This window comes from Petromyzon marinus, unplaced genomic scaffold (genome assembly GCF_048934315.1).
Source record: "Petromyzon marinus isolate PM22_M1 ecotype Great Lakes invasive population unplaced genomic scaffold, UKy_Petmar_22M1.pri1.0 PM_G_Scaffold_33, whole genome shotgun sequence".
Taxonomy (NCBI): Eukaryota; Metazoa; Chordata; class Hyperoartia; order Petromyzontiformes; family Petromyzontidae; genus Petromyzon; species Petromyzon marinus.
Window position 1 is genome coordinate 6,717 of NW_027422906.1, and position 288,358 is coordinate 295,074.

The 288,358-nt window shown below is 46.3% G+C and overlaps 7 protein-coding genes and 3 long non-coding RNA genes across 13 annotated transcripts in view; 3 read left to right on the forward strand and 7 right to left on the reverse strand.

The window, feature by feature from the left end:
* Nucleotides 1-7,257, forward strand: part of LOC142915636 (uncharacterized) — a 7,943-nt gene extending 686 nt beyond the window's left edge. Inside the window, exons 1-5 of the mRNA XM_076061356.1 lie at nt 1-540; nt 1,070-1,186; nt 3,065-3,187; nt 4,211-4,356; nt 4,519-7,257. The exon at nt 1-540 is cut by the window's left edge and continues 686 nt beyond it. Coding sequence (XP_075917471.1) covers nt 1-540; nt 1,070-1,186; nt 3,065-3,187; nt 4,211-4,356; nt 4,519-4,663 — 1,071 coding nt within the window. The 3' untranslated portion in view covers nt 4,664-7,257. The remainder of the gene's footprint in view (nt 541-1,069; nt 1,187-3,064; nt 3,188-4,210; nt 4,357-4,518) is intronic.
* An 11,856-nt stretch (nt 7,258-19,113) lies between these two features.
* LOC142915638 (hydroxylysine kinase-like) lies at nt 19,114-32,660 on the reverse strand. Its single transcript, XM_076061357.1, has 5 exons — nt 32,282-32,660; nt 29,132-29,274; nt 22,751-22,931; nt 21,318-21,630; nt 19,114-20,455 (listed from the first exon to the last, which is right to left on the reverse strand). The coding sequence occupies exons 1-5, from the start codon at nt 32,334-32,336 to the stop codon at nt 20,281-20,283; spliced, it is 867 nt and encodes a 288-aa protein (XP_075917472.1). The 5' UTR covers nt 32,337-32,660; the 3' UTR covers nt 19,114-20,280.
* Nucleotides 32,661-39,090: 6,430 nt separating this feature from the next.
* On the forward strand, nt 39,091-76,173 carry LOC142915616 (cadherin-2-like). Its single transcript, XM_076061344.1, has 10 exons — nt 39,091-39,219; nt 43,149-43,361; nt 44,136-44,288; nt 44,788-44,932; nt 50,017-50,186; nt 54,421-54,531; nt 55,582-55,724; nt 60,260-60,402; nt 62,043-62,270; nt 74,135-76,173. The coding sequence occupies exons 1-10, from the start codon at nt 39,091-39,093 to the stop codon at nt 74,158-74,160; spliced, it is 1,461 nt and encodes a 486-aa protein (XP_075917459.1). The 3' UTR covers nt 74,161-76,173.
* Nucleotides 76,072-112,214, reverse strand: LOC142915627 (uncharacterized). Its single transcript, XM_076061349.1, has 24 exons — nt 112,125-112,214; nt 110,386-110,550; nt 109,544-109,611; nt 108,092-108,165; nt 107,859-107,917; nt 107,658-107,727; nt 105,757-105,830; nt 104,637-104,745; nt 103,937-104,031; nt 102,795-102,964; nt 101,141-101,208; nt 100,916-100,968; nt 100,087-100,200; nt 98,815-98,922; nt 97,121-97,213; nt 95,847-95,903; nt 92,005-92,190; nt 90,263-90,409; nt 88,771-88,824; nt 87,723-87,908; nt 85,899-86,045; nt 85,024-85,101; nt 80,792-80,851; nt 76,072-77,264 (listed from the first exon to the last, which is right to left on the reverse strand). Exons 2-24 carry the CDS (start codon nt 110,503-110,505, stop codon nt 77,142-77,144), a joined length of 2,313 nt encoding a protein of 770 aa, XP_075917464.1. The 5' UTR covers nt 110,506-110,550; nt 112,125-112,214; the 3' UTR covers nt 76,072-77,141.
* Nucleotides 112,215-141,825: 29,611 nt separating this feature from the next.
* LOC142915639 (heterogeneous nuclear ribonucleoprotein L-like) lies at nt 141,826-152,332 on the reverse strand. The gene is made up of 11 exons (XM_076061358.1): nt 152,241-152,332; nt 151,774-151,859; nt 151,546-151,642; nt 150,037-150,106; nt 146,716-146,802; nt 145,972-146,228; nt 145,495-145,616; nt 144,615-144,816; nt 143,950-144,007; nt 143,027-143,122; nt 141,826-142,569 (listed from the first exon to the last, which is right to left on the reverse strand). The coding sequence occupies exons 5-11, from the start codon at nt 146,789-146,791 to the stop codon at nt 142,514-142,516; spliced, it is 867 nt and encodes a 288-aa protein (XP_075917473.1). The 5' UTR covers nt 146,792-146,802; nt 150,037-150,106; nt 151,546-151,642; nt 151,774-151,859; nt 152,241-152,332; the 3' UTR covers nt 141,826-142,513.
* A 14,556-nt stretch (nt 152,333-166,888) lies between these two features.
* LOC142915617 (uncharacterized) lies at nt 166,889-169,516 on the reverse strand. 2 transcript variants are annotated; one of them, XR_012936027.1, is made up of 3 exons: nt 169,347-169,516; nt 168,371-168,504; nt 166,889-167,201 (listed from the first exon to the last, which is right to left on the reverse strand). It is a non-coding gene; the product is annotated as an uncharacterized LOC142915617 (long non-coding RNA). The 2 variants fall into 2 exon arrangements; XR_012936028.1 differs by having other exon boundaries at nt 168,366-168,504.
* Nucleotides 169,517-187,495: 17,979 nt separating this feature from the next.
* LOC142915618 (uncharacterized) lies at nt 187,496-190,123 on the reverse strand. 2 transcript variants are annotated; one of them, XR_012936029.1, is made up of 3 exons: nt 189,954-190,123; nt 188,978-189,111; nt 187,496-187,808 (listed from the first exon to the last, which is right to left on the reverse strand). It is a non-coding gene; the product is annotated as an uncharacterized LOC142915618 (long non-coding RNA). The 2 variants fall into 2 exon arrangements; XR_012936030.1 differs by having other exon boundaries at nt 188,973-189,111.
* Nucleotides 190,124-203,692: 13,569 nt separating this feature from the next.
* LOC142915640 (beta-1,4-galactosyltransferase galt-1-like) lies at nt 203,693-207,245 on the reverse strand. Its single transcript, XM_076061359.1, has 2 exons — nt 206,802-207,245; nt 203,693-205,539 (listed from the first exon to the last, which is right to left on the reverse strand). The coding sequence occupies exon 2, from the start codon at nt 205,453-205,455 to the stop codon at nt 204,076-204,078; it is 1,380 nt and encodes a 459-aa protein (XP_075917474.1). The 5' UTR covers nt 205,456-205,539; nt 206,802-207,245; the 3' UTR covers nt 203,693-204,075.
* Nucleotides 207,246-212,717: 5,472 nt separating this feature from the next.
* LOC142915641 (protein LSM14 homolog A-like) lies at nt 212,718-225,699 on the reverse strand. Its single transcript, XM_076061360.1, has 7 exons — nt 225,514-225,699; nt 223,745-223,952; nt 220,739-220,891; nt 219,872-220,024; nt 218,319-218,421; nt 216,872-217,121; nt 212,718-213,372 (listed from the first exon to the last, which is right to left on the reverse strand). Exons 1-6 carry the CDS (start codon nt 225,670-225,672, stop codon nt 216,914-216,916), a joined length of 984 nt encoding a protein of 327 aa, XP_075917475.1. The 5' UTR covers nt 225,673-225,699; the 3' UTR covers nt 212,718-213,372; nt 216,872-216,913.
* An 11,900-nt stretch (nt 225,700-237,599) lies between these two features.
* LOC142915619 (uncharacterized) lies at nt 237,600-241,347 on the forward strand. 2 transcript variants are annotated; one of them, XR_012936032.1, is made up of 3 exons: nt 237,600-237,863; nt 240,702-240,846; nt 241,127-241,347. It is a non-coding gene; the product is annotated as an uncharacterized LOC142915619 (long non-coding RNA). The 2 variants fall into 2 exon arrangements; XR_012936031.1 differs by lacking the exon at nt 237,600-237,863 and adding an exon at nt 239,822-240,017.
* The last annotated feature ends 47,011 nt before the right edge of the window (nt 241,348-288,358 follow it).

Below are 288,358 nucleotides of genomic sequence, written 5' to 3' on the forward strand. Positions count from 1 at the left end.
CTTTCCCCTCTGCTCTTCTCCCTGTATACCAACAGCTGCACCTCCAATCATCTGTCCGTCAAACTATTGAAGTTTGCGGATGACACCACCCTCATTGGGCTGATCTCTGGTGGGGATGAGTCTGACTATAGGTGGGAAGCTGACAATCTGGTGACCTGGTGTAGCCAGAACAACTTAGAGCTAAATGCTCTAAAGACAGTTGAGATGGTTGTGGACTTCAGGAAGAATACAGCACCACTCACCCCCATCACCCTGTTAGACTCCCCAGTCAAAATTGTAGAGTCCTTCCGCTTCCTGGGCACTATTCTCTCCCGGGACCTCAAGTGGGAATTGAACATCAGCTCCCTCACCAAGAAAGCTCAACAGAGGATGTACTTTCTACGGCAGCTGAAGAAATTCAACCTGCCAAAGACAATGATGGTGCAATTCTATACAGCGATCATTGAATCCATCCTCACCTCCTCCATAACCGTCTGGTACGCTGCTGCCACTGCCAAGGACAAGAGCAGACTGCAGCGTATCATCCACACTGCTGAGAAGGTAATTGCCTGCAATCTACCGACCCTCGAGGACCTGCACACGACAAGGTCTATGAGGCGAGCGAGGAAGATTATGGCCGATTTCTCCCACCCTGGACACTCTCTGTTTCAGCTACTCCCCTCCGGCAGAAGGCTTCGGTCCATCAGGACCAAAACCTCACGCCATAAAAACAGTTTCTTCCCATCTGCTGCTGGCCTGTTAAACAAGGCCAAGGGCTAACACTGTTTTTAACATTTGATCTACATAACGACACGTTGCTGATATTAACTATGTTTCCCTATTTGTATTTTTAAATTATATCTTAAAGCTATTTTATATTCGATATTTATTTAATTTTATATATTTCAGCCCCTTAATGTTAGACTTTTAACCCTTATTATAGTAAGACTTGTTTAAAACTTATTTAAGATTTTAGATTCCTATATGTTGAATGTATGCACCATCCTGCCAAAGTAAATTCCGTGTCGGTGTGAACTTACATGGCGAATAAAACCCTTTCTGATTCTGATTCTGATGAGTACATTCAAAGTACCAGATTGCCGGCTGGCAGTTGACTTCGGGGAGATCTGGGACAATTCCCGCTTCACTGACTGCCTGCTTCGTGTTGGTGGCCAGGAGTTTAAAGCCCACAAGGCCGTATTGGCAGGTCTGTGCCACAACAAGCAACACATGCGTCGTTTAGTGTACAATAGAACCATATAATTAATGATACTGTAATTAGTTTGGGGTAATCAACTACAGCCATTTCCTGTTTTACACTGAATTTAATTAACTAACACTGGCAAATGCTTACGTCAATTTGTAATGCTTTTTGTTAAAGGATACATCAGTAAATATGTGTAATGAATTCAACTGAGTCACAGACGCACTTCTTCAACCAACACACGGGGTACTACCCCTTAACACATGAACAACCTATGGTGGTGGACCACCAGGCTATCTACACTAATTACACGGGGTCCGGGTCCACGTGTTGGTGACTCTTGTAGGACGTAGATTCTTAAGGATGAACAACAGCAGCCGGTCCCTCTCAGGGACCCGGCTTTTATCCTCTGTGGCGGGGGTGGCTCCGCCCTTAGCCACGACCATCTTCTGGAATCCTCTAGCGGGTTCCCGGCCCTGACACGTGACCACCCCTAGCCCCCACCTGGGGGCCCTGTGTACACTTTACCGGTCACGTGTCCTTCGGGGTCAAGTGCCATGGCCCTTGGTAACCCCATTCCCATGGCCAGCACTCTCACACCCTATCCTGTAGGGGTCGGCACCGCACGCAGAGCGTGGTGCCACTCAGCACTGTCAGACAGCGCTCACCATGCCCCTCTCGGGCCGGTACTGCACCCACATCCACGTGGTGCCCTCGATGTTAATACGATGTTAATACATCGCACGCCGTGCCTCTCTATAGCCGGCATTACACAATGACATTCGCGATGTCACTACATATATATAAATGTAATATTGTATTATGTGAGAGATAAACATATTTAATAATCCTGTTGCTAAAGTTTTTATTCCGTTTTTATTTACTTCACTATATCATCGTTGTGCAGGAATTCATTTTACACAATGCAATTATGGTGTAGGTTTTGAGCCTCTAATTTGGACATTTATTTGCGTCCATGTTTGACAAATCTGTAATGGATATGCCATATGAAATAAAATATGGATCTGGATTGTACCTCTTTTGTATCTAGATTATTTGATCTCTAGATATAACATCTAAATGTGTCTGTACCACATTCCGGTGTTTTTCCAATTAACTGTACAGTAAAACCTTGAATTGCGAGTAAGTTCGTCTGCAAGTGTTTTGCAAGACGAGCCAAATTTTTTAATAAATATTAATTTGATAAACGAGTGAGGTTTTGCAATACGAGTAGTACGTATACGCTTTGTCTGCCGAGCGTCACGTGATCACAACTGATATACGAGTGCTTTGATATACGAGTGCTTTGGATTACAAACACGTTTCCGGAACAAATTATTCTCGCAATCGAAGGTTTCACTGTATTTGTTAACAGTTGCTTTACCTTTTTCAGGTCGGTCACTTGTTTTTAATGCTATGTTTGAACATGAAATGGAAGAGAGCAAAAAGGTATCTTTAAATGCAATCTTAATACAGCACATTAATACTGTGATCATACATTTCCAAGGTGCATTTGTCACAATGGATCGGTTGATAAGTATCTCTTGAGAGTGCTGTCAAATGTTGAACTATTACCCTAGTAACTCTTTTGGCGCATTGCACATTTATTATCAAAAAGTATTCATTCCGAGGGAATGTTAGATTGTATTTTATAGCTATTTTTTATATAACATTTCACAGAAGGCCATTGCATGTGTGTCAAGAATGGATTTATTACGCGCAATAAATAGTCATCGGCAAGTTGAATACAACTTTAATGGAGCCACTTTACATGTGTTGTGTAGATATAACGGATGTTTATTTTATTTAATTGAATGCTATATTTTCGTCTCCCAATATATGCCGAAGTTAATTTGAATATATTGTGTTGCTACCTTGCAGAATCGAGTGGAGATTAATGATGTGGAGCCTGACGTGTTCAAGGAAATGATGCGTTTTGTCTATACGGGAAGGGCTCCAAACCTCGAGAAGATGGCCGATGACCTGCTGGCCGCTGCTGACAAGGTTACACGCTTAAAATGTTAACATGAGATCGCACCACCTTGTGATGTATCGGTATGCAGTTGTAGGTCGCAAGTGAAATTAAAACAGCATTTAGGTATTTTCTAAAGCTCATGTCACAAATAATATGAATAGCAAATGTATATGATGCAGACGTTCACATTAGTGCTTTCAGGTTTTGGAATTGATGTCCTGGGAGATGATTGAATTTTCAACAAAAAATATAAATTGTCATGCAATTTCACAATGGAATTGAATGTCAAACTGGTATTAGTCCATGCTAGAGGCTAGTACGTGTGCATTGAAGTGCATTCACATGCAGCATTTTTATCCTAAGTGCAACCATTTGGCTGTGTGTTCTTGTATTGAGGGTTTTTTGTTAATCACATTAACAATTGATACAATTAGTAATAAAATAAAGGGAAGTGTTTTAAAAGATTGTTTGATGTGGCATGGCTGTATAGAAATAAATTGGAACAAATATACTTTTATTAAGGAAACGGATATCCTGCTGTTCCTGAAGATCTGCCAGATAATCAGTTAAGAGTCATTACTCTCCCTTCTGGAACATCATATTCAATAGTTCCTAAAGCGATTGTAATAAAATAAGAATACAAATCGTATAAAGTCGCATGTTTAAGCTTTGTTCATTAAAGTTTCATATTCTGCTAGAGTTGAAATATGGTGGCTTGCAGTTGCATTGTTTATCAGCTTAACAACCAAACTCTTTAAGCTCTTGGAAAACAACATCTCACCTCCTTTGTAATTTGCATGACTTTGTAACCAATATAATCAAGTTTAGGACAAGGACCCCTAATTATAGTAGAGATCAATAAATACATGACTTAAAACATAAATATGCTGAAAGGTTGATGCCATGTTTTAAGAAAATTATCAAACATTTGACTGCTGTATACTGCGTTTATAAAGTAGTTGATGGGGTGAGGGAATATTAAACAAGCGAAATAGGTAGAGAAAATAGTGTTCTTAATACTGAAATTGCACTTTATTTTTACTTTTCTCAAGTATGCATTAGAGAGGTTGAAGGTGATGTGCGAGAATGCACTATGCACAAACTTGTCGGTGGAAAATGTTGCGGAGACTTTGATCTTGGCCGATTTGCACAGTGCAGAGCAGTTGAAGGCCCGGGCCATTGACTTCATAATAAACAGGCAAGTCTAGTGAGAGTGTGACTGTCACTGAGCTGCGTAACATTGATGATGCTTACATGGCAATTTGCATTACAGTCCCTTTTAATGGAGACTAACCGTTTGCCCCAATCCTTATAGACACTGCTTATTAGGAGCTCGCTTAACCCTGACTTGTACTTGCAGTCATGCGATGGACGTAATGGAGACGGCGGGCTGGAAGTCCATGGTTCTGTCTCGCCCTCACCTGGTTGCGGATGCTTTCCGTGCCTTGGCCACGGCCCAGTCTCCACAGCTGGGACCTCCATGCAAGCGTCTCAAACAGACTTAACGGTGGCAGGCAAAGAACATCTATGACCAAGAAAACTTGGGCTGCACGGTGCGGTTATTTACCTGTGGCCTCCATGCAAACAACCGTGAAGACTTTGCATCAGACTACCAACTTTCCTCTGCTTTGAAAATAATGTTAATTTAAGCAAATTTATTTACTTTCACAAAAAGGTGGCCAAATTCACTTTACCATGTAATATAGTGCTACATCTATACATCTACAACTCTATAAACAAGTACATATGTAGAAAAAATGGAAAACTACAGCCTAATAAACACCACGACATATCCCAATTGAGAGAGTGTAAAATAAAACGTTCGATGTGATTGTCCCTAGGTGGCAGGACAATTTGGTTCAATTGTTTAGTTAAGTAAAAACAGAATGGTCTAAAACCCTGCAATGTCTACCTTAACATGAAGGATGAGTATTCGTCCAGTGTCTGTGTACTCAAGGTTACAGATAGTGGCATAGAGAACAACCAGTTCTGAAAGATAAGAATGTGCCAAGCCATATAAGGCCTTAATTCAAGAGGTAAACTTTTCAGATTGATTTTTCATTGCACAGACAGCTTATGCATTGACTAGAACAGGAGTACTATGATTGCCGAGTTTGAAGACTGACAAAGATAATATTGCAGTCGTGTATCCTGCGTATAACAAAGCATGGATGGAGTACTCGGTGTAAGAAAAGGCAAGGCACAGCATCAATTTGGCCATGTTACGCAGTTCATAACATTTCACTTTTTTGCTTGTATGGGCTTTCATGTATGACCCAAAGATTTTTGACTTACAACAAAAGTAAATCTTATTTCCATCAATTTAGTAGTTTGTATTCACGGAAACAAGATGTGCTGTGTTTCTAAGTTTTGTTTCGTATTATATTGTAATGATTTGTTTTTATTATGAATTTCATCTATTACCAACTCGTAGCATCATGTCAACCCAGAGTTTTACGTGATTGGAAGGACCATAATTTTTGCATCAGCGCTGTTTTACGTAACCTCTCACTTAAAATTAAATTGTACATAAAATTGCATAAGCTTTGAAGGATTACACACATAGATTTGGAAGCACAGATTTAAATAATATTCAAAGCTGCAGGATATAATATGAAAGTACAACAAATGAGCAGTGTCATGGATTTGAGTCGATTTGAAGAATATTACAATCTAATGCAATGTGTTGGGATATGAACAAATGCAAACGACGAGAATGTTGGAGGTTTTTTTACGTGTTAAACGTACAAAACAAGTTGGATAATACATGCAAAATTAAGGATAGCCAGTGTTGTAAGCAGTCTATTTATTTTGTTATTTGTTTAATATTTTAGTTTCGTCCTTATATATATTTGATGCTAAAGATGTATATGGTACATTGCACTCTACCTATTCAATTAAAAACTGATTAGGTGATTCGGGGAAGTTATTTGTTGTCATGGTGAGAGTTAAAGCATTGAAATCTGATTGGGGTTCTAATCTGCAGCAAGTCTATGCTGTCGTAAGTGAGTGTGACAAAAACTCTTAGCAGAGTGCAGCCAGTGCGGTGGACTAATTGAACCCTGAAATGTATCAGGCAGTTACCGATAATGTACTCTTCAAATTGTTGCCTTGTATGACTTCCGAAATTGAAAATACTTTGCGCCAAATGTAAATGTTTATTGGAAAATGGATATACTGTAACTGCCAAAAAAATATATATAATTGCAGAAATAATAATATGGTCTTTGTAAAAAGTGTGTGTTTTGAAAAAGTGTGATTGCATGCAAGACAGTTTTGGGTTCTTCCCACGAGTTTTTATGCATATTCAGAGATGAAAATATGTTAATTGGTTTAATTAAAAAATGTTGCTACAATTGTAATACAAAAATATAAACTTGAAGCTAGTAATGCGGTATAGTGCCCCAATGTTTGACCTTTTATCTTTTTCCATTACAGATAATACTGTTTTGGATGTAATATAAATGTTTTGTAAGGCCCTTTTACAATGAATTGTCAGCAGATGATTGGAATTGCAAAATGAACCATTCTTTGTATATTACGTGTTTTCTAAATTGATTTGCATTATAAATGGCAATATAAACCCTTTTCATATGGTAAATATATTACTGTTATCTGATCTCTTCTAGAAATCAGTATTTGGATATAAGAAAAAAAGCTGCTTTTAGCTCTGCACCACTTATTCCACATTTTTTTCATTAAAATTGTTTTTGATAATGTTAATATTTTCATTTATGACATTTTGCAGTGTTACACTTTTTTCGGTAAAGTCTCGTCGAAAGAAATTACTACACGACTTTACCCGAAAGAACCAAAGAGTCATTCCTGCAGTCACGAAAGCTTTGAATCTATTTTGCAGTGTATTTAAAAGTTGAATAAACATGAATGTACCTGGAAATATGTCCAGTTTAAGTTGTCATGTTCTTTACTCTGGGAATGTTACAGATATGTGGATATGTAAAATTTCAATTGACACCCAACAGCAACATTTTAACAAGTTGTATTTTGGAGCCAAAGGTAAACTTAAGTGTATATTTCCTTGCCACTTTTAAAGGCATGTTTACCATGTGTTGATAAACAGTTCACTGGAGAATTGTAATGTGTTCACTGTTCATCATTTACAGCGTTTTGTCAACCCACTGCTTAAACGAAGGCCTCACCACACCATGTCGGTCATTCTTCACCCACTGATGTTAACTGTGGCTGGGAATTGAACTGGTTGTTTCGTCAGTTTCCTAGTGCCACCACTCCATTCAATTACATCCTGTTTAATGTGTATAATTATAAGTGGCATTCTTACTCTTTGGTTCTATTCGGTAAAGTCACGTAGGTAAAAAAATTAAAACAACAAAAATCACGACGTTTCGGCCACAACACAAGCGGCCTTCATCAGGTGAAGGGACCAACCTGTCCAGCGGGCAGCGTTGGAGTGAAGAAAGCCAAGCGCTGGTCGCCTCCCTTTAAGCTGTGAGGGGGCAAACAGCAAACGCTCTGACAAAGGAAATTAGCATGAAACGCACCACTGACAAAGCTTGGAATTAGCACAAGATGATAATACACCACCCTGGGAGTTTGGAATACCACTATGCATGTTGTTGTTGCAACGCAACAACAACATGCATAAATACAAACTGACAATTTCATCCTTGCAGTCACGAAAGCTTCAAATCTAGAAGTCGCATTCTATTTTTGGTGGTCATACGTTCAGTATTTTCTGCTGAACTGAGTGTTGGATTTATTCATTTTAAATGTACTTTTTGCTTGGTTACATTTTGCTCAGGTAACAGCTCGCATTTGCGGTAATTGGTGCCATACATCAATGTCTTGTCTGGCATTAGACACGTCTGTACGAACAGTGTTTTCATTAGCCTCCATTTATCAGTTAGGGGAACAACTAAGCTCGAAGGGGCAGTACGTGTCGTTCTGGTCACTCAACACGACGTGTACTGTTCACGGACCACTGAGAAAACGCGTTGCAACAACAACATGCATAAATACAAACTGACAATTTCAGCCAGTGCAGCAGCTTTATATAGCATGACCACATCGATTCAAGTTTCACAAACATCTTATTCGTATGTGCAGACGTGTAGCAACTACAATAATGTTTCTTTGAGGTGGTAGAGCCGGATGACTGCGTCAGCTGTAGCAGATTGTATCACTGTAATGCCTCCATTATGTTTGTGAATCGGGCATTGAATTGTTATATGTTCCATGGTTCTGGGTGAGCCCAGTCGCACACTGGAGAGTTTTTTCTATTTTCCTTTTTTGTGCATCGACCGGATGTTGTTTAAGGTAGCCCGTAAGCTTTACGGAAGATCGAAGCCAGGTACCTTTTACATCGGGTCTTTCATGAGGTGTTTGTGTCTTATGGACTTCATTCGGATTTCCAAGAATCACGTTTGAATGTTGACTTAAAGCTTTCGTGACTGCAGGAATTCACATTATTGGGTCTTTCGGTAAAGTCACGTAGATAGGTTCAAAGAAAATAACAAAAAAACTACGACGTTTCGATCACAGCACAAGCAATCGTCATCAGGAGAGCAATCTTATTATCCCTGAGATCAGGGCTAGGCCAGCCCTGAACAAGATCCGTTTACCATTGGGAGAAGTGACAACAGCAGATGTCAGTGTGAAGGCAATCGGTATTACCTTAGTGTTGCGGCATCTCTTCAGAAATGTGAGTCACTTGATCGAGTCGACGGATCTTGTTCAGGGCTGGCCTAGCCCTGATCTCAGAGATAATGAGATTGCTCTCCTGATGACGATTGCTTGTGCTGTGATCGAAACGTCGTAGTTTTTTTGTTATTTTCTTTGAACCTATCTACGTGACTTTACCGAAAGACCCAAGAATATCACGTTTGAAGTTACATTGTTGAAGGTTAAGCGCGTGGGTCCAAAAAGGCTTGCGCGACTCGAGTGCTGGCGAGGGACTGTATTGAGATCCGAGTGGATGGGGAGACGTTCGTTTTTCCACGATTTGCTGTGCTTCCCGGACAGTTGCAGTATTGAGGCAAATGGATGGGGAAGTGATGCGTGGCAACTCGAGAAGCCAGGATTGTGGATCCTGCTTTAAGGTTCAAGTGCCACCGCATTGCATCGTTCAATTGGACATCAACAAGCCGGGTGTGTGCCGAGCTATTTATGGTCCATGCCATTGCACAGAATACACAAGGACCATGGCTTATACCATAGCACCGGTGATAAATAAGAATTATCAAACAAGAACATGGAACAAAAGCTGAAAAGTATTTAGGAAAAAAGCGTGGAGCGGTGCATGCTGAGAGTTACTCCGGGATGGAAAGAGGAATGCAGATGTACTGACATCGCAGACGTCGCTGTGTAATGCCGGCGGTAGAGGGGCACGGTGTGCGATGTACTCACATCGTGGACACCACGTATATAGTGACATCGTGGATGTCACTGTGTAATGCAGGCCCTAGAGAGGCACGGCGTGCGATGTACTCACATCGTGGACACCACTTGTATGCGGGTGTCGTGCTGGCCCTAGAGGGGGCTCTGTGAGCGCTGAGTCATAGCGCTGAGTGACACCACGCTCAGGTGTGCATTGCCGACCCCTACAGGATGGGGTGTGAGAGTGTCAGCCATGGAATCGGGTTACTTTAGGCCATGGCACTCTGGTTGACCCCGGAGAACACGTGACTGGTAAAGTCTACACAGGGTCCCCAAGTGGGGGGCTAGGGGTGGTCACGTGTCGGGGCGAGATCCTGCTCGAGGATTCTAGAAGGTGGTCGTGGCCAAGGGTGCGGCCAGCCACGACCACGGAGGATATAAGCTGGGTCCCCAGAATTGCTGTTGTCATCCTGAAGATCTACATTCGACGTCCGTGAAGAGTCACCAACACGTGGACCTGGACCCAAGCTGGGGTCCTGTCCGTTGTAGCTACTCCCAGTGTAGTTACGGTGTAATTAGTGTAGTTAGCCTGGTGGTCACGTAGCTAGTTACGGTGTAATTAGTGTAGTTAGCCTGGTGGTTATGTAGCTAGTTACGGTGTAATTAGTGTCATTAGCCTGGTGGTCACGTAGCTAGTTACGGTGTAATTAGTGTAGTTAGCCTGGTGGTTACGTAGCTAGTTACGGTGTAATTAGTGTAGTTAGCCTGGTGGTCACGTAGCTAGTTACGGTGTAATTATTGTAGTTAGCCTGGTGGTTACGTAGCTAGGTACGGTGTAATTAGTGTAGTTAGCCTGGTGGTTATGTAGCTAGTTACGTTGTAATTAGTGTAGTTAGCCTGGTGGACACGTAGCTAGTTATGGTGTAATTAGTGTCGTGATTCATAATAAAGGTTTTTGGGTTAGATCGCGTTAGGTATAAATGTGTCGTAACCCTCCACCACCCGACACGGCCAATCAGCAAAAAAGTGTCACGTTGACAAAAGACAAAAGAGTTCACTACATCAGCCCACCGCTGTGTTGAAGGGTGAATCCACAACATTTACAGTTTGAATACGACGTTTCGCTGGTAATTACATCCAGCATCATCGGGCAATTCGCCAGAATGGTAAAGCCCTCACTTGCTCCCGGTCTTAAATAGAGCAGCAGTAGGGTGACGTCTTCATTTAACTCATTCAGGTGCAGTAATTATATAATCGATTGGTGATCAGTGACAGCACCGTGACTACACGGGATGTCGCGCTTGGCCTGAGCAAAAGGCAGACGGCACAAAGAATGAAGACGCACAATATGACACTGTGAACTTGCGAGACAATTTCGTTTTGCGCGTGCGACACTCACCGCCATTCTGCTGGGTAAAATGTGTAGTACTCTTTGGTTCTATTGGGTAAAGTCACGTAGGTGAAAATAACATAACAAAAAATCACGACGTTTCGGCCACAACAAAAGCGGCCTTCATCAGGTGAAGGGACGAGACTGTCTGGAGGACAGCGCTGACTTTACCCAATAGAACCAAAGAGTATGGATCCTAGCAGTCACGAAAGCTTTAAATCTAGAATTAAAATGTGTAGTCCAATCACTTGGCACTAAACATTTTATTTAAATGTGAAGACCTTTGTCGATCCACTGCTGGATAAATTCCTCCACCACGATGTTTCTGCCATGGGGGTTGTTTGACCATCATTCACCACATTGGTCAGTGTGGATTGGTGGACAGGTAGGTGCCCAGAATTAGTTCAGATATCACTCGCTAGTGATGTCATCCATGATCAGTAATCAAACTTGAGTCGCTGCTGGGTTCATAGTGCATTGCGCTAACAATTGCACCGCTACTACACCTTAAACATTGAATGTCATCATTGACCACGATCAATCCACAGCTGGATGAAGACCTCCCGGTGCTATCCGTGTATCTGCTTGAGTCCCGAGTGGTTGGGGTCATCTGAGTGGAAGTGGTGTGTGGTTATCCACGTCGGGTGAGTTTTCTCACCAACCTGCATTGACCAGGGTATAATGACTAACGGTCACATATCTTTCCCACAATTTTAACGCATCTTGATACATTAACCAGAATCTGAAAATATGAAATATTCATCATTACGAGGAAATAAAACAGGAAGGAGACAGACTCCTAAACATGGATTTCTCTTTTTCTTAGTTCTTTCGGTAAAGTCACGTTGAAGGGAAACAATAAAATAATCAAATATATATATAAAACAATAAAAATTCTTACGACGTTTCGACCATAACACAAACGGTCGTCATCAGGTGTGTCGGTTTGCATATATTTATTTTTAAACGGTGTATTTATTTATAAAAACGTTAGCGCCACACGCAGTGATTTGGCAGTATATTTAGAAGGACTAGTCCATCTATGTTCTGAAAAGAGGAGGGGGGAGACGAAAAATTTTAATGTATGCTGTCTGAAAGCCACTGTAAGCGTGAACAATCAATTAAGACCTGAAATGGTTTATCAAATCTTTCCAATGATTGCTAAGCCAGAATCCATCTTCTCGGTTGAAATTGTCTCTGTGCTTGTATATGTGGATAGCCTCATGAACGAATCTCTCATGGTAGCCAGATGGCTTACAAAGAACCTCTGTCTTGAAAAAGTCAATGTCATGTGAGCCTACTGAATTATAACAATGATCTGCCACGGCCGAGGTGTTGGTCCTACCGTGTTTAAGGTCTGCTTTGTGTTCACGAATGCGGTCCGAGACATGGCGTTTGGTTTCTCCAATGTAACTACTACCACAGAGGCAACTTAGTTTGTAGACACCGGGGTATTGTATGTCCGGAATCACATCTTTTACAGACGGAACCAGATCACGGATTTTATGTAATGTGTTGAAATGGACCTGGTTCTTGTGTTTATTCAAGATTTTGGTCATCTATTTTGTGACCCCCTCAATGTAGGGTAAAGTGATGGTTTTGAAAGGCTCCTCAAGTGGGTCCTTCTTCATGGTTTGAGTGATAGCTATGCGGATTGTATAGTCGGAGTAACCATTAGCCTTAAGAGGTTGGTGTACGTGCTTGAGTTCACTGTCTATGTGTTCCTGGTCGGATATGCATTGGACTCTTTGATACAGAGTCTTGATGAGAGAATTCTTCGGTGATGGATGGTGGTGGGAATCCGGCTTCAGATAAGCATCCGTATGGGTAGCTTTCCTGTAGACAGAGTGGCTCATTGAACCATCAGGTCTCTTTTTAATTAGGACATCCAAAAAAGGTAGCTTGCCATCTTTTTCGACTTCCATGGTAAATCTGATGGCTGGGTGTATGGAATTGATGTGGTCGAAGAATTGGTCTAGAGCAGGCCGGCCATGTGGCCAGATGACAAAAGTGTCATCCACGTACCTCTTCCATAAGGTTGGGCGCAGAGTGGCAGTCTGGATGGCGTCAGTCTCAAATTTCTCCATGAAAATGTTAGCTATAACCGGAGATAGGGGGGAGCCCATTGGGGTGCCCTCAGTTTGTTTGTAGAAAGTTCCATTCCAAGTGAAGTATGTATTGGTTAAACAGTGTCTCACCAGGGGGGGTACCTCAGTGTTTAGTCCTTGATGAACCAAGTCTTCAATGATTGCGATGGTGTCAGGTACAGAAACCTTGGTGAATAAGGAAACTACATCAAAACTGACAAGCAGGTCGTCTGGGGACAGGGAAATACCCTTGATTGTCGATACCAGGTGAGTAGAATTTTGTACCGCAGAGGTGGTTTTTCCAGTGAAAGGATGCAGGATTTCAGACAAAAAACGAGCCAGTTTGTAGGTGGGGGAGTTGATAGTAGAGACGATGGGACGAAGGGGTGTATCTACTTTATGTATTTTTGTTAAGCCGTATAATCTTAGTGGCCTGGCAGCAGAAGGTTTCGACGAAAACTGTTTAGATTGATCAATTAATGCGGTTGAATCAGAAATTATTTTGTTGGTTTGTGTGACGAGGCTGTTGGTGGGATCTCTTTTTATTTTTGTATAACTACCATCGTCGAGTAATTCTTTAATTTTGTTGTTGTATTCTATTTTATCCATGATGACAGTAGCATTGCCCTTGTCAGCTGAGAGGACTACAATATCATCCCTCTTTTTTAATTTATATAATTCAAAACGCTCATCTTTGCTGAGGTTGCTAGCTGGCATCTTAGCGTTTTTGAAGGTTGCAGCGATTTCAGATATTTTTGGCATTGCCTTTGTCGGCTGAGAGAACGACGTTCTCTCAGCCGACAAAGGCATTGCCACTGTCATCATGGACAAAACAGAATATAACAACAAAATTCAAGAACTACTCAACGATGGCAGCTATACAAAAATAAAAAGAGATCCCACCAACAGCCTGGTCACCAAAACGAACAAAATTATCTCTGATTCAACAGCATTAATTGATGAGAACAAACAGTTCTCGTTGAAACCCTCTGCTGCCAGACCACTAAGATTATATGGCCTTCCAAAGATACACAAAGAAGATACACCCCTTCGTCCCATCGTCTCTACTATCAGCTCCCCCACCTACAAACTGGCACGTTTTCTGGCTGATATACTGCGACCTTTCACTGGAAAAACCACCTCTGCGGTACTAAATTCTACTCACCTGGTATCGACAATCAAAGACATTTCCCTGTCCCCAAACGACCTGCTTGTCAGTTTTGATGTGGTGTCCTTGTTCACTAAAGTCCCGGTACCTGACACCATCGCTATCATTGAAGACCTGGTTCATCAAGGACTGCATACTGATGTACCCCCCCTGGTGAGACATTGCTTAACCAACACATACTTCACCTGGAATGGAACTTTCTACAAACAAACTGAGGGCACCCCAATGGGCTCCCCCCTATCTCCGGTTGTAGCCAACGTATTCATGGAAAAATTTGAAACTGACGCCATCCAGACTGCCACTCTACGCCCGACCTTATGGAAGAGGTACGTTGATGACACCTTTGTCATCTGGCCACATGGCCAGCCTGCTCTAGACCAATTCCGCGACCACATCAATTCCATACACCCAGCCATCAGATTTACCATGGAGGTCGAAAAAGATGGCAAACTACCCTTTCTGGATGTCTTAATTAAAAGGAGACATGATGGTTCAATGAGCCACTCTGTCTACAGGAAAGCTACCCATACAGATGCTTACTTGAAACCGGATTCCCACCACCATCCATCCCAGAAGAACTGCCTCATCAAGACTCCATACCATAGAGCCCAATGCATTTCCGACCAGGAACACATTACCAGTGAACTCAAGCACGTACACCAGGCTCTCAGGGCTAATGGCTACTCCGACTACACAATCCGCAAAGCCATCACTCCAGTCATGAAGAAGGATCCTCTTGTGGAGCCACTCAAAACCATCACCTTACCCTACATTGCAGGGGTCACTAAAAAGATCTCCAAAATCCTGAATAAACACAAGATCCAGGTCCGATTCAACACAGTACATAAAATCCGTGATTTAGTTCCATCTGTAAAAGATGCTGTTCCAGACATACAGTACCCGGGCGTTTACAAACTAAAGTGCCTCTGTGGTAGTAGCTACATTGGAGAAACCAAAAGACATATCTCGTACCGCATCCGTGAACATAAAGCAGACTTGAAACACGGTAAGACGAACTCCTCTGCCGTGGCAGATCACTGTTACAATTCAGTGGGCTCACATGACATTGAGGTTCTTTGCAAACCAACTGGCTACCATGAGAGATTCGTTCATGAGGCCATTCACATATACAAGCACAGAGACAATTTTAACCGAGAAGATGGATTCAGGCTTAGTAACCACTGGAAAGATGTGTTAAATCATTTCTGTTCTTAATTAATTGTAATTTTACGATGACCTTCAGACCGCAGCTCTTTCGCCAGCATTGCCTCTTAATACCTCTCACACCACGGTTAATGGTATGGTTTACAACATGGAGTATACTAGGGCTTCGCAGCTGTCTCTCTCCCCCTCCTCTGTTCCGACCATGGACGAACTCGTCCGTCTGAACGGGGCCCGTAGCTATCCGTGGTACGGAAATTTGAGGGTAAGAATCCACCCATTTTTTCACCATATAGCATTGTGATATATAACGACTTATGGTTGGTAGCTTAGCTGATTGGAGAATATAGAGTTTATTGATAACATGAAGGTAATTTATATTTTAGTTTTTATTGGTTCACTATATAGTACTGTGAATAGCTCAGATGTGTAGTCATTTCTGTGACCAGTCACTAGCAAATCACCCAGTTATTTCAATGCTAAATTCGCCTAGTTATTTCAATGCTAAATTCTCCTGTTTGATTTGTACTAAGTGCCTCGGTGAATGTGTATGCTCTGACTTCAACGTAACTATTTCTGTAGCAGTTACAAGCGAATCACTCAGCCATTTTAATGCTAAATTCTATGCTAATCCCATTATCAAGGGGTGCCTCTGCGGATGTGTATGCCTTAATTTAGCTATTTCAATGCTAAATTCTATGCTAATTCCTTTTAACAATGGGTGCCTCTGCGGATGTGTATGCTTTAACTTTTAACATAGCTATTTCTGTGACCAGTCACAAGCTAATCATTCAGCCATTTCAATGCTAAATTTTATGCTAATTCCTTCGTCAAGGCTCTTTGTTCCTCTCACACAGCTTAAAAGCCGTGATCTGAACGTGGCTCTCTCACTCCAGCGCTGTCCTACCAGACAGTCTCGCCCCCTTCACCTGATGAAGGCCGCTTGTGTTGTGGCCGAAACGTCGTGAGAATATTATTGTGTTATTTTATTTTATCAATTTATTATTTTATTCTCATTCTACGTGACTTTACCGAAAGAACCAAAGAAGATAGATGGACTAGTCCTTCTAAATAAACTGCCAAATCGCTACGCACGGCGCTAACGTTTTTATAAATAAATAAATAAATACACCGTTTTAAAAAAAAAATGTATGCAAACCGACACACCTGATGACGACCGTTTGTGTTATGGTCGAAACGTCGTGAGAATTTTTATTGTTTTATATATATTTTATTATTTTATTGTTTCCCTTCAACGTGACTTTACCAAAAGAACTAAGAATATGAATTACTCCAGTCACGAAAGCTTTAAATCAAAATGGATTTCTCTGTTAGATGCAGTCATTTGATGCCACTATTTGTGATATCTCAGGGAACACGATGTGACAAATCAAGCATACCAGCTTATATGGAAGAATGTCTCGATTCCAGCTCTCAAATCAACAGATAGACACGATGCTTATATAAATAACCACATTGTACAGCTTACCGACCTGCCAAGGAGTTAACCAGTTCTTTCGATGTCCTCTAGTACACAGGTAACTATAGGCTACAACAGGTGTTTCGTAAAGCCAGTAGATACACCTTTCTGCGGCCCACTTTTCAACTCCCACAAAATCAGCAGCCTGCAATACAATGCAGCGATACGGTCCAATTAACACTTCAATGGCGACTAATGGGAGATGCGAATGGACCGTGGAAGACTGGCCCACAAACTTCAGTTTGAGAATGCAGAGGACTAGAGGGAAAAATGCCAAGGAAATCCCAATCGGATACCCCCCCCCCCAATTTCTCTCTACGAAGAGTTGACGGCGGGGATTTGAGAGGCGGCAGCAGCAGCAGCAGATGGTGGCCGTACGCTTGTGGCAGCGAAGCCCCGAGTAGCCGTCCCTGCAGGTGCACACGCCAGGGAGCCGCGCAGCGCCCGCCGTTGACGCAGCCATCTCGGCACAGCGCTGTTCGGGGGGCATCGCCAGAGGCGCACGGGAGGAGGAGCCTTTATCCGTCGGCAGAATCCTTGCATCGGGTAGAGCTGCCCCAGACATCGTCGTCGTCGTTGTCGTCGGCCGCCAAGTGATCGGAGTGGCGATGATGACGCATTGGCGAATGTTCGTGCGTGTGTATGTGGTCACAACGGTGACTTCCTGGGCCTCAATTATGTCGGCGCAGACTTAAATGAGTACCTGGTGTGCTGTGGATACAACGTCAGCATTGGGGCGACAAAAGCGGCTTTGGGGCCGTCCATAAATGACGTCACGCGATTTTGGACGATTTTTGACCCCCCCCCCTCGTCATTGTCACAAATGTCTGACCCCCCCCCCCAAAAAAAAAGATAAAACATCTTCTTTGGTCTGGTAGGACAGCACTCCAGCGCTGTCCTACCAGACAGTCTCGTCCCTTCACCTGATGAAGGCCGCTTGTGTTGTGGCCGAAACGTCGTGAGAATATTATTGTGTTATTTTATTTTATCAATTTATTATTTTATTCTCATTCTACGTGACTTTACCGAAAGAACCAAAGAAGATGAATCATTGCAGTCACGAAAGCTTTAAATCGAAAGATAAAACATGCTTCAAATCGCTTTAAACTATTGTCATTGTAGTGCGTATTTATTGTGCCGCTGCACTCTGATGTTGTAGGAGAAAACATTTATTAACAAGTCTATTTAATTAAGTGGAACGTGTTGTCTATATTTATTTAAAGTTGCGCATTTTGATGTGACGTCACATTTATCACCCCCCCCCCTCGTCACGCATCGTCACAAATGTCTGACACCCCCCCCCCCCAGGTGCGTGACGTCATTTATGGACGGCCCCTTTGGCGTGGTGTTGGCCACACCACCTACTCGATACAAGACGTACACAAGCTGAAGAATCAGACTGGCGAACGAGAGGCACAATTGAAATAAATACATCGTGACACGGTTGGCATAGATGAGGTGAGAAGGAAAGGAGAGCACCCCATACCTCTGAAGAGTGGCATAACCTTTCCTATCATAGGGGCACAGCTGACAGTAATTCTAGAGGAATGGGATTATATTATTGCTGTCTCTGAGAATCGCGCTTCGTGTTTGATCGCTCTCATCGGATAGGGCGACCTGAAAAACTGGCGGTGTACTTTCGGGTTACCAGAGCACAGAATGCAAGCTCACATTCACTCGGGTAAGATGGGCTGCAAGCACAGTGGCCAGATGTTAACTATCTCGCCTGGTATACAGGAGGTCGTTGGTTCGATCTCGACTGATGCCTGCTGCTGTATATTTGGATGTTCTCCCCTTGATCGTGTGGCTTTTTCTCCGAGTCCTCCGGTTTTTCCCTCCCAATTCAGAAGCATGCGTTTGGAGTATTTGGCTGCTAGAAATTTTCACACGATAAGCCACTTCGTTGAGCTATAATTTGTGGCCAGGTCGCTTCTAAAAAAAAAGAGCTTTATAGCTCAGTGGGCCCCGGTAAAATAAAAAATAGTTTTAATTTAGTATGAGAACGCAACATTCTCGTCGGCAATGGCATAAGACAGGAGGCGGCAGTGTATACGTGGTGCATCTGCATTCGAGGCTTAGCCAATTTTCACAGCCTCAGATCAATCCACTGCTGGATGATGCCTTTCCCCATATTATATGGGTTGCTTCACCATACTGCACCACACTGGTCAATGCGGTTTGTTTGAAGGGGTCCAGATATCACTTCCAATTCATGTTATAGTCATTCCCTGTAATCGAACTTACAGTGAGGGAAAAAAGTATTTGATCCCCTGCTGATTTTGTACGTTTGCCCACTGACAAAGAAATGATCAGTCTAAAATTTTCATGGTAGGTTTATTTGAACAGTGAGAGACAGAATAACAACAACAAAAATCCAGAAAAACGCATGTCAAAAATGTTATAAATTGATTTGCATTTTAATGAGGGAAATAAGTATTTGACCCCTCTGCAAAACATGACTTAGTACTTGGTGGCAAAACCCAGGAGTGTCCCACTTTTGTAGAGGAAACCTTTACAGCAAAATCATCAAACACCCACCACCCCCACCACACTACCGTTCCCAAAGTCCGCCGAGTGGAAGGTCATGGCAACGCAAGAAAGTCGACTGATCTTTCACGAGGCCAGGACTCCCCACGCCCGTGTCTGAGGGTTCTAAGGTCAACTGTAGTTTAGATTAACAAAAATATCTGAATGCAACTGCAACTCACAAAATAACAAAATTAACCCAGAATGCACCAAATCTCGTCAGATCTTTGAAGCTCAACCGGGGAAGAGCCTGGGTTTAGTGCTTAATTTGAAGACTGTCTGGGAAAAGCAGACGTTTTATGCCTTGCGCTGCAAGTTGGCCAACAGATGTCGGTGTACGGTGACGCTTTTTATATTCTTGGTTCTTTCTGTAAAGTCACGTAGCAGGGAAACAATAAAATAATAAAAATATAAAACATCTATGCAGTTGTCGAGTGTTACCCCCCCCACCACCTTTCGTATGCACAGGTAATCTCCGAGTTACTCCGGTTTCCTCTCACGAGCCAAACAAGCTACAAAGGAATTGGTCGAACATCTGAACGCTGGAACTTCATGAATACAAAATCTCAGAAACAGTCAGGATTTCCTGAGTAAATGAACGGGAAAAAAATATTCTGACAGTATTATTATTATTATCACCCACGGATGCGCATGTGAATGCCGTTTTGTCAACAGCGCTGGATGCAGCAACAATACGTTCCTAACCTGAAGCTACGAAAAACCTCCCCTATGCATTAAGTGCCTGGCATGAGCAATTCACATTTTTCAGATTCCGTATTCAAAGATCGCACGTGTCCAAAACCAACGGCGCCACGTTCAAGTTGAAACCGGTTCCTTGCGAAGCCTCGGGAGGTACCGGTGGGGCGAGTGGGAGGACGTGTCTCACGGTGGGCCCCCCCCGACCCCAAACTCCCCCTTCTCTCTCCTCGCCGTCCGTCTCGATTTCCACCGCGGTTCTAGTTTCTGTACCGTGCCGCAATATCGGACCACAGCCTCTGCATGTCCTCCAGGCCCCTGGTCCAGAGCTCGCGTAGCTTCACCCAGCCGGTGCGCGCCGTTATCAGCAGGTAGTCGGCGTTCTGCGGGTATCGCAGGATCGTGTAGCGGGCCATGACCAGCGACTGGCAGAACCTGCGGGGAAAAGTAGACCATGTTGTTGTTGTCGCCGTTGCTGTCGTGACGGTTAATATCGTTTGTTATTCAAGAGGGTTTTTGCTGCCGACTTGTTGATCGGCTGGGATTTTAGCGTCCAGGAATTGCAGCCATAGTTGGATCAAGTCTCGTGGTCAGCAGCAGAAGTGCCAGCAGAAGGAAAGTCGCTGTCTTCATCTTTCTCGTCTCCAGCAGCAGCAGCAGTGTGATCAGCAACATGATCGTAAACAACATCGCTATGAGTGTCTTTTCTATAATCATCATCACCGTCATCAGCAGCATCCGTAAAAGTGCTGTTAGCAACATCATGGTAATCAGCATTATTATGTCTTAACTGTTACTGATCCCCCCCGTTCACCAACACACATTAACCAGCATGGTGAAGTATGGTCAACTACCGCGACGATCGACATGGCATTGGCAAGACCTTCATTCATCATTGGTCTGATGAAGAGCTTTAAATAAATAATAAAGCACGTTTCGATTTAAAGCTTTCGTGACTGCAATGATTCATCTTCTTTGGACTGTCCTACCAGACAGTCTCGTCCCTTCACCTGATGAAGGCCGCTTGTGTTGTGGCCGAAACGTCGTGAGAATATTATTGTTATTTTATCAATTTATTATTTTATTCTCATTCTACGTGACTTTACCGAAAGAACCAAAGAAAATAAAGCACTTTTTTTTTGCCGCACAATCATCGAGTTTATCGGATTCTCGCCAGACCTGGATTAATTCTCGTTACGCAACCGCCACAGGTTTTTGAAGCCAACGTTTCCCGATGCGGCCAACGGCGATCCGGGCAGACCCGACCCGAACTGCCCCGGCCCCCCTCCGCTCTTACCTGCACGCCACCAGGAAGTAAACGGCCCTCCTCTCGTCCTCGGTGAGGGCCTGCACGCTCTCGTAGCCGGCCAGGACGTGACCCCCGGCCTCCATCGCCTCGCCGCTCTCCACCATCATGTACATGATGGCTATGGCCAGGTCGTACACGTGGTAGCCGAACATCATCGAGTTGAGGTCCACAATGCCAGAGACGCGGTGCCGCGGCGCTCCCTCCGCCGACTTGGGCCCCTGCTGCTGCTGCTGCTGCTCGCTTCCTGCGGCCACCTCCTGCACCAGGATGTTGTCGTCATTGAAGTCACCATGGATTATGCCTGCGGCGAGGGGGGAAAACGTCGAATTTGATTTCGTCCGTTGTCTTTTATTGTTGACCGTCCTCCCCTCGTCGCCGTCGTCATCGTTCGTGCCCGTGACGTTTTTATTCCGGCTGCACGATTGGGGTTGCGCAAGCCGCGTGTGCGAGTCTAAGAATGGCCCCCGCAGAGTCTCAGTGAATCACCAACTTCTTCTCCTGCCTTCAAAGGCACAGAATTACAATAACCCACCAGCGTCGTACAACCCTGCACGGGGGCGAGATATGGAGCGGTGTGTAGTGGTATGCACACCGCATCACGAGCCCTTGATTCCCGGCCATGGAGAACATCACTGATATCTGAACCAGTCCTGGGATCCTACCTACATCCTCACCGACCAGCATGGTGAAGGTGGCAAAACAACCCCCATGACCCTACACAGCCTGGGAAAGCCTTCGTCCAGATAGTGCATTGACAAAGGGCTGTACATTATTATTAAGAGTATATGTGTAACAAAAACTGTTGAACACAATTTAGCATGCATTGAAAAATGATTCGGTAGTCTGAATGTAATAACCCTGTCATTTGATTTCACCTGTGATCAGTGTCTGTGCGAGTGTTCCCCATTACATGCATGCCTTGTAATGCATCTGTGTATGCTGGGTAAAAGTAATCACGTAAAGCACATTGCAAAGAAAATGCTTGCCACAAATGAATCACAATACCTTGCTGATCTCGTCAAGCAGCATAAACCATCATGCGAACTCGGGTGATCCTCGCAGCGGCTTTTGGCTAACCATCGAACAAACAAAGACGGTCACCGCATCGCGCGCTTTCAGATGCACTTCTGCGGCCGTCTGAAAAGCTCTTCTTTCCGATATTAGGAAGGCACTGGAGCTATGCACTTTTAAACCTAGATTGAACACTAATTTATTTTTGAACTGATTTTTTGTGTTTAGTTTGTTGTCCTTCCCCCGCACCTCCGATTAGCACGGTTGGCTACGTACGGTGCAAAAGAAGTTCAACGTACACACGTACGCGGCACCCGTCGTGGCTTCAAGGCCTCGTCGGTGGCCTGAAGCGCCCCTCGCCCCCTGAGGCATGGAGCTACGTCCCGGGTGAAGCTGCGAGGCGAGCGTACATCTGGTAAACTTGTGCAGGTTGGGTTGGATCTCCTCGCGGAACTTGGCGATGACCTCCCTGACCAGACCCTGGTTGGGGTCGCCGTCCAGAGTGAAGAGGTAGGACTCGAGCAGGTGGGTGTTTGATAGGTTCCAGATGAAATCGTCTCGTTGCAGGGAGTGCAGGAACGGGTGCTCAAACTATGCAGATGTTTAAAAACGAAGGCGGTAAGATGACAAAAAATGCAATACGAGATTAACATAGCATTGGCCAGTTGAGTACACATGTAAGTTAAAGGCAGCAAAACGTCAAGCTAGCAAAGGATAGTCTTCGTTTCAGAAAAGATGTTCTCCTTGACTTATTATTTTCTCTTCGGTTTTTTTCGGTAAAGTCACGTAGGTAAAACTATAAAATAAAAGAATAAATGAAAAAACTACATTTTTTTTCATTCTATCATTTTATAGTTTTACCTACGTGACTTTACCGAAAAAACCAAAGAGTATGAATCCTTGCAGTCACGAAAGCTAAAAATCTAGACTTATTATGCAGCTGAGGGTGGGGCTGCCCAAGTCCTGCGTGCGGCTGGCAAATGTTTGATTGGTATTTGTGAATAACAGGACACTTGAATGGATCTGAGAAGTAGTTTTGTGAGATCACCTTCTGTGGGCCATTCTCTAACCAGAGGTGATGCACAGAATGAGATGTTTTTTTCCATCTCATGACATGGCACCAATTAGCACAACTCATACAGCCCTTATCAAGGCACTGCCGTATTCAGTGTTGGTCATGTAGGGTGTTTGACCATACTTCGCCAAACTGGTCAGTGTAGGTTGGTGAAGGATAGAGGACAAGGGGGGGTGGGGGGGGGGCAGGACTGGTTCAGATATCACTTGCCACGAATGTTAGCCGTGGCCGGAAATAAAACTCAGGTGGCCGGGTTCGTAGCGCAGTGTGCGCACAACTGCGCCACCGCTCCACCCCGACGCTTGGAATAAAATTTGGGGGGGAAACAACAAAAATACGTTGTTCATAATAAAGGTTTATGGGTTAGATCGCGTTTATTTATAAATGTGTCGTAACCCTCCACCACCCGACACGGCCAATCAGCAAAAAAAAGTGTCACGTTGACAAAAAGACAAATAATTCACTACTTTAGCCCACCGGTGTGTTGAAGAGTGAATCCACATTTACAGTTTGAGTACGACGTTTCGCTGGTAAATACATCCAGCATCATCGGGCAATTAGCCAGAATGGTAAAGCCCTCGCTTGCTCCCGGTTTTATATAGAGCAGCAGGGTGACGTCATCACTTAACTCATATCAGGTGCAGTGATTAGAGGCGGAGGGGGGGGTATTGTAATTATATAATCGATTAGTAATCAGTCATTGGTTATGATTAGTAATGAGTTGTAGATTAGTAATTCTTTAAATCAAAATGTAATGTGTATTATTTAATAATACGCTTCCAGGCCGCACTAAGCCTGTAGCTGTCAGAGCGATTAAAGTTATTCTTGTTCCTCTCAATTTCAATGGATTCTCTAATTAGTCTTTGCCAGTAATAATTAGTTTTACACACCACTGCAACATTGTCAAAATCAATTGAGTGTCCTTGTTGACAAGCATGTTCTGCCACTGCCGACAGTTGTGTTTGAGATAATTTAATATTTCTCTGATGTTCTTTTAGTCTTACGCTGATGTTACGTCCCGTCTGCCCAATGTAGCAGCTGCCACATAAACAATTAATCCGATATACACCTTCTGTTGATAGTTAGGTAATGCGTCTTTAGTGCAAGATACTAGTTTTTGAATTTTGTGTATTGTACCAAATCTTACTGTAATGTTTTGCTTTTGCAAAACACGGGCTAATTTGTCAGTTACTCCTGAGATATATGGAATTTTTATTGTTTTAACAATCTGGTCGCTTTCAGCAGTATTGCTTTGCAATCGTGATTTGGCATTTAGTGCTCTGTTAATTTGAGCATTATTGTAGCCATTCTGTCGTAGTGCGTCTTTAACGTGTTTAATCTCTCTCACTAGACTCTCACCATCTGACACTGTTTTAGCCCGATGTATGAGCATCTTGATAAGAGAGGATTTCTGAGCTGGATGATGATGTGATTCTGCATTCAGATAGGCATCAGTGTGCATTTGATTTCTGTAAACGCTGTGTTATTTTGTGTTTTGCAAAAGCAAAACATTACAGTAAGATTTGGTACAGTACACAAAATTCAAAAACTAGTATCTTGCACTAAAGACGCATTACCTAACTATCAACAGAAGGTGTATATCGGATTAATTGTTTATGTGGCAGCTGCTACATTGGGCAGACGGGACGTAACATCAGCGTAAGACTAAAAGAACATCAGAGAAATATTAAATTATCTCAAACACAACTGTCGGCAGTGGCAGAACATGCTTGTCAACAAGGACAGTCAAATGATTTTGACAATGTTGCAGTGGTGTGTAAAACTAATTATTACTGGCAAAGACTAATTAGAGAATCCATTGAAATTGAGAGGAACAAGAATAACTTTAATCGCTCTGACAGCTACAGGCTTAGTGCGGCCTGGAAGCGTATTATTAAATAATACACATTACATTTTGATTTAAAGAATTACTAATCTACAACTCATTACTAATCATAACCAATGACTGATTACTAATCGATTATATAATTACAATACCCCCCCCTCCGCCTCTAATCACTGCACCTGATATGAGTTAAGTGATGACGTCACCCTGCTGCTCTATATAAAACCGGGAGCAAGCGAGGGCTTTACCATTCTGGCGAATTGCCCGATGATGCTGGATGTATTTACCAGCGAAACGTCGTACTCAAACTGTAAATGTGGATTCACTCTTCAACACACCGGTGGGCTAAAGTAGTGAATTATTTGTCTTTTTGTCAACGTGACACTTTTTTTGCTGATTGGCCGTGTCCGGTGGTGGAGGGTTACGACACATTTATAAATAAACGCGATCTAACCCAAAAACCTTTATTATGAATAATATTGGTCGCGAAAGCCTACATGTTAAACTGACTAACTTCTATGGGGAGGATACTTTTCTTAAAACCAGAAAATTGGAGAAGCTCCGCATTAAGCGGATGAAATTGATATCTTCACTGGCGTTCCTCAAAAGGTGCAGAGATTCAAAGGTAATACCAAACGCAGTTAAAATAACACATCACATAAAGTCTTCTAAAGCTAACCAAATACTACACAAAGCTAGCGAATTATTATTAATAGAGAGAATACAGCACAATAGGAGTGAATTATCTTACATTTCGGAATCGCTAAAGCAGTTACACTTAGATATAAGCAATAGTGTATCTATGCATTATTGGAATATAATCGATAACATAACACAACAATCGGCTCATAATGTGTTTAAACTAACAAAAACTAACCAAATTAATACATTTTCTAGACTACATAATAAACAAATCCCTACTGAAAACCAAAAATTTAAAAACAAAACCGTACTGAACTTGACTAACACTGTATTAACCGGTGACATGGTCTCTATCCTTTCTAAAGGCCTTAACTTTGCCGTTACCCCACACACAATTCCAGTGGATGAGATAATTGCTGAGGTAGAATCAGCAGTTAGACTCCTTCCACATAATGAGGCAGAGATGACTAGACATGAGATTGCTAAAATAATTGAGAATAGCAAAGTTCCAAAAGTAAATATTAGCTCTAACGAGGCAAAAGCCTTAAGAGAGCTGCGTGTAAACAAGGATATCCAAATCCTAGCAGCTGATAAAGGCCGCACTACTGTAGTGATGTCACGAGCCGATTATGATAATAAAATTAGAAATTTACTAGAGGAAAGTACCTACATTAAAATTAAACGAGATCCAACTAATACTTTAGAACGTAAGACCACTGCAATAATTGCAAATTCATTAATCCCTAAAAATGAGCAATACCAAATTAAGCCAAGGGCCTCAAAACCACCTAGAATCTATGGGCTACCAAAGATTCATAAAATCGGCATCCCATTACGACCCATAGTCAGTACAATTGGCTCTGCCACATATCAATTAGCAAAATATATAACCCAACAAATACAGCCCTACATCGGTAGGACATCTTCATTCATAAAAAAATAAATTCAGAACATCTTGTGAATGTGCTTAAAGATATTAAACTTACTCCTGATGATATTCTGGTAAGTTTTGATGTGATTTCTCTATTCACTAAGGTTCCAGTGGACGAATCGCTTAAATTACTTGATACACTAGTAAAGAATACCGGTTTACCAAAAGATATTCCGAAACTTGCTGGCCATTGTTTAAATAACACTTACTTCTTATGGAGAGGGAATTTCTTTAAACAAAAGGAATGAGCAGCAATGGGTTCTTCTTTATCCCCTGCTACAGCAAATTTGTACATGGAAAACTTTGAAATAAGAGCACTTGCCTCGAGCACATTAAAACCATCCTTTTGGTTTAGATATGTGGGTGACACTTTGGTTGTCTGGCCACATGCTAAAGATACACTGAATGATTTTCTAAATCATCTCAATGCACAAAACCCGGCCATCCAATTCACCATGGAAATGGAGGTGAATAACACACTCCCATTCCTAGATATTTTGCTTGGACATGGCCTAAACGGTAAAATAACACACAGCGTTTACAGAAAGCAAACGCACACTGATACCTATCTGAATGCAGAATCACATCATCATCCAGCTCAGAAATCCTCTCTTATCAAGACGCTCATACATCGGGCTAAAACAGTGTCAGATGGTGAGAGTCTAGTGAGAGAGGTTAACCACGTTAAAGACGCACTATGACAGAATGGCTACAATAATGCTCAAATTAACAGAGCACTGAATGCCAAATCACGATTGCAAAGCAATACTGCTGAAAGCGACCAGATTGTTAAAACAATAAAAAATCCATATATCTCGGGAGTAACTGACAAATTAGCCCGTGTTTTGCAAAAGCAAGATTTGGTACAGTACACAAAATAAAAAAAAACTAGCATCTGGGACTAAAGACGCATTACCTAAATTATCAACAGAAGGTGTATATCGGATTCATTGTTTATGTGGCAGCTGCTACATTGGACAGACGGGACGTAACATCAGCGTAAGACTAAAAGAACATCAGAGAAATATTAAATTATCTCAAACACAACTGTCGGCAGTGGCAGAACATGCTTGTCAACAAGGACACTGAATTGACTTTGACAACGTTGCAGTGGTGTGTAAAACTAATTATTACTGGCAAAGACTAATTTGAGAATCCATTGAAATTGAGAGGAACAAGAATAACTTTAATCGCTCTGACAGCTACAGGCTTAGTGCGGCCTGGAAGCATATTATTAAATAATACACATTACATTTTGATGGAAAGAATTACTAATCTACAACTCATTACTAATCATAACCAATGACTGATTACTAATCGATTATATAATTACAATACCCCCCCCTCCGCCTCTAATCACTGAAGCTGATATGAGTTAAGTGATGACGTCACCCTGCTGCTCTATATAAAACCGGGAGCAAGCGAGGGCTTTACCATTCTGGAGAATAGCCCGATGATGCTGGATGTAATTACCAGTGAAACGTCGTACTCAAACTGTAAATGTGGATTCACTCTTCAACACACCGGTGGGCTAAAGTAGTGAATTATTTGTCTTTTTGTCAACGTGACACTTTTTTTGCTGATTGGCCGTGTCGGGTAGTGGAGGGTTACGACACATTTATAAATAAACGCGATCTAACCCAAAAACCTTTATTATGAATAATATTGGTCTCGAAAGCCTACATGTTAAACCAAAAATACGCCGCTTGAAAACCAGTCATTCGATCACTTGGAAGGACTCTCACGTTGCTAATTATGAACAGCTGCGTACGTTCCGAGCAAGTGGGCTCGTTACGTCACATTACACTTGCTTACCGAGAGAAAAGGCTCGCCGAAACTCAAGAGTTTTTTTTTAAGATTGTCGCAGTAAGGGGTTGGGGAAACTATCGCTCCGCATTTCCCAATGAAGTAATTTGCGAGTTATTTCTTTTTTGGCTTTTTACTTTGGCGAATATTCTCATATTCTTGTTTCTTTCGGTAAAGTCACGTAGAAGGGAAACAATAAAATAAAACAAATATAAACAATAGAATTTTCACGTTTCGACTGCAACACAAGCAATCATCATCAGGCGTGAAAACCACAGCAATAATTTTTTTTTTCAAATTTCCTTGTTGTGGTTTTCACACCTGATGACGATTGCTTGTGTTGCAGTCGAAACGTCGTGAGAATTTTATTGTTTTATATTTTTTATTATTTTATTGTTTCCCCCTCTACGTGGTGACTTTACCGAAAGCAACAAGAATATGAATCCCTGCAGTCTCACGTCACCTGTCAAGAGGCGCTCGTGCGCTCGTACCTGCTGCAGGGCTTGGTGGATGCTCGCTGCCAGCTTGCCCACCTGGTAGTACAGGCTGCCATCCACCAGCACCCTGGACAGCAGCACGCCGGGCAGGTTCGTGAGCAGCCGCACGTTGAACTCCTTCTCTCCTTCGCCGCAGTCTGAGAATTCACAGCAGGAGTCGCCACCGAGGTCAAGAGGTCACCACGGTTAGTGAAATCTCACCGTCGCTTCCTTTTGCTGGAACATAAAAAGCTGTTCGGAAGCTGATATCGGAACCTCCAAGGTCTGGCCAAAGTGTCAACTCACCACTTTGCGCCCTGTGTTCATTACCCACGTGCTATACTACACAGGGTCTCTAATGAATTGCTCAACTGATAGCCAAGGCTACTATTCTTTTTTTAGGAAATTAAGCGACAATTTGCTGCTCAGCATTAAATGGTTAATAACAATAATGAACGTGCCAAGTCCGATATATAACGCACATAAAATTCGTGTAGTCTTTAAAACGCCAATCTCTCAAGCAACTTGAAACGAGTATTTCTGTTCCCCCCCCCCCCCCCAAAAAAAATAGTAAATTGGAGTGATTTTTTTCTCATGACTTTCTTTCACGGTACTATTAACGCAGAAATTAATAACACGAACGCATTCCGAAATTCGCATTCCTATATGGCCTTGTTGTCTAAACCGCTATAGCTAAATAAAGCATTTGAGAGGAATAATACCTCGCCACACCCATGCGTAAGGCATCGGCCAAAGTTGCAACGTGGCATGCAACCCTCGTGCCTTAGCGCACGCTGACCGGAACCGCGGGCAATTCGCCCAGGTTCGGGCCAGAATGGATACGTCAGCACACGAGTCTAGCTGAATTCCCTGGGTTCAGCTTGAGCAAATTACTTAGGAGCAGGGTGAATGGGGGCCCATCTGCATCAGGAGGCGACTTTTATCGCTCGTTCCATCACGTAAATATAAGGGTCAGCGGCTTTCCGTGATCTTCGCATTCCAAACACGGCGTTGGGCGGTGATGTCAGCTCACGCGATGAACCCCGAGCCTGGGTTTAAAGGAGCGCTGCTAGCCCAGGCATTATAATCAGAATATGTACTTTTACTGGAGGAATCTGATGAGCTATGAAGCACTTTGCTTTACAAATGTTTAGCAGCCCAGTGTTGTCCCAACTACAGCCCGTGGGCCAAGCCCGAACCACCAAAATTAATTCATTCTGGTCTACAGGACAACTATCCCGCCACGCCTTACAGGAACTAATTAAGTACATGTCTCAGTCAGCAATACTCACTTGAAATTACACACGACAACCGTCGCCCCCACGCCCGCCCCCCAACTGAAAAGTTTGACAAGACCCTCCCGATATTCAGTGAGGCTCTGCTGTGAAAACAAGTGTAACGATGATGATTACAATAATAATAATATTAATAGAAGTGATGCGATGCAGGTCGAAGTGGGTGTGGGGGAGAGATAAGCTCTGTATCGACATGTTTGCATTTCTCTAAATCTCTCCTCTTGCGGATAGATCTTTCTCCTATCTCTTCCATATAAATATCATATTTCTGATTAAATCTCTCTCTGAATGAGTTAAATGATGACATGACCCTGCTGCTCTATTTAAGACCAGGAGCAAGTGAGGGCTTCACCATTCTGGCGAATTGCCTGATGATGCTGGATGTAATTACCAGCGAAACGTCGTATTCAAATATTGTAAATGTTGTGGATTCACTCTTCATCACACCGGTGGGCTAAAGTAGTGAACTATTTTGTCTGTTGTCAACGTGACACATTTTTTTACTGTTTGGCTATGTCGGGTGGTGGAGGGTTATGACACATTTATAAATAACGCGATCTCACCCAAAAACCTTTATCATGAATAAATCTCTCTCATATCTCTACAATATATCGCTTGTGACATATCTTTCCCGTCTATGCTTGTTCATGTAATACATGGTTTTGGTTTGACGTGTTCCCCTTGTCAGCCAATCCGGAACTCGATGCAAAGAGTTTGACGTTTGCTTCTCAGGGTCTCGTGGGAAGATAAGCAGAAACAAAAATTACGATTTAGGTTTTGTAAGTATGTTGAAATTCTTTCGCACCATACGTACGTAGCCAACCGTGCTCATCGGAGGTGTGGGGAGGTGGAACACACTGTGCAGTTGGCGAATGGCGGCGTCGGTGAACTGTACAAACATTATATCTACCAACCTGCAGGTCAGTAGATGAGAAAACAGCAAGTGTGCTTCTGATCTCTCACCACAGATGTTATCGTCTCGTCCGTGTGGCTTTGCTGTGAGCAGTCATTCCAGTTTCATCCCACACACCAAACATTGTTTTTTTAATATATATGAAGAATTTACAAAATATCACAATGTGGACCTTGGGCCAGTACCAACAAGCAGTGCGTTACATCCACCAACCTCACAAAAACTAAAAAGTATGATCCTTTTACATCACTTATCGTCAGTGGAGTGCGACCCAGTATTATACCACCGCCTCATGCTCGGATATTGATCGTTGTCTTTGCAAGTATAAACCAATGCTGTGTTCGTATGATTACTATCAGCCTATGACTAAATCACCTGGAATGTGCCCTATCATAAGATCTGAAAGCTAAGCAGGTTGAGCCTGGATTAGGGCTTCTATGGGTGACAATCGTGCATTAAACAGGCATCACAGGCTGCTGCGTGGTGCTATGTTGTGGGGGCCAGAGTTCAGTTGCAGCAAAATCAATTGTACTGCACTGTACATCTATTAAACTTGATTTGTCACTTTCGTGACTGCAGGAATGACTCTTTGGTTTTTTTCAGTAAAGTCACGTAGAAATAAGAAATAATAATAAAATTACATAATAGCATACGACGTTTCGATTGCAACGCAAGCAATCATCATCAGGCATAGAAGAGCTAAATTTAAGAGAGAGAGAGGAAACATAGAACCGCAGATATATATACAGACACCTAAGTAGAAGGGAGTTCACACAGAGACACAAAGAGAGACACAACGTACGGAGCACAGAGAGATAGGGTCTCTGTGCCGAGGCCTTAGCATGTAGGGGGAGACAAAGGGAGATGGAGACGCACATCAAGTAGAACAAGATTTAGTATTATGTACATCTCTTCTCCAATGTCTCTGCTCCCGGGACCCACGCAGGCGCAGCTCACCGATGCTCTCGAGCGACATGATCTTCCCGCTGATGTTGTCCACCACCTCCTGCATGGGAAGCCCCTCTCCCGCAGGAACCTCATCATAGCCATCTGCACCTCGAGCATCTGCGGCCGCTGGCTGTCCCACGTGTTGGTGACCTTGAGCACGAACTGGCGACCGTCGCGCGCCAGCACGCGGTAGTTCTGGTCGACGTAGCTCGCCAGCGGGCTCACCCCCGCCACGCTCACCCCGTAGAGGCGCTCCACCAGCTCCGCCGCGCGGGACTCGCTGAGGCACGGCTTCTCGTGCTCGCGGCCATCGTCCTGCGGCGCGGCTTGCATCGTCTTCAACGGACAAAACGAGGGCAATCAAAAAGCTTTTGGGTTTTGCGAGTGCACGTTGGCGTTCGCTCCATTCGTGCAGCGCAAGGCGCCTCCGATGAGCACGGTTGGCTACGTACGGTGCGAAACAAGCTCAGAGTACACACGAGGCTACACCCTGGAGGCGCTACGCTTCACGGACAGCCCACAGTAGTTGTCGCATTTACAGAGTTGTGCCGACACACGTGGCATACTACTTATTTAAATTACATCTCCGAGATCTTTAGCATCCGACTGTGAAGCAGACAGTGCGCAATATTTACAGTTCATACACCCACAGCGTTAACCGGGGCGGTCGTGGGACTCGTACCACAAACATCTGCAACGCGCTACCGCTCGGCCATGAAGTCAATCGATCGATAAGCGATCAATAAACACGTCTCTTTGCTCGCATTACATTTAATAGCAACACATTTCACCGAACAGAAAAGCACCACTTAAACATGTCAGATAAGATTCGTAATAACAGAGAATTCTCCTTGTGTATTTCAGTGGAAATACAGCCAGTGCCTGATAAAGTAGCATTACTGTAACTGGAATTTTAACAAGAACCGTGGGTTTATGCAGCATTGGGGAGCTGCAGCTATGGCCCGAGTAAACACCTTGTCCCTTAAGCACGAAATCACGTGTTCAAATTCCACTGGATGTGTAATTGTGTGAATAATAATCAGGGCTTAATCTGTCACTGAATATTTTCCGGGTCGCTGGTGCGGAGTGGAGTGGGCAGCACAGCCCCGGTAGCCACGGCGATAGCGAAAGGTACACACTGGACGTGGTGTGCCGGGTGTCAGCAGATTTTTCAGAGTCGCTGACACAGAGCAGCCCTGGCCGAAATTATCTCCATACATATGTAAAAGGCAAAGTTGTGATTATGTGTGTCTATTCAAAATGTTTAGCGTACTTTCCGACATGCAACAAACTTGAAATTTGCCATGTGGGTACTTTCCAGACTGTACACCACGCAAAAATTATTAAAATACACTTTTGTGTTTTTTTCTGGGGGGAGGAGGGGGGGAGCTCAATAATGCATTTTTTTTGCACGGCAAGTGAGCTGTGACGTCAAATCTGTCACGTGACCCACGCATGTGGAAGCTTAACGCATTGTAGTGTAGCGGTTAGCGCACTGCGCTACGAACCCGGCAACCCGAGTTCAATTCTCGCTCACGGCCACCACCGGTGACGATCGACTCAGCCTCAAATGAGTAATTGCTGTGGTGTGTGAACATCGCCACTGGGGACACAAAGGCGGCCGGGCGTGGTGCTGTCACCCACCCCTTCGTCTGTATAGATAAAAGGGAAATTTGTGAATATGTGTGTCTGTTCGAAATGTTTAGCATACTTCCCGACATGCAACAAACTTGAAATTTGCCATGTGGGTAGCTTCCAGACTGTAAACAATGCAAAAAGTATAAAATATACTCTTTGGTTCTATTGGGTAAAGTCACGTAGGTGAAAATAAAATAACAAAAAATCACGACGTTTCGGCCACAACACAAGCGGCCTTCATCAGGTGAAGGGACGAGACTGTCTGGAGGACAGCGCTGGAGTGAGAGAAGCCACGCTCAGATCACGACCTTTAAGCTGTGTGAGAAGAAAAACACAAAGCGCCTTGACAAAGGAATTAGCATATAATTTAGCATTGAAATGGCTCATTGAAATAGCTAAGTTAAAGTATACACATCCACAGAGGTACCCCTTGGCAAAGGAATTAGCATAGAATTTAGCATTGAAATAGCTTAGTGATTAGCTTGTAACTGGTCACAGAAATAGCTATGTTAAAGTCAGAGCATATTTCACGTAAGCAAAACGTGCCAATTAGTTACTGCTTCAGCACACTGGTGTATTGGATAGTAAACCCAGAACATTTACCATTAGAGTATGACGTTTCACTGATTATTACAACCAGCTTCATCAGGCGATTTGCCATAATTGTGAAGAAGTATTCCTGTTTCCGTCTTTGAAGTCAACTCAGCCTTAAATGAGTACTTGGTGCAGGGTGTGAACATCGCCACTTGGGAGACAAATGCGGCCGGGCGTGGTGTTTGGCCACCCACCCCATCGTGTGCTGGGCCGGCCTTCATAGGTGTTGGCTCCCAGCCATTGCCCCGAGTCTGTTAAGGCTATACGGGGGTCTTTGTCTTTGTGTGTATGAGATGCATGCGAGTGTGTGTGTGTGTATGAGATGTGTGTGTGTATATGAGATGTGTGTGTGTGTATATGAGATGTGTGTGTATGAGATGCATGTGTGTATGAGATGTGTGTGTGTGTATGAGATGTGTGTGTATGAGATGTGTGTGTGTATGAGGTGTGTGTGTATGAGATGTGTGTATATGAGATGTGTGTGTGTATGAGGTGTGTGTGTATGAGATGTGTGTGTATGAGATGTGTGTGTGTATGAGATGTGTGTGTATGAGATGCACTGCTGTATAATAATGTACTACTCACTACTGAGTACACAGTCCCCACTGTGTTCACAGCTACCACCCCAACGCACGCATAAACTCAACTCAGTCATTAAAAATGTTAAGTTATGTTTAGCAAACAATAGTCATTGCAACGTTATACTTGAATCTAATAAAAAGTTTAAGGCACTGCTGTATAATAATGTACTTGTCACTACTAACCACACAGTACCCACTGTGTTCACAGCTACCACCCCAACGCACACAAACTCAACACACACACACAGTGCGCTAACCACTGCACCACCGCTCCCCACACACACACAGTGCGCTAACCACTGCACCACCGCTCCCCACGTCCACCACAACCTGGCACCCGATGATGTATCGATCGGCTCGGCTCACCGTGGTTGCTGCGCCAAGTCACCTGCAGTGAAAATCGATTTAAATTTCGATTAACTATACTCGCGCCGATTCCTAATGGGATAACATTAGGAATCCATTATAGTAGAGTTACGGATGTATGAGTCGATTTCCATTGGGATAACATGGGAATCGATTTATTTGTGGCTTAGGCTAATAAAATCGATTTGCATTGGGATAACATGGGAATCAACAGTGGTCTAAAATGAACCTTCATTAATCGATTCCTCCTGTGTAGACGTGGGAATCGACCACGTTAGACGATCACGTGTGTGGGCGTGGTCTCTCAACGTCAATCAACCAGGTAGGGCGTTGACTGGTGGAGAGTTTGGGATCTGATTGATTGATTGATTGCTTCTGTGGACAGGTGTCTTTTATACAGGTAACGAGCTGAGATTAGGAGCACTCCCTCTAAGAGTGTGCTCCTAATCTCAGCTCGTTACCTGTATAAAAGACACCTGGGAGCCAGAAATCTTTCTGATTGAGAGGGGGTCAAATACTTATTTCCCTCATTAAAATGCAAATCAATTTATAGCATTTTTGACATGCATTTTTCTGGATTTTGTTGTTGTTATTCTATCTCTCACTGTTCAAATAAACCTACCATTAAAATTATATTTCTTAAAATTATATTTCTTTGTCAGTGGGCAAACGTACAAAATCAGCAGGGGATCAAATACTTTTTTTCCCTCACTGTAAACCCCAATGATCCGATCGAAATGAGGGATTTTGATCGGATCATTGGGGGGCCACGTGTCACTACCACCCCCCCCCCCCAAACAGTCATGAGCAGCACCTCCCCACACGCCCTGCCACCGAGAAAAATGTTTCACGTACGAGAGTGAAACTGATATTTTCATTCTCAGCTGGAATTTAGCCAAATGCAATACGCTTGAGAAACCTGGTTTAAAATCACAAGCAAGTTGCCTGAATTTCAAACCCATGGTCTCAGCGGTACAGCTCGGTGCTCTTGACAGGCTGAGCCAACCGGTCACTTCATCGCAAGCAACCGGAAGCATCAAGGTTGTCAATGCCGTGTGCGTCGTCCTAATGGGGAGCGGCAGTGTGGTGGCTTGCAACGCTGTGTTGCGAACCCAGTGAACAGAGTTCGATTCCTCCCCACTCACGACCAATAATGGTGCCGAATATTTAAACCGCTTTCCATGGGTCGGCATGGCTTTAAATGAGTACCTGGTGCAGTGTGATCGTGGTGGTGGTTGTGATGGTGGTGATGATCATGGTTGTGATGATGGTGGTGGTGATGGTGTCTCTATGGGTCTCTGTGAGTCCCTGAGCCTCTATGGGTGTCTACGAGTCTCAGTTACTCTGGGTCTATATGGGTCTCCATGAGTCTCTACGGGTCTGTACGGGTCTCTGTGTGTCCCTGTGGGTCTCTATGAGTCTCTGTGTCTGTTGGTCTCTGTGTATCTCAGTGTGTCTCTGTGGGTGTCTCTGGGTCTCTGTGTGTCTCTGTCGGTCTCTCTGAGTCTCTGTGGGTCTCTGTGTGTCTCTGTCAGTCTCTATGTGTCCCTGTGGGTCTCTGTGGGTCTCTGGTGGCCGGGCCTGCTGTTGGCCACCCACTGCTCGTGTGCTGTGCCAGCCTTCATAGACGCTGTTACTCGCCAACAGCAATTGCCTCAACAGTCTGTTATTTCAAGTTTCATTTCAAGTTTTCATGTATTAGGTATAGCCCTGTGACATGGGAATCAATAGTGGTCACCCACCTAAGTTCATTATAAATGTCGGAGCATTTTACGCATTAGTTCGCTATCACGACATACAGTACCCTGGTGTCTACAAACTAAGTTGCCTCTGTGGTAGTAGTTACATTGGAGAAACCAAACGCCATGTCTCGGACCGCATTCGTGAACACAAAGCAGACCTTAAACACGGTAGGACCAACACCTCGGCCATAGCAGATCACTGTTATAATTCAGTAGGCTCACATGACATTGACTTCTCCAAGACAGAGGTTCTTTGCAATCCATCTGGCTACCATGAGAGATTTGTTCATGAGGCTATCCACATATACAAACACAGAAACAATTTAAACCGAGAAAATGGACTCTGGCTTAGCAATCATTGGAAGGATTTGATAAACCATTTCAGGTCTTAATTGATTGTTCACGCTTACTGTGGCTTTCAGACAGCATAAATTAATTTTTCGTCTCCCCCCTCCTCTTTTCAGAACATAGATGGACTCTTGATTTAAAGCTTTCGTGACTGCAGTAATTCATATTCTTAGCTCTTTCGGTAAAGTCACGTTGAAGGGAAACAATAAAACAATAAAATATATATAAAACACAATATATATTTTATTATTTTATTGTTTCCCTTCAACGTGACTTTACCGAAAGAGCTAAGAATATGAATTACTGCAGTAACGAAAGCTTTAAATCAAAACATCAACAGGCTGATGTGCCACATCTCCTCCTTCAAGAAGTCTCACAGCCCTGCGATGTTGTGTCCACACAACCCAAACTACGGAGTGCCTGGTGGTAAACCGCTGTGCTGTAGCCTGCGCCCCTCCAGTGGAGGAGGAACAGTAAAACCTCGCTGATGCTCTCCTGAAGCACTCCTGTTGCGCAACAATCATTGAGACTAGTTGCACGTGCATCGATTGTAAAACCCCGTTCCGTTTCAGGAAGTGGGGACAGTTGGTGCCATGTGCTCGTTTCACGTCGGGGTGCCACTAAAGGCGCCGGTCCCACCCCTGAGTGATCGGTTACGCGACGCTCTTTTGCACGAATAATCAATCTCTTGCAATTTTATTTAATTATTTAAATCTTCCGTGACTGCAGCGATTCATATTCTTTGTTCTTTCGGTAAAGTCACCACGTAGAAGGGAAACAATAATATAAATAAAAAATATAAAACAATAAAATTCTTACGACGTTTCGACCGCAACACAAGCAATCACCGTCAGGTGTGAAAACCACAGCAAGAACATTTAACTCGTAATCTCGTAGCCACGTACATGTTAATATAGCCTGATGATGTTACTTCCCTCTTAATGTCGCTTGATGATGTCACTTCCGACTTAATGTCGCCTGATGATGTCACTTCCCTCTTAATGTCGCCTGATGATGTCACTTCCCTCATAATGTCGCCTGAAGATGTCACTTCCCTCTTAATATCGCCTGATGATGTCACTTCCCTTTTAATGTCGCCTGATGATGTCACTTCCCTCTTAATGTCGCCTGATGATGTCACTTCCCTCTTAATGTGGCCTGATGATGTCACTTCCCTCTTAATGTCACCTGATGATGTCACTCCCTTTTTAATGTCGCCTGATGATGTCACTTCCCTTTTAATGTCGCCTGATGATGTCACTTCCGACTTAATGTCGCCTGATGATGTCACTTCCCTCTTAATGTCGCCTGATGATGTCACTTCCCTCTTAATGTTGCCTGATGATGTCACTTTCCTCTTAATGTCGCCTGATGATGTCACTTTCCTGTTAATATCGCCTGATGATGTCACTTCCCTTTTAATGTCGCCTGATGATGTCACTTCCTTTTTAATGTCGCCTGATGATGTCACTTCCCTTTTAATGTCGCCTGATGATGTCACTTCCTTTTTAATGTCGCCTGATGATGTCACTTCCCGCTTAATGTCGCCATGAGCAGCAGCATCAGTGAGTGTGGCACTGAAGAGAGAACCCCGTGGGTGAGGCTGATGGAGCGCCGCGTGATGATGCTGCTGCTGGCGGTGGCGGCGGTGGCGCTGATCACAGAGCAACAGGCTCAGGTAACGGGGGTCCCCCCCCCTCTCATTCACCCCTCTGGGGCCCCTCTCATTCACCCCCCTGGGGTCCCGTCTCATTCACCCCCTGGCGTCCCCTCTCATTCACCTCCCAGGGTCCCCTCTCATTCACCCCCTGGGGTCCCCTCTCATTCACCCCCCTGGGTCCCCACCCCCTCTCATTCACCCCCCTGGGGTCCCCTCTCATTCACCCCCTGGGGTCCCCTCTCATTCACCCCCTGGGGTCCTCTCATTCACCCCCCTGGGGTCCCCCTCTCATTCACCCCCCTGGGGTCCCCACCCCCTCTCATTCACCCCCCTGGGGTCCCCCTCTCATTCACCCCCTGGGGTCCCTCTCATTCACCCCTCTGGGGTCCCCTCTCATTCACCCCCCTGGGGTCCCCTCTCATTCACCCCCCAGGGTCCCCTCTCATTCACCCCCCTGGGGTCCCCTCTCATTCACCCCCCTGGGTCCCCACCCCCTCTCATTCACCCCCCTGGGGTCCCCTCTCATTCACCCTCTGGGGTCCCCTCTCATTCACCCCCTGGGGTCCTCCTCTCATTCACCCCCCTGGGGTCCCCCCCTCTCATTCACCCCCCTGGGGTCCCCACCCCCTCTCATTCACCCCCCTGGGGTCCCCCTCTCATTCACCCCCTGGGGTCCCTCTCATTCACCCCTCTGGGGTCCCCTCTCATTCACCCCCCTGGGGTCCCCTCTCATTCACCCCCTGGGGTCCCCTCTCATTCACCCCCCTGGGGTCCCCACCCCCTCTCATTCACCCCCTGGGGTCCCCTCTCATTCACCCCCCTGGGGTCCCCTCTCATTCACCCCCCTGGGGTCCCCACCCCCTCTCATTCACCCCCTGGGTTCCCCCTCTCATTCACCCCCTGGGGCCCCCCTCTCATTCACCCCCCTGTGCCCCCCCCCTCTCTCTCGGTGGTGGTGGTGTTTGGGGAGTTTGTCTCCCGCTCGCGACTCAACCCACACCCAGTGACGGCCGTTATCTGAACCGGTCCTGGGCCTCCCCCAGTTCGACTCAGCCGCAAATAAGTAGCCGGTGTAGCGGTGTAGTAGAGGGGTGAACATCGCTAGCACTGGGGGAGACAAAGGCGGCCGGGCCTGGTGCTGGCCACCCGCCCCCTCGTGTGCCACAGTGCCGGTAGCCTTCATAGGTGCTGCTACTCGCTAACAGCACTTAACAGCACTTGCCCCTGTCGCACCTCAAGGTGTACAGGGAATGGCTCTGACTTCCGGCCACGTAGTTTTACCCGGGCCCGCTCACCATCATGAAGGTCCTTAATGATCGTGAGCAGAGGGTCAGGGACTCCAAAAGTACGAAGAACAACCCAGAGCCCAGGCCTACTGATGGTATCATAGGTCTTGACCAGGTCAATAAAGCAGAAATGTAGGTCTTGTTGGAATTCCCTACATCTCTGCTGTAGCAGACGGACAGAAAATATGGCATCTGTGCAGGACCGCCCTTTCCTGAAATCGCGTTGGGGCTCCGCAAGCCTCTCCTCAGCGTGCCTGGCAAGGCGATGCTGAATAATCCTTGCCAGGACCTTTCCCGGCACACTGAGGAGTGAGATGCCCCTGTAGTTGTTACAGTCTGTGCGGTCCCCCTTCTTAAAGAGGGGGGCCACCAGGGCAACCTTCCAATCCTGCGGAACCCGTCCAGTGGTCCAGACTGTTGTTATGATGTATATAGGGCAGTCTGTGCACAAACGCCACCCTCCCTCAGCATTTCGCTTTGGAGATCATCTCTGCCCGGTGCCTTTCCTGGTCTCAGACTCTGGATCGCCTTCAGTACTTCCTCAACAGATGGCACCTCAGCCAGCCACTCACAGGGGGTGACTTCTTCCTCCAATATTTGAGGCAACGCAGCCTCGGTAGGGTCATCACCACTTTGTCCCATGTTGTTTTCCTGGGTGAGGGATTTCCCCTCCCCCAGGACCTCACAGAAATGCTCAACAAATCTGAAAACCTGTTGCTGGGGGTCGGAGATTGGATCATCGTTCTTTCCCCTAAAATGGTAATAGGTGTGGGGCTGCAGGTTACTTTTCTGATGTAATTAAAGAGCGATTTGTGATCGCGGGCCGCTGAGGCAGACTCCATCTCCTCAGCAACCCGCGACCACCCCCCCTATCCTTGCAGCGCCTCACGGCTCTCCGAACCTCCGAGCGAAGGCTGCGGTAAGCCTCCTCATTATCCGACATGGGATGCTGTAGCCGATGAGAGGGGGCCTGTCGCTTTTTCTCAGCCAGCTTGAACACCTCCTCTGTCAGCCAGGGTCTCTGGGGAGGTCTGGACTGTGTACCCAAAGCGGCCATTGCAGCTGCATGAGCCACAGTCCTAAACCTCGTCCATTTCCCCTCGACATCAGGAGGAGTCAGGGACGATGCCAACCCCAGCCGCAAGCGATGATGAAATTCTCGCTTGCAACTTTCATCAGCTAGCTGAGACCAGGCCACTGTGGGTTTGAATGGGTTCCTGGGTGTACACCCACCACTGGAGTGGAAGAATGGCAGGTGCATCTTACAGATGACAAGTCGATGGTCAGTGGGCAGATCAGCTCCATGGTAGGTCCTGGTGTCAAGGACATGGGCCCGCATCCGCTGTTTCGTCACTGTAGTCCAGCAGATGTTCTTGCTTAGACCTGGCATGCATCCATGATGGAAACACATTTGGTAATTACAAGCCCATGGGCTACACAAAAATCTAGCAGCCTCTTGCCGTTGTTATTGAGCTGATCTGGTCCATGCCTTCCAATTACTCCAGACCAGGTGCCCGCATCATGACCAAAATGACTATCCCGAGGGGTCACTTTAGCTACCGCCTGTGACAGGAGGTCATAGAAGGCAGCTGACTCATCGGCCTTGCCTGCATCCCTCCATGGATGTTCGTTTTCAGTGGGGGCATAAGTAGCCACTACCACCATTCTTCGCCTCTGGGAAGGCGAGCCCAGAGTAGCCTGGGGCTTACAGCTTCCCACACCTCACCGCCACGCTCCCACGCCTCATTCATTCTTTTATTCAGAAGAAGAGCCACACCCTGTTGTTTGGCAGTCTGCTGCCCCGAGGAGAGGACTGTCCACCTCTCATGGTGGCAGGAGCCAGAGCCGGTCCATCGGACCTCCTGAATACCACAGAGATCCAGGCGGTACCGGTCCAGCTCTCGACAGAGGAGTGGCAGCCTCTCCTCCGCAGTCAGCGTTCGAACATTCCACGTGGCCACACAGTGGTTTTTTGTTGTTTCTTGAGGAGCCCCGAGGGTAAGGATTCAGTCTCCTGGCTCTGCCAAATGGAGTTTTCGCCAGGAGACGTCATAGATGCTTATCCCCCCGAGGCCTCCTGTACAAGCTTATTAATTAGATATTTTAAACGTGGTTTAGTGGTAATTAATTGAAGGTGGAGGGGTTACCAGCCCCTCGCACCCATCCAGAGCCCCCAATTAGCTGCTGTGGTGGTTACATGGGACAAAAAGCCAATCGGAATTCGCCCTCCCCCCACGGCACTGCCCACGACAGCGTTGCCCGTCCGGCACACACGTACACACACACTTACACACATACACACACACGTACACACAGAGACACACACACACGTACACACACACTTACACACATACACACACACGTACACACACGCGTCACTATCTGGCCAAATTCCGTGTCGTTAAGAATCCCTCCACCAGCCGACAAAAGGAATGAAGTGGCCTCGCTCACGATGACGTTTGGTGTCGTCTTCACCGCACCCCGCACAGGGAGAGCGCGGGGGAGAGACGCGTGGAGGTGGTGGAGGTGGTGGAGGTGGTGCAGCTGGAGGAGAGAGACGAGGAGGAGGTGGAGAAGGAGGTGGAGGAGGAGGGGGAGGAGGAGAGAGACGAGGAGGAGGTGAAGGAGGTGGAGAAGGAGGTGGAGGTGGTGGAGCTGGAGGAGAGAGATGAGGAGGAGGTGGAGAAGGAGGTGGAGAAGGAGGTGGAGGAAGAGGAGGAGGAGGTGGAGGAGGAGGAGGAGCAGGAGGTGGTGGTGAGGTTCCAGCAGCCAGGCCAAGGTGCGATTCGTCGTCGCTGGAGACGGACCTGGCTCATCCCCAAGGTGTCCGTGCCCGAGAATGACCGCGGGCCCTTCCCCAAGCTGCTGGTGCAGGTGCGCTGCGTGACGGATGTGGCGCGTTCTCATTCTTATTGTCGTATAACCTCATCCTAGCCCTAACCTACCCCTAACATAACCCTCAACTAGCCCTAACCTAACCATTAACTAACTCTAAACTAGCCCTCAACTAACCCTAAACTAACCCTAACATGACCCTCAACTAACCCTAACCTAACCATTAACTAACTCTAAACTAGCCCTCAACTAACCCTAAACTAACCCTAACATAACCCTCAACTAACCCTAACCTGACCATTAACTAACTTTAACCTAACCCAACCCTAAACTAACCCTCAACTAACCCTAACCTAACCATGAACTAACTCTAAACTTGCCGTAACCTAACCCTAAATTAACCCTTAACTAGCCCTTAACTAGCCCTAAACTAACCCTAGCCTAGGGTTAGGACGCGTGGAGAAGGTGGAGGTGGTGGAGCTGGACCAGAGAGACGAGGAGGAGGAGGTAGAGGAGGAGGAGGGGGAGGAGGAGGAATCCGTAGAGCCGGGAAGCTCTTTTCTGCCACGCTCAGTAGGGGGCACGGTGGGGGGTGACAGAAACGCTTCTGGCGGTGGCGCAGAGTCCAGGGTAAGGTCAACGAATCGACGAGACGCGGACAGCCGAGACATCCGCACGCCGCCGTGGGACGTCTGTGGGGCAGTGTCGAGAGTCGAGGGTGAGGTGAGCGTGAGAGTGCTGAAAGAAGTCCAGCGTAGGAGCGGCCGTCACAGCATCATCGCCGCCCCCACGTTCGTCACGGCACCCCAACAGGTGAAGTCCAACACCACCGGGGTGGACATCCGCTATGCCTTGCTGGGGGACGGCGCCGACCAGCATCCCGTGGGGTTGTTCGTCATGGACACCGTGACGGGGAGAGTCTCAGTCACCAGGAGCCTGGACCGGGAGGTGATCGCTCAGTATCGGGTACGGACCACTCACGCTACACTACACTATACACTACTACACCATACACTATACACTACACTACTACACTACACCATACACTACACTACTACACTACACTACTTCACTACACTATACACTACACTATACACTACACCATACACTACATTATACACTACACTATACACTACACTATACACTACACTATACACTACACCATACACTACTACACTATACACTACTACACTATACACTACTACACTATACACTACTACACTATACACTACTGCACTACTACACTATACACTACTACACTATACACTACTACACTATACACTACTACACTATACACTACACTATACACTACACTATACACTACACTATACACTACTACACTATACACTACTACACTATACACTACTACACTATACACTACTACACTATACACTACTACACTATACACTACTACACTATACACTACTACACTATACACTACTACACGACAGTGTTGTGACTGCAGCTCAAGTGCTACGCTGTGGACACGAGTGGGCGTCATCTGGAGAAGCCAGTGGACCTCGTCGTTGATTTCACTGACGTCAACGACAACCGTCCCACGTTCGCCAAGGAAGTCTTTCACAGCAGCGTCGTCGAAGGATCCCCGCAAGGTGCGCTGACGATGATGACGATGATGACGATGATGATGATGACAATGATGATGATGGTGATGATGGTGATGATGACGATGATGATGACGATGATGGTGATGATGTTGACGATGATGATGACGATGATGGTGATGATGATGATGACGATGATGACGATGATGATGACGATCATGACGATGACGATGATGACGATGACGACGATGATGACAATGATGATGACGATGATGATGACGATGGTGACGATGATGATGATGACGATGATGATGACGATGACGATGATGACGATGATAATGATGACGATGATGACGATGATGACGATGATGATGACGATGGTGACGATGATGATGATGATGACGATGATGATGACGATGATGATGACGACGACGATGGCGAGGATGATGACGATGATGTCGCCATGGCAACCACTCACTCACTCACTCATGCACTCACTCACACACTCACTCACTCATACACTCACTCATACACTCACTAACTCATACACTCACTCATACACTCACTCATACACTCACTAACTCATACACTCACACACTCACTCATACACTCACACACACTCACTCATACATACACTCACTCACACACAATCACAGGTACACACAGACACACACACTCACTCACACAACAACCGCCATTCGCCACTAAGTGGCGGTGACGTCACCACGACGCTTGTGCCAGGCCATATGCACCTTAAGGCCATGTGAAGTGTCCAACGCCCGCTGGCAGGAGGTCACGGGGCAGACCTAGATGTCACAGGTCGACTGACTGAGATGACTGGCTGATGCACCACCTGTGCCCCCTACTGTGCCAACCTGCTGTACTTTAGCCACCCGGCGCTCTGCTCGTTGTTGTGAGTGTCGCTCCTCCGCCCTCCGAGCCTCCTCCACAGAGGCCGATCTTGACACCGCTGGTACCAGTCATCGGCAAGTCCACTCAGCTCCACGTCCTCCTGTACCACATCACTCCATCTCTTTTCTAGCCCGTGCCGCGCCCGCTTAGCCCCCTCAATCCGGCCGAACAAAAGCTGTTTCGGCATGCGGTGGCTGGGCATGCGGGCTACATGACCCAGCCATCGCAGCCTTGCCCGCCGGAGGAGCTCACCGATGAGACCTTGCCCAGATCTTTCAAGGATTTGTGAGCTCCTTACACAATCCAGTCTGGTTAAACCCAGGATGGATCGTAGGCAGGCCAGCCTAAATGTTTCTAACCGGCGAAGATGTTCCATTAGGGGGGTCCACGTTTTGCAAGCGTAGAGAAGTGAGGGAATGACCGTGGCCTAGAAGACCTGAAGCTTAGTGCGGAGCGACAGACCAGGTAGCTTCCACACAGCGTTACGCAACCGATGAAAAGATATTGCCGCTCGACTGATTCGGAGTGAGACCTCTGCTGTTAAACTGGAGCCAGTCATAAGCACACTGCCCAGGAATGGGAAACTCTCCACTCTCTCCACAACTGCCCCATCACCGATTGGGAGTTGTGGGGGTGGAGTGTCCGATGGTACAAAATACCCAGGCAGGTGCTTAGTTTTGGTGGGGCTGATGGTAAGGCCCCACCTCTCAGTGGCACACTCCATTCTCAGCAGCAGCGTCTCCAACTCCTCCTCTGAATGAGCAGCTATTACCAAATCATCAGCATACATAACGTGGTTGAGCATTCGGGAGCCATCCCTTGACCGCACCCGGGCATCGATCAGCCTCCCATTATATCTGTACCATATGGAGATTCCCCCGGTACAGCTATTGAAGGCTTCACGAACTACGTGGTCAAAATAGATGTTAAATAATGTGGGAGCCAGAGGACATCCCTGTCGCACCCCAAGGTGTACAGGGAATGGCTGTGACTCCCGGCCACGTAGTTTACCCGGGCCCGCTCACCATCATGAAGGTCCTTAATGATCGTGAGCAGAGGGTCAGGTACTCCAAAAGCACGAAGAACGACCCAGAGCCCAGGCCTACTGATGGTATCATAGGCCTTGACCAGGTCAATAAAGCAGAGATGTAGGTCTTGTTGGAATTCCCTACACCTCTGCTGTAGCAGACGGACAGAAAATATGGCATCTGTGCAGGACCGCCCTTTCCTGAAGCCGCATTGGGGCTCCGCAAGCCTCTCCTCAGCGTGCCTGGCAAGGCGATGCTGAATAATCCTTGCCAGGACCTTTCCCGGCACACTGAGGAGTGAGATGCCCCTGTAGTTGTTACAGTCTGTGCGGTCCCCCTTCTTAAAGAGGGGGACCACCAGGGCATCCTTCCAATCCTGCGGAACCCGTCCAGTGGTCCAGACCGTTGTTATGATGTCATATAGGGCAGTCTGTGCACAAACGCCACCCTCCCTCAGCATTTCACTTGGGAGATCATCTCTGCCTGCTGCCTTTACTGGTCTCAGACTCCGGATCACCCTCAGTACTTCCTCAACAGATGGCACCTCAGCCAGCCACTCACAGGGGGTGACTTCTTCCAATATTTGAGGCACCGCAGCCTTAGCAGGGTCATCCTCACTTTGTGCCACAATTTTTTCCTGGCTGAGTGATTTTCTCTCCCCCAGGACCTCACAGAAATGCTCAGCAAATCTGCAAACCTGTTCCTGGGGGTCGGAGATTGGATCACCGTTTTTTCCCCTAATGATGGTAATAGGTGTGGCGCTGCAGGTTACTTTTTTGATGGAGTTAAATAGAGATTTGTGATCACGGGCCACTGAGGCAGACTCCATCTCCTCAGCAACCCGCGACCACCACCCATCCTTGCAGCGCCTCACGGCTCTCCGAACCTCCGAGCGAAGGCTGCGGTAAGCCTCATTCTCTGAAGTGGGATTCTGTAGCCGATGACAGTGGGCCTGTCGCTTTTTCTCAACCATCCTGAACACCTCCTCTGTCAGCCAGGATCTCTGGGGAGGTCTGGACCGCGTACCCAAAGCAGCCATTGCAGCTGCATGAGTCACAGTCCTAAACCTCGCCCATTTACCCTCGACATCAGGAGGAGTCGGGAACGATGCCAATCCCAGCCGCAAGCGATGATGAAATTCTTGCTTGCAATTTTCATCAGATAACTGAGACCAGGCCACTTTAGGTCGGAATGGGGTCCTGGGTGTACACCCACCTCCGGAGTGGTAGAATGGCAGGCGCATCTTACAGATGACTAGTCGATGGTCAGAGGGCAGATCAGCTCCACGGTAGGTCCTGGTGTCAAGGACATGGGCTCGCATCCGCTCGTCCGTTACTATGTAGTCCAGCAGCTGTTCTTGCTTGGACCCGGCATGCATCCATGATGTTGTGTGGATGCGCCGATGCCAGAACAGCGTGTTGGTAATTACAAGCCCATGGGCTGCACAAAAATCTAGCAGCCTCCTACCGTTGTTATTGAGCTGATCTGGCCCATGCCCTCCAATCACTCCAGACCAGGTGCCAGTATCATGACCAACTCGGGCATTGAAGTCACCAGACATGATGACTCTATCCCGTGGGGCCACTTTAGCCAGCACCTGTGACAGGAGGTCATAGAAGGCATCTGACTCATCGGCTTTGCCTGCATCCCTCCACGGATGTTCATCTTCGGTGGGGGCATAAGTAACAACGACCACCATTCCTAGCCTCCGGTTGATGGGAAGGCGAGCCCAAAGTAGCCTGGGGCTTACAGCTTCTCACACCTCACCGCCACGCTCCCACGCCCCCTTCATTCTTTTGTTCAAAAGAATAGCCACACCCTGTTGTTTGGCAGTCTGGTGCCCCGAGTAGAGGACTGTCCAACCCTCATGGTGGCAGGAGCCAGAACCGGTCCACCGGACCTCCTGAATGCCACATAGATCCAGGCGGTACCGGCCCAGCTCCCGACAGAGGAGTGGCAGCCTCTCCTCTGCATTGAGCGTTCGACCATTCCACGTGGCCACCCGTAGTGGTTTTTCGTTGTTTCTGGAGGAGCCCCGAGGGTAGATATTCAATCTCCTGGTTCCGCCAATTGGGGTTTGGCCAGGAGACGTCATAGACGCCTGGCCCCCCGGGGCCTCCGGCACAAGCTTATTAGTTATATATTTCAGTCGTAGTTTAGTGGTAATTCATTGAAGGTGGAGGGGTTACCAGCCCCTCGCACCCGTCCAGAGCCCACGTTTAGCCCCTGTGGTGGACTCAGACGCCATGAGGGGAGGAGCCAATCGAAATTGGACCTCCCCCCACAGCACTGTCCACGACAGAGTTGCCCATCCGGCACATACACACATACACACTCACACACACACATACACACTCACACACACACACATACACACTCACACATACACACTCACACACTCACACACTCATTCACACATACACACTCACTCACACATACACACTCAAACACTCACACATACACACTCACACATACACACATACACACTTACACACTCACTCACACTCACTCACACACTCACATACACTCACACATACACACAGATACACACACTCACACATACACACATACACACTCACTCACATACACACACATACACTCACACTCACACACTCACTCACACACTCACTCACACACTCACACACATACACACTCACACATACACACTCAAACACTCACACACACACATACACACTCACACATACACACTTACACACTCACTCACACTCACTCACACACTCACATACACTCACACATACACACAGATACACACACTCACACATACACACAAAGATCCCCCGTATAGCCTGTAACAGACTGTAGGGGCAAGTGCTGTTAGCGAGCACCTATGAAGGCTGGAACGGTACACGAGGGGGTGGGTGGCCAGCACCACGCCCGACCGCCTTTGTCTCCCTAGTGACGATGTTTACACACCGCACCAGGTACTCATTTGAGGCTGAGTCGACCTAGTGTAGCGATTAGCGCAGCGCGCTAATCGCTACACTACCGCTCCCCACATACACACAGATACACACACTCACGCATACACACACACTCATACACTCACACTCACACACTCACTCACTCACACACTCACACACACACACAGACACACACACACAGACACACACACACATACACACAGATACACTCACAAACACTCACTCCTTCCCCTCCCTCCGGCCGTGTCAGGCACTTTCGTGATGAGGGTGGTGGCGAGTGACATGGATGACCCCTTGACGCTCAACGGAGCGATTCGCTACCATATAGTGTTGCAGGTTCCCATGATGACTGCACACCGCGTGTTCACCATCGACAGATTCACAGGCATCATCACCAATACTGTCCGGCTGGACCGAGAGGTGGGTATCACGTCTGTGTGTGTCTGTGTGTGTGTATCTGTGTGTGTCTGTGTGTGTGTGTGTCTGTGTGTGTCTGTGTCTATGTCTATGTGTGTGTCTGTGTCTGTGTTTGTCTCTAGTGTGTGTTTGTCTGTGTGTGTGTGTGTCTGTGTGTGTGTGTGTCTGTGTGTGTGTGTCTGTGTCTATGTGTGTGTCTGTGTGTTTGTCTCTAGTGTGTATTTGTCTGTGTGAGGTGTGTCTGTGTGTGTCTGTGTGTGTCTGTGTGTGTGTCTATGTGTGTGTCTGTGTGTTTGTCTCTACTGTGTGTGTGTGTCTGTGTGTGTGTCTGTGTGTGTGTGTCTATTTAACTCCAAAAAAGTAATCTGCAGCGCCACACGTATTACCATCATTAGGGGAAAAAACGGTGATCCAATCTCTGACCCCCAGGAACAGGTTTGCAGATTTGCTGAGCATTTCTGTGATGTCCTGGGGGAGGGAAAATCCCTCAGCCAGGAAAACATCGTGGCACAAAGTGAGGATGACCCTGCTGAGGCTGTGGTGCCTCAAATTTTGGAAGAAGTCACCCCCTGTGAGTGGCTGGCTGAGGTGCCATCTGTTGAGGAAGTACTGAAGGCGATCCGGAGTCTGAGACCAGGAAAGGCAGCGGGCAGAGATGATCTCCCAAGCGAAATGCTGAGGGAGGGCGGCGTTTGTGCACAGACTGCCCTATATGACATCATAACAACAGTCTGGACCACTGGACGGGTTCTCACTCCTCAGTGTGCCAGAAAAGGTCCTGGCAAGGATTATTCAACATCGCCTTGCCAGGCACGCTGAGGAGAGGCTTGCAGAGCCCCAATGCGGTTTCAGGAAAGGGCGGTCCTGCACAGATGCCATATTTTCTGTCCGTCTGCTACAGCAGAGTTGTAGGGATTCCAAAAAGACCTACATCTCTGCATAATTGACCTGGTCAAGGCCTATGATACCATCAGTAGGCCTGGGCTCTGGGTTGTTCTTCGTGCTTTTGGAGTACCTGACCCTCTGCTCACGATCATTAAGGACCTTCATGATGGTGAGCGGGCCTGGGTAAAACTACGTGGCCGGCAGTCAGAGCCATTCCCTTTTAACCTTGGGGTGGGACAGGGATGTCCTCTAGCTCCCACATTATTTAACATCTATTTTGACCACGTAGTTCGTGAAGCCTTCAATAGCTGTACCGGAGGAATCTCCATATGGTACAGATATAATGGGAGGCTGATCGACGCCCGGGTGCGGTCAAGGGATGGCTCCCGAATGCTCAACCACGTTATGTATGCTGATGTCTGTGTGTGTGTGTGTCTGTGTGTGTGTGTCTCTGTCTCTCTGTGCACGCCATGTATAGCGGTTACCGCTCTGCGCTACAAACCCACTCCGTGCGTGTGCCGGGGGGTGACGGTGTGGGAGTGTCCGCTCTGTGTAGAGAGTGACGCACTTTTCGCTGGTGGTGATGGCTTCGGACATGGAGGGAGACGCCAACATCGGACTCTCGACCACGGCCACCGCCATCGTCACCATCACCGACATCAATGACATCGCCCCCGAGTTCACGAGAAGAACCGTACGGCACGCCGGCACCACCACCGCCACCACCACACACCACCCACACTCACACCGTCACCACCACCCAACCTCAACACTGCACCATAGACTCAACACTGCACCATAGACTCAACACTGCACCATAGACTCAACACTGCACCATAGACCAAACACTGTACCATAGACTCAACACTGCACCATAGACTCAACACTGCACCATAGACTCAACACTGCACCATAGACTCAACACTGCCCTTAGACTCAACACTGCACGATAGACTCAACACTGCACCATAGACTCAACACTGCCCATAGACTCAACACTGCACCATAGACTCAGCACTGCACCATAGACTCAACACTGCACCATAGACTCAACACTGCACCATAGACTCAACACTGCACCATAGACTCAACACTGCACCATAGACTCAACACTGCACAATAGACTCAACACTGCACCAAAGACTCAACACTGCACCATAGACTCAACACTGCACCATAGACTCAACACTGCTCCATAGACTCAACACTGCACCATAGACTCAGCACTGCTCCATAGACTAAACACTGCACCATAGACTCAACACTGCACCATAGACTCAACACTGCCCTTAGACTCAACACTGCACAATAGACTCAACACTGCACCATAGACTCAACACTGCTCATAGACTCAACACTGCACCATAGACTCAACACTGCACCATAGACTCAACACTGCTCCATAGACTCAACACTGCACCATAGACTCAGCACTGCTCCATAGACTAAACACTGCACCATAGACTCAACACTGCCCTTAGACTCAACACTGCACAATAGACTCAACACTGCACCATAGACTCAACACTGCCCATAGACTCAACACTGCACCATAGACTCAACACTGCACTATAGACTTAACACTGCACCATAGACTCAACACTGCACCATAGACTCAACATTGCACCATAGACTCAACACTGCCCATAGACTCACACTGCCCTTAGACTCAACACTACCCCATAGACTCAACACTGCACCATAGACTCAACACTGCACCATAGACTCAACATTGCACCATAGACTCAACATTGCACCATAGACTCAACACTGCACCATAGACTCAACACTGCACCATAGACTCAACACTGCTCCATAGACTCAGCACTGCTCCATAGACTAAACACTGCACCATAGACTCAACACTGCACCATAGACTCAACACTGCCCTTAGACTCAACACTGCACAATAGACTCAACACTGCACCATAGACTCAACACTGCCCATAGACTCAACACTGCACCATAGACTCAACACTGCACTCTAGACTCAACACTGCACCATAGACTCAACACTGCACCATAGACTCAACATTGCATCATAGACTCAACACTGCCCATAGACTCAACACTGCCCTTAGACTCAACACTGCCCCATAGACTCAACACTGCACCATAGACTTAACATTGCACCATAGACTCAACACTGCACCATAGACTCAACACTGCACCATAGACTCAACACTGCATGATAGACTCAACACTGCACCATAGACTCAACACTGCACCATAGACTCAACACTGCTCCATAGACTTAACACTGCACCATAGACTCAACACTGCATGATAGACTCAACACTGCACCATAGACTCAACACTGCACCATAGACTCAACACTGCTCCATAGACTCAACACTGCACCATAGACTCAACACTGCACCATAGACTCAACACTGCACCATAGACTCAACACTGCACCATAGGCGGTATACAACAACAACAACAACGTCACCCCCCCTGTCCGCCCCCTTCTCTCGGCATCTTCATCGCCGTAGTGGTTCGGCACGGTCCGTGAGAACGCCGTGGGGGTGCCGGTGACGATGCCGCCCCTCTCAGTGATCGACTCGGACGAGGCCGGCACGGCGGCTTGGCGTGTCCACTATTCCCTCCGCGGGGGGGGGCAGGGGGGGGGGAGTGGGGGGCGGGAGACCCCGGCGACCTGTTTGTCGTGGAGACCGACCCCGGCACCAACAATGGCAGGATCGTCGTTGTCAAGGTAACGCGTGGGAGGGAGGGGAGGGGTGAAAGGAGGGAGGGGAGGGGAGGGAGGGGAGGATGGGGAGGGGAGAGGGGGATGGAAGGAAGTGGGGGAGGGAAGGAAGGGGAAGGAGGGGAGGGAGGGGAGGATTGAGAGGGAGAAGATGGAGGCAGCTAGGGAGGTATTTTTTCACAGACGTCCAGTGGGGGGTGAGGGGGGGGGGCACGGTGTCCGAACGTCAACGTCGCCAGCACTGGGGAGACAAAGGCGGACGGGCGTGGTGCTGGCTCCCCACCCCCACGTGTGCCATTCCAGCCTTCATAGGTGCTCGCTAACAACACTTGGCCAAACGGTCTGCTAAGGCTATACGGGGGATCTTTGCCTTTTGTACGTGTGCGTGCGTGTGTGTGAACGTGTGTGTACGTGTGTACGTGCGTGTGTACATGTGTGTGTACGTGTGCGTGTGTACGTACGTGTGTGTGTGTACGTGTGTGTGTACGTGTGCGTGTGTACGTGTGTACGTGTGTGTGTACGTGTTCGTGTGTACATGTGTGTGTGTACGTGTGGGTGTACGTGTGTACGTGTGTGTGTGTACGTGTGTACGTGTGTGTGTACGTGTGTACGTGTGTGTGTACGTGTGCGTGTACGCCGCAGCCCTTAGACTTTGAGACGTCATCGTCATACCAACTCATCGTCTTCGTGGATAACGAGGAGCCGCTCGTGAAAACCATGCGGCCCCCTCCAGAGAGTACCGCCACCGTCACGGTGAGTGACCCCCACGGCCCCCACATGGCCCACGCACGGCCCCCCCACGGTCTTCCCGTGCCACCCGCACCCGGCTCTGGACACCTGCGAGCTGCTCAAGAGCTTCACAGCTGTTCGGATTCTCCCGCCACAAACAAAGATTCCTGCGGAAAAGCCGCCACCCCCGACCTCTCCCCGTGTCTCTCCCCGCATCTCTCCCCGCATCTCTCCCCGCATCTCTCCCCGTGTCTCTCCCCGTACCTATCTCCATGTTTTTACCCGCGTCTCTCCCCGTACCTATCTCCATGTTTTCCCTGTGTCTCTCCCCGTGCCTATCTCCATGTTTTCCCTGTGTCTCTCCCCGTGCGCGTCTCTCCCCGCATCTCTCCCCGCATCTCTCCCCGCATCTCTCCCCGTGTCTCTCCCCATACCTATCTCCATGTTTTTCCCTGTGTCTCTCCCCGTACCTATCTCCATGTTTTTCCCCATGTCTCTCCCTGTACCTATCTCCATGTTTTTCCCCGTGTCTCTCCCCGTACCTATCTCCATGTTTTTCCCTGTGTCTCTCCCCGTGCCTATCTCCATGTTTTTCCCCGTGTCTCTCCCCGTACCTATCTCCATATTTTTCCCCGCGTCTCTCCCCGTACCTATCTCCATGTTTTTCTCCGTGTCTCTCCCCGTTCCTATATCCATGTTTTTCCCCATGTCTCTCCCCGTGCGCGTCTCTCCGTGCATCTCTCCCCGTGTCTCTCCCCGTATCTATCTCCATGTTTTTCCCCGTGTCTCTCCCCGTACCTATCTCCATGTTTTTCCCCGTGTCTCTCCTCGTCCCTATCTCCATGTTTTTCCCCGTGTTTCTCCCCGTACCTATCTCCATGTTTTTCCCCGCGTCTCTCCCCATACCTATCTCCATGTTTTTCCCCGTGTCTCTCCCCGTTCCTATCTCCTTGTTTTTCCCCGTGTCTCTCCCCGTGCGCGTCTCTCCCCGCATCTCTCCCCGTGTCTCTCCCCGTACCTATCTCCATGTTTTTCCCCGTGTCTCTCCCCGTGCGCCGCGTCTCTCCCCGGCAGGTGAGTGTTGAGGATGAGAACGAGGCTCCGCTGTTTGAGCCGCGGCTACAGCAGGTGATGCTGGCCGAAGGACTCGCCCTGGGCAGTGCCGTCACCACGCTGGTGGCACGGGACCCGGACACCGCACAGAAGCAGAGCCTGCGGTGAGGACAACTCCCCGCCAAGCGGATAACAACCAAAACAACAACCACAACAACAACCACAACAACCACAACAACCAAAACAACAAGCAAAACAACCACAACAACAACCACAACAACAACCACAACAACCTAAACAGGAGGAAGACTTCTCCGCCAATGTGGCTGTCGCCTGATGAAGCTGGGTGTCGTTGTCGTAATTACTGGTGAAATGTCACGGTACTCAGATAGGAAATGTCGTGGATTTGCTCTCCAATACACTACTGGTTAGTGCTGTACGAGTGTAGTGAGCCCAAAGACGAGGGAGAGCCGGTACTTGAGGCAACACTTTTATTTGACAATAACTCAATACAACAGGGGTCGGGAACCTTTTTGACTAAGAGAGCCATGAAAGCAAAAAATTTGGAAATTTATTTCAGTGAGAGCCATATAATATATTTTAAAAGTGAATTCAACTAAATGTCAGTATAATAAGCCTCTGAATTTATTCTTTTAAATAATGTTGTTATAACACTCACCATTAATGCGACTTCTGGTGCTGCATGGATTTGCTGATGTCTTTGTAGTCGGGTTGGTACTTGGTGAGGTTAAGCTTCATGCAAGCGTTGAGGCTTTCATCCGTTAAACGTGATCGTAGGTTGGACTTGATGTTTTTAAGATGTGAGAATGACTGCTCACATGCATACGTAGATCCAAACATGGTCAATACAGCAATACTCACACGCTGCAGTGTGTGGTATGTGACAGGAAGCGCGTTCCAAGTTTTGAGAATCAGCTGGTCTTCGGGTTGGAGTTTTTTCATTTCTGTCCACATGTGCTTGCTCGCCAACTCCGCTTTCTGTCGTGTGATTCTTTCCAAATCTTCATTCAGTGACTTGAACTTATTCACCCACATGTCTGAGGCCTTCAGGTCAGCCACTTCTGCTTCAAAATCTCTGACGGAGACACCAGGGATGTAATTCAGGTCGGCTGTGTTCAGTGAACACTCGTTTGGATGGGTGATGAACTTAAAAAGGCGAGTGTGCTCACGAAATTCTCCAAAGCGTGCTTTGAAGGACTGTAGGAGACTGGATGTGCAGCCAGCTAGCTGGTGGAGATCAAGGTTTTGAATGGGCTCACTTGCTGTGCATGCATCTTTAAATTGGCTCAGTTTTTCAAAATGTAGTAAACGACCTGTTTCAAGATCCGTGATGAAAAGCTCCAGCTTGTTTTCAAAAGCAAATACAGCTTGTTGAAGGGATAACACTGTATTTCCAATGCCTTGCATTTTCACGTTGAGCTGGTTCAGATGTTCAGTCAGATCTACGAGATAGTAAAACTTGAGGAGCCACTCGGTGTCGGCTAGCTCAGGATGCCCGACGCCTTTCATTTCAAGGAAAGTCCGGATTTCGTTCAGGCAAGCCGCAAAACGGCTAAGCACCTTCCCTCTTGACAACCAACGCACATTGCTGTGCAAAAGCAGACCAGGATAGTTATTTACAACTTCATCCAGCAGTGTTTTAAACTGGCGATCATTTAAGGCTCGGGCAACAATAAACTTGATGACACGAATGACCAGCGACATCACTTCGCCAAACTGCCTGTCACACATCTGAGCACAAAGTGCCTCCTGGTGTATAATGCAATGGAAACTTAGGATGGGTCTATTTTCATGTTCACGGAGAAGCGCCACAAATCCTTTGTTTTTCCCCACCATACACGGAGCACCATCAGTACACACTGAGAGAAGTTTATCCATAGGTAGACTTTTTTCTTGAGCAAACTCCATGAAAGACTTGAATAAATCCTCACCTCTTGTGGACCCTTTTAATGGCAGAACAGCAAGACTTTCTTCGCGCAGTGTGTCACCAACAGCATATCTTGCAATCACGCTGAACTGCGACAAATGGCTCACGTCTGTTGACTCATCCAAAGCCAGAGAAAAGAACGGCGCTGCATTTATGTCCTTCACTTGCGTTTCCTCCACTTTGTTTGCCATCACGATGGTACGATCATGAACAGTTCTTGCCGACAGAGGCATGTCTTGTATCCGTTTGATTATCTTGTCTTTGTTCGGAAGATCATCAAAAAGTTAATTGGCTACATCCAGCATGAACGTTTTAGCATACTCGCCATCTGTGAATGGTTTTCCGTTCCTCACTATTGCTAAAGAACCAGCAAAGCTAGCCGAATTATAGTCACCTTGCCGGGTCCATACGCGGAGTTGCTGCTGGCTAGCTTGCACCCTGCTCAGAAGCTCTTGGCACGCTTTCTTTCTGCTGTCTCCCGCAGGGTATTTTGATGCAAAGGTAGCGTGGCGCGTGTCGAAGTGCCGCTTTACATTCGACCGTTTCAACGATGTAATTTTGTCATTGCAAATTAGACACACCGCAGAACCCGCTCTCTCCACAAAGGCGAATTCTTCGGTCCATTCGTCCTGAAATGTACGATACTCGTCGTCTTTTTTTCTTTTCGCCATCTTCTTCGTCGAAGGGTTAGCTTTGAGCTAATGACCGAGCAGACGCAGTCTCAGACTGATTCAAAAGGGGGCGTTTACCTGTTTTACCCAGCAACGGCAAACGTAGGCCAGTATCATCCAATTAAAATAATGGACAATTGCTCCTGCAGCCCTGAACAGGACATGCGCAGTGAAAAATCGATGGATGGATTAAAACAAGTGAGAATATTTAGTTTTATCTGCGAGCCATATGCAATCATCAAAAGAGCCACATCTGGCTCGCGAGCCATAGGTTCCCGACCCCTGCAATACAAGGTCCCTAACACTGAGGGGTAACGGCCCCTTTCACCCGCTGCTTGGGGAGGTTTGGCCTCCGGGCTATCGTGCCTCCGAACACTGGGACCACTCTCAGCCCTCTGGCTAGGGGCCCTAGGGGAGGCTATCCTGACCCGACCCAGCCAAGGTCCTCGGGTCCTGGCCACTGTCCCACTCAGTCCCGGACCTTAGAAGGACAGCGGGTCTGGAGGTACCTAGGGTCCGACCACTGTCCCACTCAGTCCCTGCCCTGACAAGGACGTCGAGTCTGGGGGTACCCAGGGTCCGACCACTGTCCCACTCAGTCCCTGCCCTGACAACGTCGGGTCTGGGGGTACCCAGGGTCCGACCACTGTCCCACTAAGTCCCTGCCCTCACAAGGACGTCGGGTCTGGGGGTACCCAGGGTCCGACCACTGTCCCACTAAGTCCCTGCCCTCACAAGGACGTCGGGTCTGGCGGTACCCAGGGTCTGACCACTGTCCTACTAAGTCCCGGCCCTTACAAGGACGTAGGGTCTGGGGGTTCCCAGGGTCCGACCACTGTCCCACTAAGTCCCTGCCCTCACAAGGACGTCGGGTCTGGGGGTACCCAGGGTCCGACCACTGTCCCACTCAGTCCCTGCCCTGACAAGAACGTCGGGTCTGGGGGTACCCAGGGTCCGACCACTGTCCCACTAAGTCCCTGCCCTCACAAGGACGTCGGGTCTGGGGGTACCCAGGGTCCGACCACTGTCCCACTAAGTCCCTGCCCTCACAAGGACGTCGGGTCTGGCGGTACCCAGGGTCTGACCACTGTCCTACTAAGTCCCGGCCCTTACAAGGACGTAGGGTCTGGGGGTTCCCAGGGTCCGACCACTGTCCCACTAAGTCCCTGCCCTCACAAGGACGTCGGGTCTGGGGGTACCCAGGGTCCGACCACTGTCCCACTCAGTCCCTGCCCTGACAAGGACGTCGGGTCTGGGGGTACCCAGGGTCCGACCACTGTCCCACTAAGTCCCTGCCTTCACAAGGACGTCGGGTCTGGGGGTACCCAGGGTCCGACCACTGTCCCACTAAGTCCCTGCCCTCACAAGGACGTCGGGTCTGGGGGTACCCAGGGTCCAACCACTGTCCTACTAAGTCTCGGCCCTTACAAGGACGTAGGGTCTGGGGTTTCCCAGGGTCCAACCACTGTCCCACTAAGTCCCTGCCCTCACAAGGACGTCGGGTCTGGGGGTTCCCAGGGTCCTACTCTAAGCCCGGCGGTCTTCAGTCTTCGGCTTGGGGATGACTGCCGAACCCGTTCAAGGGTCCGGCTTTTATAACCCTCCAGGGTCTCTCCGCCCCTGGCCACGCCTCCCTTCCAGAATGTTCTGGGGGATCCTGGAATATTCCCCCAGCCCACCCCCTCTTGGGGTCTGGGGAACCCTAGCAGCCCACATACCACCCCCTGCTGATGTATGTCTGCTACTGCAGGTAAGTTACCACAGTCTGTTCATGGCGTGACACTAGACAACACTATACAATATTATACACTACACACTACACTTCACACTACACTATACACTACACTACTATACACGACACTATACACTACTATACACTATACACTACTTTACACTACACTACTATACACTACACTATACACTACACTTTACTCGCTAACAGCACTTGCCCCTACATCCTGTTGAGGCTACACGGTAGGGAATCTTCGTCTGTGTATAGGTGTCTGCCTACTCGCCACTAACAGCACTCGCCGCGACAGTCCGTCGAGGCTACCTGGGGGATCTTTGTGCGTGCGTGCAGCTACCGCAAGCTGCGGGTGCCGGGCGACTGGCTTGACATCGACGCGGCCGGCGGCGCGGTGAGCACGGCGGCGGAGCTCGACCGCGAGTCGCCTCTTGTGCAGCGCAACGTCTACACAGCCACGTTCCTGGCGACTGACGACGGTGCGGGGTTACAGGGGAGCGGGGCCCGCGGCCACGCCCTCGCTCACAGCCATGCTTGCCGTCGCTGCGTGCGCGTGTGTGTGTACGTGTGTGTGTGTACGTGTGTAGAGGGTCACTTCTGAGATGCTGGTAGTAGGAGGCACACACACACACGTTTGTTCTACACTTTTAGACACTCTGTTCACACATGGGATCACTGCAGACGGGTCAGGACGCTCAGCATGCTGCCTGACCCACAATGCCGAGTGTGAAGAGCGAGGACCCAGGGGAAGGCGCGGCAGCGAGGACTCCACTCCAGCAGACGGCCCCGACCCGGCCTCGGGACCTCCCTTTTATGGCCCCCGGCGTGGCCTGGCCACGCCCTCGGCCACGCCCCCTTCTGAAACCTACCAGAAGGTGTCTGGGCCGTGCCCCACGTGTCCCATCTGTCACCTTTGGCCTATCACGTGCCCTGCAAGCCAGCCGGGCTGCTACGTCCTCTGACAGCCACCAGCACTACGCCCCCTAGGTCCCGTTCCATGACATTGCATGCCCTGCTGGCAGAGAGGGCTACTGCACCCACAATTCCCCTCTGTGTAACCAACGCTACGCCCCCTAGTGACCCACCTTCACTACATTTTATGTGTGTACGTGTGTGTGTACGTGTGTGGGCGTGCGTGTGTGTGTACGTACGTGTGTGGTGTGTGGCGTGTGTACGTGTGTTGTGCGTGCGTGTGTGTGTGTGTGCGTGCGTGTGTGTGTGTACGTGTGTGTGCGTGCGTGTGTGTGTACGTACGTGTGTGTACCTGCATGTGTGTGTACGTGTGTGTACGTGCGTGTGTGTGTATACGTGTGTGTACATGTGTGCGTGCGTGTGTGTGTGTACATGCGTGTGTGTGTGTACGTGTGTGTGTGTGTACGTGTGCGTACGTGTGTGTGTGTACGTGTGTGCGTACGTGTGTACGTGTGTGTGTGTGTGTGTGCGTACGTGTGTGTGTACGTGTGTGCGTACGTGTGTGTGTGTGTGTGTGCCTGTGTGCGTGCGTGTGGGTGTACGTACGTGTGTGGTGTGTGCATGTGTACGTGTGGTGTGCGTGCGTGTGTGTACGTGCGTGTGTGTGTGTGTACGTACGTGTGTGTAAATGCGTGTGTGTACGTGTGTGTACGTGTGTGTACGTGCGTGTGTGTGTATACATGTGTGTACGTGTGTGCGCGTGTGTGTGTACATGTGTGTGTGTGCGTGTGTGTGTGTACGTGTGTGTGTGTGTGTGCGTGCGTGCGTGCGCACGTTGCGACGGTGGAGCAGGCTCCCCCGTCGCGAGCGGCACTGCCACGCTGGAGTTGCTGCTGAGCGATGTCAACGACAACGCCCCCACGGCTGCGGTGTGGCCGCGTGTACGTGTGTGTGTGTGTACGTGCGTTTGTGTGCGTGCGTGTGTGTACGTGTGTGTGTACTTGTGTGTGCGTGTGTGTACGTGTGTGTGTACGTGTGTGTGTACTTGTGTGTGTGTACGTGTGTGTACGTGTGTGTGCGTGTGTGTACGTGTGTGTGTACATGTGTGTGTGTATGTGTGTATACATGTGTGTGTGTACGTGTGTGTACGTTTGTGTGTGTGTACGTGTGTGTGTGTACGTGTGTATGTGTGCGTGTGTGTGAGCAGGCTCCCCCGTCGCGAGCGGCACCGCCACGCTGGAGTTGCTGCTGAGCGACGTCAACGACAACGCCCCCACGGCCGCCGTGTGGCCGCGTGGGACCGCCGCGTGTCCCCGCACTGGCGTCGCCGTCGTCGCCTCGGACGCTGACGAGGACCCCAACGGCCGCCCCTTCCGCTTCCGGCTGGCGCCCGGCGGCGGCGGCGACGCCGACTGGACGCTCCGCCAGGTCGACGGTGAGCGCTGCCGGGGGGGGGGGGGGAATGCACCGCTCGGGAGATGGCGCTCGGCGTCGTCGTCGTCGTCATTGTCATCATCATTGTCGTCATCGTCGTCATCATCAACGTCGTCGTCATTGTCATTATCGACGTCGTCATCGTCATTGTTGTCGTCGTCATCGCCGTCATCGTCATTATGAACGTCGTCGTCATCGTCGTCATTGTCATCATTGTCGTCATCGTCGTCATCATCAACGTCGTCATCATTGTCGTCTTCTTTGGTTCTTTCGGTAAGTTCACGTAGAATGAGAATAAAATAATAAAATAACACATAACATTCTCATGACGTTTCGGCCACAGGTGAAAGGTACAGACCTGTCGGGACGACAGAGCTTCAATGAACGATGTTAAGATTTGTAGCGACTTTAAGCTGGTTGGGAGAAGTGAGGCACCTTGACAAAGGTGTTTACATATCAAATAGCTGAGGGATTAGCTTGTGACTGGTCACAGGAATGGCTATGTTAAAGTCAAAACCTACACATCCACAGAAGCAACTAGTAATTTAGCATTAAACAGCTAAGGGATTAGCTTGTGACTGGTCACAGAAATAGATGTTAAAGTTAAGGCCTACACATCCACAGAGCTTCAATGAACGCTGTTAAGATTCGTAGCGACTTTTAGCTGGTTGGGAGAGGTGAGACATCTTGACAAAGGGGTTAGCTTGTGCAAATAGCTGAGGGATTAGCTTTTGACTGGTCACAGGAATGGCTATGTTAAAGTCAAAACCTACACATCCACAGAAGCAACTAGTAATTTAGCATTGAAATAGCTAAGGGATTAGCTTGTGACTGGTCACAGAAATAGATGTTAAAGTAAAGGCCTACACATCCACAGAGCTTCAATGAACGCTGTTAAGATTCGTAGCGACTTTAAGCTGGTTGGGAGAAGTGAGGCACCTTGACAAAGGTGTTTACATATCAAATAGCTGAGGGATTAGCTTGTGACTGGTCACAGGAATGGCTATGTTAAAGTCAAAACCCCTCGATCCGGCCGAACAAAAGCTGTTTCGGCATGCGGTGGCTGGGCATGCGGGCTACATGACCCAGCCATCGCAGCCTTCCCCGACGGAGGAGCTCACCGATGGGACCTTGCCCAGATCTTTCAAGAATTTGTGAGCTCCTCACACAATCCAGTCTGGTTAAACCCAGGATGGATCGTAGGCAGGCCAGCCTAAATGTTTCTAACCGGCGAAGATGTCCCATTAGGGGGGTCCACGTTTCGCAAGCGTAGAGAAGGGAGGGAATGACCGTGGCCGAGAAGACCTGAAGCTTAGTGTGGAGCGACAGACCAGGTAGCGTCCACACAGCGTTACGCAACCGATGAACAGGTAGCTGCTCGACTGATTCGGAGTGAGACCTCTGCTGTTAAACTGTAGCCGGTCATAAGCACACTTCCCAGGTATGGGAAACTCTCCAATCTCTCCACAACTGCCCCGTCACCGATTGGGAGTTGTGGGGGTGGAGTGTCCGATGGTACAAAATACCCAGGCAGGTGCTTAGTTTTGGTGGGGCTGATGGTAAGGCCCCATCTCTTAGTGGCACGCTCCAGTCTCAGCAGCAGCGTCTCCAACTCCTCCTCTGAATGAGCAGCTATTACCAAATCATCAGCATACATAACGTGGTTGAGCAATAGGGAGCCATCCCTTGACCGCACCCGGGCATCGATCAGCCTCCCATTATATCTGTACCATATGGAGATTCCCCCGGTACAGCTATTGAAGGCTTCACGAACTACGTGGTCGAAATAGATGTTAAATAATGTGGGAGCCAGAGGACATCCCTGTCGCACCCCAAGGTGTACAGGGAAAGGTTCGAACTCCCGGCCACGTAGTTTTACCCGGGCCCGCTCACCATCATGAAGGTCCTTAATGATTGTGAGCAGAGGGTCAGGTACTCCAAAAGCACGAAGAACAACCCAGAGCCCAGGCCTATTGATGGTATCATAGGCCTTGACCAGGTCAATAAAGCAGAGATGTAGGTCTTGCTGGAATTCCCTACACCTCTGCTGTAGCAGACGGACAGAGAATATGGCATCTGTGCAGGACTGCCCTTTCCTGAAACCGCATTGGGGCTCCGCAAGCCTCTCCTCAGCGTACCTAGCAAGGCGATGTTGAATAATCCTTGCCAGGACCTTTCCCGGCACACTGAGGAGTGAGATGCCCCTGTAGTTGTTACAGTCTGTGCGGTCCCCCTTCTTAAAGAGGGGGACCACCAGGGCATCCTTCCAATCCTGCGGAACCCGTCCAGTGGTCCAGACTGTTGTTATGATGTCATATAGGGCAGTCTGTGCACAAACTCCACCTTCCCTCAGCATTTCGCTTGGGAGATCATCTTTGCCCGTTGCCTTTCCTGGTCTCAGACTCCGGATCGCCCTCATTACTTCCTGAACAGATGGCACTTCAGCCAGCCACTCACAGGGGGTGACTTCTTCCAATATTTGAGGCACCGCAGCCTCAGCAGGGTCATCCTCACTTTGTGCCACGATGTTTTCCTGCCTGAGGGATTTTCCCTCCCCCAGGACCTCACAGAAATGCTCAGCAAATCTGCAAACCTGTTCCTGGGGGTCGGAGATTGGATCACCGTTTTTTCCCGTAATGATGGTAATAGGTGTGGCACTGCAGGTTACTTTTTTGATGGAGTTAAATAGAGATTTGTGATCACGGGCCACTGAGGCAGACTCCATCTCCTCAGCAACCCGCGACCACCACTCATCCTTGCAGCGCCTCACGGCTCTCCGAACCTCCGAGCGAAGGTTGCGGTAAGCCTCCTCATTCTCTGACGTGGGATTCTGTAGCCGATGACAGTGGGCCTGTCGTTTTTTCTCAACCATCCTGAACACCTGTTCTGTCACCCAGGGTCTCTGGGGAGGTCCTGACCACGTACCCAAAGCAGACATTGCAGCCGCATGAGTCACAGTTCTAAACCTCGCCTATTTACCCTCGACATCAGGAGGAGTGGGGGATGATGCCAACCCCAGCCGCAGGCGATGATTAAATTCTCGCTTGCAACTTTCATCAGATAACCGAGACCAGGCCACTTTTGGTTGGAATGGGGTCCTGGATGTACACCCACTACCGGAGCGGAAGAATGGGCAGCGCATCTTACAGATGACAAGTCGATGGTCAGAGAGCAGATCAGCTCCACGGTAGGGCCTGGTGTCAAGGACATGGGCTCGCATCCGCTGGTCCGGCACTATGTAGTCCAGCAGATGTTCTTGCTTGGACCCGGCATGCATCCATGATGTTGTGTGGATGCGCCGATGCCGGAACAGCGTGTTGGTAATTACAAGTCCATGGGCTGCACAAAAATCTAGCAGCCTCCTACCGTTGTTATTAAGCTGATCCGGCCTATGCCCTCCAATCACTCCAGGCCAGGTGACAGCATCATGACCAACTCGGGCATTGAAGTCACCCAACAAGATGACTCTATCCCGAGGGGCCACTTTGGCCAGCACCTGTGACAGGAGGCCATAGAAGGCATCTGACTCATCGGCTTTGCCTGCATCCCTCCACGGATGTTCGTCTTCGGTGGGGGCATAAGTAACCACGACCACCAATCCTCGCCTCCGATTGATGGGAAGGCGAGCCCAAAGTAGCCTGGGGTTTACAGCTTCCCACACCTCACCGCCACGCTCCCACGCCCCCTTCATTTTTTTGTTCAAAATAAGAGCCACACCCTGTTTGGCAGTCTCCTGCCCCGAGTAGAGAACTGTCCACCCCTCAAGGTGGCAGGAGCCAGAACCGATACACCGGACCTCCTAAATGCCACAGAGATCCAGGCGGTACCGATCCAGCTCCCGACAGAGGAGTGGTAGCCTCTCCTCCGCAGTGAGCGTTCAAATATTTCACGTGGCCATCCGTAGTGGCTTTTCGTTGTTTCTGGCGGAGCCCCGAGGGTTGAGATTCAATCTCCTGGCTCCGCCAATTGGGGTTTGGCCAGGAAACGTCATAGACGCCTGTCCCTCCGGGGCCTCCGGCACAAGCTTATTTGTTACATATGTAGTGTTGCAAGGATGAGCAGACTTCTTTAGGAGGCACACTCTGTTTATTGTATTATTTCCTTATACAATGCTTAACACACACAGAGGGATATTCGGTCCCCTCACCCGATACCCTAGGGAGGAACAGCCTCCGGACTTGGCAGGACTCACACGTCTACCGCTAACCTCCTTGATACCTAAGGAGGTACAGCCTCCGCACTTGGCGGGACTCACACGTCTACCGCTAACCTCCTTGATACCTAAGGAGGTACAACCTCCGGACTTGGCGGGACTCACACGTCTACCGCTATCCTAGTCCTCCGGCTAGGACCTAGGGGAGGCTATCTGACCCACCGCTGGCCCGGTGGGTCCTGACCACTGGGTATGCCGAGCCTTAGCCCTTAAAAGGGCTGGGAGGCTGGTCCAGGGTCCTAGCTAGGCTTCAGCCTAGTCTTCTGTCTTCGTGCAGGGAAAGAACTCCCCGAGGTCCGTTGGGTCACCCGTCTTATACTCCTTCGTGGCCAGGTAGAACCAATCATACATTCCCACGTGGAACCGTCTGATTGGTTCGTACTAAACCCTGGCTACGATCCGTTTCACCTCGACTGACCCCAACCGTTGTACCCAGGGGTAATGCTGCACTGCCCTGGTGGCAATGCAGGTTACGCAACAGCGCGTAGTTAACACCTCTACATCACCTCCTCCTTCGGAAGCTCCAGCCGTCCTGGCTGCAACAATGGGAAACTCCGAAATTACCAACGGTAGAAGAATTGTGAGTGTGCCTCACGAACAACAAAAACAAGAACAATAAAACTCCTATAAATGCCCCCCTTAACAACAACGTATGTACAAGGCACTAGACATGCCAAAGAACATCATAACAACCGGCGAGATTTCGCGCGCGTGTGTTTCGCGGGACCATCGTAGGGGATGGCAGGCTTTGTCGGCGGCACAAGGGAAGGAGGAGGATGAGCAAGAGCATCCGGTGGGCCTTTAGGCATCTCCACACGGACACCTGCTGCTCCACGGTCCATTGAGGTCGAACGTGGCCTGCATGGAGCCGTCACTCCCGCGTCATCTGCAGGAGGAATGACACGCCTGCGCTGTGGATTAGGCACCAATGGGGCAACATCTGGCTCGTCGGACGCGTCGCACACTCGGCCCCCGTGTCGTGTGTGTTGTGGAGGGACGCGTGGCGTGACGAAGGGTTTCAACCGAGAGGGGTGAACGCACCAGCGACGCCGTCCCCAGCGAATTTTAACACATTGGGGACGCAGGACTTCCACTACCTCAACCGGGCCTCACCATGGTCTGAGGAGTTTGGCCGACGTGGACACCGGCACCTGGGGGCAGTGGAGCCATGCTCTGTCTCCCGGTGCCCACGGATGCATGTACGTCCGAGGGTCACGCAGTCGCAAATTCGCCCGTTGGCGGGAAGCAGAATTTTCAATGGCGGCCTCCCGTGCCTCGGCCAACTTACGGAGGCTGAATCGCAAGTGGTCAACGAGCTTTGACTTTTGCGGTGGCTGTTTGATTTCCAGCCGAACGTCGGCGGGAGGAAAGGCATCCCTGCCGTACATTAGAAAGAACGGGGAAAATCCCGTCGCCGCGTGAGGTGCCATACGGTATGCGGCGAGGACCCCCGGAACCTGCAAGTCCCAATCGCGGTGGGATTCATCGACTTGATGGCATAACATAGCGGTGAGAGTTCTATGAAGGTGCTCCACCATGCCGTCGGTCTGGGGATGGTAGGGCGAAGTGCGCACTTTCTTAGTGCCCAACAGGCGGCACACATCATTCAGCAAGGCTCCCGAAAAATTTCTTTCCTGATCGGTCAGCAACCGTTCTGATGCGCCCTTGTCCAGGACGTAGCCCTGAACAAAGGCGTCCACAACGGCCGCCGCCGACTGGTTGGGGAGGGCTCAGGCCATAGGCCACCGCGTAAAATACTCTACCCCAACCAGAAGGTACTTATTACCCCGTGGCGTAGTAGGAAAAGGGCCCAAAATATCGAGAGCCACCAACTCATTTATACGAGAGACCGAAATGGGTTGCAGGGGTGGACATGCCGGTTTAGCCGGCGGTTTACGTTGCGCGCAATGGGTGCATCCCAGCAAAATGTCAGTGACGTCGCGCAGCATGCCCGGCCAGAAAAATTGCAACCGCAACAACCCAATGGTCTTATGAACACCCAGATGCAATAAACGCTCATGCGCCGCCCATACGGCTTTGCATCGCAAGGCGGACGGCACGACGATTTTATGTTGACACAAGTCAGCATCCCAATGCATCAACAAGCCGTGCTTCATGACGAATGAATTAAATTTGCCCTGTCTTGGAGCCGCATTATTCGCGTGGCGACGCAACCTCAGTAACGACATGTCATCACTCTGGTGCCGACCCCATTCGGCCAAAGTTAGCCCCAGCAAATCGTCACTGGCCATTGGATCTGCATGATCCGAGATCGGCGCTGAGGCGGCGGGAAGCGCGGCTGACACCGTTGTGAGAGGCGTGACGTGCGCAGGCAGTGGCGGCTTACAACGGCCCGAGCCCAAAAAACATGCACATTTTTGAGCCAGCGGGAGGCGAGACAACGCATCGGCATTTGTGTGTTGTGCACCCCTACGGTAAGTGACATTGAAATCGTACTCCTGAAGGACTTCGAGCCACCGAGAAAGCAGCCCGGACGGTTGGTCAACCCGCAGAGCGTACTGTAAAGCCGAATGATCAGATCGCACGGTAAAATGATGACCATACAGGTACGGCCTGTATTGTTGAATAAAAAAAACAATGGCCAGCAGCTCACGTCTGGTCACACAGTATCTTTGTTCAGCAAGAGACAAGACTCTGCTACCATAGGCAACAACCCTTTCAATGCCATCAACTTTTTGGGACAGAACACCCCCAATCCCCGTATTGCTAGTGTCGGTGTCCAACACGAATGGCACGGAAAAATCGGGGTACGCAAGGGACGGTGCCGCTACGAGCGCGTTCCGCAAGGAGTCGAAAGCGGCCTGTTCTGCGTCCCCCCAATGAAACGCCACCCCTTTTGACGTAAGGGCGTGGAGCGGCTTGGCAATCGTCGCGAAGCCAGCAACAAACCGGCGGTAGTACGACGCAAAACCAATAAAACTATGAACATTGCCCGCAGATGTAGGGGTCGGCCAATGTTGAACACATTTGGTTTTTTCAGGGTCGGTAGAGATGCCCAAGCGGCTAACTATGTGGCCCAGATAGCGCACAGACTCACACAGAAGATGACACTTCTGCGGCCGGAATTTCAAGTTAGCGGCCCGCATTTTCAAGAAGACAGCACTCAACCGTTCGATGTGTTCGCCGAACGTGCGGTTAAAGACGATGACGTCGTCAAGATAAATGAGACATGAGTCCCACTGGAGCCCAGCGAGGACCAGCTCCATGCGCCTCTGGAACGTCCTGGGGCCGAGTGGAGACCCATGGGCAATCTATTAAACTCGAAAAGGCCCTGTGGTGTCCGAAAAGCAGTCTTAGGTTTTGACGCTTCGTCGAGGGGGAGTTGCCAAAACCCCGACAGAAGGTCCAAGGTGGAGAAATAGTGCGCCCCTGCCAGGGCATCCAATGACTCGTCTATACGAGGGAGAGGGTAGGCGTCCGCTACCGAGATTTTATTTAGGCGCCGAAAATCAACGCAAAAACGGAGACTGCCATCGTGCTTTTTGACCAGCACTATTGGAGCACCCCAGGGACTAGTGGAGGGAGAAATTATATCGGCCTCCAGCATGTCATCCACAGCCGATTTAACATGCTGTTTCTCCGCCGGGCTAAGCCGAAATGGGTTTTGTCGAATCGGGGCAGCGTCACCAGTATCAATGTGGTGACGCAGCAGCTTGGTACAGCCAATATCAAATTTAGATTTACTGAAGATATCGGAAAATTCTCGCAGAAGAGCGCGCAATTTAATTCGCTGCGAATGAGACAGATCACCCGTGTCTGTGCAAAGCGCGTCCAACCATCTCTCATCCGATTCGGAAGGAGGTGGGACCTGCGGCGTGTCATGCACGTGTCCCACGACTCCGGTCCCCAACGGCACTGGGGTCGCGTCAGCGAGCACAGTTCCTTGTGGAATGACGGTTGTGGACAATCCGACATTCAAAACCTGCAAGAACGGCTCCCTGTCGGCTGCTACGAGGGTCTGTGCAGCCACCAAATCTAACCCCTTAGCAGCTGCGTTTGAAGGCCTCAGCAAAATGCCATGTGCCGAGGCCTCCGGGCTAGCGGTTTTTTAAGTTGCAAGGGCACGAGCATTTGTGTCCCTGGTGGAATGCGGACTGTGCTCGCGACAAACGCCTGCACCGAGGCACTAGCCATGCGCGGATGTGAGGGTGTGGGCAAGAACGCCATCCGCCGACCCGACGGGAGTTTGATGCAGCCTTGATCTACAAGGATCTTAATAGGCATTTTCGCGAGAAAATCAGTGCCTAACAAACACGGCACGGCAAGGGAAGAAGAGACCAAAATAGGCCCTGCCAATTTAATGTCTCCAATCGAAATTTGCGCCCGAATTTGCCCGATAATGCCCAGCGAACTGCCATTAGTGGCGAAACACGTGATAGAAACCCGTTCCAAGGGGCGGCATCGTACGGGCAGTATATTGTGAATCAAATCCGAAATGATCGTAGCTGACGCGCCAGTATCGACTAACACGCGAAATTCCACACCCTCGATTGATCCGACAACCACGGACGAACCTGCCGTCGCCGCGACTACCCTATGGGCCAACTCAGACCACTGCCCAGGTCTGAGTGGCCGCGAACAAACGCCAGAATACCCCCCATCACACGCCGAATCGCGAGCCCTTCTTATGGTGCGTTGCGGTGTGTATGGTGTGAATGAGGGCCGAGCGTGAGAGGCGTCGCGACTTGCCTGGTTTTGCCGCGATGCCGTGGACGTCCTGTAGTCCTGGCCCCGGGATGCGGAGGGGCGTTGTCGAGGTGCACGGCAGTCAGAGGAGATGTGGCCTCGTTGGCCACAGTTGAAGCACGTCACGTCGCCGCGTGGAGAAGGCCGTCCCCGCTGCTGGTCGTTGCGGCGACCAGCGTGGTCGGACGATCGCCGGCCCGTTGACCTGGTCGCCATGAAGGCCCGGTCGGGGGAGAACTCGGCGTCCCTGCTAGCAGGCTCCGACGTCGAAGCCGAGGCGGCGATGGTCGATTCCGTGTGGAGCAGCAGATGTGCGTGGATGCACCGAGCGGCTCGTAGCGAGCACATACTGTCGTCATCCACCACTTGGATGACGATGCGCAGCTCGCGCGCCAGCTCCAGCATCTTCTGGAGAATGATGGCGTCGATGGCCTCGTCGTCCATGCGAGGGTAACCCACTCTTGCCATCGCCAGTAGAGCGGTCCGGAATGCCAACGGAGACTCTTTAGGGCGGCGTCGCCTGTCGTAAAATCGGCTGTGGACGTCGGATGGAGGCCCGTAGACGTCGGACATCCGTCGTAGGGCCAATTGAAGAGTCGCCCTTTTATGCCTGGGGATGGTGAGGAGCGAGGCGAGAGCGTCGTCGTCCAGAGTGGCTGGTAGCGCTCGGAGCGCCTGTGCGTCCGACCAGCCCACCGTTTTTTGGTGGCTCAGGAAGCGACGCTGGAACACCGCCCAGTCGCCCCCTTCAGATGTGAATTCCCGGAAGATGGGCAAGCATTGTTGGAGGGCGGACGTCGTCTCCTCCTCAGCTTGCACCGTCTCGAGCCGGAGATCGGCGATTTCCCGGCCGATAGAGTCTACTGTACCGTGTCGGTACAGTGATGACGCGGCGTCTGCTGAGGAACTTGAATTCGCAGCGTCGCATGCTGATGACGTTGTGGGTTTTGATTGGCCCCCCGCGTTCCCAGGATGCCCCTGGCTTCCGCTTCCGGCGGGATCACGTGGTTCTCCGGCGGGAAAATCAAAATGTCCGCCCCGGCCGATGGCGGGAACGTCTGCCGGCGGTTGACTCGGCCTGCCCGCGACCTCCAAGTTGATCTCGAGAATGAAGGCCGCGGCATGTAGGAGTTGAGCGAGACGGCCGTGTGCTGCCCTGAGTCCGTTCCCCATTGCAGGGGGAGCGACCGGCTGCTCAACCGGTGGCTGGGCGGCCATCAACGCGGCAGCATTTTCAGTGGAGCTGGCGGTGCTTGCAGGTGAGACAGCGTTTTCTTCGTTCTGGCTCCGCGCGTGGGCTGAACTTCTGGTTTCCATTTCCAACCACTCCTGACACCAGTTGTAGTGTTGTAAGGACGAGCAGACTTCTTAAGGAGGCACACTGTTTATTGTATTATTTCCTTATACAATGCTTAACACACACAGAGGGATATTCGGTCCCCTCATCCGATACCCTAGGGAGGTACAGCCTCTGGACTTGGCGGGACTCACACGTCTACTGCTAACCTCCTTGATACCTAAGGAGGTACAGCCTCCGGACTTGGCGGGACTCACACGTCTACCGCTAACCTCCTTGATACCTAAGGAGGTACAACCTCCGGACGTGGCGGGACTCACACGTCTACCGCTATCCTAGTCCTCCGGCTAGGACCTAGGGGAGGCTATCTGACCCACCGCTGGCCCGGTGGGTCCTGACCACTGGGTATGCCGAGCCTTAGCCCTTAGAAGGGCTGGGAGGCTGGTCCAGGGTCCTAGCTAGGCTTCAGCCTAGTCTTCTGTCTTCGTGCAGGGAGAGAACTCCCCGAGATCCGTTGGGTCACCCGTCTTATACCCCTTCGTGGCCAGGTAGAACCAATCATACATTCCCACGTGGAACCGTCTGATTGGTTCGTACTAAACCCTGGCTACGATCCGTTTCACCTCCACTGACCCCAACCGTTGTACCCAGGGGTAATGCTGCACTGCCCCGGTGGCAATGCAGGTTACGCAACAGCGCGTAGTTAACACCTCTACATATATTTAAGTTTAAGTCATAGTTTCGCGGTAATTTTTTGAAGGTGGAGGGGTTACCAGCCCCTCTACCCATCCAGAGCCCCTGTTTAGCCCCTGTGGTGGTCACAGACGCCATGAGGGGAGGAACCAATCGGAATTGGTCCTCCCCCCACAGCACTGTCCACGACAGAGTTGCCCGTCCGGCACCGTGAGGAGGTAGGGGGTTGAACACCATCACCACCATCATCACACCACTCACTTGAACATCACCATCACAACACTCACTTGAACATCATCACCATCACACACCACTCACTTGAACACCATCACCACCATCACACACCACTCACTTGAACACCATCACCACCGTCACACACCACTCACTTGAACACCATCACCACAATCACCATCACACACCACTCACTTGAACACCATCACCACCATCACACACCACTCACTTGAACCACCATCACACACCACTCACTTGAACCATCACCATCACCACCATCACAACACTCACTTGAACACCATCACACACCACTCACTTGAACATCACCACCATCACAACACTCACTTGAACATCATCACCATCACACACCACTCACTTGAACACCATCACCACCATCACCACCATCACACACCACTCACTTGAACACCATCACCATCATCACACACCACTCACTTGAACCACCATCACACACCACTCACTTGAACCATCACCATCACAACACTCACTTGAACACCATCACACACCACTCACTGGAACATCACCACCATCACACACCACTCACTTGAACACCATCACACACCACTCGCTTGAACATCACCACCATCACCACCATCACACACCACCCACTTGAACACCATCACCATCACACACCACTCACCTGAACATCACCACCATCACCACCATCACACACCACTCACTTGAACCACCACCGCTGCGCCTGCAGAGTTTGCGTGCGGCCGATGCCGATGAGATGTCACCTCCGTACGACTCGCTGGCCGTCTTCGCGTACGAGGGCTCCGGCTCCGAGGCCGGCTCACTGAGCTCGCGAGCTCACTGAGCTCCTCACTGAACTCCTCACTGAGCTCCTCACTGAGCGGCTCCTCACCGTGGGACGCCGACCACAGCCACGGAGTCCTGGACACGTGGGGGCCGAACTTCTTCCACAATCTGTCGGACTTCCACAAGCTGGCGGACTTGTACGCTGGCGACTCAGACTGAGAACATCCACCACTACCACTACTACCACTATCACCACTACTACTACACTCACTACTACCACTGCAACTACCACTACCACCACTATCACCACTACACTCACCACTACTACTACCACTATCACCACTACCACCACTATCACCACTACTACCACTACTATTACACTCACCACTACTACCACTATTACCACTACCACTACACTCACCACTACTACTACCACCACTACTACCACTATCACCACTACTACCACTACTATTACACTCACCACTACTACCACCACTACTACCACTATTACCACTACAACTACACTCACCACTACTACTACCACCACCACTATTACCACTACTACCACTACACTCACCACTACTACTACCACTACCACCACTACTACCACTACTACTACCATCACTATCACCACTACCACCACTACCACCACACCCACCACTACCACCACTACCACCACACCCACCACTACCACCACACCCACCACTACCACCACACCCACCACTACCACCACACCCACCACTATCACCACTACTACCACTATTACCACCACACCCACCACTACCACCACTACTACCACTATCACCACTACTACCACTACTACTACCACTACTACCACTACCACCACTATCACCACTACCACCACTACCACCACACCCACCACTACCACCACTATCACCACACCCACCACTACCACCACACCCACCTCACGTCCTGCTGCTGCTGATGTTTCAGTTCTGTTTTTAATCCACCCTTGAGGACAAGAGCGTCGTTTGATTATCAAGGGCGTAGTTTAATTATTATAAATTAAAAACTTTAGCTTGATTGATCACTTGCGCTGCTGAGGAAGGACACCACCGTGACACTCGTCAAGGAACAACAACACATCGTACGGTCCACACGATGTACCGCACAAGCAGCAGAGCAATCCCGTACCGTAATGCCGTACCACCGTGCTCTCACCCTTGCGGGGTAGGCAGAGACTGCTAGTCACGGTGGCTAGGAGATGAACCCACGACCTCCTGGTACGCAGGAGGTCGTGGGTTCACCTTGACACGGCCTCCTGCTGCTGCTGTATTTGGAGTTTGCGCGTCTCCCCATGGCAGTGCGAGTTTTCTCCTGGTGCTCCGGTGTTTTCCCCCGCTCCGCATTTAGAAACAACGTCTCTACGGGATGTTTATTTTTCGTGAGCATTTAGCTGCTGCTGTAAGTGTTCCACGCGTTGAGTTATCGCTTCTCTGTTTTTGTTATATACATGTGTACCCGGAAAAATAAAAAAATAAACGTTTCTCAGTATCGCGGTCACAGCGCGCGCCCCTTGTACCGCGATGTTCGCGAACGTCACCGACTCTAAACGGCGCTTTTTTTTCGCGCCCGTCCGTTTAAGAAGGGGGGGGTCAGGTCGTCGCGTCGAGTTTAAAATGTTTGTTCACGCACCGCCCCCCTCCGGTCCTTCACTCGAGGCTGAAGACGACCTAGGGGATCGATTTTCCGGAGCTCAGCCACGTGCAGCTCCGACCTCATCGAAACCGGTGATGTCAACAACGCCGAAAGTTGCGAAGGGCCGAGTTGACACTCGCGACGGGGTTTCATGAACTCGCGACCTTTCCCAACGTATTTCCTCACGTCGAACAATCAAAAAAAAGGGCACGGAATTACTCGCAGATTTTAAGCGCTTTAATTTCGAGCGTACACTTGACGTCGCCCTTACGAGACGGCACTCGATGAAGCGATATTACAGCAACGAACAGAACAAAATGAACATTTACTTTACAATCGCAACTTATATAATACCACGAAAGTCCACGCCCGCCAGTGACGTTATACTGCTCCTGTTCTGTCAAGCGTGTTTATTAAACAGTTTATGGCCAGTTCATTGCTACTGACGTGAACCATGTGTTGCCTATTCCGAATTACCCAGCTTGTTGTTTCACGTCTTGAATGGCGTAGCCTTCAAAAGTCGACCTACACACAGTTCGCTCTTCATTGCAAGGCCCGCAAGCCACTAGCGGCCACTGATGGGCCTTTAGCGCGGCCCTCTGACGTGCGCCCCCCCCCCCCCCCCCCGACAATACACAAATGTGAAAACACCCCCCCCCATCATCATCATGCTGCTGTCAACCCCAGCTGTGGTTTCAAATGTGTGGCCGCCCAACTCAAACTTATAGGCGAAAGTGTCTCCCCCCTCCTCTCTGAAAATTGGTGAGAAACACTTTTATTATTCTTGGTTCTTTCGGTAAAGTCACCACCGCGTAAAAGGGAAACAGTAAAATAATAAAAATATATAAAACAAAATTCTCACGGCGTTTCGACTGCAACACAATCAATCATCATCAGGTGTGAAAACCACAGCAATAAATTTTTTTCAAATTTTCTTGCTGTGGTTTTCACACCTGATGACGATTGCTTTGTGTTGCAGTCGAAACGTCGTGATAATTTTATTGTTTTATATTTTTATTATTTTATTGTTTCCCTTCTACGTGGTGACTTTACCGAAAGAACCAAGAATATGAATCCCTGCAGTCACGAAAGCTTTAAATCAACAGAAAAAACACTTACTTAAAACTGAACACCCAAAATATTTTAACCGCGGTGGCTAAAAGTCTCCACCCTGGCCACCATTTCGCCAAGAACATTGAACGCAAAACAACGTTAAAACAACGTTAAAACAACGTCGCTCAAAAAAACACTCTGACTTAATCCTCAGGTTCAAAAGCGTAGACATCTGGATCCTAAAACCAGTCAAAGATGTTGCCGCACTCTATTGCAGGAGGCTTGCTGGGAGGTAACGCAGAGATCATCCTCCCTCGTTTGACCTTTCTTCTCGACGCAGCTTTTCTTGAGATCTCGCTCGCCTGTGACAAATGAACACATCGAAGACGCCACAACAACACCGCCATCGTCAACAGTCACAAAGATGCGGGACGCAAACGCAGAGGCGCTCACAAAGAAGCACGGCGAGATGCTCCCTTGGGATTACACTGAGAGATGGTGAAAGGAACAACGTTTTCGTTGTCCATCCACCCGCACCTTCGATTAGCACAGTTGGCTACGCACGGTGGTGCCAAAGTAGTTCAACACGTACACACGCACGTACGCACGCACGTACACACACACGCACGGACAACACGAGGGTCAGATAATGTACACAGGGTTCGTGGCTACGCACGGTGGTGCGAAAGTAGTTCAACACACGTACTGCACGGACAACACGAGGGTCAGATAATACACACGGGGGTTTCGTGACATCGTTCAAACTGTTGAGAGAAGCCACCTTGGGCAGGAGAGGGACGATGGGACGATGGCCAAGGAAAAAACGGACCGGAGTGGCATCCAACGGAAGATACTCGACCGAGGCGGCGACAACCGAGGAGATGGAGCGATGAATTGAGCCCCGCGTGCACAGGCGCTAAGTGTGGATCATTATAGATCTGCAGGATCGCGAGAGAGGTGGCGATTGCGCGGGGAGGCCTCCGTCCGGAAAGTGGAATGATTACGGCTGATGGGAGTCTCCATGCCACAAAAACGAGAATGTAGAAGCGTGAAAACGAGGGCACCAAACATGTGACACGAACACAATATTATTGTAAACATTAAACAGCATTTACATAAAAGGGGGGGGGGGGAGCACTCAAAAGCTCCACACTGATAGATTCAAGAATCCATTGCTATGCTGCCATCTCCTGACCACCTCGTAGGCCAAGCCTGGTAGTCCCCGGCAGTCTCCCATGCAAGTATTGCACCGGCTAATTCCTGCTTAGTGTCTGAGATCTGACAAGAGTGGGCCCATTTAAAGATCGGTCAAAATTGTTGGCTTGAATGGGTGGGTGACCAATCGGGTGACTGGCATTGACGCTGCAATACGCGGACTAGGAATGAGAGCGACCACCTAGAAGCAATGCAATGAGATAAGTAGACAATAGAAGTGACGCTGCAATACGCGGACTGGGAATGAGACGCCTATAAGCAATGCAATGAGATAAGTGGACAATAGAAGTGACGGTGCAGAGCTGCAATTGCTGGCTCATGCCACACTGCAGGCAGAATGAGTTCTACAGGGGGTGAGCGGCGCTGTCCACGACGTCTTGGAAGGAGTTCTACAGAGGGTGAGCGGCACTGTCCACGACGTCTTGGAAGATGGTGGGAGTAGCCGCAACTTGACCCCACCACACACAACCAGCCGATCGATTAAATGGCGCACCCATTTATCCAGAATGAGAAGTTGTATTTATATTGGAGGAATCCGATGAGCTATGAAGCCGTTTTTCACAGATGTCCGGTACTATTAACTATTTTTTTTATTTTACCAGGTAAGGCCCACTGAGCTGTATAGCTCTCGTTCAGAAGTGACCTGGCCACAAATGATAGCTCGACCAAGTGGCTTATCACGTGGAAATGTATAGCAGCCAAATACTCTAAAAAGCCACGTTTTTAAATGTGTAGGGAACAATCGGAGGACCTGGAGAAAAATCCACGCAACCACGTGGAGAACACGCAAGCTCCAAATATACAGCAGGCGTCAGAGTGGGCATGGAATCCACGACCTCCTGTATGCCAGGTGAGGCCGTTAACATTTCTACACCGGTAAGAAGGCCATGTCAGACGTCACAACAGCAAACAATACAAGAACACCACAATAGGAGTGCAAAGTATAGGAGAGGTTAAAAAAATGAATAAAACAATATAAACAAAAAAAACTAAACCATTTTGATCTTACTCTTTGTTTTTTTCGGTAAAGTCACGTAGGTAAAAAAAATCAATAAAATAAAAATAAATGAAAACCAAATTTTTTTTTAATCTCAGCAGGTAAGGCCCATTGAACGATGAGCTTCTTTTAGAGCGGCGAACTGGCCACAGACGGCAGCTCTAAGAAGCGGCTTGCCGCGTGAAACGTTGCTGGAGAGCAACAATGATCTTTTGGAGTGAGAGACAAAAGTGCGTTACGTCGTGGGCATTGTTGAAACCGCAGCGCCCAGGGAGATCAAGCCGGATTGCAAGCGAAGCGCACTCATTCTAGATTGGAAGTTGTCGTGACTGCAAAGGATCCACACACTCTGGCTCTTTCGGTAAAGTCACGTAGGTAAAGAAAATTAAAATAAAGGTTAAAAATTAATTAAACCACGACGTTTCGATCGCGACACAAAGCGGTCATCATCAGGCAAAGGGGTCAGCCTCTAAAGGCAAAGTGTTTGTGAAGGTTTGGGGATGGGAGGCATAGCCCAAGTGTAGCAACAACACCAGAAGCACGGGCGGTGCACGAGTGCCAATGTAGCAACAATGTAGCAACAATGCAGCAACAATGTAGCAACAATGTAGCAACAATGTAGCAACAATGCCAATGTAGCAACAATGCAACAAGAATGCAATGCAGCAACAATGCCATTGCAGCAACAATACCAATGCAGCAACAATGCCAATGTAACAACAATGCCAATGCAGCAACAATGCCAATGTAACAACAATGCCAATGTATCAACAATGCCAATGTAGCAACAATGCCAATGTAGCAGCAATGCCAATGTAGCAACAATGCCAATGTAGCAACAATGCCAATGTAGCAACAATGCCAATGTAGCAGCAATGCCAATGCAGCAACAATGCCAATGTAGCAACAATGCCAATGCAGCAACAATGTAGCAACAATGCCAATGTAGCAACAATGCCAATGTAGCAACAATGGATCAACAATGCCAATGTAGCAACAATGCCAATGTAGCAACAATGCCAATGTAGCAACAATGCCAATGTAGCAACAATGCCAATGTAGCAACAAAACCAATGTAGCAACAATGCCAATGTAGCAACAATGTCAATGTAGCAACAATGCCAATGTAGCAACAATGTCAATGTAGCAACAATGCCAATGTAGCAACAATGCAACAACAATGCCAATATAGCAACAATGCAACAACAATGCCAATGTAGCAGCAATGCCAATGCAGCAACAATGCCAATGCAGCAACAATGCCAATGTAGCAGCAATGCCAATGTAGCAACAATGCCAATGTATCAAACAATGCCAATGTAGCAACAATGCCAATGCAGCAACAAAACCAAACGCTGGGGATGCGGGGGGGGGGAATTAACTAGGAAATTAAATAGTCTAGAACCCGGCAGATATGATGGAACAACCAAAAACATATTCTTGGTTCTTTCAGTAGTCACGTAGAAGGGAAATAATAAAATAATACAAATAAAACAATAATTTTCGTATTGTTTTATTTTTACCGAAAGAACCAAGATTATTAATCCAATACTATACAGGCATATCCTTGACAACTTCATAGCAACACCTGATATCGTTAGCAGACCCCACAAGGTATATTTAGCATCTGCCACAAACAATTTTGCAAGAATTTAAAGTGTAGTGGTAAAGCCTCACTCGGATTGTGTCCGTGTCATCGTCATCGGAGTCACCTGACCCCTCGGCATCAAAAAGGTTCTGAGGAAAATGTAAACAGTGATTAGCACAAATAAACTTGGGCATCTTCAGAGGTCAAATCAATTTCTAGGTTCACCTCCTCCAACCACATCTTGCACACCGCGTGCACTGCAGCCACGACCAATTTCATTCCACAAATGCCTCAATGACGTAGCTGCTGCACTTGGCACAGCCACGTTTCAAAGCTGCCTGAGTCGTTTCAAGGCCCCGGTTACAGTTATTCAGTTGAGGAAATTGTTTCCATTAAAAATCAAGTCACTTGAAGTAATCAATCCCATTCATTAAAACAGCTCATTCAGGGGGGGGGGGAGGGGGGGCGACGTTTCGGCCACAACACAAGCAGCCATCCTCAGGTGAAGGAACATAACTGTCTGGACGACAGCGCTCCAGTGAACACCGCTAAGCTTGGCAGAGTCTTTTAAGCTGGGTGGGAGGAGCAGAGCCCCTTGACAAAGGAGTTTACATATCAACAGAGGAATTTATCATTGAAGTAGCTAAGTTAATGTGAGAGATTAGCAGGATGTTAATGTGAGGAATGAGCATGTAACTGGGAGATTAGCATGATGTTAGTGTGAGGAATTAGCATGTAACTGGGAGATTAGCAGGATGTTAATGTGAGGAATTAGCATGTAACTGAGAGATTAGCAGGATGTTAATGTGATGAATTAGCATGTAACTGGGAGATTAGCATGATGTTAATGTGAGAAATTAGCATGTAACTGGGAGATTAGCATGATGTTAGTGTGAGAAATTAGCATGTAACTGGGAGATTAGCATGATGTTAGTGTGAGGGATTAGCATGTAACTGGGAGATTAGCATGATGTTAATGTGAGGAATTAGCATGTAACTGGGGGATTAGCATAATGTTAATGTGAGGGATTAGCATGTAACTGGGAGATTAGCAGGATGTTAATGTGAGGAATTATCATGTAACTAGGAGATTAGCATGATGTTAATGTGAGGAATTAGCATGTAACAGGGAGATTAGCATGATGTTAATGTGAGGGATTAGCATGTAACTAGGAGATTAGCAGGATGTTAATGTGAGGAATTAGCATGTAACTGGGAGATTAGCATGATGTTAGTGTGAGGAATTAGCATGTAACAGGGAGATTAGCATGATGTTAATGTGAGGAATTAGCATGTAACTGGGAGATTAGCATGATGTTAATGTGAGGAATTAGCATGTAACTGGGAGATTAGCATGATGTTAATGTGAGGGATTAGCATGTAACTAGGAGATTAGCAGGATGTTAATGTGAGGAATTAGCATGTAACTGGGAGATTAGCATGATGTTAATGTGAGAAATTAGCATGTAACTGGGAGATTAGCATGATGTTAGTGTGAGAAATTAGCATGTAACTGGGAGATTAGCATGATGTTAGTGTGAGGGATTAGCATGTAACTGGGAGATTAGCATGATGTTAATGTGAGGAATTAGCATGTAACTGGGAGATTAGCATAATGTTAATGTGAGGGATTAGCATGTAACTGGGAGATTAGCAGGATGTTAATGTGAGGAATTATCATGTAACTAGGAGATTAGCATGATGTTAATGTGAGGAATTAGCATGTAACAGGGAGATTAGCATGATGTTAATGTGAGGGATTAGCATGTAACTAGGAGATTAGCAGGATGTTAATGTGAGGAATTAGCATGTAACTGGGAGATTAGCATGATGTTAGTGTGAGGAATTAGCATGTAACAGGGAGATTAGCATGATGTTAATGTGAGGAATTAGCATGTAACTGGGAGATTAGCATGATGTTAATGTGAGGAATTAGCATGTAACTGGGAGATTAGCATGATGTTAATGTGAGGGATTAGCATGTAACTAGGAGATTAGCAGGATGTTAATGTGAGGAATTAGCATGTAACTGGGAGATTAGCATGATGTTAATGTGAGGAATTAGCATGTAACAGGGAGATTAGCATGATGTTAATGTGAGGGATTAGCATGTAACTAGGAGATTAGCAGGATGTTAATGTGAGGAATTAGCATGTAACTGGGAGATTAGCATGATGTTAGTGTGAGGGATTAGCATGTAACTGGGAGATTAGTGTAGTGCCGTGAATTCACTCGTACGACAACCGTCTCTTTTTCCTCCGTCACTTTTATTCCATCGTTCCGTACACACAGTAATTCTCTCCATGCTCCGCCAACTCGGACACTCCGATTTACTTCAGCATCGTCCGTGCATCACCTTCCACACACAGTGTTTCTTCGCCTATCTCTTCACACACAGTATCTTCCCTTCCACACACAGTGGTTCGTCTTCTATCTCCTCACACACAGTATCGCCGCTATCTCTTCACACGCAGTGACTTCCATCTATTCACACACAGTGACTCTATCTATCTCCGCTAACGCTGACTCTCCCTATCGCTATTTACTGTCTTTGGGGTCTGGCTCTCTATCTATTCTTCCCTAACATTTCCAGCTGTCTTCTTCGTATCTCTTCACCTCTCGTCAACAACTGCCCAGCAACAACTCTCCAGCAACAACTCCCCAGCAGCAACTCTCCAACAGCAACTCTCCAACAGCAACTCTCCAACAGCAACTCCCCTCCGTTCAAACCACCTCGCGTTTTATCCCCTCTCGCATTAGCCTTAATTAATTGCCACGTGGCTCGCTGGCCGTTTCCCGCCAGCCCGCACCTGTCCCCTTCATCAGACATTCAGACGCTAACACTTAAGCTAACAGTCTCTCGACCAATCACAGCCCTCGTGCCACGACTCCCTTAATTACTTGGGTTTGTTTACGCCACTCGCGACTCGACCACCTGTTCGACCTCGTGTGACCCGTTCTCCTTGTCTGTCTGTATGTACTGTATATGGCCAATTCCTATGCACATTATCTACCCCACTACATTAGCATGATGTTAATGTGAGGAATTAGCATGTAACTGGGAGATTAGCACGATGTTAATGTGAGGGATTAGCATGTAACTAGGAGATTAGCAGGATGTTAATGTGAGGGATTAGCATGTAACTAGGAGATTAGCAGGATGTTAATGTGAGGAATTAGCATGTAACTGGGAGATTAGCATGATGTTAGTGTGAGGGATTAGCATGTAACTGGGAGATTAGTGTAGTGCCGTGAATTCACTCGTACGACAACCGTCTCTTTTTCCTCCGTCACTTTTATTCCATCGTTCCGTACACACAGTAATTCTCTCCATGCTCCGCCAACTCGGACACTCCGATTTACTTCAGCATCGTCCGTGCATCACCTTCCACACACAGTGTTTCTTCGCCTATCTCTTCACACACAGTATCTTCCCTTCCACACACAGTGGTTCGTCTTCTATCTCCTCACACACAGTATCGCCGCTATCTCTTCACACGCAGTGACTTCCATCTATTCACACACAGTGACTCTATCTATCTCCGCTAACGCTGACTCTCCCTATCGCTATTTACTGTCTTTGGGGTCTGGCTCTCTATCTATTCTTCCCTAACATTTCCAGCTGTCTTCTTCGTATCTCTTCACCTCTCGTCAACAACTGCCCAGCAACAACTCTCCAGCAACAACTCCCCAGCAGCAACTCTCCAACAGCAACTCTCCAACAGCAACTCTCCAACAGCAACTCCCCTCCGTTCAAACCACCTCGCGTTTTATCCCCTCTCGCATTAGCCTTAATTAATTGCCACGTGGCTCGCTGGCCGTTTCCCGCCAGCCCGCACCTGTCCCCTTCATCAGACATTCAGACGCTACCACTTAAGCTAACAGTCTCTCGACCAATCACAGCCCTCGTGCCACGACTCCCTTAATTACTTGGGTTTGTTTACGCCACTCGCGACTCGACCACCTGTTCGACCTCGTGTGACCCGTTCTCCTTGTCTGTCTGTATGTACTGTATATGGCCAATTCCTATGCACATTATCTACCCCACTACATTAGCATGATGTTAATGTGAGGAATTAGCATGTAACTGGGAGATTAGCACGATGTTAATGTGAGGGATTAGCATTAACTGGGAGATTAGCATGATGTTAGTGTGAGGGATTAGCATGTAACTGGGAGATTAGCATGATGTTAACGTGAGGAATTAGCATGTGACTGGTCCATAAACAGTTCAGGTTTAACCTGGTCGAGTGCAGGCACCATTGGTGCTGCGTCAGCGAAACCTCGACATCTACGTGAGGAAGACGTCGGAGACCCTCACCTTGCCTGCTGCCCTGGCCTTGTCACTTCGCTTGGATGGCATCGCGCCAGACGCACTCTCTAGGAGTTGTTCATCCACCTAACGTACATTCATAAATATCGATGAAGAGAAATCGTGCACATGCATAGATCCTGCAATTAAACAAAAATTATTCGGCCTTGCTGGAATACGGCGTAAGCCAAAAGGCTTCCTGAATTTTTTTAAAATAATAATTTACTTTACAAAAAAAATCAGTTCCCGTGCGCGCAACGCACGAGCAAATATAAATCTTCGTCGAGGTGTTGCACGTTGAGATTTTTGGGAATTCAGAAACCCGTCCCCTGGTCACGGGCATGCTTTGTGAGCGCTCCGTCTCTGGCACATCCATCCTACGGTTATTTAACAAATGCTCCAAGCTCGCCACGATGTTTATTCCACCTTCACGCATCCAGTGACCGCGGCCTTTTATTCCGATTCATGGTGATGGAGACTCACATTAAACTGCAGAGGAGAGATTTTGTTTGTGTTTTTCATTTAAAATTGATCTTTTAGTGCCAATTGTCAAATGAATGCCTTAAGATTCCAGTTACACAGCCATGCAATTATTAAGCAATTATTTTCATTAGATTATAGCAAATATTTAATTATCTGCGGCATGCCAGTCAGCCCCCAATAACGGGAAAGGCTCTCCCCCCAGTTGGTCCGGCTTTGAGTGGTTTGACTGCGCGCCGTACATTAGGAGGAATGCCTCTATTCAGCACGAACATCCACAAGTGAACCTGGCATGACGCGAATCATCCCTGGGGTCAAGCGAGCCGCTCCTTCCCCTACCAGAGTGGATCAAGTCCCATTGCGGCGTCCGAAGAATTACAATCAAAGCGGTCGCATTAACTCACCGTCAAATCCATGCCTTCAGAGCTCTCGGAGTCCGACCAATAGAGTAACTTTCGCTTTGCATTCGCCATCTCCCCCGTGGCAAGGGGCTCGCGAATGCCCTCGGGAGCCGACTTGGCCGCTGTTACTGGTGCGGGCAAAGGTGAAGTCTTGCAGATCACACGGGCACACAGACAAAGATCCCCCATTTAGGTCTCGCAGGCTACAGGGGTGCCGTGCTGATCGCAAACACCGAACATCGTCGCTTAACCCAGCGGGATTTATTTAACAAGCCTGACTGATGAATAAGACCCAAGAAAGTAAAAAAAAACTGCTCCAGATCTTGCTAGCTTGAATGAATACTGCTGAATAATATTGGTCTGTAATGCCAAAAGGCTGATGGCCAAAGCATCTATTACGTGCGTGTATGTGTAAACACAGAATACATTGTTACCCGTAACGTTCCACAATAAAAAATGAGTCTCAATACAAAATCAATTTCAATTATGTGGTGCAGAGATGTGCAGAGATGAGACCACGTGGATTGTTAACGAAAAGCGTTGAGTTGAAATCCGATTCTGTGGGCCCCGTCATAAGAATGTGGAATTTCCACTCCTGGCTTTCAGAGAGAGAGGGGGAGTGAGCCACCTCACGCCGGCTTGGCCAGCGCAGCGCACGAGGAGGGGGGTTGCCGTGGCCAGCACCTCACCTGGTCACATGTCTCCCCCCCAGTGCTGACGTGTACACACTCTGTCAGGTGTGTACACAAGGCTGACGTGTACACACTCGGTCAGGTGTGTACACAAGGCTGACGTGTACACACTCGGTCAGGTGTGTACACAAGGCTGACGTGTACACACTCGGTCAGGTGTGTACACAAGGCTGACGTGTACACACTCGGTCAGGTGTGTACACAAGGCTGACGTGTACACACTCGGTCAGGTGTGTACACAAGGCTGACGTGTACACACTCGGTCAGGTGTGTACACAAGGCTGACGTGTACACACTTGGTCAGGTGTGTACAAAAGGCTGACGTGTACACACTCGGTCAGGTGTGTACACAAGGCTGACGTGTACACACTCGGTCAGGTGTGTACACAAGGCTGACGTGTACACACTCGGTCAGGTGTGTACACAAGGCTGACGTGTACACACTCGGTCAGGTGTGTACACAAGGCTGACATGTACACACTCGGTCAGGTGTGTACACAAGGCTGACGTGTACACACTCGGTCAGGTGTGTACACAAGGCTGACGTGTACACACTGGGCCAGGTGTGTACACAAGGCTGACGTGTACACACTCGGTCAGGTGTGTACACAAGGCTGACCTGTACACACTCGGTCAGGTGTGTACACAAGGCTGACGTGCACACACTCGGTCAGGTGTGTACACAAGGCTGACGTGTACACACTCGCCGTGTGTCAACACAAGGCCCAGAGAGTTCAATTGTCTCAAAACAATGTTGATACAACTGTGCGCTCCCAGAAGGCAATTGTGGGACGGTGGCTTAAGAGATGTTATTATTGTTATTCTTGTTTTTTTTTCCGGTAAAGTCACGTAGAAGGGGAAACAACAAAATAATAAAAATACGAAACAAAAGCTTCAAATCAAAACGTAGATGTTTATCATCGTACCAAACGGAGAGATGGATATCGCGAAGAGAACGCGAGCGGGCTTTGGCCGGATATACTTCCGCCAGAACGGACGACGGCAGCCAGCCGACTTGGCGAGACTCGCGACGGAACGGCGGCCGAAGGCGAGGACGCCCCCAGAGAGGCCGACCGCCGTCGAGCCCGGGAGCGACGGGGATCGGCTCCCGTGCGCGACGAAACGCGCGACGTACCTGCGTGGCTCTCTCGCGTGGACGCCGGCGGAACCCCCGAGAGGATTCGCGCGGCGCCTCGTCCCCCGCCGAACCGGGAGCGAGCGCGTTCCCGTCGCCCGTCGCCGGCGTCACCGCGGAAGTCCCGGCCGTGACCGCCGCCTGGGGCGCGGCTCGGGGTCGGGACGACGCGTCAACGCCGCCCTCCTGCGGGGGGAACGCGAGAGGATCGAGTCACCGCCTTCGCCGCGGGCAAAGTTCTCGGGCTCGCTTAGACGGAGCGAGTCCCGTGGGCAAAGCGGGAGCCGCGCTCTTTAAGCGGAATTTTTTTTTTAAATAAATCAATCCCGACGTTTCCATCGCAACGCTAAGCAAATCATCGTCAGGTGTGACAACCACAGCAAGGACATTGTTTACTCAAGCGGGAGAGAGACCAGGGGTTGTTTAACTGCCCTAACCCCTGGTCTCTCTCCCACTCTTACACTCACTCACTCATACACTCACTCACTCATACACTCACTCACTCATACACTCACTCACTCATACACTCATACACTCACTCATACACTACACTCACTCACACATTCACTCACTCATACACTTACTCACTCACACACTCACTTACTCATACACTCACTCTCTCACACACTTACTCACTCATAAACTCACTCACTCATACACTCACTCAAACACTCACTCACTCATACACTCACTCACTCATACACTCACTCACTCACACACTCACTTACTCATACACTCAGTCTCTCACACACTCACTCACTCATACACTCACTCACTCACACACTCACTTACTCATACACTCACTCTCTCACACACTCACTCACTCATACACTCACTCACTCATACACTCACTCACTCACTCATACACTCACTCATACACTCACTCACTCATACACTCACTCATACACTCACTCATACACTCACTCACTCATACACTCAATCACTCATACACTCGCTCACTCATACACTCACTCACTCATACACTCACTCACTCATACACTCACTCACTCAAACACTCACTCATACACTCACTCACTCAAACACTCACCTTCTGCTTCAATTCTTCCTTTAACTTTGCTATTTCTGCTCTCATTTCATTGTTCTGCTTTCAACAAACAAAAACGTCACGGTGATTGACATTGTATACTTGAGTTGTCTACATACACCAAGAACCTCTCTATAACGCAGGCGCGACTGGGGATATGAATGGCACACGCATTATAAGCTACTTGCATTATCAAGGAAACTTCACGTGCATCTCTGTACGTGTTTCTGTGCCTCCCTATCTGTGTCTGTCACATGGCTCAGTATCTCAGAGTGGGGAGCGGTGGCGCAGCGGTTAGCGCGTCGCGCTACGAACCCCACGACACGAGTTCCATTCCCTCTCACGGCCAACACCGTCAGTGACGATTCTCTGAACCGGTCCTGGGCCTCCGCTAGGTCGACTCAGCCTCAAATGAGTACCTGGTGCGGTGTGTAAACATCGCCACTCGGGAGACAAAAAGGCGGTCGGGCATGGTGCTGGCCACCCACCCCCTCGTGTGCCACAGTGCCGGCCTTCATAGGCGTTGCTCACTAACAGCGCTTGCCCCAGCAGTCTGTTAAGGCTACACGGGGGGATCTCTGTCTTTGTGTCTCTACGTGCATCTCAGTGTCGACTACTTTCACGAGAGTCAATCGGTACGATAATTGAACTGCAGATCCGTCGAGTATTTCATAGGTAGGACGACTGAGCGGACCGTCTCTCGGTTAAATCGTGTGCAGTGTGCGACCGTGCAAATGGGTTGCTTGCTCTTCCTTCAGCAAAATTTGTCACCGTTCTGATTTAAAGCTTCCGTGACTGCAGGGATTCATATTCTTGGTTCTTTCGGTAAAGTCACCACCACGTAGAAGGGAAGCGATAAAATAATAAAAATATAAGACAATAGAATTCTCGGGACGTTTCGACTGCAACACAAGCAATCGTCGTCAGGTGTGAAAACCACAGCAAGACATTTATTTTTTATTTTTCTTGTTGTGGTTTTCACACCTGACGATGATTGCTTTGTGTTGCAGTCGAAACCTCATGAGAATTTTATTGTTTTATGTTTTTTTATTATTTTATTGTTTCCCTTCTACGTGGTGGTGACTTTACCGAAAGAACCAAGAATATGTCACCGTTCTGTTCATACAATGAGTCTTTAATTTGCCGTGTGATTTGGCAACATTGCTCACCTGCCATAACATCACCGGGATTGTGAGGGTGGGGTGGAACGTGAGCGTGACCATTCTCAACGATGATTTACCAACGGAGGAACCAACAAATGATACAGAAGCTAAACGGGAAAGGCTCTCCCCCCAGTTGGTCCGGCTTTGAGTGGTTTGACTGCGCGCCGTACATTAGGAGGAATGCCTCTATTCAGCACGAACATCCACAAGTGAACCTGGCATGACGCGAATCATGCCTGGGGTCAAGCGAGCCGCTCCTTCCCCTACCAGAGTGGATCAAGTCCCATTGCGGCGTCCGAAGAATTACAATCAAAGCGGTCGCATTAACTCACCGTCAAATCCATGCCTTCAGAGCTCTCGGAGTCCGACCAATAGAGTAACTTTCGCTTTGCATTCGCCATCTCCCCCGTGGCAAGGGGCTCGCGAATGCCCTCGGGAGCCAACTTGGCCGCTGTTACTGGTGCGGGCAAAGGTGAAGTCTTGTAGATCACACGGGCACACAGACAAAGATCCCCCATTTAGGTATCGCAGGCTACAGGGGTGAAGTCTTGCAGATCACACGGGCACACAGACAAAGATCCCCCATTTAGGTCTCGCAGGCTACAGGGGTGCCGTGCTGATCGCAAATACCGAACATCGTCACTTAACCCAGCGGGATTTATTTAACAAGCCTGACTGATGAATAAGACCCAAGAAAGTAAAAAAAACTGCTCCAGATCTTGCTAGCTTGAATGAATACTGCTGAATAATGTTGGTCTGTAATGCCAAAAGGCTGATGGCCAAAGCATCTATTACGTGCGTGTATGTGTAAACACAGAATACATTGTTACCCGTAACGTTCCACAATAAAAAATGAGTCTCAATCCAAATTCAATTTCAATTATGTGGTGCAGAGATGTGCAGAGATGAGACCACGTGGATTGTTAACGAAAAGCGTTGAGTTGAAATCCGATTCTGTGGGCCCCGTCATAAGAATGTGGAATTTCCACTCCTGGCTTTCAGAGAGAGAGGGGGAGTGAGCCACCTCACGCCGGCTTGGCCAGCGCAGCGCACGAGGAGGGGGGTTGCCGTGGCCAGCACCTCACCTGGTCACATGTCTCCCCCCCAGTGCTGACGTGTACACACTCGGTCAGGTGTGTACAAAAGGCTGACGTGTACACACTCGGTCAGGTGTGTATACAAGGCTGACGTGTACACACTCGGTCAGGTGTGTACACAAGGCTGACGTGTACACACTCGGTCAGGTGTGTACACAAGGCTGACGTGTACACACTCGGTCAGGTGTGTACACAAGGCTGACGTGTACACACTCGTCGTGTGTCAACACAAGGCTGACGTGTACACACTCGGTCAGGTGTGTACACAAGGCTGACATGTACACACTCGGTCAGGTGTGTACACAAGGCTGACGTGTACACACTCGGTCGGGTGTGTACACAAGGCTGACGTGTACACACTCGGTCAGGTGTGTACACAAGGCTGACGTGTACACACTCGGTCAGGTGTGTACACAAGGCTGACGTGTACACACTCGGTCAGGTGTGTACACAAGGCTGACGTGTACACACTGGGCCAGGTGTGTACACAAGGCTGACGTGTACACACTCGGTCAGGTGTGTACACAAGGCTGACGTGTACACACTCGTCGTGTGTCAATACAAGGCCCAGAGAGTTCAATTGTCTCAAAACAATGTTGATACAACTGTGCGCTCCCAGAAGGCAATTGTGGGACGGTGGCTTAAGAGACATTATTATTGTTATTCTTGGTTTTTTTTCCGGTAAAGTCACGTAGAAGGGGAAACAACAAAATAATAAAAATACGAACAAAAGCTTAAAATCAAAACGTAGATGTTTATCATCGTACCAAACGGAGAGATGGATATCGCGAAGAAAACGCGAGCGGGCTTTGGCCGGATATACTTCTGCCGGAACGGACGACGGCAGCCAGCCGACGGGGCGAGACTCGCGACGGAACGGCGGCCGAAGGCGAGGACGCCCCCAGAGAGGCCGACCGCCCTCGAGCCCGGGGAGCGACGGGGATTGGCTCCCATGCGCGACGAAACGTGCGACGTACCTGCGTGGCTCTCTCGCGTGGACGCCGGCGGAACCCCCGAGAGGATTCGCGCGGCGCCTCGTCCCCCGCCGAACCGGGAGCGAGCGAGTTCCCGTCGCCCGTTGCCGGCGTCGCCGCGGAAGTCCCGGCCGTGACCGCCGCCTGGGGCGCGGCTCGGGGTCGGAGCGACGCGTCGACGCCGCCCTCCTGCGGGGGGAACGCGAGAGGATCGAGTCGCCGCCTTCGCCGCGGGCAAAGTTCTCGGGCTCGCTTAGACGGAGCGAGTCCCGTGGGCAAAGCGGGAGCCGCGCTCTTTAAGCGAATTTTTTTTTTAAATAAATCAATCCCGACATTTCGATCGCAACGCTAAGCAAATCATCGTCAGGTGTGACAACCACAGCAAGGACATTGTTTACTCAAGCTGGAGAGAGACCAGGGGTTATTTAACTGCCCTAACCCCTGGTCTCTCTCCCACTCATACACTCACTCACTCATACACTCACTCACTCATACACTTACTCACTCACACACTCACTTACTCATATACTCACTCTCTCACACACTCACTCACTCATACACTCACTCACTCACTCATACACTCACTCATACACTCACTCACTCATACACTCACTCATACACTCACTCACTCATACACTCAATCACTCATACACTCACTCACTCATACACTCACTCACTCATACACTCACTCACTCATACACTCACTCACTCATACACTCACTCACTCAAACACTCACTCACACACTCACTCACTCATACACTCATTCACTCATACACTCACTCACTCATACACTCACTCACTCACACACTCACTTACTCATACACTCACTCTCTCACACACTCATTCATACACTAACTCACTCATACACTCACTCACTCATACACTCACTCACTCATACACTCACCCATACACTCACTCATACACTCACTCACTCATACACTCAATCACTCATACACTCACTCATACACTCACTCACTCATTCACTCATACACTCACTCACTCATACACTCACTCAAACACTCACTCACTCATACACTCACTCACTCATACACTCACTCACTCATACACTTACTCACTCACACACTCACTTACTCATATACTCACTCTCTCACACACTCACTCACTCATACACTCACTCACTCACTCATACACTCACTCATACACTCACTCACTCATACACTCACTCATACACTCACTCACTCATACACTCAATCACTCATACACTCACTCACTCATACACTCACTCACTCATACACTCACTCACTCATACACTCACTCACTCAAACACACACTCACACACTCACTCACTCATACACTCATTCACTCATACACTCACTCACTCATACACTCAATCACTCATACACTCACTCACTCATACACTCACTCACTCATACACTCACTCACTCATACACTCACTCACTCATACACTCACTCACTCAAACACTCACTCACACACTCACTCACTCATACACTCATTCACTCATACACTCACTCACTCATACACTCACTCACTCACACACTCACTTACTCATACACTCACTCTCTCACACACTCATTCATACACTAACTCACTCATACACTCACTCACTCATACACTCACTCACTCATACACTCACCCATACACTCACTCATACACTCACTCACTCATACACTCAATCACTCATACACTCACTCATACACTCACTCACTCATTCACTCATACACTCACTCACTCATACACTCACTCAAACACTCACTCACTCATACACTCACTCACTCATACACTCACTCACTCATACACTTACTCACTCACACACTCACTTACTCATATACTCACTCTCTCACACACTCACTCACTCATACACTCACTCACTCACTCATACACTCACTCATACACTCACTCACTCATACACTCACTCATACACTCACTCACTCATACACTCAATCACTCATACACTCACTCACTCATACACTCACTCACTCATACACTCACTCACTCATACACTCACTCACTCAAACACACACTCACACACTCACTCACTCATACACTCATTCACTCATACACTCACTCACTCAAACACTCACTCACTCATACACTCACTCACTCACACACTCACTTACTCATACACTCACTCTCTCACACACTCACTCACTCATACACTCATTCATACACTAACTCACTCATACACTCACTCACTCATACACTCACTCACTCATACACTCACCCATACACTCACTCATACACTCACTCACTCATACACTCAATCACTCATACACTCACTCATACACTCACTCACTCATACACTCACTCACTCATACACTCATTCACTCATACACTCACTCAAACACTCACTCACTCATACACTCACTCACTCATACACTCACTCACTCATACACTCACTCACTCATACACTCACTCACTCATACACTCACTCACTCATACACTCACACATTCACTCACTCATACACTTACTCACTCACACACTCACTTACTCATACACTCACTCTCTCACACTCACTCACTCATACACTCATACACTCACTCACTCATACACTCACTCACACATTCACTCACTCACACACTTACTCACACACTCACTTACTCACACACTCACTCTCTCACACACTCACTCTCTCACACACTCACTCTCTCACACACTCACTCTCTCACACACTCACTCTCTCACACACTCACTCTCTCACACACTCACTCTCTCACACACTCACTCTCTCACACACTCACTCTCTCACACACTCACTCTCTCACACACTCACTCTCTCACACACTCACACTCACACACACTCACTCACACACTCACTCACTCACACACTCACTCACTCACACACTCACTCACTCATACACTCACTCATACACTCACTCACTCATACACTCACTCATACACTCACTCATACACTCACTCATACACTCACTCACTCATACACTCACTCACTCATACACTCACTCACTCATACACTCAATCACTCATACACTCAATCACTCATACACTCAATCACTCATACACTCAATCACTCATACACTCAATCACTCATACACTCAATCACTCATACACTCAATCACTCATACACTCAATCACTCATACACTCAATCACTCATACACTCAATCACTCATACACTCAATCACTCATACACTCAATCACTCATACACTCAATCACTCATACACTCAATCACTCATACACTCAATCACTCATACACTCAATCACTCATACACTCAATCACTCATACACTCAATCACTCATACACTCACTCACACATTCACTCACTCATACACTCACTCACTCACACACTCACTTACTCATACACTCACTCTCTCACACACTCACTCACTCATACACTCACTCACTCATACACTCACTCACTCACTCATACACTCACTCATACACTCACTCACTCATACACTCACTCATACACTCACTCATACACTCACTCACTCATACACTCAATCACTCATACACTCACTCACTCATACACTCACTCACTCATACACTCACTCAAACACTCACTCACTCATACACTCACTCACTCATACACTCACTCACTCACACACTCACTTACTCATACACTCACTCTCTCACACACTCACTCACTCATACACTCACTCACTCACACACTCACACACTCACTCACTCACACACTCACTCATACACTCACTCATACACTCACTCATACACTCACTCACTCATACACTCACTCACTCATACACTCACTCACTCATACACTCACTCACTCACACTCACTCACTCATACACTCACTCACTCATACACTCACTCAAACACTCACTCACTCATACACTCACTCACTCATGCACTCACTCACTCATACACTCACTCACTCATACACTCACCTTCTGCTTCAATTCTTCCTTTAACTTTGCTATTTCTGCTCTCATTTCATTGTTCTGCTTTCAACAAACAAAAACGTCACGGTGATTGACATTGTATACTTGAGTTGTCTACATACACCAAGAACCTCTCTATAACGCAGGCACGACTGGGGATATGAATGGCACACGCATTATAAGCTACTTGCATTATCAAGGAAACTTCACGTGCATCTGTACGTGTTTCTGTGCCTCCCTATCTGTGTGTCTGTCACGTGGCTCAGTATCTCAGAGTGGGGAGCGGTAGCGCAGCGGTTAGCGTGTCGCGCTACGAACCCCACGACACGAGTTCCATTCCCTCTCACGGCCAACACCGTCAGTGACGATTCTCTGAACCGGTCCTGGGCCTCCCCTAAGTCGACTCAGCCTCAAATGAGTACCTGGTGCAGTGTGTAAACATCGCCACTCGGGAGACAAAAAGGCGGTCGGGCGTGGTGCTGGCCACCCACCCCCTCGTGTGCCACAGTGCCGGCCTTCATAGGCGTTGCTCGCTAACAGCGCTTGCCCCAGCAGTCTGTTAAGGCTACACGGGGGGATCTCTGTCTTTGTGTCTCTACGTGCATCTCAGTGTCGACTACTTTCACGAGAGTCACTCGGTACGATAATTGAACTGCAGATCCGTCGAGTATTTCATAGGTAGGACGACTGAGCGGACCGTCTCTCGGTTAAATCGTGTGCAGTGTGCGACCGTGCAAATGGGGCGCTTGCTCTTCCTTCAGCAAAATTTGACACCGTTCTGATTGAAAGCTTCCGTGACTGCAGGGATTCATATTCTTGGTTCTTTCGGTAAAGCCACCACCACGTAGAAGGGAAGCGATAAAATAATAAAAATATAAGACAATAGAATTCTCGGGACGTTTCGACTGCAACGCAAGCAATCGTCAGGTGTGAAAACCACAGCAATAATTTATTTTGTATTTTTCTTGCTGTGGTTTTCACACCTGACGATGATTGCTTTGTGTTGCAGTCGAAACCTCGTGAGAATTTTATTGTTTTATGTTTTTTTTATTATTTTATTGTTTCCCTTCTACGTGGTGGTGACTTTACCGAAAGAACCAAGAATATGTCACCGTTCTGTTCATACAATGAGTCTTTAATTTGCCGTGTGACTTGCCAACATTGCTCGCCTGCCATAACATCCCCGGGATTGTGAGGGTGGGGTGGAACGTGAGCGTGACCATTCTCAACGATGATTTACCAACGGAGGAACCAACAAATGATACAGAAGCTAAACTTACCGACGTTTGCACATTTTCAAGTGCTTCCTGATGTTTGTGGCCGATATAACAATATTGCTTTTCTTTAGCTGCCAGATTCCGGTCACACTGGCGCTTTACGTCGGGGATCGCAAGAAAGAAAATGCAAGACATTTTAACGGCATTTACCAACTTGCACAAAAACTAAGGAAATAGATGTGTGTGTGTGTGTGTTTTGGCTACGGTTACAATTTGCGTTTCGAAACATTTCGTGAATATATCGCGAACAATGTAGGGACGAAAGACGACGCTTCAAAATTCTTAACAAACTTTCCACTAAAAGTAAATAAACCCAAAAATAAATAAATTGAAACATAAACATCGGCAAATGTACATTCACAGAAATTCAACACATTTGTCAATAAAACTTCCCTAACGAGGAACATCAAAAATACGAAGGGAAACTTTGGGGCAATGACCCTGGCATCGCGCGTCGCTTTCAGATGCCCTTCTGGGGCCGTCTGGAACGCTCTTCATTTTGATATTAGGAAACCACCAGAGCGATTAACTTTGAAATCTAGATCGAGAAACTAATTTCTACTGGACATCGGTGAAAGAGAGCTTTATAGCTCATCTGATTCCTCCTCCAGCCTAAATAAATATTCTAATCTCTGTGCTTAGTTTGTTGTCCTTCCCCGACACCTCCGATAAACACGGTTGGCTACGTACGGTGCGAAAGAAGTTCAGCATACGTACAGGTTAAACACTCATTAATTGGATGATAAAACCTGCATATAATATATAAATATAGCTCAGTGGGTTTTACCTAGTTTTATTTGTGTATATATTTTTTTAAGCTATTCGTTTACCTTTCCTATACTTTGCACTCCTACCGTGTTTTGGTTATTATTTGTTGTTGTTGTTGTAACGTTCTGACCCCGTGCCCCTACTGGACATTTGTGAAAAACAGCTTTATAGCTGAAGATGGATTCTGGCTTAGCAATCATTGGAAGGATTTGATAAACCATTTCGGGTCTTAATTGATTGTTCACGCTTACAGTGGCTTTCAGACCGCATCCATTATTTTAGTCTCCCCCCTCCTCTTTTCCGAACACAGATGGACTCGTCCATCTGAACAAACTGGCAAATCGCTCTCCGTGGTGCTAACGTTAAAAAAACGCCACTTTTTTCAAATTTTATTGCTGTGGTTTGCACACCTGACGATGATTGCTTGTGTTGCAGTCGAAACGTCGTGAGAATTTTATTGTTTTATATTTTTATTATTCTATTGTTTCCCTTCTACGTGGTGACTTTACCGAAAGAACCAAGAATAAAAACAGCTTTATAGCTCATCGCATTCCTCCTGCAGTCTAAATAAATATTCTGATTATAATGATATACAGAGAGGAGCCAGAGCTTGGGCAACTGTCGGCTCAGGGCTCATCGTGTGGCTGCCGTGCTGCTTGTCCGTAGCTCCTCGTGCCCGAGTCATTGTTACGTCTCTCTATGATAGGGTGAGCGAATGCTGTGCGAGTTACAAGTTTAAAACGTTACTGTTGCCGTAAAGAAGGGGGGCAATTGCAGAGCGTTATGAACAAATGCGCAATGTTGTTTTCAATCCAACCATTGCCAATGAACAATCAGAAGAAAAAAAGACACTTCGTTACTTCCTTTGACAAACTTTGCAGATATTTTGAAGCAGCTTAAAGCACGAAGTGCCAACTTCCGCGCGTTACCTTGTACTCTTCCGCCATCGCAATCATTTCCGTGATTTTGAACTGTGCAGTTTTTTCCGCTCTGATTTTCACTTGCTCAATCTCAGCTGAAATACTCCGGGAATTTATCTGGAAGAGGGTAAAAAAAACCCAACGGTCACGCTATGCGCCTGGGATTTTGACTCGATAAGAAAGAAATTCATTACTAAATGCCATGAAAGCAAAATATTTGCTGTTTTTTTTTTACTTAACATCGGTGCAAGTTAACGCTCCACGTATAAAAAGTAACATCTGCTACGGCACCATTAGACTCCACCGTGCTTGTGTTGAGGAGTAAAGGGGTGACGGAATGTCACACTCGCCTCGGGAGGAGTGACGTCATGTCCCCTCGGGGTATTTGAGGGAGGACCGGTGACGTGTTCGGGGTCTTCGCGAGGAGCCGGGGTCGTGAGCGGTAGGAAAGTGGGGACCCAGGGTAGGGGGGCTACTTGACTCGGCTGGCCGAGTTGGTCAGCGCCGTGGGGAGAGCCCGTTAGCCTGGGGGGGGGGGGGGGGGGGCGTAGGGGTTCCCGGTACCTTTCCCCTGGGGAGATTTAGCTTAACCACCAAGTCCCGTGTTAACCCTTCCCCAAAAGCTAGGCGACAGCCCTTAATAAACCGTTGGCGTCAGCCCCGACAACGTCTGCCTTCCGCGTCGTCATTTACACCATAACACTTGTATAAATCACAGTTCGCACGCGACAACACGCAGCATCCTCTTCGCTGCGCGCGGTGGGTTTGGCTGTCTGCGAATCCGGCACCCTTCGAAGAAAGGCCAAGGTCGTTGATCATTTGTGGAAACCCCCGAACCCAACTTCTGCTGATGAGGAGGCCAAGAAAATACACGAAAAGTAGATGGCACAAACCTGTGACTGAATTGAACTCGTATGCGCGGTGCATCTTTGGCCAGATGCTCCGGTTTCAATATACCGGACTCACGACACTCACAGGTGATGGGACGTGGCCAACAATCTCCGAGCAGAACTCTCACGTGAAAGAGAAAAAGAGCTCAAGGCTTGGGTGAGGTTTCACTGAATAAATAAATGGCACTCTTATTAGTTTCAGCGTCAACTGCTTTTTGTTGTGTTTAGTTTGATGTCCTTCAACCCCCGCACCTCCCGATTATCATGCTCGGCTACGTACGGCGCGAAAGAAGTTCAACGTGCACACACATTATGCTCGGTGCGTTGTTTTTTTTTAACCAAGACTGAAAACGGAGGTAAAAAAAACATTTGTCAACTTCTTTCCGCAAACCTCTTTCAGGTGCTTTATCTGCTCCCTGCAATCCGCCAACTCTGCCGCTGAGTTGTTGCGCGCTTGCTCGTGCCGTCGCTTCAGCGAGTCCATTTCAGACTCCAAATCCTTGATCTGCAAAGTGAACACGGTCATCGCGAACCTTGCAGTCACCGTAAAGACTGCTTGGGTTTGAGATGTTTAAATATTTAAAAAAGTACTTTAAAAAAAACACGCTTTAATGTAATGTGCGCCGTGCTGGTGATGCCAGAACTCCACGACTCCAGGAAGTGGCCCCGAAACTCGCCACAAAGTAAGGGGCCTGTGGCCAATCACAGCCAACGTCAGTTGACAATGAGACCCAAGCCCAAACATAACATATAAAAAATAACGTTTAAATACATAACGTTTAAATACATGAATATAGTATTGTCATCAGTATGACATAAGTATACCAAGTTTGCGGTCGATACCACATTGGGAAGTGGGTTAACATTGAGTTACAAGATTTGAGGATGCAACAGAGTGAGTTCATACAAAGCTCGTGATAAAAAGGGGTTGTTTTAGAAGTGCTGTCAATGTTAATGTCATCACACGCTGTCTGCTATTTATAAAGTCAACAACACCTGACTCCCACATTCTGCTCTTAGAGTATAGCACGTAGACCGGCTTTAGACATTGTTACAATATAATTATTTGCTGTCGTCTTACATCTGAGCCACACCTGCAAGAGAGCTTTTTGGCCCAATGGGCTTTACTTAGGTAATAAATGTATGAACTTCAATTGTAACGTTGAATATTGTCCACTCTTCTGGCTGATATTGTGAAAACGACATTAAAATGTACTCACCAGCGTTTCTTGATGTTTCGCATTGTTATTGTCACTTGCAATTGTCATGTTATCTGAAAATAATAAAGTAATCATATTAATAAAAGGACTATCAATGAATGTTGGACATGATGAAAATATACAATAGACGTTAATAATGTACACACCTGATAGAAGTAAAATGTCGCACATGCGATAAATAATTAACACTCGCAATGGACATTTACACTCTCAAACGTTGCGTACCTGTTTCTGTATTTTTTCCACGAATATTTGTTTCAAGCCTGCTACGAATCTCAGCTTCTTCACTGCACCTGCAAAAAAAACGTAACAAGACATCTGCCTCATTTCATTGTTTAAAAAATGTATAGGCAATGCAGCACACTCTCAATGCAAGACGAAATTCCACCGTGTAGCCTTAACAGACTGTTGGGTCAAGTGCTGCTCGCGGGCATCATTGAAGGCCGGCACGGTACACGAGGGGGTGGGTGGCCAGCACCACGCCCGGCCGCCTTTGTCTCTCCAGTGGCGATGTTGACACACCGCACCAGGTACTCATTTGAGGCCGAGTCGACCAAAGGGATGCCCAGGACCGGTTCAGACAATCGTCACATGAACGTTGTGTCCGTGATGTGCGGCAGAAGCCAGATTAAACGATGCGGAAAACTGCATCAGTGCACAAAATGTACCGTATTTGTTTTGCTTTACAGATACAACAGTCAGATGTTCTACGGAATGTAGTGCTCATAATAAAGGTTTGTGGGTTAGATCACGTTCTTTATAAATGTGTCGTAACCCTCCACCACCCGACACGGCCAATCAGCAATAAAGTGTCACGTTGACAAAAGACAAATAAATTTTTATTTAAAGCTTTCGTGACTGCAGGGATTCATCTTCTTGGTTCTTTCGGTAAAGTCACCATCACGTAGAAGGGAAACAATAAAATAATAAAAATATAAAACAATAAAATTCTCACGACGTTTCGACTGCAACACAAGCAATCGTCAGGTGTAGCGCCTCCTCCTGAGTAGCTCGCAATGTCTGACATTTACAAACTTGAAAACTCGCTAATAACTTAACTGGGGGAAACACAAAGCAATCGTCGCCCCCTACTGCAAAATAATTGCAGACACCTTCTAAACATTAACACCGTGGGGCAGTCATCATTAGACCTCCTTTGCCAGTACCAAAATATAATAAAAGGGTTTTTCCACTTTTATTACATTTTGGTACTGGCAAAGGAGGTCTAATGATGTAGATGCTCACCCCGAGCCCTCATTACTTTGATAGTGCATTGTCTTTGAGCTGTGTGACGCCTTTTGGGGTCATGTGGTCGAGCACCAATTGGGTCGAGGCTCAAAAGAAAGCCGTCCCTTGGTGTGGACCAATCAGTTTCAAGGACAATGCATCAGATATGATCATAGTGTGTTTTTTTGTTTGCATTTTTACTGCAGGTATTGTGGTAAATGCAGTAACATGAATCCTTGTAAAAAAAAAGGTTTCAGTTGTGTTGCCAGAAAAAAGTGGAAAAACCCCCTCTCTTATTATTACTGTGGGGCGGTGTTCTCCACCGCAAGCCCAGCGGGCCACCAGCGGCCCCTGGTGGTGGCCTTTAGTGCGGCCCCTGACACGTGGCAATACACAGATCTGAAAACACCTCCCCACCATCGTCGTGCTGGTGTCGAACCCAGCGGTTTCAAACGTGTGGCGGCCCTCAAACTTTACGATGTCTTATCGGCGAACCTGCCCACCCTCCCCACCCTCCCTGCCTCTGAAAATTAGTTAAGAACACTGGTGAGGGGCTTCCATGCGTCAACCAGCGTGGTACGTAACAAGAGCGATGTAATGATAACATCTCAGCGCACCCGACTTGCTGTGCTGTAAAAAGTTCACCACTTGCCTCTGGCCGGCTGCTTCCGGCAACTCTTTGTTTGCCTTCTCTAGGTTTTGCACAATTACGTTTAGGTCCCGATGTTCGTGTTGCGGCTGGTCACGCGATTGTTGCAGCTCCGTCGTGCTTGTAGTGTGCTCTCGCTCCTCCACTGCAAGACTGCTCTCCGTGTTTTGAATCTTATCATAATACAGCAGTGGCAGAAAACACGTTTAGTCATCACTATTTCTGAAAGTAATATTTCCATTAATACCGCACGAGCTTTACTACCCGGCTTCGCCCGGGACTTGGATTCTTGTCTTGGATTAATTTCACATTCCCTTACATTTCACTGACAAAAAACCCTGGAAAAAAAATTGACACTTGCAAGAAATAAAACAGCCGAAACAAATCAATTTGACACGGATGTTTTTCGCTGACAGAAATTTAACCATAACCCACTTATGCGTAAGGTTCGATTAAGGCAACTCGGGGAGGGAATGACGTGGCGAGCTGAAAATCGTCGCGTTCCCTTAGAAATTCCAGACGGCGTCGGCTGTGCAAATTTCACAACGTCAGAGCTCAGCGTTCTAGAGTTTTTGCTGCTTCGCACACAAACGGATCTTCTGCTTTATATTTAAGAGCGCGCTGAAAATAGTCGCGTTGACGTAGAAAATCGAGACAGCTGTACCGCGCATTTGTGCGGGACACGCGGCCTGCGCGGAGGGTCGGGGGGGGGGATGTGTGACGTCAGCAGGCACATTGCATAACGCTGCCGCATGCGGGTGACATCACAGATGTGACGTCACCGCTCACTTGTGCAATGTTTTATATCAATTATCATGCCTCCCCCCCCCCCCCCCCAAATAAAAAAAGTCTATTTTTATACATTTTTCATTGTGTACAGTCTGGAAACTACCCACGTGCAAAATTTCAAGTTTGTTGCATGTTGGGAAGTATGCGATACATTTCGAACAAACGCACACATTCACAAATTTTCCTTTTATATATATAGATGAAGATTAAATCAATGAGGCATTAGACCCGCTACATCTTTCAGATACAGTAAAGAGCTGAGATTTGCAAAAAGGCTACAGAAGACCATTCAGATCAAAATATACAGAAATAGGTACGCAGACAATCTTCTACATAAACATGAATGGATTTGTCACCTGAAGTGTGCTTTCAACTTCCTGACGGCGATCTCTTTCAAGACTGAGGGTATTAATTTCTTCCTGTGCTTGCTCAAGTCGTGTTGGAAAGTTGCCTGTCAATTCGCGTAAAACAAACAAAATTGAGATCAACTTTCGCGGTCAGATGCGCAGACATTTGCCTGCCTACCGCACACATATCCAGGCTGTTGGCAAACGCCCACAATGTTAATGCAAGCACACAGTAAAGGCAACTTTACTGTGTGCTTGTCTCTGTGCTGGCTCGCTCTACTTGGTTGTCTGTGTGTGTGTGTGCGGTCTGTGTTTTGAGTATCAAACTTTACTTGCAATTGAGCAATCTTTTGAAATAGCGTGATCAACCGGACTATGCGTTAATTGTGTTTTGACCGACCATCTGTGTTGCTTTACATGGTTTCCAAATTTTTTTTGGGTAAACCCTGTTTGTCTGGTATGCTTCTCTCTCTGTGTCCCCTGTTGTATCTGTGTTAGTTCCCCCTACTTGGGTGTCTTTATATACATCTGAGGTTATGTGTCTCCCCTCTCTCATAATTTAGCTCTTCTGTACCCGATGATGGCTGCTTGTGCTGCTATTATGTTATTTTATTATTTCTTATTTATACGTGACTTTACTGAAAAAACCAAAGAGTAATCCCTGCAGTCACGAAAGCTTCAAATCAAGTCTGAATGTTAATGCACTCACGCTTTATTCCTTCGAGTCCAGCACAGTTTGAACTGGGATCTTGCAACGCGTGAGAGGTCGTTTTGAGTACTTCATTTCTTAACTCCAATAGCTCAGAATTTTCTTTGACCTTAAAGCGAAAGACAGAACGGTGTATGTTGCTAACTCCTGAACAATGCTACGACTACATCATTAGACCTCCTTTGCCAGTACCAAAATATCATAATAGGGGTTTTTTCCCATTTTTTTTCTGGCAACAAAACTGAAACCTTTTTTTACAAGGATTCATTTTATTGCATTAACCACAATACCTGCAGTCAAAATGCAAACAAAACACATACTATGATAATATATGATGCATCGTCCTTGAAACTGATTGGTCCACACCAAGGGACGGCTTTCTTTTGAGCCTCGACCCAATTGGTGCTCGACCAGATGACGTCTTTTGGCGTGTTTTTTGTTTGCATTTTGACTGCAGGTATTGTGGTTAATACAGTGACATGAATCCTTGTAAAAAGGTTTCAGTTTTGTTGCCAGAAAAAAGGGGAAACACCCTATTAAAATAATATGACTGTATACACGAATCTGCTGGGCAAGGCATGCTTTCTGGTTTGCAAGTCATCATTTAATTCAACTAAGTTTTGTTTACGAGAATGAAAAGAACTTGAAAAATCAACGTGAAGAGGTAAAATGTGTACATCCCATATATTTCGTTGAACAAATGAATGTTGGGCACTAAATACGTTTTAAAGTGGAAATAAGTTACATTTTAGGCATTGTATTGTTATACAGACGTTTGTAAATTGTAAAACCAATGTATTACCCAATGTACAGAATGGCAATAGTAGGCATTAAAGGCAATAGTTTGGGATAGGAACATGAATACGTCAGTTTTTATTTGAAGGTGATCTTACTCTTCAAAGGATATTTCATGATTGAGAGAGGCATGTCTTTGGCAGCTGAATTTCTTACATTTGAAATCAACAAAGAATATGAGCCTGTATTAGAACAGACCCTTATGTTTGTGCTGTATATACACTAGTTTGTAAAATGTAACACATGACAATTTAATCCAATATTTTGTTCTAAATATGCATTTAAAATGTGAGCAAAAGCGATCAGCTCATGATTTCACACGAACCTGGCTTTCTTTAATCGTCAACTTGATTGTAAAGTCCCACTGCGCTCTTCCCATTTCTTCCACAGCTACTTCCACTGCGTACAACACCCGCATCGTATGTTCAACAAAATATTCTTGGTTCTTTCGGTAAAGTCACGTTGAAGGGAAACAATAAAATAATAAAATATATATAACAATAAAATTCTCACGACGTTTCGACTGTAGCACAAACAGTCATCATCAGGTGTGAAAACCAACGGCAAGAAACATTTGAAAGAAGTGGCGGTTTGTATTCATTTATTTATTTTTAAACGGTGTTTGCATTTATTTATTTTTAAGCGTTGGCACCACGGATAGCGATTTGGCAGTTTGTTTAGATGGACGAGTCCATCTATGTTCGGAAAAGAGGAGGGCGGGGAGACGAAAATTTTATGTATGCTGTCTGAAAGCCAGCATACATCAAATGTCTCTTGCCGTTGGTTTTTCACACCTGATGATGACTGCTTGTGTTACAGTCGAAACGTCGTGAGAATTTTATTGTTTAATATATATTTGTATTATTTTATTGTTTCCCTTCTACGTGGTGACTTTACCGAAAGAACCAAGGATATGAATCGCTGCGGTCGCGAAAGCTTAAAATCAACATTTCAACAAAATAGTTGAGCGCATCAATATTCATCCAGGAAAACCACAACTGTCATTGATCAGCATCGACAGTGCTCTATCCACTGCTCGATGGAGGCCTCCCCAAGCCACCGTCAACCCTCATGGCCTTGCTGCTGCTGCTGCTGCTGCACGCGAGCCGGATCCCATGGCTCCATCTCCGTGGTAGCCGTCCATCATTTGGCTGCCCAATGTTGTCACCAGCCTCGACATCGACCATCACCCGTTCGAGCGACGTGTACCTGACCAAGCCCAACTTACTTTCACCTTAACACTCGACGCTGCGTGTCTCGAATTTCCGTTCGGTCTCTGATCCTTTTCAATGATCCTTATTTGTGCACTTTTCAGATTTTGTTCCATTCTCACTGTCGAAGTCCAGATTTCTAATCCGCGTGACAAAGCAGGTGATATTCAACGATCGATAACTTCAGTGCCTATTTTTGCAAGTGGAAGGATTCCACACGACCCAGATAACACATTCTCCTGTGGAGGGAGCTGGTAGGAACGTTGGGTTGCCCGGTCAATGGCGGCACCACGTGGTGTATTCCGCAAATATGCCCGACTGTGAGGGCGGGCACAAGCCGGCGTGAGTAGGTTACACGTTGAGTTTTATAAGGGCACCACGGGGTGACCAGCCCCTCCCCACCCAGCCCCACCCCTCCCACCCCCCACCCAGCCCCTCCCTCCCCACCCAGCCCCTCCCTCCCCACCCTCCCCTCTCCACCCAGCCCCACCCCTCCCATTTTTGGATGCACGACGAACGGACGGACACAATAATCCCCTGTGGGCTGGTGGTGTAACCAGGAGGTTGCTACCAGTAAAACTCAAGCTCACACCACTTAAATAATCCCCTGTGGGCTGGTGGTGTAACCAGCAGGTTCCTACCAGTAAGACTCAAGCTCACACCACTTAAATAATCCCCTGTGGGCTGGTGGTCTAACCAGGAGGTTCCTACCAGTAAGACTCAAGCTCACACCACTTAAATAACCCCCTGTGGGCTGGTCCTGTAACCAGGAGGTTCCTACCAGTAAAACTCAAACTCACACCACTTAAAAGCTTTGCACAGCTGGAATCAAGGGGCCCATTTTCTGTACCGCCACTTCACAGCCGAACGGGTTTGTAGTTTACTTACAGGCATGCACCACTGTGCCCAAACAAATATACGATGTATGACTGTTTCAGGACATTGCTGCTCTATATATTTGACAAAACCTTCTTATTACTGAGCTATGCATTGCGTCACCATGCACGAGACTCACCTTTGTCCAACGTAACGTTCTTGTTATTTTGAGTCTTTAAATTTAAATCGCCGAGAGTCACCGCAAATGTCTTTAAAGGAAGATGACAGCAGGGTTTAAGCATAAATATGAAATGTGCACGTGTGCACGTTTATACCATTATACGTTTGTCAAGAAATACAATTAAATTAAAACAAAATAAAAAATGTATCGTACATTTACCTTCGTTTCTTGCTTCCGTGACAAGTTAACATATTCCGTGTTTTCCTTTTCTGCTTCAGCTGTCAATATCACCGTACGCACGTGACCCACGTGAGTCAACGACAAGCAAGTTTAATCACTCAACGTGTTACACCGTCAACGTCCATTATCACCGTAGGCACGTGACACACGTGAGTCAACGACAATCAAGTTTAATCACTAAACGTGTTACACCGTCAATGTTGAGAATGTACCTCTCGTGAATGTTTGTTGCACTGAAGAGGCTTGGCACTTCAGATCGTCACACATCTCCCCGGTGGCACGGATTCTTATGGACACAGGCATATGGCAAGGACAGCGGTCAGAAAACCTTCGTAGAAAAATCTCCACCATTTAAGACAAAGCGCATCGCAGAGAAGATATTCTTGGTTCTTTCGGCAAAGTCACGCAGAAGGGAAATAATAAAATAACACAAATTAAACAATACTATACAGAGTCAGAAACCTTTTTTTATCCTGGAGAAACCCGATGAAACCCGACAAAGTGCATTGCAGAGAAGATATTCTCGGTTCAAGAATATGAATCCCTGCAGTCACGAAAGCATTAAATTGCAGAGAAGACGTTGGTGTAATCAAGAAGTTGCTCGTTTGATCTCCTCGCTTGACCTCTGACCTCCACCCAGTAGTCCACCGGACATCTCTGAAATCTACTGGACATTTGTTAAAAAAGAGCTTCATCGTTCAGCGGGTTTCTCCAGGATAAATAAAGGTTTCTGTATAAATGCGTAACGCCACATTAAGTCGATGTGGCAAGCGTCACGTGTGGCGAGATAAAAGTGTGGCTACTCCCACCGCTTCCAAGACGTCTGGCTTAGCGTGGCAATGTCGGACAACACGCCCTCTAGAGGGGCTTTCCGGAGCTCCGTCTCGTAAGAGTCCTTCCTGCCGAGCAGCGGTGTGAGCAAGGAACTGCAGGGCTGCATCTTCACCCCTTTCTTTCACAATGTGTACGAATGTGATTGTGTGAGCACTGAGAGTGCTGGTAAACATTCAGACAGAATGTATCACTTTTATAACAGGCAGCGGCAACCATTCGCTCGCACAAAGCTGCGTCTGTGGTAATTTGATAGTCACGCCAACTAAACTACACCACCAGTTTTTGTTTTGTTAACACAACACTTTGTGTTTATTGATATAGTCATCCTCTCAGCCGATAAAGGCAACGCTACTGTAATTATGGATAAAGATTCATAGAACAACAAAATCCAGAATCTGCTCAACGATGGAAGTTACTCAAAAATCAAAAATGACCCTACTAATAGCCTAGCGATAAAAACCAACAAGATCATCACAAGTTCGACCTCCCTAATCGACCCAACTAAACGTCCCTCCCTAAAACCTTCTGCTGCAAGACCCCCTAGATTCTATGGTCTTCCCAAGATTCATAAAGAAGGCACCCCACTACGACCCATCGTAGCCACGATCAACTCCCCTACCTATAGACTAGCCCATTTTCTGTCAGATACCTTGCTGCCTTTCACTGGCCAGACCGCCTCAGTAGTACTTAACTTTATACAATGGTAGATTGTGACGTGTGACCTGACAACTTCCGCTCCCTTCGCGAACGCAATTGTGTCACGCTAGCGTAAGTTTAGGAACCTAACGGAAGACAAAAGAGAAAATTCAAGGGAAATAAATACTTCTTACTTCTCCGTTGATCCTCGTTTGACGTTAATCACGTCTTGAAGTTGAACGTTGACGTCTTCATTTTCAAGCTAAAAGGAAACACAACACACACCGAGGTGACACATACCGTTTCAACAAAGTTTCGATTTAAAGCTCTCCGTGCCTGCAGGGATTCACCTTCTTGGTTCTTTCGGTAAAGTCACCACCACGTAGAATGGAAACAATAAAATAATAAAAATAAAACGTAATAAAATAAAATTAACGACGACATTTCGGTCTCCACAAGGAAGGCTACTTGCATTGTGGCCGAAAACGTCGTGAGAATTTTATTTTATTATGTTTTATTTTTATTATTTTATTTCCATTCTACGTGGTGATTTTACCGAAAGAACCAAGGAGATTGAACATAAATTTTGATTTAAAGCTTTCGTGCCTGCAGGGATTCATATTCTTGGTTCTTTCGGTAAAGTCACCACCACGTAGAAGGGAAACAATAAAATAAAAAAATATAAAAAATAAAATTCTCACAACGTTTCGACTGCAACACAAGCAATCATCATCAGGTGTGAAAAATGTTCTTGCTGTGGTTTTCCCACCTGACGATGATTGCCTGTGTTGCAGTCGAAACGTCGTGAGAATTTTATTGTTTTATATTTTTATTATTTTGTTTCCCGTCTTTTAGCATTGCTTTAGAGAAATGAGACCACTTGCTGCTGCTGCCCACCTGTGTTTCTCACAGCCCTGCGGACCACCTGGAGAAGCGTGGAGGACCACCGGTGGTACCGGGGGGGGAAGGAGGGTGACCACACTCTGAGAAGCACTGCTTTAGAGAAATGAGACCACTTGCTGCTGCCGCTGCCCACCTGTGTTTCTCGAGTTGATTTCTGCAGAGTGTCGATTGTCTCCAGGGTCTCACTGACAGCTTCCTCCTTTTTGTCGAGCTCAGTGTCAACTCTGACTTTCCACGTGTTCAAATTGTCCATTTTGCAGCACGCAGGATTGTGCGTTTTTGACACGTGATCTTCATTCTGTGAAAGAAAAGAACACACAACACATGACATAAGGAGCGTGCATCAACAGCCTTCCAAGCCGTGGCTATTACATACCGAGCTGCGCTGAGTGCATTTGCTCCATCAGACCAATTCTGCGGAGGAAGCGTCAGAGGAAGCGTCAGCTGCAGACAGAAAAAAATATCCACACCATCTACACGTCAGTATCGAGGCACAGAGGAATGCATATATAGTCACATGTGACTTACACGTCTATATTCATATATTCATGATGTAGTAAAAACGTTTCCCAAATTCATCACACGGGCTGTTATGGCACACAATGAGAGGGCAAATGGTCATAAATATGCCTGGAAGCCCTCGTATCTTCAAAATGAATGTTCACCCAAAACTCCGAGCACACAATTTCAGCTGTCTGGCTACAAAAGGAATATTTATGAGAGCTAAATTCAGCTGACATAGCAAAGGGTGTTGAAAACAATACTATTTGTGTTATGCAGAAATTCATAAATTAACATTCAATCGCAACTTAGAGGTGTGAATCCAGGCTCAGATGTCCTTGAATGCTGAGATGAACAGTTCTGATTTTAGCTGCATGTGCGTGCTGTGTTAACTTCCTGTTTCCATTCTTATAAAGAGTTCCAGAGGAAAACAAAAGTAAACTATTGTTATGATATAACCTCCGTGTTCAACAGAGTTAATAGATATTCTTAGTTTTTTCGGTAAAGTCACGTTGAAGAGAAACAACAAAATAATAAAAAATATATAAAACAATAAAAAAATTCTCACGACGTTTCGACCATAACTCAAACGGTCATCTTCAGGTGTGTTGTTTTGCATAAATGTATTTTAAACACACCTGAAGATGACCGTTTGAGTTATGGTCGAAACGTCGTGAGAATTTTTTATTGTTTTATATATATTTTATTATTTTGTTGTTTCTCTTCAACGTGACTTTACCAAAAAAACTAAGAATATGAATTACTGCAGTCACGAAAGCTTTAAATCAAAGAGTTAATAGACTTTACTGCAAACACAAACTGTACACTGTCACTGGGTAAACAGGCGGTGGCGTGTCTAGAATCAACGCCTGGCCACCTTCATCTGCTTGGCATTAATGCTTTCTCACTCCACCAAGTAATTAATCGAGGATCAATGAACATAGCCGAGGCTAACTGGAGTTTGCGTGTCTCTCTCCGTGGTGAGATGTTAACTACCTCACCTGGTATACAGGAAGTCGTGGGTTCGATCCCGACCCTGACGCCTGCTGTATATTTGGAGTTTGCGCGTCTGTCCGTCTATCGTCTTTGACCGATAGACATTGACACACGTATTCTTGTTTCTTTCGGTAAAGTTACGTAGACAGAAAATAACAATAACAGATAATACAATTACATTAAATAAAGACCACTTGTGTTGCGATCGAAAGGACGTGGGTTTTTTGCTTTATTTACAATTATTAATAATTTTTACCATGTTATTTTTATTTAATTTTCTATCTACGTGACTTTACCGAAAGAACCAAGAATATTAATTCCTGCAGTCACCAAAGTTTTAAGTCAAAACATTCACACACGTTGACAAAGCCTCACCTTGTGTTGTTGTGGGCAGGTCGCTTCTGATAACAAGAGCGGTATAGCAGCTCAAGCGGGCTTGGCCTGGTGAAAAAAATAAAAACTGCGTGAATATTTACAATAAAACAAAGTTACAAAGTGGCGAGCCGGGTGAAGACAAATTAAACTTAAGCGAGATAATTAAAGTGAACGCAATCAGGCGAGGGCAGGAGGCAAGGCCCCGCGTGGCAAGGCCCCGCGTTGTAAAGTTCCAACCTGGACATCGATTCCCATGCTCGCTGCTACTCAACTGACATCCCTACGAGAGAGAGCGAGGCTCTACCTTGGTAAACAACAACAACCACCACCACCACAACGACCACCACCACCACAACGATGAGAATTTCTCACCTCGGATTTCAGTGCAAGCGCGCACACGGCAGCTTCCTGTTGCCTGGCGACAGCAGGAAGTAGTATGACGTCACTTCCCTCCCACGAGCGGCTCTGTAACCGAATAAATTATGTTAATGAGGCCGGCCCATATGTCAGCGATGGGGGCGTGGGCGCTGAACCCGTCGCAATAAACTCGCGACGGCTTTAACGAATACATTATGTTAATGAGCCACCAGTCACTGGGCGTAGTTTTGCCCAAATAAGGATTGCCACTGGAACGATATCGGCAGCGACCCAGGCGGAGGTGACGTCACGCTCAAGAACGCGGTGGACTGAATACCTTGGTGACATGACGTCACTACGGAGGGAAACCTCCCCCTGGCGTTTCACGCCGATGAGGTAATGCAGAGTGGTGACGTCACAAAGGTGGAGTTTAAGTTGATTTAGATTCATTTTCCATTGCTCCCTCCCTTGGGTGTGTGAGCTCAGCTACAACACCGTGGACATTATTGTGTATACACTGTGTGTATGTACACTATGTGTATACAATGTGTGTGTCACTGTGTGTCGCTGTGTGTCACTGTGTGTCACTGTGTGTGTGTACACTGTGTATACCCTGTCTGTCTACACTGTGTGTCACTGTGTGTGTGTACACTGTGTGTGTATATATACACTGTGTGTGTACCGTGTGTGTACACTGTGTATATACTGTATGTACAATGTGTGTGTACACTGTGTGTGTACAATGTGTGTGTACATTGTGTACACACTGTATGTACACTGTGTGTGTGTACACTGTGTATACACTGTGTGTACACTGTGTGTGTGTACACTGTGTGTGTACACTGTGTATGTGTACACTGTGTGTATACACTGTGTGTGTACGCTGTGTGTACACTGTGTGTGTGTACACTGTGTGTGTGTACACTGTTTGTGTCCGCATTGAACCGAACCCCCAGCAAGGCCATCTACTTAATGACGAGAGAAAATTCACACGAAATGTCCTTTTCAATGAAGTCTTCCACATGTAAATTGATACAAGCTTTTAATGAAGAAATAAAATCATCTAATTCAAAACACAACACAATTCAAAGATGTTTCATTTTAAAGACTTCAAAACGGAGCATGGGGTACTTGCGTGAATGCGTCCTTCATGTGCAAATGTTGTGACTTTCCTGGCCTGAAGGCCGTCAATGTGTTGGACCCTTATTGGTGCACAGCGTCTCAACAACAGCAGTGGGGTTTGCTTCAACCGATAGGTACGAACATCCAGACGTGAATCAGCAAGGAGCATTTCTAGTCCCAGTTAGACAAAATCTACATCAACACATAAGACAAAACTACAATTCGTGTTGTAGAGAATGTACCTCCTCCTAAACGTGTAACTTTCAAGTGGTATGCCTTGTAACTGATGAATGATCCGAGCGTGCTCCCTATTTCAAAGACGATGAGTTGCTTCAGAGGCAGACGCTTCGTGAAACACAAAAGTACCCTTTGACCTGTATCACAAGAACAACGGGTCTCACCTGAGTTCTCTGCACAGGTTACTTCCAAACACACACACACACTTTGTCCTAACATCACTTATTCAATGTGTGACCCTCAGATAAAATGTTACATGTACGCGCACAATCAGACAAGTATTAATTCTAAATTATTGACGGGCATATTGACGGGCATATTAACATTGAATTACTGCAGCGAAATTGACTGCATCACGTTACATCGTATTAACAAGAAGCTATTTTACAAATACGCACCGTCTGCTTAACAGTGTATGTACAACGTACTATTGTTGCGTCATTCAAAACGAGTAGGCCGTTGCATGCTGGCGTCTGGGTCAAAATGTAGCAAATTCTAAACATTACGCTACAAATAATAGATCACGGCGTTTCGATGGCAACACAAGCAATCGTCATCAGGTGGGACAAGCACAGCAGCAAGAAGAAGAAACTGCTGGAGTAGGCGCCTACTACTTCAGCAGTTTCTCTTGCTGTGGTTGTCCCACCTGATGACGATTGCTTGTGTTGTGATCTAAACGCCGTGATCTGTTATGTTTCTACCCACGTGGTGACTTTACCGAAAGAACTCAAGAGTGTGGATTCCTGCAGTTACGAAAGCTTCGAATCAAGATTGCCTACAAACTACACAACTGAGATGACGCATCAATCATCGCCCCCTACTGACAGGCTCTTGTCCACATGCAGGCCGGTGCAGGGCCACCACCTTGTGCCACACAGGGGCAGCTGCTACTTGGGGATGCTCTTCGAGTGTTTCAGACGAGGTACGACAGGAAACTTCGAGTTGCTGAGGCGGTTAAGCAAGCACCGTGTAAATGCAATTATTATAACATAGTGAATGCTTGGGGGCTTATTGTCTCTCGCTCCTGGTTAGAGATCTACCCAACCCACAGGTCCACAAAGACTGGCCGCTCGCCCTTACTCTGCAGATAGAACCTAGAAACTGAGTGTTCAACTTCACATTCTTGTCATTAAAGGCCTGTGACAAAGGTGCATCTATTGTAGCGACATCGTCTCAAGCTTACACATCTACCGGTTCTCCACTTGACTTTGTATTGTCTCGGAGGAAGTCCACCCACACCTCCACTTCCACAAACTGCTGGGAGTTGCCTCGCTCTGCCTCACAGTCAGAATTCTCCTCCTGCTTCACGTTGCCTCCATTGATGTGAAGGTCCCATTTTGGATTTGAATCTTCATCTTCACATTTCACCTTCACTTCTTCGCTCTTCACCATCACTTCTTCCCTCTTCACCATCACCTCTTCATATTTCACCTCGATACCTCTAAAAGTGTCCACGCTGGGATTTTCTTCCGGTTCGTGTTTCATGAGGGATGGGCTCATGGTGGCACTTTGACTTTCACAAGCTGATTTCAGACTGCACTCCTTGTGGATCTTCTGATGCTTCGGTGTTCTCTGGTGTACTTTAAGATGTGACTGTGCAAACGCCATCCCACACAGAGTGCACCTGAAGGGTTTCCCTCCTGTGTGTGTACTCCGGTGTCTTTGCAGATGTGATGACTGTGCAAACGCCTTCCCGCACATCGTGCACTTGAAGGGTTTCTCTCCCGTGTGTGTTCTCTGGTGTTTTTTAACAACAAATGACCGTGAAAACGCCTTCCAACACACAGTGCACTTGAAGGGTTTCTCTCCCGTGTGAGTTCTCTTGTGCCGTGTGAAATCTCCAGTCCGATCCGTGCTGTATGCACACCGGTCGCATTGGAGCCTTGTCCTACCGAGCTGCGCTGAGCGCATTTGCTCCATCAGACCAATTCTGCGGAGGAAGCGTCAGAGGAAGCGTCAGCTGCAGACAGAAAAAAATAATATCCACACCATCTACACGTCAGTATCGAGGCACAGAGGAATGCATATATAGTCACATGTGACTTACACGTCTACATTCATATATTTATGATGTAGTAAAAACGTTTCCCAAATTCATCACAGGGCTGTTATGGCACACAATGAGAGGGCAAATGGTCATAAACATGCCTGGAAGCCCTCGTATCTTCAAAATGAATGTTCACCAAAAACTCCAACCACACAATTTCAGCTGTCTGGCTTCAAAAGGAATATTTATGAGAGCTAAATTCAGCTGACACAGCAAAGGGTGTTGAAAACAATACTATTTGTGTTGTGCAGAAATTCATAAATTAACGTTCAATCGCAACTTAGAGGTGTGAATCCAGGCTCAGATGTCCTTAAATGCTGGGATGAACAGTTCCGACTTCAGCTGCATGTGTGCTGTGTTAACTTCCTGTTTCCATTCTTATAAAGAGTTCCAGAGGAAAACAAAAGTAAACTATTGTTATGATATAACCTCCGTGTTCAACAGAGTTAATAGACGTTACTGCAAACACAAACTGTACAGTCACTGGGTAAACAGGCGGTGGCGTGTCTAGAATAACGCCTGGCCACCTTCATCTGCTTGGCATGAATGCTTCCTCACTCCACCAAGTAATTAATCGAGTATCAACGAACATATCCGAGGCTAACTGGAGTTTGCGTGTCTCTCTCCGTGGTGAGATGTTAACTACCTCACCTGGTATACAGGAAGTCGTGGGTTCGATCCCGACCCTGACGCCTGCTGTATATTTGGAGTTTGCGCGTCACTCCGTTTAGCGTCTTTGACCGATAGACATTGACACACGTATTCTTGTTGATTTCGGTAAAGTTACGTAGATAGAAAATAACAATAACAGATAATACAATTACATTAAATAAAGACCACTTGTGTTGCGATCAAAACGACGTGAGTTGTTTTGCTTTATTTACATTTATTTTTATTGTTATTTTCATTTAATTTTCTATCTACGTGACTTTACCGAAAGAACCAAGAATATAAATTCCTGCAGTCACCAAAGTTTTAAGTCAAAACATTCACACACGTTGACAAAGCCTCACCTTGTGTTGTTGTGGGCAGGTCGCTTCTGATGACAAGAGCGGTATAGCAGCTCAAGCGGGCTTGGCCTGCTAACAAAAAATGAAAATAAAAACTGCGTGAATATTGACAATAAAACAAAGTTACAAAGTGGCGAGCCGGGTGAAGACAAATTAAACTTAAGCGAGATAATTAAAGTAAACACAATCAGGCGAGGGCAGGAGGCAAGGCCCCGCGTTGCTAGGCCCCGCGTTGTAAAGTTCCAACCTGGACATCGATTCCCATGCTCGCTGCTACTCAACTGACATCCCTACGAGAGAGGCTCTACCTTGGTAAACAACAACAACCACCACAACCACCACCACAACAACCAGAATCGCAATGAGAATTTCTCACCTCGGATTTCAGTGAAGGAAGCGATAGCTTCCAGTTACCTCGTGACGTCACGCGGCAGCAGGTGACATGACGTCACTTCCGGAGTACGAGACACGCTCCTCCCACAATGAGCGGCTCCGTAACTAAATAAATTAGAGAATCTTCTTTGGTTCTTTCGGTAAAGTCACGTAGAATGATAATAAAATAATAAATTGATAAAATAAAATAACACAATAATATTCTCACGACGTTTCGGCCACAACACAAGCGGCCTTCATCAGGTGAAGGGGGCGAGACTGTCTGGTAGGACAGCGCTGGAGTGAAAGAGCCACGTTCAGATACGGCCTTTAAGCTGTGTGAGAGGAACAAAGCGCCTTGACAAAGGAATTAGCATATAATTTAGCATTGAAATTGCTGAATGATTAGCTTGTGACTGGTCACAGAAAGTGCTATGTTAAAAGTTAAAGCATACACACCCGCACAGGCACCCATTGTTAAAGGAATTAGCATAGAATTTAGCATTGAAATAGCTAAGTTAAGGCATACACATCTTGACAATGGAATTAGCATAGAATTTAGCATTGAGATAGCTGAGTGATTAACTTGTACCTGCTGCAGAAATTGAGCTTGTACCTGCTGCAGAAATAGCTACGTTAAAGTCAGAGCATACACATTCACCGAGGCCCTTAGTACAAATCAAACAGGAGAATTTAGCATTGAAATAACTAGGCGAATTCCAGCATTGAAACAACTGAGTGATTAGCTAGTGACTGGTCACAGAAATGACTACACATCTGAGCTATTGGTTCACTGTGTGTGTACACTGTGTGTGTGTACACTATGTGTATACACTGTGTGTCACTTTGTGTCGCTGTGTGTGTCACTGTGTGTGTGTCACTGTGCCTGGCACAAGCGTCGTGGTGACGTCACCGCCACTTAGTGGCGAATGGCGGTTGTTGTTGTGTCACTGTCACTGTGTGTCACTGAGTGTGTACACTGTGTGTGTGTACACACACAGTGTACACACACACAGTTTACACTTTGTGTGACAGTGTGACACAGTGTGTACACTGCGTGTGCACACTGTGTCACTGTGTGCCACTGTGTGTGTGTACACTGTGTACACTGTGTGTATACACTGTGTATGTACCCTGTTTGTGTCCACATTGAACCAAACCCCCGGCAAGGCCATCTACTTAATGACGAGAGAAAATTCACGCGAAATGTCCTTTTCGATGAAGTCTTCCAGATGTAAATTGAAACAAGCTTTTAATGAGGAAATTAAATCATCTAATTCAAAACACAACACAATTCAAAGATGTTTCATTTCAAAACTTCAAAAACGGAGCATGGGGTACTTGCGTGAATGCGTCCTTCGTGTGCAAATGTTGTGACTTTCCTGGCCTGAAGGCCGTCAATGTGTTGGACCCTTATTGGTGCACAGCGTCTCAACAACAGCAGTGGGGTTTGCTTCAACCGATGGTTACGAACATCCAGACGTCAATCAGCAAGGAGCATTTCTTGTCCCAGTTAGACAAAATCTACGTCAACACGTAAGACAAAACTACAATTCGTGTTGTAGAGAATGTACCTCCTCCTATACGTGTAACCTTTAAGTGGTATGCCTTGTAACTGATGAATGATCCGAGCGTGCTACCTATTTCAAAGACAATGAGTTGCTCCAGATGCTTCGTGGAACACAAAAACACCGTTTGACCTGTATCACAAGAACAACGGGTCTCACCTGAGTTCTCTGTACAGGTTACTTTCAAACACACACACACTTTGTCCTAACATCACTTAGTCAATGTTTGACCCTTATAGATCAAATGTTACAAGTATGCACAAAACCAGACAAGTATACATTCTAAATTATTGACAGGCATATTAACAAAATTGGATTACTGCAGTGAAATATACTGCATCACGTTACATCGTATTAACAAGAAGCTTTTAAAAAAGTGGCACAGTCTGCTTCACAGTGTATGTAAACATACTATTGTGTCATTCAAAACGAGTAGGCCATTGCATGCTGGCGTCTGAGTGAAAATGTAGCAAATTTTAAACATTACCTACAAACTACACAACTGAGATGACGCAACAATCATCGCCCCCTACTGACAGGCTCTTTTTTTCGATTTAAAGCTTTCGTGACTGCAAGGATTCATCTTCTTTGGTTCTTTCGGTAAAGTCACGTAGAATCTTAGCAGCGTTCATTGTAGCTCTGTCGTCCCGACAGGTTTGTTCCTTTCACCTGAAGGCCACTTGTGTTGTGGCCGAAACGTCGTGAGAATTTTATTGTTTTATTTCATTATTTTATTCTCATTCTACGTGACTTTACCGAAAGAACCAAAGAAGATGACAGGCTCTTGTCCACATGCAGGCCGGTGCAGGGACACCACCTTGTACCACACAGGGGCAGCTGCTACTTGGGGATGCTCTTCGAGCGTGAGATGAGATACAAAACTTTGAGTTGCTGAGGCGATTAAGCAAGCACCATGTAAAATCAATTATGATAACATAGTGAATGCTTGGGAGCTTATTGGCTCTTGCTCCTGGTTATAGATCTACCCAACCCACGGGCCCACAAAGTGTTCAACTTCACGTTCTTGTCATTAAAGGCCTATTGTAGCGACATCGTCTCTGGCTTACACATCTACCGGGTCTCCACTTGACTTTGTATTGTCTAGGAGCAAGTCCACCCACACCTCCACTTCCACAAACTGCTGGGAGTTGCCTCACTCTGACTCACAGTCAGAATTCTCCTCCTGCTTCACGATGTGAAGGTCCCATTTTGGAGTTGAATCTTCATCTTCACATTTTACCTTCACTTCTTCGCTGATCACTTCTTCACATTTCACCATCACCTCTTCATATTTCACCTTGATACCTTTAAAAGTGTCCAAGCTGGGATTTTCGTCCGGTTCTTGTTTCATGAGGGATGGGCTCATTGCGGCACTTTGACTTTCACAAGCTGATTTCAGACTCCGACTCTGCTCCTTGTGGATCTTCCGATGCTTTTGTGTTCTCTGGTGTCTTCGAAGAGTTGATGAATCTGCAAACGGCTTCCCGCACAGAGTACACTTGAAGGGTTTCTCTCCTGTGTGTGTTCTCTGGTGTTTTACAAGATCAGATGATTGTGCAAACGCCTTCACGCACACACTGCACTTGAAGGGTTTCTCTCCCGTGTGTGTTCTCTGGTGTATTACAAGATTACATGAATCTGAAAATGTCTTCCCACACACACTGCACTTGAAGGGTTTCTCTCACGTGTGTGTTCTCTGGTGTTTTTTAAGAGAAGATGACCATGAAAATGCCTTCCCACAAACACTGCACTGGAAGGGTTTCTCTCCCGTGTGTGTTCTCTGGTGTAATATGAGATGATATGACTGTGTAAACGCCATCCTGCAGATCGTGCACCTGAAGGGTTTCTCTCCCGTGTGTGTTCTCTGGTGTTTTTTAAGAGCAGATGAATCTGAAAATGTCTTCCCACACACACTGCACCTGAAGGGTTTCTCTCCTGTGTGTGTTCTCTGGTGTGATTTAAGAGCAGATGAATGTGCAAATGCCTTCACGCACACACTGCACTTGAAGGGTTTCTCTCCCGTGTGTGTTCTATGGTGTACTATAAGATGTGGTGACTGTGCAAACGCCATCCCGCACAGAGTACACTTGAAGGGTTTCTCTCCCGTGTGTGTTCTCTGGTGTTTTACAAGATTACATGACTGTGTAAACGCCATCCCGCACATCGTGCACCTGAAGGGTTTCTCTCCCGTGTGTGTTCTATGGTGTACTATAAGATGTGGTGACTGTGCAAACGCCATCCCGCACAGAGTACACTTGAAGGGTTTCTCTCCCGTGTGTGTTCTCTGGTGTTTTACAAGATCAGATGACTGTGCAAATGCCTTCATGCACACACTGCACTTGAAGGGTTTCTCTCCCGTGTGTGTTCTCTGGTGTGTTTTAAGAGCAAATGAATCTGAAAATGCCTTCCCACAAACACTGCACTTGAAGGGGTTCTCTTCCGTGTGTGTTCTCTGGTGTTTTTTAAGAGCAGATGACCATAAAAATGCCTTCCCACAAACACTGCACCTGAAGGGTTTCTCTCCCGTGTGTGTTCTCTGGTGTGTTTTAAGAGTACATGAATCTGAAAATGTCTTCCCACACACACTGCACTTGAAGGGGTTCTCTTCCGTGTGTGTTCTCTGGTGTTTTTTAAGAGCAGATGACCATAAAAATGCCTTCCCACAAACACTGCACCTGAAGGGTTTCTCTCCCGTGTGTGTTCTCTGGTGGTTCTGAAAAACTGATGGCCATGCAAATGCCTTGTTACACACAGTGCACTTGAAGAGTTTCTCTCCTGTGTGAGTTCTCTGGTGCCGTGTCAAATTTCCAGTCCGGTCCGTGCTGTATGCACGCTGGTCGCATTGTTGACTTGTCGTACCGAGCTGCGCTGAGTGCCTTTGCTCCATCAGACCAATTCTGCAGAGGAAGCGTCAGCTGCAGACAGAAAAAAATAATATCCACACCATCTACACGTCAGGCACAGAGGAATACACACGTGACTTACACGTCTATACTTATTAATATATTCATGATGTAGTGAAAAAGTTTTCCAAATGAATCAGATTTGATGAATCTGCAAATGCCTTCCAGCACAGAGTGCACCTGAAGGGTTTCTCTCCACGGGCTGTTATGGCACACAATGAGAGATAAAATGTCATTAATATGCCTGGAAGCCTTCATATCTTCAAGATGAATGTTAACTCATTAATATGCCTGGAAGCCTTCATATCTTCAAGATGAATGTTAACTCAAAACTCTAAGCACACAATTTCAGCTGTCTGACTACAAAAGGAATATTTATGAAAGCTAAATTCAGCTGACATAGCAAAGGGTGTTGAAAACAATACTATTTGTGTTATGCAGAAATGCATAAATTAACGTTCAATCAGAACTTAGAGGTGTGAATCCAGGCTCAGATGTCCTTGAATGCTGCGGATGAACAGTTCCGACTTCAGCTGAATGTGTGTGCTGTGTTCACCTCCTGTTTCCATTCTTATAAAGAGTTCCTTAGGAAAACAAAAATAAACTAATGTTTTGATATAACCTCCGTGTGCAATAGAGTTAATAGACTTTACTGCAAACACAAACTTGACACTGTCACACACTGCCATGAGTAAACAGGTGGTGGTGTGACCAGAACCATGCCTGGCCACCTTCATCTGCTCAGCATTAATTCTTCCTCACTCCACCAAGTAATGCATCGAGGATCAATCAACATAGCCGAGGCTATCAGTGTCTCTGTCTGTCTCTCCCCGTGGTGAAGGTGTTCCCCTCCACACATTCAGAGTCAACAGCGGCACGCGCTTAGCGTCTTTGACCGATAGACATTGACGCACGTATTGTTGGTTCTTTCAGTAAAGTCACGTAGATAGAAAATAAAAATAACAGATTAAATTCAATAAGATAAAGACCACTTGTGTTGCGATCGAAACGTCGTGGGTTCATTACTTTATTTTAAAAATTGTATTTTCATTTATTTTTATTATTTTATTTTCTATCTACGTGACTTTACCGAAAGAACCAAGAATATTAATTCCTGCAGTCACCAAAGTTTTAAGTCAAAACATTCACACACGTTGACAAAGCCTCACCTTGTGTTGTTGTGGGCAGGTCGCTTCTGATAACAAGAGCGGTATAGCAGCTCAAGCGGGCTTGGCCTGGTGAAAATAAATAAAAACTGCGTGAATATTTACAATAAAACAAAGTTACAAAGTGGCGAGCCGGGTGAAGACAAATTAAACTTAAGCGAGATAATTAAAGTGAACGCAATCAGGCGAGGGCAGGAGGCAAGGCCCTGCGTGGCTAGGCCCCGCGTTGTAAAGTTCCAACCTGGACATCGATTCCCATGCTCGCTGCTACTCAACTGACATCCCTACGAAAGAGAGAGGGGCTCTACCTTGGTAAACAACAACAACAACCACCACCACCACAACCACCACCACAACAACCACGACCACCCACACGATCATAATTTCTCACCTCAGATTTCAGTGCAAGAGCGAAGCGATCGCTTCCTGTTACCTCGTGACGTCACACGACAGCAGCAGGTAACATGACGTCACGTCCGGGGTACAAGACACTCCCCTACCACGAGCGGCTCCGTAACTGAATAAAATTATGTTAATGAGCCCGGGCCATATGTCGAGGGATGGGGGCGTGGGTGCTGAACCCGTCCCAATAAACTCGCGACGGCTTTCACGAACTCATTATGTTAATGAGCCACCAGTCACTGGGCGTAGCTTTGCCCAAATAAGGATTGTACCGGAACAGATATCGGCAGTGACCAAGCAGAGGTGACGTCACTCTCAAGGGCGTGCTGGACGGGGGTGGGGTGAATACCTTGGTGACATGACGTCACTAGCAAGGCTCACGTGACATTGACTTTTCCAAGACAGAGGTTCTTTGTAAGCCATCTGGCTACCATGAGAGATTCGTTCATGAGGCTATCCACATATACAAGCACAGAGACAATTTCAACCGAGAAGATGGATTCTGGCTTAGCAATCATTGGAACGATTGGATAAACCATTTCAGGTCTTAATTGATTATTCACGCTTACAGTGGCTTTCAGACAGCATACATTAATTTTTCGTCTTCCCCCTCCTCTTTTCAGAACATAGATGGACTAGTCCTTCTAAATAAACTGCCAAATCGCTGCGCGTGGTGCTAACGTTTAAAAATACATAAATACACCGTTTAAAAATAAATAAATTTATGCAAACCGACACACCTGATGACGACCGTTTGTGTTATGGTCAAAACGTCGTGAGAATTTTTATTGTTTCATATATATTTTATTATTTTATTGGTTCCCTTCAACGTGACTTTACCGAAAGAGCTAAGAATACGGAATATCATTTGGGTCATTTTTTTTGGAACTCAGATGAGATTTCTGATATTACCGCGTTTTATAAATATTTACGTAACCAATAACTTTTTTAAAAAAAATTAATCAGACCGCGCTAATACCAACGCGAGTGTTTATTGTTGATGGTGAGTTTTGTAAATCCGTCGTACGGTTAAAAAGAATAAAGTTTTCCCGTAAAAAAAATAAAAATCTCTCCGCCTTGGAGCCAATCAGGTTTCAGTTTCTCCCCTCCCACGTGACGCGGAGTTTTCTGGCTCCTCCCCCTCCTCGCTCGCCGCCATTTTGAGAGTCGTGAGGGAGGTGAAACCTGCGGCCTTGACAACGACGAAGATTCACCAGGGTCAGTGACAACCTCACACTCACACTGTGACAACTTCACACTCACACACTGTGACAACCTCACACTCACACACACTGTGACAACCTCACACTCACACACACTGTGACAACCTCACACACACACTGTGACAACCTCACACACACACACTGACAACCTCACACTCACACACACACTGACAACCTCACACTCACACACACACTGACAACCTCACACTCACACACACACTGACAACCTCACACTCACACACACTGACAACCTCACACACACACACTGACAACCTCACACTCTCACACACACTGACAACCTCACACTCACACACACTGACAACCTCACACTTACACACTGACAACCTCACACTCACACACTGACAACCTCACACTCACACACACTGACAACCTCACACACACACACACTGACAACCAACAACAACAACAACAACCGCCATTCGCCACTAAGTGGCGGTGACGTCACCACGACGCTTGTGCCAGGCTATGTGCACCCTGAGGCCACGTGAAGTGTCGAACGCCCGCTGGCAGGAGGTCACGGGGCAGACCCAGGTGCCACGGGTCGACTGACTGAGATGACTGGCTGATGCACCACCTGTGCCCCCTACTGTGCCAACCTGCTGTGCTTTAGCCACCCGGCGCTCCGCTCGCTGTTGTGAGCGTCGCTCTTCCGCCCTCCGTTGTTGTTGGAGGGCGACTGCCTCCAACTGCCCACTAGCATCCTTCACGAGCCTCCTCCACAGAGGCCGATCTTGACACCGCTGGTACCAGTCATCGGCAAGTCCACTCAGCTCCACGTCCTCCTGTACCACATCACTCCATCTCTTCTCTAGCCCGTGCCGCGCCCGCTTAACCCCATCAATCCGGCCAAACAAAAGCTGTTTCGGCATGCGGTGGCTGGGCATGCGGGCTACATGACCCAGCCATCGCAGCCTTGCCTGCCGGAGCAGCTCACCGATGGGACCCTGCCCAGATCTTTCAAGGATTTGTGAGCTCCTCACACAATCCAGTCTGGTTAAATTCAGGATGGATCGTAGGCAGGCCAGCCTAAATGTTTCTAACCGGCGAAGATGTTCCATTAGGGCGGTCCACGTTTCGCAAGCGTAGAGAAGGGAGGGAATGACCGTGGCCGAGAAGACCTGAAGCTTAGTGCGGAGCGACAGACCAGGTAGCTTCCACACAGCGTTACGCAACCGATGAAAAGATATTGCCGCTCGACTGATTCGGAGTGAGACCTCTGCTGTTAAACTGGAGCCAGTCATAAGCACACTGCCCAGGTATGGGAAACTCTCCACTCTCTCCACAACTGCCCCATCACCGATTGGGAGTTGTGGGGGTGGAGTGTCCGATAGTACAAAATACCCAGGCAGGTGCTTAGTTTTGGTGGGGCTGATGGTAAGGCCCCACCTCTTAGTGGCACGCTCCAGTCTCAGCAGCAGCGTCTCCAACTCCTCCTCTGACTGAGCAGCTATTACCAAATCATCAGCATACATAACGTGGTTGAGTAATAGGGAGCCATCCCTTGACCGCACCCGGGCATCGATTAGCCTCCCATTATATCTGTACCATATGGAGATTCCCCCGGTACAGCTATTGAAGGCTTCACGAACTACGTGGTCAAAATGGATGTTAAATAATGTGGGAGCCAGAGGACATCCCTGTCGTACCCCAAGGTGTACAGGGAATGGCTCTGACTCCCGGCCACGTAGTTTTACCCGGGCCCGCTCACCATCATTAAGGTCCTTAATGATCGTGAGCAGAGGGTCAGGTACTCCAAAAGCATGAAGAACGACCCAGAGCCCAGGCCTACTGATGGTATCATAGGCCTTGACCAGGTCAATAAAGCAGAGATGTAGGTCTTGTTGGAATTCCCTACACCTCTGCTGTAGCAGACGGACAGAAAATATGGCATCTGTGCAGGACCGCCCTTTCCTGAAGCCGCATTGGGGCTCCGCAAGCCTCTCGTGCCTGGCAAGGCGATGCTGAATAATCCTTGCCAGGACCTTTCCCGGCACACTGAGGAGTGAGATGCCCCTGTAGTTGTTACAGTCTGTGCGGTCCCCCTTCTTAAAGAGGGGGACCACCAGGGCAACCTTCCATTCCTGCGGAACCCTTCCAGTGGTCCAGACCGTTGTTATGATGTCATATAGGGCAGTCTGTGCACAAACGCCACCCTCACTCAGCATTTCACTTGGGAGATCATCTCTGCCTGCTGCCTTTACTGTTCTCAGACTCCGGATCGCCTTCAGTACTTCCTCAACAGATGGCACCTCAGCCAGCCACTCACAGGGGGTGACTTCTTCCAATATTTGAGGCACCGCAGCCTTAGCAGGGTCATCCTCACTTTGTGCCACGATGTTTTCCTGGCTGAGGGATTTTCCCTCCCCCAGGACCTCACAGAAATGCTCAGCAAATCTGCAAACCTGTTCCTGGGGGTCGGAGATTGGATCACCGTTTTTTCCCCTAATGATGGTAATAGGTGTGGCGCTGCAGGTTACTTTTTTGATGGAGTTAAATAGAGATTTGTGATGACGGGCCACTGAGGCAGACTCCATCTCCTCAGCAACCTGCGACCACCACCCATCCTTGCAGCGCCTCACGGCTCTCCGAACCTCCGAGCGAAGGCTGCGGTAAGCCTCCTCATTCTCTGACGTGGGATTCTGTAGCCGATGACAGTGGGCCTGTCGCTTTTTCTCAACCATCCTGAACAACTCCTCTGTCATCCAGGGTGTCTGGGGAGGTCTGGACCGCATACCCAAAGCAGCCATTGCAGCTGCATGAGTCACAGTCCTAAACCTCGCCCATTTACCCTCGACATCAGGAGGAGTCGGGGACGATGCCAATCCCAGCCGCAAGCGATGATGAAATTCTCGCTTGCAACTTTCATCAGATAACTGAGACCAGGCCACTTTAGGTTGGAATGGGGTCCTGGGTGTACACCCACCACCGGAGTGGAAGAATGGCAGGCGCATCTTACAGATGACTAGTCGATGGTCAGAGGGCAGATCAGCTCCACGGTAGGTCCTGGTGTCAAGGACATGGGCTCGCATTCGCTGGTCCGTCACTATGTAGTCCAGCAGATGTTCTTGCTTGGACCCGGCATGCATCCATGATGTTGTGTGGATGCGCCGATGCCGGAACAGCGTGTTGGTAATTACAAGCCCATGGGCTGCACAAAAATCTAGCAGCCTCCTACCGTTGTTATTGAGCTGATCTGGCCCATGCCCTCCAATCACTCTAGACCAGGTGCCAGTATCATGACCAACTCGGGCATTGAAGTCACCCAACATGATGACTCTATCCCGAGGGGCCACTTTAGCCAGCACCTGTGACAGGAGGTCATAGAAGGCATCTGACTCATCGGCTTTGCCTGCATCCCTCCACGGATGTTCGTCTTCGGTGGGGGCATAAGTAACCACGACCACCATTCCTCGCCTCCGGTTGATGGGAAGGCGAGCCCAAAGTAGCCTGGGGCTTACAGCTTTCCACACCTCACCGCCACGCTCCCACGCCCCCTTCATTCTTTTGTTCAAAAGAAGACCCACACCCTGTTGTTTGGCAGTCTTCTGCCCCGAGTAGAGGACTGTCCACCCCTCATGGTGGCAGGAGCCAGAGCCGGTCCACCGGACCTCCTGAATGCCGCATAGATCCAGGCGGTACCGGTCCAGCTCCCGACAGAGGAGTGGCAGCCTCTCCTCTGCAGTGAGCGTTCGAACATTCCACGTGGCCACCCGTATTAGCTTTTCGTTGTTTCTGGAGTAGCCCCGAGGGTAGGTATTCAATCTCCTGGCTCCGCCAATTGGGGTTTGGCCAGGAGACGTCATAGACGACTGGCCCCCCGGGGCCTCCGGCACAAGCTTAGTTGTTACATATTTCAGTTTAATTCGTGGTTTCGTGGTAATTAATTGAAGGTGGAGGGGTTACCAGCCCCTCGCACCCGTCCAGAGCCCCCGTTTAGCCCCTGTGGTGGACACATATGCCATGAGGGGAGGAGCCAATCAAAATTGGATCTCCCCTCAGAGCGCTGTCCACGACAGAGTTGCCCGTCCGGCACCGCGAGGAGGTAGGGGGTTGTTTTGCCGGACACTGACAACCTCACACTCACACACACACACTGACAACCTCACACTCACACACACTGACAACCTCACACTCACACACACTGACAACCTCACACTCACACACTGACAACCTCACACACACACTGACAACCTCACACACACACACACTGACAACCTCACACTCACACACACTGACAACCTCACACACACACACTGACAACCTCACACTCACACACACACACTGACAACCTCACACACACACACTGACAACCTCACACTCACACACTGACAACCTCACACTCACACACACTGACAACCTCACACACACTGACAACCTCACACTCACACACACTGTGACAACCTCACACACACACACTGACAACCTCACACACACACACACTGACAATCTCACACTCACACACACTGACAACCTCACACTCACACAGGCTGACAATCTCACACTCACACACACAGGCTGACAACCTCACACTCACACACACTGAAAATCTCTCACACACACACTGACAATCTCACACTCACACAGACTGACAATCTCACACTCACACAGGCTGACAATCTCACACTCACACAGGCTGACAATCTCACACACACACACTGACAATCTCACACTCACACAGGCTGACAATCTCACACACACACACTGACAATCTCACACTCACACAGGCTGACAATCTCACACACACACACTGACAATCTCACACACACAGGCTGACAATCTCACACTCACACAGGCTGACAATCTCACACAGGCTGACAATCTCATACTCACACACACAGGCTGACAACCTCACACTCACACACACACACTGAAAATCTCTCACACACACACACTGACAATCTCACACTCACACAGACTGACAATCTCACACACACACAGGCTGACAACCTCACACACACACTGACAATCTCACACTCACACACACTGACATCTCTCAGGGACATGATCTAACCCACGCCCTCCTGTAGACCAGGCGAGGTAGTTAACATCTCTCAGGGACATGATCTAACCCACGACCTCCTGTATACCAGGCGAGGTAGTCGACATCTCTCAGGGACATGATCTAACCCACGACCTCCTGTAGACCAGGCGAGGTAGTTGACATCTCTCAGGGACATGATCTAACCCACGACCTCCTGTAGACCAGGTGAGGTAGTTAACATCTCTCAGGGACATGATCTAACCCACGACCCCCTGTAGACCACGCGAGGTAGTTAACATCTCTCAGGGACATGATCTAACCCACGACTTCCTGTAGACCAGGCGAGGTAGTTAACATCTCTCAGGGACATGATCTAACCCACGACCTCCTGTACACCAGGCGAGGTAGTTAACATCTCTCAGGGACATGATCTAACCCACGACCTCCTGTACACCAGGCGAGGTAGTTAACATCTCTCAGGGACATGATCTAACCCATGACCTCCTGTATACCAGGCGAGGTAGTTAACATCTCTCAGGGACATGATCTAACCCATGACCTCCTGTAGACCAGGCGAGGTAGTTAACATCTCTCAGGGACATGATCTAACCCACGACCTCCTGTACACCAGGCGAGGTAGTTAACATCTCTCAGGGACATGATCTAACCCACGACCTCTTGTAGACCAGGTGAGGTAGTTAACATCTCTCAGGGACATGATCTAACCCACGACCTCCTGTACACCAGGCGAAGTAGTTAACATCTCTCAGGGACATGATCTAACCCACGACCTCCTGTAGACCAGGCGAGGTAGTTAACATCTCTCAGGGACATGATCTAACCCACGACCTCCTGTACACCAGGCGAGGTAGTTAACATCTCTCAGGGACATGATCTAACCCACGACCTCCTGAAGGCCACCGCGAGGTTGTTTTGTTAACAAAGTAAAACATTTCCTCATCATGTAAATGTACACACGCACGTGTGTGTAGAGAGTGAGTCACGAGTGATAGATAATTAATAATTAAGCTGAAGTTAGTCGTCCAAGTGGGAACGTGAAGAGTTTGCGGTGTTGGTTTTGGTGACGGTTTGTTTTTGGCGGGAAAAGTGGAAACGGCTGCGCTGAGGGCTCGCGTGAAGTAAACTTTTCATTAAACACAACTCTTAAATGACTCGCCTAATGTTTATTTTATCATCGTAATATACACGGCCTTTAATGTTTGCGCAGGTTGAGCACGTTTAGGGCGACGGGGGGAGCGGTGGCACAATGGTTAGCACGCATTGACCAGCGTGGTGAAGTATGGTCAGGTCACATTGACCAGAGTGGTGAAGTATGGTCAGTACACATTGACCAGGGTGGTGAAGTATGGTCAGGTCACATTGACCAGGGTGGTGAAGTATGGTCAGTACACATTGACCAGGGTGGTGAAGTATGGTCAGGTCACATTGACCAGGGTGATGAAGTATGGTCAGGTCACATTGACCAGAGTGGTGAAGTATGGTCAGGTCACATTGACCAGAGTGGTGAAGTATGGTCAGTCCACATTGACCAGCGTGGTGAAGTATGGTCAGTACACATTGACCAGGGTGGTGAAGTATGGTCAGGTCACATTGACCAGCGTGGTGAAGTATGGTCAGTACACATTGACCAGGGTGGTGAAGTATGGTCAGTACACATTGATCAGGGTGGTGAAGTATGGTCAGGTCACATTGACCAGCGTGGTGAAGTATGGTCAGTCCACATTGACCAGAGTGGTGAAGTATGGTCAGTACACATTGACCAGGGTGGTGAAGTATGGTCAGGTCACATTGACCAGCGTGGTGAAGTATGGTCACTACACATTGACCAGCGTGGTGAAGTATGGTCAGTACACATTGACCAGGGTGGTGAAGTATGGTCAGGTCACATTGACCAGCGTGGTGAAGTATGGTCAGTACACATTGACCAGGGTGGTGAAGTATGGTCAGGTCACATTGACCAGCATGGTGAAGTATGGTCAGTACACATTGACCAGGGTGGTGAAGTATGGTCAGTACACATTGACCAGGGTGGTGAAGTATGGTCAGGTCACATTGACCAGCGTGGTGAAGTATGGTCAGGTCACATTGACCAGCGTGGTGAAGTATGGTCAGTACACATTGACCAGCGTGGTGAAGTATGGTCAGTACACATTGACCAGCGTGGTGAAGTATGGTCAGTACACATTGACCAGGGTGGTGAAGTATGGTCAGTACACATTGACCAGCGTGGTGAAGTATGGTCAGTACACATTGACCAGCGTGGTGAAGTATGGTCAGTACACATTGACCAGCGTGGTGAAGTATGGTCAGTACACATTGACCAGAGTGGTGAAGTATGGTCAGTACACATTGACCAGCGTGGTGAAGTATGGTCAGTACACATTGACCAGAGTGGTGAAGTATGGTCAGGTCACATTGACCAGGGTGGTGAAGTATTGTCAGTTCACATTGACCAGCGTGGTGAAGTATGGTCAGGTCACATTGACCAGCGTGGTGAAGTATGGTCAGTACACATTGACCAGCGTGGTGAAGTATGGTCAGGTCACATTGACCAGCGTGGTGAAGTATGGTCAGTACACATTGACCAGAGTGGTGAAGTATGGTCAGTACACATTGACCAGCGTGGCGAAGTATGGTCAGTACACATTGACCAGCGTGGTGAAGTATGGTCAGTACACATTGACCAGCGTGGTGAAGTATGGTCAGTCCACATTGACCAGCGTGGTGAAGTATGGTCAGTACACATTGACCAGCGTGGTGAAGTATGGTCAGTACACATTGACCAGGGTGGTGAAGTATGGTCAGTACACATTGACCAGGGTGGTGAAGTATGGTCAGTACACATTGACCAGCGTGGTGAAGTATGGTCAGGTCACATTGACCAGAGTGGTGAAGTATGGTCAGTACACATTGACCAGAGTGGTGAAGTATGGTCAGTACACATTGACCAGGGTGGTGAAGTATGGTCAGTACACATTGACCAGGGTGGTGAAGTATGGTCAGTCCACATTGACCAGCGTGGTGAAGTATGGTCAGTGCACATTGACCAGCGTGGTGAAGTATGGTCAGTACACATTGACCAGAGTGGTGAAGTATGGTCAGTACACATTGACCAGAGTGGTGAAGTATGGTCAGTACACATTGACCAGGGTGGTGAAGTATGGTCAGTACACATTGACCAGAGTGGTGAAGTATGGTCAGTACACATTGACCAGCGTGGTGAAGTATGGTCAGTACACATTGACCAGCGTGGTGAAGTATGGTCAGCACGCATTGACCATCGTGGTGAAGTATGGTCAGTACACATTGGCCAGCGTGGTGAAGTATGGTCAGTACACATTGACCAGCGTGGTGAAGTATGGTCAGGTCACATTGACCAGGGTGGTGAAGTATGGTCAGTCCACATTGACCGGCATGGTGAAGTATGGTCAGCACGCATTGACCATCGTGGTGAAGTATGGTCAGTACACATTGACCAGGGTGGTGAAGTATGGTCAGTACACATTGACCAGAGTGGTGAAGTATGGTCAGTCCACATTGACCAGGGTGGTGAAGTATGGTCAGTACACATTGACCAGCGTGGTGAAGTATGGTCAGTCCACATTGACCAGCGTGGTGAAGTATGGTCAGTACACATTGACCAGGGTGGTGAAGTATGGTCAGTACACATTGACCAGCGTGGTGAAGTATGGTCAGTCCACATTGACCAGCGTGGTGAAGTATGGTCAGGTCACATTGACCAGCGTGGTGAAGTATGGTCAGTACACATTGACCAGCGTGGTGAAGTATGGTCAGTACACATTGACCAGGGTGGTGAAGTATGGTCAGGTCGCATTGACCAGGGTGGTGAAGTATGGTCAGGTCGCATTGACCAGCGTGGTGAAGTATGGTCAGTACACATTGACCAGGGTGGTGAAGTATGGTCAGTCCACATTGACCAGAGTGGTGAAGTATGGTCAGTACACATTGACCAGGGTGGTGAAGTATGGTCAGGTCACATTGACCAGAGTGGTGAAGTATGGTCAGTACACATTGACCAGAGTGGTGAAGTATGGTCAGTACACATTGACCAGCGTGGTGAAGTATGGTCAGTACACATTGACCAGGGTGGTGAAGTATGGTCAGTTCACATTGACCAGCGTGGTGAAGTATGGTCAGGTCACATTGACCAGCGTGGTGAAGTATGGTCAGGTCACATTGATCAGAGTGGTGAAGTATGGTCAGTACACATTGACCAGAGTGGTGAAGTATGGTCAGTACACATTGACCAGGGTGGTGAAGTATGGTCAAGCAAATCCCTCCTCAACCTCTCACTGGGAGACTAGCATAATGTTTTGTGTTTTTCACTCGTGATGAGACTTTGTAGTATGAACGTTGAGATGTATAAGGGGCACCGAGGGGTGATCAATAAGTTCTGAATTACTCATTGGTTTTGTCGGTAAAGTCACGTGTGTAGAAATACAATAAAATTATATTAAAACAAAAATAATCACGACGTTTCGATCACAACGCAAGCGATCTTCATCAGGTGTCAAGAACAAATCACGGAGGTAAATACAGCAAAAAGATGAGAGACGAGAATTCAACAAACCTGAAACAACATTACGTGAAGCACACCCAGTCAGGCCAACAACACAGTTAGACACTTCCTGGCGGACCACGAATTTCAGAAGAGTGTTACATTTCGTGTTCAACCTTTGGATTGCACATAGCAGCATAGACAGAATGAAAAAATACGAGGTACACGGTCGGTATAAATACATATACAAGTCCACCAAGAGGTAAGGAGAATTCAACAAACCTGAAACAACATTACGTGAAGCACATCCAGTCAGGCCAACAACACAGTTAGACACTTCCTGGCGGACCACGAATTTCAGAAGTGTTACATTTCGTGTTCAACCTTTGGATTGCACATACCACCTGATGAAGATCGCTTGCGTTGTGATCGAAACGTCGTGATTGTTTATTGTTTTTTATATAATTTTATTGTATTTCTACATACGTGACTTTACCGAAGAAACCAATGAGTAATTTCATGCAGTCACGAAAGCTTTAATACTTTATTAAGTTCTGAATTGGCCCGTAGTAAGGTAGGGGCAACTGATGAGGGGTTGACAGCTGCGCCATCGAGAGGGAATCTTGATGGTAACGGTGTTTGTCTTTGTGGGTGAAGGACGCCAGTGGAAGAGCCTCGCCATGGACACGTCAGGTGACGAACTTGGCCGTGGTGGCAGCAGCAGCAAGGCCGCTTCTGACAGCCGGTGATGGCTCTGTGGTGATCGTGATGGGGTTGGTGGTGGTGATTGTGAGGGTGGTAGTGATGGGTGGTGATCGTAATGATTGTGGTAATGGTGGTGATCGTGAGGGTGGTTATCGTGATGGGGTAGGTGGTGATCATGATGATGGTAGTGATGGTTGGGGATCGTTATGGTGAATGTGAGGATGGTAGTAATGGTGGTGATCGTGAGGGTGGTTATTGTGAGGGTGGTTATCGTGATGGGGTTGGTGGTGATCATGATGATGGTAGTGATGGTTGGAGGTCTTTATGGTGATTGTGAGGGTGGTAGTGATGGTGGTGATCGTGAGGGTGGTTATTGTGAGGGTGGTTATCGTGATGGGGTTGGTGGTGATCATGATGATGGTAGTGATGGTTGGAGATCTTTATGGTGATTGTGAGGGTGGTAGTGATGGTGGTGATCGTGAGGGTCGTGGTGATGGTGGTGATCGTGAGGGTGATGGTGGTGATCGTGATGATGGTGGTGATCGTGATGGCGATGATGTTCATGACGATGGTACACGTGATGGGGATGGTTATGATGGCGATCGTGGTCATCAGGGCCATAGAAAGTCATAGACGACAGTTAGGCAATACAAAAAAAAGATGTATTCCTGACCAGGGAGTATACATTTTGTGAAGTATAATTACCTTCTCAGGGAGTATAATTTCCAACAGTTTTGCACTATTGGACATTGTGCTCCCTAGTTGGATCGTATTCTCCCCGTACAGAAATTCACGATCACATTGTGTTTCGTACATTTTCTCTCCCACCTGTCACAATCCCAACACCAGGTACGATTCCAACACCAACTATGACCCTTCCACCCAATTATCTCCAGCCGCCGTGGAAGCCTCGACCCTGCTCTCAACCCCCTTGGGCAGGCCCACCTCTGACGATCTGTCAAACGAGCTGGAAGCACTGGTGCAGGAGATTAACGATAAACGCGCCAGGGACTTGGAGATGTTGAACGAGTTCCAGAATTCACTATTATTCGAGGTGAGAGGATGTTACTACGACCCAGGGTAGCCTTAGTCTGGCTCTCTTGAGCCTCTGGGGCTTAACGCCTGGGTCCTTAGGCGCCCTCATTCTGGCTTTGAAACTGCGCGAAGGATTATGAAACAAGCCTCAGAGTTGTAACACTGAACCTGACGGGGAGCCTTCAGACCAAAATGTGCAAGGGCAATTTTCAGGAAACGGTTGGCAAAAATCATCAATGATGATTACATATGAAAGAAATGCTGTATCTTAAAAAAAAAACTGACTCAAATCTGATGACTGATCTCCCTTTTGTACATTTGGGTAAGCAATTTCCGTTGAGATCTTAGAAGTCACCTTTCTTGAGGTGCGCTCTTCAGATACCCAGTGGTCGTTCATGTAACCCACGTAGCAACAAACTCTGTTTTTTTACTAGCTAGACCAGGGGTGGGCAAATTTTTTGACTCGCGGGCCACAGTGGGTTCTAAAATTTGACAGAGGGGCCTGGCCAGGAACAGATGGATGGAGTGTTTGTGTGAACTAAATATAAATGACGTGTTAAAAATCATTACGTGAAAGGATTTGGCCTTTAACAGGTAGCAAAGCATTCATTTGCAAGGCAATTTAACAAGTTGCACGAACATAAACGGTACAAAAACATAAATTTTGATTTAAAGCTTTCGTGACTGCAGTAATTCATATTCTTAGCTCTTTCGGTAAAGTCACCACGTTGAAGGGAAACAATAAAGTAATAAAATATATATATAACAATAAAAGTTCTCACGACGTTTCGACCATAACACAAACGGTCGTCATCAGGTGTGTCGGTTTGCATTAATTAATTTACTGTTTTATATATTTTATGTTATTGTTTCCCTTCAACGTGACTTTACCGAAAGAGCTAAGAATATGAATTACTGCAGTCACGAAAGCTTTAAATCAAAATTTTACCGAAAGAGCTAAGAATGTGAAATACAAAAACATGTCGTAACTCGTGGTCAAAGTGCGCCATCTAATGGCGAAATGGGGGCATTACAGGAGAAGGGGAAATTTAATTTAGCAATAATATTTGGACAAGTTCGGCGGGCCGGATTATAAAGCCCAACGGGCCGCACTTTGCCCACGTCTGAGCTAGACACAACTCTTTCACCATACGGCAGGATTCCTCACGTTGGCTATTAGGCCACGTGACATCACGCACGTTATCTCTGTTCTTGGGGGAGCTTGGCTGTCATCTCGCTTTATCTCTTATCTCCAGCTATTTTAACAACAAAAAAAACACTCAGTGGGACACTCCAAGAGCATTTGACTTACAGCCCACCGGTTGCGCATTTACTTACCGTGACAATGTGTGTTTCCCTCAAGTTTAGTTCAAATAAATGTTTAACGAGGTGAGAACTCAAGGGACCAGGATAGTCTCATTATTTAAAATCGATCCCCCGAGTCCAAGGTTGACAAAAGAGTAAGCAACAAAGAAAGTACAGAAATTATCAAATAAAAAATCTGAAGAAAAACAACAACAGCCGCCATTCACCGCTCCGCCACTAACTGGTGGTAATGTCACCAAATAGCTTGCGCCTTTGAATCCATGGTGCCCGTTTCGAAGGCAAGAGGTCATTGGACAGGCCCAGATCATTGTGGGTTATCTGACCGAGGTAAATGGCAGATGCACGGCCTGTGATCCCCACTGTGCCAACTTGTGTGTTTTAGCCGCCCACTGCTCCACTCTTGAGCGTCGCTCCTCCACCCTACATTGATGCTTGCAGAGCGACTGCCTCCAACTGCCCAGTAGCATCGTTCATGAGCCTCCTCCACAGAGGCCGATCTTGACAACGCTGGTACCAATCCTTGGCAAGTCCAATCAGCTTTATATTCTCCTGTACCACAGCAGCCCCTGTGTTCTGTAGCTTGTACCATGACCATTCAGTCCCTTCTATCTGGCTAGACAGAAACTGATTGGGCATGCGGTGGCTGGGCATGTGGGCTATGTGACCCAGCTACACACAGTCTAGCCTCATTGAGGAAGTCACTGGTGTGACTTTGTCCAGATCTTTCAAGAACATGTGAGTTCCTCACAACACAGCCTGGTTAAACGCAGGGTGGATTGGAGGCAGGCCAGCCTGAATGTTTCAAACCGATGCAAAATGTTCCTTTAAATGTGTTCAGTTCCACGAAAACAAAACACGATCATATGAGGAATTGAAAACATTTCCCTCCATTATTGCTTGTAAAATTGCCCTTTCGCCCCCCCCTCCCCCCACTGTAGGTGTCTCAGGTGTGCGATGCTATCCGCTCCTCCATCATGTCACGTCACGAAGGCTACAATATCCGCTTGACCATGCAGTTTGGGGAAATGGCGACGGTGCTGCAACAAGCTCGACAACAAGAGGTAGCCCTCGCCACCTCGTGGCAAGCCCTGGACTCAATCATGCAGTTACAACAGAGTCCCTAGAGGGCGTCAGTAATGGTCGTGTCAGACATTAGCCCTGGGGTATTTATTTACAGAGAGAAAAAGCAACGTAGGAAGTTCACAACGCCCATGGTAGATTGACAACGGATTTGTTGGTAAAGTCACGTAAAATAGAAATAATAATAAAAGGAAATGAATAAAAATAAAACCTACGACGTTTCAATCGCAGCGCAAGCGGCGGTCGTCATCAGGGTTCATATTGGCCATGCCATGTTCTGACTGAGTTCGTACCGGATTGAGGCTTCACTTGAGCCTAACGAGGTGCAGAGTAATGGGAGAAAACTGGCAGAGGAAAAAAAACCCTATAGAGGAATCGAGCCGGAGGACTCCACCATTTGTGGAGGTGCAGATGTGCGTGTTTGGCAGGGGTCTTACACGAGACCAGCACTTAAAACATTCATATGCCAGGTTCCTAAACTTAAATACAAATTGTTGGCTAATCCTTCACTCACAACGCTCCTCCACACGTGGAATTATATCACATTTGTATAACATCTAAACATGATCCTGGCCCACTCAGTTTTTATAATTGTCAAGTCAAAGTTGATTTCCTGCTCAAATGTGCAATGGTGTTGTGTTTTTACGGCCCTTAACCAGTCTTATAAATGTCACATTTCAATGATGGGTGTGAGTCGACCCATAGGACAACCACTGTTTACTTCCCTACTAAGTGGTACTAATTGTATTGTCCCTGGAGGGCTCATAGGCTGAGTCAACCCCCAACCTTAGGATTTTATTGGTTTTTAATAAGCTATTAATTCCATAATTGGATGTTATAAATTTGAGCGCTTTTCAGTTTTGTTGCATAGATAGTATGAGTTTTCAGATTTTAGTTAGACCTTTTCGGCAATGTTAATTGTAAAATGTTGTGAAATGTATTCTAATATATTCTTAGCTGTTACTGCAACTGCTTTTAAAATTGCTTTGTACTTGCTGTGCTTTCGTGATGTTTCATGAGTGCTGACCCAGGGCTCACTGAAATAAAATACATCGAGACTCTGGGCTTACACTTGGTTATAAAGTTAATACTGGTAGGAACCTCCTGGTTATTACACCACCAGCCCACAGGGGATTATTGTTGGGTCCGTCCGTCGTGCATCCACAAATGGGAGGGGTGGGACTGGGTGGAGAGGGGAGGGTGGGGAGGGGCTGGGTGGGGAGGGGAGGGTGGGGAGGGGAGGGTGGGGAGGGGAGGGTGGGGCTGGGTGCGGTGGGTGGTGGAGGGGCTGAGTGGGGTGGGTGTGGCGGGGTGGGGAGGGGAGGGAGGGGAGGGAGGGGAGGGTGGGGCTGAGTGGGGATGGGTGGGGCTGGGTGGGGAGGGGCTGGTCACCCCGTGGTGCCCTTATAAAACTCAACGTGTAACCTACTCACGCCGGCTCATGCCCGCCCTCAAAGTCGAGCATATTTACGGAATACACCACGTGGTGGTGCCGCCGTTGACCCTGGCCATTGACCGAGCAGCCCAACGTTCCTACTACCAGCTCCCTCCGCAGGAGAATCTGTTATGTTATCTTATGGTTGTGCCTCTACGTGCCTTTGGCCTTGCTTTACATACCCTTTAACTCTCTAAACATTGGGCCTCGCTCTTTGGTCCTTTAGGTAAAGTCACGTAGTAGGTATAAAATAAATTAAATCCGCGACGTTTCGGGCGCAACACAAGCGTCCGCCGTGAGGTGGGACAACCACAGCAAGAAAACAATTGCTGAAGTGGGCAAAAGGGCTGCTGTGACAAGAGGCTATGTAGGTAAGAGAGGGGTTCAGGAGCCAGGGAGGAGAGAGTGGAGGGGGTGTGGAGTAGGGGCAGTGGAGTGCTGCAAGTGAGTCACATCTAGATTGGGTCTTGCGTTTCATTATCAAGTTACATTTTCCGAAAGCGCACCAACCTGCTCTCATCCGCTTATTTTGTAAGTTTGATCCCAGGCGGCCTTCAGTTGTATGCGTGCCTCTTATGGCAGCCAGGATGCGTTCTTGATAAACGGAAGACTTCGTGAAACAGCGCTGTAGGAGGTCATCATAACATGCTTCCAATGGAGATGCATTACCGAATGAGCATTGGTTTTCCTCTGACCAAATATGAGCACTTTATTGGGGTATCAGTACCCGCCTTAATTACGATACTGTACACATGATAAATGTTTAGAGTTTTTATATGTATTTAAAACAAGTTCAGTGGTTAAAGACGTAAGAGTTATGCCTGTACATGTGTAGTGGGTTCTTTAAGACAGCGTAGAGACGAATCGGTAGAGGCAATGCTTATTTATTACAAAGGTGCTTAACACAATACAATACAGCCTTCTACTTGAAGGGGTAACGGCCCCTTCACCCGCTGCTAGCTGAGGAGGTACGGCTTCGGTCTAACTCGCCCTATTCCTGGGCTAGGGTCTCGGGGTCCTCCGGCTAAGGGGGTCCTAGGGGAGGCTAGTCTGACCTGACCCAGCCAAGGTACAGGTCTCGACCACTGGCCACACGGGACCCGTCCCTGATAAGCCACCCACACAGACACACACTCACCTAGCCACCCACACACTCAGTCACTCACTCACCTAGCCACCCACACAGTCACTCACCTAGCCACCCACACACTCAGTCATTCACTCACCTAGCCACCCACACAGTCACTCACCTAGCCACCCACACACTCAGTCATTCACTCACCTAGCCGCACACACACACACACACAGTCACTCATTCACGCACTCACCTAGCCACCCACACACTCACTCACCTAGCCACCCACACAGACACACAGTCACTCACCTACCCACCCACACAGACACTGTCACTCATTCACTCACCTAGCCACCCACACAGTCACTCACTCACCTAGCCACCCACACACTCACCTAGCCACCCACACACTCAGTCACTCACTCACCTAGCCACCCACACACTCAGTCACTCACTCACCTAGCCACCCACACACTCAGTCACTCATTCACTCACTCACCTAGCCACCCACACACACTCATTCACACTCACCTAGCCACCCACACACTCAGTCACTCATTCACTCACTTAGCCACCCACACACTCATTCACTCAGTCACTCACCTAGCCACCCACAGTCACTCATTCACTCAGTGACTCATCTAGCCACCCACACAGTCACTCACCTAGCCACCAACACTCAGTCACTCACCTAGCCACCCACACACTCACTCATTCACTCAGTCACTCACTTAGCCACCCACACAGACACTTAGTCACTCATTCAGTCACTCACCTAGCCACCCACAGTCACTCACCTAGCCACCCACACAGTCACTCATTCACGCAGTCACTCACCTAGCCACCCACAGTCACTCATTCACTCACTCACCTAGCCACCCACACACTCAGTCACTCACCTAGCCACCCACACACTCAGTCACTCATTCACTCAGTCACTCACCTAGCCACCCACACACTCATTCACTCACCTAGCCACCCACACACTCAGTCACTCACCTAGCCACCCACACACTCAGTCACTCACCTACCCTATGCCCAACTTCCTTCATGTCTCCACGCTCATGTTCAATCGATTCCAGTTCGATGTCAAACATGCATCTCTCCATACTTTTATTTTCAAACACTGTTCTATTTTCTCTTGGGGTTTATATTTGCAAGCGTATTAACCTGCTAAATACACGCACTGTACAGAATGCCAACCCATGTTTTTCAATGGGATTTTCAATGAGTCGGGGTATATTTTTACCAGCCCCCCCCAAAAGGGTCTCTTTGGCATTTATTTCAGAGCTCTCCGTTATGAAATTAAATGGGCAATATTAGTGCCATGGGCTACAGCAAGAAAGGAGCATCACTCGTGGTGGGAGCAAAAACTTTGGCTATGAGCAAGTTGAGAACCCCCCCAAATTGTAAATTAATTGGAGCCGCTAAAGTTACGGCACCCGAGGACTGCCAAGTGAAATCTGGTTTGGGGCTCATGGACAAAATAGCAATGCACACGGCAGACAAACTCGGCAGGTTAAGGAGACTAATCATAATTATTTTAATTTCAACATTCTTCATTTCCACTGCGACCTTTAAAATCTTTCGGTGCAGTCAATATAGAAATCTAAATTAATCCTCCAAAAAATGACAACTAAAATGTAAACGCGTCAATTGTACTTTCGACCTATACCCACGGTTAACTTTCAACAAGAGTGATGGGACATTCACAAATAGTACACAAAGTGACAATGATGTTGACACCGACGTTCAATACGGCATGAAACATGTTGAGTTGTCTTCTATGAAGGCTGGGCAGTGGAGAAGCACAGTTTGAGGGTGTAGAGGTATGGAACATCTGAGAAAATAAAAACAGGGGAGCCACATGACGTCTTCACTGGAGCACACAAAAACTTAAAACAATGAAGCAATTCTTAGGAGGGTCTTTGTCGATGTCAACAAACTCGTTCAGGGAGCTAAGATAACGTTGAGTTGTGATAAGTGAAAGTGCTTGGCTATGTCAACTTTCAATTCCATTCTGTATATGCAAACAACAACAACGAAATCCAAATCGCCCATAAATAACAACCTGTTAATATATAATACAACAATCTACAACTGCTTTTGCTTCCTGCAATTTCACCCAAGGCTGCTAGGCAGCCAGTGTACACAGATGGTGCTATGGTAATAACAAGCGCCCCCCCAAATCTGAACATTAGGTGCTCAACAGAGCGTACGACCAAAGATTTGCCGATAATACAGCACCGCTTCAATGTCATCGCACCAACACAAATGGCCAACACCCCACAACTTACTTGCGTTCTTCAGGGGGTGATGGTTAATGCACGCCAGAGCCTCCATGGCATCGTTCTTGGTCTCCCACTCCATCAGGCCGGACATGCTCCTATCGGCTGGACACGTGGACGGACCGTCGCTCATAGAGTCATTTGGGTCGTGTAAAACGCAACACCCTTCGCCATTTTGATTTAAAGCTTTCGTGACTGCAGGGATTCATATTCTTGGTTCTTTCGGTAAAGTCACCACCACGTAGAAGGGAAACAATAAAATAATAAAAATATAACATAAAATTCTCACGACGTTTCGACTGCAACACAAGCAATCATCATCAGGTGTGAAAACCACAGCAAGAAAATTTTAAAAAAGTGGCGGTTATTTTTAACGTTAGCACCACGGAGAGCGATTTGGCAGTTGTTCAGATGGACGAGTCCATCTATGTTCTGAAAAGAGGAGGGGGGAGACGAAAATAATGGATGCGGTCTGAAAGCCACCGTAAGCGTGAACAATCAATTAAGACCCGAAATGGTTTATCAAATCCTTCCAATGATTGCTAAGCCAGAATCAATCTTCTCGGTTGAAATGGTCTGTGTTTGTATATATTTATTATTTTGTTGTTTCCCTTCTACGTGACTTTACCTAAAGAAGCCGTGTTTAAAGGGTGGTGTCAGTCGTCGGTGAATTTCTGCAGCAGGAAGGCTTCAGTCCGATGCCTTGGCTACGCTAACACGCTTCAGTCAGCTTGGGCGCGAGTGAATAGCAAGGACTGCTCTCGGGAGAGAATTTCTCACAGGGTTTCTTGAGCATGGCCTCATAGCACACGTTGCAGATCATCTGGTGTCGTGCTGTAAATCAAGCGACGATTGCATGGAGAATACAGTACACGATTTATTCTGTGCCATGACACGTAAGATAAATAATAAACATACTTTGCGGGACTTACTTTTTCCAGAAAACACTTTGAAAGAGCGGGGCCTCGCAATCGACATTTCGTCGCACAGCTGCGGGGACAGAACGGGCGGCGTTCACGTTATAGTTGGTAACAGTTAACGTGCACCGGTAAAGCATTCGGGAGATGTCATTTTAATTGCGGGCACAAATCCCGTTGTCCATTTTTTAATTTACATTCGCCAGCTTTGGAGCAGTCTTTCAAAGTGCTCAGATTATTGTGAACACCAAGCATAGACTCAGGGGGAATGCAACCATTTGCAGAAACAATGTCCAAAGACTGAAATGTAAACCTTTCGAATACGAATATGAATCGTAATGTATTAAACAGGACAAATTAACGCGAGGTGTTGTCTAGTCTGTAACAAAAAAGTCCCTTTGGAACATCGACTGCATTATTTATACATCTTATGTTTTAACCGCTGAAAGGAAACTACATTACACCATTTTACATTTGTCCCGTCACAGGAAACGTGTCATTGGCCACCACAAACTCCACAACATCAATAGGCTCATCTTAAAAACCCACGATTGTTTCATGTGCAAAATTTGGACTTGAATATTTATAAAAGCTTCACCTGGGAAAACTTTTAAAGAAACCGAACGCGCTCCCCTTCTGCGCTGCTGGCAGCAGGCTGAAGGGGCGGCGGGGGCACGGACCTGCGCGAACATCTCGGCCGTGATGTCCGTGGGCGCGTTGAAGAAGTGCAGCACCGCGGTGGGACGCTGGTTGCGGTTCTTCGCCGCCTTCTCGCTGTCGGCGTAGCGGTGGTTGTGAGAACCTGCGTAGTCCCTGTAGCTGTCGGTGCCGTCCGGCAGCTCGAACGCCTGGCCCGGCACAATCGACCGCTGCCTCGACACGCTGCCGAGACGAGGGCGGAAGGGAGGGAATAGCGCGAAGAAACTGTTTTTAGTTTTTATTTTATCACGTTCCAAATTTCACGTGCTCTTTGGTTCGATTCGGTAAAGTCACGTGGGTAAAAAATAAAATAACAAAAAATCACGACGTTTCGGCCACAACACAAGTGGCCTTCATCAGGTGAAGGGACCGGACTGTCCAGAGGACAGCGTTGGAGTGAAGACAGCAAGCCCAGGTCGCGTCCTTTAAGCTTGTGATCGCGGCATCTTTCGAGGAAGGTCAGCGTCTCGATGAGCTTTGACTTCTTGTCCCGTTGTCTGTTGAAAGCTCTAACAGATAGGTGAAAGCCCTCCCCGTAGAGCTTCAAATCTAGAATCCAAATTTCACGTTCGCTATTTCAATAAAGGCCCTCCCCGTAAAGCTTCAAATCTAGAATCTAAATTTCATGTTCGCCACTTCAATAAAGGCTCTGGACAGCAAGTCACCGGGGTCCTCGTGAGCTGTGACGAGTGTTTCGTTCACGGTATTCATCAGCTCTCTTTTTCACCATCCTAAAATTTAGTCACTTGCACTAAATATTTACTAAAGTTGTCTTCTCTAAATGGAAAGCAGTATCCAATTACATTAACAGGATATGACGAGTTACATTTACCAATTTAACACGGGAACAAAAAGGCTCACCAGAGGTTGATTTTATTTCCAAAGATCTGAGACATATTGAGGTGAAAAACCGCCCTGTGCACGGCGTACTGATCTCCCATCTCGACCATGGCGGCTCCCGGCTTGCTCTTCAGGAACTTAACCTACAAAAATAACAACCCGTAAGACGGTTCAGCATCGCGCAATCTTGCACGAAAATATCTACAAGTTTCGTTGTAACGCATTGTTGAAATGTGAAGTGTTGGCCGAGGGGCCATTAGAAAACATGCACAAAGAACACTTCGCATTGGGTACATTTTTGTAAAGAAAATGACCAAATGTGTATGTTGTCAATCGGTGAACAAATTTGGTCGTGTGAATCTCCCACTTTATATAACACGATCAGCGCACGACGTGCACCACACGCGCGCGTACGCATTGCACCGCGGTTGAACCTTTGGAAGAAAAAAAACAGGGACTCATTTCAAAGCAGGTGCGCGCAACACCCAGCGAAGGCACCTTCTCCACGTCGCCGAAGAGGCAGAGGATGTTAAACACGCGGTCGCAGTTGAAGCGTTCGGCGTCCAAGTCGTACACAATGAGGACCTTGTTGTCGGCCTGCTGGTTCATCATGGCCTGCACGTGCTGGCCCTGGGTACCACCCTGGGGCCCAACCTGGTTGCCCATGCCTACTCCCATGCCCATTCCTCCCCCACCGCCCATGCCGTCGCGGCCAGATCCATAGTCGACGCCCGGTGGTGGTGGCTGCTGGTGGCCTGTGACGCAAACACACAAGAGGGGGAAACGCATAGTGAACTAGCTGAAACTCTCTAAACTTCTCTGAAAAACAGATTTATGACAACCATCATCTTACACACGTGTGCCCTTTCCTATAAGGTCAGGTAACCCAGGAATCACCACTCTACTCCTTGGAGACACTGGAAAACATTGGTCCAGAAGACTCAGTTGCCTAGGGAATAGACTAAACTAGTTTTTATTTTAGGTTGAGGGCCACCAAGCTAGAGCTCTTATTCAGCATAGCTTGTTTTAAATACCCAATACATCTGATAGCTATTGGAAATATCGTCTCTTAAAACACAAAGCAACTCATACGTTGCAATTGTTAATCGCAAAAAAAGGTTTTTAGGATGCACCTTAACACTAATTCCAAATAAGAAATGTTCTCAACAGGCAGCAGGTTCTTTCAATCTGACAGCAAGCTGAAGGAATCCGAAATTATAGCATTCGCAACAAGGGGATTACCTCCACAGTCGCCACCACCGCAAGCGTGTGCTTTGGGATGGTCGCCAAGGAGAGACGTTTGCTTCGCTGGCATCATTGCATTGTCCTCTGAAAACAACAAAAAAACGATCACCAAATTCACCCACGGGAAACATAAGCGCTCATTGCTGCACAAAATAAGGACAATCCAAAAAATGCATTCTGCACCCAGAACATTCACATGACCAACACATTAAGAAATTCCGGGCACACTCCACACGGGGGTGCGCTGCGTCTGTCGATAAAAACAATTGGCGGTATTTTTAAAATGCAGATTTCACATGGCGCAACATAAATAACGAGCACCATACAAAATACAGCGCGTAAAGAAACGCTCATCGCAAGAAGAAGAAAAAACAAAATTTATTGGAGGTGTACAGATGCACGCGACAAATTGTTCCGAGGTGCGGCGTCAGCGAGTGTCCGTGGTTGCCGCCTGCGATGCCCGCTCGTTTCTTACCCAGTCTACGCTTCGACGGGAACACAAAGTTGCCCAGAGTCGGGCGGCGGCTGACGACCCATCGCGAGGAGGATGCAACAGAAAGGCCGGCGCCTTCTTTCCTGCGCCAACAGCAGTCACGCTCGGCACAAATGGACCCCCCCGCGTTGTCCATGCCACCGCACCTCTCGCTCTCCGGCGACCCTTTTTGGTTTGGGGCTTAAAATTGGGACGCTTGAAGTGGGCGACGGGGCCTTACGAACCTTTAAAATGAAAAAGATCGCCGCTTATAAACCGATGCGAAATGCGTTGTGTCTGGCATCAGCAATGTCAAAAGCCTCGTTTGCAAACAAAACTTTAGCAAGGCAGTCTAAACGTACGAGCGTGGAGGTAAATTCTCACCAACGGAGCGATTTTAAGCCCCAAACGCATCGGCACGCGTTCCGTTCGGCTTATTTCCAAGTCCCGTTCGCGGTGAATGCGGGCTTTCGTCGCTCCCGGCTTCTTCGCGGCGGTTCCGGTGCTTTGCCGGTCTGTCAGCGCCGTGTCCCCCGGTGCCTGCGGCTGGACGCAGGTTATCCGATGGCCTCTGCCAAGCGGCACGTGGCGGTTGCGGTGCAGCGGACGCGGCGTGCTGCGCCGAGTGTTCCGTGACGTGGCGCTGCAGGCGTGGGGGGCGCGGGTCGGCCGTGCGTGTCACAGCGGCGGCGGCGTGTTGGTTGCTTGGTCCCCGGTGCCTCCCAAGTGCCGACGAGGATGTCGCCAATGTCGCCGTTCGTGTCGTCGCCGTTCACGTCGGTGGCTGTTGGCTGCCGGGCGCTTGATTGCTCGTGTGTTGCTTGCAAATTGCCTCGTGTGCTTGTGTGCGGCAATGCTCGCAGATGCTCCTTGTAGCGTTGATGTTGGGAGTGAGGAAAATACTCTTCGAAGCGTTTACGGAAATTTGGCGATTAAATCAAACCGCACCGTGTCCCTGAAGCTCCCTTGATAAAGTGGCGAGACTTACCTCTTCGGAAACTAATATCTGTGCGTACACACAATGTACTCGGGACAAAGATACCATTTTCCTGTTCAGGCTCAATCGTACCAAATTAAAAGGGTTACTTTATAATAAGTGATATTTTCAATCGTAAATATCGGCTTTTCTGACATCCTCTAAGCTTCTCCGCTTAGTATCCAGACACCACATAATGCAGTCAAGGTTTCTCAACCCTACAAAATATAAAAACGCAACGTGCAATGTCCACCTCAAATATGCCAGTGAAAGTTGGCACCTACTTCTGATCCAACAGACACACACCCTGGTAAATCTAAATATAAAAGTAAAACCTTGGATTGCGAGTAACTTGGTCTGCAAGTGTTTTGCAAGACGAGCTAAAATTGAAAATAAATATTAACTTGATAAACGAGCGAGGTCTTGCAATACGAGCAGTGTACGTGTAGACACACTTTGTACTGCCGTGAGTCACGTGATCACACAACTGATAGACGAGTGCTTTGATGTACGAGCGCTTTGGATTACAAACACGTTCCCGGAACGAATTATGCTCACAATGCAAGGTTTTACACTGTAGTGTAAAAATGCCCAGCCTTGATACACCCCGAACAACCGAGTACCCGCCTATGGGCCACATGCACTTGACGTTGGGAAAATCTTCAAAGCTGATCAAAATCTAAAACGCCACCAACTTAATGGCAATGTCTATCGCATGTCCAGTACCAGGGCAACAGCTTTAATGGTAACAAAAAAATTAATCCAATGGATTATTGAACACTCCAGCAGCCACATGCCTCCTTGTGAATCCTGTTCTTCACAACATTCACTTATACTGCCACATTGTTGTGAAGGGTAAACTAGAAAAACAAAGTACAAGGGCAGGAGTTTAAAACCAATCTGCCCAGAGTAAACTACGCAAGCTTAGCATGGGCTAAAAAAACACAAAGATTATTTAGTTATATGTTGCGCTAGCTGTTACTACCCGGCTTCGCCCGGGACTTGGATCCACCACGCCCGGCCGCCTTTGTCTCCCCAGTGGCGATGTTCACACACCACAGCAGTTACTCGTTTGAGGCTGAGTCGACCTAGGGGAGGCCCAGGACCGGTTAAAATAATCGTCACCGATGGTGGCGGTGAGCGGGAATCGAACTTGGGTCGCCGGGTTCGTAGCGCAGCGTAGCGCTAACCGCTACACTACGGGTCACGTGACAGATTTGACGTCACAGCTCACTTGCCGTGCAAAAAATAAATGCATTATCGAGCTCCCCCCCCCCCAAAAAACAAAAGTGTATTTGTGTAATGTTTGCACGGTGTACAGTCTGGAAAGTACCCACATGGCAAATTTCCAGTTTGTTGCATGTCGGGAAGTACGCTAAACATTTTGAACAGACACACATATTCACAACTTTGCCTTTTATATATATGGAGAAGATAGGTATAAACGAAAATAACCTTGACCAGCTCTACACAATTGCAGTGATTGCATGATTGATACAAAAGAGGGGAATGGCGTTTCAAATAACTTCCTGTGACAACGACCAAGTTCTGTAGATTGTAAACAGTACACCAATGTGCTTCAAGACAACCAAGTGTCTGCAGGTGTGACATTTTTCTGCAACCAAAATCTCAAGTGCAGAAGCTGCATTATCCTCTTGAGAACGCTCCAAACTTCCCCCTCTACTTGGCCACTGATCTTCAAGTATAACACGGCAAAGCCGGCCGCGTACAGAAAGTCAATGCCTGTTTCATCACGCCGTGCACACCCCCCAGCCCTTGCGTTAAAAACGTCACCCCCCACACACCCGAGGGCTCACCACCACCAGCTGTCGAGAGAGCGCGGCTCTGATATGCTCAATATTGGTCTTACCTTGCTTGAGGCCAGGGTTGGTGAAGTCCCAGGTATCAGAGTCATTTTTAAACACATTCAGACGCGTCGCCTGTAAAGAGGACACAGCAGGGGGAAAAGATAAACATTATTCGTGGCCAGCATATAGGGCATAGATGCTGGGAAAAAATTATATAACTTTAGAACCTTCTTTGGTTCTTTCGGTAAAGTCACCACGTAGAATGAGGATAAAATAATAAAATAAAACAATAAAATTCTCACGACGTTTCGGCCACAACACAAGTGGCCTTCTTCAGGTGAAAGGAACAAACCTGTCGTCCCGACCTTGTGTTGTGGCCGAAACGTCGTGATAATTTTATTGTTTTATTTTATTATTTTATTCTCATTCTACGTGGTGACTTTACCGAAAGAACCAAAGAAGATGAATCCTTGCAGTCACGAAAGCTTTAAATCGAAACTTTAGAACCATTTAAAATTTACAAGCATAATAATTATTAAGCGGTCATTACCCCCGAGACAATTACGGCACGCAACTTGCGGTAAAGCCGAGGTACTTAACGCAACCCTTAACCTCCTGGGAGATGAATGAATAAGAGCTGCCACACGTAGCAAGTCAACGATAAGCTAAACTTTCGCACCGTACGTAGCAAAAGCGTGCTTATCGGAGTTGTGGGAAAACAGTGGCCTTCTGCCACCAGTTTTTTTTTTAAGATCACGTGTTGATTATCCCTCTTCGTTGGAACAAGCTCCCTTCGTGTTTGCAGATAAAAATCGCTATCCCTCGGTGGCCTATTTAAATTCCAAACTTGTTTAATCGCACATAAGTTTGGCATGCTCTGCCTAACTCGGTATTATTTATTCGCAGTGTTCCTCGTGTACTGTAAAGCGTTAGCCTTGATCGTATACCTCAAAAATGTTGAAGTGCCATAACCCCGTTATGAAAATGATGCATTCGTTATTACTGTTCTGTAATTTTATTTCCTGCTAACAATGTAACATCTCCCCTCAGGTACTCTGCAGGTCTCGCAAAGCAGCCTATGGCTGAATGTTAATCACCCGTCACCAAATAAAATCGATTTGAAAACCAACTCTACCCTTCCCACTGGATGCGAATTTTCCATTAACTGGCTCAGGGCACTGGCTCAGATGAGAACCACCCTCACACGGTAATATCAATTGGGAAAAGTTTGACTTTAGACAACGGCAAGGATGCCCGTCATGCACAATGGGTTGTTGTAGGTTGTGGGGCTGTGTGGTGGGCAGCTGTAAAATCCATTGGGTGCATTGTATTTCTATGCTGCCACAATATATGCTACACTCCTTTACCCCGCACACAAGTAAAATAACCCCCACAACAGGCATCGAGTGCGGAAGCCCTCATCTAGCAATGAATTGCCGTGTGTATTCAGCATTATTTGCTCACCAAAGTGGTCAATTCATAATATTAAATGAAATCTTTGGTCTGCGGGTGAAAAAACCCAGGTTGTGGTGCACACACTTGTGAATGTACAAAGTATCGGTTGTACTTGCCCTTGCATAGTCCACTATGAGAGTACAGCAGCCCGAATAGATGTCCGCTCCATTCAGGGATGAGTTCGCTCTCTCGGCGCTCTCAACCGAAACAAACGTGGCCAAAAATTAAGGAAAACACGACCATTTCATTTTAAAAACAATACATTTAGCATCTCCAAAATAACATGTAAAATTACGTGAATGGCGGACATATCGTTACGGTTATGCATCTCGTTGAAAGGATATTCCACAAAGGCCTGCAGGCCATTCTTCCTGAAGATAACAATGCGTTGCAGAGGCCCAAATGGTTTGCAAATGTTGTAAAGCACATCCTGCAGGACCACATGGAGCACACAAACGCAGCGAGGTGATTTTGCACGCATTACCAAGTAAATTTGAAAAGCTTTTTTTCCAGTGAATTTTTAAGATCGAGCCATACAGGACATCAACGCTTTCCAAAATCAACATTAGGTCTATATATTGTTTTTTATTCAATGCCATTGGTGGACTTCAAAGCACAAACAAAAAACACGACTTCAATTGCCTCAAATGAACCAAAGGATCAATGTAATTTCGTTAGCAAAGCCATTCACTGTAATCCAAAACGGACATAATTTCACTCGTATAAATGAAACATGCGCGTGTGTGCGTGGCACACCCGACAAACTATTCACACATTAATGTCCAGCTGCTGTAAGTGTAACAATGCCCACCGTGGTGATGGGGTAGATGGGGTTGAGAATGGTGAAGAGCAGGATGTGGTTGCTGTTGCCGTTGTCCCCCGGGACGCCAGGGCGCCAAAGCTTCTAGCTGGTAGAGAAGTTAAAGTAGGCCGGCTGCCCGCACACGTAGACGGAGCCCTTGGACGAGTAGTCGACGCAGCTGCGGGAGCTCTCCGGGTCTTCAAACTCCACCAGCGCCTGCCGCGTCTTGGGTATCATCACCACGTAGCTGCACGGAGGGAGCGATTCAAACGAGTGCCGTTATTCAAAGATGTGGCCGACTTTAAAACGCATGCCTGTTGTTGTTAATGTTAAACACGAGGTTGGTCTGCTCCAAGTCACCTCATTTGATCTCAAGAAATGTTTCAATGCATGCAACGGAGTGGAGACTGGTTGGATGCAGGTTAGATGCCACGTCCCATTTCAGTTTGGCAGTGTAGTACGTTGGAATTGAATGTACTGTAAGAATATAATTATATTTAAAATACATCTTGAGGGTAATGTAGTCTTCTTCTGTCGATGTATCACCTGACAAACGAAGCCTCTTCAAACGTACATAAACAAGGTACGTGTGTGCACCATTTCAATACGAGATATTAATTTTTAACACGGTTACTAATCACAGTTGAACGTGTGCCGCTTTTGTCAGACGGCACAACAAAAGCAGCAGCGGCACTTTAATTCGGAGGGAATTCGTGACTTGGGGAAATTGAAAAACAAACGGTTTTTGTTTCCATTTAAAGCTTTCGTGACTGCAAGGATTCATCTTCTTTGGTTCTTTCGGTATAGTCGCGTAGAATGAGAATAAAATAATAAATTAATAAAAAAACACAATAAAATTCTCACGACGTTTCGGCCACAACACAAGTCGCCTTCATCAGGTGAAGGGACGAGACTGTCCCATTTCAGTTTGGCAGTCTCGTCCCTTCACCTGATGAAGGCCACTTGTGTTGTGGCCCGAAACGTCGTGAGAATTTTATCGCGTTATTTTTATTAATTTATTATTTTATTCTCATTCTACGCGGTGGTGACTTTACCGAAAGAACCCCAAAGAAGATGAAGTGGTTTTTGGTTGGTCACTTCAGGCTGGCAAGGCCCCGAGTAAGCCACGCACGGCGTCGCCGATCACGCCGTGACGTGGGCAACGCCGCGCCCTCTCGTCCACCGCCACACGCGGCCACGACTTTTTATTTACGGAAGTGGTTCTTGAGCTTTAACCTGCAGCCTTGCCACCCCCCCTTTGGTTCTCAATATTTTTTTTAAAACGTACAATGTTTATTAATTTAGAGGTTTGATGGAACAAAGTAGCGGTGCGTACGTGCCCGTGCTCAATGTGTTTCGATGGATTTACCTTGTTAAAAAATAATCTGGCACGTCTTGCACCCCCAGAAAGGGCATCTTCCACCCCGTGCTTAAGAACCATCGAGTATTTTTGTGTTATGCAATTTCTTGAGTTATTGAACCGAAAATCGGTAATACTCGAATTTCCAAGGTCTACGTTCACTCCACGTCCGCAAACACCACCACCACAACAATAATAACAATAATAACACCAATAACAATAATAACTATAATAACAACAATAATCTTTGTTTTTTTTTCGGTAAAGTCACGTATAAATAAGAATTAATAAAATTACATAATAGCGTACGACGTTTCGGTTGCAACACAAGCAGCCATCATCAGGTACAGAAGAGCTAAATTTAAGAGAGAGGGGAAACACATAACCCCAGATGTATATACAAACACCCAAGTAGGGGGGAACTAACACCGACACAATAGGGGACATAGAGAGAGAAGCATACCAAACAGACAAGAGTTTAGCAGAATTTGGAAACCAAATAAAGCAACACAGACGGTCGGTCAAAACACAATTAACGCAAAGCCTGGTTGATTACGTTATTTCAAAGATTGCTAAATTGCAAGTTAAGTATGAAATTTAAGATACAGATGGCACACACACACATAGACATTCAAGTACAGCAGACCAGCACAGGTACAAGCACACAGTGAAGTCGCCTTAAATAGGCAGAGAAGGCAAGGCTGAGAGACAATGGGACATATTAGCATGAGAAGGCAAGGCTGAGAGACAATGGGACATTTTAGCATGAGAAGGCAAGGCTGAGAGACAATGGGACATTTTAGCATGAGGTATGCATAGAGCAAAGTGGAGCACGGCAGCAAACATTCGGAAGCACCAAGACCGACACACAGGCAGAGACAGCACAGAGAAACAAATCCAAGCACAGACACAAAGGCAGATACACAAGCAGAGACAACACAAGACAACACAAAGACAGACACAAAGATACAGACCTTATACCTCCCCGTAGAGGCGGTTTAAACTTGGTTCAAAGCTTTCGTGACTGCAGGAATTAATCTTTGGTGTTTTCGGTAAACAACAATAATAATACAGCTTTCTTCCCCATGCGGGCAACGGTCACCACCGACTGGTCACCTGACTAGGCCAAAGTACCGCACGGCCTCCACGAGGTCCGACTCGAGGGCTGTGTCCGAGAGTCCCCGCACGTGAACCACAGCCGACGGTGGGGGCTTGTGTGGGTCCTCAAACGTGTCCTGTGCACGTCGGCAAGGAAGCAAACTCAACACGACTATTGTGCAAAGCTGTTGTTTCCTCCTATACCGAGAAGACAGTTTTCAGTTTCATTTATTTGGTATAGCCCTGTGAGCCATTTGGCTCTTGAATCGGGTGCAACCGCAACAAACAAAAACATGAACAATAAAAACATCTTAAAGTGACTTTGTGTGACTGTGCAAACAAAAAATCCAGGAAAAAACAGCAAAATAATCCTTGAAATAGCACCGTACACCAACGCTGTGTGCAAAAATCCCAGTGGGATGCAAGTCAAACAACAACAACCACAAGACAACTAAGATTAAAGCCATCAGTCTAACTCCGTACTACAACAAAACAATCATGGCCAAACCATAAAACTTTTTCAAAATCACCAAAATAAAGCCAAGGCTAACATCGCCGGCAAGTGATATCGGAGCAGATGCAGACACTTGCATTAAAGGGCTTTTTAAATCTGCATCCGTTTGGCAAAAAATGGCCATAGCTCAGTGCCATCATTTCAGTAATCGCTAAGAACGTTCGCGAGTTTAACTTTAAATCTAAACGGCCCTCGAGTTACAAACTCTGGAACTCGCATCCCCCACCGCCAGGTGCGCTTTTGTAGACGCTGTAAAGTTTTATTCCGCAAAGTTTTTAATCACATTGGGGAGGGTCGAAGAGCTACCCCACGACGCTATCGCGTGGGACATTTAACATATCGGTATTTTAACTTAATTAGTATTTTAACTTTTGATTTAAAGCTTTCGTGACTGCAGGGATTAATATTCTTGGTTCTTCCGGAAAAGTCACCACGTAGAAGGGAAACAATAAAATAATAAAAATATAAAACAATACAATTCTCACGACGTTTTGACTGCAACACAAGAAGCAATCATCATCAGGTGTGAAAACCACAGCAAGAAAATTTGAATAAAAGTGGCATTTTTTTTAACGTCAGCACCACGGAGAGCGATTTGAGAGTTTGTTCAGATGGACCAGTCCATCTATGTTCTGAAAAGAGGAGGGGGGAGACGAAAATAATGGATGCGGTCTGAAAGCCACCGTAAGCGTGAACAATTAAGACCCGAAATGGTTTATCAAATCCTTCCAATGATTGTTAAGCCAGAATCCATCTTCTCGGTTGAAATTGTCTCTGTGCTTGTATATGTGGATAGCCTCATGAACGAATTTCTCCTGGTAGGCAATGTTTTTATTCGTGGTCCGCCAGGAAGTGTCTGTGTTGTTGGCCTGACTGGATGTGCTTCACATAATGTTGTTTCAGGTTTGTTGAATTCTCGTCTCTCATCTTTTGCTGTATTTACCTCCGTGATTTGTTCTTGACACCTGATGAAGATCGCTTGCGTTGTGATGGAAACGTCGTGATTGTTTTTTGTTTTAATATAATTTTATTGTATTTCTACATACGTGACTTTACCGAAAAAAACAATGAGTAATGTTTTTATTGTTTCATATTTTTTTATTATTTTAGTTCAGTGCAAAGAGAATACCCACCCTTAGAAGAGAAAACGCCGTATAAAAAAATTACACTGGAAATAGCCCAAAGTGTTAACGAACACGAAATCCACGTTTACCAAAACGCGTTTTACTGAACGTAAGCAGAGCCTAGCGATGCTGTGGTCCGCGTGGTCCATCCCCAACACCAACAACGAGAAGCTCTTCGCAACGGCACTGGAATCTGCGAGTTACAAAGCTAAACAATCACGTTAAATAATATAAACACGGCTGGTGGTGGTGGTGGCACGTCGCCTGAGTGAAGCCTCTGGCCCAGGCCTCACAACGAGGCTCTGGGCGAGGAGAAGTAAAAGAAACATCTTCTCGTTATAAAAACACCTCGTCAAGTCGCTCGTCACTGACGCTCACCATCGCGCCCGCCTGGACGCGGTCGTTGCCTTCGCCATTGACTCCCAGGCGCTTGGCCGCGTGCCGGGCGGCGGAGGTCAACATCGTCGTGATGGCGTGGAGCGCCGGAGGGAATCGATTCGCGATCCTGTCGCTAAAAAACTACGGCCGCGCGGATCGCCGAGCGTCAGCGGCAGCAGCGGGCGGCGGCGGCGGGGCGATTCCAACGCGTGACATCGATTCTCGGATCGATGTGTCCTCTGGCGATGTTCGCGCGGCTTGGTGTGACCCCACAGCCACTCGTCACGTGACGCCTCTCTCGGCCGACTGGGGCCGGCGACGGAGATCTGAAGCAGTCGTGGGCCTCCCCCTAGGTCGGACTCAGACTACAATTAAATTTGATTATATTTTTATAATATTAAATAAATAATAATAAAATGATAAAAAATACTCAAATTTGATTATTGTAAAATCATTATAAATAAATAAAAATAAATTAAAAATAATCAAATTTGATTACTTTTAAATAAGAATAAATAAAAACCAAATTTGATTATTTTAAAAATAAGATTAAATAAGTAAAAATTTATAAATTAAAATAATAAAATTTGATTATTTTTTTAAATAATAAATGAATATCCATTATAAGTTAAAATAATCAAATTGGATTATTTTAAATAATAAATAATAAAATAATTGCCCAATTTCGATCACTTTAACATAATAAATCAAGGCAGAAATATTTAATTAATAATTTCGCCTTTCTTTATAACCAAATTTTATTATTTTATAATAATAATTAATAAAACTTACAAATAATCACATTTGATTATTTTAAATAATAAATAAATTTTCCTTTAGTATGTAACTAATCAAATTTGATTATTTTTAAATAAGAATAAATATATAAAAATAATCAAATCTGATTATTATATGAATTAAAAAAGAGGGATGACATTGTCATCCTCTCAGCCGACAAGGTCAATGCCACTGTCATCGTGGATAAAATACAATATAACAACAAAATTCAAGAATTACTCAACGATGGTAGCTATACAAAAATAAAAAGAGATCCCACCAACAGCCTCGTCATACAATCCAACAAAATCATTTCTGATTCAACCGCATTAATTGATCAAACCAAACAGTTCTCGTTGAAACCTTCTGCTACATGAAGTAGATACACCCCTTCGTCTCATCGTCTCTACTGCAGTGAGGGAAAAAAGTATTTGATCCCCTGCTGATTTTGTACGTTTGCCCACTGACTCAACACTGCCCATAGACTCAACACTGCACCATAGACTCAATACGTCACCATAGACTCAACACTACACCATAGACTCAACACTGCACCATAGACTCAATACTGCACCATAGACTCAACACGTCACCATAGACTCAACACTGCACCAAAGACTCAACACTGCACCATAGACTCAACACTGCTACCCATAGACTCAACACTGCCCGTAGACTCAACACTGCACCATAGACTCAACACTGCCCGTAGACTCAACACTGCACCATAGACTCAACACTGCACCATAGACTCAACACTGCAACATAGACTCAACACTGCCCATAGACTCAACACTGCCCACAGACTCAACACTGCCCATAGACTCAACACTGCCCACTGACTCAACACTGCCCATAGACTCAACACTGCACCATAGACTCAACACTGCACCATAGACTCAACACTACCCATAGACTCAGCACTGCACCATAGACTCAACACTGCACCATAGACTCAACACTGCACCATAGACTCAACACTGCCCATAGACTCAACAATGCACCATAGACTCAACACTGCACCATAGACTCAACACTACCCATAGACTCAACACTGCACCATAGACTCAACACTGCCCATAGGGGGATCCCTGCCTAGGGGTGTGAGGGGTCAAGGGGATCCCTGCCTAGGGGGTGTGAGGGGTCAAGGGGATCCCTGCCTAGGGGGTGTGAGGGGTCAAGGGGATCCCTGCCTAGGGGGTGTGAGGGGTTTTACCGGCACGAAGTTTTCGCCGAGGAGGCTTCGCGGTCCGCCCCTCTAGGCCGCTGTAACTTTATTGACACCACGTGGTGGCTGTAACTTTATTGACACCACGTGGTGGCTGTAAACTTTACTGACACCACGTGGTGGCTGTAAACTTTACTGACACCACGTGGTGGCTGTAACTTTATTGACACCACGTGGTGGCTGTAAACTTTACTGACACCACGTGGTGGCTGTAACTTTAGTGACACCACGCAGTTCCTGTAACTTTATTGACACCACGTGGTGTCTGTAACTTTATTGACACCACGTGTGTCACTGTGTGTCACTGTGTCGCTGTGTCACTGTTTGTGTACACTGTGTGTGTACACTGTGTGTCACTGTGTTTGTGTACACTGTGTGTGTACACTGTGTGTGTGTACTGTGTGTCACTGTGTGTGTGTCGCTGTGTGTCACTGTGTGTGGGGAGCGATAGTGTAGCGGTTAGCGCGCTGCACTATGAACCTGGCGACCCGGGTTCGATTCCCGCTCACGGCCAACACCAGTGACGATTATCTGAACCGGTCCCGGGCTTCCCTTAGGTCGACTCAGCCTAAAATGAGTACCTGGTGCGGTGTGTAAACATTGCCACTAGGGAGACAAAGGCGGTCGGGCGTGGTGCTGGCCGCCCACCCCCTCGTGTACCGTTCAGGCCTTCATAGGTGCTCGCTAACAGGACTTGCCCCTACAGTCTAAGGCTATATGGGGGATCTTTGTATCTTTGTTTTTGTCACTGTGTGTCGCTGTGTCAGTTTGTGTACACTGTGTGTGTGTACACTGTTTGTGTACACTGTGTGTGTGTACACTGTGTGTGTACACTGTGTGTGTACACTGTTTGTGTACACTGTGTGTGTGTACACTGTGTGTGTACATTGTGTGTGTACACTGTTTGTGTCCGCATTGAACCGAACCCCCTGCAAGGCCATCTACTTAACGTTGAGAGAAAATTCACACGAAATGTCCTTTGCAATGAAGTCTTCCAGATGTAAATTGATACAAGCTTTTAATGAAGAAATAAAATCATTTAATTCAAAACACAACACAATTGAAAGATGTTTCATTTTAAAACTTCAAAACGGAGCATGGGGTACTTGCGTGAATGCGTCCTTCGTGTGCAAATGTTGTGACTTTCCTGGCCTGAAGGCCGTCAATGTGTTGGACCCTTAAATGGTGCACAGCGTCTCAACAACAGCAGTGGGGTTTGCTTCAACCGATAGGTTACGAACATCCAGACGTGAATCAGCAAGGAGCATTTCTAGTCCCAGTTAGACAAAATCTACGTCAACACGTAAGACAAAATTACAATTCGTGTTGTAGAGAATGTACCTCCTCCTATACGTGTAACTTTTAAGTGGTATGCCTTGTAACTGATAAATGATCCGAGCGTGCTACCTATTTCAAAGACAATGAGTTGCTCTAGATGCTTCATGAAACACAAAAGTACCCTTTGACCTGTATCACAAGAACAACAGGTCTCACCTGAGTTCTCTGTACAGGTTACTTTCAAACACACACACACACTTTGTCCTAACATCACTTATTCAATGTTTGACCCTTATAGATCAAATGTTACAAGTATGCACAAAACCAGACAAGTATACATTCTAAATTATTGACAGGCATATTAACAAAATTGGATTACTGCAGTGAAATATACTGCATCACGTTACATCGTATTAACAAGAAACTTTTTAAAAAGTTGCAGTCTGCTTCACAGTGTATGTAAAACATACTATTGTGTCATTCAAAACGAGTAGGCCATTGCATGCTGGCGTCGAAGTGAAAATGTAGCAAATTCTAAACATTACCTACAAACTACACAACTGAGATGACACATCAATCATCGCCCCCTACGGACAGGCTCTTGTCCACATGCAGGCCGGTGCAGGGCCACCACCTTGTGCGGCACAGGGGCAGCTGCTACTTGGGGATGCTCTTCGAGTGTTTCAGACGAGGTACGACACAAAACTCCGAGTTGCTGAGGCGGTTAAGCAAGCACCGTGTAAATGCAATTATGATAACATAGTGAATGCTTGGGAGCTTATTGTCTCTCGCTCCTGGTTAAAGATCTACCCAACCCATGGGCCCACAAAGTGTTCAACTTCACATTCTTCTCATTAAAGGCCTGTGACAAAGGTGCATCTATTGGAGCGACATCGTCTCTGGCTTACACATCTACCGGGTCTCCACTTGACTTTGTATTGTCTCGGAGGAAGTGCACCCACACCTCCACTTCCACAAACTGCTGGGAGTTGCCTCGCTCTGCCTCAGTCAGGATTCTCCTCCTGCTTCACGTTGCCTTCATCAATGTAAAGGTCCCATTCTGGAGATGAATCTTCATCTTCACATTTCACCTTCACTTCTTCACATTTCACCTTCACCTCTTCATATTTCACCTCGATACCTTTAAAAGTGTCCAAGCTGGGATTTTCTTCCGGTTCGTGTTGCATGAGGGATGGGCTCATTGCGGCACTTTGACTTTCACAAGCTGATTTCAGACTCCACTCCTTGTGGATCTTCTGATGCTTCTGTGGTCTCTGGTGTACGTAAAGATTTGATGAATTTGCAAACATCTGCCTGCACAGAGTGCACTTGAAGGGTTTCTCTCCCGTGTGAGTTCTCTGGTGTGTTACAAGAGCAGATGACTGCGCAAATGCCTTCCCACACACACTGCACTTGAAGGGTTTCTCTCCCGTGTGTGTTCTCTGCTGTTCTACAAGAGCAGATGACCCTGCAATGCCTTCCCACACACACTGCACTTGAAGGGTTTCTCTCCCGTGTGAGTTCTCTGGTGTATTTTAAGAGCAGATGGCCGTGCAAATGCCTTGTTACACACACTGCACTTGAAGTGTTTCTCTCCCGTGCGAGTTCTCTGGTACTGTGTCAAATTTCCAGTCCGATCCGTGCTGTATGCACGCTGGTCGCAATGTTGACTTGTCATACCGAGCTGTGCCGACTGCCTTTGCTCCATCAGACCAGCGTCAGCTGCAGACTGAAAATAATATCCACACCATCGACACGTCAGTATCGATGCACAGAGGAATGCATATATAGTCACATGTGACTTACATGTTTATACTTATTCATATATTCATGATGTAGTAAAAACGTTTCCCAAATTCATCACACGGCTGTTATGGCACACAATGAGAGGGCAAATGATCACAAACATGCCTGGAAGCCCTCGTATCTTGAAAATGAATGTTAACTCAAAACTCCAAGCACACAATTTCGGCTGTCTGGCTACAAAAGGATTATTTATGAGAGCTAAATTCAGCTGACATAGTAAAGGGTGTTGAAAACAATACTATTTGTGTTATGCAGAAATGCATGAATTAATGTTCAATCGCAACTTAGAGGTGTGAACCCAGGCTCAGATGTCCTTGAATGCTGGGATGAACAGTTCCGACTTCACCTCCTGTTTCCATTCTTATTAAGAGTTCCAGAGGAAAACAAAAATAAACTATTGTTTTGACATAACCTCCGTGTGCAATAGAGTTAATAGACTTTACTGCAAATACAGATAGAAAATAACAATAACAAATACAATTAAATTAAGACCACTTGTGTTGCGATCGAAACGACGTGGGTTTTTTTGCTTTATTTACAATTATTATTTTATGTTATTTTTTATTTTCTATCTACGTGACTTTACCGAAAGAACCAAGAATATTAATTCCTGCAGTCACCAAAGTTTTAAGTCAAAACATTCACACACGTTGACAAAGCCTCACCTTGTGTTGTTGTGGGCAGGTCGCTTCTGATAACAAGAGCGGTATAGCAGCTCAAGCGGGCTTGGCCTGGTAACAAAAGAAAATAAAAACTGCGTGACTATTTACAATAAAACAAAGTTACAAAGTGGCGAGCCGGGTGAAGACAAATTAAACTTAAGCGAGATAATTAAAGTGAATGCAATCAGGCGAGGGCAGGAGGCAAGGCCCCGCGTGGCTAGGCCCCGCGTTGTAAAGTTCCAACCTGGACATCGATTCCCATGCTCGCTGCTACTCAACTGACATCCCTACGAGAGAGAGAGAGGCTCTACCTTGGTAAACAACAACAACCACCACCACCACCACAACGACCACCACCACCACAACGATGAGAATTTCTCACCTCGGATTTCAGTGCAAGCGCGCACACGGCAGCTTCCTGTTACCTCGCGACAGCAGAAAGTAGTATGACGTCACTTCCCTCCCAAGAGCTGCTCTCCAACTGAATAAATTATGTTAATGAGGCCGGCCCATATGTGGAGGGATGGGGGCGTGGGCGCTGAACCCGTCGCAATAAACTCGCGACGGCTTTAACGGATACATTATGTTAATGAGCCGCCAGTCACTGGGCGTGATGAGTACTAGGTGCCTCGGTGAATGTATATGCTCTGACTTTAACATAGCTATTTCTGTGACCAGTTACAATCTAATCACTCAGCTATTTCAATGCTAAATTCTATGCTAATTCCTTTGTCAAGGGGTACCTCTGCGGATGTGTATACTTTAACTTAGCTATTTCAATGAGCCATTTCAATGCTAAATTATATGCTAATTCCTTTGTCAAGGCGCTTGGTCTTTTTCTTCTCACACAGCTTAAAGGTCGTGATCTAAGCGTGGCTTCTTCCACTCCAGGGCTATCCTCCAGACAGTCTCGTCCCTTCACCTGATGAAGGCCGCTTGTGTTGTGGCCGAAACGTCGTGATTTTTTGTCAATTTATTTATTTTATTTTCACCTACGTGACTTTACCCAATAGAACCAACGAGTATGGATCCTAGCAGTCACGAAAGCTTTAAATCTAGAATTTACCCAATAGAACCAAAGAGTACTGGGCGTAGCTTTGCCCAAATAAGGATTGCCACTGGAACGATATCGGCAGTGACCCAAGCGGAGGTGACGTCACGCTCAAGAGCGCGGTAAACGGGGTTGGGAAGAACACCTTGGTGACGTGACGTCACTAGCGAGGTACACCTCCCCCTGGCGTTTCACGCCGATGACGTAATGCAGAGTGGTGACGTCACAGAGTTGGAGTTTAAGTTGATTAAGATTAATTTTCCATTGCTCCCTCCCTTGGGTGCGTGGGTTCAGCAACGTGGACATTATTGTGTATACACTGTGTGTACACTGTGTGTGTACACTATGTGTGTGTACACTGTGTCACTATGTGTGTCACTGTGCGTCACTGTGTGTGTACACTGTGTGTGTACACTGTGTGTGTACAGTGTGTGTATGTACACTGTGTGTACGTATATACATTGTGTGTACACTGTGTGTGTGTACACTGTGTGTGTGTACACTGTGTGTCACTGTGTATACACTGCGTGTGTATACACTGTGTGTACACTGCGTGTGTGTACACTGTGTGTATACACTGTGTGTGTCACTGTGTGTATACACTGTGTGTGTCACTGTGTGTCACTGTGTGTCGCTGTGTGTGTCACTGTGTGTCACTGTGTGTGTCACTGTGTCACTGTGTGTGTGTGTCACTGTGCCTGGCACAAGCGTCGTGGTGACGTCACCGCCACTTAGTGGTGAATGGCGGTTGTTATGTCACTGTGTCACTGTGTGTATGTCACTGTGTCACTGTGTGTACACTGTGTGTGTACACTGTGTGTCACTGTGTCACTGTGTGTGCACACTGTGTCACTGTGCGTGTACTGTGTGTGTGTACACTGTGTATACACTGTGTCACTGTGTGTGTACACTGTGTGTGTACACTATGTGTATACACTGTGTGTCACTGTGTGTCGCTTTGTGTGTCACTGTGTCACTGTGTGTGCCACTGTGCCTGGCACAAGCGTCGTGGTGACGTCACCGCCACTTAGTGGCGAATGGCGGTTGTTGTTGTGTCACTGTGTGTCACTGAGTGTGTACACACAGTTTACACTGTGTGTCACTGTGTGTACACTGTGACAGTGTGTACACTGCGTGTGCACACTGTGTCACTGTGTGTGTGTGTACACTGTGTGTGTGTCACTGTGTGTGTACACTGTAGTACACTGTGTATACACTGTGTATGTACCCTGTTTGTGTCCACATTGAACCAAACCCCCGGCAAGGCCATCTACTTAATGACGAGAGAAAATTCACACGAAATGTCCTTTTCAATGGAGTCATCCAGATGTAAATTGATACAAGCTTTTAATGAAGAAATAAAATCATCTAATTCAAAACACAACACAATTCAAAGATGTTTCATTTTAAAACTTCAAAACCGAGCATGGGGTACTTGCGTGAATGCGTCCTTCGTGTGCAAATGTTGTGACTTTCCTGGCCTGAAGGCCGTCAATGTGTTGGACTATTATTGGTGCACAGCGTCTCAACAACAGCAGTGGGGTTTGCTTCAACCGATGGTTACGAACATCCAGACGTGAATCAGCAAGGAGCATTTCTAGTCCCAGTTAGACAAACTCTACGTCAACACGTAAGACAAAACTACAATTCGTGTTGTAGAGAATGTACCTCCTCCTATACGTGTAACTTTCAAGCGGTATGCCTTGTAACTGATGAATGATCCGAGCGTGCTCCCTATTTCAATGACGATGAGTTGCTCCAGAGGCAGACGCTTCGTGAAACACAAAAGTACCCTTTGACCTGTATCACAAGAACAACGGGTCTCACCCGAGTTCTCTGTACAGGTTACTTCCAAAACACACACACACACTTTGTCCTAACTTCACTTATTCAATGTTTGACCCTCAGACAAAATGTTACATTTACGCGCACAATCAGACAAGTATTCATTCTAAATCATTGACGGGCATATTAACAACATTGAATTACTGCAGCGAAATTGACTGCATCACGTTAAATCGTATTAACAAGAAGTTATTTTACAAATACGCACCGTCTACTTAACCGTGTATGTACACCGTACTATTGTTGCGTCATTCAAAACGAGTAGGCCGTTGCATGCTGGCGTCTGGGTCAAAATGTAGCAAATTCTAAACATTACGCTACAAATAATAGATCACGGCGTTTCGATGGCAACACAAGCAATCGTCATCAGGTGGGACAAGCACAGCAGCAAGAAGAAGAAACTGCTGGAGTAGGCGCCTACTACTTCAGCAGTTTCTCTTGCTGTGGTTGTCCCACCTGATGACGATTGCTTGTGTTGTGATCTAAACGCCGTGATCTGTTGTTTCTACCCACGTGGTGACTTTACCGAAATAACTCAAGAGTGTGGATTCCTGCAGTCACGACAGCTTCGAATCAAGATTACCTACAAACAACACAACTGAGATGACGCATCAATCATCACCCCCTACTGACAGGCTCTTGTCCACATGCAGGCCGGTGCAGGGCCACCACCTTGTACCACACAGGGGCAGCTGCTACTTGGGGATGCTCTTCGAGTGTTTCAGACGAGGTACGACACGAAACTTTGAGTTGCTGAGGCGATAAAGCAAGCACCGTGTAAATGCAATTGTTATAACATAGTGAATGCTTGGGAGCTTATTGTCTCTCGCTCCTGGTTACAGATCTACCCAACCCATGGGCCCACAAAGTGTTCCAACTTCACGTTCTTGTCATTAAAGGCCCGTGACAAAGGTGCATCTATTGTAGTGACATCGTCTCTGGCTTACACATCTACCGGGTCTCCACTTGACTTTGGATTGTCTAGGAGGAAGTCCACCCACACCTCCACTTCCACAAACTGCTGGGAGTTGCCTCGCTCTGCCTCAGTCAGAATTCTCCTCCTGCTTCACGTTACCTCCATCGATGTGAAGGTCCCATTTTGGAGTTGAATCTTCATCTTCACATTTCACCTTCACTTCTTCCCTCTTCACCATCACTTCTTCACATTTCACCTCGATACCTTTAAAAGTGTCCAAGCTGGGATTTTCTTCCGGTTCGTGTTTCATGAGGGATGGGCTCATTGCGGCACTTTGACTTTCACAAGCTGATTTCAGACTGCACTCGTTGTGGATCTTCTGATGCTTCTGTGTTCTCTGGTGTGTTTTAAGAGCAGATGACTGTGAAAATGCCTTCCCACACACACTGCACTTGAAGGGTTTCTCTCCCGTGTGTGTTCTCTGGTGTGTTTTAAGAGTAGATGACTGTGAAAATGTCTTCCCACACACACTGCACCTGAAGGGTTTCTCTCCCGTGTGTGTTCTCTGGTGTGTTTTAAGAGCAGATGACTGTGAAAATGTCTTCCCACACACACTGCACCTGAAGGGTTTCTCTCCTGTGTGTGTTCTCTGGTGTGTTTTAAGAGCAGATGGCTGTGAAAATGTCTTCCCACACACACTGCACTTAAAGGGTTTCTCTCCTGTGTGTGTTCTCTGGTGGGTCTCAAGAACTGATGACCTTGCAAATGCCTTGTCACACACAGTGCACTTGAAGGATTTCTCTTCTGTGCGAGTTCTCTGGTGCTGTGTCAAATTTCCAGTCCGATCCGTGCTGTATGCACGCTGGTCACATTGTTGACTTGTCGTACCGAGCTGCTGCGCTGACTGCCTTTGCTCCATTAGACCAGCGTCAGCTGCAGACAGAAAATAATAATATCCACACCATCTACACGTCAGTAACGAGCCATGGAGGAATGAATATATACAGTCACACGTGACTTACGCGTCTATATTCATTCATATATTCATGACTAGCTGTACTACCCGGTTTCGCCCGGGACTTGGATCCACCACGTCCGGCCGCCTTTGTCTCCCCAGTGGCAATGTTCACACCACAAGTTACTCGTTTGAGGCTGAGTCGACCTAGGAGAGGCCCAGAAGCGGTTCAAATAATCGTCGCCGGTGGTGGCCGTGAGCGGGAATCGAACTCGGGTCACCGGGTTCGTAGCGCGGCGTAGCGCTGACCACTACACTACAATGCGTTACGCTTACACACACACACAGACACACAGACACACACACAGACACACACACAGACACACAAAAGATAAAACAAAGATCCCCCATGTAGCCTTAACAGACTGTAGGGGCAAGTGCTGTTAGCGAGCACCTATGAAGGCCGGAACGGTACACGAGGGGGTGGGTGGCCAGCACCACGCCCGACCGCCTTTGTCTCCCTAGTGGCGACGTTTACACACCGCACCAGATACTCATTTGAGGCTGAGTCGACCTAGGGGAGGCCCGGGACCGGTTCAGCTAATCGTCACTGGTGTTGGCCATGAGCGGGAATCGAACCCGTGTCGCCGGGTTCATAGCGCAGCGCGCTAACCGCTACACTATCGCTCCCCACAACACACAAAAAAAACACACAGACACACACACACAGACAGACACACACAGACACACACACAGACACACACACAGACACACACACAGACAACGCTAACCACTACACTACAACGCGTTACGCTTCCACGTGCGAGGGTCACGTGACAGATTTGACGTCACAGCTCACTTGCCGTGCAAAAAATCTATACATTATTGAGCTCTCCCCCCCAAAAACACAAAAGTGTATTTGTATAATGTTTGCACGGTGTACAGTCTGGAAAGTACCCACATGGCAAATTTCCAGTTTGTTGCATGTCGGGAAGTACGCTAAACATTTTGAACAGACAACACACACAATCACAACTTTGCATATTTTTATATATATGGAGGTAAACAGTAGGAGCCAATTTGTTAATCCATTGCCGGACCAGGGTCTCCCCACACCGCCCCGGGTCGTGATTTGACCATACTTCACCACGCTCGTCCGTGTGGCGGCTTGGTGGAGGAGGGTAGCGCAGACGTGGGAGCGTAGTGACATTGTACTCTACAATGGATGTTGCCCCCACCGCTCCTATGCCGCTCACCAACGTTGCACAGTCCCGCAGCCGCCTAAAACAACAACAACAACAAAGTCCCATCACAAGGGAGAAACACACAAATAGAGATTCACTTCGAGTACACTCACCACCACGTAGCTGTCAACCCACTATCAATCAGTGCCCCTACCTTATTACAGATCAATTCAGACCGTATCGGCCACCACGTGTCTTTATACATATCAACGTTCGTCCTACGAAGTCCCATCACAATGTAGAAACACAAACAGACAATATTATGTTACCAAAGCATGTTTTTTTGCCCGTATTGAAATGGCTGTACCCCGTATGGGCGTGAAAACTCAATGTCTCTGTACAAGAATACGGGGTAAACCGTACGTGTTATGATGACAGCTGTGATGCATCAAGAGATAACTTGACCCGTGGTTGTGTTACCTCGTTTAACCAATGGCTTCAAACTCGCGTGGAACAGCCCGAAACCCACAGCATGAGGACAAACACAAAGACGGGTATATCACGAGAGAAAAACCCCCTACATATTTACCAATAACACTGCCCTTAAAAGTAAATACTGTAGTGCATAATCGGGCAATGGCCCTTTTTCATAACGCCTCTGTTACCGACGATTGTATTTAAGCCTTTCTTCTTACGACTGCTGCCTGTGTATCTTACTGTGAAAACAGTTCCACAAAGCATGTATAAATGTTTATTTTCTTTGGGACAGACTAGGCCCGAGACGCCAGGGAGGGCCTGAATGGCCTGGATTGCCTACCGAGGAGGAGACGCCTTCCCCGGCGGGGAGCAACCACAGCCTGCGGTGTCACCGCCGCAACGGGGGTCACACAACACCGGATTTTTTTTCGTAAAAATTTTAAAACCAAAACACCCACTTACCGGTTCGCGTGAGTTCAATCCTGCTCAGAGTTTTAAGGGGCGAGGGGAATTGTTCGTGCAAGTTTAGGGGTGGGGGTGGGGAGTCGTTATGTTCCGAACAGTTTAGAAGCGTCCTGGGAGCCGCGCTTGAGGCGTCAGCCATTGGCACTTGGAAGCTACCACTCCCAGCCAAGGGTTGACGCTCAAACTATCAATCTTATACTTTCACTTCCATCGCATAATTTGAATCGTATTTACTCAAACAATATATGCTGAATGATCTACTGTGATAGTCACGGTCGCTCTGTCATTGTATTGCTGTTGTAGATGTATATATTTTTATATTTTAAAAAAATATTACCGCGTCTGCGACCCCCCCCCCCCTATTTAAAGCGGTAAGTTGGTTCGTTCCAAATGATGACGTTCACACAACGCGATCAAAGCTGGGAACGCTCTTGCAGAATTGTACAACATTTAACTCCGACAGTTATCGCGATATGGCGACACTACGATATTACCTAATCATATCCAACATAAGCGTATTGTACAATTTGTTTCCACACGGCACGTGCACACACTCAAAGCACTTGCAATTCAAATTACTATTTAAAGCTTTCGTGACTGCAGGGATTCATCTTCTTGGTTATTTCGGTAAAGTCACCACGTAGAATGGAAACAATAAAATAAAAAAATATTTTGATCCCCTGCTGATTTTGTACGTTTGCCCACTGACAAAGAAATGATCAGTCTATAATTTTAATGGTAGATTTATTTGAACAGTGAGAGACAGAATAACAACAAAAATCCAGAGAAACGCATGTCAAAAATGTTATAAATTGATTTGCATTTTAATGAGTGAAATGAGTATTTGACCCATCAGAAAGATTTCTGGCTCCCAGGTGTCTATGTGTACAGTGTGTGTGTGTACACTGTTTGTATACACTGTGTGTGTACACTGTGTGTGTGTACACTGTGTGTACATTGTGTATACACTGTGTGTGTACACTGTGTGTGTACACTATGTGTATACACTGTGTGTGTGTACACTGTGTGTGTACGCTGTGTGTGTGTATACTATGTGTATACACTGTGTGTGTGTACACTGCGTATGTGTACACTGTGCGTATAAATTGTGTGTGTACACTGTGTGTGTACACTGTGTGTGTGTACACTGTGTGTGTACATTGTGTGTGTACACTGTGTGTGTACATTGTGTGTGTGTACACTGTGTACAGACACTGTGTGTGTGTACACTGCGTATGTGTACACTGTGTGTGTACAGTGTGTGTACACTGCGTATGTGTACACTGTGTGTGTGTACAGTGTGTGTACACTGTGTGTGTACATTGTGTGTGTACATTGTGTGTGTGTACACTGTGTGTGTGTACACTGTATACACTGTGTGTGTGTACACTGTGTATACCCTGTGTGTCACTGTGTGTACACTGTGTGTGTGTATATATACACTGTGTGTACCCTGTGTGTGTACACTGTATGTACACCGTGTGTACACTGTGTGTGTACACTGTGTATACCCTGTGTGTGTGTACACTGTGTGTGTACACTGTGTGCGTGTACACTGTGTGTGTGTACACTTTGTGTGTGTACACTGTTTGTGTTCGCATTGAACCGAACCCCCGGCAAGGCTGTCTACTTAATGACGACAGAAAATTCACAAGAAATGTCCTTTTCAATGAAGTCTTCCAGATGTAAATTGATACAAGCTTTTAATGAAGAAATAAAAATCATCTAATTCAAAACACAACACAATTCAAAGATGTTTCATTTTAAAACTTAAAAACGGAGCATGGGGTACTTGCGTGAATGCGTCCTTCGTGTGCAAATGTTGTGACTTTCCTGGCCTGAAGGCCGTCAATGTGTTGGTCCCTTATTGGTGCACAGCGTCTCAACAACAGCAGTGGGGTTTGCTTCAACCGATAGGTACGAACATCCAGACGTTAATCAGCAAGGAGCATTTCTAGTCCCAGTTAGACAAAATCTACGTCAACACGTAAGACAAAACTACAATTCGTGTTGTAGAGAATGTACCTCCTCCTATACGTGTAACTTTCAAGTGGTATGCCTTGTAACTGATGAATGATCCGAGCGTGCTCCATATTTCAAAGACGATGAGTTGCTCCAGAAGCAGACGCTTCGTGAAACACAAAAGTACCCTTTGACCTGTATCACAAGAACAACGGGTCTCACCTGAGTTCTCTGTACAGGTTACTTCCAAAACACACACACACACACTTTGTCCTAACATCACTTATTCAATGTGTGACCCTCAGACAAAATGTTACATGCACGCGCACAATCAGACACGGTATTCATTCTAAATCATTGACGGGCATTTTAACAACATTGAATTACTGCAGCGAAATTGACTGCATCACGTTACATCGTATTAACAAGAAGCTTTTAAAAAAAGTTGCACAGTCTGCTTCACAGTGCAAAACATACTATTGTGTTATTCAAAACGAGTAGGCCATTGCATGCTGGCATCTGAGTGAAAATTTAGCAAATTCTAAACATTACCTACAAACTACACAACTGAGATGACGCATCAATCATCGCCCCCTACTGACAGGCTCTTGTCCACATGCAGGCCGGTGCAGGGCCACCACCTTGTACCACACAGGGGCAGCTGCTACTTGGGGATGCTCTTCGAGTGTTTCAGACGAGGTACGACACAAAACTCCGAGTTGCCGAGGCGATAAAGCTCTTACCCTGCAGGTTGAACCAAGGAACTGAGTGTCCATCTTCACGTTCTTGTCATTAAAGGCCTGTGACAAAGGTGCATCTATTGGAGCGACATCATCTCAAGCTTACACATCTACCGGGTCTCCACTTGACTTTGTATTGTCTAGGAAGTCCACCCACACCTCCACTTCCACAAACTGCTGGGAGTTGCCTCGCTCTGCCTCACAGAATTCACCTCCTGCTTCACGTTGCCTCCATCGATATGAAGATCCCATTTTGGAGTTGAATCTTCATCTTCACATTTTACCTTCACTTCTTCGCTCTTCACCATCACCTCTTCACATTTCACCTCGATACCTTTAAGTGTCAAAGCTGGGATTTTCCTCCGATTCTTGTTTCATGAGGGATGGGCTCATTGCGGCACTTTGACTTTCACAAGCTGATTTCAGACTCCACTCCTTGCAGATCTTCCGATGCTTCTGTGTTCTCTGGTGTACTTGAAGATTTGATGAAGTTGCAAACATCTGCCTGCACAGAGTACACTTGAAGGGTTTCTCTCCCGTGTGTGTTCTCTGGTGTACTATAAGAGCAGCTGACTGTGCAAACGCCTTCCCGCACACACTGCACTTGAAGGGTTTCTCTCCCGTGTGTGTTCTCTGGTGTGTTACAAGAGCAACCGACTGCGAAAATGCCTTCACACACACACTGCACTTGAAGGGTTTCTCTCCCGTGTGAGTTCTCTGGTGTGTTACAAGAGCAGATGACTGTGAAAATGCCTTCACACACACACTGCACTTGAAGGGTTTATCTCCCGTGTGTGTTCTCTGGTGTGTTACAAGAGCAGATGACTGTGAAAATGCCTTCACACACACACTGCACTTGAAAGGTTTCTCTCCCGTGTGTGTTCTCTGGTGCATTTTAAGAGCAGATGGCCGTGCAAATGCCTTGACACACACACTGCACTTGAAGTGTTTCTCTCCCGTGCGAGTTCTCTGGTGCTGTGTCAAATTTCCAGCCCAATCCGTGCTGTATGCACACCGGTCGCATTGTTGACTTGTCGTACAGAGCTGCGCCGACTGCCTTTGCTCCATCAGAACAGCGTCAGCTGCAGACTGAAAAAAATAATATCCACACCATCAACACGTCACTATCGATGCACAGAGGAATGCATATATGCACAGTAACACGTGACTTACACGTCTATACTCATTCATATATTCATGATGTAGTGAAAAAGTGTCCCAAATGCATCACACGGGCTGTGATGGCACACAATGAGAGGGCAAATGGTTATAAACATGCCTGGAAGACCTCGTATCTTCAAAATGAATGTTAACTCAAAACTCCAAGCACACAATTTCAGCTGTCTGGCTACAAAAGGAATATTTATGAGAGCTAAATTCAGCTGACAAAGCAAAGGGTGTTGAAAACAATACTATTTGTGTTATGCAGAAATTCGTAAATTAATGTCAATCGCAACTTAGAGGTGTGAATCCAGGCTCAGATGTCCTTGAATGCTGGGATGAACAGTTCCGATTTCAGCTGCATGTGTGTGCTGTGTTAACTTCCTGTTTCCATTCTTATAAAGAGTTCCAGAGGAAAACAAAAGTAAACTATTGTTACGCTATAACCTCCGTGTTCAACAGAGTTAACAGACGTTACTGCAAACACAAACTGTACACTGTCACTGGGTAAACAGGCGGTGGCGTGTCTAGAATCATGCCTGGCCACCTTCATCTGCTTGGCATGAATGCTTCCTCACTCCACCAAGTAATTAATTGAGGATCAATGAACATAGCCGAGGCTAACTGGAGTTTACGTGTCTCTCTCCGTGGTGAGATGTTAACTACCTCACCTGGTGCACAGGAAGTCGTGGGTTCGATTCCGACCCTGACGCCTGCTGTATATTTGGAGTTTGCGCGTCACTCCGTTTAGCGTCTTTGACCGATAGACATTGACACACGTATTCTTGTTTCTTTCAGTAAAGTTACGTAGATAGAAAATAACAATAACAGATAATACAATTACATTAAATAAAGACCACTTGTGTTGCGATCAAAACGTGAGTTTTTTTGCTTTATTTACAATTTATTCTTATTTATTTCTATTTTATTTTCTATCTACGTGACTTTACCGAAATAACCAAGAATATTAATTCCTGCAGTCACCAAAGTTTTAAGTCAAAACATTCACACACGTTGACAAAGCCTCACCTTGTGTTGTTGTGGGCAGGTTGCTTCTGATAACAAGAGCGGTATAGCAGCTCAAGCGGGCTTGGCCTGCTAACAAAATAAAATAAAAACTGCGTGAATATTTACAATAAAACAAAGTTACAAAGTGGCGAGCCGGGTGAAGACAAATTAAATTTAAGCGAGATAATTAAAGTGAATGCAATCAGGCGAGGGCAGGAGGCAAGGCCCCGCGTGGCTAGGCCCCGCGTTGTAAAGTTCCAACCTGGACATCGATTCCCATGCTCGCTGCTACTCAACTGACATCCCTACGAGAGAGAGCGAGGCTCTACCTTGGTAAACAACAACAACAACCACCACCACAACGACCACCACCACCACAACGATGAGAATTTCTCACCTCGGATTTCAGTGCAAGCGCGCACAGGGCAGCTTCCTGTTGCCTAGCGACAGCAGGAAGTAGTATGACGTCACTTCCCTCCCAAGAGCGGCTCTGTACCTGAATAAATTATGTTAATGAGGCCGGCCCATATGTGGAGGGATGGGGGCGTGGGCGCTGAACCTGTCGCAATAAACTCGAGACGGCTTTAACGGTCACATTATGTTAATGAGCCGCCAGTCACTGGGCGTAGCTTTGCCCAAATAAGGATTGCCACTGGAAAGATATCTGCAGTGACACTGGCGGAGGTGACGTCACGTTCAAGAGCACGGTGGAATACCTTGGTGACATGACGTCACTAGCGAGGTACACCTCACCCTGGCGTTTCACGCCGATGAGGTATGCAGAGTGGTGACGTCACAGAGTTGGAGTTTAAGCTGATTTAGATTAATTTTCCATTGCTCCCTCCCTTTGGTGTGTGAGCTCAGCAACAACGTGGACATTATTATGTATACACTGTGTGTGTGTACATATATACACTGTGTGGACATACACTGTGTATACACTGTGTGCGTGTACACTGTGTGTGTGTACACTATGTGTATACACTGTGTGTCACTGTGTGTCGCTCTGTGTCACTGTGTCACTGTGCCTGGCACAAGCGTCGTGGTGACGTCACCGCCACTTAGTGGCGAATTGCGGTTGTTGTTGTGTCACTGTGTCACTGTGTGTACACTGCGTGTGTACACTGTGTACACATACAGTGTGTGTACACTGCGTGTGCACACTATGTGTCACTGTGTGTATATACACTGTGTGTGTACCGTGTGTGTACACTGTGTATACACTGTATGTGTGTACACTGTGTGTGTACAGTGTATACCCTGTGTATGTGTACAGTGTATACACTGTGTGCGTGTACAATGTGTGTGTACACTGTGTGTGTGTACACTGTGTATACACTGTGTGTGTGTACGCTATGTGTGTATACACTGTGTGTGTGTACACTGTGTGCATGTGTACACTGTGTGTACACTGTGTGTGTAAACTGTGTGTCCGAACCCCCGGCAAAGGCCATCTACTTAATGACGAGAGAAAATTCACACGAAATGTCCTTTTCAATGAAGTCTTCCAGATGTAAATTGATACAAGCTTTTAATGAAAAAATAAAATCATCTAATTCATAACACAACACAATTCAAAGATGTTTCATTTTAAAACTTCAAAACGGAGCATGGGGTACTTGTGTGAATGTGTCCTTCGTGTGCAAATGTTGTGACTTTCCTGGCCTGAAGGCCGTCAATGTGTTGGACCATTATTGGTGCACAGCCTCTCAACAACAGCAGTGGGGTTTGCTTCAACCGATAGGTAACGAACATCCAGACGTCAATTAGCAAGGAGCATTTCTAGTCCTAGTTAGACAAAATCTACGTTAACACGTAAGACAAAACTACAATTCGTGTTTTAGAGAATGTACCTCCTCCTATACGTGTAACTTTCAAGTGGTATGCCTTGTAACTGATGAATGATCCGAGCGTGCTCCCTATTTCAAAGACGATGAGTTGCTCCAGAGGCAGACGCTTCGTGAAACACAAAAGTACCCTTTGACCTGTATCACAAGAACAACTGGTCTCACCTGAGTTCTCTGTACAGGTTACTTCCAAACACACACACACACACTTTGTCCTAACATCACTTGTTCAATGTGTGACCCTCAGATAATGTTACATGCACAATCAGACAAGTATTCATTATAAATCATTGACGGGCATATCAGCAACATTGAATTACTGCAGCGAAATCGACTGCATCACGTTACATCGTATTAACAAGAAGTTATTTTACAAATACGCACCGTCTGCTTAACAGTGTATGTACAACGTACTATTGTTGCGTCATTCAAAACGAGTAGGCCGTTGCATGCTGGCGTCTGGGTCAAAATGTAGCAAATTTAAAACATCACACTACAAATAACAGATCACGGCGTTTCGATGGCAACACAAGCAATCGTCATCAGGTGGGACAAGCACAGCAGCAATAAGAAGAAACTGCTGGAGTAGGCGCCTACTACTTCAGCAGTTTCTCTTGCTGTGGTTGTCCCACCTGATGACGATTGCTTGTGTTGTGATCTAAACGCCGTGATCTGTTATGTTTCTACCCACGTGGTGACTTTACCGAAATAACTCAAGAGTGTGGATTCCTGCAGTCACGAAAGCTTCGAATGAAGATTGCCTACAAACTACACAACTGAGATGACGCATCAATCATCGCCCCCTACTGACAGGCTCTTGTCCACATGCAGGCTGGTGCAGGGCCACCACCTTGTGCACAGTCATCCGATCTTGTAAAACACCAGAGAACACACACAGGAGAGAAACCCTGCTACTTGGGGATGCTCTTCGAGTGTTTCAGACGAGGTACGACACAAAACTCCGAGTTGCTGAGGGAATTAACCAAGCACCATGTAAAATCAATTATTATGATAACATAGTGAATGCTTGGGAGCTTATTGGCTCTTGTTCCTGGTTAGAGATCTACCCAACCCACGGGCCCACAAAGTGTTCAACTTCACGTTCCTGTCATTAAAGGCCTGTGACAAAGGTGCATCTATTGTAGCGACATCGTCTCAAGCTTACACATCTACCGGGTCTCCACTTGACTTTGTATTGTCTAGAAGCAAGTCCACCCACACCTCCACTTCCACAAACTGCTGGGAGTTGCCTCGCTCTGCCTCAGTCAGAATTCTCCTCCTGCTTCACGTTGCCTTCATCAATGTGAAGGTCCCATTCTGGAAATGAATCTTCATCTTCACATTTCACCATCACCTCTTCATATTTCACCTTTATACCTTTAAAAGTGTCCAAGCTGGGATTTTCTTCCGGTTCGTGTTTCATGAGGGATGGGCTCATTGCGGCACTTTGACTTTCACAAGCTGATTTCAGACTCCGACTTTGCTCCTTGTGATTCTTTTGTGTTCTCTGGTGTCTTCGAAGATTTGATGAATCTGCAAACGGCTTCCTGCACAGAGCACACTTGAAGGGTTTCTCTCCTGTGTGTGTTCTCTGGTGTTTTACAAGATCGGATGACTGTGCAAATGCCTTCACGCACACACTGCACTTGAAGGGTTTCTCTCCCGTGTGTGTCCTTTGGTGTACTTTAAGCTTTGGTGAAACTGTAAACGCCTTCCCGCACAGAGTGCACCTGAAGGGTTTCTCTCCCGTGTGTGTTCTCTGGTGTTACAAGAATATATGAATCTGAAAACGCCTTGCCGCACAGAGTTTTCCCGGTGCCAGGAGATTGGCCGACCCCCCACAGGACAGGTTACACTGCGGTGCCCCTAAATTGGCTGAAGATTTTATGGGCGCAGAAGGGAAAGGTTCACTGGACCAACCGCGATGAGTTACTCACGACCTTGGGATAGGCGGAGTGTGGAGTAATTGGCCAGAAGAGCAGACCAGTGGGTTAGAATTAATGAGCACGGGAGGACAATGGGTGAGCGGCAGCAGACCCCGTGGCCCTCCATTTAGACGGCGCAGGTTAAGCGCGCGATTGGCCGCGCGGTACAATTCCACCCTGGGCCTTTTAAGTTTAGAGAATGAAGGTGGGAGCCCCGGGACGATTGGGGCAGTTGTCTTCAACCTCCGGGCAATCCAGACCCACTGCCTGCCGTCCTGCCTCCTCGAGCCGCTCGCAGCGTCCATGTGATGCCAGCGAGTGCTGCTATGAGGCAGCGATTGGCAAGGGTTTCGCTTGTCCGTCTCCCTCTGACTCTCATAGCGTCCGTGCGATGCCGTGAGAACAGCTACGAGGTACATGGTAGGACGTTTGTGTAACTGGGGTCATAGGCAGAGTTAGGCTAGGCTCTCCTCACGAAATATTCCCCCTCCAGGTAGCGGGTTTTTGTGCCGTTAATAAACTTTAGTTCATTTCTGTGTGTGTGGGTAGAGCCTCGGCGTGGAGTCTGTGATTTTTGTGGGGAGACGGTGTGCATGAGAGGGTGTGTGCGGGGCTGCAGGGTTTCGGTGTGGGGCCCACTTGCTGGCACTCGCGCGCACTTACACAGCGTGTGCATAGTAAAAACAGCCTTAGCGGCGAGGCGTGCACCCAGAGTCCTGCCGCAGCCATCCCTTTTTCGTTATCATTAGCATTGGTACACAGCGGATTAGGGCCTCGCCACGGTACATTCCAAATCCACTCACTCACATGCTCACTCACCCTCATGCAGAACAAGGGGAGTACATTCCAACTCCACTCACACGCTCACTCACCCTCATGCAGAACAAGGAGAGTACATTCCAACTCCACTCACTCACACGCTCACTCACCCTCATGCAGAACAAGGGGAGTACATTCCAACTCCACTCACTCACACGCTCACTCACCCTCATGCAGAACAAGGGGAGTACATTCCAACTCCACTCACACGCTCACTCACCCTCATGCAGAACAAGGAGAGTACATTCCAACTCCACTCACTCACACGCTCACTCACCCTCATGCAGAACAAGGGGAGTACATTCCAACTCCACTCACTCACACGCTCACTCACCCTCATGCAGAACAAGGGGAGTACATTCCAACTCCACTCACTCACACGCTCACTCACCCTCATGCAGAACAAGGGGAGTACATTCCAACTCCACTCACTCACACGCTCACTCACCCTCATGCAGAACAAGGGGAGTACATTCCTACTCCACTCACTCACATGCTCACTCACCCTCATGCAGAACAAGGGGAGTACATTCCAACTCCACTCACTCACACGCTCACTCACCCTCATGCAGAACAAGGGGAGTACATTCCAACTCCACTCACATGCTCACTCACCCTGATGCAGAACAAGGGGAGTACATTCTAACTCCACTCACATGCTTACTCACCCTCATGCAGAACAAGGGGAGTACATTCCTACTCCACTTACTCACCCTCATGCAGAACAAGGGGAGTACATTCCAACTCCACTCACTCACACGCTCACTCACCCTCATGCAGAACAAGGGGAGTACATGCCAACCCCACCCAAAAAAGCACACGAGTCTGGAATCGATCCCAGACACATTCTGGTGCACCACTCTGCCCCCCAATAGAGCGTGATTCAATTATTTCTGTCAATATGTAGCGTTGACTTCGGATGCACCTCATGTAACTCCTGAACCCCGTTAAATTGGTTGTGTTGGATTGTTGCAGCCAACTCTCTGGGAACCAGTTCCTTCAACAAAGTGCGGGCTTGCGTGTGGCGGTCTGAGTGTCTGGAGGCAACTGGAATTGGACTCTGCGATGCCTGTAATGTGAAGGTTTCTGGTCTTTTTCACAAATGTCCAGCAGGGGCGGATCAAGTTACAACAAGCAATACAATTTTGTTAGGAGTACAAAATAGAAAAAAGTAATGCAAGTCACTAAAAATGTACGACTATAAATATAGTATCTAAGTACAAATTAAATGAGTACATACATGCCTGCCGATGTATCAATACCGAACGCAAGCTAGGGCAAGGCAGTAAAACACCAACAAAACAGTCCCAGACCACACCAAGACAACACGCAGTCATTTAATTAAATGTTCTGATCTGTGTTCTGACTTTAATGCTTCCTAACTTGTATTCTCCTGCAAGAGATGATGACATTCTAACTTGCAACGTTCATCAGCTAGCTGAGACCAGGCCAATGTGGCTTTGAATGGTGTCCTAGATGGACACCCACCACCGGAGTGGAAAATCTTACAGATGACAAGCATATGGTCAACGGGCAGATCACCTCAACGGTAGGTCCTGGTGTCAAGGACATGGGCTTGCATTCGGTGTTCTGTTACTATATAGTCCAGCAGATGTCCCTGCTTGGACCCAGTGTGCATCCATGATGCTGTGTGGATGCGCCGATGCCGGAACAGCGTGTTGGTAAGCCCAGAGTGCCGCATAGAAGTCTAGCAGCCTCCTACCGTTGTTATTGAGCTGTTCTGGCCGATGCCTTCCAATCACTTTGGCCCAGATGCCAGTGTCATGACCCACTCAGGCATTAAAGTCACCCGACAGGATGACTCCATCCCAAGGGGCGACTTTAGCTAGTACTTGTGACAGGTCATAGAAGGCATCTGACTCACCGGCCTTGCCTCCATCCCTCCACTGGTGTTAATAGTCGGTGGAGGCGTAAGCAACCACCCTTACCATTCCTCGTGTTTTGTTTATGGGAAGGCCAGACCATAGAAGCCTGGGACTTACAGTTTCCTAAACCTCAGCGCCATGCTCCCACACCTGTTGTATATATGCCTCTTCCAAAAAAATGTTAGTGTAATATTGTCTATTTTTATATCATGGCTCCTTGGAGACAAATATGCGTTCCCTGCATGCTGAAGCTTGGGAAAACCAGATGACGAAGCCAAAACAGCACTATAATGAGAAACGGGTAAACATAATACAAGAGACATTGATCAGATGGGCATGATGAGAATAACCAGAGCTGAGGAAGGCCTTAAAGCCGTCGAATATTTCGCTTCTCAGGAATAAACCTAACTCATGTAGCAAAAGGTGAAACGTTAATGAAAGGCCATAAAGGAATAACTCTTCCATGGGCAAGAAGTGACTCAGGGAATTTCTGAGAGAGCAAGGGAGGACCCATGGCAAAACACCATAAACTCACTGCACCCGAAGGCAAACAGAGGACAAAGAGACGAGAATGTCCCTTGCTGTTTCACTCTCTGAATTAACAAACCCGAGTGCCTGGAAAGTTGAAACGTAAAATTGCCAACCGCTGCATGTGAATATTGTTAAACGTCACGATTTTAAATGTTAACTTTTGTGAACGGATACATTGTTACATGACAATACAGAAGGTTTTGACTACTAGTTGCATGTTTTATTAACATCCACTTATCAATATGTAATCAGCGTCTCCGACATGGGTTAAACTTCAGTTGTATTTATTCTCAAGTTGCAGTACAGCACGTGTCTCCCTGCGCAGCTGGCTTCTCTCTTGCTCCCGGGACGGCGGCGCACGCTTTGCCTCCCGCCGCCGTGGCACTCACTCTTTCTCCGCCTCGCCGCTGGCTGACGGCGTGTCGGAGAGAGGGGAGGCTCAGCTGGTGGAGCCCGCCACGTGGCCGATGGGTGGTAGCGCAGGTGGTGACGACGTTCGGACCCGGGCTCTTCACACACCGACGACCCAGAGTCCTCTGCTGCTTCTGCTTATATCCCTCTCGGCGGTGCTAAGCTCTGCCTCTAGCCACGCCCCTCTCGGAACATTCTAGAGGGCTCTCGAGGCTTCCCGCTAGCTCTACCCATTTACCTTTCACCCAGATGGGATCCCCCTTACTGATTGGATGTGAGACAACATAGCACGTGTCTGCAATAACCCCCCGGTCGTCCTGTAGGTGGCGCACTCTCGTTACAAATACATAAGTGCCATGATATCTGGGTTAAGCATATAAACTTGTTAACGATTTATGGAAGTTTTGTATTGAAGTATTCTACCGAATACTTCAATCCCACACACACTGCACTTGAAGGGTTTCTCTCCCGTGTGAGTTCTCTGGTGTATTTTAAGAGCAGATGGCCGTGCAAATGCCTTGTTACACACACTGCACTTGAAGTGTTTCTCTCCCGTGCGAGTTCTCTGGTACTGTGTCAAATTTCCAGTCCGATCCGTGCTGTATGCACGCTGGTCGCAATGTTGACTTGTCATACCGAGCTGTGCCGACTGCCTTTGCTCCATCAGACCAGCGTCAGCTGCAGACTGAAAATAATATCCACACCATCGACACGTCAGTATCGATGCACAGAGGAATGCATATATAGTCACATGTGACTTACATGTTTATACTTATTCATATATTCATGATGTAGTAAAAACGTTTCCCAAATTCATCACACGGCTGTTATGGCACACAATGAGAGGGCAAATGATCACAAACATGCCTGGAAGCCCTCGTATCTTGAAAATGAATGTTAACTCAAAACTCCAAGCACACAATTTCGGCTGTCTGGCTACAAAAGGATTATTTATGAGAGCTAAATTCAGCTGACATAGTAAAGGGTGTTGAAAACAATACTATTTGTGTTATGCAGAAATGCATGAATTAATGTTCAATCGCAACTTAGAGGTGTGAACCCAGGCTCAGATGTCCTTGAATGCTGGGATGAACAGTTCCGACTTCACCTCCTGTTTCCATTCTTATTAAGAGTTCCAGAGGAAAACAAAAATAAACTATTGTTTTGACATAACCTCCGTGTGCAATAGAGTTAATAGACTTTACTGCAAATACAGATAGAAAATAACAATAACAAATACAATTAAATTAAGACCACTTGTGTTGCGATCGAAACGACGTGGGTTTTTTTGCTTTATTTACAATTATTATTTTATGTTATTTTTTATTTTCTATCTACGTGACTTTACCGAAAGAACCAAGAATATTAATTCCTGCAGTCACCAAAGTTTTAAGTCAAAACATTCACACACGTTGACAAAGCCTCACCTTGTGTTGTTGTGGGCAGGTCGCTTCTGATAACAAGAGCGGTATAGCAGCTCAAGCGGGCTTGGCCTGGTAACAAAAGAAAATAAAAACTGCGTGACTATTTACAATAAAACAAAGTTACAAAGTGGCGAGCCGGGTGAAGACAAATTAAACTTAAGCGAGATAATTAAAGTGAATGCAATCAGGCGAGGGCAGGAGGCAAGGCCCCGCGTGGCTAGGCCCCGCGTTGTAAAGTTCCAACCTGGACATCGATTCCCATGCTCGCTGCTACTCAACTGACATCCCTACGAGAGAGAGAGAGGCTCTACCTTGGTAAACAACAACAACCACCACCACCACCACAACGACCACCACCACCACAACGATGAGAATTTCTCACCTCGGATTTCAGTGCAAGCGCGCACACGGCAGCTTCCTGTTACCTCGCGACAGCAGAAAGTAGTATGACGTCACTTCCCTCCCAAGAGCTGCTCTCCAACTGAATAAATTATGTTAATGAGGCCGGCCCATATGTGGAGGGATGGGGGCGTGGGCGCTGAACCCGTCGCAATAAACTCGCGACGGCTTTAACGGATACATTATGTTAATGAGCCGCCAGTCACTGGGCGTGATGAGTACTAGGTGCCTCGGTGAATGTATATGCTCTGACTTTAACATAGCTATTTCTGTGACCAGTTACAATCTAATCACTCAGCTATTTCAATGCTAAATTCTATGCTAATTCCTTTGTCAAGGGGTACCTCTGCGGATGTGTATACTTTAACTTAGCTATTTCAATGAGCCATTTCAATGCTAAATTATATGCTAATTCCTTTGTCAAGGCGCTTGGTCTTTTTCTTCTCACACAGCTTAAAGGTCGTGATCTAAGCGTGGCTTCTTCCACTCCAGGGCTATCCTCCAGACAGTCTCGTCCCTTCACCTGATGAAGGCCGCTTGTGTTGTGGCCGAAACGTCGTGATTTTTTGTCAATTTATTTATTTTATTTTCACCTACGTGACTTTACCCAATAGAACCAACGAGTATGGATCCTAGCAGTCACGAAAGCTTTAAATCTAGAATTTACCCAATAGAACCAAAGAGTACTGGGCGTAGCTTTGCCCAAATAAGGATTGCCACTGGAACGATATCGGCAGTGACCCAAGCGGAGGTGACGTCACGCTCAAGAGCGCGGTAAACGGGGTTGGGAAGAACACCTTGGTGACGTGACGTCACTAGCGAGGTACACCTCCCCCTGGCGTTTCACGCCGATGACGTAATGCAGAGTGGTGACGTCACAGAGTTGGAGTTTAAGTTGATTAAGATTAATTTTCCATTGCTCCCTCCCTTGGGTGCGTGGGTTCAGCAACGTGGACATTATTGTGTATACACTGTGTGTACACTGTGTGTGTACACTATGTGTGTGTACACTGTGTCACTATGTGTGTCACTGTGCGTCACTGTGTGTGTACACTGTGTGTGTACACTGTGTGTGTACAGTGTGTGTATGTACACTGTGTGTACGTATATACATTGTGTGTACACTGTGTGTGTGTACACTGTGTGTGTGTACACTGTGTGTCACTGTGTATACACTGCGTGTGTATACACTGTGTGTACACTGCGTGTGTGTACACTGTGTGTATACACTGTGTGTGTCACTGTGTGTATACACTGTGTGTGTCACTGTGTGTCACTGTGTGTCGCTGTGTGTGTCACTGTGTGTCACTGTGTGTGTCACTGTGTCACTGTGTGTGTGTGTCACTGTGCCTGGCACAAGCGTCGTGGTGACGTCACCGCCACTTAGTGGTGAATGGCGGTTGTTATGTCACTGTGTCACTGTGTGTATGTCACTGTGTCACTGTGTGTACACTGTGTGTGTACACTGTGTGTCACTGTGTCACTGTGTGTGCACACTGTGTCACTGTGCGTGTACTGTGTGTGTGTACACTGTGTATACACTGTGTCACTGTGTGTGTACACTGTGTGTGTACACTATGTGTATACACTGTGTGTCACTGTGTGTCGCTTTGTGTGTCACTGTGTCACTGTGTGTGCCACTGTGCCTGGCACAAGCGTCGTGGTGACGTCACCGCCACTTAGTGGCGAATGGCGGTTGTTGTTGTGTCACTGTGTGTCACTGAGTGTGTACACACAGTTTACACTGTGTGTCACTGTGTGTACACTGTGACAGTGTGTACACTGCGTGTGCACACTGTGTCACTGTGTGTGTGTGTACACTGTGTGTGTGTCACTGTGTGTGTACACTGTAGTACACTGTGTATACACTGTGTATGTACCCTGTTTGTGTCCACATTGAACCAAACCCCCGGCAAGGCCATCTACTTAATGACGAGAGAAAATTCACACGAAATGTCCTTTTCAATGGAGTCATCCAGATGTAAATTGATACAAGCTTTTAATGAAGAAATAAAATCATCTAATTCAAAACACAACACAATTCAAAGATGTTTCATTTTAAAACTTCAAAACCGAGCATGGGGTACTTGCGTGAATGCGTCCTTCGTGTGCAAATGTTGTGACTTTCCTGGCCTGAAGGCCGTCAATGTGTTGGACTATTATTGGTGCACAGCGTCTCAACAACAGCAGTGGGGTTTGCTTCAACCGATGGTTACGAACATCCAGACGTGAATCAGCAAGGAGCATTTCTAGTCCCAGTTAGACAAACTCTACGTCAACACGTAAGACAAAACTACAATTCGTGTTGTAGAGAATGTACCTCCTCCTATACGTGTAACTTTCAAGCGGTATGCCTTGTAACTGATGAATGATCCGAGCGTGCTCCCTATTTCAATGACGATGAGTTGCTCCAGAGGCAGACGCTTCGTGAAACACAAAAGTACCCTTTGACCTGTATCACAAGAACAACGGGTCTCACCCGAGTTCTCTGTACAGGTTACTTCCAAAACACACACACACACTTTGTCCTAACTTCACTTATTCAATGTTTGACCCTCAGACAAAATGTTACATTTACGCGCACAATCAGACAAGTATTCATTCTAAATCATTGACGGGCATATTAACAACATTGAATTACTGCAGCGAAATTGACTGCATCACGTTAAATCGTATTAACAAGAAGTTATTTTACAAATACGCACCGTCTACTTAACCGTGTATGTACACCGTACTATTGTTGCGTCATTCAAAACGAGTAGGCCGTTGCATGCTGGCGTCTGGGTCAAAATGTAGCAAATTCTAAACATTACGCTACAAATAATAGATCACGGCGTTTCGATGGCAACACAAGCAATCGTCATCAGGTGGGACAAGCACAGCAGCAAGAAGAAGAAACTGCTGGAGTAGGCGCCTACTACTTCAGCAGTTTCTCTTGCTGTGGTTGTCCCACCTGATGACGATTGCTTGTGTTGTGATCTAAACGCCGTGATCTGTTGTTTCTACCCACGTGGTGACTTTACCGAAATAACTCAAGAGTGTGGATTCCTGCAGTCACGACAGCTTCGAATCAAGATTACCTACAAACAACACAACTGAGATGACGCATCAATCATCACCCCCTACTGACAGGCTCTTGTCCACATGCAGGCCGGTGCAGGGCCACCACCTTGTACCACACAGGGGCAGCTGCTACTTGGGGATGCTCTTCGAGTGTTTCAGACGAGGTACGACACGAAACTTTGAGTTGCTGAGGCGATAAAGCAAGCACCGTGTAAATGCAATTGTTATAACATAGTGAATGCTTGGGAGCTTATTGTCTCTCGCTCCTGGTTACAGATCTACCCAACCCATGGGCCCACAAAGTGTTCCAACTTCACGTTCTTGTCATTAAAGGCCCGTGACAAAGGTGCATCTATTGTAGTGACATCGTCTCTGGCTTACACATCTACCGGGTCTCCACTTGACTTTGGATTGTCTAGGAGGAAGTCCACCCACACCTCCACTTCCACAAACTGCTGGGAGTTGCCTCGCTCTGCCTCAGTCAGAATTCTCCTCCTGCTTCACGTTACCTCCATCGATGTGAAGGTCCCATTTTGGAGTTGAATCTTCATCTTCACATTTCACCTTCACTTCTTCCCTCTTCACCATCACTTCTTCACATTTCACCTCGATACCTTTAAAAGTGTCCAAGCTGGGATTTTCTTCCGGTTCGTGTTTCATGAGGGATGGGCTCATTGCGGCACTTTGACTTTCACAAGCTGATTTCAGACTGCACTCGTTGTGGATCTTCTGATGCTTCTGTGTTCTCTGGTGTGTTTTAAGAGCAGATGACTGTGAAAATGCCTTCCCACACACACTGCACTTGAAGGGTTTCTCTCCCGTGTGTGTTCTCTGGTGTGTTTTAAGAGTAGATGACTGTGAAAATGTCTTCCCACACACACTGCACCTGAAGGGTTTCTCTCCCGTGTGTGTTCTCTGGTGTGTTTTAAGAGCAGATGACTGTGAAAATGTCTTCCCACACACACTGCACCTGAAGGGTTTCTCTCCTGTGTGTGTTCTCTGGTGTGTTTTAAGAGCAGATGGCTGTGAAAATGTCTTCCCACACACACTGCACTTAAAGGGTTTCTCTCCTGTGTGTGTTCTCTGGTGGGTCTCAAGAACTGATGACCTTGCAAATGCCTTGTCACACACAGTGCACTTGAAGGATTTCTCTTCTGTGCGAGTTCTCTGGTGCTGTGTCAAATTTCCAGTCCGATCCGTGCTGTATGCACGCTGGTCACATTGTTGACTTGTCGTACCGAGCTGCTGCGCTGACTGCCTTTGCTCCATTAGACCAGCGTCAGCTGCAGACAGAAAATAATAATATCCACACCATCTACACGTCAGTAACGAGCCATGGAGGAATGAATATATACAGTCACACGTGACTTACGCGTCTATATTCATTCATATATTCATGACTAGCTGTACTACCCGGTTTCGCCCGGGACTTGGATCCACCACGTCCGGCCGCCTTTGTCTCCCCAGTGGCAATGTTCACACCACAAGTTACTCGTTTGAGGCTGAGTCGACCTAGGAGAGGCCCAGAAGCGGTTCAAATAATCGTCGCCGGTGGTGGCCGTGAGCGGGAATCGAACTCGGGTCACCGGGTTCGTAGCGCGGCGTAGCGCTGACCACTACACTACAATGCGTTACGCTTACACACACACACAGACACACAGACACACACACAGACACACACACAGACACACAAAAGATAAAACAAAGATCCCCCATGTAGCCTTAACAGACTGTAGGGGCAAGTGCTGTTAGCGAGCACCTATGAAGGCCGGAACGGTACACGAGGGGGTGGGTGGCCAGCACCACGCCCGACCGCCTTTGTCTCCCTAGTGGCGACGTTTACACACCGCACCAGATACTCATTTGAGGCTGAGTCGACCTAGGGGAGGCCCGGGACCGGTTCAGCTAATCGTCACTGGTGTTGGCCATGAGCGGGAATCGAACCCGTGTCGCCGGGTTCATAGCGCAGCGCGCTAACCGCTACACTATCGCTCCCCACAACACACAAAAAAAACACACAGACACACACACACAGACAGACACACACAGACACACACACAGACACACACACAGACACACACACAGACAACGCTAACCACTACACTACAACGCGTTACGCTTCCACGTGCGAGGGTCACGTGACAGATTTGACGTCACAGCTCACTTGCCGTGCAAAAAATCTATACATTATTGAGCTCTCCCCCCCAAAAACACAAAAGTGTATTTGTATAATGTTTGCACGGTGTACAGTCTGGAAAGTACCCACATGGCAAATTTCCAGTTTGTTGCATGTCGGGAAGTACGCTAAACATTTTGAACAGACAACACACACAATCACAACTTTGCATATTTTTATATATATGGAGGTAAACAGTAGGAGCCAATTTGTTAATCCATTGCCGGACCAGGGTCTCCCCACACCGCCCCGGGTCGTGATTTGACCATACTTCACCACGCTCGTCCGTGTGGCGGCTTGGTGGAGGAGGGTAGCGCAGACGTGGGAGCGTAGTGACATTGTACTCTACAATGGATGTTGCCCCCACCGCTCCTATGCCGCTCACCAACGTTGCACAGTCCCGCAGCCGCCTAAAACAACAACAACAACAAAGTCCCATCACAAGGGAGAAACACACAAATAGAGATTCACTTCGAGTACACTCACCACCACGTAGCTGTCAACCCACTATCAATCAGTGCCCCTACCTTATTACAGATCAATTCAGACCGTATCGGCCACCACGTGTCTTTATACATATCAACGTTCGTCCTACGAAGTCCCATCACAATGTAGAAACACAAACAGACAATATTATGTTACCAAAGCATGTTTTTTTGCCCGTATTGAAATGGCTGTACCCCGTATGGGCGTGAAAACTCAATGTCTCTGTACAAGAATACGGGGTAAACCGTACGTGTTATGATGACAGCTGTGATGCATCAAGAGATAACTTGACCCGTGGTTGTGTTACCTCGTTTAACCAATGGCTTCAAACTCGCGTGGAACAGCCCGAAACCCACAGCATGAGGACAAACACAAAGACGGGTATATCACGAGAGAAAAACCCCCTACATATTTACCAATAACACTGCCCTTAAAAGTAAATACTGTAGTGCATAATCGGGCAATGGCCCTTTTTCATAACGCCTCTGTTACCGACGATTGTATTTAAGCCTTTCTTCTTACGACTGCTGCCTGTGTATCTTACTGTGAAAACAGTTCCACAAAGCATGTATAAATGTTTATTTTCTTTGGGACAGACTAGGCCCGAGACGCCAGGGAGGGCCTGAATGGCCTGGATTGCCTACCGAGGAGGAGACGCCTTCCCCGGCGGGGAGCAACCACAGCCTGCGGTGTCACCGCCGCAACGGGGGTCACACAACACCGGATTTTTTTTCGTAAAAATTTTAAAACCAAAACACCCACTTACCGGTTCGCGTGAGTTCAATCCTGCTCAGAGTTTTAAGGGGCGAGGGGAATTGTTCGTGCAAGTTTAGGGGTGGGGGTGGGGAGTCGTTATGTTCCGAACAGTTTAGAAGCGTCCTGGGAGCCGCGCTTGAGGCGTCAGCCATTGGCACTTGGAAGCTACCACTCCCAGCCAAGGGTTGACGCTCAAACTATCAATCTTATACTTTCACTTCCATCGCATAATTTGAATCGTATTTACTCAAACAATATATGCTGAATGATCTACTGTGATAGTCACGGTCGCTCTGTCATTGTATTGCTGTTGTAGATGTATATATTTTTATATTTTAAAAAAATATTACCGCGTCTGCGACCCCCCCCCCCCTATTTAAAGCGGTAAGTTGGTTCGTTCCAAATGATGACGTTCACACAACGCGATCAAAGCTGGGAACGCTCTTGCAGAATTGTACAACATTTAACTCCGACAGTTATCGCGATATGGCGACACTACGATATTACCTAATCATATCCAACATAAGCGTATTGTACAATTTGTTTCCACACGGCACGTGCACACACTCAAAGCACTTGCAATTCAAATTACTATTTAAAGCTTTCGTGACTGCAGGGATTCATCTTCTTGGTTATTTCGGTAAAGTCACCACGTAGAATGGAAACAATAAAATAAAAAAATATTTTGATCCCCTGCTGATTTTGTACGTTTGCCCACTGACAAAGAAATGATCAGTCTATAATTTTAATGGTAGATTTATTTGAACAGTGAGAGACAGAATAACAACAAAAATCCAGAGAAACGCATGTCAAAAATGTTATAAATTGATTTGCATTTTAATGAGTGAAATGAGTATTTGACCCATCAGAAAGATTTCTGGCTCCCAGGTGTCTATGTGTACAGTGTGTGTGTGTACACTGTTTGTATACACTGTGTGTGTACACTGTGTGTGTGTACACTGTGTGTACATTGTGTATACACTGTGTGTGTACACTGTGTGTGTACACTATGTGTATACACTGTGTGTGTGTACACTGTGTGTGTACGCTGTGTGTGTGTATACTATGTGTATACACTGTGTGTGTGTACACTGCGTATGTGTACACTGTGCGTATAAATTGTGTGTGTACACTGTGTGTGTACACTGTGTGTGTGTACACTGTGTGTGTACATTGTGTGTGTACACTGTGTGTGTACATTGTGTGTGTGTACACTGTGTACAGACACTGTGTGTGTGTACACTGCGTATGTGTACACTGTGTGTGTACAGTGTGTGTACACTGCGTATGTGTACACTGTGTGTGTGTACAGTGTGTGTACACTGTGTGTGTACATTGTGTGTGTACATTGTGTGTGTGTACACTGTGTGTGTGTACACTGTATACACTGTGTGTGTGTACACTGTGTATACCCTGTGTGTCACTGTGTGTACACTGTGTGTGTGTATATATACACTGTGTGTACCCTGTGTGTGTACACTGTATGTACACCGTGTGTACACTGTGTGTGTACACTGTGTATACCCTGTGTGTGTGTACACTGTGTGTGTACACTGTGTGCGTGTACACTGTGTGTGTGTACACTTTGTGTGTGTACACTGTTTGTGTTCGCATTGAACCGAACCCCCGGCAAGGCTGTCTACTTAATGACGACAGAAAATTCACAAGAAATGTCCTTTTCAATGAAGTCTTCCAGATGTAAATTGATACAAGCTTTTAATGAAGAAATAAAAATCATCTAATTCAAAACACAACACAATTCAAAGATGTTTCATTTTAAAACTTAAAAACGGAGCATGGGGTACTTGCGTGAATGCGTCCTTCGTGTGCAAATGTTGTGACTTTCCTGGCCTGAAGGCCGTCAATGTGTTGGTCCCTTATTGGTGCACAGCGTCTCAACAACAGCAGTGGGGTTTGCTTCAACCGATAGGTACGAACATCCAGACGTTAATCAGCAAGGAGCATTTCTAGTCCCAGTTAGACAAAATCTACGTCAACACGTAAGACAAAACTACAATTCGTGTTGTAGAGAATGTACCTCCTCCTATACGTGTAACTTTCAAGTGGTATGCCTTGTAACTGATGAATGATCCGAGCGTGCTCCATATTTCAAAGACGATGAGTTGCTCCAGAAGCAGACGCTTCGTGAAACACAAAAGTACCCTTTGACCTGTATCACAAGAACAACGGGTCTCACCTGAGTTCTCTGTACAGGTTACTTCCAAAACACACACACACACACTTTGTCCTAACATCACTTATTCAATGTGTGACCCTCAGACAAAATGTTACATGCACGCGCACAATCAGACACGGTATTCATTCTAAATCATTGACGGGCATTTTAACAACATTGAATTACTGCAGCGAAATTGACTGCATCACGTTACATCGTATTAACAAGAAGCTTTTAAAAAAAGTTGCACAGTCTGCTTCACAGTGCAAAACATACTATTGTGTTATTCAAAACGAGTAGGCCATTGCATGCTGGCATCTGAGTGAAAATTTAGCAAATTCTAAACATTACCTACAAACTACACAACTGAGATGACGCATCAATCATCGCCCCCTACTGACAGGCTCTTGTCCACATGCAGGCCGGTGCAGGGCCACCACCTTGTACCACACAGGGGCAGCTGCTACTTGGGGATGCTCTTCGAGTGTTTCAGACGAGGTACGACACAAAACTCCGAGTTGCCGAGGCGATAAAGCTCTTACCCTGCAGGTTGAACCAAGGAACTGAGTGTCCATCTTCACGTTCTTGTCATTAAAGGCCTGTGACAAAGGTGCATCTATTGGAGCGACATCATCTCAAGCTTACACATCTACCGGGTCTCCACTTGACTTTGTATTGTCTAGGAAGTCCACCCACACCTCCACTTCCACAAACTGCTGGGAGTTGCCTCGCTCTGCCTCACAGAATTCACCTCCTGCTTCACGTTGCCTCCATCGATATGAAGATCCCATTTTGGAGTTGAATCTTCATCTTCACATTTTACCTTCACTTCTTCGCTCTTCACCATCACCTCTTCACATTTCACCTCGATACCTTTAAGTGTCAAAGCTGGGATTTTCCTCCGATTCTTGTTTCATGAGGGATGGGCTCATTGCGGCACTTTGACTTTCACAAGCTGATTTCAGACTCCACTCCTTGCAGATCTTCCGATGCTTCTGTGTTCTCTGGTGTACTTGAAGATTTGATGAAGTTGCAAACATCTGCCTGCACAGAGTACACTTGAAGGGTTTCTCTCCCGTGTGTGTTCTCTGGTGTACTATAAGAGCAGCTGACTGTGCAAACGCCTTCCCGCACACACTGCACTTGAAGGGTTTCTCTCCCGTGTGTGTTCTCTGGTGTGTTACAAGAGCAACCGACTGCGAAAATGCCTTCACACACACACTGCACTTGAAGGGTTTCTCTCCCGTGTGAGTTCTCTGGTGTGTTACAAGAGCAGATGACTGTGAAAATGCCTTCACACACACACTGCACTTGAAGGGTTTATCTCCCGTGTGTGTTCTCTGGTGTGTTACAAGAGCAGATGACTGTGAAAATGCCTTCACACACACACTGCACTTGAAAGGTTTCTCTCCCGTGTGTGTTCTCTGGTGCATTTTAAGAGCAGATGGCCGTGCAAATGCCTTGACACACACACTGCACTTGAAGTGTTTCTCTCCCGTGCGAGTTCTCTGGTGCTGTGTCAAATTTCCAGCCCAATCCGTGCTGTATGCACACCGGTCGCATTGTTGACTTGTCGTACAGAGCTGCGCCGACTGCCTTTGCTCCATCAGAACAGCGTCAGCTGCAGACTGAAAAAAATAATATCCACACCATCAACACGTCACTATCGATGCACAGAGGAATGCATATATGCACAGTAACACGTGACTTACACGTCTATACTCATTCATATATTCATGATGTAGTGAAAAAGTGTCCCAAATGCATCACACGGGCTGTGATGGCACACAATGAGAGGGCAAATGGTTATAAACATGCCTGGAAGACCTCGTATCTTCAAAATGAATGTTAACTCAAAACTCCAAGCACACAATTTCAGCTGTCTGGCTACAAAAGGAATATTTATGAGAGCTAAATTCAGCTGACAAAGCAAAGGGTGTTGAAAACAATACTATTTGTGTTATGCAGAAATTCGTAAATTAATGTCAATCGCAACTTAGAGGTGTGAATCCAGGCTCAGATGTCCTTGAATGCTGGGATGAACAGTTCCGATTTCAGCTGCATGTGTGTGCTGTGTTAACTTCCTGTTTCCATTCTTATAAAGAGTTCCAGAGGAAAACAAAAGTAAACTATTGTTACGCTATAACCTCCGTGTTCAACAGAGTTAACAGACGTTACTGCAAACACAAACTGTACACTGTCACTGGGTAAACAGGCGGTGGCGTGTCTAGAATCATGCCTGGCCACCTTCATCTGCTTGGCATGAATGCTTCCTCACTCCACCAAGTAATTAATTGAGGATCAATGAACATAGCCGAGGCTAACTGGAGTTTACGTGTCTCTCTCCGTGGTGAGATGTTAACTACCTCACCTGGTGCACAGGAAGTCGTGGGTTCGATTCCGACCCTGACGCCTGCTGTATATTTGGAGTTTGCGCGTCACTCCGTTTAGCGTCTTTGACCGATAGACATTGACACACGTATTCTTGTTTCTTTCAGTAAAGTTACGTAGATAGAAAATAACAATAACAGATAATACAATTACATTAAATAAAGACCACTTGTGTTGCGATCAAAACGTGAGTTTTTTTGCTTTATTTACAATTTATTCTTATTTATTTCTATTTTATTTTCTATCTACGTGACTTTACCGAAATAACCAAGAATATTAATTCCTGCAGTCACCAAAGTTTTAAGTCAAAACATTCACACACGTTGACAAAGCCTCACCTTGTGTTGTTGTGGGCAGGTTGCTTCTGATAACAAGAGCGGTATAGCAGCTCAAGCGGGCTTGGCCTGCTAACAAAATAAAATAAAAACTGCGTGAATATTTACAATAAAACAAAGTTACAAAGTGGCGAGCCGGGTGAAGACAAATTAAATTTAAGCGAGATAATTAAAGTGAATGCAATCAGGCGAGGGCAGGAGGCAAGGCCCCGCGTGGCTAGGCCCCGCGTTGTAAAGTTCCAACCTGGACATCGATTCCCATGCTCGCTGCTACTCAACTGACATCCCTACGAGAGAGAGCGAGGCTCTACCTTGGTAAACAACAACAACAACCACCACCACAACGACCACCACCACCACAACGATGAGAATTTCTCACCTCGGATTTCAGTGCAAGCGCGCACAGGGCAGCTTCCTGTTGCCTAGCGACAGCAGGAAGTAGTATGACGTCACTTCCCTCCCAAGAGCGGCTCTGTACCTGAATAAATTATGTTAATGAGGCCGGCCCATATGTGGAGGGATGGGGGCGTGGGCGCTGAACCTGTCGCAATAAACTCGAGACGGCTTTAACGGTCACATTATGTTAATGAGCCGCCAGTCACTGGGCGTAGCTTTGCCCAAATAAGGATTGCCACTGGAAAGATATCTGCAGTGACACTGGCGGAGGTGACGTCACGTTCAAGAGCACGGTGGAATACCTTGGTGACATGACGTCACTAGCGAGGTACACCTCACCCTGGCGTTTCACGCCGATGAGGTATGCAGAGTGGTGACGTCACAGAGTTGGAGTTTAAGCTGATTTAGATTAATTTTCCATTGCTCCCTCCCTTTGGTGTGTGAGCTCAGCAACAACGTGGACATTATTATGTATACACTGTGTGTGTGTACATATATACACTGTGTGGACATACACTGTGTATACACTGTGTGCGTGTACACTGTGTGTGTGTACACTATGTGTATACACTGTGTGTCACTGTGTGTCGCTCTGTGTCACTGTGTCACTGTGCCTGGCACAAGCGTCGTGGTGACGTCACCGCCACTTAGTGGCGAATTGCGGTTGTTGTTGTGTCACTGTGTCACTGTGTGTACACTGCGTGTGTACACTGTGTACACATACAGTGTGTGTACACTGCGTGTGCACACTATGTGTCACTGTGTGTATATACACTGTGTGTGTACCGTGTGTGTACACTGTGTATACACTGTATGTGTGTACACTGTGTGTGTACAGTGTATACCCTGTGTATGTGTACAGTGTATACACTGTGTGCGTGTACAATGTGTGTGTACACTGTGTGTGTGTACACTGTGTATACACTGTGTGTGTGTACGCTATGTGTGTATACACTGTGTGTGTGTACACTGTGTGCATGTGTACACTGTGTGTACACTGTGTGTGTAAACTGTGTGTCCGAACCCCCGGCAAAGGCCATCTACTTAATGACGAGAGAAAATTCACACGAAATGTCCTTTTCAATGAAGTCTTCCAGATGTAAATTGATACAAGCTTTTAATGAAAAAATAAAATCATCTAATTCATAACACAACACAATTCAAAGATGTTTCATTTTAAAACTTCAAAACGGAGCATGGGGTACTTGTGTGAATGTGTCCTTCGTGTGCAAATGTTGTGACTTTCCTGGCCTGAAGGCCGTCAATGTGTTGGACCATTATTGGTGCACAGCCTCTCAACAACAGCAGTGGGGTTTGCTTCAACCGATAGGTAACGAACATCCAGACGTCAATTAGCAAGGAGCATTTCTAGTCCTAGTTAGACAAAATCTACGTTAACACGTAAGACAAAACTACAATTCGTGTTTTAGAGAATGTACCTCCTCCTATACGTGTAACTTTCAAGTGGTATGCCTTGTAACTGATGAATGATCCGAGCGTGCTCCCTATTTCAAAGACGATGAGTTGCTCCAGAGGCAGACGCTTCGTGAAACACAAAAGTACCCTTTGACCTGTATCACAAGAACAACTGGTCTCACCTGAGTTCTCTGTACAGGTTACTTCCAAACACACACACACACACTTTGTCCTAACATCACTTGTTCAATGTGTGACCCTCAGATAATGTTACATGCACAATCAGACAAGTATTCATTATAAATCATTGACGGGCATATCAGCAACATTGAATTACTGCAGCGAAATCGACTGCATCACGTTACATCGTATTAACAAGAAGTTATTTTACAAATACGCACCGTCTGCTTAACAGTGTATGTACAACGTACTATTGTTGCGTCATTCAAAACGAGTAGGCCGTTGCATGCTGGCGTCTGGGTCAAAATGTAGCAAATTTAAAACATCACACTACAAATAACAGATCACGGCGTTTCGATGGCAACACAAGCAATCGTCATCAGGTGGGACAAGCACAGCAGCAATAAGAAGAAACTGCTGGAGTAGGCGCCTACTACTTCAGCAGTTTCTCTTGCTGTGGTTGTCCCACCTGATGACGATTGCTTGTGTTGTGATCTAAACGCCGTGATCTGTTATGTTTCTACCCACGTGGTGACTTTACCGAAATAACTCAAGAGTGTGGATTCCTGCAGTCACGAAAGCTTCGAATGAAGATTGCCTACAAACTACACAACTGAGATGACGCATCAATCATCGCCCCCTACTGACAGGCTCTTGTCCACATGCAGGCTGGTGCAGGGCCACCACCTTGTGCACAGTCATCCGATCTTGTAAAACACCAGAGAACACACACAGGAGAGAAACCCTGCTACTTGGGGATGCTCTTCGAGTGTTTCAGACGAGGTACGACACAAAACTCCGAGTTGCTGAGGGAATTAACCAAGCACCATGTAAAATCAATTATTATGATAACATAGTGAATGCTTGGGAGCTTATTGGCTCTTGTTCCTGGTTAGAGATCTACCCAACCCACGGGCCCACAAAGTGTTCAACTTCACGTTCCTGTCATTAAAGGCCTGTGACAAAGGTGCATCTATTGTAGCGACATCGTCTCAAGCTTACACATCTACCGGGTCTCCACTTGACTTTGTATTGTCTAGAAGCAAGTCCACCCACACCTCCACTTCCACAAACTGCTGGGAGTTGCCTCGCTCTGCCTCAGTCAGAATTCTCCTCCTGCTTCACGTTGCCTTCATCAATGTGAAGGTCCCATTCTGGAAATGAATCTTCATCTTCACATTTCACCATCACCTCTTCATATTTCACCTTTATACCTTTAAAAGTGTCCAAGCTGGGATTTTCTTCCGGTTCGTGTTTCATGAGGGATGGGCTCATTGCGGCACTTTGACTTTCACAAGCTGATTTCAGACTCCGACTTTGCTCCTTGTGATTCTTTTGTGTTCTCTGGTGTCTTCGAAGATTTGATGAATCTGCAAACGGCTTCCTGCACAGAGCACACTTGAAGGGTTTCTCTCCTGTGTGTGTTCTCTGGTGTTTTACAAGATCGGATGACTGTGCAAATGCCTTCACGCACACACTGCACTTGAAGGGTTTCTCTCCCGTGTGTGTCCTTTGGTGTACTTTAAGCTTTGGTGAAACTGTAAACGCCTTCCCGCACAGAGTGCACCTGAAGGGTTTCTCTCCCGTGTGTGTTCTCTGGTGTTACAAGAATATATGAATCTGAAAACGCCTTGCCGCACAGAGTTTTCCCGGTGCCAGGAGATTGGCCGACCCCCCACAGGACAGGTTACACTGCGGTGCCCCTAAATTGGCTGAAGATTTTATGGGCGCAGAAGGGAAAGGTTCACTGGACCAACCGCGATGAGTTACTCACGACCTTGGGATAGGCGGAGTGTGGAGTAATTGGCCAGAAGAGCAGACCAGTGGGTTAGAATTAATGAGCACGGGAGGACAATGGGTGAGCGGCAGCAGACCCCGTGGCCCTCCATTTAGACGGCGCAGGTTAAGCGCGCGATTGGCCGCGCGGTACAATTCCACCCTGGGCCTTTTAAGTTTAGAGAATGAAGGTGGGAGCCCCGGGACGATTGGGGCAGTTGTCTTCAACCTCCGGGCAATCCAGACCCACTGCCTGCCGTCCTGCCTCCTCGAGCCGCTCGCAGCGTCCATGTGATGCCAGCGAGTGCTGCTATGAGGCAGCGATTGGCAAGGGTTTCGCTTGTCCGTCTCCCTCTGACTCTCATAGCGTCCGTGCGATGCCGTGAGAACAGCTACGAGGTACATGGTAGGACGTTTGTGTAACTGGGGTCATAGGCAGAGTTAGGCTAGGCTCTCCTCACGAAATATTCCCCCTCCAGGTAGCGGGTTTTTGTGCCGTTAATAAACTTTAGTTCATTTCTGTGTGTGTGGGTAGAGCCTCGGCGTGGAGTCTGTGATTTTTGTGGGGAGACGGTGTGCATGAGAGGGTGTGTGCGGGGCTGCAGGGTTTCGGTGTGGGGCCCACTTGCTGGCACTCGCGCGCACTTACACAGCGTGTGCATAGTAAAAACAGCCTTAGCGGCGAGGCGTGCACCCAGAGTCCTGCCGCAGCCATCCCTTTTTCGTTATCATTAGCATTGGTACACAGCGGATTAGGGCCTCGCCACGGTACATTCCAAATCCACTCACTCACATGCTCACTCACCCTCATGCAGAACAAGGGGAGTACATTCCAACTCCACTCACACGCTCACTCACCCTCATGCAGAACAAGGAGAGTACATTCCAACTCCACTCACTCACACGCTCACTCACCCTCATGCAGAACAAGGGGAGTACATTCCAACTCCACTCACTCACACGCTCACTCACCCTCATGCAGAACAAGGGGAGTACATTCCAACTCCACTCACACGCTCACTCACCCTCATGCAGAACAAGGAGAGTACATTCCAACTCCACTCACTCACACGCTCACTCACCCTCATGCAGAACAAGGGGAGTACATTCCAACTCCACTCACTCACACGCTCACTCACCCTCATGCAGAACAAGGGGAGTACATTCCAACTCCACTCACTCACACGCTCACTCACCCTCATGCAGAACAAGGGGAGTACATTCCAACTCCACTCACTCACACGCTCACTCACCCTCATGCAGAACAAGGGGAGTACATTCCTACTCCACTCACTCACATGCTCACTCACCCTCATGCAGAACAAGGGGAGTACATTCCAACTCCACTCACTCACACGCTCACTCACCCTCATGCAGAACAAGGGGAGTACATTCCAACTCCACTCACATGCTCACTCACCCTGATGCAGAACAAGGGGAGTACATTCTAACTCCACTCACATGCTTACTCACCCTCATGCAGAACAAGGGGAGTACATTCCTACTCCACTTACTCACCCTCATGCAGAACAAGGGGAGTACATTCCAACTCCACTCACTCACACGCTCACTCACCCTCATGCAGAACAAGGGGAGTACATGCCAACCCCACCCAAAAAAGCACACGAGTCTGGAATCGATCCCAGACACATTCTGGTGCACCACTCTGCCCCCCAATAGAGCGTGATTCAATTATTTCTGTCAATATGTAGCGTTGACTTCGGATGCACCTCATGTAACTCCTGAACCCCGTTAAATTGGTTGTGTTGGATTGTTGCAGCCAACTCTCTGGGAACCAGTTCCTTCAACAAAGTGCGGGCTTGCGTGTGGCGGTCTGAGTGTCTGGAGGCAACTGGAATTGGACTCTGCGATGCCTGTAATGTGAAGGTTTCTGGTCTTTTTCACAAATGTCCAGCAGGGGCGGATCAAGTTACAACAAGCAATACAATTTTGTTAGGAGTACAAAATAGAAAAAAGTAATGCAAGTCACTAAAAATGTACGACTATAAATATAGTATCTAAGTACAAATTAAATGAGTACATACATGCCTGCCGATGTATCAATACCGAACGCAAGCTAGGGCAAGGCAGTAAAACACCAACAAAACAGTCCCAGACCACACCAAGACAACACGCAGTCATTTAATTAAATGTTCTGATCTGTGTTCTGACTTTAATGCTTCCTAACTTGTATTCTCCTGCAAGAGATGATGACATTCTAACTTGCAACGTTCATCAGCTAGCTGAGACCAGGCCAATGTGGCTTTGAATGGTGTCCTAGATGGACACCCACCACCGGAGTGGAAAATCTTACAGATGACAAGCATATGGTCAACGGGCAGATCACCTCAACGGTAGGTCCTGGTGTCAAGGACATGGGCTTGCATTCGGTGTTCTGTTACTATATAGTCCAGCAGATGTCCCTGCTTGGACCCAGTGTGCATCCATGATGCTGTGTGGATGCGCCGATGCCGGAACAGCGTGTTGGTAAGCCCAGAGTGCCGCATAGAAGTCTAGCAGCCTCCTACCGTTGTTATTGAGCTGTTCTGGCCGATGCCTTCCAATCACTTTGGCCCAGATGCCAGTGTCATGACCCACTCAGGCATTAAAGTCACCCGACAGGATGACTCCATCCCAAGGGGCGACTTTAGCTAGTACTTGTGACAGGTCATAGAAGGCATCTGACTCACCGGCCTTGCCTCCATCCCTCCACTGGTGTTAATAGTCGGTGGAGGCGTAAGCAACCACCCTTACCATTCCTCGTGTTTTGTTTATGGGAAGGCCAGACCATAGAAGCCTGGGACTTACAGTTTCCTAAACCTCAGCGCCATGCTCCCACACCTGTTGTATATATGCCTCTTCCAAAAAAATGTTAGTGTAATATTGTCTATTTTTATATCATGGCTCCTTGGAGACAAATATGCGTTCCCTGCATGCTGAAGCTTGGGAAAACCAGATGACGAAGCCAAAACAGCACTATAATGAGAAACGGGTAAACATAATACAAGAGACATTGATCAGATGGGCATGATGAGAATAACCAGAGCTGAGGAAGGCCTTAAAGCCGTCGAATATTTCGCTTCTCAGGAATAAACCTAACTCATGTAGCAAAAGGTGAAACGTTAATGAAAGGCCATAAAGGAATAACTCTTCCATGGGCAAGAAGTGACTCAGGGAATTTCTGAGAGAGCAAGGGAGGACCCATGGCAAAACACCATAAACTCACTGCACCCGAAGGCAAACAGAGGACAAAGAGACGAGAATGTCCCTTGCTGTTTCACTCTCTGAATTAACAAACCCGAGTGCCTGGAAAGTTGAAACGTAAAATTGCCAACCGCTGCATGTGAATATTGTTAAACGTCACGATTTTAAATGTTAACTTTTGTGAACGGATACATTGTTACATGACAATACAGAAGGTTTTGACTACTAGTTGCATGTTTTATTAACATCCACTTATCAATATGTAATCAGCGTCTCCGACATGGGTTAAACTTCAGTTGTATTTATTCTCAAGTTGCAGTACAGCACGTGTCTCCCTGCGCAGCTGGCTTCTCTCTTGCTCCCGGGACGGCGGCGCACGCTTTGCCTCCCGCCGCCGTGGCACTCACTCTTTCTCCGCCTCGCCGCTGGCTGACGGCGTGTCGGAGAGAGGGGAGGCTCAGCTGGTGGAGCCCGCCACGTGGCCGATGGGTGGTAGCGCAGGTGGTGACGACGTTCGGACCCGGGCTCTTCACACACCGACGACCCAGAGTCCTCTGCTGCTTCTGCTTATATCCCTCTCGGCGGTGCTAAGCTCTGCCTCTAGCCACGCCCCTCTCGGAACATTCTAGAGGGCTCTCGAGGCTTCCCGCTAGCTCTACCCATTTACCTTTCACCCAGATGGGATCCCCCTTACTGATTGGATGTGAGACAACATAGCACGTGTCTGCAATAACCCCCCGGTCGTCCTGTAGGTGGCGCACTCTCGTTACAAATACATAAGTGCCATGATATCTGGGTTAAGCATATAAACTTGTTAACGATTTATGGAAGTTTTGTATTGAAGTATTCTACCGAAGGATCATCCCTAAGATAAACACGTACAAATTACATATATTCTCCACTCTCACTCACTCTTCTCCTCACCCTCCTCCTGTCACTCACCCTTCTCCTCACGCTCACTCACTCTTCTCCTGTCACTCTTCTCCTGCCACTCACCCTTCTCCTCACTCTCACCATTCTCACTGTCACCCTTCTCCTCACTCACCCTTCTCACTCTCACCCTTCTCCTCACTCTCACTCACCTTCTCCTCACTCTCACTCACCCTTCTCCTGTCACTCACATGTCTCCTCACCCATCTCCCTCGGGGCAGCAGCGGCCCGAGCACGGCTCTGCCTCAGGGCAGCATCGGGGGGCGTACATGTTTGGGAGGGGCTCATCTCTGCTTGGATGGTTGCTCGCGGTCACGTGACACACTTAAACCAATCCGGGGGCATACATGTTTGGGGGGGGCGCACCTCTGGTTGGCTGTTTGCTCGGGGTCACGTGACGCACTTAAACCAATCCGGAGGCGTTAATCACAGTCACAGAATGACAGAAGGACAGATCTGTGATATTATATATGTAGATAAAGAATAGTAATAGCATTTTGCTGTATATGTTTAAAACTGGTTTGCAAGATTGATAGTACGTGATAATGATGATTTCTGCTGAATAATCCATCGTGAAACTATCTAATGCAACAATTCAGAAATGTCAACTCCATGTATTGTTTAGGAATACATTAACACGGCTTTATAATTTAAAATTAGCTGTATGTATCAACAGCTGGTGTTGTTACATATTCAAATATACAACTATATACATTTGGATGTATAAATATATTCCTACTGAATCTATTGTAATGTTTAATGTGAGTCTTTACTAGCTCATTTGGCCCAAAACACTCAAATTATCACTCAAATTCAAAGTTTAATATCGTATGTGCATTTTTTTTATCACCACAGGATTTACTTTTTAAAATCCTGACACTCTGGGATTTGACTATCCTCCGTGGACATGAGTCGTGAAAACAATAAGCTCATTAGAGACTGGTAGAACATGCACACTGAACATTTATTTAAATAAATTTGTGCCACATTTTAAATGTTTTAACCTGAAAACATTTCGAGTGGTACTCCCAAAAGCAATAGAAATAATTAGGATTGGTTTAAAATAAACCAATGTTAACTTCCCTAGCTTCCATAAGACATACCAATACAAACCCTATTGTGCCCTGGTGGATTAAAATGCAGAAAAAAATTAAGATAACAAATTTTAACTGTAAACGCAATCATAGGATTAGCAAATAAATGTCCCATACATTGACCACATTCGCAAACGGAAAACTCACAAACACCGGTGTTTAACTCAAATTGCAAGACCGCAAAAAACGCAAGATGACAATCAACGCCACCGCCGCCACCGCCGCCCGTTGTGCCTACTCATTCCAGAAGACCCTGTTGAGGACCTTGTTGACATTTCTGATCAGAGTGGCATTGTATCTCCACAGCGTGAGGTCCACGGCCAGCGAGTCGAGCGGCAAGTCGGGCTGCTCGGGCGATCGGTAGTGGTGCATGTCCGCGATGTCTCCAGGCACCATCTGCGAGATGCCCAGCGCGTTGAGCGTACTGTGCACCGACGTCTGCAGCACCGCGCGTGGGTTCAGGATCATCTTGGTCGGGTTGAAGACCTCCGGCAGGTTTGGCTCCCGTCTAATGTGGCGCATGATGTTGACGCCCGGGATGGCGTTCCAAGCCTGGAACTTCGACCCAAACTCTTCCGATACCGTGTAGGGAAACACGTGGTTTTCGAATGTGTAAATGTCGGCGCCGTACTTGTCGTTCAAGTACCGCATGAGGTCCTTCCAGTTTGTGTGCTTCAAAGGGATGATCACTTCGTCGATGTCCGTGAGGACCAGGTAGCGCGTGCTGTACATGTGCCGATACACGCAGTCGTTCAGCGCCGCTATCTGGCCATAGTAGTGCAGCTCGCCTGGGTGCTCGGGGTAGTGCCACCCTCTGGACACCCGCACGTAGTCCGTGATGGGCCACTGAACGACCTCGACGAGGCCGGCCTTGATGTAGTAGAGGAGCACTTTGTTCAGCTCAGAGCTGCAGCTTGTGTTGTACACCGTCACGCGGCCCGCACCCAAGATGCGGTACATTTCGATCGCCTGCACGAACTGCAGGACGTTTCCGTAGTTCCCGAAGAGCGTGGAGATGCAGACGCTGAATTCCTGTGTGATGGTGGGGGGCATGTAGAGCCGATTTCGCACGGGCATGAAGACCCACTCGGCCTCTTCCTCGTCCGGTATTGTGCGCATGCGCTGGACGGACACGTGTCCCGGCTCGCAGTCCAGCGGCTCCGTGCACAGGAAGTCGGCCGTGCCGTACGGGAAGTCAAAGTGATCCGAGTGGACGTAGGCGCTGGCGGTGACCGTCAGGATCTCCGAGTGCCCTCGGCAGCAGAAGTGGCAGGAGAGCACGTCCGGCTCATACCGGTTGGCGATGCCGATGATGCGTGTGCTCTGACTGGCCTCGCGCTGGTCGTGGTACGCCGACACCAAGAATATCTTGGTGTCGCGCACGCGCATCATTGACGTGTTCTGCAGCGCTCCCCGTTGCCCGCACAGCGTCACGTGGTTGATCTTATCGGAAGCAGACCCCGGCTTTGGCCTGAAGACGGACGAGTTGCCGAGTGCGTCGAGGTCGCGAACGAGGAAACCCTTCCAGCTGTACATGTACCAGACGCTCAGCAGCAATGAGACGCTGAGCAGCAGCAGCGAGAGGAACAGGACCGGGAGGCGTAGCTTCATCATCCTTCGAGGCGTGCAAGGAGACAAGACGTCTGGATCAAATCTCTAGACCGCCGTCTCGGGACGAAAAGTCTGATATCGCTCGGCCTGTGATTACATTTACGTAAAAACACACACACACAGAGCTTCGCGTTAAAAATGCACAACACTTTACACAATTCCATTTCAGGTAAACCTCACAGAAAAAGAAAAGCTCTCCAAAATCAAAAGACTGTATTGGCTTCAGGGCGGATATGTACAGGTACAACTCTCTGCAAGTGAATGCAATATTTGACGCTTGTGTTGCGCCCGAAACGTCATGATTTAATTTAGTTGTTTTTATTTTTGTTTTATTTTATTTTTACATACGTGACTTTACCGAAAGAACCAAAGAGTAACCATACGATAACCTGGATATAAGCATGCGTTAAATGTATTACTAAACAATACGCTCCCAGCAGCACTGAGCCTGCAGCTGTCAGAACGGTGAAATTGTTTTTTATTTCTCTCAATTTCAACAGATGATCTAAATAGTCGTGGCCAATAATAATTCGTTTTACGCAAACGTCAACATATTTCTTTGGTGTTATTTTAGTCTTAATACTGGCCAATACTAATTATAAAATCTATTGAAATTGAGAGAAATACAAAATATTGTCAACCAATTACACAGCCACCACCACAACCAGAGCCGCAATCACCACCACCACAGCCACCACCACCACAACCACCACAACCAGAGCCACCACCACCACAGCCACCACCACAGCCACCACAACCACCACCACCACCACAGCCACCACCACCACAACCACAGCCACCACCACCACCACAGCCACCACAACTACCACAGCCACCACCACAGCCACCACCACAGCCACCACCACAACCACCACCACCACAGCCACCAACACAGCCACCACAACCAACACCACAGCTACCACCACCACAACCAGAGCCACAACCACCACCACCACCACCACCACAGCCACCACAACCACCACCACAACCAGAGCCACAACCACCACCACAGCCACCACCACCACAACCACCACCATAGCCTCCACAACCACCACCACTACAACCACCACCACAACCACCACCACAGCCACCACCACAGCCACCACAACCACCACCATAGCCACCACAACCACTACAACCACCACTACCACAACCACCACCATAGCCACCACAACCACCACCACAACCACTACAACCACCACCACAACCACCACCATAGCCACCACAACCACTACAACCACCACAACCACCACCATAGCCACCACAACCAGCACCACAACCACTACAACCACCACCACAACCACCACCATAGCCACCACTAACACGACCCCAGGCCGCCACCACCGCACCTGCCAGTCGAGGGCGCTGTGCTCCTGCTGCTGTTCCTCTCCGTAGAAGCGCCGCTTCGCGTCGCCCTTCGGCTCGCACGCGAAGCTCAATGCAGCCCGCGGGCACCGGCGGCAGCAGCAGCAGAGGGCAGCAGCAGTAGCAGAGGGCAGCAGTAGCAGAGGGCAGCAGTAGCAACAGAGGGCAGCAGTACAGAGGGCAGCAGCAGCAGAGGGCAGCAGCAGTAGCAGCAGCAGAGGGCAGCAGCAGTAGCAGCAGCAGAGGGCAGCAGCAGCAGAGGGCAGCAGCAACAGAGGGCAGCAGCAGTAGCAGAGGGCAGCAGCAGCAGAGGGAAGGGCCGCACCCGATTCAAGAGCTGAATGGCTCACAGGGTTATACCAAATACATGGAACTGGACTGAGGCCGCGTTGCCGCCAGCACCACGTGCTTCCTGCTGACCTCTGACCTTGCCGCGTGCTTCCTGCCGACCTCTGACCCCGCGCTTGAACCACGACCCCGCCGATCTATGGCTGATTGTGTTACGTTATATAAAACATAAATATACCATATACACTTCGTATTCACAATGTACAGCTAAAGTTGACAGTGTAAATGTATTACAATATTCTTAGTTCTTTGCGGTAAAGTCAGGAAGATAGAAAATAAAAATAATAAAATAACATTTTCGAATAAAAATAATAAATTGAACATTAAAAAAAATCATAGAAGCGATGGTTTCTGCCTGTACATTTTGCGTGCAAACAGTTGCTGAGTAGAGGCCCAACGTGCGAGGCGGCCAGGCACAAACAGCACTCTGATGGGAGCTGTGGTTGATGGGAGTGGAACGCGGTCCTTGATCTGAGCCAGAGTCGTGATTTGTTGCACGTGTGACATTCAAGGCAGGGGTAAGCCTGTGGTCACAATCCTGCCTTGTGCTCAATATGTCAATGAGCCAGCAACAAACAGTGCACTAGAAGATGCAAAAGAGAAGCGTCAACACACTTCCTGCAATAAGCAAGGTAATAAGAACTTAAGAAAAGTGACGAGGGGTATTTTATGTTTATATTTGGTGTTTGCAGTTTCTCCCCGTGGTCCGGATTTCCCTCCGCATTTTTGAAACATGCATTTGGAATATTTGGCTGCTATAAATGTCCACCACACACAACATAAGCACACTTCGCTGAGCTATAATGTGTGGCCAGATTGCTCACTTCTGACAAAAATACCTGCCTGTGTGTAGCTCAGTGGGGCCTTTCCTGGTGAAATGAAAGATAGTTCAGAGTTTAGTTTTAGTTTATTTCAAAGTCGAGCAGTGGGAGGAAAGAAGGAGAGAAAGACTGCAAAAATGGGCTGACTGTGTGAATTGTGGGGCTCAACATAAAAAAAATCGTGTTCATGGTGACAGAACGTCTCGAGAGCGTGTGACCAATTTTCTCAGAATGCACCAGGTCATCAAAACACTCAGAAGCTAAGCAGGTTTGAGCCCGGCTAGTGCATGGATGAGTAACCACCGTGTACAAGAGGACTGGGGCAATGCGGTGTGGTAGGAGAAGGCAGTACAGGAAAGTTCATTGTTGTAGCGTTCTTCTACGCTCCCACTTCATACGCACCCCCATTCTCACCAACCCGCACTGACCGGCGCGATGAAATGTGTTCAAATAACGCACGCGGACCGCTCGGCATGGGGAGGCATTCATCCCGCAGTTGATCGACGTAAAAGAACAGCGGATTAACATGATGGGGGCAGAGAGAGAGAGAGAAGTTGGTGTTGGAAAAAATGTTTCAGAGTAAAGCCAGAAGTGAGCACCACAGTGTGTTGAGGAGCACACTACCTGCCACTGCTGACGTAAACATTCCATTTCTAACCACAGCGGGACCGCCAAGTCCATTAGAGAGATTGCTGAGATTTGCTTTCATAGACGTTCTTCAGCTCCTCAAACGTGACTAAAACAACGGTCTCTTAGAGATGATGCACTGATTCATGTTGAATTATTAACCTCACGATGCATCATCGTGTGTGCGTGCACATGTAAAAATAATATTTGTTTTGGTGAAATCATATACGTATGTTGCATGTCATGGGATCGTGTAACCCTCGAAGCAGCCACTAGTGGCCGATACATTCACCGCAATTTTATATATAAAAGAAGAATGGATTATTTAATCAATTCGCGACCCTGAATTGTGACAATTCATTGAAATTGCCTGGTGAGTTGGGATGGGGGCAGAGGGGGGGGGGGGTTACACCACGGAACAAATGTTTGCTTTATAACCTTAGGCCTTCACCCAGCAGTGGCTCGATCATAGCTGCTGATGACGGTGTAGTAAATGTGGCTTTGGGAAGTACGACAAGGACTCAACAGTACTGTGGAACTTGTGCTGTGTAAGACGTTACATTCATAATCATTGTAAACATCCTGCATGTGTGTTCCGTGTATACATGGTACTGTGTTTGCGCGCACACATCGTGTACGTGGCGACATGGATACTGTGGAATATTGAGGAGAGTTGTAAATAAAGCGGTGTTCGAAGAAAGACAAAAGTTGTCCGAGTGAAATCGAACACTACATATCTACCTGATACAAATTCACATTGGTCCGGTGGATCTTTGCACCGCTTACCATATATATGCGTAAACATATACAAAGCATTTACAAAAAAATATTGAAGGTACAATTCACGCACGCGTAAATATGCACATGGAAATAAAATGGTCCGCACCTAGAGAATAAAATGTTTCTTGCCAAAATAATCCTGCGGACCCACCCGAAGTGAGACCTGGGCTGGAGGGCCCACCGTGGGCTCCCTGGATGCGCTGAATGGAGCTCTCCTGCGCGTCTCACTTCATTTTGATAAATTCTCGCTCCAAAGGTTTCATTGACTTGCGACGGACGCCTTTTAAGAGACGTACGAAAGGCGTGCCCGTTGTGTAGATCAGGAAGCCGATTCACTGGAGGAGCGGCGCTTGACGTCACCTTGCGGGTGCCCCTTTCTCTGACGCGGGGCCACGCGCCACGCGTTGCCGTGACGTCGATAACACAAACGGCGTGAAATAAGGGAAAACAACAGCAAAGGTGGCAAACAAAATAAACGTTCTGATATTATTTTAATGTGACCATCACTAAGGGATTCGTGTACGACGGTGTTTCACCTTATTAGTTGGCTGTGTCGGGTGGTAGCGGGTTTAACGGTGATAGCAGTGAATAGAGATGAAGCAGTTAGCAGTGGAGAGAGCATAGTGACGGTGATAGCGGAGAGCAGAGGCAAAGAAGTTATCAGTGGAGAGAGCATCGTGACGGTGATAGCGGAGAGCGGAGACGAAGAAGTTAGCGGTGGAGTAAGCGCAGTAATCGTGGGGAGTGGAGAGACAAAGGTGGCGAGCGAGCCGTGGCGACATGGATACTGTGAAGTATTGAGGACACGTGGAGAGTTGTAAATAAAGCGGTGTTCGAAGAAAGACAAAAGTTGTCCGAGTGAAATCGAACACTACAAATATGCACACCCCCCCCCCCCCCCCACCGTGGATAAGCCTTAATCCGCTGTGCACAGGTGCTAATGCAAGCGGGAAAGGAATGGCTGGGACCAGGCTATGGGGCACGCCTCACCGTTAACGCGAGCACGGCCGCTCCGTGTGCTGCAGTACACGGAGTGCCTCACGCGCTCAAATCACTCGCACGGCGCTGCAGACGCGCGTCTCACACACCACGCGAAACCCTCGCGTAAACCGTAGCGGGTCGTAGAGATGGCGATCTACGCGCACGGCGGTGGAGTGGATTTAGCGCACCCCGAACCCCACCTTAATCACTCACGCTGCGCTGCAGACGCGCGTCTTCTACACACACACACACCGCGCGGTACCCCGTGTAACCAGTGGCGGTCGTATAGACGGTAATAGATCTGTAGTGATGGTAGCATCACTACTGCGTACACACGCACACGTGTGACGTCACTATGCGGGGGAGCGTCCCTACCACGCCGGTCTACACACACACATGACGTCATCCCGGCTGGAGGCGGGAATGACGTTAGGGCCGGTTCTGGACTCGGGAGGCCACGAGGGTGGTGTGAGGTCGTGGCCCTCTCTGTGACCCCAGCTGGACACGTGACTGGACCCCAGTGGGGGCCGGGGGCCTAGAGGGCACCTCGGGGGGCATGTGGACAGCAAGTGGGGGGGGGGGGGGCTTCGAGAGGGTTCTCGAAGGGAGGCGTGGCCGGGGCGGAGCCCGGGCACGCCGAGGCCCATATAAGCAGCCTCCTCACGAGGTTCGAGGCTGCCCGTATCAAGAATGAAGATGCATCGTGAAGACGCCAAGAAGAGATCCGTGTGTAGGTCCCAGCCGGCGGACTCTAGGATAGCGGTAGACGTGTAAGTCCCGCCAAGACAGGAGGCTGTACCTCCCTAGGGTATCTGAGAAGTGTGTGTTAGCTAGAGTAAGTCGGTGGTCACCACCCTATGCGTAATGTAAGAGCTAACTGTTGTGTTCATTAATAAATAAGTGTTGCCTCCCAGGAAGTTGTGTGTGCACCTAATTCGAATCCACTACAGATGCGCACCTCACACACCAACCCCGGGCCGACACACTGCAGCCCCGCGCTCGCTCTCTCACGGACCCCGGCCCCGCACGCAGTCGCTCCACTAAAATTCACAGACACCACGCCGAAGTTCGCCCACACGCGCACACAGAAATCGCACCGCACCGATCTTCTGAACTGAAGTTTATTAATGACGCGTCTAAAGAAAACCCTGTGCGGCCCAGTAGTAAATATTCCACGAGCAGCGTGTAGCCTATCCCTATTCAATCCCTGGGTGTACCCCCAAAACTCTACTTCTCAACTCGCAGATGCACTCACGGTGTCGCACGGAAGCTGCGGGAGTCGGAGGGACGATGATCCAAGAGGTCTCCGCCTGGGGTCGAGTCATAGCGGCGCTCGCCAGCGTCCCTCGGACGCCGCGAGCGGCCGGGAATCAGACTGGGGTGGCTGGATGGCTGGAGGAGAACCACCTGAACGTTTTTTCACCTCCCTCCCTTTGACGCCCTGGGAATCCGAAGATCCAGGGTCACGTGGTGTTATCCTGCGCAGACCAATCGAGCGCCTACATTTCGATTTTAAACCGATGTTCCCGCCCTTACCTGGAGCGTGACTTTCCGTTGCGCCTTGACCCATTGTCTACGCACCCCTCCTCCCCACCCGGTCCTCCCCACCCGGTCCTCCCCACCCCGCGGCGTGGCTAGGAACTTCCCTCCCACCTCCACGTCTGCGCTGCCAGCGGAGTGTTCTGCCCTCGAGGCCCCATCTCCCGTGTTGCGTGCGCTTCATTGCGGCCAGCCTGTAAAGCACTATGCGCCCCTGCGACTTTTTAAAGCTGATTTTAGGGGGGGCCGCCGTGTAATCCGGCCTGGGGGGGGGGGGGTCAGCCAATCTCCTGGCAACGGGAAACCGGGGGACATCCCTGCTAGGGGCCCTTCGGATGAAAGCCCGTGGGCCAGGCACCCCCCTTCGAGACCCTACGTGAGTGTGTGTGTGTGTGTTTAGTGGGAGTGTGCGTACGTTCGTGTGGAGGGGTGCGAGGGGATGGTGGCGCCGGCGGAGTTGCTCCGTTGCTGTGGCACCACAGTATCTATGGAATCAATAGTCATATCTATTGACTATAGTATTATCAGCTGACTATAGCAGTGTCTGCTTACTCTATAACAGTATTTAATTACTCTAAAGTAGCATCTACTCTGCAGCAGTATCTACCGACTCAACAGTAGTATATACCGACTCTATTGCAGTTAACTTCTTACTCAGAGTACCGTGGTGAGGCCTAGTCTCGTGCAGAGCCCCCGGCCTCGCCTAGATTGCCCAGCCGGCCGAGGTGGCACCTTGGCAGGCTGGGGCTGGGCTACCACACCACGCTGCATAACATACCAAGCACAGATTCAATTTTCAAAATCGGCCCTCAAGCTGGAACAGATGCCTCAATTTATTGAAATGCACTTTACTTTTTTCAAATACAGCAACCCCCCCCCTCCCACCATCCCTGATCCTGTTAAAGCCATGCATTGTACTACATTACGGACAAAGTTTACAGGAATATAAAGCAATGCAGTAAAAATTCAACGAAGCAATGTTGTAAAGCTAACAGTTGGCCAACTTAATTATTTGCCGGCCATTTCACCACAGCGAATGCACCGATATAAATTCAGCAACATTTAATGCTGCCTTGTGAAATACAAACACAACTCAATTAAATTGTCATGTCCATGCTCATTACAGCTTAAGACCGGTCGCACAAAATAACCAATTTTAGGAGACAATTAAAGCTTTAAAGTTAAGTCCGACTTTACAGAAATGTTTTACCACACCCATTAGACTAAAGTTTAAAACTATACTTACAATTATAAATGTGTAAAGTGTTCAACTAAACGAGGTGTGTATCTTATTTACACACCATAGACATTAAAAGAATCGCATATCAATTAACACAACCCACATACAGTCCTTGCACTACCCCTCTACGTAACGTTTCTTCAGACCCAACAAATTTTAACTTTTTAAATCAAGCAAACCCCCAATATTTGTACACTCTGGGAGGAAGTTCTCTGCAACCTGCAACAACAAAAGCAAGCATTGCCGACATCAAGAAGCAAAACCAACAGATCATCGTCGACCCCACAAAGGGCTCCATTCTCATTTGGAGAATTTGGTTTGCGTGGTCCCGATTTAGGCCAAGATTTGGTGACAAGGTGCCTCTCCAAACCATCCAATTCCCTTCGTCAATCTCTAAAATTGGGCACGAGAGCGTTGCCAACCAACTCCATTTGAAAGAAACTACTCTACATTTGTATTTTACCAGGTAAGGCCCACGGAGCTATGCAGCGCTCTTTCCGGAGAGACATGGCCACTGTTCTGCCCCACGGCAGATATGGGGCTGTGTTTACACAGGAACTTCCTGATATGATGGTGTCGAGTTTGGTCATGTGACCTGGAAGTGACGCGTTAAGGGTCTCGAAGCGACGAGGCAAGGCAGGGGTGTCAGTCATTACAAAGAGTACAAAATGGAGGCACAATTAGCATCTCAGCGAATACGGGAGCATCTGCTCATTGTGGGAATTTAAGAATCATTGTCTGCAAGTTCGTTTATCTCCATATATATAAAAGGCAAAGTTGTGAATTTGTGCCTGTTCAAAATGTTTAGCGTACTTCCCGACTTGCAACCAACTGGAAATTGGCCATGTGGGTACTTACCAGACTGTACACCACGCAAAAATGATAAAAAATACACTTTTTTTTTTTAGGGGGGAGGGGAGCTCAATAATGCATATATTTTTTGCACGGCAAGTGAGCTGTGGCGTCAAATCTGTCACGTGACCCTCGCATGTGGAAGCGTAACGCATTGTAGTGTAGTGGTTAGCGCTACGCTGCGCTACGAACCCGGCGACCCGAGTTCGATTCCCGCTCACGGCCACCAAACGAGTAACTGCTTGGGTGTCAACATCGCCACTGGGGAGATAAAGGCGGCAGGGCGTGCTGCTGGCCACCAAACCCCCTCGTGTTCTTATAATTACTGGGACTCCTGTTATGTTAGGATTGCCGTTATAATGCTGTAAATGCCTTTATAATGCTGTTAAATTGTTACGATAAATATGGAGGCCTGGTTAACAACGAAGCCTGCCACTTGCATTATTGTGAATAGTTGTTTGTAATTAGATAAGTCGAGCCAGACTTGTGCCCATGTAACTTTAATGCATTCTTGAGAGCAAGGATGAAGATGTATCTCGTCTACAGTTCAGTGTTATGTGCAGCAGCGCTGTACATTTGGGCTGCAGTATGGTGATTACACAAAGTGACCTTATTGAACATAGTAGCGTATTCTCTTGTTGTAGAGCTATTCAGTGCTAATGTAGGTACCTGGTCCATCCAGGACCTATGATTGAGATTCATGTTGTCCAAGACAATGTTATGATGCTGCAGTGTTAATTAATTATATTGATATTGCAAGTATTAACAGATGCTCTATTTTGTGCTGTGTTTTCCCATGAGTTTTATGTCGTTCTATTCGTTAAATACGTTGGAGTCGGATGGTCACCCTGGCTCTGAAGGTTTACTACTCGGACAGTGATGCAACGCAGCGTAGTGAGGCCGAGACAGCCACCACAAATGGATAGCTCAACGAAGTGGCTTATCGTGTAGACATTTATAGCAGCAAAATACTCTAAAACGCATGCTTTTAAAAACGTGGGAGGGAAAAAAAAACAGAGGACCCGGAGAAAAATCCACATGACCACGGGGAGAACTTGCAAACTCCAAATATGCAGCAGGCGTCGGGGTTGGGATGGAACCCCAGACCTCCTGCTGCATACCAGGCAAAGTGAGTTAACATCTCCTAGCCACCGTGGCATCCAAATAGAATCGTCAAGAGGACATTCTGACACTTGAAGAAAACCTGTACCAATCTTGGCCATAACCATTCTTGTACCTCTTGATCTTCCAAACACGTGTAGAGGTGTTACGGGAGGGTGACACGCGGTTGTATAACGGTGGCCACAAACACGTCCGCTACGGTCACCACCCTGGGGGGCTGTGGGGGATGCTGTGATCACTCCCAGCCCCGCCCCTCAGTGAGAGACAGTATAAAAGGTGGGACCCGGGGAGCTGAGAGGCAGTTCAACTCAAGCAAGATGAAGAGCCAGTGAAGAACGAAGATTGACTAGCCAGACCCTGGAACTCCTTTGATTCGCTGACCTTCTGAGGGCCGGGCAAAGCAAGCCAGGGTGCGACACCGGAGCCGCGACGGCCGATGTCCCTCTGAGGGCCGGACTCGTATGGCTGGTGATCGGGACCTGCGCCGAAGCTGGGCCAGGTCAGATAGCCTCCCGGGAGAGGAACAGGATAGAGGGAACCAGGGAGCTAGCGTGGGCTAAAGCTCGGGGAACGTTTCCCTCTATAAAGTACGGGTGAAGAGGCCGTTACCTCTTCAAGTATAAGACTCGCAACTGTAACAGAAGTGTCTGTAATAAATATGTGTTGCCTCAAGTAAACAGTCTCCGACATCAATAAGGCCACTACACATGTAGCCCTCCAGCAGGTCAGATCGTACAAAAGCATTAAATTTGGCATGCGATTGATCGATAAAAAAAATCTAGTCATGTTTAAGATTTTATATAAATGATGATTGAGAAGTTGTTCACGATATAATACGCAAATTATATTATGTGAGCAAATGCGGTAGTGTACCCATACTCTTTGGTTCTATTCGGTAAAGTCACTCCAGCGCTGTCCTCGAGACAGCCTGATCCCTTCACCGAGAAGATGGTTTCAAATTAAGCAACCATTGGAAAGATGTTCGAAATCGAACTAAACATTAAACTAATTTTCAATGGTACAGTATATTTTTCAAGTAGTGGTACCCCAAACTTTCGCAGCTCTTAAAAATTCCCCTTTCACACCATCAATAGGTAAACTCCCCCCCCCCCCCCCCCCGCCAAACGGCATGTTCACCCGCACGTACACCACCTCTATGCTAAGTCGGCCAATCAAATGCTAATTTTTATGCTAATTCCTTTGTCAAGGCACCTTGTTTCCTCGCACACAGCTTAAAGGTCGCGGTCTGAGCGTGGCTGTGTTTCACCCCAGCGCTGTCCTCGAGACAGCCTGATCCCTTCACCCGATGAAAGCCGCTTGTGTTGTGGCCGAAACGTCGTGATTTTTGTTGTTTTATTTTTTACCTACGTGACTTTACCGAATAGAACCAAAGAGTATGGATCCTTGCAGTCACGAAAGCTTTAAATCTAGAAGAGTACCCATGGCTACAACCACGAGAAGGCGAGTAGAGTCAAGGACGTAATGAATGGGAAGAGGAATAGAAAGGGGTAGAGGAGACAAATGGAAAAATGGGATCAGAGACAATACCTTAAAAGGGTCTCTCTATCATCCTCCACGGAGCAGGGTATTTTCACAGGGGGGGGGGGGGTTTGGGGGCAGAGGGTAAGGGATTCAGCAGGGATGGCCACACAAGTCACGTGACTTCCTCAGGGAGGCACGAGCAGATTCTCGATATTTTTGTTTTGCAGCTTAACGGGAGTGCAGGAGCGGGAGCTGCCCTTACCTGCACGTGCTCCTCCTCCTCATCCTCATCATCATCATCTGTCTAGGCCTGCACCTTGGCCAGCAGAGGAGACCGCACCCCTGCTTTGGACATGCCCGGCCGCCCGTCCCCACCCCACAGGGTCCGGCGGTTGAGCCAGGACGCGTGGCCCCAACTCTGCCAGAAGCGGCGATTGCGCGCGGCCGGGAGGTTCTCCCCGAACGTCTGCATGTTCAAGCGCTGCTCCTCCGCCAACGTCACGCGGCAGTTCCTTACAAGATGGAAGGAAGGGGGTGGCGGGGGTTGTGAGCACAGCTGGTGCATCTTGCCAGTCATCTCAGTCTATCCATGGCCACCTGGGGTCTGTCCCATGACCTCCTGTCAGCGAGCCTTCGACATTCCACGTGTACCTTCACCGAGCAGTGAATGGCGCGTGTTGGTATTGGAGGTGGAGGGAGGAGATAAAGATGCAGTGCCACAACTTCTTGCTCGTGCCACTACTACTGGCAGAAGGGCCACAGTAAGTCACTCATTTTCATTTTGGCAAATATCGCAGTTTTTACACCGGCACACGAAAAATGGCTGCCACTTGTAAAACACGTCACGGGATTCTTTGAATGTTCCCTGCCAAGCAGCAGGCGTACATCCCTACGGTTAATGCGCCCGCAGTATTATAAATCAGAGCAGCCACTAGATTTGCACCGCGAATAGTTTTGTTGTTACGCGACAACGACTCTGTCTGACGCTCCGAGCAGTGGCTCACCCCACACCATGTTGAAGAGTGGCCTGTGGATGACGATAGATCACGGTACTACAGAATTGCTCGAGTGAACGCTAAACCCTACATTAGAGGTTCCCTGCACGGTTCCACACCATCCTGCGTTTTAGAGAAATGTTCGCCTCGTGCCCAGTCAAATAATTACACGGTTCTTCCTCTTATTTTCGAGCTAGGATTTTTTCCCGAATCAAGCGCAACACCGCAATTCACGCAGCGTGCATTTTCTGCGCAGAGTAATTAAAGTTAACGTCACACATTTGCAACGCCCCAAAGTTTCCAGATATTCAGGAGGCGTAGTCAACCGCATACGAGTGAGAAGGCAGCCAGCAACGGCACCAACAATTGCCCGAGATCTGTCATCCTATATTAGGATGGTTAGGCCAACTCCATTTGTGAGTTTTTATTACACGAGGGACGAAACCAAAGAAAACCCACACGTGCAAAGGTGGGAGAGTGAATGGGGGGGAACAGCAACCCCATCTCCGTACAGATGGAGATGAATCAACATGCTGTACTGCTACCTCCTGGCAAGTCGGTGCACATGGCAGAAGATTGTGAACCACCAACCCGTTGCCTCCTCCAGGCGCTGTATATAAAGGTGTGCCGCCACCACTGCCCGTCCGAGACCATCAACCCCGCGATGAGCAAGGAGACCCAATTAAAAATCACAAGTGGCAGAAATGCCATTACCTGCCGCCATCTTTGGAAATGTTGTCAAAGAAGCATCTTGTTTTGTCATAGAAGCATTTGTCAGGAAACACGGCAGAGCTCCTGCTGGGACCCCTCTGCATGTCTGCAGCACAAAGGGAGACGTCAATGTCAGAAACTAATTAAGGGATGGCCTGGACAATTAAAGACAAAGATCCCCACCCCGTTTCGCTTCAGACTATCGGGGCAAGTGCTCTTAGTGAGTGGCACCCCGAGGCCGGCACGGCACACGAAGGCATGGGTGGGCCTAGCACCATGCCCGGCCACCTTCGTCTCCCTCATGGCGATGGCTGAGGTGAGCCACTAGAGGGGGGCGACGGTACAGATTTGTTGAACCAAACTTTTCAACAGAAGACGCCGTGGCAGCAGTGGCAACAGGCCACCGTGATGGACGCTCGTGAAGATTGCTCCTCGTGAACAAAAATTGTCAAAAGTGCATCATGGTCCTAAAGGGACCAACATTTAGTACAGGGGATTCTCCAAAATTTTTTACCATTTGTTAAAATACAACCATTCACCAATGCGAGTCAGGGCTAAAACAATACGACCATAAACTTTGCATTATATTTCAGGCCCATCAAGCTATATGGCTCTTTTTCAGAAGAGACCTGGCCACAAATGATAGCTCAACGAAGTGGCTTATTACATGAAAATTTCTGGCAGGTAAACTCCAATAAGTGCACGTTGATTCTAAAATGTGGAGGGAAAAACCGGATGACTCAGAGAAAACAGGTTTTTTTGGGTTAGATCGTGATCCAACCCAAAAAAAATCTATCATGGATGATATTGGTCGCAAAAGCCTACATGTTCAACCGACCCAGAGAAAAATCCACACTACCACGGGGAGAGAGACGCATGCAAACTCCAAATATACAATGGTCAGGGTTTTGGTGAAACCCACGAGGCAAGGTAGCCCCCCCCCCCCCACAGCCGCCTAATAATTTGTTGGCACAAGAGAGGCGGTGTAAGACAAATCCACTGTTGCACTGCACATCCATGCTTTACATTATCCAAGCTCCACTCTTTCTGCAACCCACACCTGACCAGAGTGATGCGAGGCCCTCACCCACAAGTGCAGTGACAGCCAAGCTTACTAAAGGCTGTCACATGCGGAGAGTTTCTCAAGTTATCATTCCTCACGATTACTCTAACTCGTATGAAAAAAAGGGCCTAATATAAATGTCCACATAAGCTACTTCATTGAGCTATCATTTGTGCCCAGGTCGCTTCTGAAAAAGCGAATAGCTCAGTGATCTTTACCTGGTAAGACAAGATTAGTTGATTTTTATTTTTTCAAGCGATTTGTTCACTTGACCTATAGACTGTGCACTCCCATCGTGTTTTTGTATTGTATGTTGTTACATTCTGACCCGCCCCTACTGAACATCTGTGGACAAAAAAACCTTTGTAGCGCATCGAAATCCCCCAGTGGACAAATAAATATTCTGATTCTAAAAGGAGACATCCCACAGGAGTGGTGGTGGTGTGAAACCGGGTCCCTCAAAGTGCTCCTTTTAAAAAAAAAGGTCCACCACCTTCTCCTTGCTTGGCCTTGTTGTTCTGGAACTCCTTGTCCAGCTCCTCGCGGTCCAGCTGCGCGTTGCTGCTCTCAAAGTCAAACTCCGCCTGAAACTCATCGCCCAGGTTCAGGGCCTGTGCCTTCTGGGGGCGCCCATGGCGGCTCGAGCCTGCGGGGAGAGAAAAATAAACGGCAGCTCGGTTTGTGATCCACCAACGCCGCGGTGGTGGCGGTGGTGAGATGTTAACTACCTAGCCTGGTACGCAAGAGCTCGTGGGTTCTATCCCGACCCCCTGCTGTATACTTGGAAGTTTGCATGTTCTCCCCAAATGTGAAACATTTCCTGCAAACTTTCTCCATTGGAATAATGCATCAATGAGTACACCCTGCTGCAAAGAAAAACACTTTTGCTGGACCCTCATGGACAAATGTGAGTCTCTTACTTTCGACCCAGGTTTCCTGGGTAAATATTCACGACCATAAAAAAATAGCGCACCGGCTGCCCGGTATTCAGGTCGGCACCAGCGGCCAAGAATTTGTTATTCTCTCCGCCCTCTGCACATGTTCAAAAGGCCATTGCCAAAGTCCAGGCTAATGCACCGCGTCGCCTTTGAGGCAACGTCAGTGATAAAAGCGGCAAGGGGTTTTTGCCTTCCCACCGCGATTTACAAAGCCCCACGACGAATGCGCCCACAGAAGCTGTGCACGGCGAGCCTTCAATACGCAAACGCATTAATTAGTCTCCGTCGGTACGAGACGCCGACTGTAAATTGGGACACGTTGCTTCAAAACGAACTTACAAATTTGATGAAAAGATGAATGACGGCATGGGGGGGTGGCGGGTGGGGAGGGCGAACACCACCCACACCACCCGTAGCCGTACCTGCAATCTGCTTCACGGGGGCCCTCCGCCACCGCCGCCGCCGCCGGGGCGCCGTCTGCACCCCCCGCTCCACTGTGCCGCTCTTCCTCGCCGGCTGCTGCGGCGTGGCGTTGACGCGCGCAGCGGCCGCGCCGGCCGTGGGCGCTGCCGCACCTGTGGGCGATGGGCACAGCCGGCGCGCACCCACCGGTCGTCTCGGTTCATCAGCCCGTCGGGGGGGGGCCACGTGGGACCCTCCCGGTGCCTCCCGGCAACGACCGGCGACACTTCATCTGGCACGGGCGCCGTGGTGACGTCACCGTCACTTAGTGGCGAAAGGCGGCTGTTGGTATTATGGGGCGGGGGGGGGCGTTCTACAACAGCTGTGTGGGCAAGACACAAGTGCCATAGCCCTCCATCACCCATCGTGGTGTCAGTGTCATCATCATTACCACCACAACCCCTCCCCCCCTATCGTTCCTCACGACTGCAGGTCACACGTTTGTGTTGTCACCAGGCAGAGGGGCTCACCGCACACAAATCCTAGTGTAGCCGAGCGTGCCATTATTACGTCGCTTCGAGCGAGGCCGTCAAAACCGCACAGATCACTCGGCGGCCAAGCGCAGCGTTTGCCGACCACCCCGTTTGCGTCTCCGACATTTTCGAAACGGAAACTCCGCTTTCATTTGCTCTTGATGAAACCAATTGCCATAGCCACGTAGGTAAAAAATAAAATAACAAAAATCATGTTTCGGCCACAACACAAGCGGCCTTCATCAGGTGAAGGGACGAGACTGTCTGGAGGACACTCCAGCGCTGTCCTCCAGACAGTCTCGTCCCTTCACCTGATGAAGGCCGCTTGTGTTGTGGCCGAAACGTCGTGATTTTTGTTATTTTATTTTTTATCTACGTGGTGACTTTACCTAATAGAACCAAAGAGTATGGATCCTAGCAGTCACGAAAGCTTTAAATCTAGAATTGCCATAGCACCACCATTCATATATTTTGTCAAAAATGCTTATTTCGCACGGGTTTAAAATATAAAAATATTAGCACACATTTGTCGTTAGGGGCGTTTGCGCGCAACGTTTATGGGTCGGGCGGCATTACATGGGGGGGGGGAGGGGGGGTTAACATTAATAAACGAGACGGTGGAACGAGGGTCACCGGGGCTATTGTCCACAAGCCACGGCAGACTTCACGACTCGTCCTCCCGCCTGCAGAGGGAGGCCTCGGCTACACCAACACGGGCGGCACGAGGATCCACGACGTTTCCGTTAAAACCGGTGGCTGTTGTAACCTTTGCCGCAGCCTTGCAACCCCTTTGGTTCTCAATCGTTCACAAACAACGTGCAACGTCAACAGACATAGGGGTTTGATGAAACAAAGCGGTTGCACTTGGCCCGCGCGCAATCTGTATTTCGATGATATACCTTTGAAAGAAATCCCCAGAAAGGGGATCTTGCAACCCCCAAGGGGTGCGTGCACCCCTGGGTTAAGAACCACTGGGCGAGACGATCGTGGGGTAACACAGTAATATCAATTTACAACTTACACCCCTTTCACGTCGTCGCTTTATTATGAACACCGCTAACCCAATTTACGTCAGTGACAGCATCGATCCTTTCTCGTATCCCCATCGCCTCTTGCTTCACCTACCCTGTAAACTACCCTGTGGTGTCGCGCGCATGACGACATGTACTGTGCTTTCGATGACAAAATATATTATTGATGTACGGTATGTTTCAATTTACGTCGCACATTTCAGGAACGCATCACCAATGTAAATTGGGGTACTGCTCTACAATGCCCAATGTTCTGCTACACCATCTGCCACCCAACAAATCAAATTTGTCACCTGGAGCACCACACCAATTTACGTGGTTTCGGCAAACCAGAATGTTGAAAAAAACCCAAAAAAACAATCAGATTTCCGTACGACGTCTCATTGGACATTACAAAATCGGGCATCAGGTGTTTGGTAAGAGATGCAGGTGGCGATCCGATCAGAAATCCCCTCATCTCTCAATACCCAGCCAGTGAACAGGGTGGCCACAACCTCAGCACCACGACAGCACCTCATTGAGATCAATATAGCAAGTTGCCTCTGGCAACCTCGTTTCTCACAAAACCACAGATTTTAAAAAAGAAAGTCTTCGTTCATCATCGCCATGGAGAAATGCATCGTGCAGGACCTTGAAGCCGCAATTAAATTTTGTTGGTGCAAATCTTAATTGGGTTAAGTTGTGGAAGAGGGGTAATTTTAAAACGTTTTTATTTTTTATCAGGCAAGACACCGAGCTATATTTGCACTTTTTCAGAAGCCACTTTGCCACAAATGATCGTTGAATAAAGCAGCTTTCTTGATAAACGCCATTATTGCAAACAACAAAACCCATTTAGCACCACATTTGTATTATCTCGTGGTAGAAGAGTGGCTCTCGCACAACTACGAACCCAACGACGCAAAAAATAACTCGATTCTCAGCCACATCACGAGCAAATTATATCCAAATCGGTGGTTGGCTCCCCACCCACCCATTCACCACAACCGCACAAGTGAAGCGTGGCAGGTCAAATAACCACCCCACCACGCATGACAAGACAGCGTGGCCTTCGCAGAGCAGTCCATTGACAGAGGGCACCAAATAATAATGCTTTAAATGACGGGTTATTCTGAAAAGGCGACAATTTAAAATACAATCACTGGGTATCACCGTCAAGCGCAAAGTAAAAACAAAAATGCTCGTCCGCATGCACTATGCATTATCATCATCGAGCTGTTATACACAGAGCCTTTTATTTTCCTGCATGCGCTTACGGAAATAATTCTATGAAGATAGCTGCACTCAACTGTGTTCAATTAAGATCGCATTGAAATCACGCAGTTGCCTCTAAACGAGCAAAAGGCGAAAACGACCCGAGGCAAGGCCACTGGGCAACGGAAACCACGTGGCATTAAGAGGGCAAAGGTGCAGCCCTGCAGTGCCGATGTTTACCGCACACCGCACCCCCCCCCTCCCGTACCCGCAGCTCCTCCGTACGCAGGCTGCACGGAGGGACGGTGCCCGACCGCTGTGGCCCAGGCGTCGTGCCGCGCGTGGCCCGGGTGGCCGCCCGTGGCACCGCGGGGGGGTCCGGTCGGCGTGCCCGGCGCGGAGTGGCAGCTCGCCGCCGCTCCGATACCGCACGTGTGGCAGCGAGCGGCGGCCCCCCCCGGGGTGCCCGGCGAGGACTGGACGGGGGGTGAGGGTGGGTTAGGCAGCAATTAGAACAAATCACGACGGACGACGTACGCATGTCAAACTTCTTATGCACCTTCTTGGTTCTTTCGGTAAAGTCACCACCACGTAGAAGGGAAACAATAAAATAATAAAAATATAAAACTTTAAAATTCTCACGACGTTTCGACTGCAAGACAAGCAATCATCATCAGGTGTAAAAACCACAGCAAGACATTTTTTTTAAAAAAGTGGCGGGTTTTTTTTTTACGTTAGCACCACGGAGAGCGATTTGGCAGTTATTCAGATGGACGAGTCCATCTATGTTCGGAAAAGAGGAGGGGGGAGACGAAAATGATGGATGCGGTCTGAAAGCCACCGTAAGCGTGAACAATCAATTAAGACCCGGAATGGTTTATCAAATCCTTCCAATGATTGCTAAGCCAGAATTCCTTCCTCTCGGTTGAAATTGTCTCTGTGTTTGTATATGTGGATAGCCTCATGAACGAATCTCTCATGGTAGCCAGATGGCTTACAGAGAACCTCTGTAAGCCATCTGGCTACCATGAGAGATTCTCCCGTTTCGGTCTTAGGAGGAGGGATAATTGCGATGTCATCACCCGAGAGCCAATCAGGTGCCAAGGGTTGCGCAATTCAGCCACTGGCACGCTGGCACCCGGGCTCGGATCTTGGTAGCCTCTTCCATCTCCTCCTCCTCAACCTGTAAAGACCCTCCACAGCTACCACTGTTAGCTAACTATTGTAACTCTCAAATGCAACTTTCATCAAGCCCCCCGAGTGTGAAGTGCAGTCTCCAACCTCGTATTCTCCACCATCTCTGGCTTCCTCGATTCCAGTGCCGTGAAGGGAAAATTTGCCCGAAATGCGGCCGATCAGCGTTGACTTTTTTTTCCACATTTTGTCAACATGTTGCCAAAGATGTCCCTTAAAGGCTTAACGGACGTTCGGGGCAAGTGCAGTGCGAGCAACTACGAGGCCGGCAAAGCACACGGAGGAGGTGGGGAAGCCAGCACCACGCCCGACCGCCTTCTCCCCAGTGGCGATGTTTATACATCGCACCAGGTGCTCATTGGATAGACCTGAGGAAAAGCCCGGGACCGTTTCAGATAATCGTCACCTGGCGTTGGCCGTAAGTGGGAATCAAACCCCGGTGGGTCGTAGGCGGGTTTGTGGTGCAGCGCATCAACCACTGTGCCACCGCTCCCCTAAACCATGGCACCGCTGCAGTGGCAAGATGTTAACTACCTCGCCTGGAGTACAATAGGTCGTGGGGTTTGATCCAGACCCCCGACGCCTGCATATTTTTGGAGTTTTCAACGTCCTCCCCCGTGGTCACGTGGATTTCTCTGGGTCATCCAGTTTCTACCTCCACGTTTTAGAACCGACGTGCATTTGGAGTATTTGGCTGCTGGAAATGTCCACGCGATAAACCGCTTCGTTGAGCAAATCATTTGTGGCCGGGTCGCTTCTGAAAAGAGAGTTAAGTAGCTCGGTGGGCCTCACATGGTACAATAAATAAAGAGTTTAATGGTAAAGAGCGGCTGCACCTCTCACCTGCACCATGGCCACGTCGTGGTGCAGAGCGGACAGCATGTACTCGCACGGGGTCAAGTCCTTGATCTCGCTGATGCGAAAGACGATGTGTTCGAAGACCTCCTCGCGAGGGGCAATGGGACGGTCGGCGGGGCGCCCCTCCGTCCCGCGCAAGCGCATTGCGCGCGCACAAAGACGCCCGCCGCCGGTACAGACCTCCACGTACCCGTTTGGTCAAGCGTTGTTACGGTCGAGAGCACCTATGCAGGTCGGAGCAGGTGCGTGGTTGTGGGTTTTGGGCGCCACTGTGGTGAGACGTTAACTACCTCGCCTGGTATATATCGAAGGTCATGCGTTTCATCCCAACCCTGACAACACCTGCTGTATATTTGGAGTCAGCGAGGTTTTCTCTTCCCATGGGTCGAGCGGATCCCCCCCCCCCTCCAGGTCCTTCGATAAGCCACTTCGTTGCGTTACCTACCATTTGTGGGCAGGTCGCTTCTGAAAGAGCGATATAGTAAGTGGGCCTTACCCGCAACTTAAACAATTCTTTAAAATAGTTTCTAGCTGGTTCAGCTACCTTCATCCTCCCCAGTGCTGATTTAATCATCTTTTTTACTTACACACCACACCAGGTAACTTCACTTGAAGGCAGTCTACCTACGCGAAAACCAGAATGTGTTGGGATACAAGGCCACCACCGACGACGTTGTCTGTAGCCAGGAATCAAATCTAGCTCGCGGGGTTCCGAGCTGCACACATTTCTCAACTCTGCAAGCCATGCAAGCCAAAAATTGAGATTCATTTATTTCCTGTAACAAGCTATATTAAATATTCTTGTTTCTTTCGGTAAAGTCACGTAAAAGGGAAATAATAAAAATAAAACATAATAAAATAAAAATGAAATGTATTTTATTTTTATTTAAATAAAATTAAAATGAAATTTATTTTATATGTATTTTATTTTATTATGTCTTAGCTGTATTAAAACCAATAGCCCATCATCCATAAGCCATATGCCTGCAGGTATTGAATGTTTATGGGTATCAACATCACAAATCCCTATCATCACTGTCGCAAAGAAGAAGTTCTCCATTGTGCCAATTTAATCCCGACAGGTGCCGTTGGCCCAAATCTGTGAATCCGTTTAGAGTATTTGGCGGCTAAACGTTCCCACGCGCTAAGCCACTTCGTTGCGCTACCTACCATTTGTGGGCAGGTCGCTTCTGAAAGAGCGATATAGTAAGTGGGCCTTACCCGCAACCTAAACAATTCTTTAAAATAGTTTCTAGCTGGTTCAGCTACCTTCATTCTCCCCAGTGCTGATTTAATCATCTTTTTCACTTACACACCGCACCAGGTAACTTCACTTGAAGGCAGTCTACCTACGCGAAGCCCAGAATGTGTTGGGATACAAAGCCACCACCGACGACGTTGTCTGTAGCCAGGAATCAAATCTAGCTCGCGGGGTTTCGAGCTGCACACATTTCTCAACTCTGCAAGCCAAAAATTGAGATTCATTTATTTCCTGCAACAAGCTGTATTAAATATTCTGGTTTCTTTCGGTAAAGTCACATAGAAGGGAAATAATAAAATAATAAAAATAAAACATAAACTCAAAATGAAATTTATTTTATTTTTATTTAAATAAAATATAAATGAAATTTATTTTATATGTATTTTATTTTATTACGTCTTAGCTGTATTAAAACCAATAGCCTGTCATCCATTAGCCATATGCCTGCAGGTATTGAATGTTTATGGGTATCAACATCACAAATCGCTATCATCACCGTCGCAAAGAAGAAGTTCTCCATTGTGCCAATTTAATCCCGACAGGTGCCGTTGGCCCAAATCTGTGAATGAAGGCAAAAATGAATCTGGAACATTTCCAAATTAACTGTTTTGGGGCCGTCCAGAAATGACGTCACGCACCTGGGGGGGGGGGGGGGGTCAGACATTTGTGACGATGTGTGACGACTGGGGGGGGGGGGGGAGTTTGATAAATGTGACGTCACATCAAAATGCGCAACTTTAAATATAGACAACACGTTCCACTTAATTAGACTTTTTAATGTTTTCTCCTACAAGATCAGAGTGCAGCGGCACATTAAATACGCACTACAATGACAACAATAGTTTAAAGCGATTTGAAGCGTGTTTTTTTTTTGCGGGGGGGGGGGGGGGGTGAGGGGGGAGGGGGCAGAGCTTTGTGACGTCATATTTGAGGGCGGGGGGGGTCAAAAAAATCGTTCAGAATCACGTGACGTCATTTATGGACGGCCCCTTATGTGGCACCGCCGGGCTCTTTGGCCGGGTCACGCGCCGTCTATGACCAGCCGCGTCTCATTGCCCTGTGACTACCGACCCGGCTTCAACACTTGATTTTTGCACACAGCGTTTTAATAAGTTTTTTTTGTGTGGAATATTTGCTGGTTTATTCCAGAATGTTTCTGTTACGCGTTGTCGCTTTAAGATGTTCTGTGTTCAAATGTTGTTTGTTGCGGTTGCACCCGACTTAAGAGCCGCATGGCTCACAGGGGTATACCTAATAAATGAAACTTGAAACTTGAACACGCGCACGCACCGAAACCACGAACTTTTTCAGGTCAACGGGGTTAATCGCGCGTTCGTGTTGGCATAGCTGTCAACCCCTTATCAGTGCCCCTAGATTGTTACAGATCGATTCAAACCCTTATTGGTCACCCCCTGCCCTTATAAACATCAACGTTTAGCCAACGAGGTCCCGTTGCCAAGGGAGAAACGCAAACAGATGGACGAAACAATGTGTGCCCGTATTGAAACGGCTGTGCACCCAATAACCTTCGTTGAAAAATACTTGAAACCACTGCGACCCAGAACCAGCAAGAACAACAACCTCAGAACATTCGTGATTAAGCGGGTGACGAGTTGAAGAACTTTGCCCCAGTACAGCTAGAGGCGCCGGCCATAAATGACGTCGCGCGATTTTGGACGATTTTTGCCACCCCCCCCCCAAAAAAAAATATAAAACATGCTTCAAATCTCTTTAAACTATTATCATTGTAGCGCGTATTTAATGTGGCGCTGCACTCTGATGTTGTAGGTGAAAACATTTATTAAAAAGTCTATTTAATTAAGTAGAACGTTTTGATTTAAAGCTTTCGTGACTGCAGGGATCCATCTTATTGGTTCTTTCGGTAAAGTCACGTAGAATGGAAATAAAATAAAACATAATAAAATAACATTTTATTAAAAAATCAAATAAAGTAAATAATAAAACATAATAAAATTTTATTGAAAATTAAATGTTATTGCTTTATTTTTATTATTTTATTTCCATTCTACGTGACTTTACCGAAATAACCAAGATAAGTAGAACGTGTTGTCTATATTTAAAGTTGCGAATTTTGATGTGACGTCACATTTCTCAACTCCCCACCGCCCCTCGTCACACATCGTCACAAATGTCTGACCCCCACGTGACGTATCAATGGCTGTTATTTTAAACATTTCTGGGCAATTCCCACTGAGATTAAGGACTCTCTTACAAATCCAGGTTAATTGAAAACGCAAAAGTACATACAGCAATCCAATACAATCATGATTTCATTTATTTATTTTCATTTATTTTATTGATTTTTTTTCACCTACGTGACTTTACCGAAAAAAACCAAAGACTATCTTATTTGTCGTTTGAGCATCTTAACACCTCCTGTTTGATTGCCCTGAAAAGGGTCAAACCCCTCTTTAATACCCCCCCCACACATTGACCCCACGACACCCACACCAATCTGTCCAGAAGGCGACAACGTCGCCGACACGTTCACCTCCTCCTGGCAAACTTTCCCCAGTCCCAAGGCCTCCTCCTCCTCCTGCTGCTGCTGCTGCCCGAGCGAGTCGCCTGTTAGGACGACTCAAGCGGCTTCATTAAACCCCTAACCCGCAGCTTCGCGGTGTCCACAGTCATCCCGTGAACCACCCACCCCCACCCCCCAGTGCGTAACCTTTCGCCAAGACGACGGTGGAGTCGTCCGTGTTGATGTCACAGAGGATGCCCTCGTAGCGGATGCCCGCCATGGAGAGCAAGCTCATCCTGACGCCCATGCAGGCCGCCCAAGTGGCCATGGTCGCCGGCTCTGGCTACGGGCGACGAGAGGGGCTGGTGGGGCCGCCTTGGTGGGGCCGGGCAGGAGGAGGGGGGGGAGGGGGGAACTTGGCCCGGATCGTGAGACGACGACGATGATGATGATGGTGTTGGTGGTGGTGTTGATGATGGTGATGATGGTGGTGTTGTTGATGGTGGTGTTGATGGTGGTGGTGTTGATGGTGGTGGTGTTGTTGATGGTGGTGGTGTTGATGATGTTGGTGGTGTTGATGATGATGGTCTTGTTGATGGTGGTGGTGTTGATGGTGGTGGTGTTGATGGTGGTGGTGTTGATGGTGGTGTTGATGATGGTGGTGTTGATGATGATGGTGGTGTTTATGATGATGGTGTTGTTGTTGATGGTGATGTTGATGGTGTTGATGATGATGATGATGGTGGTGTTGTTGATGATGGTGATGATGGTGTTAATGATGGTGGTGTTTATGATGGTGTTGTTGTTGATGGTGATGTTGATGATGATGGTGGTGTTGATGATGTTGATGATGATGGTGTTGATGATGATGGTGTTGATGATGATGGTGATGTTGATGATGATGGTGGTGTTGATGATGTTGATGATGTTGATGATGATGGTGTTGATGATGATGGTGATGTTGATGATGGTGTTGATGATGATGATGGTGGTGTTGTTGATGATGGTGATGATGGTGTTAATGATGGTGGTGTTTATGATGATGATGATGGTGTTGTTGTTGATGATGATGGTGGTGTTGATGATGTTGATGATGATGGTGTTGATGAGGATGGTGTTGATGATGATGGTGATGTTGATGATGATGGTGGTGTTGTTGATGATGATGATGGTGTTGATGATGATGGCAACAACTCACGGCGTATCCCCCACGTGTTCACGGACACGCCACTGGCACTGCAATGCACTCTGGGTAGCGCCACGTGGGCGGGATTGTGGGGGGAGGGGGATTTGTTTCTCTTCCGCTCAACGTCGTGGGTTTTTTGCTTTGTGTTTCATTTTAGTAATTTTTAATTTAATTTTTATTTTCTATCTACGTGACTTTACCGAAAGAACCAGGAATGTGAACTGCATGAAATATAAAGCGGGTCACGTGCATGCTTCTCGACCAATAGAAATACGCGGCGTTTTTTTAAACCGAGGGGCATTTCCCCACCCCGCCCACCCTGCCCCCCGTCCACCCCGCCCCTTACACCCCCACCCCGCCCCCTTACACCCCGCCCCCTTGCACCGCCCCGCCCTCTTCCACCCCGCCCCGCCTCCTTCCACCACGCCCCCTTCAAACCCCGCCCCTCCTCCACCCACGTCTCTCCGTGACGGTTTGAAGGCCCAGTTCAGTTTTCAGTTTATTTTAGCCCTGTGAGCGATTCGGCTCTTGAATCGGGTGCAACCACAACAAACAAAAAAAACAAAAACACGAACAAGAAAAACATCTTAAAGTGACTATGTGACTGTGCAAACAGAAAATCCATGAAAAAAACAGCAAAATATTCCTGAAAATTAGCCGTACACCAACGCTGTGTGCAAAAAATCCCAGTGGGATGCAAGTCAAACAACAACCACAACAACTTAGATTAAGGCCATCAGTTTAACTCCGTACTACAACAAAACAAACATGTCCAAACCTAAAAACGTTTTCCAAATCACCAAAAAATAAAGCCATAATTGCAGCGTAACAGTGATCACAGGGACTGTGACCGAATTTTTACAATTAACTACATAAATAACATGTAACACCAAATCCTAGAGCCATAGTTGGCTGCATGAGTTACTCCACAACAACAGATGCATCGGTCTGAGTATCAAATTACTCAATGTACCTTTAAGATCAGCACGCTAAATCAAAATACAGATAATACTTTGGAGCGTCATCCGGAGCGAAACATTTTATTTTATGTTACGCCAATGAATAGCAGTGGCAGCTAGGGGTGTACAACTCCTCGAGAGCAGTTTTGAGAGAAGATCTCATTGGTAGCGATTCAAGTTGCAGTTTATTGGCAATAGCATTCCAGACTCTGGGGGCATCAATAGCAAAGGCCCTTCCTACGGCAATAGGGAATGTGAAGCTGGTAAATGAGCGAAGACCTGAGGTCAAATTTGTTATTTGAAATAGAGTGGAGATCCAGCAGGTAGTCTGTGGATTTTTTTGTAAGTACATCGTGAATAAATAAGATCTGGTGCACAAGCCGTCGAACATTAAGAGACGTTAAGTTTGACCCAATGTAGAGATCACAGTGGTGAGTCCTATATGTGCAGTTCAATGTAAATTTTAAGGCCGAGTGATAGATGGAATCAAGCTTCTTCAGTACAGTACTTGGGGCTGATTTATACACGATGTCACAGTAGTCAAGTAGAGGCAGTATGGTAGCTTTTATCAATTCCAAACGGAACATTGGGGGGAAGCAGTGCTTGTGTCGATACAGAAAACCAATTTTTATTTGTGTCTTTTTACCAATATAATCAATGTGATCTTCAAAATTCAGTTTTGAATCCAGGATGACCCCAAGATACTTATAGATCTTGACTTGCTCTATTTTATAATTATTTAAGGAATGTAATTGGGGAAACATGACTTCCTGCTTTAGTCCTGGTGAGAAGCATAGCACCTTGGTTTTGTAGGTATTCAGGACTAGTTTAAGAGCAACTAGCTGATGTTGTAGTTTGTTGAAATCACCCTGTAGCTTAGCAATCACGTCATCCGGAGAGTGGCCAGCAGTAATCACTATTGTGTCATCTGCAAAAAGATTTACCCTGGAATGATCCAGGTCAGTGCCCAAGTCATTGACATAAAGAGAGAAGAAAAGGGGGCCGAGGATGGAACCCTGTGGAACCCCTTTTGTTATCTTAACACTGTTTGACCTCCAACCATCTGTGAATACAGTTTGGGTGCGAGAAAAGAGGTAATTTTGTAACCATTTTACTGTGTTTTCGGAAAAACCGAGGAACTTAATTTACTAAGCAGGGTGTTGTGGTCTACTGTATCAAAAGCTTTGGACAGGTCTAGAAAAAGACAGGTACAGTACTGCTTATTATCAAGGCTACTGTAAATGTGATTCAGAGAGTCTAATGCAGCAGATGTGGTGCTGTATTTTTTTCCGAACCCAGATTGTTTTAGATGTAGTAGATTGTTGGTGGACAGGAAACTGCTAATTTGGTAGGTCAATAATTTTTCAAAAATTTTCATCAACGGGGACAAAATTGAGATAGGTCAGTAGTTATTTGGATCATCTTTAGGGCCCCCTTTGTGAAGTGGACGGACATAGGAATGTTTCCATTCTAGAGGAACTGATGCTTCTTTGATGGACAGGTTGAAAATATGGGCTATAGGTTTGTATATTAGGTGACCAACAGTTAGTAGAGCAAAGACGGGAATACTATCTGCTCCGGAAGAGGAAGACCCTTTGAGGTAAGACAGTTGTTTCAGAACATTACTTTCGTGGATTGTCTGGAAACTAAATTCGTTTAATGTTTGGACAGGGGTGTAGGAATTTGCATGAGCAGAGGTGACTCCCAATACATTATAAAAAAAGATTACCAGCTTCAGAAAAATGAAGGTTAAAATTGTCAACTATTTTTTTGGGATCTGAAAAATATTCCCCATTTCGGTTAAGCTCAACGGGCAGATTGTCTGTTTTGGATGCCTTTTCGATATATTTGTTTTCAAGAAAATCCTGGCATTTCCATGTGATTCCAGGAGAGTGGAGAAAAAGTAGGCATTTTTTGCATGCCGTTTTTTTTGACGCATCTATTCCTTAAAATCCTGTATTCTAGCCAGTCATTGACCAAATTACTTTTCTCAGCACATGCCCAAGCCTTGTCCCTAGTTTTCATTAGCTTTGTAATCAAATGATCAAACCATGGTGGGCGGTTGCATTTAGTTTTAAATCTAACCAACGGAGCATGCTTGTTAAGAATTTGGAGAAACGTGTACCTGAAAGTCTCCCAAGCCGTAATCAGGTTGGGGATATCACAGACCTTGTCAATATCCGAGTGAAGCACATCATTAGCAAATGCCTGAGTGCTGAAGTGTCTCATAGAGTGCTTTTCAACCAATTTAGGGGGGCTTTGGGTCTGGCTGATGATCTCACTCCAAAAATGAAGGAGTGATCACTAAGGTTATTACCCAGAACACCAGTCAGTGTGAAATTGTGAGGGGCATATGTCAATAGGACGTCAAGCAGAGTTGACTGTCCCGAATATTTTAGGTTGGGTCTTGTGGGGACATTTATTAATTGAAACAGATTAAATTCATCTGCAAAATGTGTGGCCACGGCCGGCGGGTTTAGCCAATTCCAATTTAGATCACCCACTAAAACTATTTCACCTTTAGGGAGGCGCCCAAAAAGCTCTCTCAGTGCAGACGCAGCTTCAACATCCTTCCCACTAGGCGGTCGATAGCAGCACACTACCAATATCTGTTGATTATTTGGGAGCGTTATTTTGAGAGGGAGACCTTCAAAGCAACATTTTTTAAACAAGGAGTGAGCTAGTGAACAAGCTCCTCAGCCGCCACCATTTCAGTCTCCGACCGCCAGCACTTCCTCTGCGTCTTCGCCATCAACAACTCCAAGTCCTTCGAGGACATCCACCAGTACAGGTGGGTCGGTGTGTGTGTGTCGGACTTAACGCATCCACAAGTACAGGTGTGTGTGTGTCGGACTTAGTGCATCCACAAGTACAGGTGGGTCGGTGTGTGAGTGTGTCGGACTTAGTGAATCCACCAGTACAGGTGTGTGTGTGTCGGACTCAGTGCATCCACAAGTACAGGTGTGTGTGTCGGACTTAGTGCATCCACAAGTACAGGTGTGTGTGTGTCGGACTAAGTGCATCCACAAGTACAGGTGTGTGTGTGTGTGTCGGACTTAGTGCATCCACAAGTACAGGTGTGTGTGTGTCAGACTTAGTGCATCCACAAGTACAGGTGTGTGTGTGTGTCGGACTTAGTGCACCCACCAGTACAGGTGGGTCGGTGTGTGTGTCGGACTTAACGCATCCACAAGTACAGGTGTGTGTGTGTCGGACTTAGTGCATCCACCAGAACAGTGGGTCGGTGTGTGTGTGTGTGTCGGACTTAGTGCATCCACCAGTACAGATGGGTCGGTGTGTGTGTCGGACTTAGTGCATCCACAAGTACAGGTGTGTGTTTGTGTGTCGGACTTAGTGCATCCACAAGTACAGGTGTGTGTGTGTGTGTCGGCTTAGTGCATCCACAAATACACGTGGGTGTGTGTGTGTCGGCGGTGGGTGGCTTACTGCAGCTACCATATCATGCGTCTTGTGCTGGAAGAAATAAAGCCTCCAGTTAAATTTTTGACTTGTTACACTGGTCTACAGCCAAAATGCTTTCGAGAAATAAACATGTAGTCCAACTTTACTAATTCTGTGTCACTGAGCTGTCCGCTTGACACTGATGTTCCGGTGTGTCTGTTCCACCTGAAGAAGGAGACTTGTGTTGCCTCCGAAACGTCGTGATTTAATTGTTTTCTTTTGTTTTATTTTATTTTACCTCCGTGACTCCACCGTACAAATTGATTCTCATTGTTTCGTGAGGAGTCGACTCCTTTTTAATCGCATTAAGAATCGACTCCCATTGACTTGCACAGGGAATCGGATTGTAGATTGTATTAGAAATCGATTGCTCATTGAATTGCATGAGGAATCGACTTAGCGTCTGAATCAATTCCTTGTCGACTTGTGTTTGGAACCGGTTCGTGGTGTGGAGTTGGATCCGGGTCTGGGGGGTTCAGCATCGCCTGGTGAGTTTACACTCAACACTCACCACTACTCACCACTAGTACACTCACCACTAGTACACTCACCACTACTCACCACTAGTACACTCGCCACTAGTACACTCACCACTAGTACACTCACCACTACGCACCACTAGTACACTCACCACTACTCACCACTAGTACACTCACCACTACTCACCACTAGTACACTCACCACTAGTACACTCACCACTTACCACTACTCACCACTTACCACTAGTACACTCACCACTAGTACACTCACCACTTACCACTACTCACCACTCACCACTAGTACACTCACCACTACTCACCACTCACCACTAGTACACTCACCACTAGTACACCCACCACTCACCACTAGTACACTCACCACTAGTACACTCACCACTAGTACACTCACCACTACTCACTAGTACACTCACCACTACTCACCACTAGTACACTCACCACTCACCACTACTCACCACTCACCACTAGTACACTCACCACTAGTACACTCACCACTCACCACTAGTACACTCACCACTAGTACACCCACCACTCACCACTAGTACACTCACCACTAGTACACTCACCACTAGTACACTCACCACTACTCACCACTACTCACCACTAGTACACTCACCACTAGTACACTCACCACTCACCACTAGTACACTCACCACTACTCACCACTAGTACACTCACCACTAGTACACTCACCACTCACCACTAGTACACTCACCACTAGTACACTAACCACTACTCAACACTCACCACTAGTACACTCACCACTACTCACCACTACTCACCACTAGTACACTCACCACTAGTACACTCACCACTACTCACCACTACTCACCACTCACCACTAGTACACTCACCACTAATACACTCACCACTAGTACACTCACCACTAGTACACTCACCACTCACCACTAGTACACTCACCACTAGCACACTCACCACTCCCCCACTAGTACACTCACCACTACTCACCACTAGTACACTCACCACTAGTACACTCACCACTAGTACACTCACCACTACTCACCACTACTCAACACTCACCACTAGTACACTCACCACTAGTACACTCACCACTAGTACACCCACCACTCACCACTAGTACACTCACCACTCATCACTAGTACACTCACCACTAGTACACTCACCACTAGTACACCCACCACTCACCACTACTCACCACTAGTACACTCACCACTAGTACACTCACCACTCACCACTACTCACTACTAGTACACTCACCACTAGTACACTCACCACTCACCACTAGTACACTCACCACTCACCACTGCTCACCACTCACCACTACTCACCACTAGTACACTCACCACTAGTACACTCACCACTCACCACTACTCACCACTCACCACTACTCACCACTAGTACACTCACCATTCACCACTACTCACCACTCACCACTACTCACCACTAGTACACTCACCACTAGTACACTCACCACTACTCACCACTAGTACACTCACCACTAGTACACTCACCACTAGTACACCCACCACTCACCACTACTCACCACTAGTACACTCACCATTAGTACACTCACCACTCACCACTAGTACACTCACCACTCACCACTACTCACCACTCACCACTACTCACCACTAGTACACTCACCACTCACCACTACTCACCACTCACCACTACTCACCACTAGTACACTCACCACTAGTACACTCACCACTCACCACTACTCACCACTCACCACTACTCACCACTAGTACACTCACCAATCACCACTAGTACACTCACCACTAGTACACTCACCACTCACCACTACTCACCACTCACCACTACTCACCACTAGTACACTCACCATTAGTACACTCACCACTCACCACTACTCACCACTCACCACTACTCACCACTAGTACACTCACCACTAGTACACTCACCACTACTCACCACTAGTACACTCACCACTAGTACACTCACCACTAGTACACTCACCACTAGTACACTCACCACTCACCACTAGTACACTCACCACTCACCACTACTCACCACTCACCACTACTCACCACTAGTACACTCACCACTCACCACTACTCACCACTCACCACTATTCACCACTAGTACACTCACCACTAGTACACTCACCACTCACCACTACTCACCACTCACCACTAGTACACCGTTGTGTCTGTTCCACCTGAAGAAGGAGACTTGTGTTGCCTCCAAAACGTCGTGATTTAATTGTTTTCTTTTATTTTGTTTTATTTTACCTCCGTGACGCCACCGTATAAATTGATTCTCAACATTGTTTCGTGAGGAGTCGACTCCTTTTTAAACGCATTAAGAATCGACTCCTATTGACTTGCACGGGGAATCGGATTGAAGAGTTGTATTAGAATTCGATTGCTCATTGAATTGCATGAGGAATCGACTTAGAGTCTGAATCAATACCTTGTCGACTTGTGTTTGGAACCGGTTCGTCGTGTGGAGTTGGATCCGGGTTTGGGGGGTTCAGCATCGCCTGGTGAGTTTACACTCAACACTCACCACTACTCACCACTAGTACACTCACCACTAGTACACTCACCACTACTCACCACTCACCACTAGTACACTCACCACTACTCACCACTAGTACACTCACCACTCACCACTACTCACCACTAGTACACTCACCACTAGTACACTCACCACTCACCACTAGTACACTCACCACTCACCACTACTCACCACTACTCACCACTAGTACACTCACCACTAGTACACTCACCACTAGTACACTCACCACTCACCACTAGTACACTCACCACTACTCACCACTAGTACACTCACCACTAGTACACTCACCACTACTCACCACTAGTACACTCACCACTACTCACCACTCACCACTAGTACACTCACCACTAGTACACTCACCACTACCCACCACTAGTACACTCACCACTAGTACACTCAACACTCACCACTACTCACCACTCACCACTAGTACACTCACCACTACTCACCACTACTCACCACTCACCACTAGTACACTCACCACTAATACATTCACCACTACTCACCACTAGTACACTCACCACTAGTACACTCACCACTAGTACACTCACCACTACTCACCACTCACCACTACTCACCACTACTCACCACTAGTACACTCACCACTACTCACCACTAGTACACTCACCACTCACCACTAGTACACTCACCACTACTCACCACTCACCACTACTCACCACTCACCACTACTCACCACTAGTACACTCACCACTACTCACCACTAGTACACTCACCACTCACCACTACTCACCACTAGTACACTCACCACTAGTATACTCACCACTAGTACACCCACCACTCACCACTACTCACCACTCACCACTAGTACACTCACCACTAGTACACTCACCACTCACCACTACTCACCACTAGTACACTCACCACTAGTACTCTCACCACTCACCACTACTCACCACTAGTACACTTACCACTAGTACACTCACCACTCACCACTAGTACACTCACCACTAGTACACTCACCACTCACCACTAGTACACTCACCACTAGTACACTCACCACTAGTACACTCACCACTCACCACTACTCACCACTAGTACACCCACCACTCACCACTAGTACACTGACCACTAGTACACTCACCACTCACCACTACTCACCACTAGTACACTCACCACTCACCACTAGTACACTCACCACTACTCACCACTAGTACACTCACCACTCACCACTAGTACACTCACCACTAGTACACTCACCACTCCCCCACTCCCCCTCCCTCCCCCCCAGGACGAGGACTTTGTCACCACCATGGCCAACGCGGCCTCCCTGTCTCACGCTCTGCGCCCTGACCCTTCTGCTGTCCCTGCTGCTGTTGCTGCCCCTGCTGTCCCTGCTGCTGCTGCCCCTGCTGTCCCTGCTGCCCCCGCTGTCCCTGCTGCCCCTGTTGCTGCCCCTGCTGTCCCTGCTGCTGCTGCCCCTGCTGCTGCTGTCCCTGCTGTCCCTGCTGTCCCTGCTGCCCCTGCTGCTGTCCCTGCTGCTGCTGCTGCCCCTGCTGCCCCCGCTGTCCCTGCTGTTGCTGTCCCTGCTGCTGCTGTCCCTGCTGTCCCTGCTGCTGTCCCTGCTGCTGCTGCCCCTGCTGTTGCTGCCCCTGCTGCTGCTGTCCCTGCTGCTGCTGCCCCTGCCGCCGCTGCCCCTGCTGCCCCTGCCGCCGCTGCCCCTGCTGTCCCTGCTGCTGCTCCTGCTGCTGTCCCTGCTGCTACTGCCGCACTGCCGCTTGGCTCCCCGCTGTGCCGCTGGTGGCTCGGCTTCCTGGGCGCTCTCAGACGCTGCTGCTGCTGCTGCACCACCACCAACACCACCGCCGCTGGCTGTGGTGTTGGTGGTGGTGTTGGTGGTGGTGTTATTGGTGGTGGTGTTGGTGGCGTTGGTGGTGGTGGTGTTGTCGGTGGTGGTGTTGGTGGCGGTGGTGGTGTTGGTGGTGGTGGGGGTGGTGGTGTTGGTGGTGGTGGCGGTGGTGGTGGTGTTGGTGGGGGTGGTGGCCGTGGTGGCAGTGGTGGTTGCGAGCAACCCGAGGAGTGGGCGGTGGCAGTGGTGAGGGCGGCTGGGACGCCGCGCTCACTCCTCACGCTGCTCACTGACCGTGAGGACGACGACCAGGTGAGACCACGGGTGGGGCGCACAAGGATATGTGTCTGTGTGTGTGTAGGTCGACTCAGCCTCAAATGAGTACCTGGAGGGATGTGTAAACATCGCCGCTAGGGAGACAAAGGCGGCCGGGCATAGTGCTGGCCACCCACCCCCTCGTGTGCTGTGCCGGCCTTTAAAGGCGCTCGCTAACAGCACTTGCCCCTACAGTCTGTTAAGGCTATACGGGGTATCTTTGTCTGTGCGCAGCACGGGCTAGAGAAGAGATGGAGTGACGTGGTACAAGAAGACGTGGAGCTGAGTCGACTTCCCGATGACTGGTACCAGCGGTGTAAAAATCGGCCTCTGTGGAGGAGGCTCGTGAAGGACGCTACTGGGCAGTTGGAGGCAGTCGCCCTCCAACAACAACGGAGGGCGGAGGAGCGACGCTCAGAACAACGAGCGGAGCGCCGGGTGGCTAAAGCACAGCAGGTTGGCACAGGAGGGGGCACAGGCGGTGCATCAGCCAGTCATCTCAGTCAGTCGACCCGTGGCACCTGGGTCTGTCCCTTGACCTTCTGCCAGCGGGCGTTCGACACTTCACGTGGCCTCAAGGTGCACATAGCCTGGCACAAGCGTCGTGGTGACATCACCGCCACTTGGTGGCGTATGGCGGTTGTTGTTTGTGCATCTCCTCATCTCCCCGTGCCCCCACAGGTGCGTGCATATGCATGTGAGGTGTTGCAAGTCCTCAGCTCCAACCATGTTGGCGCATTGGCCCTCTGCAACAATGGAGGCATCGCGGCCTTCGCCAGCCTGCTGGGACGCACTCACAACCCTCACACCCTGGAGAAGATCACCGGTAGCAACCCACCCACACTCACCACCCACTCTCGCCACTCACACTCACCACTCACCACCCACTCTCGCCACCCACACTCACCACCCACGCTCACCACCCACACTCACCACCCACACTCACCACCCATGCTCGCCACGCTCGTCACGCTCACCACTCTCACCACGCTCACTACTCTCACCAGGCTCACCACTCTCACCAGGCTCACCACTCTCGCCATGCTCACCACCCACACTCACCACTCACACTCACCACCCACCCACCCTCGCCACCCCTACCCCAGGCACGCTGTGGAACCTGTCGTGCCACGAGCCTCTGAGGGCTGCGCTGGTGGAGCTCTGCCTCCCGGCGCTGGTGGAGCTCGTGCTGGTGCCAGAGAGCGGCTGGAGGAGCAACGTTGGAGACAAACCCTCCTCACCGTCCTCACCCAGCTCGCCCGTCTCACCCTCCTCACTCAGCTCGCCCGCCTCGCCTTCCGCGGCGTTCTGCAACGCCTTGGCGTGCCTGCGGTAAGGCGCGCCGAGACAGACGTGACGGGGACGTTGCGGTGGACGCGACGGGAATGTCGTGGTTGACGTGACGGGGACGTCAGGGTTCACGTCACGGCGGTGACGTTGCAGGGAGTTGAGCTTGGCAGACCCGGACAGGCGGCTGAGCATGCGGCAGTGCGAGGGGCTGGTGGACTGCGTGCTGCACTTCATCCGCTCGGCACTCAAAGGGCACAACATCGAGACTCAGGTGACCCCCACACCAAGATGGGTAGTGGTAAAGTAGTGGTTAGCGCTACGAACCCGGCGACCCGGGTTCAATTCCCGCTCGTGGCCAACACCGGTGAAGATTATCTGAAATGGTCCTGGGCCTCCCCTAGGTGTACTCAGCCTCAATTGAGTACCTGGTGTGGTGTGTAAACATCGCCACTGAGCAGACAAAGGTGGTCGGGCGTTGTGCTTGCCACCAACCCCCTCGTGTGCCGTTCCGGTCTCTTCATAGGTGCTCGCTAACAGCACTTGCCCCTACAGTCTGTTGAGGCTATATGGAGGGTCTTTGTTTATGTATGTGTATGTATGTACACGTGTGTGGATGTATGTGTATGTATGTCCGTGTGTGTGTATTGTCCGGCAAAAACAACCCCCTACCTCCTCGAGGTGCCGGACGGCAAAATTGTGGTGGGCAGTGCCGTGGGGGGAGGGCCAATTTAGATTGGCCTTTCCCTTCATGGCATTTGTTACCACCACAATGGCCAAAAGGGGGCTTTGGACCGGTGCGAGGGACTGGTAACCCCTCCACTTTCAATTAACTACCACTAAAATACGAGGTAATGCATTTATTAAGTTTGTGCCGGAGGCACCAGGGGTACGGGCGTCTATGACGTCTCCTGGCCAAACCCCATTTGGCGGAGCGAGGAGATTGAATCTTTATCCTCGGGGCTTCTTCAGAAACAACAAAAAGCCTCTACGGATGGCCACGTGGAATGTTCGAACGCTCATTGCGGAGGAGAGGCTTCCATTCTTTTGTTGGGAGCTGGACCGGTACCGCCTGCATCTCTATGGTATTCAGGAGGTCCAGGGGACCGGCTCTGGCTCCTGCCACCATGAGGGGTGGACAGTCCTTTACTCGGGGCAGGAGACTGCCAAACAACAGGGAATGGCTCTTCTTCTGAACAAAAGAATGAAGGGGGCGTGGGAGTGTGGCGGTCAGGTGTGGGATGCTGTAATCCCCAGGCTACTTTGGGCTCGCCTTCCCATCAACCAGAGGCAAGGAGTGGTGGTCGTGGTTATGTATGCCCCCACTGAAGACGAACATCTGGAAGGATGCAGGCAAGGCCGATGAGTCAGATGGCTTCTATGACCTCCTGTCAAAGATACTGGCTAAAGTGGCCCCTCGGGATAGAGTCATCTTGTTGGGTGACTTCAATGCCCGAGTTGGTCATGATGCTAGCACCTGGTCTGGAGTGATTGGAGGGCATGGGCCAGATCAGCTCAATAACAACGGTAAGAGGCTGATAGATTTTTGTGCAGCCCATGGGCTTGTAATTACCAACACGCTGTTCCGGCATCGGCACATCCACACAACATCATGGATGCATGCCAGGTCCAAGTGTAACGAGTTCAACTGAGTCGCAGACGTTGTCTTGGGAGCAACACTTTATTCAGAAACTCAACGTAACATAACACAACCTACACTTGGGTGTTGAATGCTCATCTAGCCACGCTACGGCAGAACTAGACACGGTTCGCTATCCCGGCCCAGACCACAAGCTGGGTCCCGGACCACGTGGCTAGAGGCTTCTTCAACCCGACGTGGATCTTCATCACCAGTAACACGAAGAACCCCGAGCCCCTCCCGGGGCCCCCGTTATATCGGCCTGGGCTGGGGTTGGCTCCGCCCCTCGCCCCGCCCACCTTCCAGATCTCTCCGGCTCTTTCTGAAGGCTCCCCAAGAGCTCTGCTATACCACGTGACCGCCCAGCGGCCCCCGTCCACCGGAGGCCCCCCTCCAATATCATCCGGTTACGTGTCGGCAGGCCAACCAGCGTATCATGCCCCAACGTAACCCTGGCTGGCTGACACTCCCTCTCGCTCCCTCACCGGGAGCCCGCACCGCACACCGCACATGGTGCCTCCACGCTGCACAGCGCTCACCCAAGCCCCGTGAGGGCTGGTACTTCGCCCAGTAAGCGGACTACACATAATGCCAAGACATTATCCGCTGCGGTTTCGTAAGCCCGGCACCACACAGTGACAATCACAGTCACTACACAAGCAAGACCATCTGCTGGACTACATTGTGATGGAACAGTGGATGCGGGCCCATGTCCTTGACACCAGGAGCTGATCTGCCCACTGACCATCGACTTGGCATCTTTAAGATGTGCCTGCCATTCTTCCACTCCGGTGGTGGGTGTACACCCAGGACCCCATTCAAACCCATAGTGGCATGGTCTCAGCTAGCTGATTAAAATTTCAAGCGAGAATTTAATCATCGCTTGCAGCTGGGGTTGGCATCATCCCAAACCTCCTCATGTCGAGGGGAAATGGGCGAGGTTTAGGACTGTGGCTTATGCAGCTGCAATGGCTTCTTTGGGTACACGGTCCAGACCTCCTCAGAGACCCTGGCTGACAAAGGAGGTGTTCAGGCTGGCTGAGAAAAAGCGACAGGCCCACTCTCATCATCTACAACATCCCATGTCAGAGAATGAGGAGGCTTACCGAAGCCTTCGCTCGGAGGTTCGTAGAGCCGTGAGGCGCCTTAAGGATGGTTGGTGGTTGCAGGTTGCTGAGCAGATGGAGTCTGCCCCAATGGCCTGTGATCACAAATTCCTATTTAACTCCATCAAAAAAGTAACCTGCAGCGCCACACCTATTACCATCATTAGGAGAAAGAACGGTGATCCAATCTCCGACCCCCAGGAACAGGTTTGCAGATTTGCTGAGCATTTTTGGGAGGTCCTGGGGGAGGGGAAATCACCCAACCTGGAAAACATCGTGGCACAAAGTGAGGATGACCCTGCTGAGGCTGCGGTGCCTCATAGAAGAGGAAGTCACCCCCTGTGAGTGGCTGGCTGAGGTGCCATCTGTTGAAGAAGTACTGAAGGCGATCCGGAGTCTGAGACCAGGAAAGGCACTGGGTAGAGATGATCTCCCAAGCAAAATGCTGAGGGAGGGTGGCATTTGAGCACAGACTGCCCTATATGACATCATAACAGCAGTCTGGACCACTGGACGGGTTCCGCAGGATTGGAAGGATGCCCTGGTGGTCCCCCTCTTTAAGAAGGGGGAACGCACGGACTGTAACAACTACAGGGGCATCTCATGCCTCAGTGTGCCGGGAAAGGTCCTGGCAAGGATTATTCAACATCGCCTTGTCAGGCACGCTGAGGCGAGGCTTGCAGAGCCCCATTGCGGTTTCAGGAAAGGGCGGTCCTGCAAAGATGCCATATTTTCTATCGGTCTGCTACAGCAGAAGTGTAGGAAATTCCACATCTCCGCTTTTTTGACCTGCTCAAGGCCTATGATACCATCAGTAGGCCTGGGCTCTGGGTTGTTCTTAGTGCTTTCGGAGTCCCTAACGCTCTGCTTATGATCATTAAGGAACTTCATGATGGTGAGCGGGCCAGGGTAGAACTTCGTGGCCGGGGTGCGACAGTGATGTCCTCTGGCTCCCACATTATTTAACATCTATTTTGACCACGTAGTTCGTGAAGCCTTCAATAGCTGTACCGGGGGAATCTCCATTTGGTACAGATATAAGGGAGGCTGATCGATGCCCAGGTGCAGTCAAGGGATGGCTCCCTATTGCTCAACCACGTTATGTATGCCGATGATTTGGTAATTGCTGCTCATTCAGAGGAGGAATTGGAGATGCTGGCTGCTGAGACTGGAGCGTGCCACTAAGAGATGGGGCCTTACCATCACCCCCACCAAAACTAAGCACCTGCCTGGGTATTTTGTACCATCGGACACTCCACCCCCACAACTCCCAATCGGTGATGGGGCAGTTGTGGAGAGAGTGGAGAGATTCCCATATTTATTTTTTACCTACGTGACTTCACCGAATAGAACCAAAGAGTATGAGTTTCCCATACCTGGGCAGTGTGCTTATGACCGGCTCCAGTTTAACAGCAGAGGTCTCACTCCGAATCAGTCGAGCAGCAATATCTTTTCATCGGTTGCGTGACGCTGTGTGGAAGCTACCTGGTCTATCGCTCCGCACTAAGCTTCAGGTCTTCTCGGCCACGGTCATTCCCTCCCTTCTCTACGCTTGCGAAACGTGGACCCCCCTAATGGAACATCTTCACCGGTTAGAAACAGTTAGGCTGGCCTGCCTACGATCCATCCTGGGTTTAACCAGACTAGATTGTGTGAGGAGCTCACAAATCCTTGAAAGATCTGGGCAAGGTCCCATCGGTGAGCTCCTCCGGCGGGCAAGGCTGCGATGGCTGGGTCATGTAGCCCGCATGCCCAGCCACCGCATGCCGAAACAGCTTTTGTTCGGCCGGATCGAGGGGACTAAACGGGCGCGGCACGGGCTAGAGAAGAGATGGAGTGATGTGGTACAGAAGGACGTGGAGCTGAGTGGACTTGTCGATGACTGGTACCAGCGGTGTCAAGGTTGGTATCTGTGGAGGAGGCTCGTGAAGGACGCTACTGGGCAGTTGGAGGTAGTCGCCCTCCAACAACAACGGAGGGCGGAGGAGCGACGCTCAGAACAACGAGCGGAGCGCCGGGTGGCTAAAGCACAGCAGGTTGGCACAGTAGGGGGCACAGGTGGTGCATCAGCCAGTCATCTCAGTCAGTCGACCCGTGGCACCTGGGTCTGCCCCGTGACCTCCTGCCAGCGGGCGTTCGACACTTCACGTGGCCTCAGGGTGCACATAGCCTGGCACAAGCGTCGTGGTGACGTCACCGCCACTTAGTGGCGAATGGCGGTTGTTGTTGTTGTTGTTGTCTGTGTGTGTGTGTGTGTGTCTGTGTGTGTGTCTGTGTGTGTGTGTCTGTGTGTGTCTGTGTGTGTCTGTGTGTCTGTGTGTGTCTGTGTGTGTCTGTGTGTGTGTATGTCTGTGTGTGTGTCTGTGTGTGTGTGTCTGTGTGTGTGTGTCATGATACTGGAACCTGGTCTGGAGTGATTGGAGGGCATGGGCCAGATCAGCTCAATAACAACGGTAGGAGGCTGCTAGATTTTTGTGCAGCCCATGGGCTTGTAATTACCAACACGCTGTTCCGGCATCGGCGCATCCACACAACATCATGGATGCATGCCGGGTCCAAGCAAGAACATCTGCTGGACTACATAGTGACGGACCAGCGGATGCGAGCCTATGTCCTTGACACCAGGACCTACCGTGGAGCTCATCTGCCCTCTGACCATCGACTAGTCATCTGTAAGATGCGCCTGCCATTCTTCCACTCCGGTGGTGGGTGTACACCCAGGACCCCATTCCGACCTAAAGTGGCCTGGTCTCAGTTATCTGATGAAAGTTGCAAGCGAGAATTTCATCATCGCTTGCGGCTGGGATTGGCATCGTCCCCGACTCCTCCTGATGTCGAGGGTAAATGGGCGAGGTTTAGGACTGTGACTCATGCAGCTGCAATGGCTGCTTTGGGTACGCGGTCCAGACCTCCACAGAGACCCTGGCTGACAGAGGAGGTGTTCAGGATGGTTGAGAAAAAGTGACAGGCCCACTGTCATCGGCTACAGAATCCCACGTCAGAGAATGAGGAGGCTTACCGCAGCCTTCGCTCGGAGGTTCGGAGAGCCGTGAGGCGCTGCAAGGATGGGTGGTGGTCGCGGGTTGCTGAGGAGATGGAGTCTGCCTCAGTGGCCCGTGATCACAAATCTCTATTTAACTCCATAAAAAAAGTAACCTGCAGCGCCACACCTATTACCATCATTAGGGGAAAAAACGGTGATCCAATCTCCGACCCCCAGGAACAGGTTTGCAGATTTGCTGAGCATTTCTGTGAGGTCCTGGGGGAGGGAAAATCCCTCAGCCAGGAAAAAATCGTGGCACAAAGTGAGGATGACCCTGCTGAGGTTGTGGTGCCTCAAATATTGGAAGAAGTCACCCCCCGTGAGTGGCTGGCTGAGGTGCCATCTGTTGAGGAAGTACTGAAGGCGATCCGAAGTCTGAGACCAGGAAAGGCAGCGGGCAGAGATGATTTCCCAAGCGAAATGCTGAGGGAGGGTGGCGTTTGTGCACAGACTGCCCTATATGACATCATAACAACGGTCTGGGCCGCTGGACGGGTTCCACAGGATTGGAAGGATGCCCTGGTCGTCCCCCTCTTTAAGAAGGGGGACCGCACAGACTGTAACAACTACAGGGGCATCTCACTCCTCAGTGTGCCGGGAAAGGTCCTGGCAAGGATTATTCAGCATCGCCTTGCCAGGCATGCTGAGGAGAGGCTTGTGGAGCCCCAATGCGGTTTCAGGAAAGGGCGGTCCTGCACAGATACCATATTTTCTGTCCGTCTGCTACAGCAGAGGTGTAGGGAATTCCAACAAGACCTACATCTCTGCTTTATTGACCTGGTCAAGGCCTATGATACCATCAGTAGGCCTGGGCTCTGGGTTGTTCTTCGTGCTTTTGGAGTACCTGACCACGATCATTAAGGACCTTCATGATGGTGAGCGGGCCCGGGTAAAACTACGTGGCCGGGAGTCAGAGCCATTCCCTGTACACCTTGGGGTGCGACAGGGATGTCCTCTGGCTCCCACATTATATAACATCTATTTTGACCACGTAGTTCGTGTAGCCTTCAATAGCTGTACTGGGGGAATCTCCATATGGTACAGATATAATGGGAGGCTGATCGATGCCCGGGTGCGGTCAAGGGATGGCTCCTACAGACACTTACATACAGACACTTACATACAGACACTGAGACACTTACATACAGACACTTACATACAGACACTTACATACAGACACTGAGATATTCACATACAGACATTTACATACAAACACTTAACATACAGACACTTACATACAGACACTTACATACAGACACTTACTTAGACATTTACTTACAGACACTGAGACACGTAAATACAAACACTTACATACAGAAGCTTACATACAGACACTTACATACAGACATTGAGACACTTACATACAGACATTTACATACAGACACTGAGACACTTACATACAGACACTTACATACAGACACTTACAAACACACACTGACATACAGACGCTGAGACTTACATACAGACACTTACATACAGACACTTACATACAGACACTTACATAAAGACATTTACATACAGATACTGAGACACTTACATACAGACACTTACATACAGACACTTACATACACACACTTACATACACACACTTACATGCAGGCACTTACATACAGACACTTACATAGACACTTACATACAGACACTTACATACTGACACAAACAGACACTGAGACACTTACATACAGACACTTACATACAAACACTTACATACAGACACTTACATACAGACACTTACATACAGACACTGACATACAGACTCTTACATAAAGACACTTACATACAGACACTTAGACACTTACATACAGAGACTTACATAAGACTCTTACATAAAGACACTTACATACAGACAATTACATACAGACACTTACATACAGACACTTACATACAGACACTTACATACAGACACTGAGACACTTACATAGACACTTACATACAGACGCTTACATACACTTACATACAGACACTGAGACACTTACATACATACACTTACATACAGACACTTACATACAGACACTTACAAACAGACACTTACATACAGACACTGAGACACTTACATACAGACACTTCCATACAGACACTGAGACACTTACATACAGACACTTACATACAGAAACTTACATACAGACACTGAGACACTTACATACAGTCACTTACATACAGACACTGAGACACTTACATACAGACACTGAGACACTTACATACAGACACTTACATAAAGACACTGAGACACTTACATAGACACTTACATACAGACGCTTACATACAGACACTTACATACAGACCCTTACATACACACACTTAGACACTTACATACAGACACTTACATACAGACACTTATATACAGACACTTACATACAGACACTTACATACAGACACTTACTTAGACACTTACTTACAGACACTGAGACACTTAAATACAGACACTTACATACAGACACTTACATACAGACACTTACAAACACACACTGACATACAGACACTGAGACTTACATAGAGACACTTAAATATAAACACTTACATACAGACACTTACATACAGATACTGACACACTTACATACAGACACTTACATACAGACACTTACATACACACACTTACATACAGTCACTTACATACAGACACTTACATACAGACACTTACATACAGACACTTACATACAGGCACTTTCATACAGACACTTACATAGACACTTACATACAGACACTTACATACTGACACTTACAAACAGACACTGAGACACTTACATACAGACACTTACATACAAACACTTACATACAGACACTTACATACAGACACTTACATACAGACACTTACATATAGACACTTACATACAGACCCTTACATACAGACACTTAGACACTTACATACAGACACTTACATACAGACTCTTACATAGAGACACTTACATACAGACACTTAGACACTTACATACAGACACTTACATACAGACTCTTACATAAAGACACTTACATACAGACACTGAGACACTTACATAGACACTTACATACAGACGCTTACATACACTTACATACAGACACTGAGACACTTACATACATACACTTACATACAGACACTTACATACAGACACTTACAAACAGACACTTACATACAGACACTGAGACACTTACATACAGACACTTCCATACAGACACTGAGACACTTACATACAGACACTTACATACAGAAACTTACATACAGACACTGAGACACTTACATACAGTCACTTACATACAGACACTGAGACACTTACATACAGACACTGAGACACTTACATACAGACACTTACATAAAGACACTGAGACACTTACATAGACACTTACATACAGACGCTTACATACAGACACTTACATACAGACCCTTACATACACACACTTAGACACTTACATACAGACACTTACATACAGACACTTATATACAGACACTTACATACAGACACTTACATACAGACACTTACTTAGACACTTACTTACAGACACTGAGACACTTAAATACAGACACTTACATACAGACACTTACATACAGACACTTACAAACACACACTGACATACAGACACTGAGACTTACATAGAGACACTTAAATATAAACACTTACATACAGACACTTACATACAGATACTGACACACTTACATACAGACACTTACATACAGACACTTACATACACACACTTACATACAGTCACTTACATACAGACACTTACATACAGACACTTACATACAGACACTTACATACAGGCACTTTCATACAGACACTTACATAGACACTTACATACAGACACTTACATACTGACACTTACAAACAGACACTGAGACACTTACATACAGACACTTACATACAAACACTTACATACAGACACTTACATAGAGACACTTACATACAGACACTTAGACACTTACATACAGACACTTACATACAGACTCTTACATAAAGACACTTACATACAGACACTGAGACACTTACATACAGACACTTACATACAGACACTTACATACAGACACTGAGATATTCACATACAGACACTTACATACAAACACTTAACATACAGACACTTACATACAGACACTTACATACAGACACTTACAAACACACACTGACATACAGACACTGAGACTTACATACAGACACTTACGTACAGACACTTACATACAGACACTTACATAAAGACATTTACATACAGATACTGAGACACTTACATACAGACACTTACATACAGACACTTACATACACACACTTACATACAGACACTTACATACAGACACTTACATACAGACACTTACATAGAGGCACTTACATACAGACACTTACATAGACACTTACATACAGACACTTACATACTGACACAAACAGACATTGAGACACTTACATACAGACACTTACATACAAACACTTACATACAGACACTTACATACAGACACTTACATACAGACACTTACATACAGACCCTTACATACACACACTTAGACACTTACATACAGACACTTACATACAGACTCTTACATAAAGACACTTACATACAGACACTTAGACACTTACATACAGACACTTACATACAGACTCTTACATAAAGACACTTACACACAGACAATTACATACAGACACTTACATACAGACACTGAGACACTTACATAGACACTTACATACAGACGCTTACATACACTTACATACAGACACTGAGACATTTACATACAGACACTTACATACAGACACTTACATACAGACACTTACATACAGACACTGAGACACTTACATACAGACACTTACATACAGACACTGAGACACTTACATAGTGCCACTACTTACAGACACTTACATACAGAAGCTTACATACAGACACTTACATACAGACACTGAGACACTTACATACAGACACTTACATACAGACACTGAGACACTTACATACAGACACTTACATACATGCACTTATATACACACACTTACATAAGACACTTACAAACAGGCACTTACATACAGACACTTACATACAGACACTTACAAACATACACTTACATACAGAAACTTACATACAGACACTTACCACCATCATGGCGCCGATGATGGCAGCCTCGGCCGGTTGGTGCGCCCTGTTTTGTCCAGTTTTGTCTTGTTTTGTCTTGAGAGGGGCTTGCTGTTCAACACACTCGTGCTGGTGAGAGAGGCCTGCTGTTCATCACACCCGTGCTGGTGAGAGAGGCCTGCTGTTTTGGGGCCTGCTGTTCATCACACCCGTGCTGGTGAGAGAGGCCTGCTGTTCAGTACACCCGTGTTGAGGGGCCTGCTGTTCAGCACACCCTTGCTGGTGAGAGGGGCCTGCTGTTCAACACACCCGTGCTGGTGAGAGGGGCCTGCTGTTCAACACACCCGTGCTGGTGAGAGGGGCCTGCTGTTCATCACACCCGTGCTGGTGAGAGAGGCCTGCTGTTCAGCACACCCATGCTGGTGAGAGGGGCCTGCTGTTGATCACATCCGTGTTGGTGAGAGGGGCCTGCTGTTCAGCACACCGGTGCTGGTGAGAGAGGCCTGCTATTCAGCACACCCGTGTTGAGGGGCCTGCTGTTCAGCACACCCGTGTTGGTGAGAGAGGCCTGCTGTTCAGCACACCCGTGTTGAGGGGCCTACTGTTCAGCACACCCGTGCTGGTGAGAGGGGCCTGCTGTTCAACAGACCCGTGCTGGTGAGAGGGGCCTACTGTTCAGCACACCCGTGCTGGTGAGAGGAGCCTGCTGTTCAACACACCCGTGCTGGTGAGAGGGGCCTGCTGTTCAACACACCCGTGCTGGTGAGAGGGGCCTGCTGTTCAACACACACGTGCTGGTGAGAGGGGCCTGCTGTTCATCACACCCGTGCTGGTGAGAGAGGCCTACTATTCATCACACCCGTGCTGGTGTGAGGGGCGTGCTGTTCATCACCCCCGTGTTGGTGAGAGGGGCCTGCTGTTCACTGCCATGCTGGTGAGAGAGGCCTACTGTTCATCACACCCGTGTTGGTGAGAGGGGCCTGCTGTTCACCACTCCCATGCTGGTGAGAGGGGCCTACTGTTCAACACACCAGTGCTGGTGAGAGAGTCCTGCTGTTCAGCACACCCGTGCTGGTGCGAAGATGGCGCTGATGATGGTAGCCTCAGCCGGTCGGTGCGCCCTGTTTTGTCTTGTTTTGTCTGTCAATTCAGTGTTTTGCCAAGATTTTCGGAGTTCTCTAACAAGAGACGAACTTTTAAATATCAGGGAAACAACTCCTGTGGATTTAATTCCTACTTTTCTGCTTCCAGCGGCAGAATTAGTAGGCATTCTAGTCAATGCCGCGCTAGGCTTTGCTCAAGCAACGAAACGCCGCCCAAGGGGTAAACGGTCGGGGGCTCTAGTACGGCTACGCAGACGCGGGATCCGAACAGTGCTTCCGAGCTTTTTCCTCTCCAACGTACGTTCACTGTACAACAAAATGGATGAACTTCAGCTACTGATGGTAAAAAACAAAGACTTTCTTTCAGCTTCTGCATTGTGCTTCACGGAAACATGGCTGTGTGATTTGATTCCGGACACTTCGCTACAACTAGCAGGATTCCATCTTGTAAGATCGGATCGTGACATAGCACTCTCCGGCAAGACGAAAGGCGGTGGTATTTGTTTTTACATTAACAGTGGCTGGTGTGTAGATGTCACAGTGATTCTGCAACATTGTTCTCCACTCCTTGAATCAATTTTTATAACCTGTAAACCGTTTTACTCGCCTCGCGAGTTCGCGTCGCTCATTTTGGTCGGAGTTTATTTGCCGCCTTGTCCTCAGGTTAAAGAGGCCCAACGCATGCTCGCCGATCAGATTCTGAGTGTGGAGCGAGCAAATCCAGATTCGTTGGTTATCGTACTTGGCGACTTTAACAAAGGTAATCTCAGTCACGAACTCCCCAAATACATACAATTCATTAAATGCCCAACCAGAGAAGGGAACACTCTGGATCACTGCTACACTACAGTCAGTAGAGCCTACCACGCCGTCCCCCGAGCAGCACTAGGACACTCTGACCATGCCATGGTCCACCTGATTCCTACATACAGGCAGAAACTAAAACTCTGTAAACCTGCTGTGAGGACATCTAAACAGTGGACCAGTGAGGCTGTGGAAGATTTGCGGGCGTGCTTAGACTGTACTGACTGGGATATGTTCACGACTGCTACCAATAGTCTGGATGAACTCACAGAGGCTGTGACGTCCTACATCAGCTTCTGTGAGGACTGCTGTATCCCAACACGTACCAGGGTGAACTTTAACAACAATAAGCCCTGGTTCTCAGCAAAGCTCAGAAGGTTGAGGTTGGAGAAGGAGGAAGCGTTTAGGAGTGGAGATAGAGACAGATTCAAGGAGTCGAAGAACAGGTTTAGCAAAGCGGTGAGAGAGGCTAAACGACTGTACTCAGAGAGACTAAAACACCAGTTCTCTACAAACGACGCTGCTTCTGTCTGGAGAGGGCTCAGGCAGATCACCAACTACAAACCCAGAGCCCCCCACACCACTAACGACTCCCGCCTAGCCAACGACCTGAACGAGTTCTACTGTAGATTTGAAAGACAATTGGACTGTCCTGAACCACCCCTTCCAACCCAAGAGGCCCCATCCCCCACCAATACTACAGAGACGACTATCTCCTTTCAGGAGGGAGAAGTTAATAGACTTTTCAAGAGGCAGAATCCACGCAAAGCAGCCGGGCCGGACTCTGTCTCTCCAGCCACCCTCAGGCACTGCGCTGACCAGCTGTCTCCGGTGTTCACCAACATCTTTAACACCTCCCTGGAGACATGCCATGTACCAGCCTGTCTCAAGTCCTCCACCATCATCCCTGTGCCCAAAAAGCTAAGGCCAACAGGACTAAATGATTACAGACCGGTCGCCCTTACATCTGTGGTAATGAAGTCTTTTGAGCGCCTGGTCCTGGCACACCTCAAAGCCATCACAGACCCTCTCCTGGACCCCCTTCAGTTTGCCTACAGAGCCAACAGGTCTGTGGACGATGCAGTTAACATGGCCCTCCACTTCACCCTACAGCATCTGGACGCCCCAGCATCCTATGCCAGGATCCTGTTTGTGGACTTCAGCTCTGCCTTCAACACCATCATCCCTGCCCTGCTTCAGGACAAGCTCTTCCAGCTGAACGTGCCATACACCACCTGTAAATGGATCACAGACTTCCTGTCTGACAGGAAGCAGTGCGTTAAGCTGGGAACACAAGTCTCTGGCTCCAGGTCCATCAGCACCGGAACTCCTCAGGGCTGCGTCCTTTCCCCTCTGCTCTTCTCCCTGTATACCAACAGCTGCACCTCCAATCATCTGTCCGTCAAACTATTGAAGTTTGCGGATGACACCACCCTCATTGGGCTGATCTCTGGTGGGGATGAGTCTGACTATAGGTGGGAAGCTGACAATCTGGTGACCTGGTGTAGCCAGAACAACTTAGAGCTAAATGCTCTAAAGACAGTTGAGATGGTTGTGGACTTCAGGAAGAATACAGCACCACTCACCCCCATCACCCTGTTAGACTCCCCAGTAAAAATTGTAGAGTCCTTCCGCTTCCTGGGCACTATTCTCTCCCGGGACCTCAAGTGGGAATTGAACATCAGCTCCCTCACCAAGAAAGCTCAACAGAGGATGTACTTTCTACGGCAGCTGAAGAAATTCAACCTGCCAAAGACAATGATGGTGCAATTCTATACAGCGATCATTGAATCCATCCTCACCTCCTCCATAACCGTCTGGTACACTGCTGCCACTGCCAAGGACAAGAACAGACTGCAGCGTATCATCCACACTGCTGAGAAGGTAATTGCCTGCAATCTACCGACCCTCGAGGACCTGCACACGACAAGGTCTATGAGGCGAGCGAGGAAGATTATGGCCGATTTCTCCCACCCTGGACACTCTCTGTTTCAGCTACTCCCCTCCGGCAGAAGGCTTCGGTCCATCAGGACCAAAACCTCACGCCATAAAAACAGTTTCTTCCCATCTGCTGCTGGCCTGTTAAACAAGGCCAAGGGCTAACACTGTTTTTAACATTTGATCTACATAACGACACGTTGCTGATATTAACTATGTTTCCCTATTTGTATTTTTAAATTATATCTTAAAGCTATTTTATATTCGATATTTATTTAATTTTATATACTTCAGCCCCTTAGTGTTAGACTTTTAACCCTTATTATAGTAAGACTTGTTTAAAACTTATTTAAGATTTTAGATTCCTATATGTTGAATGTATGCACCATCCTGCCAAAGTAAATTCCGTGTCGGTGTGAACTTACATGGCGAATAAAACCCTTTCTGATTCTGATTCTGATTACATACAGATACTTACATACAGACACTTACAGACACTTACATACAGCCACTTACATACAGACACTTACATACAGACACTTGCATACAGACACTTACATACAGACACATACAGACACTTACATACAGACACTTACATACAGACACTAAGACACTTACATACAGACACTTACACACAGATATTTACATACAGATACTTACATATAGACACTTACATACAGACACTTACATACAGACACTGAGACACTTACATACAGACACTTACATACAGAAACTTACATACAGACACTGAGATACTTACATACAGACACTTACATACAGACACTTAACATACAGACACTTACATACAGACACTTACATACAGACACTTACATACAGACACTTACATACAGACACATACAGACACTTACATACAGACACTTACATACGGACACTTACATACAGCCACTTACATACAGCCACTTACATACAGACACTTAAATACAGACACTTACATACAGACACTGAGACACTTACAAACAGACACTTACATACAGAAACTTACATACAGACACTGAGATACTTACATACAGACACTTACATACAGACACTTAACATACAGACACTTACATACAGACACTTACATACAGACACTTACATACAGACACTTACATACAGACACATACAGACACTTACATACAGACACTTACATACGGACACTTACATACAGCCACTTACATACAGACACTTACATACAGACACTTACATACAGACACATACAGACGCTGAGACACTTACATACAGACACTTACATACAGACACTTACATACAGACACTAAGACACGAACATACAGACACTTACATACAGACACTTACATACAGACCCTTACATACACACACTTAGACACTTACATACAGACACTTACATACAGACACTTATACACAGACACTTACATACAGACACTTACATACAGACACTTACATACAGACACTTACTTAGACACTTACTTACAGACACTGAGACACTTAAATACAGACACTTACATACAGACACTTACATACAGACACTTACAAACACACACTGACATACAGACACTGAGACTTACATAGAGACACTTACATACAGACACTTACATACAGACACTTACAAACACACACTGACATACAGACACTGAGACTTACATAGAGACACTTACATACAGACACTTACTTAGACACTTACTTACAGACACTGAGACACTTAAATACAGACACTTTCATACAGACACTTACATACAGACACTTACAAACACACACTGACATACAGACACTGAGACTTACATACAGACACTTACGTACAGACACTTACATACAGACACTTACATAAAGACATTTACATACAGATACTGAGACACTTACATACAGACACTTACATACAGACATTTACATACACACACTTACATACAGACACTTACATACAGACACTTACATACAGACACTTACATAGAGGCACTTACATACAGACACTTACATAGACACTTACATACAGACACTTACATACTGACACAAACAGACATTGAGACACTTACATACAGACACTTACATACAAACACTTACATACAGACACTTACATACAGACACTTACATACAGACACTTACATACAGACCCTTACATACACACACTTAGACACTTACATACAGACACTTACATACAGACTCTTACATAAAGACACTTACATACAGACACTTAGACACTTACATACAGACACTTACATACAGACTCTTACATAAAGACACTTACACACAGACAATTACATACAGACACTTACATACAGACACTAAGCCACTTACATACAGACACTTACATACAGACACTTACATACAGACACTGAGACACTTACATAGACACTTACATACAGACGCTTACATACACTTACATACAGACACTGAGACATTTACATACAGACACTTACATACAGACACTTACATACAGACACTTACATACAGACACTGAGACACTTACATACAGACACTTACATACAGACACTGAGACACTTACATAGAGCCACTACTTACAGACACTTACATACAGAAGCTTACATACAGACACTTACATACAGACACTGAGACACTTACATACAGACACTTACATACAGACACTGAGACACTTACATACAGACACTTACATACATGCACTTATATACACACACTTACATAAGACACTTACAAACAGGCACTTACATACAGACACTTACATACAGACACTTACAAACATACACTTACATACAGAAACTTACATACAGACACTTACATACAGATACTTACATACAGACACTTACAGACACTTACATACAGCCACTTACATACAGACACATACATACAGACACTTGCATACAGACACTTACATACAGACACATACAGACACTTACATACAGACACTTACATACAGACACTAAGACACTTACATACAGACACTTACACACAGACATTTACATACAGATACTTACATACAGACACTTACATACAGACACTTACATACAGACACTGAGACACTTACATACAGACACTTACATACAGAAACTTACATACAAACACTGAGATACTTACATACAGACACTTACATACAGACACTTAACATACAGACAATTACATACAGACACTTACATACAGACACTTACATACAGACACTTACATACAGACACATACAGACACTTACATACAGACACTTACATACGGACACTTACATACAGCCACTTACATACAGCCACTTACATACAGACACTTACATACAGACACTTACATACAGACACTGAGACACTTACAAACAGACACTTACATACAGAAACTTACATACAGACACTGAGATACTTACATACAGACACTTACATACAGACACTTAACATACAGACACTTACATACAGACACTTACATACAGACACTTACATACAGACACTTACATACAGACACATACAGACACTTACATACAGACACTTACATACGGACACTTACATACAGACACTTACATACAGACACTTACATACAGACACATACAGACGCTGAGACACTTACATACAGACACTTACATACAGACACTTACATACAGACACTTACATACAGACACTAAGACACGAACATACAGACACTTACATACAGACACTTACATACAGATACTTACATACAGACACTTACATTCAGACACTTACATATAGACACTTACATACAGACACTTAGACACTTACATACAGACACTTACATACAGACACTTATATACAGACACTTACATACAGACACTTACATACAGACACTTACTTAGACACTTACTTACAGACACTGAGACACTTAAATACAGACACTTACATACAGACACTTACATACAGACACTTACAAACACACACTGACATACAGACACTGAGACTTACATAGAGACACTTACATACAGACACTTACATACACACACTTACATACAGTCACTTACATACAGACACTTACATACAGACACTTACATACAGACACTTACATACAGGCACTTACATACAGACACTTACATAGACACTTACATACAGACACTTACAAACAGACACTGAGACACTTACATACAGACACTTACATACAAACACTTACATACAGACACATACAGACACTTACATACAGACACTTACATATAGCCACTTACATACAGACACTTAGACACTGACACTTAGACACTTACATACAGACACTTACATACAGACTCTTACATAGAGACACTTACATACAGACACTTAGACACTTACATACAGACACTTACATACAGACTCTTACATAAAGACACTTACATACAGACAATTACATACAGACACTTACATACAGACACTGAGACACTTACATACAGACACTTACATACAGACACTGAGACACTTACATACAGACACTTACATACAGACACTGTGACACTGACATACAGACACTTACATAGACACTTACATACAGACACTTACATACTGACACTTACAAACAGACACTGAGACACTTACATACAGACACTTACATACAAACACTTACATACAGACACTTACATACAGACACTTACATACAGACACTTACATATAGCCACTTACATACAGACCCTTAGACACTTACATACAGACACTTACATACAGACTCTTACATAGAGACACTTACATACAGACACTTAGACACTTACATACAGACACTTACATACAGACTCTTACATAAAGACACTTACATACAGACAATTACATACAGACACTTACATACAGACACTGAGACACTTACATACAGACACTTACATACACTTACATACAGACACTGAGACACTTACATACAGACACTTACATACAGACACTTACATACAGACACTGAGACACTTACATAGACACATACAGATGCTTACATACAGACACTTACATACAGACACTGAGACACTTACATACAGACACTTACATACAGACACTGTGACACTGACATACAGACACTTACATACATACACTTACATTGAGACACTTACATACAGACACTTACATACAGACACTGAGACACTTACATAGAGACATTACTTACAGACACTTACATACAGAAGCTTACATACAGACACTTACATACAGACACTGAGACACTTACATACAGACACTTACTTAGACACTTACTTACAGACACTGAGACACTTAAATACAGACACTTACATACAGATGCTTACATACAGACACTGAGATACTTACATACAGACACTTACATACAGACACTTAACATACAGACACTTACATACAGACACTTACATACAGACACTTACATACAGACACTTACATACAGACACATACAGACACTTACATACAGACACTTACATACGGACACTTACATACAGCCACTTACATACAGCCACTTACATACAGACACTTACATACAGACACTTACATACAGACACTGAGACACTTACAAACAGACACTTACATACAGAAACTTACATACAGACACTGAGATACTTACATACAGACACTTACATACAGACACTTAACATACAGACACTTACATACAGACACTTACATACAGACACTTACATACAGACACTTACATACAGACACTTACATACAGACACATACAGACGCTGAGACACTTACATACAGACACTTACATACAGACACTTACATACAGACACTTACATACAGACACTAAGACACGTACATACAGACACTTACATACAGACACTTACATACAGATACTTACATACAGACACTTACATTCAGACACTTACATACAGACTCTTACATACAGACACTTACATACAGACCCTTACATACACACACTTAGACACTTACATACAGACACTTACATACAGACACTTATATACAGACACTTACATACAGACACTTACATACAGACACTTACTTAGACACTTACTTACAGACACTGAGACACTTAAATACAGACACTTACATACAGACACTTACATACAGACACTTACAAACACACACTGACATACAGACACTGAGACTTACATAGAGACACTTACATACAGACACTTACATACAGACACTTACATACAGATACTGACACACTTACATACAGACACTTACATACAGATACTTACATACAGACACTTACATTCAGACACTTACATACAGACTCTTACATACAGACACTTACATACAGACCCTTACATACACACACTTAGACACTTACATACAGACACTTACATACAGACACTTACATACAGACACTTACATTCAGACACTTACATACAGACTCTTACATACAGACACTTACATACAGACCCTTACATACACACACTTAGACACTTACATACAGACACTTACATACAGACACTTATATACAGACACTTACATACAGACACTTACATACAGACACTTACTTAGACACTTACTTACAGACACTGAGACTTACATAGAGACACTTACATACAGACACTTACATACAGACACTTACATACAGATACTGACACACTTACATACAGACACTTACATACAGACACTTACATACACACACTTACATAGTCACTTACATACAGACACTTACATACAGACACTTACATACAGACACTTACATACAGGCACTTACATACAGACACTTACATAGACACTTACATACAGACACTTACATACTGACACTTACAAACAGACACTGAGACACTTACATACAGACACTTACATACAAACACTTACATACAGACACTTACATACAGACACTTACATACAGACACTTACATATAGACACTTACATACAGACCCTTACATACAGACACTTAGACACTTACATACAGACACTTACATACAGACTCTTACATAGAGACATTTACATACAGACACTTAGACACTTACATACAGACACTTACATACAGACTCTTACATAAAGACACTTACATACAGACAATTACATACAGACACTTACATACAGACACTGAGACACTTACATACGGACACTTACATACAGACACTTACATACAGACACTTACTTAGACACTTACATAGACACTTACATACAGATGCTTACATACACTTACATAGAGACACTGAGACACTTACATACAGACACTTACATACACTTACATACAGACACTGAGACACTTACATACAGACACTTACATACAGACACTTAGACACTTACATACAGACACTTACATACAGACACTTATATACAGACACTTACATACAGACACTTACATACAGACACTTACTTAGACACTTACTTACAGACACTGAGACACTTAAATACAGACACTTACATACAGACACTTACATACAGACACTTACAAACACACACTGACATACAGACACTGAGACTTACATAGAGACACTTACATACAGACACTTACATACACACACTTACATACAGTCACTTACATACAGACACTTACATACAGACACTTACATACAGACACTTACATACAGGCACTTACATACAGACACTTACATAGACACTTACATACAGACACTTACAAACAGACACTGAGACACTTACATACAGACACTTACATACAAACACTTACATACAGACACTTACATACAGACACTTACATACAGACACTTACATATAGCCACTTACATACAGACACTTAGACACTGACACTTAGACACTTACATACAGACACTTACATACAGACTCTTACATAGAGACACTTACATACAGACACTTAGACACTTACATACAGACACTTACATACAGACTCTTACATAAAGACACTTACATACAGACAATTACATACAGACACTTACATACAGACACTGAGACACTTACATACAGACACTTACATACAGACACTGAGACACTTACATACAGACACTTACATACAGACACTGTGACACTGACATACAGACACTTACATAGACACTTACATACAGACACTTACATACTGACACTTACAAACAGACACTGAGACACTTACATACAGACACTTACATACAAACACTTACATACAGACACTTACATACAGACACTTACATACAGACACTTACATATAGCCACTTACATACAGACCCTTAGACACTTACATACAGACACTTACATACAGACTCTTACATAGAGACACTTACATACAGACACTTAGACACTTACATACAGACACTTACATACAGACTCTTACATAAAGACACTTACATACAGACAATTACATACAGACACTTACATACAGACACTGAGACACTTACATACAGACACTTACATACACTTACATACAGACACTGAGACACTTACATACAGACACTTACATACAGACACTTACATACAGACACTGAGACACTTACATAGACACATACAGATGCTTACATACAGACACTTACATACAGACACTGAGACACTTACATACAGACACTTACATACAGACACTGTGACACTGACATACAGACACTTACATACATACACTTACATTGAGACACTTACATACAGACACTTACATACAGACACTGAGACACTTACATAGAGACATTACTTACAGACACTTACATACAGAAGCTTACATACAGACACTTACATACAGACACTGAGACACTTACATACAGACACTTACTTAGACACTTACTTACAGACACTGAGACACTTAAATACAGACACTTACATACAGATGCTTACATACAGACACTGAGATACTTACATACAGACACTTACATACAGACACTTAACATACAGACACTTACATACAGACACTTACATACAGACACTTACATACAGACACTTACATACAGACACATACAGACACTTACATACAGACACTTACATACGGACACTTACATACAGCCACTTACATACAGCCACTTACATACAGACACTTACATACAGACACTTACATACAGACACTGAGACACTTACAAACAGACACTTACATACAGAAACTTACATACAGACACTGAGATACTTACATACAGACACTTACATACAGACACTTAACATACAGACACTTACATACAGACACTTACATACAGACACTTACATACAGACACTTACATACAGACACTTACATACAGACACATACAGACGCTGAGACACTTACATACAGACACTTACATACAGACACTTACATACAGACACTTACATACAGACACTAAGACACGTACATACAGACACTTACATACAGACACTTACATACAGATACTTACATACAGACACTTACATTCAGACACTTACATACAGACTCTTACATACAGACACTTACATACAGACCCTTACATACACACACTTAGACACTTACATACAGACACTTACATACAGACACTTATATACAGACACTTACATACAGACACTTACATACAGACACTTACTTAGACACTTACTTACAGACACTGAGACTTACATAGAGACACTTACATACAGACACTTACATACAGACACTTACATACAGATACTGACACACTTACATACAGACACTTACATACAGACACTTACATACACACACTTACATAGTCACTTACATACAGACACTTACATACAGACACTTACATACAGACACTTACATACAGGCACTTACATACAGACACTTACATAGACACTTACATACAGACACTTACATACTGACACTTACAAACAGACACTGAGACACTTACATACAGACACTTACATACAAACACTTACATACAGACACTTACATACAGACACTTACATACAGACACTTACATATAGACACTTACATACAGACCCTTACATACAGACACTTAGACACTTACATACAGACACTTACATACAGACTCTTACATAGAGACATTTACATACAGACACTTAGACACTTACATACAGACACTTACATACAGACTCTTACATAAAGACACTTACATACAGACAATTACATACAGACACTTACATACAGACACTGAGACACTTACATACGGACACTTACATACAGACACTTACATACAGACACTTACTTAGACACTTACATAGACACTTACATACAGATGCTTACATACACTTACATAGAGACACTGAGACACTTACATACAGACACTTACATACACTTACATACAGACACTGAGACACTTACATACAGACACTTACATACAGACACTTACATACAGACACTGAGACACTTACATAGACACATACAGATGCTTACATACAGACACTTACATACAGACACTGAGACACTTACATACAGACACTTACATACAGACACTTACAAACACACACTGACATACAGACACTGAGACTTACATAGAGACACTTACATACAGAAACTTACTTAGACACTTACTTACAGACACTGAGACACTTAAATACAGACACTTTCATACAGACACTTACATACAGACACTTACAAACACACACTGACATACAGACACTGAGACTTACATACAGACACTTACGTACAGACACTTACATACAGACACTTACATACAGACACTTACATACACACACTTACATACAGACACTTACATACAGACACTTACATACAGACACTTACATAGAGGCACTTACATACAGACACTTACATAGACACTTACATACAGACACTTACATACTGACACAAACAGACATTGAGACACTTACATACAGACACTTACATACAAACACTTACATACAGACACTTACATACAGACACTTACATACAGACACTTACATACAGACCCTTACATACACACACTTAGACACTTACATACAGACACTTACATACAGACTCTTACATAAAGACACTTACATACAGACACTTAGACACTTACATACAGACACTTACATACAGACTCTTACATAAAGACACTTACACACAGACAATTACATACAGACACTTACATACAGACACTAAGCCACTTACATACAGACACTTACATACAGACACTTACATACAGACACTGAGACACTTACATAGACACTTACATACAGACGCTTACATACACTTACATACAGACACTGAGACATTTACATACAGACACTTACATACAGACACTTACATACAGACACTTACATACAGACACTGAGACACTTACATACAGACACTTACATACAGACACTGAGACACTTACATAGAGCCACTACTTACAGACACTTACATACAGAAGCTTACATACAGACACTTACATACAGACACTGAGACACTTACATACAGACACTTACATACAGACACTGAGACACTTACATACAGACACTTACATACATGCACTTATATACACACACTTACATAAGACACTTACAAACAGGCACTTACATACAGACACTTACATACAGACACTTACAAACATACACTTACATACAGAAACTTACATACAGACACTTACATACAGATACTTACATACAGACACTTACAGACACTTACATACAGCCACTTACATACAGACACTTACATACAGACACTTGCATACAGACACTTACATACAGACACATACAGACACTTACATACAGACACTTACATACAGACACTAAGACACTTACATACAGACACTTACACACAGACATTTACATACAGATACTTACATACAGACACTTACATACAGACACTTACATACAGACACTGAGACACTTACATACAGACACTTACATACAGAAACTTACATACAAACACTGAGATACTTACATACAGACACTTACATACAGACACTTAACATACAGACACTTACATACAGACACTTACATACAGACACTTACATACAGACACTTACATACAGACACATACAGACACTTACATACAGACACTTACATACGGACACTTACATACAGCCACTTACATACAGCCACTTACATACAGACACTTACATACAGACACTTACATACAGACACTGAGACACTTACAAACAGACACTTACATACAGAAACTTACATACAGACACTGAGATACTTACATACAGACACTTACATACAGACACTTAACATACAGACACTTACATACAGACACTTACATACAGACACTTACATACAGACACTTACATACAGACACATACAGACACTTACATACAGACACTTACATACGGACACTTACATACAGCCACTTACATACAGACACTTACATACAGACACTTACATACAGACACATACAGACGCTGAGACACTTACATACAGACACTTACATACAGACACTTACATACAGACACTTACATACAGACACTAAGACACGAACATACAGACACTTACATACAGACACTTACATACAGATACTTACATACAGACACTTACATTCAGACACTTACATACAGACACTTACATACAGACACTTAGACACTTACATACAGACACTTACATACAGACACTTATATACAGACACTTACATACAGACACTTACATACAGACACTTACTTAGACACTTACTTACAGACACTGAGACACTTAAATACAGACACTTACATACAGACACTTACATACAGACACTTACAAACACACACTGACATACAGACACTGAGACTTACATAGAGACACTTACATACAGACACTTACATACACACACTTACATACAGTCACTTACATACAGACACTTACATACAGACACTTACATACAGGCACTTACATACAGACACTTACATACAGACACTTACATAGACACTTACATACAGACACTTACATACTGACACTTACAAACAGACACTGAGACACTTACATACAGACACTTACATACAAACACTTACATACAGACACTTACATACAGACACTTACATACAGACACTTACATACAGCCACTTACATACAGACACTTAGACACTGACACTTAGACACTTACATACAGACACTTACATACAGACTCTTACATAGAGACACTTACATACAGACACTTAGACACTTACATACAGACACTTACATACAGACTCTTACATAAAGACACTTACATACAGACAATTACATAAAGACACTTACATACAGACACTGAGACACTTACATACAGACACTTACATACAGACACTGAGACACTTACATACAGACACTTACATACAGACACTGTGACACTGACATACAGACACTTACATAGACACTTACATACAGACACTTACATACTGACACTTACAAACAGACACTGAGACACTTACATACAGACACTTACATACAAACACTTACATACAGACACTTACATACAGACACTTACATACAGACACTTACATATAGCCACTTACATACAGACCCTTAGACAATTACATACAGACACTTACATACAGACTCTTACATAGAGACACTTACATACAGACACTTAGACACTTACATACAGACACTTACATACAGACTCTTACATAAAGACACTTACATACAGACAATTACATACAGACACTTACATACAGACACTGAGACACTTACATACAGACACTTACATACACTTACATACAGACACTGAGACACTTACATACAGACACTTACATACAGACACTTACATACAGACACTGAGACACTTACATAGACACATACAGATGCTTACATACAGACACTTACATACAGACACTGAGACACTTACATACAGACACTTACATACAGACACTGTGACACTGACATACAGACACTTACATACATACACTTACATTGAGACACTTACATACAGACACTTACATACAGACACTGAGACACTTACATAGAGACATTACTTACAGACACTTACATACAGAAGCTTACATACAGACACTTACATACAGACACTGAGACACTTACATACAGACACTTACTTAGACACTTACTTACAGACACTGAGACACTTAAATACAGACACTTACATACAGATGCTTACATACAGACACTGAGATACTTACATACAGACACTTACATACAGACACTTAACATACAGACACTTACATACAGACACTTACATACAGACACTTACATACAGACACTTACATACAGACACATACAGACACTTACATACAGACACTTACATACGGACACTTACATACAGCCACTTACATACAGCCACTTACATACAGACACTTACATACAGACACTTACATACAGACACTGAGACACTTACAAACAGACACTTACATACAGAAACTTACATACAGACACTGAGATACTTACATACAGACACTTACATACAGACACTTAACATACAGACACTTACATACAGACACTTACATACAGACACTTACATACAGACACATACAGACACTTACATACAGACACATACAGACGCAGAGACACTTACATACAGACACTTACATACAGACACTTACATACAGACACTTACATACAGACACTAAGACACGTACATACAGACACTTACATACAGACACTTACATACAGATACTTACATACAGACACTTACATTCAGACACTTACATACAGACTCTTACATACAGACACTTACATACAGACCCTTACATACACACACTTAGACACTTACATACAGACACTTACATACAGACACTTATATACAGACACTTACATACAGACACTTACATACAGACACTTACTTAGACACTTACTTACAGACACTGAGACACTTAAATACAGACACTTACATACAGACACTTACATACAGACACTTACAAACACACACTGACATACAGACACTGAGACTTACATAGAGACACTTACATACAGACACTTACATACAGACACTTACATACAGATACTGACACACTTACATACAGACACTTACATACAGACACTTACATACACACACTTACATAGTCACTTACATACAGACACTTACATACAGACACTTACATACAGACACTTACATACAGGCACTTACATACAGACACTTACATAGACACTTACATACAGACACTTACATACTGACACTTACAAACAGACACTGAGACACTTACATACAGACACTTACATACAAACACTTACATACAGACACTTACATACAGACACTTACATACAGACACTTACATATAGACACTTACATACAGACCCTTACATACAGACACTTAGACACTTACATACAGACACTTACATACAGACTCTTACATAGAGACATTTACATACAGACACTTAGACACTTACATACAGACACTTACATACAGACTCTTACATAAAGACACTTACATACAGACAATTACATACAGACACTTACATACAGACACTGAGACACTTACATACAGACACTTACATACACTTACATACAGACACTGAGACACTTACATACAGACACTTACATACAGACACTTACATACAGACACTGAGACACTTACATAGACACATACAGATGCTTACATACAGACACTTACATACAGACACTGAGACACTTACATACAGACACTTACATACAGACACTGTGACACTGACATACAGACACTTACATACATACACTTACATTGAGACACTTACATACAGACACTTACATACAGACACTGAGACACTTACATAGAGACATTACTTACAGACACTTACATACAGAAGCTTACATACAGACACTTACATACAGACACTGAGACACTTACATACAGACACTTACATACAGACACTGAGACACTTACATACAGACACTTACATACAGGCACTTACATACAGACACTTACTTAGACACTTACTTACAGACACTGAGACACTTAAATACAGACACTTACATACAGATGCTTACAAACAGACACTTACAAACACACACTGACATACAGACACTGAGACTTACATACAGACACTTACATACAGACACTTACATACAGACACTTACATACACACACTTACATACAGACACTTACATACAGACACTTACATACAGACACTTACATACAGACACTTACATATAGACACTTACATACAGACCCTTACATACAGACACTTAGACACTTACATACAGACACTTACATACAGACTCTTACATAGAGACACTTACATACAGACACTTAGACACTTACATACAGACACTTACATACATACTCTTACATAAAAACACTTACATACAGACAATTACATACAGACACTTACATACAGACATTGTGACACTTACATACAGACACTTACTTACAGACACTTACATACAGACAATGAGACACTTACATACAGACACTTACATACACTTACATACAGACACTGAGACACTTACATACAGACACTTACATACAGACACTTATATACAGACACTGAGACACTTACATAGACACATACAGATGCTTACATACAGACACTTACATACAGACACTGAGACACTTACATACAGACACTTACATACAGACACTGTGACACTGACATACAGACACTTACATACAGACACTTACATTGAGACACTTACATACAGACACTTACATACAGACACTGAGACACTTACATAGAGACATTACTTACAGACACTTACATACAGAAGCTTACATACAGACACTTACATACAGACACAGAGACACTTACATAGAGACACTTACATACAGACACTGAGACACTTACATACAGACACTTACATACAGAAACTTACATACAGACACTGAGATACTTACAGACACTTAACATACAGACACTTACATACAGACACTTACATACAGACACTTACATACAGACATTTACATACAGACACATACAGACACTTACATACAGACACTTACATACGGACACTTACATACAGCCACTTACATACAGACACTTACATACAGACACTTACATACAGACACATACAGATCTGAGACACTTACATACAGACACTTACATTCAGACACTTTCATACAGACACTTACATACAGACACTTACATACAGACCCTTACATACACACACTTAGACACTTACATACAGACACTTACATACAGACACTTATATACAGACACTTACATACAGACACTTACATACAGACACTTACTTAGACACTTACTTACAGACACTGAGACACTTAAATACAGACACTTACATACAGACACTTACAGACACTTACAAACACACACTGACATACAGACACTGAGACTTACATAGAGACACTTACATACAGACACTTACATACAGACACTTACATACAGATACTGACACACTTACATACAGACACTTACATACAGACACTTACATACACACACTTACATACAGTCACTTACATCCAGACACTTACATACAGACACTTACATACAGACACTTACATACAGGCACTTACATACAGACACTTACATAGACACTTACATACAGACACTTACATACTGACACTTACAAACAGACACTGAGACACTTACATACAGACACTTACATACAAACACTTACATACAGACACTTACATACAGACACTTACATACAGACACTTACATATAGACACTTACATACAGACCCTTACATACAGACACTTAGACACTTACATACAGACACTTACATACAGACTCTTACATAGAGACACTTACATACAGACACTTAGACACTTACATACAGACACTTACATACAGACTCTTACATAAAGACACTTACATACAGACAATTACATACAGACACTTACATACAGACACTGAGACACTTACATACAGACACTTACATACAGACACTTACATACAGACACTGAGACACTTACATAGACACATACAGATGCTTACATACAGACACTTACATACAGACACTGAGACACTTACATACAGACACTTACATACAGACACTGTGACACTGACATACAGACACTTACATAGACACTTACATACAGACACTTACATACAGACACTGTGACACTGACACTTAGACACTTACATAGACACTTACATACAGACTCTTACATAGAGACACTTACATACAGACACTTAGACACTTACATACAGACACTTACATACAGACTCTTACATAAAGACACTTACATACAGACAATTACATACAGACACTTACATACAGACACTGAGACACTTACATACAGACACTTACATACAGACACTGAGACACTTACATACAGACACTTACATACAGACACTGTGACACTGACATACAGACACTTACATAGACACTTACATACAGACACTTACATACTGACACTTACAAACAGACACTGAGACACTTACATACAGACACTTACATACAAACACTTACATACAGACACTTACATACAGACACTTACATACAGACACTTACATATAGCCACTTACATACAGACCCTTAGACACTTACATACAGACACTTACATACAGACTCTTACATAGAGACACTTACATACAGACACTTAGACACTTACATACAGACACTTACATACAGACTCTTACATAAAGACACTTACATACAGACAATTACATACAGACACTTACATACAGACACTGAGACACTTACATACAGACACTTACATACACTTACATACAGACACTGAGACACTTACATACAGACACTTACATACAGACACTTACATACAGACACTGAGACACTTACATAGACACATACAGATGCTTACATACAGACACTTACATACAGACACTGAGACACTTACATACAGACACTTACATACAGACACTGTGACACTGACATACAGACACTTACATACATACACTTACATTGAGACACTTACATACAGACACTTACATACAGACACTGAGACACTTACATAGAGACATTACTTACAGACACTTACATACAGAAGCTTACATACAGACACTTACATACAGACACTGAGACACTTACATACAGACACTTACTTAGACACTTACTTACAGACACTGAGACACTTAAATACAGACACTTACATACAGATGCTTACATACAGACACTGAGATACTTACATACAGACACTTACATACAGACACTTAACATACAGACACTTACATACAGACACTTACATACAGACACTTACATACAGACACTTACATACAGACACATACAGACACTTACATACAGACACTTACATACGGACACTTACATACAGCCACTTACATACAGCCACTTACATACAGACACTTACATACAGACACTTACATACAGACACTGAGACACTTACAAACAGACACTTACATACAGAAACTTACATACAGACACTGAGATACTTACATACAGACACTTACATACAGACACTTAACATACAGACACTTACATACAGACACTTACATACAGACACTTACATACAGACACATACAGACACTTACATACAGACACATACAGACGCTGAGACACTTACATACAGACACTTACATACAGACACTTACATACAGACACTTACATACAGACACTAAGACACGTACATACAGACACTTACATACAGACACTTACATACAGATACTTACATACAGACACTTACATTCAGACACTTACATACAGACTCTTACATACAGACACTTACATACAGACCCTTACATACACACACTTAGACACTTACATACAGACACTTACATACAGACACTTATATACAGACACTTACATACAGACACTTACATACAGACACTTACTTAGACACTTACTTACAGACACTGAGACACTTAAATACAGACACTTACATACAGACACTTACATACAGACACTTACAAACACACACTGACATACAGACACTGAGACTTACATAGAGACACTTACATACAGACACTTACATACAGACACTTACATACAGATACTGACACACTTACATACAGACACTTACATACAGACACTTACATACACACACTTACATAGTCACTTACATACAGACACTTACATACAGACACTTACATACAGACACTTACATACAGGCACTTACATACAGACACTTACATAGACACTTACATACAGACACTTACATACTGACACTTACAAACAGACACTGAGACACTTACATACAGACACTTACATACAAACACTTACATACAGACACTTACATACAGACACTTACATACAGACACTTACATATAGACACTTACATACAGACCCTTACATACAGACACTTAGACACTTACATACAGACACTTACATACAGACTCTTACATAGAGACATTTACATACAGACACTTAGACACTTACATACAGACACTTACATACAGACTCTTACATACAGACACTTACATACAGACACTGAGACACTTACATACAGACACTTACATACACTTACATACAGACACTGAGACACTTACATACAGACACTTACATACAGACACTTACATACAGACACTGAGACACTTACATAGACACATACAGATGCTTACATACAGACACTTACATACAGACACTGAGACACTTACATACAGACACTTACATACAGACACTGTGACACTGACATACAGACACTTACATACATACACTTACATTGAGACACTTACATACAGACACTTACATACAGACACTGAGACACTTACATAGAGACATTACTTACAGACACTTACATACAGAAGCTTACATACAGACACTTACATACAGACACTGAGACACTTACATACAGACACTTACATACAGACACTGAGACACTTACATACAGACACTTACATACAGGCACTTACATACAGACACTTACTTAGACACTTACTTACAGACACTGAGACACTTAAATACAGACACTTACATACAGATGCTTACAAACAGACACTTACAAACACACACTGACATACAGACACTGAGACTTACATACAGACACTTACATACAGACACTTACATACAGACACTTACATACACACACTTACATACAGACACTTACATACAGACACTTACATACAGACACTTACATACAGACACTTACATATAGACACTTACATACAGACCCTTACATACAGACACTTAGACACTTACATACAGACACTTACATACAGACTCTTACATAGAGACACTTACATACAGACACTTAGACACTTACATACAGACACTTACATACATACTCTTACATAAAAACACTTACATACAGACAATTACATACAGACACTTACATACAGACATTGAGACACTTACATACAGACACTTACTTACAGACACTTACATACAGACACTGAGACACTTACATAGACACTTACATACAGACGCTTACATACACTTACATACAGACAATGAGACACTTACATACAGACACTTACATACACTTACATACAGACACTGAGACACTTACATACAGACACTTACATACAGACACTTATATACAGACACTGAGACACTTACATAGACACATACAGATGCTTACATACAGACACTTACATACAGACACTGAGACACTTACATACAGACACTTACATACAGACACTGTGACACTGACATACAGACACTTACATACAGACACTTACATTGAGACACTTACATACAGACACTTACATACAGACACTGAGACACTTACATAGAGACATTACTTACAGACACTTACATACAGAAGCTTACATACAGACACTTACATACAGACACAGAGACACTTACATAGAGACACTTACATACAGACACTGAGACACTTACATACAGACACTTACATACAGAAACTTACATACAGACACTGAGATACTTACAGACACTTAACATACAGACACTTACATACAGACACTTACATACAGACACTTACATACAGACATTTACATACAGACACATACAGACACTTACATACAGACACTTACATACGGACACTTACATACAGCCACTTACATACAGACACTTACATACAGACACTTACATACAGACACATACAGATCTGAGACACTTACATACAGACACTTACATTCAGACACTTTCATACAGACACTTACATACAGACACTTACATACAGACCCTTACATACACACACTTAGACACTTACATACAGACACTTACATACAGACACTTATATACAGACACTTACATACAGACACTTACATACAGACACTTACTTAGACACTTACTTACAGACACTGAGACACTTAAATACAGACACTTACATACAGACACTTACAGACACTTACAAACACACACTGACATACAGACACTGAGACTTACATAGAGACACTTACATACAGACACTTACATACAGACACTTACATACAGATACTGACACACTTACATACAGACACTTACATACAGACACTTACATACACACACTTACATACAGTCACTTACATCCAGACACTTACATACAGACACTTACATACAGACACTTACATACAGGCACTTACATACAGACACTTACATAGACACTTACATACAGACACTTACATACTGACACTTACAAACAGACACTGAGACACTTACATACAGACACTTACATACAAACACTTACATACAGACACTTACATACAGACACTTACATACAGACACTTACATATAGACACTTACATACAGACCCTTACATACAGACACTTAGACACTTACATACAGACACTTACATACAGACTCTTACATAGAGACACTTCCATACAGACACTTAGACACTTACATACAGACACTTACATACAGACTCTTACATAAAGACACTTACATACAGACAATTACATACAGACACTTACATACAGACACTGAGACACTTACATACAGACACTTACATACAGACACTTACATACAGACACTGAGACACTTACATAGACACATACAGATGCTTACATACAGACACTTACATACAGACACTGAGACACTTACATACAGACACTTACATACAGACACTGTGACACTGACATACAGACACTTACATACATACACTTACATTGAGACACTTACATACAGACACTTACATACAGACACTGAGACACTTACATAGAGACATTACTTACAGACACTTACATACAGAAGCTTACATACAGACACTTACATACAGACACTGAGACACTTACATACAGACACTTACATACAGACACTGAGACACTTACATACAGACACTTACATACAGGCACTTACATACAGACACTTACTTAGACACTTACTTACAGACACTGAGACACTTAAATACAGACACTTACATACAGATGCTTACATACAGACACTTACAAACACACACTGACATACAGACACTGAGACTTACATACAGACACTTACATACAGACACTTACATACACACACTTACATACAGACACTTACATACAGACACTTACATACAGACACTTACATACAGACACTTACATATAGACACTTACATACAGACCCTTACATACAGACACTTAGACACTTACATACAGACACTTACATACAGACTCTTACATAGAGACACTTACATACAGACACTTAGACACTTACATACAGACACTTACATACAGACTCTTACATCAAGACACTTACATACAGACAATTACATACAGACACTTACATACAGACACTGAGACACTTACATACAGACACTTACATACAGACACTTACATACAGACACTTAGACACTTACATACAGACTCTTACATCAAGACACTTACATACAGACAATTACATACAGACACTTACATACAGACACTGAGACACTACTTACAGACACTTACATACAAAAGTTACATACAGACACTTACATACAGACACTGAGGCACTTACATACAAACACTTACATACAGGCACTTACAAACAGGCACTTACATACAGACACTTACATACAGACACTTACAAACATACACTTACATACAGAAACTTACATACAGACACTTACATACAGATACTTACATATAGACACTTACAGACACTTACATACAGACACTTACATACAGACACTTACATACAGACACTTACATACAGACACTTACATACAGACACTTACATACAGACACTAAGACACTTACATACAGACACTTACACACAGACATTTACATACAGATACTTACATACAGACACTTACATACAGACACTTACATGCAGACACTGAGACACTTACATACAGACACTTACATACAGACACTTACATACAGACACTTAACATACAGACACTGAGACACTTACATACAGACACTTATATACAGACACTTACATACAGACACTGAGACACTTACATACAGACACTTACATACAGACACTTACATACAGACACTGAGATATTCACATACAGACACTTACATACAAACACTTAACATACAGACACTTACATACAGACACTTACATACAGACACTTACTTAGACACTTACTTACAGACACTGAGCCACTTAAATACAGACACTTACATACAGACACTTACAAACACACAATGACATACAGACACTGAGACTTACATACAGACACTTACATACAGACACTTACATACAGACACTTACATAAAGACATTTACATACAGATACTGAGACACTTACATACAGACACTTACATACAGACACTTACATACACACACTTACATACAGACACTTACATACAGACACTTACATACAGGCACTTACATACAGACACTTACATAGACACTTACATACAGACACTTACATACAGACACTTACATACAGACACATACAGACGCTGAGACACTTACATACAGACACTTACATACAGACACTTACATACAGACACTTACATACAGACACTAAGACACGTACATACAGACACTTACATACAGACACTTACATACAGATACTTACATACAGACACTTACATTCAGACACTTACATACAGACTCTTACATACAGACACTTACATACAGACCCTTACATACACACACTTAGACACTTACATACAGACACTTACATACAGACACTTATATACAGACACTTACATACAGACACTTACATACAGACACTTACTTAGACACTTACTTACAGACACTGAGACACTTAAATACAGACACTTACATACAGACACTTACATACAGACACTTACAAACACACACTGACATACAGACACTGAGACTTACATAGAGACACTTACATACAGACACTTACATACAGACACTTACATACAGATACTGACACACTTACATACAGACACTTACAAGCAGACACTTACATACACACACTTACATACACACACTTACATACAGTCACTTACATACAGACACTTACATACAGACACTTACATACAGACACTTACATACAGGCACTTACATACAGACACTTACATAGACACTTACATACAGACACTTACATACTGACACTTACAAACAGACACTGAGACACTTACATACAGACACTTACATACAAACACTTACATACAGACACTTACATACAGACACTTACATATAGACACTTACATACAGACCCTTACATACAGACACTTAGACACTTACATACAGACACTTACATACAGACTCTTACATAGAGACATTTACATACAGACACTTAGACACTTACATACAGACACTTACATACAGACTCTTACATAAAGACACTTACATACAGACAATTACATACAGACACTGAGACACTTACATACAGACACTTACATACAGACACTTACATACAGACACTGAGACACTTACATAGACACTTACATACAGACGCTTACATACACTTACATAGAGACACTGAGACACTTACATACAGACACTTACATACACTTACATACAGACACTGAGACACTTACATACAGACACTTACATACAGACACTTACATACAGACACTGAGACACTTACATAGACACATACAGATGCTTACATACAGACACTTACATACAGACACTGAGACACTTACATACAGACACTTACATACAGACACTGTGACACTGACATACAGACACTTACATACATACACTTACATTGAGACACTTACATACAGACACTTACATACAGACACTGAGACACTTACATAGAGACATTACTTACAGACACTTACATACAGAAGCTTACATACAGACACTTACATACAGACACTGAGACACTTACATACAGACACTTACATACAGACACTGAGACACTTACATACAGACACTTACATACAGGCACTTACATACAGACACTTACTTAGACACTTACTTACAGACACTGAGACACTTAAATACAGACACTTACATACAGATGCTTACATACAGACACTTACAAACACACACTGACATACAGACACTGAGACTTACATACAGACACTTACATACTGACACTTACATACAGACACTTACATAAAGACATTTACATACAGATAGTGAGACACTTACATACAGACACTTACATACAGACACTTACATACAGACACTTACATACAGACACTTACATACAGACACTTACATACAGACACTTACATACAGACACTTACATATAGACACTTACATACAGACCCTTACATACAGACACTTAGACACTTACATACAGACACTTACATACAGACTCTTACATAGAGACACTTACATACAGACACTTAGACACTTACATACAGACACTTACATACAGACTCTTACGTAAAAACACTTACATACAGACAATTACATACAGACACGTACATACAGACACTGAGACACTTACATACAGACACTTACTTACAGACACTTACATACAGACACTGAGACACTTACATAGACACTTACATACAGACGCTTACATACACTTACATACAGACACTGAGACACTTACATACAGACACTTACATACACTTACATACAGACACTGAGACACTTACATACAGACACTTACATACAGACACTTATATACAGACACTGAGACACTTACATAGACACATACAGATGCTTACATACAGACACTTACATACAGACACTGAGACACTTACATACAGACACTTACATACAGACACTGTGACACTGACATACAGACACTTACATACAGACACTTACATTGAGACACTTACATACAGACACTTACATACAGACACTGAGACACTTACATAGAGACATTACTTACAGACACTTACATACAGAAGCTTACATACAGACACTTACATACAGACACTGAGACACTTACATACAGACACTTACATACAGACACTGAGACACTTACATACAGACACTTACATACAGAAACTTACATACAGACACTGAGATACTTACATACAGACACTTAACATACAGACACTTACATACAGACACTTACAGACACTTACATACAGACACTTACATACAGACACATACAGACACTTACATACAGACACTTACATACGGACACTTACAAACAGACACTGAGACACTTACATACAGACACTTACATACAGACACATACAGATCTGAGACACTTACATACAGACACTTACATACAGACACTTACATACAGACACTTACATACAGACACTTACATACAGACACTGAGATATTCACATACAGACACTTACATACAAACACTTAACATACAGACACTTACATACAGACACTTACATACAGACACTTACTTAGACACTTACTTACAGACACTGAGACACTTAAATACAGACACTTACATACAGACACTTACAAACACACACTGACATACAGACACTGAGACTTACATACAGACACTTACATACAGACACTTACATACAGACACTTACATAAAGACATTTACATACAGATACTGAGACACTTACATACAGACACTTACATACAGACACTTACATACACACACTTACATACAGAAACTTACATACAGACACTGAGATACTTACATACAGACACTTACATACAGACACTTAACATACAGACACTGAGACACTTACATACAGACACTTATATACAGACACTTACATACAGACACTGAGACACTTACATACAGACACTTACATACAGACACTTACATACAGACACTGAGATATTCACATACAGACACTTACATACAAACACTTAACATACAGACACTTACATACAGACACTTACATACAGACACTTACTTAGACACTTACTTACAGACACTGAGACACTTAAATACAGACACTTACATACAGACACTTACAAACACACACTGACATACAGACACTGAGACTTACATACAGACACTTACATACAGACACTTACATACAGACACTTACATAAAGACATTTACATACAGATACTGAGACACTTAAATACAGACACTTACATACAGACACTTACATACAGACACTTACAAACACACACTGACATACAGACACTGAGACTTACATAGAGACACTTACATACAGACACTTACATACAGACACTTACATACAGATACTGACACACTTACATACAGACACTTACATACAGACACTTACATACACACACTTACATACAGTCACTTACATCCAGACACTTACATACAGACACTTACATACAGACACTTACATACAGGCACTTACATACAGACACTTACATAGACACTTACATACAGACACTTACATACTGACACTTACAAACAGACACTGAGACACTTACATACAGACACTTACATACAAACACTTACATACAGACACTTACATACAGACACTTACATACAGACACTTACATATAGACACTTACATACAGACCCTTACATACAGACACTTAGACACTTACATACAGACACTTACATACAGACTCTTACATAGAGACACTTACATACAGACACTTAGACACTTACATACAGACACTTACATACAGACTCTTACATAAAGACACTTACATACAGACAATTACATACAGACACTTACATACAGACACTGAGACACTTACATACAGACACTTACATACAGACACTTACATACAGACACTGAGACACTTACATAGACACTTACATACAGACGCTTACATACACTTACATACAGACACTGAGACACTTACATACAGACACTTACATACACTTACATACAGACACTGAGACACTTACATACAGACACTTACATACAGACACTTACATACAGACACTGAGACACTTACATAGACACATACAGATGCTTACATACAGACACTTACATACAGACACTGAGACACTTACATACAGACACTTACATACAGACACTGTGACACTGACATACAGACACTTACATACATACACTTACATTGAGACACTTACATACAGACACTTACATACAGACACTGAGACACTTACATAGAGACATTACTTACAGACACTTACATACAGAAGCTTACATACAGACACTTACATACAGACACTTACATACAGACACTTACATACAGACACTGAGACACTTACATACAGACACTTACATACAGGCACTTACATACAGACACTTACTTAGACACTTACTTACAGACACTGAGACACTTAAATACAGACACTTACATACAGACACTTACATACAGACACTTACATACAGACACTTACATACAGACACTTACATATAGACACTTACATACAGACCCTTACATACAGACATTTAGACACTTACATACAGACACTTACATATAGACACTTACATACAGACCCTTACATACAGACATTTAGACACTTACATACAGACACTTACATACAGACTCTTACATAGAGACACTTACATACAGACACTTAGACACTTACATACAGACACTTACATACAGACTCTTACATCAAGACACTTACATACAGACAATTACATACAGACACTTACATACAGACACTGAGACACTTACATACAGACACTTACATACAGACACTTACATACAGACACTGAGACACTTACATAGAGACACTACTTACAGACACTTACATACAAAAGTTACATACAGACACTTACATACAGACACTGAGGCACTTACATACAGACACTTACATACAGGCACTTACAAACAGGCACTTACATACAGACACTTACATACAGACACTTACAAACATACACTTACATACAGAAACTTACATACAGACACTTACATACAGATACTTACATATAGACACTTACAGACACTTACATACAGACACTTACATACAGACACTTACATACAGACACTTACATACAGACACTTACATACAGACACTTACATACAGACACTAAGACACTTACATACAGACACTTACATACAGACACTAAGGCACTTACATACAGACACTTACATACAGACACTTACATACAGACACTTACATAAAGACATTTACATACAGATACTGAGACACTTACATACAGACACTTACATACAGACACTTACATACACACACTTACATACAGACACTTACATACAGACACTTACATACAGGCACTTACATACAGACACTTACATAGACACTTACATACAGACACTTACATACAGACACTTACATACAGACACATACAGACGCTGAGACACTTACATACAGACACTTACATACAGACACTTACATACAGACACTTACATACAGACACTAAGACACGTACATACAGACACTTACATACAGACACTTACATACAGATACTTACAAACAGACACTTACATTCAGACACTTACATACAGACTCTTACATACAGACACTTACATACAGACCCTTACATACACACACTTAGACACTTACATACAGACACTTACATACAGACACTTATATACAGACACTTACATACAGACACTTACATACAGACACTTACTTAGACACTTACTTACAGACACTGAGACACTTAAATACAGACACTTACATACAGACACTTACATACAGACACTTACAAACACACACTGACATACAGACACTGAGACTTACATAGAGACACTTACATACAGACACTTACATACAGACACTTACATACAGATACTGACACACTTACATACAGACACTTACATAAAGACACTTACATACACACACTTACATACACACACTTACATACAGTCACTTACATACAGACACTTACATACAGACACTTACATACAGACACTTACATACAGGCACTTACATACAGACACTTACATAGACACTTACATACAGACACTTACATACTGACACTTACAAACAGACACTGAGACACTTACATACAGACACTTACATACAAACACTTACATACAGACACTTACATACAGACACTTACATACAGACACTTACATATAGACACTTACATACAGACCCTTACATACAGACACTTAGACACTTACATACAGACACTTACATACAGACTCTTACATAGAGACATTTACATACAGACACTTAGACACTTACATACAGACACTTACATACAGACTCTTACATAAAGACACTTACATACAGACAATTACATACAGACACTGAGACACTTACATACAGACACTTACATACAGACACTTACATACAGACACTGAGACACTTACATAGACACTTACATACAGACGCTTACATACACTTACATAGAGACACTGAGACACTTACATACAGACACTTACATACACTTACATACAGACACTGAGACACTTACATACAGACTTCTTACATACAGACACTTACATACAGACACTGAGACACTTACATAGACACATACAGATGCTTACATACAGACACTTACATACAGACACTGAGACACTTACATACAGACACTTACATACAGACACTGTGACACTGACATACAGACACTTACATACATACACTTACATTTAGACACTTACATACAGACACTTACATACAGACACTGAGACACTAACATAGAGACATTACTTACAGACACTTACATACAGAAGCTTACATACAGACACTTACATACAGACACTGAGACACTTACATACAGACACTTACATACAGACACTGAGACACTTACATACAGACACTTACATACAGGCACTTACATACAGACACTTACTTAGACACTTACTTACAGACACTGAGACACTTAAATACAGACACTTACATACAGATGCTTACATACAGACACTTACAAACACAAACTGACATACAGACACTGAGACTTACATACAGACACTTACATACAGACACTTACATACAGACACTTACATAAAGACATTTACATACAGATAGTGAGACACTTACATACAGACACTTACATACAGACACTTACATACAGACACTTACATACAGACACTTACATACAGACACTTACATACAGACACTTACATATAGACACTTACATACAGACCCTTACATACAGACACTTAGACACTTACATACAGACACTTACATACAGACTCTTACATAGAGACACTTACATACAGACACTTAGACACTTACATACAGACACTTACATACAGACTCTTACGTAAAAACACTTACATACAGACAATTACATACAGACACGTACATACAGACACTGAGACACTTACATACAGACACTTACTTACAGACACTTACATACAGACACTGAGACACTTACATAGACACTTACATAAAGACGCTTACATACACTTACATACAGACACTGAGACACTTACATACAGACACTTACATACACTTACATACAGACACTGAGACACTTACATACAGACACTTACATACAGACACTTATATACAGACACTGAGACACTTACATAGACACATACAGATGCTTACATACAGACACTTACATACAGACACTGAGACACTTACATACAGACACTTACATACAGACACTGTGACACTGACATACAGACACTTACATACAGACACTTACATTGAGACACTTACATACAGACACTTACATACAGACACTGAGACACTTACATAGAGACATTACTTACAGACACTTACATACAGAAGCTTACATACAGACACTTACATACAGACACTGAGACACTTACATACAGACACTTACATACAGACACTGAGACACTTACATACAGACACTTACATACAGAAACTTACATACAGACACTGAGATACTTACATACAGACACTTAACATACAGACACTTACATACAGACACTTACAAAACAAAACAACAAAGATCCCCCATATAGCCTTAACAGACTGTAGGGGCAAGTGCTGTTAGCGAGCACCTATGAAGGCCGGAACGGTACACGAGGGGGTGGGTGGCCAGCACCACGCCCGACCGCCTTTGTCTCCCTAGTGGCAATGTTTACACACCGCACCAGGTACTCATTTGAGGCTGAGTCGACCTAGGGGAGGCCCGGGACCGGTTCAGATAATCGTCACTGGTGTTGGCCGTGAGCTGGAATCGAACCCGGGTCGCCAGGTTCATAGCGCAGCGCGCTAACCGCTACACTACCGCTCCACACAACAGACACTTACAGACACTTACATACAGACACTTACATACAGTCACATACAGACACTTACA

Excerpts from the sequence above, each read along its gene's own strand:
- LOC142915627 (XM_076061349.1), bottom strand. The coding sequence starts at position 110,505 with ATGGACAATTTGAACACGTGGAAAGTCAGAGTTGACACTGAGCTCGAC. Across the intron at positions 86,046-87,722 it reads CACGCGAGAGAGCCACGCAG|ACTTCACCTTTGCCCGCACC; the intron begins GTACGTCGCGCG and ends GTGATCTGCAAG. Across the intron at positions 85,102-85,898 it reads CTGAAGGCATGGATTTGACG|GTGGATGAACAACTCCTAGA; the intron begins GTGAGTTAATGC and ends AATGTACGTTAG.
- LOC142915640 (XM_076061359.1), bottom strand. The coding sequence starts at position 205,455 with ATGATGAAGCTACGCCTCCCGGTCCTGTTCCTCTCGCTGCTGCTGCTC.
- LOC142915616 (XM_076061344.1), top strand. The coding sequence starts at position 39,091 with ATGAGCAGCAGCATCAGTGAGTGTGGCACTGAAGAGAGAACCCCGTGG. Across the intron at positions 43,362-44,135 it reads TCCCCAAGCTGCTGGTGCAG|GTGAAGTCCAACACCACCGG; the intron begins GTGCGCTGCGTG and ends GCACCCCAACAG. Across the intron at positions 62,271-74,134 it reads GACGCTCCGCCAGGTCGACG|AGTTTGCGTGCGGCCGATGC; the intron begins GTGAGCGCTGCC and ends CTGCGCCTGCAG.
- LOC142915638 (XM_076061357.1), bottom strand. The coding sequence starts at position 32,336 with ATGCAGGAGGTGGTGGACAACATCAGCGGGAAGATCATGTCGCTCGAG. Across the intron at positions 29,275-32,281 it reads CATGTCGCTCGAGAGCATCG|ACTGCGGCGAAGGAGAGAAG; the intron begins GTGAGCTGCGCC and ends GTGAATTCTCAG. Across the intron at positions 20,456-21,317 it reads TACTTCCTGGTGGCGTGCAG|GTTCTGCCAGTCGCTGGTCA; the intron begins GTAAGAGCGGAG and ends TTTTCCCCGCAG.
- LOC142915639 (XM_076061358.1), bottom strand. The coding sequence starts at position 146,791 with ATGATGCCAGCGAAGCAAACGTCTCTCCTTGGCGACCATCCCAAAGCA. Across the intron at positions 145,617-145,971 it reads TCTTCGGCGACGTGGAGAAG|GTTAAGTTCCTGAAGAGCAA; the intron begins GTGCCTTCGCTG and ends TTATTTTTGTAG. Across the intron at positions 142,570-143,026 it reads TCACCCCCTGAAGAACGCAA|ATGTTCCATACCTCTACACC; the intron begins GTAAGTTGTGGG and ends TTATTTTCTCAG.
- LOC142915641 (XM_076061360.1), bottom strand. The coding sequence starts at position 225,672 with ATGCGCTTGCGCGGGACGGAGGGGCGCCCCGCCGACCGTCCCATTGCC. Across the intron at positions 218,422-219,871 it reads CAAGGCCAAGCAAGGAGAAG|ACATGCAGAGGGGTCCCAGC; the intron begins GTGGTGGACCTT and ends TTTGTGCTGCAG. Across the intron at positions 217,122-218,318 it reads ATTTCCAAAGATGGCGGCAG|GAACTGCCGCGTGACGTTGG; the intron begins GTAATGGCATTT and ends CCATCTTGTAAG.